Here is a 288,358-nt window from a genome sequence, read left to right as displayed (position 1 = left end):
CAGAAGAGATGTTTTCTAGAGTTTGAAGTCTTCATACAGCATGTCATGGGAGGGGCAAATGTAATCAGTTCCCTTTACAATGATTAGAAGAGGGTCATGATGGGAGGGAATGCCAAAGGCAAATATAGACAAGCCAACCTACTCAAGGACATTTTGGAAGCCTTCAGCAAGTAAATAAAAGCCCAGAGCTTGCTCCTCAAGTTTACATATATAAAAACCTAGTCTCAGCCAAGCACTTTGGATCACACCTGTAAATCCTAGCTGCTCATGAGGTTGAGAGCTGAGAATCACAATTCGAAGCTAGCAAAGACAGGAAAGTCTGTGAGACACTTACCTCCAATTAACCACCAGAAAACCAGAAGTGGAGCTTTGGCTCAAAGTGGTAGAGCACCAGCCTTGAGCAAAAGAGTTCAGGGACAGTGCCCAGGTCCTGAGTTCTGACCCTGGGACTGGCAAACACACACACACACACACACACACACACACACACACACACACACACACACACACACACACACGTCTCATAGGTACTTCCACATATGACCAAGATCCAAGAAGACTGGCTTATACTATGGAATTCATAAAACATTTATTCAGAGCCCCTGAATATTGCTTAAGGCATATTCCTAGTAGAAGCTAAATTTTGTTTGTATTGTTCAAATATCATCCTGTTATTAAGACACAAGTGATGCAAATCCCCCGTGTACTTGAACTGAGAGCACAGAAATGATGCAGCTCTTTCAGGACCATAATGAAGCTCCCTCCTAATTGATAAAAAGATAGCCTCAGGTACCTGGCATGGGGATGCCTCCTAGAATCAGTGTGTGAGTCACTCTTGCCCTAGCCATTTTAGGCTTCCTTACTAACATTTCTCCATTGACTCATTCTTTCTTTTGCATAATAAAACTGAGAATACTAGATATAGCCACATCTTTTCCCCATAATCCTAGCTTAACCCACAATATTCTGTCTGAAACCAATAGGTGTTGATTTTGTGAGTCAGTATCTCATCAACTGGAGGGTTTCTTACTATTGCCTCTATGTATAGAACTCAATCTAATTTAAAAACTCAGTATTTCAAGTTGTTTGTTGAGTCTCAACCCCTCCCCCCCACACACTTATTAGTCTCTATTAAGAAATCATTAGGCATCACTAGTGTTTTTATTTCACCTATGGTTTTAATCACAAGTACCAGCTTTTCCTCTCCTTCTTATTCCTCCTCATCCTCTTCTTCCTCTTGCTTCTCTGAAGGTTAAGGGGTTTAAGGGTAGGCCAAGAAAATAAGAAGATATACAAACATATGAAATTGATAGGTAAGATCTGAAGCAAGTGTCCTTGCTTACCTCTTCAGTAACCCACTGGTTATTTTTTTTTGGGGGGGGGGTCCTGTCCTGGGGCCTGAACTCTGGGCCTGGGTGCTGTCCCTCAGCTCTTCAGTACTCTACCACTTGAGCCACAGCACCACTTCCGGCTTTTTTCTTTTTGCTTATGTGGTGTTGAGGAATCGAACCCAGGGCCTCAGACATGCAAGGCAAGCGCTCTACCACTGAACCACCTTGTCAGTCCCTCACTGGTAATTGAAATTACTCTCATCTTGTCCTTGTAATCAAAACTAAAGTTGAAATAAGAACAACAACAGAATCTGATGTAGTCTGCATTGCTCTGCATACTTTGAGTGGCTTCCCTTCTAGCAACACCCAGAGTGTTCTTCACTAACTATACTAAATCAGGCTCACCTATATTCATTCCTTCCTCCTATTTGTCAGGGTGATGGGCATCTCATATCTTATGGTTGTTGCACTCTATTCTTACTATGAGATTTTCTTGAACGTGTGTGTCACAAGGCTATCTGAATCCTAGAAAAATGTTCATAGCTATGCTATGCTTTATTGCTATTTGTTTTCCCTACTTGGACTGGAAACCAAACAAACAAATCATTCTTTCTGAAATTGTTCTCTCTCCTAGGAACTCAGTAGAATTGCTGTACAAAGCCCAGAACTGTGCTTGCAGGATCAATCTTTCCCTCACAGTAAGAAACAGGTTATTGTCCAGCCACAAAGAAGCTTCACAAAGGCTATGTCACAGAAAGAAATCCTTTATTTTGTACCTTCCACCCCAGAAAAAAGTACAATAAGATATTCATTCACTGTCAGTCCAATGTAGGTTCTATAGGGAATAAAATAATAAAGAAAGCCCCTGTCCTCAAAAAGCTCAAAGTCAACAGAAGATACATATGTATAGAAGTTAGGAAGATAAGACATTGGTTGAAGAGTGATACAAAGTACTGGAAAAATATAAAGAGTAATTGCAATGATTAAAAACCATTTTCTAATAATGTGTACTAGGTCAACACACTGCTACTATTTTTTTCAGAGCTATGCTGATGCACATCCTGCCTGCTCTAATAAACATCCTAATTTTATTGCCTCTTTGGTGGAATAAAGAAGGTGCTCTGCTGGTATGAACAGAGAAAGCAAAAATTCAAGGTGGAAGGAGAAAGGAGACTCTAAGAAGAATCTCCTTGGCCTGATTTATCAAAATATTCACCCTTCTTTTTTATGCTAAAATTACTAATCAGAAGAGGAATTGAGTTAGAAATAACCTAAGAAGTCATCTTTTTCAACCACAACATAATCAATGAAATTCCCTTTATACAGAGTATAAGGAGATATAGAACAATTTTTGGGGGAGAAGATAATATTCCAAGTTGGTCCTTAAAACACTGACATTTGGGGTGGAGGGTGCTGGAGAGAGAACTCAGGACCTTGCACTGCTGAAAACATTGATTCTTAATGCTTGAAAATGAAAAAGAAATAAAAATTCTAAAGACTCTTGCAGCATTATTTACCATAGCTAAGATATGGAACCGACCCAGATGCCCCTCAGTAGATGAATGGATCAAGAAAATGTGGTATATATGCACAATGGAATTCTATGCATCCATCAGAAAGAATGACATTGCCCCATTTGTTAGGAAATGGAAAGACTTGGAAAAATTATATTAAGTGAATTAAGCCAGGTCCAAAGAAACATAGGTCCCACGGTTTCCCTTATTTGCAATAACTAGTATGTGTCTGAGACAAGCAGAAACGGTCAGATAAGTTGATGTTAGGTGAAATGAACCCCAAGATAAGGACTCAAATGTTTTTTTTTTCTTTCTTGCTATTGTTTCTAACATTTTTATAAGATGATTTCTTTGTTGCTTTGTATGTCCCTCTCACACGGTATAACCCCCGCTTTCACTGTATTTGATATTGGTATAATTTGTGGAGGGGAAGGGAAAAACCAAATTGTTTAAATAGGGATACAGGTGGACCCATTGCAACAATGGTTATGTCCCAAAACGAACTTTATAACTTTGGCAAGGGGGAGGGTGCTGGGAGAGGAGGGGAGATGGGAAGGGAAACAAAGAAGGAGGCAACAATGATTGATAAGAAATGTACTCATTATCTTGCCCATGTAATTGTAACCCTCTGTACGGTATTTTCACAATAAAAAAAATTCTAAAGATTCTAAGGAAACTGAGTATTGACAGAGGATAAGTATGACAAGGTACATGGAGTATAGAATACTGAGGAGTGCTAAATGGGGATAGACATCTTGGTAAGAGTTAAATCATGAACACTTGAATACTAGGCCGAGGTCTGGACTTGATTTAAAGAATAGCATGGTTATGCGAAGTGTCAGAGCAGGAGAAGATAGATGACGTTGACTAATCTGGCAGCAGAGTGAAGAACAGATTGTAGAAGAAAGAAACATAAATGTTGAGATACTGACTATCCCAGGAAAAGGTTCATGGCAGAAAATTATAGGTAAGAAAAAGAATCAGAATTACTTCAGAGGTGGGACTTGGTGATTCTGTGTGTGTGTGTGTGTGTGTAAATATTTTCAAAAAGCTAGAGTATTTATCTTACTTTTGATAATGACAGTAATGTTATATCATTAAATAAGCCAGGTATTTTGTTCCCTTTTCCTAGGTAAGGAAGTACAATCAGACATTCCAATTTCAGAAGTGGGTATCATAATGTATAAAAATCAGTGTCCAAAAACCAGGCATTGATAGCTCAGGCCTGTATTCTTTTTATGGGTGCGGTCGTGGGGCCTGAACTCTGGGCCTGGGTGCTGTCCCTCAGCTCTTCAGCTCAAGGCTAGTGCTCTACCACTTGAGCCCCAGCGCCACTTCCGGCTTTTTTTTTCTTTTTGCTTATGTGATGCTGAGGAATCAAACCCAGGGCCTCGTGCATGCAAGGCAAGCGCTCTACCACTGAGCCACCTTCCCAGCCCTCAGGCCTGTATTCTTAAAAACTCAGAAAGCTGAGATCTGAGGATTGCAGTTAAAAGCCAGCCCAAGAAGAAAAGCCTGTGAAACTATTATCTCCAATTAACCACCAAAGAGCCAGAATTGGAAGTGCAGTTCAAGTGGAGGACATAGCTGAAGGAAAACACCCTAGCCCTGAGTTCAAGACCCAATAGGAGACAACAGTTACAATATCAATATATGAATCAGTATGAGGACCAAGGCAGGTATTCATACATCCTGACAACCAGAACAGTTCTTTTCCCTTAACACTCACAGTCTTACACTTATACTTCAGGCTTTGTGCAACGTTCTACCAGTAAGGCAATTTCTCTTCGCTCTTGTAAATGATCAACTTAAAAAAAACATTTGCTCTTGTTTACTGAAAATAAATTGCTCATGACAAACTAACAAACTTTCATTAGCTTGTTTCCTTGTCGTAAACATAGCTGAAGCTTAAAGTAATCCATTCCCCGTAGCACTCTAATCTCACCTAAGCCATATTGCTCTCTGGGTGATATACACCAAGAGAAGAGCATCATTCACAGCCTTAGCACCAGATGAGTGGCCACTGATACAATGTAGTGAGGGAAATGTGTATTACAATTACAATAAATATCTCTTATTTCAGCTATTGATTGTAAGGATTTCTGTTAGGAATAAAATGAAAATCCAAAGGAAAAAAAATCATCTGCAGCTATTGAAATTGCTTCCAAATGAAAAGCAATATGATACCTCCTCGCCAAAGCTGCTCTAACACTGAGACAGACCCAAAGGAATACAGAAAAGCCTGATAGATCTGCTTCAAGCAGAAGTGAAAAATAGTCCTTAGGCTAGAGGGGAAATAAAAGTCAGGTAAGAATTCTCAAGCATGTACTGAAATAACAGGTATGAAGTTCAGTAAGATGTGGATAACATTTCCTGATGTTCTATTGTGTTACAGAGTTACTAGAAATGGTAACAATGTATTATACAGTTCAAAATCACTAGAAGAGAGACATTTTAATACTTTACCACAATAAGAATAGATGTTTAAGATCAGCTGATCTGATCATTAGATAATCTAAGCATCTATGGAAACAGCACATTATATTCCATAACTTTGGACAATTATTGCCAAATAGCATAAGAAATAATGTAGCACTCAATCTCTAAGAAAGTTCCAAGGACCACATTGCAGGAAGGAAACTGAGGTTTAAAATTCATCTAATTCATGCTGGTTATAAGCAAGCAATTAATTCAATAGTTTATGGGAAGAAAACCAGAAGTGGAGCTCAAAGTGGTAGAGCATAGCCTTGAGCAAATAGCACCCAAGCCCTGAGTTTAAGCCCCATGACTGAACAAAAAGTAAGGACTTGATAGGAATTGCTGAACATACTAAAAGATCTAGCTTTAAGTCTTGAGTCTACCACTTATTCCATGACTCTTCTAAAGCAACTCATTTCACTCAGAACCTCAAAACTTTATCCATAAGCACAGGATATTTTCTTTTTTTTAATTTTATTTTCTTGTAAAGATTCTGTACAGAGGGGTTACAATTACGTCAGTAAGGAAATGAGTACATTTCTTCTCAGGCATTGTTACCCCCTCTTTTGTTTTTCTCCCACTATTCCTTCCCTCCCTTCCCTGACTCCCCTCACCAAAGTTGTAAAGTTCATTTCCAACATAGTGTCTTGTGAGTTTCATTGTTGTAATGAGTCATCTATGACTCCCAAATTACCACAGGAGGAAGAACATACAAAAGAAACAAAGAAAAACACACATAGTACATTAAAAACAACAACAACAAAGAAAAACCTCTTGTGCCCATATCTTGTGGTTCATTTCATTACCATAATCTTATATAGTCATATGTATATAGCTTTTGAGCTTTTCTGTTCATCTGATAAGATTATCCTAGACATATACTAATTATTGCAAATAAGGGAAACCATGGGACCTACATTTCTTTGGGTCTGGATTACTTCATTTAATATGATTTTTCCAAGTCTTTCCATTTCCTAACAAATGGGGCAGTGTCATTATTTCTGATGTAAGCATAGAATTCCACATATTTATATAGCCACATTTTCTTGATCCATTCATCTACTGAGGGGCATCTGGGTTGGTTCCATAAAATCCTAACGATGGTAAATAATGCTGTGATAAACATAGTTGTGCTGGTAGCTTTAGTATGGCCTATGTTTGTGACTTGTTTGTGATCATTGGGGTAAATGCCCAAAAGTGGGATTGGTGGGTCACAGAGGCAATTTATGTGTAGTCTTTTGAGGAACCTCCTTACTGCTTTCCAAAGTGGTTGAACAAGTTTACATTCCCACCAACAGTGCAGTAGGGTTCCCTTTTGGCCACATCCCCTCCAGCATCTGTTGTTATTAGATTTCTTTTTTAATTATATTTTTATTGTAAAGATACTGTACAGAGGGGTTACAGTTACATGAGTAAGGTAATGAGTACATTTCCTATGGAGCATTTTTACCTCTTCCTTTGTTGTTTCCCTATCATCCCTTCCCTCCCCACCTCCCCAAATCCTCCCTCTTCCACCAAAGTTGTAAAATTTGTTTTCAACATATTATCTTGTACATCCCATTGTTATAATGGGTCAACCTGTATCCTTATTTCAGCATTTTGTTATTTCCCTTCCCCTCCCCAAATTATAAAAATGCATATACAAGATGATTCTAGCCATTCTAACTGGGGTAAGGTGGAATCCCAATGTTGTTTGGATTTGCATTTCTTTTATGGCCAGAGAAGTTGAGCATGTCTTCAGCACAGAATATTTTCAATCCAACTATCATATAGTGTGGTGTAGATCAATGGTTCACAAATTTTATTAGCAGTAGACTATTTCATCCTAGTTGCAATCATAACACCAGAAAAGAAGGTAGAAGAAGAGTTGCTGCAGTGAAAATAGCCTTAAAGGGCTTAGGACCTCATCCTGTGGAGAGTAGTTTGAGAGTCACTTATCCCAACAAAATTAACTCCGCCAGGAAGAATTCAACATGGAATATCTAGTTTCAGTTCACCAATAACTGGCTGTCATGCTACTTTTGAAAATACCTCTCATCAGGTAATAATTTAGACACCTGATGAAATCCTACCCTATTCCTCCATCCTCATGCTTCTCATGCTTCTCAGAATCGTGCCAGTGATTCACATCTCAGTAAATAAAAAGACTTTTCCATTTTCTTTTTTGAAAAAAAGAATATTTCTTTATTTGATTGATTCTACCACACAGATCATGCCTGTCACAAAAACATGAAGGATGATGCTGGGAATGTGGCTCAGTGGTCGAGTGCTTGCCTACCATGCACAAGGTTCTGGGCTCAATCTCCAGCACACACCCCCCCCCCGAAAACATAAAGAACATGGAATAATATAAAGTAGAATACAGTTCTCCTAGAATTTCCATATACACCTGCCAGCAGAATAAAGAGCTGCCAGTCTGCACTAAATATCCTCTCAGGTGCCTATGAGTATATATACATACATGTGTGAACAAGCATACAAAACCGTATTACTGTAAGGTTAGTTTCCAGCATTTAAAGATATATATCTCAGAAATCTATGAAAATATATATATGGATCTATTGTCTTTTCAAACAGCTGCTTATCTTCTGCTAGTATATTAGTAATCTGATCCTTTACTGGTAGATTTTTATTTGTGTCTCTGTCTTTGTTTTTGCAAATACTACACAAGAAATAAAAGTCTTTTTATAATATGCCCTGATCAAGGGAGACAGTGAAGGAGATGGATACCCTAATTCCTGCTAGGGAAAATAGCCAAAAGCCACAAAGCACCAAAGCCACAGAGGACAGAGAGGCTGGGGTAGCAGAATTCAGTGTTGGCCTTATTCCCCATTTATTGGAGGCTGTAAATGATTCCTTTTATGCCTGCAAATGCCGTAGGCAGTATTTGCTTCCACAGTACAGAATCCATCAATGTTTTTTCACTTTACTCAAAAGTTTGTATTGATTGTATGGACCCATCCCAGTCTTCCTGGATCTCCAAAGAAAACCAAATGACCTGCTGAGAATAATTATTCTTCCAGACTGGAGCCCATCCTATGACAGAACTGAAATGCTCAATGATGTTCACTTTCTGACCCTTCTGGCCTCCCTGTTGTCAATAGGAAGTGGTGTGTGACCAGTCTTGAAATTTCTTCAGGGTGAAAGAGTGAAACAGTCATAAACTTCACCTTAATTGGTCACTGATTACACTAACCATGCACATTCATTTTAGAGCTTCCTCGTTTATGGGTTTTCACTCCATTTATTTTTCAAAGCCCATCCTGTTGAATAGAAAATTTAGCTCAAGCCAAGACTTCTCAGTGACTGACGTCAATACCAATTTGGAAGCAAAGCTAAAGAAACACAGATCCTGTGCCAGCATTGCTGATTGAGTGAAAAACTCCTTTCTGTCTTTCCCAGAGAATCATCTGGTTGGATATTTCCTGAATTTCTACCAAGAAGTGTTATTAACCATTTTTGAAATGTGTTTTGACAAAATACTTTTTTTATTCTGCACAGTTCTGTGCCTCAGCTTTGGAGAAAGGATGGTTTCACTGACCAGAAAATAAGTATCTAGTAGCTAACACGAACACAGCAAATGCTAGGTACTAATGTGGAGGTTGCACAGATGCACAAAACAGCATCCCTGTTTTCAATAAGCTTAGACTTCCAGCATAAATGCTTAAGTGAGACCTGAGCACAGCATTAACACAAAACTGAGCTACGCATTGTGGTGCACACTTGTAATCCCAGCACTCAGGAGGTAGAGGAAGGAGAATCATTAGTTCAAGGCCAGACTGAATTACAGAGTGAGACATTGTTTAACACACATACAATACACACACACACACACACACACACACACACACACACACACACACACACACACCTCTAAGGAAGAAATATATTTTTATGCACCGCAGGACCAAAATGAGAAGGGGCAAGAAATTTCAGAGTACAAAAAAATCAAAGATTTGCATGGAAGAGAAGTCATTTGAGATGATCTTCCAATGATGAGCAATATTTAAAATAGGATAGAGGTGTCTCTAACCAGGAACCAAACAGACAACATAATTATAAATGCAAGTAAATAGCATGTGGTGGGATTTCTACTGAATGAATGATACTATGCCCTCATTTAAGCAGATAATAAAAATGTATAGACAAAATAAAACACTCAGTGGGCAAAACTTTGGCCTTCAAGACACCAGTCTATAAAAAGAGAAAAAGAGAAATTTCAGAAAGAGGCTATGATAAAATCAAAGGCATGGAAGTTTAACATAGATTACATTCCAAGGAAAATAACTTAAAAAGATTAACTATAACACACTGGAAAAGGAGACCATGGAGTAGGAGGTGAAGAGAAAGGAGAGAAAATGAGAAAAGGAAATAAAATAATATTCATTTCAATGCTAAAAGTATTGCTTACACTGCCTCATTTAATCTCCATAACCACCATTGAAAAGTAAATACTATCCTTTCTGCTTTAAAACTCACACAAAAAGATTGGATTATTTGTTTCACTGTTTAATATATTCTGGATATTAATCCTCTGTCACATAAATAGCTGGTGAAGGCTATCTCTTCACTCTGTTGATTGCTTCTTCCACTGTGCAGAAGCTCTTTAATTACAAAGCCCATTTGTGAATTCTTGCTCTTATTTCCAAGAGATTGGAGTCCTATTCAGAAACTCCTTATTAATAACTATATTTGAAGTGTTTTCCTATAGTAGTTTCTAAGTTTCAGTACTTCCATTGAGGTCCTGGATTTGTTTAGAGGTACTTTTGGTATAGGGTATGAGGTATGGATCAAATTTCATTCTTCAACTTATGGATATATGGTTTTTCTAGCATCACTTGAAAAAGAAACACCTCTAATGAGTTTTGTTTATTTTGTGGAACTAAGGTTGAACTCGCGAACTCTATCAATTGGAACATGGTCTCTGATTATTTTTCTTTTTAGTTATTAATCAGGCAGGGTCTTCGTTATTTTGCTTTGCTTTTTATTTTTGCCCAGGCCATCTCACACTGTGATCTTCCTGCCTATGACCTCCTATAGTTTATAGAAAATAAGTTTATTTGTTTGGATGAAGTCTAATCTTTTGTGTGGCCTGACTACCAACCACAATTCTCCTTTTCTTCATTTCTCAAGTAGCTGAGATTAGAGGCATAAACCATTGTGCCTATCCCCAATGTATTTTTTATTGTTATTGTAGAGTTGATATACAGAGGGTTCAGTTACATGAATCAGGTAATGAGTAATGAGTAAAATTCTTTTTGAACCATGGCTCCCCTTCTGTAGCTCTCCCAGTTTTTTCCTCTTGTCTCCACCCACAGCATATCTAGTTCATGTTCACGTGGTGTCCAGTGAGCACCACTGCTGCATTGATCATCCTTGTCCTACCTTTTATGTACCTCCCAAGCCCTCACAAATACAAATAAATGTTTTTTATACCTTTGTTGAGAATCAAATAGCTTATTTTAGGATCCTCTATTCTACTCCATTGGCATAAATGTTTATTTCTGCATATGTATGTATGTATGTATGTATGTATGTATGTGTGTGAGACTATGTGAAAATGTCCTGATGAAACATATTTTTCAATTAATAAAAACAAATAAAATGCCAATAAACATAGGAATAATTTTTTCATTAAAAATGAGACATGTGAAAATAAAACCTCAAAATTTGGGAAGCCTCTTAGAGAGAACATGCACTCTCTTGCTTTCTTCTATTTTGTTGTCTGGATATAAGTGTAATAACAGGGATCCTAGCAGCCAATTTGATTTCTGGGAATGGGGCCTCCATGATGATTCCAAAATACATTGAGGTTTAACAAGCACATTTATATCTAGTGTGAACTTTCATCTTTTGGAGAAATATAAATATATTAAGAATTTTCATAGAGTGACAAATAAGGGGTCTAAGCTTGAAGTATTTCAAATACATGTATGAAAATGGAACACCAAAACCCTTTTAAATTCTTGTAAAAAAAAAAAAGAGATATGGAGAATGAGAGGAAGATAGAGGGGCTGGGCTTGATTGTATGCATTGTATTTATATATGGAAATATCAAAATGAAACCTCTGTGTAGACAGGAACTCTGGCTCAGGCATGTAATCTTAGCTACTTGAGAAGTAGAGAACAAGAGATCTCTGAGGCAAAGAAGATGGAGGACTCCATCTCAATCAATGGCTCTGTTCTATGGCACATACCTATTATCCCAGATAAGAAAAAAGCACAATGGCTGGGTGCAGTGGTGCACACCTTTGATCCTCAGAGACCTAAGGAAGCACAACTAAGATAACTGTAGTCCAGACGTTGGCCCAGGTGGGGAAAATAACTAATGTAAAAAGGGGCTGGAAATGTGGTTCAAGTGGTAGAGTGCTTGTCTAGAAAACACCTGCCTAGCAAAAGAAAAGAAACTTCTGTGTACAAGTAATATATAGTAATGAAATATCTTAATGAAACAGAAAAAGTAGAATGTTCCATTTACAGTGTAAATTATTTGATTAGATCCCTTTTTCCAGGAAAAAGGCTATAACTGGTATCAGGGTACTGGCTGCATCAACCTTCTGGTTCCTGTCACTTACCATGACCTGGAAGTATCCATTTTCTCTATTAGATGTATGTAAGGTTCATGTTACTTAATAGAAACTCATATCCTATTAAATGTGGGCCACTCACTCATTTAGTCCCTGTAACCATCCTATGAGGATATGACTATCATTTCATTTTCAGATGCAGAAATTCAGGCACAGAAAAGTTCAGGAACTTGTTTGCTTTCAAACAGTTGATCAAGTAGCAATGGCAAGATTCAAACCCAGGCAATCTGGTTGTAAGTTTGTTTCTTTGATTACTACAATACTTGGCTACTTTTTGAAAATTGAGATAATATATATATATATATATATATACACATATATACATACACACATATATATGTTGATATATATATATATATATACCTGTGTCCTTAGTGCTTCATCCAATTTCTGACAAAACACTCAAAGTTCAATAAAAGTATAGTGAATGAAGGAAAGAATGAGAGAAAAAAATCCAAAGAGTGGGAATTTTTACTATTTTAGATTTTACCTCATATACTTTGCAAACTGGATTCCAGGTCACATTGTTTCATAAATAATAAAAAATAAAGGAACCTACAATGCTGTGGACTTATATCCTAAAAGGAAGACTGATACCTTTCTCTCATGAAGAATGATGATTCAATATCCAAATGAAGTTTCCTTACTAACAAGAAATAGAATTTATAAGAACCATTTTGATTTGCACCTCAGCAATTACAGTGACTTTCTCAATCTGATTTCTGAGGCCTTTTTCAGGAGGTGAGCATAGACTCACTCACTTAGCTTCATCAAGATCACAGCTTAAACCAGGAATACTAAGACATCTCCATCCCCTCTCCCTTGATCTGTATCAAATAGAAAGATTGCATTTAGGGCAAGTGTAGTGACAACTACAAACTGAAGGCAGTAATAGCATCTTCAGATCCCCACAGTTGGGAAAGAGAAGCCACAGAGAGCTGCTATTGCCACAGCCCTATCTTAAACTCTGACAAGCCACAAACATTTAATTCTTGGTTTGGAAAAAGACTAAGGAAATGCCCATAGAAAAAACAAAATGAGTTTAAAAACCAATTCTACTTGTACATTCAGTTCTTAGACTATACTAGAATGTACAAATAACCATTGTGGTTTTGAAGACAAAATTCACACCATTGATATAAAATCCAACTGTATATTCATGTTTCATGCACTTAAGACTCTCCTAATGGTCTGATTGACCTCAGCCCTGAGGCTTAAAGAGCTCTTTCCAGAAAAATTAATGGCTTCTCCCTTAATAAAGCATTTCCTTTGGATCTACAGATAAGGAAGTTCCAATTTCTATTGGGAAATCACCATGACTTTTGACCACATTATTCTCTCTCAGTTCAAGAGGAGTTTGTAAGACTTTTAAAAGTTACATGCGTCTGAAATTTTCATGCATGAGGTACAAGCATTTAACAAAATTACCAATTATACCAGCCACATCCCATGTCCTTTATGGTTTACACGATCATAATCAAGTATGACACCTTACTTTGTTATCTGCACTCAGATGCATTACTCTGACAATATACAGTTTCTGTGCCAAATGGCTAGAGTATCAAATATAGAGGACAGACAGAACTCAGAGGCACTCTGCTAGGGCTAAAACTGATCTAACATAGCTTTCAATCACAGCAACGAACAAATCAAAGATCTCAAAAGAAGAAAATAAAGTTCAATAGAAAAAACCCACATCTTTAGTCACATACAATCAGAGCTGAATGTGTTTGTTCTTCTATGAAGAATAGGATCTATACATTCTACGAGAAGTTGAACTTCAACTCTTCCATTCCATTGTCTTGTTAAGTCTACTGGAATTTGTCAGATCATATATTCTGACTTGCAATTGGAAAATATGGTCACCACATTGATGGAAAGTTTGAACTGTGCTAACTAGCTGGTATGCAAACTCTGAGGAAAGATGAGAGCAGAAGAAATAGATATCACTAACCTGCCAGTCAGGAGCTGGATAAAATGCTGAAGAGATTGGGGGTTCTCCCATGATTGCAAATACGGAAACTAAGTTCAGCTCAGTGAAGAATTTACATGCTACTTCTAATCAACCCACACCTGTGTTCATCTTGGCCACACATAGATTGAATCAACCCACAACTAAAAAGATAATTCACATTACTCAGAAGAAAAAGATGATCATGACTTGCTCTCCCTAGGATAGAAATATGTCTTCTTTGTCAAGCTCCTAACTCTGCTTCAGCATGGTGCTACCATAAGGTTTATGGCTCATGTCTGTGATCTTAGCTACAAGGAGCTAAGATCTCAGGATAGCAGTTTAAAGCAAGTTTGGGCAGGCAAGTTGATGAAATTTTTATCTCCAATTAACCACCAAAAAGCCACTGGAGCTGTGGTTCAAATGTTAGTATGCCATTCTTGAACAAAAGAAAGCTAAAGAACAGTGCCCAGGTCTTGAGTCCAAGCTGGGGGGGAGGGGTCTTAGGGAGAAAAGGAAGGGGAGGAGGAAGATGGGGAGGGGAGGAGGCAAAGACAAGGACCATGACCAAGAGGAAGACAAAGAAGAAACGTTAGCATTGATATGAAACAGAAATTAGCTGTTTCTCCAGAGAAGATATAGAAAACATCCTTGTAACATTTAAATAAGACTGTTTTATCAAAAGATGTAACACAACTTTATGTCAGTGAATTTTCACATTAAAACAACTAGTGAAATGGGAAGTATATAGTAGAAGGGCTGTGAACTGAAAAGGAAAACAAACAAGCTTTATCAATAATATAACAAGAGAGAGGAACAAGAAAGAAAAAACACAGCAGAAACAAGGAGCATCAAGAAAAAAAGTAGGAGTCTTTGGCAGAAAGGAAATTCTGTACATTTAATAATAAATGGGAATCAAAATTTTAGAGGATTGCTGATCTATACTCAGGAACCTCATTCTGCCTTGAAATCTAAATCAAGTAGAGATAAAAAGACAAATACCTATAGTGAAGCTTTTAATAAAGTATGTCTGAAATAATTCATTGTGTTTCATGAATTCATGCAACTTCCTAGATACCCTTCAGCTAACCCAGGGAAAATGTCTCCAACCAATCTGTGGAACCGGGTCCATGGTCCTACCCCGGCACTGTGACCCATGGAGGTTGCGTCACTCTTCTCAAACATGTGATGCTCAAGTGTTTCTGGAAGGATCCGTGAGGAGAAGGCTTAAAAGATTGATATTAGCAACACCTCTCATGCTTTCAAATACTTTGTATCTAGAAAAACTTGGTTATTAACCAGTCTGGATTTTACAAAACTAGTAAAAGACTACCAAGGATAACAATTTTGGTGCAATACAACCAAAATAATTTCCATATACAGCCTGTACTTAAATGAAATGTTTCGGCTCAGTGATAGAGTTCCTCTTACTATATTCTGATATTTTTCAAGGTCTTTGATTTCTGCATAATGGGTTCACTGCACCACAGACTAAGTAGTGGAAATTTCAGAGTTCTCCATTTGCAATAGAGCTAGAGCTCTTTTGCTTATTCTCATGTACATTCAAGAGGGTGTGAGCACTTCCAACCTTTTGTGGCCCAAGATGCTCTCACCAACATGGAATAAGAATAGTCTGACCTCAAAAAACAATGGCTTTTCTGTATGCCAACAATGAGAAGAGCACAGCTGAAATCAGGAAAGCAACTCCACTCGTAATAGCCTCACACAAAATAAAATACCTAGGAATTAAGAAGTGAAGGACCTCTGATGAAAACTTTAAAAACCTGAAAAAGGAAATCAAAACAGAACTTAGAAAGTGGAAAAACCTCCCATGCTCCTGGATTGCAAGGATCAACATCAAGAAAATGGCAATGTTTCCCAAGGCTATCTACAAATTCAATGTGATACCTATCAATATCCAACCTCATTCCTCAAGGAAATATAAGAGGCAATCTAAAAATTCATATGGAACAATAAAAGACCCCAAGTAGCAAAAACAATCCTCAACAGAGAGAACAGTGCTGGAGGAATATCAATACCAAATTTCAAACTCTACTACAAAGCTTTAGTAATCAAAACAGCTTGGTACTGGCACGAGAACAGACCTCAGGACCAATGGAATAGAATTGAAAACCCAGAAATGAACCCACAGACCTATAGCCATCTAATCTTCGATAAGGGAGCTAAAAAAATAGAATGGAAGAAAGACAGCTTCTTCAGTAAATGGTGCTGGCAAAATTGGTTAATCACTTGTAGAAAACTAGCTAGATCCTTATATATCACCCTGCACGAGAATCAACACTAAATGAAGACCTCGGAGTCAAAGCAGACACCCTGAAAACATTACAGGCAGGAATAGGAGAAACCCTAGGTCTCCTTAGCACAGGCCAAAATTTTCTTAGTAGAGACCCAGAAACACCACAAATCAAAGAAAAGTTGGACAAATGGGATTGCATGAAGCTGCAGAGCTTCTGCATGGCGAAGGACATAGCTAGCAAGATCAATAGGAAGCCCACAGAATGGGAGATCTTCACTAGCCATACAACAGACAAGGGTCTCATATGTAAAACATACCTGGAACTCAAAAAATTATATCCTCCAACAACAAATCCTCAGAGAAACAACTGCCAATAAATAGGTGGGCTAAGGACTTAAAGAAACTGGTGCAGGGAGGCGCTGTGCCCCGCAGGGAGTCTGGGGTCTCCCTGGACTAGGCCCTATGCTTAAGAAGGTCCTTGCAAAAAGGTGCTGCACCATGCTGCAAGTCTCAGATGGACCCATTGCAACAATGAAATGTACAAGATGCTATGTTGAAAAACGAACTTTACAACTTTGACAGGGGTGGGGGGTAGGAGGTGGGGGGGTGAGGGTGGGAGGGAGGAAGATGGGAGGGCAGGGATGGTAAGGGGAAACAAAGGAGGAGACAACAATGCTTGATAAGAAATGTGCTCATTCATTACCTTGCTCATGTAATTGTAACCCCTCTGTATGATATTTTCACAATAAAAACTTATTAATAAAAAATTTATAAAAGACTTAAAGAGAAACTTCTCTGAAGAGGAAATAAGAATGGCCCATAGACGCATGAAGAAATGCTCAATCTCTCTAGCTGTAAAAGAAATGCAAATAAAAACAACATTGAGATACTACCTCACCCCAGTGACAATGGCTATAATCAAGAACTCTAATAACAACAGATGCTGGAGGGGATGTGGACAGAAGGGAACACTACTGCATTGCTGTGGGAGTGTAAACTTGTTCAACCACTTTGGAAAGTAGTATGGAGGTTCCTCCAAAGACTCCATATAGAGCTCCCCTATGACCCAGCAATCCCACTTTTGGGCATTTACCCAAATGTTCACAAACAAGACCATACTAAAGCTACCAGCACAACTATGTTTATTGCAGCATTATTTACCATAGCTAAGATATGGATCAACCCAGATGCCCCTCAGTAGATGAATGAATCAAGAAAATATGGTGTATATATACACAATGGAGTTCTATGCCTCCATCAGAAAGAATGACATTTCCCCATTTGTTAGGGAATGGAAAGACTTGGAAAAAATTATATTAAGTGAAGTAAGCCAGGCCCAAAGAAACATAGGTCCCTCGGTTTCCCTTATTTGCAATAACTAGTATATATCTGAGACAAGCAGAAAAGCTCAGATAAGATGATGTTAAGTGAAATGAACCCCAAGATAAGGACACAAGTGCGTTTTTTTTTCTTGCTATTGTTTCTAACGTATTTATAAGGTACCACGTGATTTTTTTGTTGCCTTTTATGTCTCTCCCCCACGGTATAACTCCTGTTTTCACTGTATTTGATGTTGGTATAATTCGGGGAGGAGAAGAGGGAAAACAAATTGTTTAAATAGAGATACAGGTTTACCCATTGCAACAATGAAATGTACAAGATGCTATGTCAAAAACGAACTTTGCAATTTATGTGGGGGAGGGGGGTTGGGGGGGAAGGGAGTAATGTAGTTGTGGAGGTGGGAGGGAAGGGATGGTAGAGGCAAAACAAAGGAGGAGGCAACAATGCTTGATTAGAAATGTACTTATTTCCTTGCTCATGGGGTTTTAACCCCTTTGTACAGTATTTTCACAATAAAAAATATATATAAATATATATATAGAAAGAGAAAGAGAGAATAGTCTGAGAGTTAGGTGGGTCTGTGCTCAAATTTCAGTCTTATTATTACTCACATGATCTGATCAAGTGCCTCAACTAGAGACTGTTGTTCTTGTGTATAAAATGGCACTGATAATTCTAATAACTGAATATCCATTAATGGATGCAGTCTAAATATAGAGATATAAAGCACATGGCATTATCCCTGGCACATAGTCAAAACCCAATGGCTATTCCAAAAATTCAATAAAATAGAGGTATGTTTCTGGTAAGGGAGGCTGAATGATTTGAAGCTGACATTACATGATGTTTTTCATGGATTTGGGCTTTTATTTAGCATACTTTAGGTATTATGAAAATTAAAGTTCTGTAGTGACTGTAACAACTACTTCTTCTGCCACAGGTAGAGATACAATCAAAGTAGTTCTCATCAAAACCCATACCATTGTTATCACAGATTCAGTATCTTATTTTTTTGTTCTTTTGTTTTTTGGTGTCAGTACTAAGGCTTAAACTCAGGGCCAGGGTGCTGTTCCCCCGGCACTGCTTGAGCCACAGCTCTGCTTTTTGCTTTTGGCAGTTAATTGGTTATAAGTGTCTTACAGACCTTCCTGCCTTGGCTAGTTTTGAATATTTGTGGCTCATGCCTATAATCCTAACTACCTGGAAGGCTGAGATGGTGAGAATCATGGTAAAAGGCCAGCCCAGTCAAAAAAGTTCATGAGATACTCCTTCTCAACTAATAGTTGGGCACAATGGTGTCATCTTTCATCCCAGATAGCAGGAGGCTTAGATCAGAAGGTTCAGGGTTCCAAGCTAGCCTTAGCAAAAAACTCCATGAGACTATCTCATTAGAAGAAACTGAGTTCAGTAGCACATTCTTATCATCCAAGCTATAGTGAGAAATTTAAAGTAGGAAGATGGTGGTCCTGGTGTGGCCTCATGCAGGAAGTGAGACTCTATCTCAAGCAAGTACTTTAAAAAGGGAGAACTGGAGGCTTAGCTCAGGGGTAGGGTACCTACCTAGCAATGATTTAGCCCTGAACTCAAATTTTAAATTTTGGGAGAAGAGAATAGTTATTCATTGGCAAGATAAACTCTGCTGAAAACTTGTCTTGGAATTAGGAAGTATATGAGTGAAACTAGACTTTGCTAACTTAGGAGTTGTAATTTGCTGATAAGGGAATAATAACTGCATCTTCTATTTTATAACTCTGTTGTTTATTTACTCAATTATTCTTTTAACTAAAAGTTATTGAATGCTGACTGTTAAAGTTTCTCATGACAATGTAAAGTGCTCCACCATGCCTTCTCCACCATGACAGACTGAAACCTCAGAAACCATGACCCAAAATAAATCTTTCCTACTTTAAGGCTACTTTGTCAGGTATTTAATCACAGCAACCCCAAACTTGAACATACTGACTATATTCTAGATATTGCACTGGGCACTGAGGTAGAAACACAGAGGAAGAAACAAGCCCTTGGTTCCATTTCATGTGTAGTCCTAGAAACACATGCAGATACAGAAACAACATGAGCATGATGCTGATCTTTGATCTCCCCTGATGCAATGACTTTGATTTAATCAGCAGGTACTGTGCTGGGTACTCAACAATTACAACATCCCTTAAAAAGTGGCATTATCATAATGATTTTGCATAGGAAATGACTACAGTTTTGAGAGCATGAGTAACTTGCCCAAGATCACACATCCTGTATGTAGCCAAGACTGAGCTCTAAACCTGTTTTTTTTTCTACTCAGCCAGATGGCATTTTTCCCCTAATCAAGTATACAAGTGACTAAACTTTTTTCTTCAATTCAGTTTCTGAAAAGGACAACAATCCTAGCACAATCCTATAAAAAAGAAGGTTGAGAGGGAAGATGACTAAAATAGTCATAGGCAGATAAAAGGCACATCAGCCTAATCAGGGCCAGACAAGATGACACATACAGCATTTATTACCAACAGAGAAAGATTTGATGTGCACAGTCTCTGGGACTCAGTGTCAGACCAATTATACATTGAAGGAACAAATGTGCTCCCATTTTTTTCCTTCAGGGATTATCACAATCATTTAGCATCACTGGTGATGGTGAAGTGGGTCATAATGTAGCATGAGCAGTTTTCTGGATCACTTGTGTTGATGCAGGTCACTGGACAAAAAGTGCCCTTAAAATTCTTCCTTGAACAAGTAACAATGGCTACCCTGAGGTCTAAGTTTAAATATTAACTCTTCCTCAGTTCACATTCAGACAGCAGTAATATTGCCAGTGCAATAACTATGTAGCTAAGAGAATAAGATACTATATAAATGATTAAGAAATTGTGCTCAATGACTCTTATTAATGGTAGAAGATCAAGATTGAAAGAGGACTCAGGAGAGACTGTGACTCAATCCTCAGAGAATCAAACTAGAGCTCAGGAAAGGGAAATGACTTCTTTTCAGTCACATTTCTCAGAAACAAGAACCAAGAGTAGACAGGATCCATCAATGAACTAAACTGTTCACTGTTTTCAGTAAAAAAAAAAAAGTAAATTGAAGACAAAAACATATAGGCAAGCTATTGTGTGCTATAGATACAATCAACAAGAGAACTGAAAATAAAATCAATTCTGACATGGCCACAAACAAGCTGTGTGAACTATTCCCTCAATCTCTAGTTATTTATAAACTTGGGTTACTAAAAGGGAGTGGAAGAAGGTTGCAAAAACAGAGTAATAAAAGATGTGACAATGTTTAAAGTATATCATATGCATATATAGGAATATCACAATGAAACCTTCCATGTTGTAAAATTAATATGCACTAACTGAAAAATGTAGAAAAAAAGTGGAGATAGTGCTATTGGTACAGCTTATTTCTTGAGGCTCCACAAGAAACAAAGATACTGGAAAACCTTCCTTGGGTGGTATGCAAACGGTTACAGATGAATTAACTGAAGTGTAATAGACTCTATGGACAGCTTAAATAGTATAATTCATTTAAAAAGCTATGTCAAAGTCCAACAAAATAAGTACCAGGAAATGGGTACTTGCAAGAGGGGAGGATGGGGTCAAGAAGAATGAAGAGGGGGAAGGGAGAAGAATGCAGGCCAAAATCCATTGTATATACCAAAGAATTGAGAAATATAAGAGAAGGGATGGGTCTAAGGTGGGGGGGGGGGGGGTTGGGCTGGGGGTGTGTGAAAATGTTGGAAGGATGATACAGGTCAAAATGCATTGTATACATAAACTCCTTTGTTAAATGTTAAACAAAACAATTCAATACATTATCCAAAAATTAAAAATTGAGGGAAGAAGGGGGGTTGGTGAGGGGTAGATAAGAATGTTGAAAGGGGTGCTATTGATAAGTTGCACTGTATTCATAAACTGCTTGGTTGAATGGCAATTCCTTTGTACAACTACTTTCAAATAATAAAAATATTCAAAAATAATTTTTTACAAAAAAATCCTAGGTAATTTTCTCCAGTGGGTTATATACTAGGGCTTCTATTTCAGCCTCTCTTACCTACATTGGCTTCCACTTCTGCCCAAGTTTTCAGCTGGTACTGTGATCTACTCTTTCTAGGCTCAAACTAAGAAAATTTAAATCCTTCAGGTATAAATATAATCAGCAAATATCAAACAAATGTTCCTCCCTTTGCCAAAGAGGTGCTGAGTAGGGTATTAACTAACCTATGAGAACAAAAGTTCTTCATTTTGTAAGATATTAATGTCAAGTTAGGAGTTTCTGAATGGAGCTGAGGCCAAAAATCATCTCAGGACTAACATGCAGTACTAAGAAACAAGGAAAACATCATATGTGTTCCTTTTCCAGTATGTATTATTTTTGAGTCTGAAAAAGATTGTGGTATATATTCTTATCTCTGGTGAAATGTTGCATTATATACACACAGGCAAATACACAACATAAATACACAGACACACACCCTTCCTCACTTGGTGGGAAAATATTTTCTAGTCCCATGAGAGGTGTTTTGCATTAACAAATCACGTAGTCCCACTAAACAGAAAATCAGACATTTTTTCAGAGAAATGTGGATTTGTTCCAATTTTGCTGTCTACATTATCCAAAGCCCTGCAGTCTTGATATGGTTCACTTAAAGATCATTACTCATGTTACTGAGTGGGCTACAGAGTGATCATGCCTACGCAAGTTATTCTTCTGGGTGTTAGAAAATGACAGGTGTTAGCTCTGGTACTGAATGTGCTGAAATTAACTCAAACTTGCAAAGTTCCATCAGCACCTTATAAGGGAAGATATATATCCTTCAACTGAAGTCAGAGAAAGGGAGTTGAAGGAATGGAGGGATAAAGATATTTATAATCGAAAACATTTGAATCAGTAGATAGGGTAAATGCTCCAAAAGATGTGTCTGGCAATTAGTAATTTAGCCATTCAAAGCTGTGTATTACAGAAACTATTAATGCAAAATTAGTTTACTTAAGAAAAATGCCATTAATTTCTCTTGACTTCTTTATTTGGCACATAACAGACTACCTGCAATGTGTCATCTGTAAGATAGATCAAACAAGCAACATTTTTAAAGAAATTTGGAAAATGATTGCCTTAACATGGAAGACAGATTTATTTTGTAAAAAGTGAAACAAGCCAGGAACCAGTAATCACACTGGTAATCTTAGCTACCCAGGAGGCTGAGATCTGAGGACTGAAGTTGAATACAGTTCAGACAGGACCATGAGATTCATCTCCAATCAACTATTCAAAAAAATCTGGAAGTGGACCTGTGACTCCCATTGTGAAAGAACCCAGGCCCTAGGACCAGTACACAAAAAGTAAAGCAAACTATAGTAAAAAGTTTTTTTATACTTTCTAATATTTCCCAAGAAGTGTCTCAGGTCTTAAATAACTTTCTCCCTAATCTCTGGTAAAACGGAACGACAAAGTTTTGTGTCATTTCCACAATGGTATTTGAGCACCTAACCGAAGGATGTTTAAGTGCATTGTCACCCTATTTGAGAATTATTGCCAGCAATTTGTCAATGTTTGTATATTTTGATGAATAATTATGGAAAATTATAAGAGATACTGTTAGGAAAATTGGTTCCATTAAATTATAAAGGTATATTCTTCCAATATTTCTGTAAGCAGAGTTCTAGCATTATTATAGGCATGATTTACAGAATGAATTCCAAATCATTTTAATGGAAATTATTTTCCAAACTAGGATAATATACTCTCATTCAAAATTTGATTCTGCTCTATCATGTTCATAAAAACACAGTCAGATCTTGGCTATGGTGAATACACTGTAATGATCCCAGTTGTGCTGATGGCCTTACTGTGACCTTGTCCATGTTCTATTGGATACATGCCAAGTGGGGAATTATTGGGTTTTAGGGTAGCACAGTACCCAATATATGGAATCAGCCCAGATGCCCCTCAATGGATGAACTGATGAAAAATACACACACATATACACACACACACACACACACACACACACACACACACACACACACACACACACACACACACACCTACAGAGAGACAGAGGCAGATAATGGAATTTAACTCTTTTATTAGAAAGAATAATATTGTACCATTCATAAGAAAATGGAAAGACTTCGGAAAAATTATAGTGAAGTAAGCCAGATACAGAGAAACAGAGGTTGCATGGTTTCTTTTTATTTCTGGCAGATAGAATGTACCTATAAATCTGTAAGTAAACACTTTGATGGTATGCAAGTGGTTACATATGAGTTAATTGAAGTAAAATAGACCCTATGGAGAGCATAAATGGTATAATTTTTTAGAAAGAGTAAGTCAAAGCCCAAGAAAATCAACACTGCTAGTGGCTCAAGCATGGCATCCTAGCTACCTAGGAGGCTAGATCTGAGGATTATGGTTGGAAGCCAGCCTGGGCAATAAAGGTCTTGAGACTCTTTTTTTTATAGTAAGTATAAATAGATTATTTTATTGTAAAGATACTGTACAAAGAGTTTACAGTTACATGAGTAAGGTAATGAGTATTGTTAACTGCTCCTTTGTTTTTCTCCCAATATCCCTTACCTTGCTCCTTCACACCCCTCAAGTTGTAAAGTTCATTTTCAATATAGTGTCTTGTACATCTCATTGTTACAAAGGGACAACCTGTTATCTCCAGTTAATCATCAGAAAACTGGAAGTGGGGCTGTGGCTCAAAATGATAGAGCGCTGGCCTTGAGCAAAAAAGCTCAGGGACAGCACTCAGGCCCTGAGTTCATACCTGGTAACTAACCCCCCCAAAAAAATCCAACACCAGGAAATGGGTAAATCCAAGAGGAATTTGGGGCCAAAGGGAGAGGGGTAGACAAATAAAGAGGACAAGGGGAGGAGAATGCAATCAAGACTTCATTGTACATACCACAAAACTAAGAAAAGTAAGGGAAGGATGGTTGAAGGGGATGCCACTGATCAACATGTATCATTATGTGGCACCTCCTATGTAAACTATTTACAGATAGCAAAAATAAAATGAAATAAATCACACAACCAGGAGTTAATTGAAATTTACTTCAAAATGATACATATCAGAGATAAATTTTTGAAGAGTGACCTTTAGTAATGGAGTTTGCAGACATCTTATGCTTCTTTTTCTTTTTTATTAGGGTTTTAATTTTTTGAGTTGATTCAGTTTTTATGTATATATTTATTAAATTTCCATCATTCTGTTTCTTTTACTCCATTAACCTCAACTTTCATATTTTGGTCAACATATCTTTTGTCTAAGTCATTGTTACTACTAATAAGACCTTGCTGCCAAATTTTCTACCTTCAGGATTATCAGTTATAAAATGTACATTTTAAGTGTGAATTATTTTATTGTTCCAAAACAGCTCTTTTCATATTTTAGAACTATAAGTCTAAAGCTAAAATCCAAAACCCTTGTTGCTCTAAAAGAAAACCAAACTTCTCATAGTTACCAATTGTTCAAAATATCATGACAAAGAACACAGTTAAAATCTAACATTCATGGAATCTGACCTCAGCTCCATCTTCTAAGACATATTTGATTTTGACCAAGATATATCTCCTTCTTGTAACACAACTCTCTTGTCTTGGAAGGAGAATAATGAATTAACACATAAAAATCCTTATATCTAGTCTAAAACAATTGCTCAATCAAATAATTTTAATAATTGAAAATATACGAACAAAAGAGGAATTAGTCTCAAAGTCAGGAAATGAGCGAGCCTCAAAATCTTCATCTTATCCATGGAAATGGAGAAATGGTCAACTTATGGCCTCAAGGTTTGTAAATTAAAAAAATGGAAATTTGTGAAACCCAATTAAATGGAAGACTATACAAGTAACAAGTAAGACATATTCTGAGAATTGTACTGTCTCCAAGCACAGGATGTTGGATCTACTGATCCTTGATAAGACAAATAGCTACTGCGAGGTAATTTTTACAAATCAAAAAAGCAAATCAGGTATTCTTTAGCACAAAATCATAACTATCCTGGTTACCAAAAGCTAACAAAATAGTTTTATCTATATTTTCTCCCTATAGTACTGGAGCACAGCTTTTGTAACTGGAAAGAGCACTGAGTTCATCTTGTTCAATACTATTTTTCTACAAACAAGATAACTGAAGACACAAAGGATAAGAGACTAGGTATAGTCCCACAGTGATTGTGGGATGCAGAAGCAGGACCAAGGTTTCTTCCAGTGCTCTTCACTCGATTCCTCCTTCTTAGCCACAATTCCACTTTTTTGTTGCATTTTAAAAGGGGGTTTTGTTTGCAAAATGAACATCTGAGATATTTTCTTAAATAAGATATCCATATTTCTGTTTGATGTAGCTACGTGCACATGTGAGAGGCCCATTGCAATTCTCTCATGATATTTCACGCTTGTAATTGAAATAGTACCAACAGTTGGACTACATTCAATTATACATTTATTTCTCTGGGGCTGTTTCAACAGACAGAAATAAAATTCCTCTTACCTTCATAAAATCTCATATTTGAATAAATGGGAGAAAAGGAAGAGGTATCTTTGTAAATGTCAAAGATCATTAAAATCCATAAATGGGTCACATTGCTAGAAAAAATTCTAGCATGCCCAGAAGCAATAGAGAACTGTCGCTGCCAAAAGGCTGGTTGAATGTAAGCATTAATGTAGAGTCATAAGAAAGTTCACCTTACAGAGAAGGAAACCTTGTCATTTCTCTTGAAATGTTCCCCCAAAGTCCTGGAAGCACTTAAGTCATAGATGTAGTTTTCCCTAATGACATTACACTGTGGTCACATAAGGAGCTGAGTTTTCCCCTCACAGTCTCCAAGGAACTTGTTACATAATCCCTCATTGGAGATTATTATAATGCTTAGATTCAACCTTCCCTGAAGTTTCACTGAAAATATCTAAAAGGTTTGGTAAAGGTTAAAGGGTCAGTGGGGTGGGAGAATATCTTACAGCAAGACACTTAATAGAAACTCTCACAGAAGCAATTTCTTTTCTTTCCTAGACATTCAAGAGACTGACTGACATCCACCAACTACCTAAATTAAATTTTAGTGTTTCTCACTTAGGCAGAGCTTTTGTTGTTGCTTTTAGAGCCAAAGGAAAAACTGAGCCTAACCCAGATGGTGCTTTCTTCCTGCTCCTCCCACTCCTCATCACTGTTCAACAGGACTGTATGCTAGAAAAAGATGGTCTCCTTTCACACACACACACACACACACACACACACACATATGTGGGGTGTGTGTATGTCCATGTGTATACATGTATATGTGTATATATGAATTTGTGTGCATATATGTATATTCACAAGTTATTTCTAATGTTAATATTTAATGTGATAGGAATGCTAATCACAAAGAACATTTTGCTCTATGTAAGGTAGCTCCTAACAACTCATTTAGTCATCATAGCATCCTGACATAGATACTAGGTTGTCTGACCTTTACCAATAATGAAATAGTGGTTCAAAGAAGTGAAACAACTTACCTGAAATTACAGATTACTGACAGGTGAATGGGAATTTTGCCCCAGCTGACAAGACTGCATAGCCTATCTTCTTAACTCCTAATGTCAAGTGTTAAGAGTTAAAAGCCTATTTGACCCAACAGACAAGATGATAATTCAAGCTTAGAACTAAGGACATAAAACAAAGAGTGCTAATGAAACTCCACACAATGTCTCCAGAAAAACCTCCCCTGTGATGGGTCTTAGCTTCTTTTAATTATCTCAGTCACACTGAGAAAGACTGCCCTATCCTGACTATACGAAATGCCATTGGATTGTATGCTTCAAAATGATTTAATTTGATGTTCTATAGATTTCACCTCAAAAATAGTACTGCATTTGAAAAGAGTTTTATTACTTACTAATGGGAAATTTTACATCCTTCCTCCTTCCCCCCAAAAAGACTGAAAAATTATTTTTTTCCTGGCATTTGGAAAAACTAGATATATAAAAGAACAAGAAAGTAAGTGACTTATCTTATTTCCTGATATGATAGAGAAGCTCCTTATTAATTCAGTAAAGCCAGCTCCAATTTTAAGAGCCAAGAATCTCAAAATTGACAGACCATAGAGGTTGCCTGTACATAGTTCTATCCAAAAGCAGTAGTCTTCCTGATATGGTGTTGGTACAAAAGGAAACAAAAAAGAGCAATAGATCAAGTGTGGCACCAGAGCAAAGTGCATTTTGCCAAAAAGTGAGTTCCACCATTGTCCTGGAGTTAAAATCAGCCACAAGTGAGCAGCTACGTGGCACAGTAGCCACTGGCTCCTAGCAATAGGCCCCACCAGGGCCCATCTCAACATTAAAGATTACCCATATACTTCATACATATCTCGTTATAGTTGTGCTTTAATGAGCAGACTATCCTTCAAATAGCCATCTTTGTTCCAAAGTGCATTATTAGGCAAAGTATTCTCAAGTCCCCAGTTCCTGGAAAAGCCCTCCCATTTCTCAGAACTCTCCACAATTATGTAAATACAGTCCATACATCTAATTACCTCCAGTCCATAAAGTGCCTCTAAACTGATTGCTCCAAGCACTCAGCTACTTGGTTGGGTTACCTGTTTTAATCATATCTTAATGTGTACTATTGCTACTTAAAGGCCTGACATTCTATCCATCCAAAGATACAGTTAGTAGCAGTCTTGCTATGCTGCATTCGATACACTACCTTTGTGCTTCTAAGCACTTTTTGTGCTTTAACCTTCTTAAATAATCATATATAGCTATTTGGGTCTAGTTATTTATCACATGCTCTACCCCTATTCTGAGTGGTGGCTGCTGGGAACATTGTAGAGATAGAACATTCCATTATAACATAAAGTTTTATGGGATGGTGTTGCTCATTGGCAAGAAAGAATACTACTATGTCCACATGGAAAAACTATCCAAATGTTCCTGATCAGTCATTTCTATGTACAATAAATAGTCCCCTAGTTTCTTCTACCTCCAGAATGGTATTTTAGTTTTTGTATTTGTTTGTTTATTGTTATTGCAAAGGTGATGTACAGAGGGGTTACAGTTATATAATCAGTTAATGAGTACATTTCTTTATAAATAATGTCACTTCTTCCCTCATTTTCATTTTTTCCCTTCCAAACCCGCACCCCCACAAGGTATATAGTTTATTTTCAACACAGTATCTAGATCACTGCTACATTTGTTCACCCTTTGTCCCACCATTTCTGTTTCCCTTCCCCTCTCCAAATTAGATAAACTTATATACAAGACAAAAGGTACAGAAAACATAACCCACAGGAGTCCAGAGGAAGATGGCTGAGGAGAAGGTGGGGGCTAAACAAGCTCTCACATAGAAACCAGTTTTAGTGTTCCAGTGAAAAGTCCAAGGCTACAGAGCCACACCAAGTGTTCCATCATAGTACAGTGTGGCCAGAGAGGAAAAATTCAGGCAGATTGGTTAAGGAGACAGATTCAAGCACTTGCTGGTGTCTACAGCAGAAGGGACAGCCGCCATATCAATAGAGAGAGCCCGGGACAAAGGCACCAGAGGGTGGTGTGCCAGCGGATTCTACTCATTGCCAGCAAGAACTGACAAGAAGTAGAAATCTTGATCCTGCTGACCACAGACAGTTGCAGAAGTGGATGGCCCGGAAACCAAGGAAAAGGTATGAGTACCACAGAAGACATCTTCACTCCTTTTCAGCAGCAGTGGGAAGATAGCCCCTCTCCCACCACGGAGAACAACTCCATGTTTAATACAAACACCGGGTCAGAGCACCTAACCCATGACTCAGATCTTGGAAGAAGACAATAGGAGCCATTCAACAGGTCAAAGGAACCTGACCTGCAGGGCTCAGCTTACCCCAGGGGAAAGTTGCCCTTCCCAGGCAGAGACAGTTCCACTCATGGAGGAGTGACTTCTTCACTAGGTAAACAGAGCCAGAGCCTACCCTACCCCACTGTAGCACAGGAAGCAGACCCAACTGAAGGAGGGTAAAAGAAAAACAGTTGGAAACTCAGTAAATATAAATCCTGAGAATGGCTCCAGTCTGGGCTGTGTGAGTGTTTCAGGAGTTAGCCATTCAGGGAAAAGCTACTGATTGCTAACAGGCCTCAACCCTACCCACAACCTAGCCCCATCACAACCACTCCAACCTAGAGGAAACAGCCATCTCCCTCTTTGTGATACTCAAAGCAGATCTCCCTCCCACTGAACTAGCCTGGAAGGAGGGTAATAAAGTTCCTGGTAAGGCAGACCTTAGTTCTGCCTGTTCAAACTGATTTAAGAAACCAGTCAAGCCACAGGAAAACCAAACACCAAGCAAACCAGAGACTCGACCAAGACACAGGTTACAGACACAGAGGAGACACAAGATCCCCTCCCCCTAAAAAAAATCGAAGAACTCTTTTTTCTACATAATTTTTTAACTTAAAAAATTGTTTATAATTTTTTCATGGTTTTTATTTTAGGCTTGGGTTTTTTGCTGTTTTTTATTCTTTTTTACTATTTTCCTTTCTGTTTTTTTTTTTTACTTTAATTGTTGTTCTGCTCATCCTCATATATATATATATATATGTATATATATATATATATATATATATCCATCTTCGAATATTGGACCTTATTCTTAATTGTGTACATACTTAATTCAGATATCAATTACTCAATTCACAAACTATCAGCCTTAACTCTCTTAATTGTAGTATGATTTCTTTATACTTATATAATTTTTAAGTGTTTCATTTTTAATTCTTTATTTTTTATCTTCTCCTTTCTTCTATCCTTTTCCTCTCTCTGAATTTAGGTCTTGGCTATATTCCCCTTTTCCCTTTCCCTCCCCACATTCCTCTAATCTTATTTTTTCCTCACAATTCTCCCTAAACCTATTAAGTTTCTGGTCTGTTGATTCCATCTTTGATTTTCTTAGTCCATTGATCCTCAGTTGTTTGTTGTTGAGCTAAATTGTATCTGTTGAACTAGATTATACATGTACTCATTTTGACTGTGTCAAACAATCTGTGCAACTACAAGACTCTGGTTGATGCTTGCCTTAAAACAGTGTTCTAGCAAAGAATTGGTTTTGCTTTAATACCCAATGGGCAGAACAAGCTGGAGGAACATAAAAAATGGCAAATCCAGGTATCTCAACTCCTGCTTATGATAATCAGGAATCACAGCAGCTAATGAATAATCCAGAGGAGAGTTCCCAAGATGCTCTACAAACACTACTGGTAAACAGGCTGAACGAAAAGACTGAAAGCCTGCAAAGGACTCTGTGTGAGTGTGATGGGGAAATCCATGAGTATGATAAGGCTAACCAAAGATTATTATAGGAATTTTGGAAGCCTGAGGAGGCTAATCAAAGATTAATAAAGTAATTGCGTGAGTGGGATGAGAATAAACAAAGATTAATAGAGGCATTCATGGAATCTACAAACAGAAATCTGGAGGATTCCATGGAGGCCACAAAGGGAATGCTGAATGAAATCCAACAGAATGAAAGGGACTCCAATGAAACTATAACCAATCAACTACAGGATTTGAGAATGAACACTGAAAACCAAATTAAAGAGGTAAAGAAGCTTCAACAAAGAATTTGAAGCCATCAAATTTGACCAATTAGACAGAAAGGAAATAAAAAACAAAAAGAATGTGTTAACAGTAGGTTAGACCATGCAGAAGATCAAATCTCTGGGATTGAAGAAGCCTAGACATTATAGAGAAAGAACAGACCAGTATACAAGATAAATCTAAGAAATATGATAGATATAGTCAACATTTAAAAGGCACCATCAGAAGGCCCAATTTAAGGCTAATGAGTGTAGAGGAGGGCCTAAAGACAGAAGTTAAAGGTCTAGGAAATTTACTTAACAGAATCCTAGCAGAGAAGGTCTCAAGCATGCAAAAAGATAGGCTCATTCAGATACAAGAAGTCTTTAGAACCCTAAATACACCAGACTAGTACAGGACATCCACCATCATATTATAATCCTCAAAGAATCAATTGAGACTAAGGAAAAGATCCTTAAAGTTGTCAGGAAGGAAAAATCAATCACCTATAAAGGGAAACCAATCAGAATAAATTAAGATTTCTCAGCGGAGAAATGAAAGCATGGAATGATGTATGTCATGCCATAAAGACAAACAACTATCAACCAATAATACTGTACACAGCTAAACTCTCCTTAATAATGAAAGGTCAAATTAAAACCTTCCTCACCAAAAAAACAATTGAAACAATATATCTCCACAAAACCAGCCCTACAAAAGATACTTAAAGATGTCTTACACATAGAAAATCAACAAGAGCATAATAAAGGCCAAGAAAGAGCCCTCAAATAGAGAATCCAAGAATCATAGGAAAAATCCAGTCGCTACAGCCCCCAAGAAGGTGGATAACATGGCAGAAACTACAAAAAACACCTCTCAGTCCTTTCAACATTAATGGGCTGAACTTTCAAATTAAGCGACATAGATTGTCTAGTTGGATCAAAAAGCAAGATCTTTCTATCTGCTGCTCTCAACAGGTATACCTTGCCCCCAAACAAACATATTCTGAAATTGAATGGCTGGAATAAAATCTATCAAGCAAACAGCCCTCATAAACAGGCTGGAGTTGCAATCCTAATATCAGATAAAATAGACTTCAAATTAAAATTAGTGAGAAGAGATAAAGGAGTACATTACATACTAATAAAGGGATCTCTGCTTCAGGAGCATATTAAAATTCTAAATATCTACTTGCCAAACATTTATCCAAGAAACACTACTTTCCCTCAAAACCCACATAGATCCAAAGACAGTAATAGTTGGGGATTTGACGTACCACTATCCATGCTGGATAGATCAGACAAAAACTCAAAAAAGAATCCTCAGATTTAAAGAATTGCATTAACCAAACTGGACTTGAGATATCGACCGAATATTTCACCCAGTAGCATCAGAATGCATGTTCTTCTCAGCAGCACATGGAACATTTTCCAAAATATACACAATGGAAATTTGACCAAATTCAGAAACACTGAAATTATGCCCTGCATTCTCTCAGATCACAAGGGAATAAAGTTAGCATTTAACACCAATAATCACTTACAGAAAAGTAAAGCTAGATCCTTATATATCACCCTGCACCAGAATCAACTCCAAATGGATCAAAGATCTCAGAGTTAAAGCAGACACCCTGAAAACCTTACAGGCAAGAATAGGAGAAACCCTAGGTCTCTTTGGCAAAGACTGAAATTTTCTTAATAGAAACCCAGAAACACAACAAATCAAGGAAAAGTTGGACAAATGGGATTGCATGAAGTTGCAAAGCTTCTGCATGGCAAAGGACATAGCTATCAAGATCAATAGAAAGTCCATGGATTGAGAGAGGATCTTCACTAGCCATACAACAGACAAGGGTGTCATATCTAAAATATACCTGGAACCCAAAAAAATTAAATCCCCCAACAACAAATCCTCAAAGAAACAACTGCCATAAGTAAGTGGGCTAAAGACTCAAAGAGAAACTTCTCTGAAGAGGAAAGAAGGATAGCCAATAGACACATGAAGAAATGCTCAAATTCCCTAGCCATAAAAGAAATGCAAAGCAAAAACAACATTGAGATACCACCTCATCCCAGTTAGAATGGCTATAATCAGGAACTCTAATAACAGATTCTGGAGGGGATGTGGACAGAAGGGAAAACTACTGCATTATTGGGGAGTGTAAACTTGTTCAACCACTTTGGAAAGTAGTATGGAGGTTCCTCCAAAGACTCCATATAGAGCTCCCCTATGACCCAGCAATCCCACTTTTGGGCATTTACCCAAATGTTCACAAACAAGACCATACTAAAGCTACCAGCACAACTATGTTTATTGCAGCATTATTTACTATAGCTAAGATATGGAACCAACACAGATGCCCCTCAGTAGATGAATGGATCAAGAAAATGTGGTATATATACACAATTAAATTCTATGCCTCCATCAGAAAGAATGACATTGCCCTATTTATTAGAGAATGGACAGACTTAGAAAAAAATTATATTAAGTGAAGTAAGCCAGGCCCAAAGAAACATAGGTCCCTTGGTTTCCCTTATTTGCAATAACTAGTATATATCTGAGACAAGCAGAAAAGCTCAGATAAGATGATGTTAAGTGAAATGAGCCCCAAGATAAGGACACAGTGGTTTTGTCTTTCTTGCTATTGTTTCTAACAAATTTATAAGGTACCACGTGATTTTTTTGTTGCTTTGTATGTCTCTCCTCCACGGTATAACTCCTGTTTTCACTGTATTTGATGGTATAATTTGGAAAGGAGAAGGGGAAAAACAACTTGTTTGGGGATACAGATTGACCCATTGCAACAATGAGATGTACAAGACATTATGTCAAAAAATGAACTTCACAATTTAGGAAGTGGGGGAGTATAGTTGTAGAGATGGTAGGGAAGGGACGGTAGGGGAAAAACAAAGGAGGAGGCAACAATGCTTGATAATATATGTACTCATTACTTTGCTCGTGTAATTATAACCCCTCTGTACAGTATTTTCATAATAAAAACTTATTTTTTAAAAAAAGAATTGAATACCAAAAGCCACCAAAGAAAATTCTGTGACAGAAGGAGACTCAACAACACACTGTTGAACTACCAGTGATTCACAGAATAAATTAGAAAGGAAATTCAAATGTTCATGATATTTAACAAAAAACACAAATTACCAGCTGATCTGGGACACAGGAAAGGCAGTACTCAGAGGCAAGTTTATAGCTCTGAGTTCCATCATCAACAAATTGGAGAAATCTGAAACCAACAATTTAATGAGGAACCTGAAGCTCCTTGAAAAAGATCAACATGCTAAACCCCAAGTCTAAAGATGGAAGCAAATAATTAAATTAAATCAGAAATAAATGAATTAGAGCCCTGAAAAACCATACAAAGAATCAACAAAAAAAGAACTGGTTCTTTGAAAAAATTAACAAAATTGATAGACCCTTAGCAAATCTTATCAGAAAAAGAAGAGAACACACCCAAATAAACAAACTCAGAGATGAAAATGGAAACATCACCACAGAAACAACCAAGATTCAGAACATTATAAGGGAGTAATTCTCAAACCTTTATGCTAATAAGTTTGAGAATCTGGAAGAAATGGACAGATTTCTAGCAAATATTGACATGCCAAAACTAAACCAAGATGATTTAAACTAACTTAAAAGACCCATATCAAACACTGAAACAGAAACATCAACAAGAGACTTCCCCCACAAGAAAAACCCAGTATGAGATGGATTTACAGCTGCCTCTACAAGTTCTTCAAAGCAGAGCTCACACCAATACTCCTCCAACTCTTCAATGAATTGAAAGTGAAAGTTCTCTACCAAACTCTTTCTATGAAGCCATCACAACCCTCATCCCAAAACCAGGCAGGGACTCATCATAGAAAGAGAACTACAAACCCATTCTTTGATGAACATGGATGCAAAACTTGACAAGATTCCAACAACTCTTTATGATGAAGGCTCTGGAAAAACCTTCTATTCTCCTGGATTGGAAGCATTAACATCATGAAAATGGCACTACTGCTCAAAGTTATGTATAAATTCATTGCAATACCCATTTAAATCCCAACAACATTCTTCAATGACATAGAGAAAAAAAAAACAAATATTCATATGGAATAATGAAAGACCCCAAATAGCAAAACAATCCTTAGCCAGAAGAACAGTGTTGGAGGACTTTTAATATCAAATTACAAGCTTTATTACAAAGTCATAGTAATAAAAACAGCTTGGTACTGGCACGAGAATAGGCCTCAAGACAAATGGAACAGAATAGAATCCCCAAAATGAACCCACAGCCCTATAGCCACCTAATCTTTGATAAGATGCTGGCACGGTTGGCTATACATATGCGGAAAACTGAAGTTAGTTCCTTGTATATCACAATGCACCAGAGTCATTTCCAAAAGGATGAAAGACCTCAATGTAAGACCAGCTAACACCAAAGTATTACAAGAACAGATAGTGGAAACCCTAGAGCTCCTAGGAATGTATTAAACCTTCCCAAAATCCAGAATCACAACAAATCAAAGAAAGACTGGCTAAATGGGATTGCATCAAACTGAAGAGTTTCTCCATGGCAAAGGACATAAATAGCAAGATAAATAGAAATCTCACAGAATGGGAAGAAAAGGGCCTCATATCCAAATATACTTAGAGCTCAAAAAATTAAATCCCCCGAAAATAAACCCTCAAAGAAACAACCCAATTAATAAGTGGGCTAAAGACTTAAAGAGAGACTCCTCAGAAGAAGAATGGCCAATAGACACATGAAGAAATGTTCGACATCTCTGGACATAAAAGAAATGCAAATCAAAACAACATTGAGATTCCATCTTACTCCAGTTAAGTTGGCCATTATCAAGAAAACCAACAATAACAGATGTTGGCGGGGATATGGCAAAAAAGGAAAGCTACTACACTGTAGGTAAGAATGTAACCTTGTTCAACCACTCTGAAAAGCAGTATGGAGGTTCCTCAAAAGATTAAACATAGAACTTCCCTGTGACCTAGCAATCCTACGCCTGGGCATTTATCCAGTAGACTACAGAAAAAGGCCACATTAAAGGTATATTAGTTTTCTACTTCTGTACACAAACTACCAAATATTTAGAGGCTTAAAAAACGCAATTGTTGGGCACAGTTGGCTCACGCCAGTAATCCTAGCTACTCAGGAGGCTGAGATCTGAGAATTGTGGTTCAAAGCCAGATAGGACAGGAAAGTCTTTGAGACACTTATCCCTAATTAACTACTAGAAAAACAGACATGGAACTGTGACTAAGCATGGTACAGTGATAGCCTTGAGTGAAAGAGCTCAGAGAGAGTGCCCAAACCCTGCATTCAAGCCCCAAATCCAACAACAACAACAACAACAACAACTCCATTATTACCTCCTGGATTTGAAGAGCAGAGGTCAGTGAGTTCCTCTGAGTTCTGTGCTGTCTGACAAAGTCAAAAATCAAGTTATTCCCCTGAGGCTCTGGGAAGTGGGATCCTTTGGATTGCTGGTAATTTTCATGCAATGCAGCTCTAGGAGTTCTAGGTGTGAACTCTCCTTTTTCTTTCTGATTTTCACTTTCTGGAGGAGGCTCTCCGCTCCTTCCAGTGGACCCTTTTTGTCTCTGTCAGTAACAGCATATCATGTCTTCACATTTGAATCCCTCTGACTTCAAGAGAAAAAGCCTTTTTCTAAAGGCTTTATTAATTAGATGACTCCCCCCTGGATTACCTTTTCTTTCTGGGGTGTGTGTGTGTGTGTGTGTGTGTGTGTGTGTGTGTGTGTGTGTGTGTGTGTGTGTGTGGTGTGCAAGCCAGTACTGTGGTTTGAAATCAGGACCTGGCACTATCCCTTACCTTTTTCATTCAAGGTTGGAACTCTATCACTTGAGCCACAGCTCCACTTTTGGGGTTTTGCTAGTTTATTGGAGATGTCTCACCAACTTTTCTGCCCAAATTGAATTCACACCATGATTCTCAGATCTCAGCCACCTGAGTAGCTAGAATTCATTCTTTTATAAGGTAACTTGCAAACTCTTTTCTGAAAATATGTCATCATTTTCACAATATGGATATCAACGTGAGAGAGGGTCATCTTGGAATTTAGCCTATCACCAATAATCTCCTGTGGCTACAATATTATATTTTGCAGACAATTGTTAGACCCTAGTCATTTTTTCCTTTGGAGTCTATAAAAAGAGGTGTTACATCAGGAGGAAATCATTCTAAAATTTACTTCCAAAGAAAACTTTAATAAATCTTACAAGTGTAATTTAGGCCTCCTAGAGGTAAGCAATTACCTACAGAATTAAGATCAAAATATATGAAATTCTTAAAAAAAATATATATATGAAATTCTTTTCTATCACTTCACTATTGAAAGGAACTAAATAATGATTCATTTGATGATACTAGCATGTGCTCAAGTACTCTATTCAAATGGAAAACCTGAATCCAGGAAAAGTTTCAATGAGATCTGCTCTTTGAGATTAAGATAGATTAAGAGGGAATGTACTCGATTTTAATTGTGATGTAATACAGAAAACAAGTAAAATTAGTAAAGACAGTGGAATTAAAAAGGTAAAACAATACATTATACTAATATAAAATAATGATTTTTCCATTACTTTCACCACATTAGCTTAGTTAACTCTTTCAAAATGCCAATTTTCACAGAAATATTTCCCTCTTCTCCGGCTTCTTGGAGAATACAATTAAGACTTGCTATGCCTTAGAAGTAGTAGGATAATGTTCTAAAAAGTTTAAATCTAAATGAGAAAACGTTCAGCTATTGAATCAGTGGTAACAACCCTACAGACAGAAATACCATTTGAATAAAATATTCAAAACATTACTAAGCATTATCCTTTGCAGAGTTCCTAACTCTTCTGCACATAAACCTATTTATGGTCCATGCATGGATTAGTATTTCCAAAAGTGTCCCTTCCTCTTGTCAAAAGACAATAGACATACATGGATTAACTCTTTCAGGGCTGGTTAAGAAGGAACAAAGCCACTATGATTTAGCCATTGTTTGAAAAGTAACAAAGACTGAAGGAATACAGGTGTGGTGATGGTGTTTGCTCATATTACATTTCCTAGAACAGAGGAGGAAACTACTTCGCTGAATTCCTGAATTCCTGTAACAAGCAAAGAGGCTCTATTTTGCTATAATCTTCTTATCTTGAAAACTGGAATAATGAATGTATACACAATTCTAGAATAAAATAAGACATATGATGTAAATGAGGAAACTGAGCTACAAAGAGGTGAAGGCCATAGAACTCAGATCCCAACCACAACTGATCTCCTCAGAATCATCCCTCTGCCTAGACTAGGAGTCTTAGTACTCAAATATACAAAAACCTGCAAAACATGACTGGGTTGTAAGGCCAAAAAAGAAACATAAGTCAGACTGGGACCCCAAGACAAACATAGAGCCTAGTTACTATAAGGCTAGTTTCCCCCCTTTATGTTGTCCAGTAAGGTATGTCTACAGATTTCAGATCATTTTTAACTTTTATTCTAAGCCTAATTTTAGACTTAGGAAACAAGGAGCAGAAATACTCCAGGGAATGCACTTCCAGTTTTCTTTAACTCTAACAACTTGCATAACCTTAATGAAATGATAAAAATCAGAAATTTACATTAGTCCAGTTTTATTAACTAAATTACAGACCTTATTAGAATTTCAGCATGCTTCTTCCACTAATGTCCCATAAGATCCTATAATATAATAGTTGTATCTGGTTAGTCCCTTCCAGTCTGTGATAGTACTTTAGCCTTTGCCTTTCATCACCTTGACACTTTCGATTAGTACTAGTGAGTTATTTTGTGGAATGTTTATTGATTATTTCAGGTTATATGGGTAATCTAAGTCCCATGAGTCAATAAAGTGGAGCTCTCATTTTGCATCTTTGTCAGGCTCCTGTTTTACCATTCATCTCTGATTAAGTAACACCTGGAGCTTTTTCCCCCCCAGTATGGCCATTTTCTAGATGAAGGAAGTGAAATTTATAATCACATATTTGCTAGAGTTAGACTTGATATTTTTCAGGTGTTTGGAGAATCACTTTGTAATGCATCTTGAGTAATGAAAAGCATTGTCAGGACACCCAATGTGAAGCTTATTAATATGCTAATCATGAGTATGCATTGTTATCTTGCCTACTTCAATTATGACAGAGTACTATGGTGAAGCTGAACCACTGGGCACAGTGGTATAGTCAGAGTCATGAAGCTATGATTCATGTGTTACATGGAAACCTTCCAGAATGCCATCCACAAGAGGATCAGACAACATTAACTAAAGCCAGTCAGATTCCAAGGCTCCAGAACTCACCAAGTTCAAAGAAATGCAGAGCATGATGAATAGAAATAAACATTCCACATCCCACCCCCATTCTTCAATATATTATGTTCCCATAAAAAACAATAAGAGCATTCATCATAAAATAGACAGCTAAGAAGCAGCTTGCCTGGAAAAGTGATCTTGGACAACCTCTTAATGCCTCTGAACTCGAGTTTCCTTGCCTGAAACATAGGGATAACAGGAATTCACATTTATCTCAAAAGTCTGTTGGTAGTAGGGGTGGGGAAGGGAGGACAAATGACATGAAACCAGGAGAAAAAATACTAGACACCACAAAAGAACAAGTGTTATAAAGTTACATAAGGGATGATTTGACAGCATTATTTATGGCACCAAAATGCTGCTCTTCTGACAGAACTCTGCACCAATGTAGCCCCAAGGTTTATATTTTGATAATCTTGTTGACAGTGAATCTGCTTGTACCATGGAGCTGTTTACCCTTCCTCCTGCATCCAAAGCCCTATTCCCTGATCTCTATGATATCACCTTTTTGCAAGTGTGTCTTTTTTTATGACTCTAGAGGCATCTTGAGAACAATGAGCAAGGCTGCTATAGTGACATTGACTAATAAATGTTGGTTAAATTAACATCAAGTTAATAAATGAGGTCTTTTTGGATCTTATTTGATCTTTCCAGTAACACCAAGAAGCTAGTAGGATGGGTATTTTTTTTCCATTTTAATGAGACAAATGAGAGAGACTTTAAATGACTTGCCTAAGGTCACATGACATTAATGACTTCCAATATGCAACACCAGAGAAAGTCAAGAGAACTACCTGAATTAAATGCCAAGTTTGTTCAGTGTCTTATGCTGACCAAGGAGTAGCACACTCCAATTGCTTCAGGGGTCATTTGAATGTGAGCAACCAGAGGGTGTCAGACAGCATAGTGGAGACAGTGCCAAAATGGAGGGTATGTACAGTGCAAACAATCAGAGCCAAAGACCTCTGTGGATGACTTCATACACACAAGCTCATTTCCTCCTTGTCCCAGCCTCTAAGTGTAGAGAGCTGCGAGAGGCCGCACCTGGAAGATGGCGCCGGCTTCCGCCCTCCGCCTTCCCGATGGCCAGTGCTCTCTGTGGTAAACAACTCCTTATATGGCTAAGGCAAAGAATCTGGCTTGCTTCCGCATACCTGAACCTATTGGTGGTTCCCACGTGGCTTGGCGGATCAGGGTTGGCTACCCAGAGGGTACTTAAGGCTGTGGGGAATTTTCCCCGGGGTTGGGGTCAGAAGATTACTCAAAGGTCCTGAATAGACTGCAGAGAGAAGAGCTCGGTGTCGTGTCTTCCTTGCTGGTCGAGGTGGTCGTGGCATCTAAGGGCACCATTCACATATTCTACACGAATAAGAGCAATAGAATTTACTGGTGCTGAGTGCTGGCCAGGACATCAGAGATAAATGGCATCGACTTTCCTAGCTGTCTTATTAGAAAACACTCAAAAAATGTGTTCTTGGTTTACAAATATTTAGCAACTATTTAATGTGTGCTAAGGAATTATGTGTTTTGCTCAGCAAGATATGTAGAAACATTTGTTTAGTTTTAAATATGTATGCATCCTGAAATATTTAAGGAAGAAATGTCATAATGTCCATAATTTATTTTAAAATGCTTTAACGAAAAATAGATTCTGCAGAAATAGAAAATGTTTATAACCATTACATATAAATACTGAATATGCAAGTTCATTCATCACACTACTCTCTCACTTGTCAATATATCAAAAAAGTTAATATTAAAGATAAAATGTAAAAAGTCTACATACTTTGTAAGTAATCCCCAAATTGTGAGTGTTCCCCAAATTTGTAGCATCAAATTTGAAATAAAAATACGATGCTCAGCTGTCATTTTGCTATGTTGGTGTTGCTTATATTGCAACCAAATGTGAATGTGTGTATGTGCTTACTTGTGCAAGTATTAAGAATTTTTTCTACATCATGAATATATCTGAGGGTATGCACATATGTATGTTGAAATTTGTATACATTCAAATGCACATGTGTACACATATTTAATAATCAAAAAATCAAAGAATGCTTAAAATTATGATATAGAGTGAACAATTTCATGTTATTTCTGTATGAAATGTTTATTACCCATTAAAATTGGGTTTTAACACCAGCTGTTCTTAAACTTTTTGATCTCAGGACCTCTTTGTACTTAATGTATTTTGAGGACATCAAGGGATCGTGTGGATTGTATTTATTGTGCTAGACATGAAAAATAGAATATTTTAAAATATAAGAATTCCAAAATCATGGTCCATTATCTTACCAACCAGTATAATCATGACAGGATTCCTTAACCTCTACAAAACTCTACTGTACACTCATGGGTGATGGAGATGGCACCAGGTGAGTGAGTCAGTATTGTGATAAAAATAGTTTTCACCCCATTTGCCCTAATAGGCCTTGAGGACCTGTAGATGCCTGGACCACACTTTGAGAACCTCTTCATTAAAATTTATGATCAAAAAAAAAAAAGAAAAGTTGTGATCCAGATCTTTGAAAATGTTTACATAGAAAATATACAAGCTATTTATACACAAATTGAGCCAAGCAAATTCAATTAGCTAAATTTTGTTCTTAATTGAGAATATATTATGGTTAATTCTACAACCATAATTTCATGTCAGATAATTAGTCTGAAACAATTAATGCATGATACTCCCCTAGCAACTGGTCAAGGGGCAGTCAAATCTCCTAAGTTGATGTCATCAAACTGAAAATAAAGATTTAAATTCTATGCTTGGAGAGAGGGTTTTTCTTTGTCCGAATGGGAGTTAGAGATGCTATTGGCAATGCAGCATATGGAGGCAGGAAAAAACTGGGTGTTTTAGGACACTGAGAAAATTATACCATGCTTGGGACCTCCAAGGGTTTTTTTTTTTTTTCCCAATCTGCAAGGAAATATTTTGTTTTAATTGTTAGAGATGGGGTTTTCTGTGCATTGTAATAGAAAAGTATATTAACACAATGAGATTTTAAGAAAGCCTTATGAAATATTCCATCCTGGTCTCTACTGAATTATATAACATTTAAAATGCAGGCTATGTGCATCCCTGTCTGGCACAGAAGCAAGCAAGTTGCTACTGGCAGTAATTAGTGAGGCATTTGCAAGGTGATGTTTTATCACAGAGGACAGAAATGAGGATTTAGAAGATTGGCTGCCTTTTCCTTCTGTGTTTTATTTCCATGTTTGTGGCCATAGAAGTAGTCTATTAAGGCAGACCGTCCCATTTTTTACAACTATTTACTCATTCCCATTACCAACACCTGTTCTTATGATTCTGCTGAGGTGATGTCTCTTTTCAATTCCGCCATAGCCTGCAGTGTAGCACCTTATGTTGGAAGTACTGCACAACTAAATTGAGCTCACAAGAATAGAGGTTTTATATTCATTTTTGTCCTTCTAGGAATTTCATTGACTATGATGAATTAGGTTTGCAATAAATGTTGATTGAGAGAATCAATGAATGGTAATGAAACATGGTCCTGTAAGGCAAGAGTCAGGAAACTACTGCCTGTGGGCCAGATCCTGCCTGTGGCCTATTTTCTAATGGTTCATGAGCTAAGAATACCTTTCACTTGTTTAAATGATTGAAAAGATCAAAAGGAGTAATAGTTTGTAATACACAAAAATTCTAAACTCTTCCAACTTCAGTCTGTAAGTTTTATTGGCACACATGCATGATAATTAATTTATGTTTCTGCTTTTGTACTACAACAACAGATTTGAGCAGTTGAGGTATAGACCATATGGCACACAAGGATTAAAACACTTAGCGACTCAGTACAGAAACTATTTGCCAAGCCTTATTGTATGATTTCCTCTTTTTACTATAAAAGTATGTCCTCCCTTTTTGCTTTATATTTCATTTAATCTTTATTTATCTTAGTCACATCCAAATAAAATATTTAAGACAAAGAGGCATGTGACAATATTTTGGTAATACAGAATTAGTGGAGAAAATTGAATAGAGATGAAATATCCACTCACCATAAGATCCAAATTATATAAATATTTGTCAATGAAATAGTTTCGTTTTCTAATATCACTATTATTAATCACATAGACATTTTAATGTTTACTTTAAAACTCAGCAGAAGCCGAACAAATTGCTTAATGGCAAAATCTATTCATAATAGAGTTTAGAAAATCTTATCCTAAAAATTTCATTGGTATATTCTATATCAGAAGTCTAATATGTCAGAATGTATTTTGTTTCAGAAAATGATATATTGATGTATCAGAAAATATTGTGCGTGATATATACAAAATTATACTGGTTTTTAAATGCTACCTGTTTAAACCCCCCAACAACAAATCCTCAAAGAAACAACTGCCCAATAAATAAGTGGGCAAAAGACTTAAAGAGAAACTTCTCTGAAGAAGAAAGAAGGATGGCCAATAGACACATGAAGAAATGTTCAACATCCCTAGCCATAAAAGAAATGCAAATCAAAACAACATTGAGATATCACCTCACCCCAGTTAGAACGGCAAAAATCAAGAACTCTAACAACAACAGATGCTGGAGGGGATGTGGACAGAAAGGAACCTTACTTCATTGTTGGTGGGAATGTAAACTTGTTCAACCACTTTGGAAAGCAGTATGGAGGTTCCTCAAAAGACTTCACATAGAACTCCCCTATGACCCAGTAATCCCACTTTTGGGCATTTACCCAAATGTTTACAAACAAGACCACACCAAAGCTACCAGCACAACAATGTTTATTGCAGCATTATTTACCATAGCTAAGATATGGAACCAACCTAGATGCCCCTCAGTAGATGAATGGATCAAGAAAATGTGGTATATATACACAATGGAATTCTATGCCTCCATCAGAAAGAATGACATTGCCCCATTTGTTAGGAAATGGAAAAACTTGGAAAAAATTATATTAAGTGAAGTAAGCCAGGCCCAAAGAAACATAGGTCCCATGGTTTCCCTTATTTGCAATATCTAGTATATGTATGCGTCAAGCGGAAAAGGTCAGATAATGTGATGTCAGGAAAATGAACCCTTAGATATGTATTTTAATGTTTTTTTTCTTTCATGCATGTGTTTCTAACGCATTTATAAATATATGCTTATATATACAGATATATGCATATATATAAATATATACATATATATAGATAATGGAATTCTAGGCCTCCATTAGAAAGAATGACATTGCCCCATTTGTTAGGAAATGGAAAGACTTGGAAAAAATCATATTAAGTGAAGTAAGCCAAGCCCAAAGAAACATAGGTCCCATGGTTTCCCTTATTTGCAATAAGTAGTATTTGTCTAAGATAAGCAGAAAATGTCCAAAGCTATGTGCATATGACCATATAAAATGATGCTAAGCAAAATGAACCCCAAGATAGGGACACAAGAGGTTTTATCTTTCTTGCTGTTGTTTTTAATGTACTTAGAATGTACTGTGTGATTTTTTTTGTTTCTTTTGTATGTTCTTCCCCCATGGTATAACCTCTGTTTTCACTGTATTTGATTTAGTGTCCAGCATCTTGTATATACATTTTTCTAATTTGGGGAAGAGAAGGGAAATAACAAAATGCTGAAAGAAGGATACAGGTTGATCCATTGCAACAATGAGATGTACAAGACACTATGTTGAAATGAGCTTTACAGCTTCACAGGGAGGGAGGAGTTGGGGAGGTGGGGATGGAAGAGATGCTAGGAGAAAAACAAAGGAGGGGTTAACAATGCTGGATAGGAACTGTCCTCATTACCTTACTCATGTAACTATAACCCATTTATACAGTATCTTTACAATAATATATATGAAAAATACATGAAGTGGCACTGAAGCCAAGAATAAACTAAAGCCAGAGCCAACTTTCCAGGCAAGAATGTCTGCTTACTGTTCTTTCAAGTAAGATACACAAAAGTCCTTGAAATGAAGAGTAACAAGTAACTAAAACAAAACACTATTTGTCCTGTGGAACACTGCACTGTGAACTAATACAAGGGAATTAGACTCCCCAAGAAATATTATATGCACACACACACACACACACACACACACACACACACACACACACACACATATATATATATATATATAAATCATTAACATTAGAGATGATAATGTTTCAGATCATATTTTCACTTTTAATAGAAAATAATGGTCATCAGGTGAATGCTGCTGAATTCTTTAACCTTTAATTCTTTAAAGTAAATTCTTTAATCTTTCACATCCAAGCCTCCTTGCCCAAGGAGGGCATTCATAAACCTTTTGAGGTTTCATGGATTCTAGACATCCTTTTTGAAGTCAAATTAAAATCCTAAGAAAGAAAAATGTAAAGCATACTGATAAAGCCAACAAATGATTATCAGGTATTTTTCATAAAGAAAAATGATTAATTCACAATTAAATAAAATGTGTAATGATTTCCCAGCTGTTAGAATTGTTTAATAATAGCTTTTACAGTAAAGTGTGAAATTAATGCATCTAAATAACATATGGCATGGAAGCAGAAAAGGTAAGCTGTCAAACCAAACTGAATATGCTTTGTATTATTCCCTGTGGCAGAGTGCACACAGATTAGCAACCCTACTTCCACTTCATTCAGGGCACACAGCCGCTATTTTTTTTACTTCCTTTTGTGTTTAGATGTAGCCACAAGACTTGAATGTTGGCCAGCAGAATATGGGTAGAAGTGATGTATATCCCTTTCAAGCTTGCCCACTACATCGCTCACATTTGCAATACTTCATTTTTCTTCTGTTAATGGGAAAGGATTCTGTAGCTGTAAAGAGGAGAGGCCACAGGATGGCTTGGAGTACAGTTACCTGACTAGAAATATCCACCTTGGACTGTTTCTGTCTTATTAGCATGCTCTATACATCTTCCATATGTTCTGCTTTATATGTAGAAAACTCAGATCACTGAAGCAGTTGTACTTGTATGTGAACATCCTTGCCCATGGAGATCTCTCTCATCCATACCAAGTTCTTCCAAAATTCAGATAGGACAGATAGGAAAGCTTTCTTTAATTCTGCTTAACTCAAGACAGAGGTGATAATATCTATTCTGCCATTGATCCATTGGTGAAGAAATGTAATGACCCTCTAGTGGTTTTGGAATAGCCCTAAATGATTGGTTCAAGTTTCAAAATTTTGCACAGAAAGTGAGAGAGATACCTTACTGCATTGTTGGTGGGAGTGTCAACTTGTTCAACCACTTTGGAAAGTAGTATGGAGGTTCCTCAAAAGACTCCACATAGAGCTCCCCTGTGACCCAGCAATCCCACTTTTGGGCATTTACCCAAATGTTCACAAACAAGACCACACTAAAGCTACCAGAACGAATATGTTTATTGCAGCCTTATTTACCATAGTTAAGATATGGAACCACCAACCCAGATGCCCCTCAGTAGATGAATGGATCAAGAAAATGTGGTATATATACACAATGGAATTCTATGCCTCCATCAGAAAGAATGACATTGCCCCATTTGTTAGGAAATGGAAAGACTTGGAAAAAATTATATTAAGTGAAATAAGCCAGGCCCAAAGAAACAGAGGTCCCATGGTTTCCCTTAGTTGCAATAACTAGTATATGTCTGAGTCAAGCAGAAAAGGTCAGGTAAGTTGATGTTAGGGAAATGAATCCTAAGATATGTATTCAAATGTTTTTTTCCCATGCAATTGTTTCTAACACATTTATAAGATGATTTCTTTGTTGCTTTGTATGCCCCTCCTACACGGTATAACCCCTGCTTTCACTGTATTTGATGTTGTTATAATTTGTGAAGGGGAAGGGAAAAAGCAAATCATTTAAATAGGAATACAGGTGGACCCATTGCAACAATGAGACGTACAACTTTGGTGGGGGGGAAGAGAGTTGGGGGGGAGGAGGGTTGGGGGGGGGCAAGGGGAGGATGGATTGGGAAGAGGAAACAAAGGAGGAGGCTACAATGCTTGATAAGAAATGTACTCGTTATCTTGCCCATGTAATTGTAACCCCTCTGTACAGTATTTTCACAATAAAAAAAAAAGCAAAAAAATATATAAAAAAAAGAAAGTGGGAGAGATCACAGGAGGATTCTAACATAAATTTCAAATAATTGTTTAGAAAAACCTTTTTTTTCCCTTTAGGATCCTAGATCAAGAACAAACCTATGAGGTCATTTTACATCATCCTTTCTCAATAGGCAAGATGCATCATCTTAGGTATCAGGAAAACTGACCTCAGAAATGTAACTGCTCTCAATCCTAGTGAAGTGATTTATTATGTGGTTCCATATATTTGGAAAGCAGAGGCAGGAAGACTACTTGACCTTGGGTAGTTCCAGACCACTCTGGACAACATAGCATGATACCCATCTTTACAAAACAGGAAAGGATAAGAAAGGCAATTAGGACGTTATAGTTTAGGCATGTCTGAGAGTTCTATGAGAATGCAGAGCTGACAATGAGCATCTATCATGAACTAATTCCTGAAAGACAATCAGCAGTGAATTTTCACCAGTGAAGTTAGAACCAGTTTTTCTAATCACAAATATCCATTCATCCAAGCTGTTCAGTGTTTCCCATTCTGATTAACCAAATTTTGCCAAAACAGAGATGTTTAATAAAACAAAATAAAATCACACAATAATGGGATGCTTTAGATCAAAATGACATTAAATGTTTTTATTGAACAAAAGAAAATAAAACATGGAAGTTGAATTCACTGAGCAAAAGCAGCTCCCCAGGTGAAGCTGTTGTACATTGTGCTAAATAACCTCATGAACAGAGTATACAGAATACATATAATATGTAAGTTACCTCAACAGCAAAGGAGAAGAAATAGAATACAATTCTTGAAGATAAAATTTGGTCAAGTGACAAATTTAGTTGCTCAAAATTTCTAGCCCTTATCCACCTAAATTGAGTATAGTTCTCAAATATGCATTCAGTATTGTGCATACTGAATTCCCATTTTAATCGAAGCTGCTTTCTAGATTTTTTGATTTGACATTTATTTAATGTGACATTGTTTTTAAAAATTCATATTTGATATAATTATGTGTGTACCTACACACTTTTAAAAGTATGTAGGTATACACATTAAAAAATCCAAACCTTTTTTTTAACAAGTCAAGGGGGCATGCTTTTTAAAAGTAATATTGGTGAATTTCAGTTATTTCTCCTGTGTGTCTAAGAAACTTCGTATGTTCTCAATGCACCCACACAGTCAGGTGGGTTGACAGATATGTCAAAAATACTTTATGAAAAGAGGGAGGTAGCTCATGCGAGTTGGCAACCTTTTGTGCATTGATTCCTGTTGGAGCAGGCTGCCTCCCTTCAACATCTTATAGTCAAAGATGAAAGGAAAACTTTTTATTTTGAAGCCTAGTGAACATAGTTGTACATGTACTATAATCCACCTTCAACTTGGCTTATAATGTAAGATGACAAATACCTCACACCCAGTACACAGCAGTTAAAAAGTACTGAAGAAACATTTCATAGACAATACTTTTTTTCATATGTTAAACATCAGCTTCTATGGGATATATTTCCAGGATGGTTTTGTTACCACTTTATAAACATTCTAGGCCAAACTAACAGCACAAATAACATCAATGTTGTCTTTTTTCCAATATCTGCATCAATTACTGGAGGCTAATTCTAACATATATACTACTTAAGAGGGAAAAGAAGATAATTCATGACACATTGCAAATATAGGACTACAGCATCTTAGTTGTAAGGATGATTTTAAGGTGCAGAAAGAGGGGACTCTCGAGAAGGTGATGGTGTGGTTTCTTCAGGTGGAAAAACTGTAAGTGTACAAGCTCGAATACCACCAAGGGATTCAGGAAGATCAAAAACCTTATGCCATTCATCTTTATCTGGATCATATTTCTGCACTATCTCGACCATACAACGGTTATTCCAAGAATATCCACCAACCACATAGATCTTATTTTCAAACACAGCAACCCCAACATCACTCTGCCCTCTTAGCATGGCAGCAATTGGGGTCCACTGGTCAAGGATAGGAGAATAGTATTCACAGCTTAGGACATCGTCATAATCACTGGTTCCTCTGAAGTGATTGCCACCAATGACGTAGAGCCTTTCTCCCACTGTGCACATGCAATGCAGGCCTCGAACCGTGGTCATTGGTGCCTTTTGGATCCATTTGTCAGTATCAGGATCAAAGCACATTAGTTCCTTTTGGAAGGTGTCATGGGTAATTCCTCCTAAAGAAGGCAAACAATAGACATGAAGTAAACAGATCCTAAGAAAATGATATTTTTATCTTCTTAAAGAATACAAAATGACTACTATTTCAGTGACCTTCTCTTATGGAAACCCATGGTACTTAAGAGGCATTACTGAATGATGTTTTAGACTACAGAATGATTTCTACTACTTCAGAGAACTTCTCTCATCAAAACCCATGGTACTTAACAAGTTTTACTCAGTGATAATATTTTTTGGTCACTGTTAGGAGATGGACAATAAGTTTCACTACAAAGGATTATTGTCTACTTACTCCTTTTAAGTGGGTATCTTCTGAGTACTGAGTACTGATTCAAAGTACTCTAAACTCCAGGTGTCCATTTCTTCCTTATTCTAGTTATCTCATTAAGATTGTGGCTGGCTATGCAGTGAAATATTGGTCAAAAAGAGTTCCTTTGAACTTGGATACATAATGTACAAGAAAATACAGAATCTTTTCATTTTGGGTGGGTGTGGTGAAATTAAATAATGTCATCTGCTATCAGAATGAATGTTTAAAAATTAATCAGAATGGGGAAGAAAGATGGAAGGAGTGACATTGATCAAGATACACTGTACTTACAAGCTGATTTGTTGAATTGAAACCTCATTGTACAACTATTTAAAGTTAATTTTTTAAAAACACAACAAAAAAGAATTGGGATGCTCTATGTGGAATTTTGTATGTGCAGCAGTTGTTTGGTGCTCTATTAAGTCTGTATCATCTACAAAACGTAATTTTTTGATGCTGGGGATTGAACACAGGGCCTTTCAGACTGACGTCTGTCCAATGAAAGTATCAGACACTATCTTCAGCAGATTTTGAAGAGATATGATTTTTAGCCATAACACTCAAAGATTTACTTTCAAGTAGCCAGATGGACATCACTAATATAGCTATGCTTTCAAAACTTTCTACAAATTAAAAGAGTAACCTTTGTTAGAAAACAAACTTGGTTCCTATCCTACCCTTGATTGGGATAGTCATTTCTGCACTAAAAACTCATTATGCTAAAATACCACTAAAATAGATCAGATGTCATTTTTTTCCCCAGAGGATTTGGAACCTCCATTATATTGGTACTGAAGTTACATATGTAAAACAAGTAGACTGTGCAAATCATTGACTACTACAGCATATGATTTCTTGGATGGCTCTTTCAGAATTAGACATCCTGTGGTTGCTCAAGAATTTAATACCAGGAATCTGTCAATCACTCACTACAGACCTTTCTCTGATCCTTCATGATTACAGATTTCATAAGATGGTATAAAGGCAGTATTCAGAGGATCAGACCACAAACATCCCCTTTACACCTTTGTCCTCTAATAATGCAGCTGTTGGCTTGGCAATGACAGGCTTTCAATGAGGTAAAAATGGTCACAGACAGACTTCCATAAGGACCAAATGATAAAAACTCGTTTAACAAAATTAAATGTCAAGATCACATTGCATTAAGATGTCTTGATTTAAACATTAAGACTGAGAGAATGAAAGTTGTTACTAGTCATTGGATAAATTGTAGCCATTTCAGAATTTCCTCAAAAGATTTCTAAATGTGTATCAAATAGCAGAAATTAGTAGAGAATTATCCATGGAACGGGACCATAGTAGGGCACCATGATAAAGCTAAGGAAAAAGGGAACATACATATTATGGGTTACTGTGAGAATGAACATCATGAATTAATGGACATACTAGAGCCCGTATGTTATATAATGACATATTTCTTCATATAATAACAATATTTTAAATAAGACAAGTACATTGTTGCTAAAATGAATAGTAAATGTGAATTACACTATTAGAATACAGGGTGGAAGGACTGAGGAACAAATTGGAGAATCTGAATGCTTTCTTTATTCTTCTAAGTTATACATTTATGGCAGGTTGATTTCCTAGTACTCACAGACTTAATGAATGCTCAAAGCATTTATATGCAAATGTCCACACCAAAAATACCATAAAAAGTCAACAAACATTTTTATTTGGATTATCCATTTTCAGGGTTATTATTATTATTATTGCTTCCCCTACATGGAAAGAATATCTTAGTTATGATACAAATACATTTATTATAATGAATATGCATTACTATACTGTGCTCCTGTGATAACTGCTTACCTGAAATATACATCACTCCTCCATATACAGTTCCAGCATGTCCATAGTGAGGTTCACTCATTTTGGCAACATAGGTCCATTCATTTGTCCTTGGATTATAACATTCTACTGTAGCTGTTGAGAAAAAAGAAATTGTTTTAATGTCAAATTTAGCAATTAATTATATCTATTTTTAGATAAAACAGTAATATCTAAGGTTTGTAAACATACATTTTGTATGTATGAGAAATGCATTGGGAGCTCATAATTATATTCATACACAAACCATGAAATAGACACTGACAATATCCTATGTGCATACTTTAAGGACAACAGATGATTGGCAGTATATGAAACTAAGATCTTTAATTAACGGTCCTTCTACATTGTAATTTTAGTTTTGAGAGAAAGGGGAAGGATCCTTTTAATCTTTAACACAATGTATTTTGGAGAAGTGACCTCTGTTTACATAAATATCTTTCAATCAATCTGTTATAACCTCAATATCAGTACAAGGACAGTCCAAACAAATGGAAAATTCAATCCTTTATTTTTAAATTTATTTTAATCCCTCTTTAAAAAGAAAAAATGGTGCTACCATAAAGACTCTAGTCAAAAGCACCAAGTTGAGACTGATTTGCAAAATTCAGATGATTTACTGCAGACCCTGCCAAATGCCAATCTAGTTTCTTGCTTTCTCAAGCCTGCATTTTTGTTTTAGCAATAGAATGCCAACAGTGCTCAATGAAACAGTGCACCAAACTCAAAATGAAATTCAATGTCCCAAGTTCCTTTAAGCTTTGCTCAACAATATGATATAATTTTAGGAAGTGATATGAAGCAAAAGTCTACTGTGTGATTGCCATGGGAAAACTGTTTAGCTACTTAAAGCCAAATGCAACCCTGAGCTATGAGTTAACCTTTTTTATTTTTTTGTGCTGGTACTGGGGCTTAAATTTACTCAGCTTTTTTGCTCACAATTGATATTCTACTAGTCTGAGTCATACCACCAGTTCCAGCTTTTTACTGGTTCATTGGAGATTAGAGTCTTATGGACTTGTTTGCCTGGGTTGGCTTCAAACCAAGATCCTCAGATCTCAGCTTCCTGAGTAACCAGGACTAGAACCATGAGCCCTTCTGTACCTGGCTTTATGAGTCAACTATTGAATGAGATACCCTAAATAATAATTAAACCCAAAAAGGAGAATAAGACAAGGGCAGTTAGGGAGGAAGAGAGGAAGAAATTTTACTTTTCTGCTCTATTAGCAAATTTCATTTTTCACTAAATTCACTGATGCAAAGCACATTTTTCTCCTCCGGTTATAGCTATATTTTTAACACTTTCATCTCCTTACTGATTTCCTTTTCTACTAACTTTACAATTACATTTTCAAATTCATTTCAAAGGTGTTTACTATATTTAGGTTCTTTGGGCAGTACTGGAGACTGAACTCTGAGTTAATGCTTTCTAGACAAATGCTCTACCTTTTGAGCCACGGCATTATTTTATTGTTTGTTTTACTTTATGTTTAAGTAGTTGCACAAACAGTTGCCATTCAACAAAGCAGTTTATGTAGTTATTTTGAGATTGCAGTTTTACATTTTTCCCTGAGGCCAGCCTATACTGTACTTCAGTCCTCCTATTTATGTCTCTGTTGTAACAGGAATTACATATGTAAGTCACCATACTCATAAGGTGGTGTCCTGCTAACTTTTTGCCTGAAGTGACCTTGAACCACAGTTTTGCTTCCAATTTTGTGCCTCCTAAACAGCTAGTATCACAGATACATCTTGACAAACCCTACTGTTCTTTTGATCTAATCTTTTTCTGGTTTTATTACTTCAGGCCTACATTCTTACCAACTCTACTTCTTCTAAGCCTATCTATCAAGTAGCAAGATCTTATAAAATAATCTTTCACAAAATATGGAGTATTTCCACAATTAATAACAAGTGAAACTTCCATATACCCCAATATTGTTTTACACTAAGGCACTGATGCCGTTTTTAAATTTTATTTTAATTAACACATAATGATTCCATATATTTATAGAACATGATGTGACAGTTTGACACATGTATATTTTTCAGTATATTTAGCATATATGCCAACTCAGATATTTATTATTTCTTTTTTGTGAGAGGTCTATTTTGTGTGTGTGTTTTGGGGCTTTTACTTAGGGCCTGAGCACTGTTCCTGAGCTTTTTTTGCTTATGCAATCTACCACTTGAGCCACAGCTCCATTTCTAGCAGTTTTTGGTGATTCATTGGAGATGAGTCTCATGAACTTTCTTGCTTAGGCTGATTTTGAACCATGATCCTCAGATCTCAGCCTCATGAGTAACTAGGATTACAGCATAAGCCATTGATGCCCAGTTAGGAGATGTCTTATTTAATGTTCATTTCTATTTGCTTTAAGCATGACTTTCACCTAACTCCAGCAAACCTATTGGGTGTGCATTATTCCCTCACTACATTTAAAAGCAGCCTTAGTATATTGATTGGTTTTTATAACTAGCAAATTAATGGAAGGATTTTTATATGCGAAAGAAATACAGTCATATATCCTAACAGGAAAAGAGTTTTAAAAGATTTCCGTCATCAAATTCTCATGAATTTGAAGCCAAAAGCAGATTTCACTAGTTGTATGCTTTTCACAAGGCAAGACTTTGCCTTGAACATTGAAATTTCCTATGTCTAACTCAAATTATTCTGATGTAATTTCCCTTGATTTCCTCTTTTTGTGGTAAAGTTAGAAGACAATGCTTTGTCTATGTGAGTTAATTGCATTTTTTTTCCTAATAGGGGTTATTAAAATCTGTCCATATTTTCTCATGCAAGAAGGTCTCAGTACAATACCATAGTAACTACAGAATAGCTCATCATCCCTAAACTTGCCTTCTTCCAAATAATCTCCTTTAACTTTTCTACTCCTTCATTCTTCTCCTTCCAGCCAGGCACTGGTGGCTCAGACTTATAAGCCTAGCTACTTAGGAGGCGAGACCTGAGAATCCCAGTTCAAAGCCAATCCGAGGCAGGAAAGTCCATGAGAGTCTTATCACCAATTAAGCACCTAAAACGAAGTAGAAGTGTGGCTCAAAGTAGTAGATCGTGAGTTTTCAGCAAAAGCTCAGGGACAGTACCCAGACCCTGAGTTCAAGCCCCACACCACCAAAACAAATTCTATTTGCAGATACATTGTTATTATCAGAAGACTCAGTAATATATAATTTGAAAATAGAATGCATCTAATTAAAAAGAAGATGCACCTGCTCCTGTTTATATCACAGACAGAAGTTAGTCAGACATGGATTAGTGGCAATAACTCTGATGGGAGGAGGGGTAATAAGGAAAGATGGAAGACAAGAAACTGCAGCCCCATAGTGGTGGTTCCATCATAGTCAATGAAAGAAGAGAACAGGAAAAAAGAGCTGGGAAAATCTAGGGCAGGAGTCAGCACACTTCAGCCCATAGCTATATCTAGTCCACTGTCTGTTTTTGTATATCTCCACAGATAGCAATAAAAATGGACTTAAATTTTTAAAGGGTTAGAAAAGAGTCAAAGGACTAGTTTGTATCATATGAAAATCAGATGAACTTCAAATTTCAGTAGTAATAAAGAACACTTTTTGGGACACGGTCTCATTCATTTGTTTATTAATTGTCTACAGTAGCTTTTTTACTACAACAGAAGAGTTTATTAGTTGTTCTAAAGAATAAACAGTCCACAGGATAAAGAAAAAAAGACATACTTGCTGGTCCTTTACAGATGTGTTGTGACCCATAGTCTATAAAATTAATTTAATAATTAATAATACTCAATCTATTAAATTAATTAGAGTCACTTCTGTTTGAAAGCTAAATTGGGTTGTTTGTTCATATATACACACATATATCAGTGGTTCTCATTTTCTGTAAGATCCCACTGGGATCCAGAATCAGTCTCATGAGATAATTTTGGACTCACTCGGTCTTTGATATCTGGTCTAAAGGAAACTATTTGTACAAAGAAGGATAATGGATTTTATAATTGTAAGGTGCTGTCTTGAAATCAAGAAAACCACCAATCCATTCAATGACAAAGACATCAAGACACATTTGATAAAACTTAGTAATTTTATTATACACTTATTTGACAAAAAATATTTTCCTATATTTAACTGAAGCAAAAGATATATGAAGAACCCTATTCTTCAATGTAGAAAACCTCAATGGAAGGTTGAATGCTTATATGACATAGCTTGTGAAAGGTGCCAGAAGTAACTGAGTTTTTTTTTCACTTAAGTAACAACTCCTCTAAGTTTCTCCTACCTTTTCATTGTAACCAGTATCAGGGAAGATGACAAATTCAAGTAATTTATATTTCAAAAATAAGCCAAGCACACAGAAACTCTGGTAACCTCTTTGTTTTGTTTTGTTTTGTTTGATGGTCTATGGGTTTAGCTTTTCCTTAGGTCCCTAATATACTCTGTGAAAGCATTTCAAAAGACTGAATACACTAAAAAAAATTTCTTCTATATATCTAGGCAATATTTATTGTGCATATGAATAGAAAATTATGTACTGTGGCCAACAAATCTGTAAAATTGCTAAATGACTTCCTTATCCATCTAACCTTTCCAAGCAGTTTAATCTGTCTATATAGGCATATGAAAGTGCCAATGGTCAAGTAAGATGCAAATGTTGACTTGTCATAACAGATATTTGCATGTGTGTAGAGAGGAATTCCTTTTAAAAAGCAACAACAAAAACAGCCATGAAACAGAAGAAAAATTAAAGAGAGCCTCTGGCTTGAACATTCAGAAATATAATCAAGAGTGGCCTTAGAACTAAATTTTCCAATCTTCAAAAGTAATGGAGTCAGAAAGAATGGAAAAGGTAACTGACACAAACTGATTTCTATTTATATAGAAAATTATTAACAGACAAACTTCAGAAGAACCCACTGATACTGCTCATTGGGAGAAGAGGAAATTAGGGAAGGTTATATCAAGTGTGAGCATCTCAACAACATAGAACATTATAAAATGAAGTATAATTCTTACTTCTAATTGAGTATAATATAGGAGTTCAAGGGGAGTAGGGGAGGGAGCAGAAAAAACTGATATTTCAAGTTTCTGGGTTTTCACTCATTTTGGCCTGAAGGCTATCCTGCAATCAAGACTCTCAATTGAAGTGCACTTAATAAATCAATTGCATACTTTTAAGAGTCTGATGTATGTTAACATAAGATTTTTATTACAGAATGTAGCAAAATATTTTTAAATGCTGAATTTAAGTGAAGTAATCATTTTTGAAATGAAATATCAAAAACTGGTCTGAAATTAGAGTTGTTTTGTTGCCACAAAGGGTCACTGTGCATATTTCAATCAGGCATGCATTTTTCAGTTTTCTTTTTCATTATGACCATCAGTTAGTTGTACAAGAGGGCTTGATTTTGACATGGCCATATATACACATAATGATCTTGACAGATTCACCTCATCAGGTGTGCATTTTTTCATGCAGTTTATGATCTGTTGAATGGCATGTCCTTTGTACAACTACTTAAAGGTAATAAAAATATTTTTCGTGTAGGTTTTCAGTTGGATGCTGATTGTTTATGCCTGTAATCTTGGCTACTCGGGAAACTGAGGCCTTGGGGATCATGGTTTGAGGTCAATCCTGGCAGTAAAGTTCTTAAGACTCCATCTCCAATAAACAAGCAAATTGATGGATTGGAGACATGCCTCAACTAGGAGAGTACAAGCTGTGAACAAGTAAGCCAACTGAGTAAGAAGCACTGAGTGAAAGTCCCAGTACAAGCACAAAGAAAAATGTAGTACATAAGCTTGGAGCCAGTGGCTCCCAGGTCTGTAACTGTAGCTACTCAGAAGTATGAGACTAGAGGATTTCAGTTGGAAGTCACCTTGGCAGAAAAGTTTGACAGATTTATCTCCAAGATAATCTGCCAAGTGGCTGACATGGTACGGTGCCAGCCAAGTAAGAACAAGATCCTGAGTTCAGAATTAGTACCACTAATGAAACAAGATAAAAATTACCTATATAATCTTAGGGAAAATTTTGTCATTATCTTACATCATCCAGGATAATGTAAGCCCAAATACAATCAAATGGTTAATATGAGTTTAGGAATAATTCATTTAAAAACACAATTAAAATGAATCACAGAAGGTTTTTTTTGTGTCAAGGTCTTACTAAGGTGCCCACATGAGATCACGAGAAACTCCTTCTCAGACTCCCCAGGGCTAGAATATCTTCTAAAAAAAGGCTTAGTCTCAAATCCATTCAATTATTTTTACTTCTTAGGATATTAGTGAAAATATTCTGAGAAATTCACAGAGTTAATTCAGAGATAATGGCAATGGATTAGATACCCCTAGCACAATAAAGCCTGGAATACTGGTCATTATGAAGATTCCCTTATAGGTGTGTTCCTCCATGCATTACAGAAGACTATTTTTGAGGATGGGGAGGAGTGGGGGAGGTCTGGAAGGAATGTGGGAGGTGAGGGAGGGTAGGGACAGTGGGACAACAAGGGAAGGGGTAACAATGATCTACAAGTAATGTACTCATTTCCTTACTCATTTAACTGTAACCTCTCAGTACAGCATCTTTACAATAAAATAAATTTTTTTTTATTGTGAAAAATTTTTTAAAGAAGACTTTAATCAGAAGGAGTGGGGTGGTTTCTGAAAGTCATACTCGATGAACATACCCAGCAGAGCAATCTATTTGTTTCCTAGCTTCTCATAGGAAAACACAAAGAACATGGGAATGGATAAGAAAAAGAAAGCCTCTAGCTCCTTTGCCTGATGATTACAACTCTCAAAAGGTAAGATCCCTACTTAAGAGTAGGAATTTTGTACTGCAAATTAAAAATCCATAGTGAAGATATCATTGACAACCAAGCAATTACAGAAGAAGAGCCTATTCCCTTTGTAAAAGAAGCTTTAAAAATGACCACTGACTTCCATGGTTGATTATCTATAATTTGTGAATTCCTAAAGATTACCTTTATGTTTGTTTCTTTTTGAAGAAATCACAGAACCACTATTTGCACTTTTGAGATATTTCAGAAACCGTACATTTAAATAGTATAACAACAACATAATAATTTGTGTGGGTTGACTGAGGAGATCTGAAATGAATATTTTACATTAAGGGTACCAATGTGTCAACTACTATTAAAAGTTGGATTAATTAAATACATTGGGAAATCTATATAGACAATAATAACATCACCTAGTCCAATAATCTAGAAAATCTGGTTTTAGGAAAAAAATCATAACAATGATGGGTGGGAAAATGATCATATAACTAAGAAGAAAAGACTGTATAAACAGGAAACTAGAACAGCTAAAAGTAACTCTCTTCTACAAAAAGGCATAGTCTCAAATCTATTCAATTATTTTTTACTTCTTAAGATATTTGAGAAAATATTCTGAGAAATACACAGAGTTAATTTAGAGATAACGGCAATGGATTAGACACCTCCAGCACAATAAAGCCTGGAATACTGGGCATTATGAAGACTCTTTTTATAGTAGAATAAAAGAAGAGTAAGAAAAGCCAACTAATAATGGTGATGACAGATCTAGATTACAATATAAAATGCTTTTTTGAAAAATTATGTTATCCAAATTTAAACTAAAAGAATAAAATTAAAATTTTAAGATTAACCTATAGCCCAGATATTTCCATATTAAATTATATTTATGACCATTCTTAGACTAGCAAGACAAAAACAACCATCAAATGACTTACTAGATCAGTTTACAATGATATAGTAATAAAAGAATGTAAAAATTTTAAACTAATAGTCACAGATTTTTAGCACAGTAAATAAACACTGGATAATAGACTTAATCTATAAATAATATCATCTCATTATGTGGCTCCTAATAGGTATCAAACTATGGAAAGAAGAAACAACAAAAGTGAGTCCTCTGCAAGGGATTTTTTTAACCCATTAAGTTAAATACCGTGTGGGAATTTAAAAGTGAAAAATGAGTCAAACATCTGCCAAGATTACACTGGAATTAATTTAGATTAGTTGAATATACTTCCTAGATGAACTTTCAGGATGAAAACTATATATATATTTCACAAATAAAATAGACTTCACCCAATCAGTACATTTACAAGATATAATTTGAACCCTTGTTAATGACATAGGCCCAGATAAGATATACATGTTTTCTGTGATATTTTCTAAAAGAAAATAGTTTAAAATGAACCTATGGCTATGGTTTCGTCTTTAAGTTCACAGAACTGGTTATTTTATGATTTGAAAGGGGTTTCTGGGAAAAGAAAGAAATTGGTGTCTATGTATAATATGAATATGCATACTTACGCAGTTCACCAGCTGCATTTCGACCACCAACTGCATACAGATATCCTTTGAGGGCACTTAGGTGGAAGAAGGTGCGCTTTTCATTTAGAGATGCAACTTGCATCCATCTGTTATATCGAGGATCAAATCTGAACACGGTATCAACTGCCGTTTTTCCTTTTGTATCATAATTGCTCTGTCCACCAACGACATAGAGGAAGTTTCCAATGACAGCAATGCCATGCTGGTATCTTGGGGCATCCATGGGGGCTAGAGATTTCCACTCATGGGCTTTTTCATCATACATGCGCAATTCCTTACTGACAACCAGCTGCTGTCTCAGCACTCCTCCTAATGTAACCAAATGAGTGGTGTCAGACCGAATGGCAGTCCTGTCTGACTGCATCACGGGCTGCATATATGGCATCATTTGGTAATTGCTGGCTTCCAAAAGCAAATTCACGCAGGTGTTGTCAGTTCTCATGAAATCCACTGTTTGCACATAATTAATGAGCTCTTGTGGTGTCATCAGTGGAAATCGTATGTTCTTCATTAATTTGGCAGCAAAGTCCATCCGGGGCTCTTCCAGGCGAAGCCAGCGGCAGGTAGCTTTAAAGAGCTCGAGTTCAGTGCAATGCTTAAGGCTATTACTGGAAAGCACAAAGGCAAGACGCTCAAAAGGGAGTTTCAAGAACTCCCCAGTGCTCAGCAATGCAGGAAAATTCTTTAAGACAAAACTGTTAACGTATTTATCCACTTCTGTCAGATTGTAGGTGTTGGCAATCCTTCCAACTTCAACGCAATTGTCTAGAGTGACCTGTTAAGCCAATAACAAATTCAAACATGACTACATCCTTGATACATTTGGTCACACAAAAATGTGTTCTATGATAGAGTGAATTCTACTTCTTAATATCCATATATATATATATACAAATAAAGATTCTTATCTAAATGCCCCACTGATCTGCAGAGAGGAAGAAACCAATTCATTGGAAAGGTGACTAAGAAAAATGATCTGTCAGTCAGAAGTTAAGCTAAGAAACAATGTCCCAACTTCACTATGGCCAAAATAATTAGGGCAACATAGCTAGTAGCCAATCAGAACAACCTCAATAACCTCTGTGCTGCTTTGTACTTGCTAAATAACAGCCCTGGAAATAATGAAGTCAAGACTGGTTTGGTAGGAGAGAAAAAAAATGACTCACTATTAACTGTAATTATCTATATAGCCATCTCTATTGCAATAAATCTCCCCAAAAGTAAAAAAAAAAATCTTAAAAAGCATGCCTGTTTACAAATCCAATATACATTAAGTAAGAAATGCAAAACACATGTAATATGCAAGAAATCCACACATCAAGATAAAATGTGTGTTTTTTTTTAAAAAAAAAGGATCACTCACAATGAACAGTGGGAATTAACTCTCAAGATACAATATATCAAAAGCAATAGATGTCATTCATCACATTAATAGAATGAAGTACCAAAGGCACATGACCAAGTCAAATGTAGTATATTTTCAAATTGAAAAGTCCCAAGTTATAGAAGGAATGTGCTTCAACATATTCCTATTTCTTTCATTCCATCTATTCTTGGATTTTTTTCTGTTCTAACAGGGAGCTGTAGTATATTTCCTGGGTTCTGAGGCTTCTGTAGATGTATTTTCATCCCACAGATGGTTGTCAGAACTGGTGCTCTGGCTAGAGTATAGGGTCTGAAATTCTCTAATTTGCCATCTTACTGATGTTCCTATTGCTTAGTCATCTGTTTATTGTTATATCCATAGCAAAGAATTTTAATAAGTCAAAGCATATTTGTTTAAAAAGTTCCAAAACAGATAGCCGGGCGCTGGTGGCTCACGCCTGTAATCCTAGCTACTCAGGAGGCTGAGATCTGAGGATCGCGGTTCAAAGCCAGCCCGGGCAGGAGAGACTGTGAGACTCCTATCTCCAATAAACCACCAGAAAACCGGAAGTGGCGCTGTAGCTCAAGTGGTAGAGCGCTCGCCTTGAGCTGAAGAGCTGAGGGACAGCGCCCAGGCCCAGAGTTCAAGCCCCATGGCCGACAAAAAAAAAAAAAAAAAAAAAAAAGTTCCAAAACAAAAGCTATCTTTTCCAATGACTTCTGATTCTTTACGTTTTTCCTTGAGAGAATCATGTTCTCTCTTTTCTTAGACTTTTTGTCTGGCTCCAACATACATAACTTCTCTGTAATTTTTGTAATTACTTCTAATCACAGTGATAGGGTTTATTTTGTGAGTACCCTGTTATCCTCCACAATAATAATTGCTTGGGGCAAATGGTAGGTGCTAAAATTTTCAAATGGAAAAAAAAGATAATTGAAACCCTTAACCCTAACCTGATTATAAATTGGAATGATTCTACAATACTTAGCATATAGTTATATAACATCATAAGGACAAAAATGAATGTCATATTAAAGGTAGATGGTTAAAGATAATTTTCTCATAGTATATTCATAGTATGTACAAGTGTTTTAGTTTTACAGAAAATATTACCTAGCCTGCTTTGTACTGTTTGCTGCCACCTTTTTATATTCATTTCATGGTCCTCTTTTTGAATAACAAGAAAATAACAAAGAACAAAAATTCCAATTCTTATAAACTATTATACTAATAATCTCCCTAGGAAAAAAGGTACTACTGTAGAGATGAAGTTGGTTAGGAGATTGGTTTTTGTCCTACTAAGCCCAATGCTCTATTATAGAAAAGTGGTATTTCATCTCACCACAGAAAACAAAAATAATGCTGGAAAGAGATTAAGTCCTAACTGGTACAATCACCTTTCTTTCTAAATCTCAGTTCTGACTGGGTATGAGAAAAATCCACAATAACCTTAATGTTCATTTAAAACACCTCCAGTGGAACCAGAGGAAGATGGCAGAGAAGCTGGAGGCTAAACAAGCTCCCCTATAGAAAGCAGTTTTAGTGTTCCAGTGAACAGTCCTAGGCTAGAGTATCACACCAAGTGTGCCATCACAGTACAGAGAGTTTGGCCAGAGTGGGATAATCCAGACAAGGAGACAGATCTGAGCACTTGGTGGTAGCCCTGGCTGGGGAAGCAGCAGTGTTGGCCATAGCCGCCATAACTACAGAGAGAGCCTGGGACAAAGGATCCAGATGTAGCATGTGAGTGGATTCTATTCACTACCAGCAAGAACTGACAAGGAACATATATCTTCATCCTGCTGATGGCAGACCAGGGACGGCCCAGGAACCAAGAGTCTGGCGTGAGTAGAACCTTGACATCCTTCACCACCAGAGAAGATCTTCATCTTTGATACAAAGGCCAGGCTGAGCAGCTAGCTGCAACCCAGGCCTTGGAAGAAAACAATTGGAGATATTAGCAGGTCATAGGAACCTGACCTGACCTGCCAGGCTCAGCTCCACCCAGGGGAAAGTCACCCCGCCCAGGCTAAAGAAGCTCCGCCCTGGAAGGAGTGACTTTCTTCAGTGGGTAAACAGAGCCAGAGGCTGCCCCTCCCTACTGCAGCCTAGAAAAACAACTGAAACTCAGTAACATAAACCCTGAGAATGGCTCCAGGCTAGCCCCTTAGGGAAAACTACTGATTGCTGAAAGGCCTCAACCCTACCCAGAACCTAGCCTCATCACAGCAACTCCAAATGAGAGGAAACAGCCATCTCCCTCTTTTGTGATACTCAAAGCAGATCTCCCTCCCACTGAACTAGCCTGGGAGGAGGATCACAAAATCCTGGTTAAGGCAGAGCATTTTTCTGCCTGTTCAAATAAACTGACTTAAGAAATCAATCAAGCCACAGGAAAACCAAACACCACAAGCAGACCAGACACTCTACCAAGAGACTGGCTACGGACGCAGGGGAGATACAGGATCTTCCCATTCCCCCCACCCAAAAAAAATCAAAGAACTCTTTTTACTACCTATTTTTTTATTATTTTTAATTATTTTATTTTTTTCTTTCATAAATTTTATTTTAGGAGTGTGTGTGTGTGTGTGTGTGTGTGTGTGTGTGCACGCACGCACACACTTTTTTTAAAATCTCTTTTGACCTTGTGATACTTTTGTTCTTTTTCTTTTCTTTTTCTTTTCTCTTTCTTTTTTATGTGACTTAAATACTGTTCTGTTCATCCCCAGATATATACCTGTCCTTGATTATTAGCCTTATCCCTCATTGTGTACATACTTAATCCAGAAACTTATTACTCAATTCACAACCTCTTAGGCTTAACTTCTTTAATAGTGGTATTGTTTCTTTATTTCTATATAACTTTCAAGTATTCCAATTTTAAGAACTTTTACTTTATTTTTTATTTTTTCCTTTTTATCTTGTCCCTCCTCTCATCCTATCCTTTTCTTCTCTCAATAACATTTCTTTATAACTTATGTAATTTTGAAGTGTTTTGTTTTTCAAATTTAAATTTTTGTTTTTCCATTTTTCTTGTTTATTTAATCTCTCTCCTATCATTTTGTCCTATCCATTTCCTTCTCTGAGATTAGAACATGATTAAATTCACTCTTCTTTTACCTCTCCACATCTCTCTAATGCTATTTTTCCCCAACATTCTCACTAAACCTAATAAGCAGAACTTAGAAAATGGAAAAACCTCCCATGCTCCTGGGTTGGAAGGATTGTGAAAATGGCAATACTTCCCAAGGCTATCTACACATTCAATGTGATACCTATGAATATTCCAACCTCATTCTTCAAGGAAATAGAAGAGGCAATCCAAAAATTCATATGGAACAATAAAAGACCCCGAATAGCAAAAACAATCCTCAACAGAAAGAACAGTGCTGGAGGAATATCAATACCAAACGTCAAACTCTACTACAAAGCCATAGTAATCAAAAGAGCTTGGTACTGACACAAAAACAAACCTCAGGACCAATGGAATAGAATTGAAAACCCAGAAATGAACCTACAGACCTATAGCCATCAAATCTTCGATAAGGGAGCTAAAACAATAGAATGGAAGAAAGACAGCCTCCTCAGTAAATGGTGCTGGCACAATTGGTTAATCACTTGTAGAAAACTAAAGCTAGATCCTTATATATCACCCTGCACCAGAATCAACTCCAAATGAATCAAAGACCTCAGAGTCAAAGCAGACATTCTGAAAACATTACAGTCAGGAATAGGAGAAACCCTAGGTCTCCTTGGCACAGGTCAAAATTTTCTTAGTAGAGACCCAGAAACACAACAAACCAAAGAAAAGTTGGACAAATGGGATTGCATGAAGCTGCAGAGCTTCTGCATGGCAAAGGACATAGCTAGCAAGATCAATAGGAAGCCCACAGAATGGGAGATCTTCACTAGCCATACAACAGACAAGGGTCTCATATGTAAAACATACCTGGAACTCAAAAAATTATATCCTCCAACAACAGATCCTCAAAAAAACAACCTCCCAATAAATAAGTGGGCTAAAGACTTAAAGAGAAAGTTCTCTGAATAGGAAATAAGAATGGCCAATAGACACATGAAGAAATGCTCAACATCCCTAGCCATAAAAGAAATACAAATCAAATCAACATTGAGATACTACCTCACCCCAGTTAGAATGGCTATGATCAAGAACTTTAACAACAACAGATGCTGGAGGGGATGTGAACAGAAGGGAACCTTACTGCATTATTGGTGGGAGTGTAAACTTGTCCAACCACTTTGGAAAGTAGTATGGAGGTTCCTCCAAAGACTCCACATAGAGCTCCCCTATGACCCAGCAATCCCACTTTTGGGCATTTACCCAAATGATCACAAACAAGACCACACTAAAGCTACCAGCACAACTATATTTATTGTAGCATTGTTTACCATAGCTAAGATATGGAACCAACCCAGATGCCCCTCAGTAGATGAATGGATCAAGAAAATGTGGTATATATACACAGTGGAATTCTATGCCTCCATCAGAAAGAATGACATTGTTCCATTTGTTAGGAAATGGAAAGACTTGGAAAAAATTTTAATAAGTCAGGCCCAAAGAAAAATAGATCCCATAGTTTCCCTTATTTGCAATAACTAGCATATGTCTGAGACAAGCAGAAAAGGTCAGATAAGGTGATGTTAAGCGAAATGAACCCCAAGAAAAGGACACAAGTGGTTTTTTTTCTTTCTTGTTATTGTTTCTAACGTATTTAGAAGGTACCATGTAATTTTTTGTTGCTTTATATGTCCCTCCCCCATGGTATAACCCCTGTTTTCACTGTATTTGATGTTGGTATAATTTGGGGAGGGAAAGGGAAAAATCAATTTGTTTAAATAGGGATACAGGTTGACCCATTGCAAAAATGAGATGTACAAGATGCTATGTCAAAAAATGAATTGTACAATTTAGGCGGGGGCTGGGTAGGTGGGAAGTGTAGTTATGGAGATGGGAGAGAAGGGATGGTAGGGGAAAATCAAAGGAGGAGGCAATAATGTTTGATAATAAATGTATTCATTATCTTGCTCATGTAATTGTAACCCCTCTGTACAGTATTTTCACAATAAAAATCATTTTAAAAAACTACAAGAGGGGAAAAAAACACCTATTCCCCAATTCTATGAAAAGTTATGTCAAAGTGGTTTTACACTGCTTTCAATATCACCAACTCCATCTCAAAACTGTACCACTTGCATTTGATTCTCCTATATTTGATTATTATGGATTATATCATTATTTGTCAGTAGTGTATTAAGTTTCCTGTGGCTGGTATGACCATTTATCACAAACTTGATAGTTTCTAACAACAGAAATTTATTCTTTCACAGTTGTTGAGACCAGACACTCCAAATCAGAAAACTGTATTATTTTCAAATAAGCTGAAATAATTTTAAACTATATCAATTGCAATAACTCTAGGAACCACACAGAAATCATTTACTAGCTGTTAATTATTACATGTTTAAAAATACAAAGAACTTTTTAACATATAAATTATAATAAAAGGGGACAAAGATGTGAATAAAACAACACTCCTAATAAAACATCTTATAGAAAAGAGGAAAGTTAAGAGTGGCCATAATTAAAGCTCTCATCCAAAATTAATGCATAATTGCTTTCTGGATTTTGTGCGAATTCACATTTCATGTACCTCTGTTCTATATACACACAAATGATTAAGAAGAGAAAGAACAGAATTGTATTAAAAAGGAATCTTTCTAAAATTTGAAACTCAAATACTTTGGTTATATGAGGTATTTAGTTTCAAATATTATTAAAAAATTATTTCCTCCAAAACATTTGAATTCAGCATACAATTGTTACAAAATGGAGGGGGATTGGGAGAGATTAAAAAAAGATCATTATGTTAAAAAATTATAACAGTACATAGGAGTAGTTTTTTAAACGACGTCCATTTTAAAATATTTATAGCATCATGAATTTTTCAGTTCCTCTAGGTAGAAAAGGCAACCAGGGCTAATGTTTTTCCTATTTTCTGAGAAAGAAAGAGAAAATACAGAGGGAAAGACTACATATGGGTTTAGCTACAGAAATATAATGCATGAAAGAAAATTAATGGAAAAGTCAAATTTTATGTGTTTTGGAAAGAACAGTCTACCGATTTTTATTTTTCAAAAGATGATAATGAATTCTGACAGGGAAGGCTCCCACTATGAAAGTACATGGTTACATCCTCAACTATGAAAGTACATGGATACATCCTCAACACAACGGATGAAGGATAAATAATGTAGAATGATGCTAAAAAATATTAAAAGGAGGTGTTTCCTAAATATTCATAATCAAAAAAGCCCTAAAATTGTGAGACAGGAATAAACTACAAAGTAACTAAAACACTATCTTCAGGAGCTCATTATCTGCTAATTAATGCATTAAATGCTTATTAAAAAGCAAATACTGACAGGTACCAGTGGCTCAAAACTGTAATTCTAGTTATGAAAGAGGCTGAAATCTGATAGATTGTGGTTCAAAAGCCAGCCTAGAAAAAAAAGTCCAGGAGAACTCATCTCCAAAACAACTAGCAAAAGAATAGACTGAAAGTACTAGAATGTCAGCGTTGAGCAAGAAAGCTGAGCAAATCCAAGTTTCTAAATTCAAAACCCAATATAAGATACATTTTTTTAAAAAAGAAAAAAAATTCAGTGAGTGATTTGTTTCTAAGAAACCAAGATATATCTTTACAGATTTGTACGTAAGTTTACATCTTAAGATCTACCTCCATATTAAAGACAAAACAATAACCAAAAAATCCATCAAACCTATTTTAACAACAACAATAAAAAAACCAAACCTATTTTAACAGACTTTTAGAAACTCAGGTTACCTTTCCATGGAATTCCCTTGAAGATACTTTTATGAAATCACTAACCTGAATAAATTCCAATTAAGCTACGTAATATTATCAAGCAGGTTAAGATATATATATATATATATATATATATATATCCTTAATCATATACAATTTGTATCCCATATTTTATTATACTGAAGGATCTGGTTAAATGATTCTGTTTTTCAAATGCACTTGTCTTTTAATCTCAGCTTGCTTCCAGACTCACATGACACCACTCTAATAGCAATAACTGAGTGTAGACAATATATTTTGTGAGTCCTACCCTAAGCTCTACATCAGTCCCCCATAGGAAAAAAAAATCTGAAAACATCTTACCCCAGAAATGAGAAATACTTTACAGAAGTCAAGAACCGGCAGAATTTGTAGAAAGCTGGCAGCTTCCAGTGTGTCTTGAAGGTTATCCATGTTAAGAGAAAGCTTTGCAGTATAAATAAAATCAATAATTTTCCTTAAACCAACTTTGCTCACTCCATGAAGCTTAATACACATTAAATCTTGTTCTTTCATTCCACCTTAAATGAAAAGACATTCAGTTAAATGAAAGTGAATAATTAAGGTCAAACTCACTTCTGCTGCTAATGAGATGCATTAAAATCAAGGAAAAAGTCTTATTCAGTGTGAGCATTCATACCAGAGTCATACTTCTGCATATTTTACAGTTAAAAGAGAGTATTTAAAGAAATTTATTTCTATACTAATGGAAGTCATATACAATGCAAATACTTCCAAAATACCCTCCTGTCATTTTCTTTCTTTTGATGTATTAAAGATCTTATTACTAAGACTCACAGTCTCCAATGGGCCATTCAGATACCAAAAGAAAAGGTATGAAATAAAGATAGATAGCATGAAAAGGCACATTAATTTTCCATAATGGGGCAATGCTACGCAGTCACATATGCTGATGAATATTACTTTTGAAAGTATTAGAATGGAAGAGACCAAAATATCTGCATTTCATGTTACAAAGAAAATATTTAAACATATATTTCTCATATAGTTTTAATATGATCACAATTTTTAAAAAAAATAAGCTACCTGTGAACATAGCTTTGAAGTAATCACTGGCAGATGCCATCATAACTCTATGCACAGGGAAGGCATCATCTGTATCACCTGGCAGCAGAGTGACATCACAAAGCAATCCTTCAAGCCGAAGCTGGTCAAAGCCCTGTAACAAGAACAGAAGTTAAGCCACTAATCAAGGTAAAATGGGGTCACAAACCCCTATGTGATAAAATTCTCTTTAAATATTATTATATGCTGTATTTGGAAAACAGAGCCAGAAAAATTATTACTCAGTAGAATAAAGTAGCACAGTATCTTTCTTGCTACTCAACAATGTATATTGTATTTCATTATGTGAAAAAAAGATGAAATTAAGGCCAATTTAGATTAGAAATAAATAGGTAAAGTACATAAATAATTAACTCACTTATATGGCCAAGTGCTTTCAATTTATTTTGGGGAAATTTTACCAGGTACATTTCTATTTAGCAAAGGCAAAATAACTGCACAATAGGAGTTCATTCTATTAATTGGGTTGTTCCATCTCTCTAAGAATTAAGGATTGTGTTTTAAATATTCTGATACTCACCATATTGCTGCTGCATGACCAGTTATCTTTCTAGTTTCAAGTTTTAAATTTGTATCTTTGTTGAATGGAGCCCAGGAAGCTCCAACTGGTGACTTAATTGTCCCTACGTGCTTAAAAGGTTTAATGGAGAGTTAGCAGGCTAGCTCTAACCGGTCAAAGAACAGACAAGGGTCTGGTGAGAAGGATGCCTATTGATTAGCTCTGGACATATATCCTTGATGGTCCCAAATAATGACGAATAAGCAGTTACTCCTTAGGAGAATAAAACATTTCTGATTGTAAGATTCCACAAATATATACATATTTTGCAATATCATGCTTTAGATGACAAATACAATTAAAATAATAAAAATAATAGCTTTTAGATGACAGATACCAATCCACAGAAAATCTAAGAGCTATATATACATACATACATACATACATATATATATATATATATATATATATATATATCACAGGGATACAGTTTAAAAAAAACTGAATATGTTCACCATTTAGCCTGTACATTTATTTTTTATTTTTCCAATTCTAGCATAGAGGTCCCAGCCCCTATGTGTAGGGTGTTTGTGGAATTTCTAACAGAATATCTTGAGACCTGAATAAACTTTGGATTAGGGGTAAAAATTATCAAGGGAGATGCAAATTTCAGCTGAAAAACAGTTGGAATTGGGACTGATCAACTAAAAATAAATAAATAAATAAATAAAAATAAAATTGTCAACCCCCCCCCTCCAAAAAAACAAAAAACTGCAATTCCCTTTGTTCTTCTACCATCTCTCCCACCCTCTGAGAGGTCCTAAGGTTTAGATAGTGAAATGATCCAATGGCAGTGTCATTTTGTACTTAAGTTCCAAAATAGGAACATTTATACTTTTTTCTGTATTGCAATAGGTAGTTTTGTGTGAATCTTTTCTCCTCTAGCCTTGTTGCCCCATCTTTTTCAGCATTGTGCTTTCTCCTTGAGCTTATTTGAAAATTCTACTCTGTTTTATACCAAGCTTGTTTAGTACATTTTTCTATGTTTTACCACAAGTTACAATTTAAAAAAAACTATTTTTTAACTAAAATAATAATAATAATAAGCCAAAGATTATAATTGGCTGATAAAGTATACTCAACTGGTGACAATATGCAATTTAATTATAGGGAAAAAAGAATTTGGCAAGACTGTAGTTTCAAAGACAGAAATTTTTGCTATTAGAAAATCAGGGAAATACAGATACAAATTTCTTTATAAGCATATAATAACTGAATACAATAAGAATCAATATACAGGATTACTTTATCCTCTATTTTAAGGACCACAAAGGAAACTATGTTAAAATAACACTTCATAGATCTAGATGTAAGAAGCATAATACACTAATATGTAAGAATAATATGTAAGAACACATAATACTTAATACATAATACACTAATATGTAAGAAGTATAATATTCTAAAATGTACTAAATATGCACATAATATGCACTAAATGCACATAATACACTAAAATTTAAAATGTTGATTCTACACATGTATAAACCTTTCTAAATATAAATTTTAAAAAACTTTTTAAATTAAATGCTTAAATCTATAAAGCTAAAACCTTGAAGAGATGATCTGCTCCAGCTATTTTCTCTCTAGAGAGAAAAATATCCATACATTATAAATATACTTCACAACAGGATTATGTAGCATGTTGGTTTTTGTTCAGCATGAATGACATGTTTTTGTTCATAAGTATAAAATACTTTATAAATATTCCTTTTCCTTTGTAAACACAAACACTACATACTTCATCCTCACTAATTCATATTTTTTCCTTGTTACAAAAGTAGAAGTGAAAGAACAATAATAGTTCATTTTGTAAAATAAATGCCAACTTGGGGAAAACATTTTCATGCTTAAGGAAGAAGAGGCTGTTCTAAGATTCATACATGGGGTCTCATGCGCAGTAAGTGTATGAGAATCCCATTTCAACTGTAGGTGAGTGTCAGAAAGTGCTAAATGAGTACTCTGGGGTCAGGGTTAAGCACTTGAGAAGGAAACCCTCATCTGAACAATTGAGAGACCAGCCAGTGTTTTTGGCACATCCATCATATTTAAATGATCAATTAAGACATGAACATGACAAGCCAACTGTTGCCCCAAAGGCACAAGTTAGTAGTTTAAAACCATGCAACTACATTGCATGTAACTTTGACTTTGTTGCAAGTTAACTAGGACTCAAACACTTACTTCTGAAGTTTCTTCCAATAATAAAAATGAAAAAGGACTGGTTTTTCTTCCTGCCTCAAACATCAAGTTCAATATATGCTATATATTAAAATGAAATATTTTAAATTTGGAATTTACAACCCTGACATGTTAGTGCCTACCTATAATCCTAGCACTAGGGAGGCTGAGGTAAGAGAACTGTGAGTTGGAGACCAGCCTGGGCTATATAGAGAAACCTTGTCTCAGAAAATAATATAGGAGGATATAAACTGAAAACTAAAGTTAATCTCAAGTGAGATACTATATCTACCAATGTACATCTTAAACTCCACTTGAACAACCTAGACAGCCTCCTGTCTGAGAGTACAAAGATTTAATTCTTCTTGTTGTAGGATGTATAGTATTCCACAGTGGGGATATAATACCTAGGTTGTCTTTCAACTTTTGAATTATAAAGAAGGCTCCAATAAATCTTTTTGTATATATACATACTTAGGTAAGTATGTTTGGGTGAAATACTCTCAGGAGTGTTGTTGATTAGAAAAGTAATTATTTTTAGTGTTTTGATAGCTACTGGCAAGTGGAAGGATTTTTCTTAGGGAATTATCATATGTTAGGTACTGGCAAATAACAGAAAGAAATATTTCTAGATATCAATAAGACAAGGTACACTATGCCATCTTCCTTCATTTTTATTCTTCAAATACATTTTAATCTCTAAAAGCAATGCAGATAGTAATCTTCAAAAAAATTGGGGCTAGACCTGTAATCCAAAGTCTTTGGGTGGCAGAGTTCAGGAGACTGTGCTTCAGAGCCATCCCAAGAATAAAAGTTCATGGGATTCCATTTCTGTCAATGGCCGGGCATGTGGGTGAAACTGTCACCCAAGCTACACAGGATGTGTCCCTGCTATCCCTAGCAACATGGAGAAGCACAGATAGGCGAATCATGTCCCAAACTAAGTGAGACCCTACCACAAAAATGCCCAAATCCAAGAGTCCTGGAGCCATGATTCAAGTGGCAGAGGCCTACCTAACAAGCACAAGGCCCTGAGTTAAAGCTCCAATCTCACTAACACACACACACACACACACACACACACACACACACACACACACACACACACACACACAATTACAGCTTATTCAAAAGCAATGATTGCCAACAAGCTGTTATTTCCTTAAACCACAAATAAAACAGAAAACATACCTCATGGCATTAAAATATTCCTATAAAACTATTTTATATTTGGAACTGAGTAATTCAATGGGCTTCATCCCTTCATTCACTTTTCCCTTTGAAAAAAGGCATGGCTAATCCTTCCTCTATCATCAACTGTTTCATTTTTCATTTTATCTATATTCTAGTAAAATATTTTATACAGCTGGGCACCCAGTCCTCTAAATCTGGACATCTCAGCTCACCCAAGATCAAGAGTTTCTACTCAAAAATTTGATCATTTGGATTTTGGCCAATCAACTTCAAAAATTCATCCAAAAAATCATACACCACCATCAAACAGGATTCATTTCAGGGATGCAAACTGGTTCAATATACACAAATCAATTAACACTATTCATCACATCAACAGGAGCAAGAATAAAGACCACATGGTTATCTCAATAGATGTAGAAAAAGCATTCGACAAGATCCAACACCCCTTCATGATGAAGGTATTGGAAAAATTAGTAATCCATGGAACATTCCTCAATACAATAAAGGCTGTATATGACAAACCTACAGCCAGCATTATACTCAATGGTGAAAAACTAAAGCCATTTCCTCTTAACTCAGGAACAAGACAAGGATGTCCACTCTCTCCACTTCTCTTCAATCTAGTATTAGAATGCCTAGCTACAGCAATAAGACACGATGGAGACATAAAGGGGATCCAAACAGGGAAAGAAGAAATAAAACTCTCCCTCTTTGCAGACGACATGATCTTGTATTTAAAGAATCCCATAGACTCCACTCCCAAATTACTCAAGCTGATTCAAAACTTTGGCAAAGTAGCAGGGTATAAAATTAACCCCCAAAAATCAATGGCTTTTCTGTATGCCAACATGAGAAACGTGTGGCTGAAATTAGGAAAGCAACTCCATTTGTAATAGCCCCACAAAAAATAAAATACCTAGGAATTAACTTAACCAAAGAAGTGAAGGACTTCTATGATGAAAACTTTAAAATCTTGAAAAAGGAAATCAAAACAGAACTTAGAAAATGGCAAAACCTCCAATGCTCCTGGATTGGAAAGATTAACATCATGAAAATGGCAATACTTCCCAAGGCTATCTACAAATTCAACGCGATACCTATCAAAATTCCAACCTCATTCTTCAAGGAAATAGAAGAGGCAATCCAAAAATTCATATGGAACAATAAAAGACCCCGAATAGCAAAAACACTCCTCAATGGGAAGGACACTGCTGGAGGAATATCAATATCAAGTTTCAAACTCTACTATAAAGCCATAGTAATCAAAACAACTTGGTATTGGCATAAGAACAGACCTCAGGACCAATGGAATAGAATTGAAAACCCAGAAATGAACCTAGAGAGCTATAGCCATCTAATCTTTGACAAGGGAGCTAAAACAATAGAATGGAAGAAAGACAGCCTCTTCAGTAAATGGTGCTGGCAAAATTGGTTAACTACTTGTAGAAAACTAAAGCTAGATCCTTATATATCACCCTGCACCAGAATCAACTCCAAATGGATCAAAGACCTCGAAGTCAAAGCAGACACTCTGAAAACATTACAGGATGAAATAGGAGAAACCCTAGGTCTCCTTGGCTCAGGCCGAAATTTTCTGGATAGAGACCTGGAAACACAACAAATCAAAGAAAGGTTGGACAAATGGGATTGCATGAAGTTGCAGAGCTTCTGCATGGCAAAGGATATAGCTAGCAAGATCAATAGAAAGGCCACGGATTGGGAGAAGATCTTCACTAGCCATACAACAGACAAGGGTCTCATATCTAAAATATACTTGGAACTCAAAAAATTAAATCCCCCAACAACAAATCCTCAAAGAAACAACTGCCCAATAAATAAGTGGGCGAAAGACTTAAAGAGAAACTTCTCTGAAGAAGAAAGAAGGATGGCCGGGCTGGGAAGATGGCTCAGTGGTAGAGCGCTTGCCTTGCATGCATAAGGCCCTGGGTTCGATTCCTCAGCACCACATAAGCAAAAAGAAAAAAGCCGGAAGTGGTGCTGTGGCTCAAGTGGTAGAGCGCTAGCCTTGAGCTGAAGAGCTGAGGGACAGCACCCAGGCCCAGAGTTCAGGCCCCACCACCGGACCCAAAAAAAAAAAAAAAGAAAAAAAAAAAGAAAGAAGGATGGCCAATAGACACATGAAGAAATGTTCAACATCCCTAGCCATAAAAGAAATGCAAATCAAAACAACATTGAGATACCACCTCACTCCCGTTAGAATGGCAAAAATCAAGAACTCTAACAACAACAGATGCTGGAGCGGATGTGGACAGAAGGGAACTTTACTTCATTGTTGGTGGGAATGTAAGCTTGTTCAACCACTTTGGAAAGCAGTATGGAGGTTCCTCAAAAGACTTCACATAGAGCTCCCCTATGACCCAGTAATCCCACTTTTGGGCATTTACTCAAATGTTTACAAACAAGATCACACTAAAGCTACCAGCACAAGTATGTTTATTGCAGCATTATTTACCATAGCTAAGATATGGAACCAACCCAGATGCCCCTCAGTAGATGAATGGATCAAAAAAATGTGATATATATACACAGTGGAAGTCTATGCCTCCATCAGAAAGAATGACATTTCCCCATTTGTTAGGAAATGGAAAGGCTTGGAAAAAATTATATTAAGTGAAGTAAGCCAGGCCCAAAGAAACATAGGTCCCATGGTTTCCCTTATTTGTAATATCTAGTATATGTATGAGTCAAGCGGAAAAGGTCAGATAATATGATGTTAAGAAAATGAACCCTTAGATATGTATTGTAATGTTTTTTTTCTTTCATGTATTTGTTTCTAACGCATTTATAAGATTATTTCTTTGTTGCTTTGTATGTTCCTCCTCCACAGTGTAACCCCTGCTTTCACTATATTTGATGTCAGTATAACTTGTGGAGGAGATGGGGAAAAACAAGTCGTTTAAGGATACAGATGGACCTGTTGCGATGATGAGAAGTACAAGTTGTCATGTCGGAAACGAGCTTTACAACGTTGGGGGGGGGGGGCGAGGAGGGAGGCTGGGAAGGGATGTGAAGGGTACACAAAAGAGGAGGCTGCAATGCTTGATAAGAAATGTACGCATTATCCTGCTCATGTAATTGTAACCCCTCTGTATAGTATGTTCACAAAAAAATAAAATAAATAATGAAAAAAATAGTTTGATCATTTGGTGTCTTTATACTATTATAAAAATGGCCTACTTTTTCTTTCTACAATCTGGTGTCCTAATAGAAAAGAAACTGAGGTGCCTAAATCATTTTTATTCTGATTATATCCTGTTTTACGTTTAATTTATCTACTTTTGACAAAGTATGTGCATTTGTGAAAGTGTGAACTTATTTTCACTGCATGCAAAGTATTTTCACTTGCATGCTTTCTATACATTTCACCTCCTATATCTTCATACATACATATGAATAATCTCACATCCAACTTTGTATTTTCCAATTTTACTCCAGATTATTGCTACTTATATACAAATGAGACCTATCAATTCAGATTGTTTTCTAAATTGATTTCAAATGTTTTATATGTTTATTTTGTTTTAGTTTTTATGGTACTGGGGTTTGTACTCAAGGGCATCAACATTTGTTAGACAAGCATTTTACCACTTGAGTCACATACACAGACCTCCAGAAAGATTTTAAATATTTTGTTTATATGCCTTTGTCTGATATTCTAGGTATGGCTAAAGAGATGTTCCTCCTATAATACATTGTTGTATAAAAGTGGTTGTTTTGTATGTGTATTTTAGTACATTAAAACACACTTTTCATCAACCTTCAGAATATCTATTTTTGTTCTTACTCTTAGAAACTTTCCTCTTATTTTACTCTAAAAAGACTATCAATGGTACTCTCCTCACTTATAATCTATCCTTTTGCTGTAAAGTCATTTTATTCCACCATTGGTACTTATTCCTCTAAAATTTCTATCAACATTGTTGCCTATTTCCACATGCTTGTTCACCATACACCTAAGTAGCTCTACTTTATGCAAACTTACTTTATGCAAACTGTTTATAGAGTTCAATTAGTTTTTGAAACAGTCTTTAAAACTGCTTCTATTGATTGATTTATATATATATATATATATATATATATATATATATACATATATATATATATATATATATATATATCTTCTTTGTGTCTCAACATGTATCAGTTCTATATTTTTCTATTTCTTCAGGGCTTTGGTTTTTTTTTTTTAAGAGGAACTTGTCTGTCTTCCGATATCTTTTTTTTTTTAATTTTATTTTTTTTTCACTGTGAGAATACCGTACAGAGGAGTTACAATTACATGGGCAACATAACGAGTACATTTCTTTTTTGTTATAATTTTTATTTTTTTTTATTGTGAAAATACTGTACAGAGGGGTTACAATTACATGGGCAAGATAATGAGTACATTTCTTTATCAAGCATTGTAGCCTCCTCCTTTGTTTCCCCTTCCCATCCCTTCCCATACTTCCCCCCCACTCAATCGTCCCTAATGAGTACATTTCTTATCAAGCATTGTTGCTTCCTCTTTGTTTCCCCTTCCCATTCTTCCCATACTCCCCCCTCCCCCACCAATCCTCTCCCCACCCCCCACCAAAGTTGTTAAGTTCGTTTTTCAACATAAGGACTTGTACATCTCATTGTTGCAATGGGTCCACCTGTATCCCTAGTTAAACGATTTGTTTTTAGTTTCTTTAGTATTTCCATTCCCCTTTTCTAGAAATCTCCCTGGATTTCCTTTTTGTTTTCTTTTCTCCAGAATATTAAAATGTGGATTTTTTTTTACTCTCTGAATTAAATTCAATTGACATGTCAGGGCTGGGTGTGGTGGTTCTCAGTCAATTTGGTACATTCGTTCCCAATGTTCCAAAACATCAATGCTACTAAATAGAGGAAGATATTATAAAATATGGTACCCTAAAAAATTAAAACATATTACCTGTGCTTGATAAATTTTGTAACAATCATATTAAAACAAAACAGAATGACTTGACATTCAGAAATGTTATGCAAATGAGAAAGCTACACATAATTTATTATAAAACTTGATTGGAAGTCAGTACCTTTCAAATAAAATATGCCATCATGTAAACAGGTAACATAGAAAATGTTCCAAAGATAGCTCAGGTAGGAAAGTCGTTGAAACTCTTATCTGCAATAAACCATTCAGAAAATCGGAAGTGGTGCTGTGGCTCAAATAGTAGAGCCCTAGTCTTGAGTTGAAGAGCTGAGGGACAGCGCCCAGGCCCAGAGTTCAAGGCCCCATGCAAAGAAACTCCTGATTTGTTGACTATAATTTTGAAAAGGAAGTAAAGAAGATAATACATGCATCCAAAAAATAAAAATTACTGCAACAAAATATTTTTATAAACACACACTAAAGAACTAAAGAAGTTAACCTGACGCCGGTGGCTCATGCCTGTAATCCTAGCTACTCAGGAGGCTGAGATCTGAGGATCATGGTTCAAAGCCAGCCCGGGCAGGAAATAAACCACTAGAAAACCGGAAGTGGCACTGTGGCTCAAGTGGTAGAGTGCTCCCTTTGAGCTGAAGAGTGCAGGGACAGTGCCCAAGCCCAGAGTTCAAGCCCCAGGACCGCCAAAAAAAATAAAATAAAATAACTAAAGAAGTTAAGTAATAGGCTTATTCCTATCTTTGAGTAAATGAAATACATTTGATCAAAGGAATACCAGCTATAATTGTATGAGGTTGTTCTTCATTTTGTTCAGAAAAGACAAAAGTAAAAGATGCATTTAAGTTAAAAAAATATACAGATGGGATATAAAAGTTTATATTAATATTAAACTTTGTTTTCTTTACATAACACGGTTTGAAGTGTAAAAACTTATAATGGATTCACATTATTATTTTAACTCACAAGTCCTGGTTTTCAATGACTTCTTGAATATAGCCCTAATCTAACTTTTATTATTTCCCTATGTACTCTCACACATTTTATCAGATTGTTCTTTAGATGGATTCATTAATTTAAAAACACTTACTCCATTTCTAGTACTTGTATTTATGCCATTATTTTTCACATGTATGTTCTTCCTCCTACAAATGTTATTTCAAATTTGATCTGTAAAGCTATCTCCAACCAAATCTCCTCTTAAATAACTGGATGCCATCGATCTGGGTTTCACAATTTAGCATTTAATTAGAGCCTATAAATTTTTGTTCTCGGTAAAGATGAAATAACAGAGACTAGATTTATGTTAATTCCTGAAACACGTTGAAACCAGATAAAATACATTAAAAATACACTTTGGAAGATCAAAGGAAGAACATCTGCAAAAGATGATAAATAAATTAGGTGAACACGATAATTATCACAACATACTGTCTAGAGCTCCGAGACAGAGGTAGAAGGAGTAGGAATCAGAAAAAAAAATTCCTAGAGTTGATAGTCTGAGGTGACTCAGGCAGCTGTGATGTACAAGTCTTATGTTGAAAAACAAACTTTACAACTTTGGCTGGGGGTGGGGATGAGGGGTGGAGTGGGGAAGGGAGATGGGGAAGGGATGGGAAGAGGAAACAAAGGAGGAGGCAACAATGCTTGATAAGAAATGTACTCATTACCTTGCCCATGTAATTGTAACCCCTCTATATAGTATTTTCACAATAAAAATAAATAAATAAGTAAATAAGAGATCTTTAGAGAGAAGACACTAGGGATCTATGAACAGTAAAATAATGGTAAAATATATACTAAGAAAACAACAGCTGGCATGACTATAATATTAGACAAAATACACTTTAGATCAAAGACTTAGTGGGGATAAAGTGAGTTATTTCATAATCAAAGCCTCAATGTAATAAAATTCATAAAAGTCTTAAATGTTCATGAATCTAACAGCCAAGTTTCAAAATACATGAAGTTAAAACTGGAAAAACTACAGAGAAATAAATTTATAATAGCTTTTGTAGATTTAAATCCTGTCATCTCAATAATTGAACGGCAGACATCAATTAAGAAAAAAAAGATTTTATCTTTATCAACCAATTTGATCTAGTTATGATTCATAGAATTCTTCACCAAATAGTATGGTATAAAATACATTCAGGAACATATGAGAAATTTACCAATGTAAATCAGATTTTGAGCTATCAAAGTAGTCTTAAGAATTTAAAGGACTCAAGTCACATAAAGTATATTCTGACTAGTTTAATTAAATGAGAAATAAGAGAAGACCGTGAAGATCTCTGGGAAGTTCTATATATTTGAAATCCAAATAGTATGCCTACAAGCATATTCACAAATAACACATGAAACAATCAAAAGGGAAACTAGAAAGTGTTTTGAATATTTAAAAATATAAAATTATTATGTGTATACCAAAAACTACGGGATGCAGCTAAAGCTATATGTAGAAATTTATACTAGTAAATGACTATATTTGAAAAATGTCTCATATGAAATACATACATTTCCCACTCATGAGATTTAAAACAGAAGAACAAATTAACTGCAAATAATGCAGGGGAAAAGACAAAACAAGGATTAACAAAAATGGATGGAATACAAAACAAAAATAGGGTAAAGTCAGTAAAACTAAAAGCTTTTTCTTGAGCTAGATTAGTTATGGAGGAAAAAATACAAATTACTAAAAGCAGGATTGATATGAAGTGATATGACTAGAATTATAAAGGATATAAGGAAAAATGAACAACGGTAGGTCAATAAGTTAGACAACTCAGTTGAAATGCACAAACCCCATGAAAGATAGATACTACCAAAGTTTATTCCAGAAGAAACAAATAACCTGAATGCTATAAAATTGAATTTGAATTTAAAATTTACTCAAGCAACACTTGAATCGGTGTGACATCTACCAAAATTCTTAATTACAAAATCAAAGACAGAAGAAAGTCAAGATTTTAAGCAATGAGGGACAGTGTTGTAGGGGAATAGAGAAATCAAGAAAAGTAAAAAAGAAAGTTAGAGGTAATAATATTGAAGTACATTGCACCTGTAACTAGAAAGAGCAAAATTAAACTCACTGAAACTTGTTGCCTAACAGTGGGGTAGTGGGATGGAGAAAGTGAAAGTAAGAGAGGGGGCCAATCTAAATAAACTGCTGGATATGCATGTACAAAATACCATGGTGAAATCTCTTACAACAATTAACATGCACTTAAAAATGAAGGATAGGAGCATAGCACTATTAGCCCAGGTCTATCATCCTAGCTACACAGGAGGATGAAATCTGAGGATCATGGTCTGAAACCAGCCTGGGCAGACAAGTCCTGTAGATTCTTCTCTCCAGTTCATCCGCAAAAAGCCAGAACTGGAGGCATAGCTCAAATGGTAGAGTGTCAGCAGTGAACAAAAAAGCTGAGAGAGATCAAAAGGCCCTGGGTTCAAGCCCCAGTCCAAACACAAAAAATAAACAAGATAAAGGACAGAAATGAAAACCAGGACTTGTCCAAGATAAGAGGATAGTGGGACGGGAGGAGAACATAGAAAAGTGAAATAGGATGAATGGGATCAAAATATTCTGTACATTTGTGAAAACTGAACAATGAAGCTTGTTGAGAATGGTTTTGGAAGATGGAGGGAAGCAGGAGAAATGAGAGGGAGCAATGCACTGGGTGAGTCTGATCAAGATACACTGTATTCTATGTACATAAGGACATGTCAAAATGAAACTAACCTGTCTAATTGATGCTAAAAATGTAAAAGAGAGCTGGGAATGTGGTTTAGTAGTAGAGTGCTTGCCTAGCATGCACAAAACCCTGGGTTTGATTCCTCAGTTGCACATAAACAAAAAGCCGGAAGTGGTGCTGTGGCTCAAGTGGTAGAGTGCTAGCCTTGAGCAAAAGAAGCTCAGGGGCATTGCCCAGGCCCTGAGTTCAAGCTCCAGGACTGGCAAAAAAAGGTAAATCAATATAATTTACAATATTAGCAGACTAAAGGTAAAAAAATTATAATACCATTTTATAGCTAAAGGAAGGCTTTTGATAAAATCCAGCATTCAGTCCTGATTAAGAAAAATATTGCCAGCAAACAAAGAATAGAAAAGAACATAATACCTATAGCAACCTACAGATAAATTTGGACACTTTTACTCCTAACATAAAAAAACAAAGCAAGAACCTTCTCCTAGAACTAATAGTTCAGTAGTTTGCATAACTGACTCTTGAGTAAGCCTATCTATCAGGTCAATAGCTACTAAATAATCACTAGTGTTCAATTGAGATGGCAGGATAACAAACTAAAGGAAACTAAATTAAGAAAAGTCTAACTCTTGCAGTTCACATCCTGAAGATACACACTCAATTGGAAGTACAGGAAAAATTTACTGCACTCTCTTCTGAGTGCTCCAAGAATTATTCTTTTTGCCAAAAGACTAGAGTTTTATTGGCAGAGAAAGGAAAGCAGAACTCTCCAGAGGGAGAAGTCTCAGAAAGACTGAGCCTGACTGGGCTCCTTTATTTAGAATTTTTTAATATATATATTTTAATTGTAAAGATTCTGTACAGAGGGGTTACGGTTACATGAACAAGGTAATGAGTCCATTTCCAAGAATTATTCTTAAGAAATATCTGTGGAATCATTTCCTTATATTTCAGCAACAATTAAGGGACTAAAAAGAAATTAAAATGTAATTTTCACTGAAACATTAACAATCCAAGTATTTGAGCTCTTTTATAAAATTTTAACTTCTATTCATGCCATATGTTAAGAATACATTTTAATGTTTGTCATAGAATCATAAAGTTTTGAAATAGGGTACATTTTATCAACATGACATGATCAGCAACCCAAACATTTATTTTAGTATAAACATTGAATGAAAATGACCCAAGAGAAAGCAAGACACATTTGAATAGTTTTCTGAAATGTCCCCCTCTTTTTTTACTATTCTGTTAGCTAGATAATAAGTTAGGGTTATGAAATGATGTCTTAGAAAATAGAGAAAGCCCGGTGCTGTTGATTCATGCCTGTTATCCTAGCTATATAGGAGGCTGAGATCTGAGGGTTGTGGTTCAAAGCCAGCCTGGGCAGGAAAGTCCATAAGAATCACATCTCCAATTAGCAACCCCAACCTGGAAGTGGAGCTATAGCTCAAAGTGGTAGAGCATGAGCCTTGAGCAAAAAAGCTCATGGACAGTGCCCAGGCCCTGAGTTCAAGCCCCATGACCAACTGAAAAGGAAGGAAAGGGGAAGGGGAGGGGAAGGGAAGGGAAAGGAAAGGGAAGGGAAGGGAAAGGGAAAGTGAAAGGGAAGGGAAGGGAAGGGAAGGGGAAGGAAAGGGAAGGGAAGGGGAAGGAAAGGGAAGGGAAGGGGAAGGGAAGGGAAGGGAAGGGAAGGGAAGGGAAGGGAAGGGAAGAGAAGGGAAGGGAAGGGAAGGGAAAGGGAAGGGAAGGGAAGGGAAGGGAAGGGAAAAGGGAAGGGAAGGGAAAGGGAAAGGAAAGGGAAAGGGAAGGGAAAGGGAAGGGAAGGGAAAGGGAAGGGAAGGGAAGGGAAAAGGGAAGGGAAGGGAAGGGAAAAGGGAAGGGAAGGGAAAGGGAAGGGAAGGGAAGGAGGGACGGAGGGAGGGAGGGAAAGAAGGAAGGAAGGAAAGGAAAGGAGGGAGGGAGGGAAGGAGAGGCGGAAAAAAAGGGAGGGAGAGGAGGGAGGAAGGAAGAAAATAAATTAGAATAAAGCTAAAATGGAAGAAAATGTGAAAAAAGCAATCTAATTATGTATCAATCTTTAAGATAAAAAATGCTCATTAGAGAAGAGATAAAGAAGGTCGCTACATACTAAGTAAAGGATCTCTCCTTCAGGAGGATATTACAATTCTAAATATCTATTCGCCAAACAATGGAGCACTCAAATTTATCAAAGAAACACTACTTTCCCTCAAATCCCATATAGATCCAAAGACATTAATTGTTGGGGATTTTAACACACCACTCTCCCCACTAGATAGATCAACTCGGCAAAAACTCAACAGAGAAACCGCAGATCTAAACAGCTGCATAGATCAACTAGACTTAACAGACATCTACCGAACATTTCACCCAGCAGCATCAGAATACACGTTTTTCTCAGCAGCACATGGAACGTTTTCTAAAATAGACCACATTTTAGGCCACAAAGCAAACTTGTCTAAATTCAGAAACATTGAAGTTATACCTTGCATTCTCTCTGACCACAAGGGAATAAAATTAGAACTCAACACCAAAAGCCACCAAAGAAAGTCCAGTATCACATGGAGGCTGAACAACACACTGCTGAATCAAGAGTGGGTCATGGAAGAGATTAGAAAGGAAATTCAAATGTTCATGCTATTCAACAAAAATGAACACACAAATTACCAGCTCCTCTGGGACACAGCAAAGGCAGTACTCAGAGGCAAGTTTATAGCTCTGAGCTCCCATATCAACAAATTGGAGAAATCTGAAACTAGCAATTTAATGACACATCTAAACCTCCTTGAAAAAGAGCAGCAAGATAAACCCCAATCCAGTAGACGGAAAGAAATAATCAAAATTAAATCAGAATTAAATGAATTAGAATCCAAAAAAACTATAGAAAGAATCAACAAAACAAAGAGTTGGTTCTTCGAAAAACTTAACAAAATTGACAGACCCTTAGCAAATCTTATCAGAAAAAGAAGAGAACACACCCAAATTAATAAACTCAGAGATGAAAATGGAAACATCACCACGGAAACAACCAAGATTCAGAACATTATAAGGGAATACTTCTCAAAACTTTATGCTAATAAGTTTGAGAACTTGACAGAAATGGACCTTTTCCTAGCAAATATTGACATGCCAAAACTAAACCAAGATGAGTTAAACCAGCTTAACAGGCCCATATCAAGCATTGAAATAGAAACAGCAATAAGAGACCTCCCAGCTAAGAAAAGTCCAGGACCAGATGGTTTTACAGCGGAATTTTACAAGGCCTTCAAAGCAGAGCTCACACCAATACTCCTCCAACTCTTCAATGAAATTGAAAGAGAAAGCTCACTACCGAACACATTCTATGAAGCCATCATAACCCTCATCCCAAAACCAGGCAGGGACTCATCAAAGAAAGAGAACTATAGACCCATTTCTTTGATGAACATTGATGCAAAACTTCTCAACAAAACTTTGGCCAATCGACTTCAACAATTCATCCAAAAAATCATACACCACGATCAAACAGGATTCATTTCAGGGATGCAAAGCTGGTTCAATATACGCAAATCAATTAATATTATTCATCACATCAACAGGAGCAAGAATAAGAACCACATGGTTATCTCAATAGATGCAGAAAAAGCATTCGACAAGATCCAACACCCCTTTATGATGAAGGTTTTGGAAAAATTAGGAATCCATGGAACATTCCTCAATACGATAAAGGCTGTATATGACAAACCTACAGCCAGCATTATACTCAATGGTGAAAAACTAAAGCCATTTCCTCTTAACTCAGGAACAAGACAAGGATGCCCACTCTCTCCACTTCTCTTCAATCTAGTATTAGAATGCCTAGCTACAGCAATAAGACAAGATGCAGACATAAAGGGGATCCAAATAGGGAAAGAAGAAATAAAACTCTCCCTCTTTGCAGATGACATGATCTTGTATTTAAAGAATCCCATAGACTCCACTCCCAAATTACTCAAGCTGATTCAAAACTTCGGCAAAGTAGCAGGTTATAAAATTAACCCCCAAAAATCAATGGCTTTTCTGTATGCCAACAATGAGAAAAGTGTGGCTGAAATTAGGAAAGCAACTCCATTTGTAATAGCCCCACAAAAAATAAAATACCTAGGAATTAACTTAACTAAAGAAGTGAAGGACCTCTATGATGAAAACTTTAAAATCTTGAAAAAGGAAATCAACACAGAACTTAAAAAATGGCAAAACCTCCCATGCTCCTGGATTGGAAAGATTAACATCGTGAAAATGGCAATACTTCCCAAGGCTATCTACAAATTCAACGCAATACCTATCAAAATTCCACCCTCATTCTTCAAGGAAATAGAAGAGGCAATCCAAAAATTCATATGGAACAATAAAAGACCCCGAATAGCAAAAAGGCTCCTGAATGGAAAGAACACTGCTGGAGGAATATCAATACCAAACTTCAAACTCTACTATAAAGCCATAGTAATCAAAACAGCTTGGTATTGGCATAAGAACAGACCTCAGGACCAATGGAATAGACTTGAAAACCCAGAAATGAACCCACAGACCTATAGCCATCTAATCTTCGATAAGGGAGCTAAAACAATAGAATGGAAGAAAGACAACCTCTTCAGTAAATGGTGCTGGCAAAATTGGTTAACTACATGTAGAAAACTTAAGCTAGATCCTTATATATCACCCTGCACCAGAATCAACTCCAAATGGATCAAAGACCTTGAACTCAAAGCAGACACTCTGAAAACATTACAGGATGGAATAGGAGAAACCCTAGGTCTCCTTGGCTCAGGCCGAAATTTTCTGAATAGAGACCTGGAAACACAACAAATCAAAGAAAGGTTGGACAAATGGGATTGCATAAAGTTGCAGAGCTTCTGCAGGGCAAATGACATAGCTAGCAAGATCAATAGAAAGCCCACGGATTGGGAGAAGATGTTTACTAGCCATACAACGGACAAGGGTCTCATATCTAAAATATACTTGGAACTCAAAAAATTAAACCCCCCAACAACAAATCCTCAAAGAAACAACTGCCCAATAAATAAGTGGGCGAAAGACTTAAAGAGAAACTTCTCTGAAGAAGAAAGAAGGATGGCCAATAGACACATGAAGAAATGTTCAACATCCCTAGCCATAAAAGAAATGCAAATCAAAACAACATTGAGATATCACCTCACTCCAGTGAGAACGGCAAAAATCAAGAACTCTAACAACAACAGATGCTGGAGGGGATGTGGACAGAAAGGAACCTTAATTCATTGTTGGTGGGAATGTAAACTTGTTCAACCACTTTGGAAAGCAGTATGGAGGTTCCTCAAAAGACTCCACATAGAGCTCCCCTATGACCCAGCAATCCCACTTTTGGGCATTTACCCTAATGTTTACAAACAAGACCACAGTAAAGCTACCAGCACAACTATGTTTATTGCAGCATTATTTACCATAGCTAAGATATGGAACCAACCCAGATGCCCCTCAGTAGATGAATGGATCAAGAAAATGTGGTATATATACACAATGGAATTCTATGCCTCCATCAGAAAGAATGACATTGCCCCATTTGTTAGGAAATGGAAAAACTTGGAAAAAATTATATTAAGTGAAGTAAGCCAGGCCCAAAGAAACGTAGGTCCCATGGTTTCCCTTATTTGTAATATCTAGTATATGTATGAGTCAAGCGGAAAAGGTCAGATAATGTGATGTCAGGAAAATGAACCCTTAGATGTGTATTTTAATGTTTTTTTCTTTCATGCATGTGTTTCTAACACATTTATAAGATTATCTCTTTGTTGCTTTGTATGTCCCTCCCCCACAGTATAACCCTTGCTTTCACTATATTTGATGTCAGTATAACTTGTGGAGGAGATGGGGAAAAACCAGTTGTTTAAGGATACAGGTGGACCTGTTGCAACAATGAGAAGTACAAGTTGTCATGTCCAAAACGAACTTTACAATGTTGGTGGGGGGGGGGGCTGGGGGGAGGGAGGAAGGAGAAGGATTGGGATTAGGGGGGGAGGGGGGAGGCTGGGAAGGGATGTGAAGGATAAACAAAGGAGGAGGCTGCAATGCTTGGTAAGAAATGTACACATTATCCTGCCCATGTAACTGTAACTCCTCTGTACAGTATGTTCACAAATAAAATTAAATTAAATTAAAAAAAAAATGCTCATTATAATCCTTGGTATCTGGAGCAGGGAGGCATTTTTTTCAAGTTTTTAGGTGTTTGGATAAGCATAGCCAATATTCAAGGCATCACTTGTTTCCATCAATGGAAATATCCTACAACAGATATGTATGGCCACCAACTGAAGCATGGTATCTTAGTTATGTTCTCATTTTTCTAACAGGAGTGCAGGCATCCATCTTTTAATTAATATTTTTGCTAGCTATGTTTGGGTTTTTTTTCCTTTTTTGGCAGGAGGAGAAGAAAAGAAGGATACATGTTTTCCATAAACAGCATAATTCTGCTATTTCTATCGAAAATAAAATCGATTTCATTCATGCCAAATTATATTTGTCTGTTCTGCTTTTTCACTTATAGTTAATGAATACTTAATATTTACGCACATTATAAAATAAGCCAGATGTGGTGGTTTGTGTCTATAATCTTTAGTGATCCAGGAGGTATAGATAAGAAGAAGAGGATCACAGTTGGAGGCCAGCCCAGGTAACAAATATTTACAAGAATCCTCCTCAACCAATTAAAAAACTAGGTGTGGTGGCATGTGCCTGTCATTCCAGCCACAAGGAAAACTTAAAAGTAAGATCACAGTCCAAGCTGAACTGGGCATAAATGTGGAGACTCTATTTGAAAAATAAAAGCAAAAGACTAGATATATGGATCAAATGGTAGGGTGTCTTCCTAGCAAACATAAGGTGCTGAGTTCAAACTTCAGTGCCACTGGAAAAAAGCTAACATAGTTTAGAGCAAGATCAGAATACAGATGCAAATTCATAGTCAAAAAATCTGGGTCAAGTCCTAGTATTTGCTAGTTAATGGATATATAATCATCCTGTGAATTCAGTTTCCTTATTTATAAAATTATAAAATGGAAATAACAAATCTTACCATTTCTCTTTCATGACATTATATTAAATATCAGTGAGTCAAGTATAGATACAAGTGATTAATGGACTGTCATTCAAATACATTTATTTCATAAATAATACCCATCTGAGCAATAAAAAGACATTGTGTTGGCTCCTCTACATTAGATACCAGGTTAAGATCTTCCTATTTGTTATCTTTTATTAAGCACCAATTGTACCCTAGCACTAGATCAGAGGCTTACAGAAACAACAACCCGGATCCTAGATGTTGAGGCTCTCACTGAGAGGTGACACTATTTATATCACACTAAATGGTATGCATATTAGAAGCCACCAGCTGCTTCAGTCAAGAAATATTTTGCAGAGGGAGAGGTTGATCAAGCAGTACTAAGTTATAATTAGCTAAGAATAAGAAATTCTAATGTGCTATTGAACAGGTGAATAGTTCTAGATAACAATAATGTATTGTAATTTTTTTACATTTAAAGAGTTTGGAAGTTTTTACCCTAAATTAATGATAAATGTTTGAAGGGACATATGTTTAAGTTGTTTTAAACATTATATAACTCATTCTAGTATCAAAACATCAAATATTACCCCATTAATATTTCTATTTTTATTTGTCAGAAAAAAATTAAATGATAAAAACAAAGGACATTTCATTGAGAGATATCACTTAGAATGAATCATTATAAATGAACAAGGGCATACCAGACAGATAAAGTAAGAGCATCCCAGGGAGAAGTGTGTACAAGAACAACTGATATGTAAAAGAATAATATGTGTGTGGAGGGCAATGAAAAATCAGAAATCTGAAAAGTAATGCCAAATATGTACCATCAAATTAGAATTAAACTGTCAAATGGAAAAGGGAATGGAACTTTGCATGGTACCTATGCAGACTAATGAAGGAGCGTAATACTAAAGATGTTTGAAGAAAATACTTGCAAATCATGTCCCATATATGTGTATGTACAAACTTACTACTAAACAATAAAAATATAAAAGATTCAACTGAAGATGGCCAACGATTATAAACAGACAATTCTCTGATAATTGCAAAACCCTGTCAATTTCACAGGCATAGTGATAGCCAACAAGTAACAGAAATGAAAGTATCTTTCATTTTTCCAATTGGAAGGTAAACTAATCGTGGTTAATCTTCCTGACTTAAGAAAAAATAACTTGCACTGCTAACTTCACCATGGATTCTTCTGGTATTTGTTCAAGATTCTAGGAATGTAGGCTAACCCCATATTAAATGTCTTTCTAAGCACTGTTTTTGACAACTTAATTTGTTAAAGCCCATTTACTGAAGATGACTAATCTACTAGACCTATCTGTGCCAAGCAGATGAACACCATTTTGGAGTGTTCCAATCACTTCTGACCAGCTCCATTTCCTCACAGTTTCTCTTTACTTTGGTTGGAAGGAAAAAGAAATAAATACTTACCACACGCACTACTTCTCAAGGAATTGTGACATTTAATCTTCCTATCTCTCATCTAAATTACAAATAAGGAAAAACTGGTCGAGAAAGGATAAGTAGCTTTCCCAAAGTCATTTAATTAGCTAGCATAATTAGGAAAAGGATAGTAGGAGAAAAACAAAGGAGAGGGTAACAATGCTCTACAAGAAATGCACTCATTACTTTATTCATGTAACTGTAACCCCTCTGTATAGCATCTTTACAATAATAAAAAAAAGAATTTGAGTTGGGCTGAACACCATGTCATTCCCTCTAGAGTTAGGCAATAGGTACTCCTACAGAGTGACACTTTTTAGAACAGTTATTCTTTGTAGATCTGTTCCCCTGACCCTACTTTCAATGCCTTTTTCAAGCTGGAGTTTGTGTACCTACTAATTTAAAAAGAATGATAACATTTACATATTAAAGACCTCTCTGGCTTATTCCCTTGACAACCACACACCTAATATTAGATATGAAAAGATTCTCTGTGAGTGTTTGTGAGGTTTTAAAAACTTCAGTTTGGGAGAACACAAACTCTTAGATTTTTCAACAGCAAAATAAAGTTGGTAGGTCTGCATCACTACAGAAAATATTTTCAATAACATGAGAAACTGGTTGCAAAAAATTAGTTTCAAGTAATGCAATGTTTCAGGTTACTTTCACATTATATAATATAGAATGCTACATGAAAACAACCCATAAGGAAACCCACCAAAAACTGTTCAAAAGGAGAGGGGAAGAGGAAGAGGGGCTAACAAAAAATAATATAGATGGAATAAATTTCAAAGTATATTTTATATATATAATATATATACATGTATATATATTATATATATTATATATATATATATATATATATATATATTGTATTTGTCACAATGAAGCCTCTTTTTTTTTTGGACAGTCATTGGGCTTGAACTCTGGGCCTGGGCACTGTCCCTGAGCTCTTCAGCTCAAGGCTAGTGCTCTACCTCTTGAGCCACAGAGCCACTTCTGGCTTTTTCTGCTTATGTGGTGCCTCATGCATGTGAGGCAAGCACTTTACCACTTAACTACCTTCCCAGCCCAATGAAGCCTCTTTTACAACTAATCAATGCTATTTTTTTAATAAATCAGTTGAAAAGAGTTTTATTGTGAAGTAACACAAACTTTTGTGTTCTGGTTACTTTCACATTACCATTCTTACCTGGACCTGTAAGCTAAGGCATGATGCAGCTAATCTAATTCTAATTTCAACAAGTCTAATTTTAAAATAGCTGTCAACCATTCTGTTTTGTAAGTTATATACTTCATATAGAAAAAATTCATTGTAGCATTATACCCAGCAAAAAGTAACATGGCTTATGGTCATACATTCATATGCATAGGTATATATGTCTAATGCATATTTTTTACAAATAGGGTTATATAATACAAACTTCCCTATTACTTTGATTACAAACAGCTTTGTTGAGATATAATTCATATATATACTATTCACCCATTTAAAGTATCTGAAAACTTATTAGAAATGCAAGTCCCTGGGCTCTACCAGGAACTACTGTATTGGGGTTCAGCTGTCCTTTTGATTCTGGCATGTATTAAAATTGGAGAATTGCTGCTGTGAGTGTCTGTTTCTGTACTATAATAGCTGTCATTGTTTGGATTTAAATTCTCAAAATTATTAGGGCTACATTAATCTGTTTGAAATATGATTACAGTACAGGCATAAATAGGACATATCTATAATAGAAAGAGTAAGGCTATCTCTTTATTTTTTCCATTATTAACGTACAAAAGCATATAAACACACCAAAACACTTCTACCTCTCCTATTTTTCTGTTTGACCCTTATTCTTTCCTCCCATAGCTTTGATAAATGAACAATTACACCATTTCTGCAGCATTAAGATACCAAAGGTTAGAAAACCTCGCCTACCTGACAGTCATACTTCTAAGTAATTACCCTACCACTGAGCTACATCTCCAACCTCTAATTCTCACATTTCTATAATGATATCCATGAGACAATGAACCTTATAGACTAACTCTCATTAGAAATTGGGTTATTGGCAAAAAATGGGATTTCATTAGAGTCACAGATCAGAACTGAAGGGGACTATAAATCTGTCCTAACCTAGACTCACATTTTAGAATTATGGGAAATGAAGCACAGAAAAATTATATTAAATACTGATGCCACATGGCAAGTGCTGCCTTTCTCCTGCATTTACTATATATTGTATGCTACCTCATTATAATGGCTTTTGACCAGATATACACATGAAAACCACCTTGGGAGATTTCATTTAAAGATATATTCAGAAATATGCATTCTTATTTTACACTAAGCAGAAAAGTTTGATATACTTTAACTGTATCTTGAAGACATTTGTGGACACCCAGTATATTTCTCTAATTCATTAGCACTATAGAGAGAGGACAGTGAATGTTAACAAAGTCAAAAGTATTTGAAGAATTAATATACACATGAATAGCTTCACAAAGCTGTATTCTATGTTCATTTGTCTTTATATTCCCTCCATTCATGTTATTTGCTACTTCTTACATCAGAGGTTTGCATCCAGTAGCTCATTCTGTACTCTAATACCAACTATTACCAATGTGAGTTAAGCCACCAAATAAATATGATCTTTAATACTATAACAAAGACAATTGTAAAACAACATCAATGAAAAACTAGAAAATTTAGTGTATGGATTCTGTGATATTTGTTTTGGCTGCCGTGTAATGGAGAATCAATGTTGACAGCTAAGATATTCTTTTAAAAAGTGGCATGTAGCAACACTCTCTTCACAAACCAAAACAATGAATAAACTCTAGAATTTTTATTAATTTAAGGAAGGCATACACTTCTATATCAAGATTTCTCCTTGGTGGATACCTCTATTTTTTAGAGAATTTTTATGTTCATAGCAATATCTGACTACCAAAATGCAGAAATTTACCACACCACTTCTATCCTGGCCTTGTCCATATACACCTACAACTTCTCCTTCTATGTATGTCCTGAACCACAAAAATTCTGGTAGGTTTTATAAGCTTTGCAAATACTTCCAAAGGCAAAGTTTGGATTACCTGTAACACCACAGAACTGTGAGTATTGCTGGTAAAGATGCGAGTGCTTCCTGCCTTGGAAGACTGCAAATGGGAAGATAGGCCCATTTCGCTGTTTCCAAGGGACAGTTTCATGTGTTGGTCTTCCTCTTCCACAAGAGATCTGAAATTTTTGTAAAATCAGAAAGAAAAGCAAATCAAAACATGAATAACTCACAATCATGAAATTATTTTTAAACATAATCAGTCACTACTGCCAATCATCAGATTATAGATTATGATGTAGTTTGTTTTGTTTCACTGCATTCCAGGCTTGTATCAATCACTCTGAATCATAGAAGAAATATAAACATAAGATATTTTTCAGGATTGAAAATATACACAAGAACTGGGAGATGATTTAAAAGATGGCATTAAATGACAGTCACAAAAGATACTAGCATCACTTTTGTTATTTCTCTAAGAAAGAAATGCCATCAAATGGCATTATTTAGTTAAATTTGTAATATCTAATTTTAAAGATGAAACTAATAGTTTTCATTTATTGAGTAGTTGATATGTATCAGGTACTTTCCAATAATTTTATACATATGACCTCATTTAATCCTTAAAAAATCCCATTCAGTAGGTCCTATTTTATTATCATCTGTTTATTCAGGGTATAGCTAACAAGTGAAAGCAGCGTTAAAGTAATCTATCTAGGGTCATAATGTTCTTAAAATGGTTGGATTAGGATTTAAATCAAGGTCTAATCTTATTTCAAACTCAGGGTCTCCATTAACAAAAGTCAAAGGTCAACACTAATATATTAATAAATTACTTCCATTTCTGATCATTTAATCAATTCAGGCTGAGTGAAATTTTATACATGAAATAATTTAATATTTTTAAACTAAATAGCTATAGCCAATAGCATCTCTGACTTTTCATACAAATGAATAAAATAAATACAAGATATTCCCCATATGTGTATAACTAATTTTTCAAGGGTCATAAAAAGTATTGGAGAATCTGAAGTCAATAGGACACTTAGTTGTCCAGGTAATAGGACGAAGTATGTGATAGTAAAAGGCTTCTTGTTATATTAAACTGAAAATTCACCATTAGGGAATGACCTCTTATTATTCTTTAGAAGAGGTACACATGGTTACAATTCTTTCTGAATCAATTGCCTAAAAGCAAGGAGGCTACAGTTCCAAATTAGTGTGTATATTCGTGATAGAAATTGCTAATCATTAATTTAAAAGAAAGCAACAATGCTTGATAAGAAATGTACTCATTACCTTGCCCATGTAATTGTAACCCCTCTGAACAGTATTTTCACCATAAAAAATAAACTAAAATAAAGATAATGAATTTAAGTGTTTTCCATTTCCCCTATTTATCTGTAATTTCCTTAATGTTGACTTAATTTGCTTGTCTAACTGGACTATCAAATATTATAAAGAATCCACCTATTTTCCTATATCTATAACCTGAGTTGATCACTTTTGACAAGAATTAGAGTTTTAAGATATACAATAAAGTCTGTTTTGTGAATTCAGACACCAACCAAATGGTTTTAAATCTTGCAATAATTAGCAAAAACTCTGGCCTTAAGGGTGACATCAGTTCTTCTTAATGATACTAAAACTACAATCTAACTAAAAATGAATGAATAATATATAACCATGTTTTATTCATCTGTCATGGATATTTAATAAAGAAAATTTTAAATAGGATTTTAACAAGCATTAAAGAAAATGAATATAGCCTTCCACTAGAGCTTCAGAAAAAGATTTAGAAATAGATTTCAAAAGAATTAAGTTACATATAATATGCATAATATGCAATACTCAAATATACTTTTCAATCATTTTATGGACATTTAAAACTACAAAATCAATTTGAAAATTCAAGAACATATTAATGGATACTGGTATCCCCAACCAGAACATTTCTATTCATCCGTAGTAATTTTAATAGGACATTCAAGTAGGCCATTTTATTAGTTTCTATATTCCCTTCACAGAGCCTGACAAGAGAAGCTTAGTATATGTCCTCTAAATGAATACAGATCTCATTTCTTGTGGATCATTCCAAAGACATTTCTTTATCATTCAGTGTTTAAATGACCATCAATTATCATTTTTATAAAACTGCAGACATGAAAGAGAAAAGATTAAAGCTAATACTGCATTGCCCTATGACATATTCTGGAAATCGCTTTTTCTGAATAAGCTAAAGATAACAACTTGTTTACTTATGATATATGTCTCTTTTACTTAAAATTGAGAAGCAAAATATGAAAATGCAGCCCTTTCTTGGAAGTATGATATGGTTGGCTTTCTAATTAATTACTTCAAATTCTGAAGAAGCCTTCACTAAAGTCATCATCTTCATGACTTTTTATCAGTATCTCTTGATTTGTCAATATTCAAAACACTCTTTATTGTTTCAGTGTCACTAAGAGTACATGCTATGCCAATCTTCTTAGAGGACTCGACATTCCCTTTCTACCTCCTTTTCATTAAGTTTACTAACTGGATGTGAAGGGCATCATTCTTCAACATTGATAGGAGGTGACACCTCTCTGTAAACCCTAGGCCACAATTATTTTGGACTCTGCTTAAAGGACTAATGATCTGAGTTAGTCCAAGAACAAAAAAAAAATTAATGTATTTTTCTTAAGTTATGTAGTTGAGCATTATGAATGCCAATGGTTCTCAATTGATGGGGGGAGTGAAAGGCATTTTGCTGTCACCACCTCCCCCAAAACACGTTTGGCAATGTCTGCAGATATTTTTCGTTGTAGCAACAAAGGGAGGGTCATGCAATTACTGTCATCTCTTGGGATGCTGCTAAACATCCTACAATACAAAGGACAGTTCTGTATGTCAAAGCTGTTCTCTGGCAAACATGTTAAGAGTGCTTAGGTTAGGAAATTCTGATACAGGGGGATTGACATCCTCATGAAATGTGTCTCAAGCAATTTTGTGTTTCAAATAATTTTCAAGTCCTCTAGCTGACTCCATTAAGTAATGTTAACAATATTAAAATACAACAGAAGCATTTATTACCAATATTTCTTCCAAGGCTACCTAATAGAATATATCTTCTCTCCGCATACCTAACAATTTGAAAAATGAACAGTTCACAAACATATAAGTGGATAGTAGCTTTAAACTTCATAAGATAATTATGTGCAAAAAGAGAAATGGTTTTCTTAATTTAGCTAAAATAATTGTCATCTGCATTCACTTTTAGATACTGTTACAAGCTAGTGAATTCTATCCAAAGGGTCCCGTTTCACCAACACTACAAAAGTACTCAGAGGAGAGACTGTATTCATCAATTTTCTTTCAAAAAATTAAATCTTTCTTTCTTTCTTCTACAACATTGTAGTCTATATACTGCTGCCAAGCAACCCTGCACATTGAACACATTTCATTTTCAACACAATGACCAACCACAGAGCACAAAAGCAATCTTTCACAAAGTGTGCATGAATCAGTCAACTGTATTTGCTCAAAGGAAACAATTACTTTTTTTTTGAAGAGCATTAGTTTAGAGATAGAGGCATTGCCGAATCATTTCACTGAAAGCATAGCAAATGTGGCCAAGCTTAACATAACACAGACTGCCATTTCTCTGCACTGTTGTGTGAAGGAAAAGAAGGGAGAGAAGTCCAAGCAATTGTCATATGTTAATATAGTGATGCCAACATTGTAATCTTGCCTCTAATTTTCCATATTTTAACAATTACTTCTAAGAGAAACATATGTAAATGATATAAATATGCAATTCACAAAGATGGAAGTACAAGTGTTAGTACTTAAAAAATATTAAATGTTCAACTTCGTCAATATTCCACAATGTGCAAATTTAAACAAAAATTCTATCTTTAAATCTGTAAAATTATCAAAGAGATTAAGAAATCATACTCTCAAAAAATGAAAGTGCAGAAAAACACTAAGTCCTATGCTCTATATGGAACTGTTCATCTAAATGGATATTTGAAGAGAAATATTACAAACCACTAAATGGATTTTTTCTTTTTACAGCAACTATCACGATAAGGAAGTATTGTGTAGTACATGTTTATCTTGGAAGGTGGGCTAGAGAAAATGTGCATTATTAGCCTGATTCAAATATTTTTTCAAATAACAGTTATATTGAAGTTTAATTTGGTAGAGGTTATATAAATAACAATATATTCTTATAACTTATTATATAAAAATGTTTGTCGGCATGCTACGTTGAGGAAAGAAAGAATATGGCTTAATTGTATCACTAGAGCACAAAGCCATAAAAAAATTTCCAATACTCCATCTCCACACCAAAAAGAGACCAAATCCACTGAAATAAGTACTTTTGTGTTTTTTAAAAAATGAGGACTCACCTTAGTAAATTATCAAAAATGCATTCCCTTTCCAATTCATATTACAACACTAAGAAAGACAGGTGTCATTGTCAAAGAGAAGGGAACATCTTCATGCTGTTTGAAATCATTATCATAGAAGTACAATGAAACACTTCGACTTTTCTTGGTAGACAGGTTATTTGTGCCAATTATTAAACTGGCATGTTTTTTCTTGCCCATACCAAATGAAAAGGATAACACTGCTAGATCTATGAACAAATGACTGCTCCTTGTATTTTCCTGTACTCTTTGGAATTTGTGATAGGAAAAAAATGAGTCAGGCCATAAGTAAAATTCTAAAGTGGATGAAGAACACTTCTGTCCTTTTTTTAGTTACTAACTAGTTTTATAATGCTTCCTTTGCTTTTAGATCCATTAAATGTAACAATGAAAAGTAATAATGCAGTCTCTCAGTTAAAGGAGTCTTTTGCATTAGTGTTTAAAGTACTATATGAATATTTTCAAGTTCTAGGTTAACAATGTAATCATAACCAAAACTTGCTGCCAAAACAGCAATAAGCACAAAACAAAAACAAGAAGCCATGAATTCTTAGACAACATGACAAGGTACTGACTCGCGCTTTCCACCACCCATTTCCCAAAAAAATAAAATACATATTTCTCACACTCACAATTTTAAAAGAAAATCAAACAAAATGTTTTCTTCAAAATACTCCCCTGCCATATTTTTCCGCTGTGAAACAGAGAAGTGTCTTCTGGCAACAGCATTTGCTAAATGAAACATTGCTTGTGATAAAGTTGCATGGCAGGTGGAGGAGAAATGTTGCCACTTGCTCTCATACTCATTTGAATTTGAGTGCTAAATCTGTCAAGGTATTTCCTCCCACCCTTGAGTAATGAATTTAGCAACTTAAGATGATACAAGCCATTTCCCATTAGTTTTCACATAGATTCAAAGTATGCATATCTGCACTGAATTCTGAAGATATTAATAGCTTTCCTAGTCTCCCCTTCTAACCCTCCAACCAAAATTGAATATAAAATCATATAAATTTACACACACACACAACTTCTATTATGAAAAATGAGGAATGGTGTTTTAAATAAAAATCAGAAACAAAATTTCCAACTCCTGAAACTACCATTTGTATTTCTGAATATTTTCATTGAAAAACTTAAAAAGGCAGAAAACAAAAAAAACTTAAAACTCACAAGTATTAAAAGATTTGTCCCCCATCTAGTATGTTATTTACAGCATAATTGTATGAGAAAATTACAAAAAACACAGTAACCTCTCTTAATAAAGCATACATTAATCTGTTTTAGAAACTTAAAAAGTAACAAATCTTCTTAATGAAGTGTTTACCTGAAAAGAATCAGGAATAACAGTGCTTTGATAAGTCATCTGTATCTCAAATTACATAAATATAAGTTATTGTTTGTATGAAATGATAGTGCTAATGGAAACCTTAGAATAGTATTTACAAAATAGCTGCTATTTTTCCAGAGCTTTCTTTTCTGTTGTGACAATACCAGAGTCCATAAAAGAAAAAATTTCAAGATGGTAGGATTATACTGTAAAATAATTTTCCAAAGTAGAAAGCTATTGTGTATGTGTATATATATATATATATATATATATATATACATATATATATATGCATCTAGTAAGTACATGTCATATTTAAAATAGAAACATTAATAAATAGCTGATGTCTACTTTAACATAGGAATAAGATCTCTTACACAGCATCTGCTGCGTACCTGGCACTGTGCCAGTCACGTAGTATGCTATTTAATCTTCCTGACAATCCCATTTTAAAGACAATGAGGTAAAACCCAGAGATTTGAGGACTTGCTGTGAGTCTAATAATTATAATTTGAGCCCAGGTTTAAACCCAGAGCCCACACTGTTCCCATTACATGAAGGCTAAAAATTTTAAACAGAAGACAATACAAGGAGGACAGTAGAAATGAATTCTGTTAGATGCAATAAATTTCCTGGTTTAATTAATTTAATGTAAAATTATCTGCTTTGAGTTTGGAAGAGAAGGAATTGTAAGAGGATGGTGAACAGATACATTAACCGTATATAGGAGGGATAACTTCCAACATTCTATACAACAGCAGGAAAAATAGTAGGAAAACTGTGGTGGACAAGAATTAAATGAGGATTTAAAAACAGCTAATAGAGTAGATTGAATGTTCCCAACCATAAGAAATGATAAATTTCTGAGATGACAGGTATGTCTATTACCCTAATCTAATCATTACAAATATACACATGTACTAACATACAACACTATATCCCATAAATATGTACAATTATGATGTGCCATTTTAAAGTATAAAATATATTTTAGGCATAGTAGAACATATATGTAATCCTAACTACTCAGGAAACTAAGGCAGGAGACTCCTTTGAGTTTCTTCCTTTGAGGAATTCAAGACCACCCTTGACAACATACCAAAGCCCTGTCTCAAAAATTAATATATATGATAAAAATAAATAAAAGTACCCATTTTTACCATTCTGTTTCCATTAAAGCAATGCTAGTGTTAAATTATTCCCAACACATACAGAGTAAGGATGGATAGATAGATAGATAGATAGATAGATAGATAGATAGATAGATAGATAGATAGATAGATAGATAGATACATAGATAGATAGATACATAGATACATAGATAGATACATAGATAGATACATAGATAGATACATAGATAGATAGATAGATAGATAGATAGATAGATAGATAGATAGATAGATAGATAGATAGATAGATAGATAGATAGATAGATAGATTGATTGATTGATTGATTGATTGATTGATTGATTTGGGGAAAATTTTACATTACTGATATCAACATTTAAAAGAACAGATTCTGAATCCCACTGCCAACTATCACAATCACAGAAGTAGCACTATGACCAGATAAAGGAATCAGGCTAGACAAATGGAATGACCAAAGATACTTCATTTGATACACGTAACAAGAAGAAAGTTAATTATCCAAACCAAAAAACCATTTGCACTGACAAATCTTGTCCTTAAACTTTAAGTCTCATGTATCTTGACCAAAAAACTCTTCTACTTAAGAATCTTGGCTTATGTATTATATTGTTTTTCATTGTTCATATTTCTCATAATATTCTAGTAACAGCAAAATAGATAGATGGGAAGATGGGTAAATAAGTGAATGGAGGGATGGGTGGATGGATGGATGGAAGACAGATAAGAACCTATTCTACTTCCTGAAGTAGAAATAAAACACTAAGAAAATTATTGAACTATTTAACATTTGTTCTACACCTGCTACATAAAACAGTTCAGTCAAAGCTTCCCTTGCCTTTAAGAAGCCATCTAACTTGAGAGAGTACACAAGTGGACACGGTGGTAGGAAGATGGACTATGTAGTAGTGGGTTATGGAGAATAGTATGCTCTAGTAGCACAAAAACCTTCTAGCAGCAAGTCCCACTCTGCAGATAGGACAAGGCTTGCCCATTCAAAAGTCTCACTGTATCTGGAGCAGTGAGCCTGCCTCCTTCTCCAATTACAGAATGAAGAAACTGCTATGGACACTCAAATCCCTTCATCAGTACCAAGCCAAATTTCTTTCGATCAAGGTGTCATTTTACTCCTATGATCTGTAACTCCCCAACTCTGAAATGTGACCATTGTGCTACAGTGTAATTTAAATATTGGGTTTTACTTGACTAAAATTTCAGTTTATTAAATATGCAAAGCATCCAAGTTATTCAATTTTAAAGTTTATTTTAAAGACAAATTCCATAAACTTGAAATCAATTGGAAATCACTGAGACAAAGTCATTTGGGAACAGGAGAATCATTAATCACAAAGTTAGTAATTCATGGCCAGTCTGAGTGGAATGTTTATTTCTCTTTTTAAAAGAAAATATGAACAAAGTAAAAATAATAATTATATGTAATAATTATTTTATTCTGTGTTTAAAAGTATATAATTGACAACTCAAAGAGTTCCACTGTCTATATAAATTCAAAATCCATAAAAAATCTCTCTTAATTTCACAATAACCCAAAGGCATCTCTATTTTAATGAATGTAGGAATATTTTAGTATCAAGTTATTAATATGTTTTAATGTGATCATGTTTTCAGTCCAGGGGTAGATAAAATAATATCTCAAAGTAGTGAGTTTTGAATTCCCAAAGCTCATCTCATACATGGAGGTAATGGAGGCAAGATATCGAATTTAAATATTATTTTTATATTAAAATTATTTTCCCTTTTTTGTTATTTGCCTTACCATGAAGTGATTTTTACCCACAAAACTGTATTATAAGAACTCATATGCTCCCTCCTTACTGTGTACCTCATACAAAAACATATTCATTATTTGCTTCAAGTTGTTAGAAAATTTAAAATAATACTTATTATAATTTAACTATCTATTGCTCTACTATTCTATACATTCAAATATCATACTTCATAAGTATAAATATAATTATTGACCTCAGAAATTGTTTCTTGAACTTTCTCCTTAAATGCCATCAAGATTAACCATCTTATTATATTCTTGCATGACTATTTCAGCTAAGATCCAGTACAATGTTCCATTTTATACAATAAGATAATTTCACATAATTAAATAAAATAATAAAATTGCTCTAGGAAGCATTTCTATTAGTCCATGGTATAGTTACTCTAAGGAAGGAGTCTGATTGATTGATAACTTGTTGATTGATTGTAGTGCTGGGTATCCAATCCCTGCCTCTTACATGTGAGGGAAATATTCCACCATTCAAGTACATCCCTAGCACTAGAAATTTCAAATGGAAGACAATTGGAATAATTTACAATTGTATGTGTATGTGTTTTGAAAAAGTGACCTCTGAATTGTGAGGTAGCAATAAAATACTACCTTCAATTATAAATGTAAATTAATGTAAAGAACATTACTTTCCTTCCTTCTATAGAGATTTTTTTGTTGGTGGTAGTGGTCGTGGGGTTTAAACTCAGGGCTTGGGCCCTGTCTCTGAGCCATTTGCTCAAGGGTAGCAATCTACCACTTTGAGCCACAGCCCCACTTCTGATTTTCTGGTGGTTAATTGGAGATAAGTGTCACAAGGACTTTCTTGCCCAGGCTGGCTTCAAATCGTGATCCTCAGATCTCAGATTCCTGAGTAGCTAAGATTACAGGCATGAGCCACCAGCACTAGCTTCTATACAGATTTTTAAACCAGTGTTTCACATCCAAATTACAATCTGGAATTCCCACAGTGCAGGCGAGATGCACACTCAGAAGAGTCATCAAGTAGGCAGGAGTAACAGGGAGTCAAGGTATTAAGTTTGCCCACTGAGATGGAAATTATTCCTCTAAAGTCTAGTACTCCCGCCAAATCTTCATGAGCTACTTCTTAAAGTAATCACCAGTTTAAAGCCTTCAAAATCCATTCTTTTCTTATGCTTAGGATACTCTACAAATCTCTTAATGATTATTTCTGGAAGCTTGGTGAGGCAGAAGAAATTTCAGCAATCTCAAATGAATGAGAATGCTGATGACACACATTCAACACAGCCATAGATAGAATGTTTTAGATTCTAAAAGACAATTGCTCTCATCATAACATTTCAGTCATCCTTGACCACTGATTCTTCCACATCTCCTCAGTTTAATCAAATTTTAAGTACTAGTGAATCTCTCTAGCATGTGTGTGTGTGTGTGTGTGTGTGTGTGTGTGTGTGTGTGTGTGTGTGTCTGCTCATTCACGCATGCACCAGTCTGGAGGCTTGAACTGCCCCTGAGCATTTATGCTCAAAGCTAGCTCTCTATCACTTGAGCCACAGCTCCACTTCTGGCTTTTTGGTGGTTAATTGAAAATACAAGTCTCATGGACTTTCCTGTCCAGACTAGCTTCAAACCAGGATCCTCATATCTAAGCCTCCCGAGTAGCTAGAATTACAAGTGTGGGCTGCCTGTGCTTGGCTTCAGCATGTTCCTATTCTATACCTTCTCTCTACTATCACTGCATCTAGCACAGTTCTACACTGTATTGCCAATTATTGGGTTTAGTTATGTTTCTAAGTATCATATCCATGTGTCTAGCATTTTTCATACTGTGATAATATTTATAGCTCAGAAAAATCACTCCCTTGCTCAGAAGCTTTCAGTGACTCATTGCTTGTTAAACAAAAACTAAATCCTATACTGTAAGATTCAAGGCTTCTGAACTAGTCCTCTTTGAATAATTGTACAATCAACCAGATTACTCATAATAAATATATCTTAAATGATTAGAGGATAGACAAAAATTCAAATTGATATTCCACACACAATTGTTTTGCTTTTTTATATTGTCTTTACATATTCAAAACCATGCTTTTTTTTTACTACAACCCAAGTCATTTGGAAAATCCATTTTATTTAAATATTTTGAATGTAAATAAAGTCATTTATTTTAAGTCATTTATTTTAAACATAAAACCTGCTAAACTTCTGTAATTACCTTGAAGTTTATAACATAAGGATAATTTGAGCAATAATTTACATTTATTTACATTAAACCCTAGCAGTTTCTTCTTCTCCTAGCCATTCATTTCTCTTATTAAACTATACACATAAAACACATTATCATTTAAGTACAAGTTTACTAACTATAAATTTAGCACAGCTTCCTTGATGTGCCATGACTATATGGTATTTTGGCCACTGATAAATTGTTTGTGGTAAAACTCTTTTCATCAAAGTGCCAGTGGTTCATACCTATAATCCCAGCTATTCAGGAGGCTGAGATCTGAAAAGCACAGTTTGAAGCTACCTCATGCAAGAAAATTTGTAAAATTAGTAGAAATGCTTGGGTCAATTGGAACAATTTCTTACAATGCTGGTACAAATCTAGAAAGGTTGTGTTCATACAGAGCGTGCTAAAACCATGACCTCCCAAAGATATCACCACCTAAGCCAAGCAAGTTATCACAAGTAGTTATATGGAGGACAAAAAGGACTTTGCAAACGTGAGTGACGTTAAAGATCTTGAAGACGTTGATATATATACAGTCTTGTATTGCCCAAATGGCCCAACTTATCCACACTGGTCTTTAAAATTGGAAAAGTAGGTCAGAGAGCAATGTGTAAGTGATTCAACCTGCCTCCATTGAAGAAAAAAGGGAGCAAAAGTCAAGAAATGCAGGTAGCCCTTAGACGTGGAGATTGTCCTTCTGCTTATAGCCAGTAAGAGAGAAGCATTTGTAGTCAATGATGAAAATGAGTAGAACTTAGATTTTCACCTAGAACCTCAGCCCTGATGATACTCTGATTTTTAAATATATTTTTATTGTAAAGATACTGTACAGAGGGGTTACAGTTACATGAGTAAAGGTAATGAGTCCATTTCCAATTGAGCATTTTTACCCTCTCCTTTGTTTTTCCCTTACCATCCCTTACCCCCCCACTTCCCCAACTTATCCCCCCAAAGTTGTAAAGTTCATTTTCAACATAGTGTCTTGTACATCTCATTGTTACAATGGGTCAACATGTATCCTTACTTCAGCATTTTGTTATTTCCCTTCCCCTCCCCAAATTAGAAAAATGTATATACAAGATGCAGGACAGCCAGAATCAAATACAGTGACAACAGGGGTTGTGCCATGGGATAAGAACATGCAAAGAGACAAAAAAAAATCACATAGTATATTATAAGTACATTAAAAGAACAACAAGAAAGATAAAATCTTTTGTGTCCCTATCTTGAGGTTTATGTCACTTAGCATCAGATTATATGGTCATATGTACATAGCTTTTGACCTCTTCTGATTTTTAGCTTGCTAAGTGAGACCAGTAACAAATTTCTGACTTCAAAAGACTGCCACATCACGTTACATATATGATGTTTCAGACCATTAGTTTGCAGTAATTTGCTATGGTCACAATAGAAACCTAATAAATGGAGAGGTTTTTTCCCCTATTAAGTGCTTGAACATGGTTAAGCAATGGGATAATTGTGTCAAGAGCATATTGAACATACTCAGGTAGTATCTGTGGAACATGCTAAAAACAACACACCAGTTACAACCATGGTCAATGGAAGTTAGATACCATGTAGGAGAATGATTGAATAATGCTTCAAGAAACTACAAAAATACCAAGAAATAATGAAGTTAATCCCAATATTATTTCAGCAAATAAAATTATCCTGGTATTTTCCTATAACTTCACACTTGGCAGTTTACAATCATATTCCCTTATTATTAATCCTAGTAAAATATAACCCAATTGATAGTTGGCATAAAAGCAGCAAAAGTCTAGGTTGGGCAGGGACAGCTAGTAGTGCACAGCTTGCTTAGCCCCAGCAAAGTCCTGGGTTCAATATCCATCACCACAAAATAAAATAAAATAAACCATACAAAACAATATGAAATAAGAATTAACAAAGATCTATATAAATGAAAGGGCATTATAAAATGAAGAGCCGAAAGCTGGTGGTTCATGCCTGTAATCCCAACTACTCAAGAGGCTAAGATCTGAGGACTGAAGTATGAAGCCAACCCAAGTAGGAAAGGTCATAAAACTCTTATCTCCAATTACCCAGCAAAAAGTAGAGGTGTGGCTCAAGTAGTAGAGCATCAGCCCGGAAGAAAATCTAAGGGACAGTGCTCAGGCCCTGAATTTAAGTCCCAGTACTGGCACCAAAAAAATGAAGAGCTTTGAAATCAGATGATGAAGACTTTGGATTCTGGCTTCATTTTTCACTGGTATATAATATATGGAACAAGCAAATGAACTTCTCTGAACCAATGTTTATGTAAATGTAAATAAAAAAGAGAAGACACATTTCAGAGTTTGCTTATACTTTTATATCAGTACTCAGTAGATTATATTTGCCTATGCTACACGAGGACCTTTTTAAATTGGCTCATGAAATTTAAAGTGATATATGTGATAAATCAAAGTTTTAGGCTGTTTTATTTTTCTAATAAATGTTATTTCCCTTCTCCATCAAACCATATTATAAGAAGTACTCTGATTCTCTGAGCCTCAGCATTTTAGGGACTATGTTGCTGGCGGTGATGATGATCAAGAAAAAAAGAAAATGTGGTATATATACACAATGGAATTTTATGCCTCCATCAGAAAGAATGACATTGCCCCATTTGTTAGGAAATGGAAAGACTTGGAAAAAAATTATATTAAGTGAAGTAAGCAGGCCCAAAGAAACATAAGTCCCATGGTTTCCCTTATTTGCAATAACTAATATAGGTCTGAGTCAATCAGAAAAGGTCAGATAAGTTGATGTTAGGGAAATGAATCCTAGGATATTTATTCAAATGTTTTTTTTTCTTTCATGCGATTGTTTCTAACACATTTATAAGATTATTTCTTTGTTGCTTTGTATGTACCTACCCCATGGTTTAGCCCCTGCTTTCACTGTATTTGATGTTGTTACAATTTGTTGAGGGGAAGGGGAAAAACAAATCATTTAAATAGGGATACAGGTGGACCCATTGCAACAATGAGACGTACAAGTTGTATGTTGAAAATGAACTTTACAACTTTGGTGGGGGGGTGGGGGGAGGAGGGTTGGGGGAGTAGGGGAAGATGAGCAGGGATGGGAAGGGGAAACAAAGGAGGAGGCTACAATGCTGGATAAGAAATGTACTCGTTATCTTGTCCATGTAATTGTAACCCCTCTGTACAATATTTTCACAATAAAAAAATGAAAAAAGAAGTACTCTGAAACAAATTGGGCATAGTCTTGCCCTTTATATCATAAATTTGAATAAAAACCAATAAAAGCAATAGATGCTTTCATCATCGCAAGTCATATCAGTAAAAGTATTTCAGTATAATTGAAAACAATACGATTTTACTTTAAACAATATTCCGTCTTATATTCTAGGATCATATTATTGTTGCTTAGAAAGTGATATATGTATGCTTATGTGACAGAGAGCATCTACTAAATAATGAATTATTTCTTCTTTAATATAAAGGGTGCATTCCATTCTTCTTATCTAAAAGGATTCTAGTATGCTAAAGCATAAATTTTATTCAAAGTGAAATATGCAGTTTAAAATCTAGTAACTATCTCCAATTCATTTCTCTTTGTTTAGCTTAGATACATTTTTCATCTATAATATTCTCGTTATCTTTAAATCTATTATCAATACTGAAAGTACAGTAAGTTTATATAACCTGTTAGTCTTGGTTCAGAATCTACACAGCAATAATGTACATTAAGCAATTTGCTTATGGATAAAGATAGTATGGAAAATAAGGAATAGCCATTTTCAAATACAGACAAGAAAGGGAGAGAATGCAATAACAAATTCAACATATGTCCTACAAAATTTAAGAAAGGTGAGGGACTGAGTGGGTAGGAGATGGATCGGTGAGAATGATGAAAGGGTGACATTGATCTAGATGCATAGTATTCATAAACTGCTTTGTTGAATGGCAACTCCTTTGCACAACAACCTTAAGATAATAAAAATATTAAAATAAAAAGATTAGTCATTTTGAATGACTACAAAGACTCTATTCCTGGTACCCAGAAGAATTGTGCCTTGAATATAATAGCAACTGCTGAATATCATAAACTTAGTGTATGGGTGATCCCCAATGTATGATAGTTTGCTTTACAACTTTTTAAACTTTATGGTCCATATTTAGTAAGCAACATATTTTGGATTCTCAATTTGACCTTTCTGAAATATGGTCATTTCTCATGATACTGGGAAGAGTCAGCAAGCTGAAGCTCCCAGTTAGCTACACCAATACAAGGGAGAATCACTGACAGTCTACAGTATACTGTATTAGTAACCTGGCATCTTGAGTATCTCAGGAATCATAAGTGAGTTTTGGACATACAACATTTCAACTACAAGATGATTGAGAGCCAAGCTCTTGCAGAAGTGAATTACTTAGGAACTTCTTTATGTATGGATTCTCCTGAGAAAATAATGTGTATAACACTCCTTTCTCATAGACCCAAAGAAATAAAACAACATATTATAGCTGCCATTTTAATTTTAAAATATCATGTATAGTACTTATAATTCTTAACTCTTTAAGTTTAATAATGCTATTGGTACAAATATTTGCTTGTCTCTTACTTTTTTTCTTATCCTTCACTCTCCTCTGAATCTGGATCTACAGATATCTTATCTAAATGTTCTAGATGTCCATTTTCATGTATGAAATTCTTAGTAGTTCTGAACCTTCCATGTAGTACACAGATTTTTCAATTCTGCCTCTTGTCTCTCAGTTAATTGGCTTTGGGAAAGTGGTATTTGAATGCAATGCTCATTTAAGGGGCTGGGAATGTGGCTTAGTGGTTGAGTGCTTGCCTACATCCATAAAACCCTGGGTTCGATTCCCCAGTACCACATAAACAGAAAAAGCCAGAAGTGGCGTTGTGGCTCAAGTTGTAGAGTGCTAGCCTTGACCAAAAAGAAGCTGAGGGACAGTGCTAGGGCCCTGAATTCAAGCCTGAGGACTGGCAAAAAAAATAATTAATTAGTTAAATTCTAGATAAATTATTGGCAAGAAAAAATATTTGAGATACTTAAACCAATAGACACATCCACTTTTTGTTTTGCAGTATTTTAGTTACATTAAATGGTTTAAGAGGTCTCTAAGAATTATACAATACGCTTGAATAGAACATTTTAATTTTACTTGCACCTGCCAGGTTTCCTCAGACTGACTAAGAGAACGAAGTAGCTAAAAGAATAAATGCTGATGATAAGGAACAAGCAAGCCAATCAGAAACCTCTTTAAAGGAAGTTTACAAAGTCTAAATTCACAAGAATGCAGTGCAAATCCCATGATTTAAAACTAATCCCATGCTCTTTTAGATATGTAGAACATCTGTTTAAAGAAGATTGTGTCTTCTTCTAGTAGGACCATAATACAGAGGATCAGATGCAGTATCCCATATGAAGAGTAACATGGGAATACTCTACAGGTAAGGACAACTGAGAGAGTGAAGTGAAATTATTTTTATTGCATATCCCGGTCAGATGGAACTAGGTTGAGAAGATAAAAGATAAGATGGACTGCTTTTACTCAATGAAAGAAAATTTGTCTGTGTATGGAAGATGCTGCCTTTGTAAAGTAGTGAGCTCTTTGCCATTGATATTGTTCATGGAGAACATGGACTGAATCTTTAAGAGGTGTCACAGAATGAAATTGTGCATTCACTAAGAGGGGGCAGTACATGCTCTCCAAATGACCTCCAAAGTCACTTCTATAATTTTTCCATCAATAAATAGCAGGCCAGCATTCCTGTGAGCCCCAGATAATAAAATCTCCTAAGGTATCATGTCACAGAATTTACAGATTAACACAAAATTGCTCTTAGGATCTATGCTGCTTATTGACAATTTTGTTCGATTATTCCTATGTAACAAAAACAAATTAAGCAGATGCACAAATCAAAGTTTATGTATCTGGTAATTATGAAAAGCAACAGAATGCATATTCTATTCTAAGTTGAGATTAATAATTTAAGAAGGAATGATTTCACAAGCCACAAATTTTAATTTATCTAATTAATTGACAGTCAGGACATGAAAATGACAAAAATTAGAATACATATTTTTATCATGTCTGCTTTTTTTTATCATGTCTGTATTACCCACAAACAGGGGGAATTTATACATTATGAATAATCTACTCAAAAAATCTAGGAACTGAATTTTATTGATGAAATAGTAGCTCCCAACCCATATAAAATATTGAACTACTGACATTTATTATAAAATGTATTTGACCTATTACAAAAATTATAGACAAGAAGATAGTTCAGGGACTAATGAAGGACAAGTTCTAGTACACTAACATTCATTATTTTATAGCTTGAAAAAGGTAAAATTCTAAGAACACCACTCCATAGTGTCTGTCTTTCTAGAATTGACTGTGACACTGCACTTGCTAATTTTCACCTTGTTGATTTCCTTCTTTTTGCCATACTATTGCTGTCAACACTTGCTGTTTGTAAAGAAAAGATAAACAGAGTTCTAATGCTAATCCTGTTTATTTCAGCATATCCTTAATTCTAAAGATATGTTATATCGAAAAACGACTTTACAACTTTGGGGGAGTGGGGGTGGGGAGAAGGTGGGGGAAGTATAGGAAGGGATGGGAAGGGGAAACAAAGAGGAGGCAACAATGCTTGATAAGAAATGTACTCGCTATCTTGACTATGTAATTGTAACTCCTTTGTATGGTATTCTCACAATTAAAAAAAAAAAAAGATATATTAACCCTCAACATTGGCCTGAAGAAGCCATTTGTTATTTTAAAACAATGAATACCAAAACAGCAGAAATACACTTAAGTGTGATTGCCCTTTCAGCTTTATTAATTTAGGAAAAATAACAGTGTAATTTATTTGGTTTGCACTTGTCAAGAGTACCAGCTTTACTAATGCAATTTACACTAACTAGGAGAACCTCCCTCAGGCTAAGGTTGAACTTCAACCTACTGTTGAACATACTGAAACAAACACAAGTCACTAAGAATTTTATTTCTTTTTTAAAAGAATTTTTATTATTATCTTTAAGTATTAGCTCCCATTTAACAACACAGTTTATGAATACAATACATCTTGATCAATGTCACTTCTTTCAACATTGTCACCCATCCTTCCCCTACCCATCCCATCCCTCCATCTTCTTAATTTTATAGGACATACATTGGATTCTTATCTGCATTTACCCCCTCTTCTCCTCTTCATTGTTTGCCCCCTTTCCCCTTCAAACATCAACAGAAAAAAGTAAGGCCAAGGACCTGCTATCTTTTAAGAAAATCCCTTCTGAAATCCACATAGATGGCCTACCACACTACAAAAGCTCCAAGCTGAAGCCAAAGAAAGACTAATAAATAACACTATATATTTGATCATCATCAATCTGATTAAGGACCCAAGTATTATTATCTCAAATATTTTGTCTTTAAGATAATCTACTTTTCCCATATCACATCATAACAAAATTTTACTCTCTATACTGCATAAAAACCTTAATATTTGTGAAAAACCAGTCACAAACAGAAGTGTTGAAACATTTTGACTGTCATTGAAGCTCTAAGAAAAAAGAAAAAAACAAACTTGGACTTTAAATCCACATGGAAAAAAAAACAGCTTTGTTGCTTACTGTTTGCAGTCAATAAAATGCTCTGAAGTTAACTGCTTTCTGTCTATAGCATCATTGAGAAATTACAATTAAGCTGAACCTACACTGGGTTTAGAAAGGACTATAAGAAGCTTTTAGACTTTTTCCATACTTGCACAGTTCCTACAATGCATTTTACTGCACTGATCATTTTAAAATTTTCATTTTAAAATTTCATTTTAAAATTTTCATTTTAAAATTTCATTTTAAAATTTTCATTTTTTGAGAAAGTACTTATCTTCAATAAAAATCATGTAAGCTATATTTGAAAAATCACAATGCATACTGATAAAATATTACAAACCAATACTTAAGCTATGCAAGCATATAGAAAGATTTTATACCAAATAAAAAGAATTATATATTCAAGATATTACTACAAAGTTTTAAATGTTTTATAGGTAAAGTTCTCTAATAGACCACAATTTATTCAGGGGTCAGAATTTCCTCTATTTCAAAGTAAAGAGTTTAAATAAATATGTGTGTAAGCCAATTGTGAGAACAACTATGGTACTTGACCCAATAATTGAACCAAGTCTTTATCATTTTTGAAATTCTATGCTAAATTGTTATTTTGTGTGTAGATGGTTTGTGGAGTATAAGACAGTACCTGTAAGAATATATGCTAAATATGACATTTTTATTTCTGGCCATGTAAAACAGTGAACTGCATTTTAAATAAAACAGGCTAAAAAGGTAATTTATTGAAAAGTCTCATTTGAACTACCAAAGAGTCTTTTTCCTCCATCTAACATTTTTCTCTGTACAATTTATAAACATGAAATACTAGCATATTTATAAATTAAATAATATAGACTGTTGCCAGTCAAAATAGCCCAGCTTATTCTTAGATTTACAAACATTATTTTTTCCATTCTACTTATGTGTACTACTGACAATCAACATTCAACACCACAAGAAAGATTTGTGTTGTTTTCTAGATTCTCACTTCTAAATCAGTTCACTCCATCATTAGGTCAAGGAAGTGAGTATTTAAAAGGAAGTAAGTGATTCATTATAAATATATCAAATTATATTTTGATCTGTGGCTAGTATGAATTTTATTAATATATAGGCATATTTTAACCATGTAAAAACTAGCAAATAAGCTATAATAGTAGTTGTTATTTGGATTGTCTGGACAGCAAAATCGAGTAAGAATACTCTAAGTACTAATAATCATTATTTACTATAACCCACTGATCTCAATAGGTTTTGTTCATGGTAAAGTTGTTCATGGTAATGATGATTTTGGGTAAATCTTTGGCCATTTCTCATGAGCTAAGATTCATAAAATCAGCAATTCACACAACTTTGTCAACTAATTTGAATCCCTAATAACATGACTACCCCATGAACTTGTCACCTCCATTCATTTGTGCTTTTTACAAATAGGGCTTTTGAAAAGTAAATACAGATGATTTTTCAAACATATCTCAAATTATTTTACTTCATGAACAAAAGACCTTAATACCTAAACAGATACAGTAACCTAGTTCATAAAAATGGATATTAAAAATAATCGAAAATGATTCTAAAATATTATCATTTTTAAGTGCTTTCCAGGGAATCACTTTTTTGGAAAGAAAGCATAACTGCACTTTCTCAACCACTGAAAGCTAGCCTTTCAGAAAACCCAACTCAGCACTGTGCATGTGGATCCCACAATAAAACAAAAACTAAATTAAAAATGGCAATGAACCAGAGTTCTAAACACAAAATTAAGAAGAACCTTCTACATCTCTGCTAATGTAAACTATTTTACAGGAAATGCTCACAGTTAAAAACATTTTTCTTACTCAAAAGCTTTTCTTTTACTACAGTTTTTTTAAAGGTCCAGCTTTCTTCCAAAAGAAAAGAATTGTAAATAACACTTTCAAAGACCATTTGTATTATATTTCCTGGATTTTTGTTTTAAGAGCATTACAAATTTAAAAAAAAAATTTTGATTTTTCTTCAAAAATTCTAAAGACTTCCCAACACATTTCAGCACACATTTGCTTAAAATATATTTGAAACACAGGCATTTATAGAATATTCTTTTCAATCCCATATATAAATAACTGCTCACAAAAATACTAGCTACACAAATTTGAATTTTTACTTAGAACTTGAATGATAAAAGTAAGAGAGATGTAAAGTCAAGTTCGTTAATATTTACTCACAAGCCTAAAAGCTTTGATTGAAAGATTCATTTTTCTGATTAAAGTGTTAACTCGGAATGTTTCAAACTCACTAAAAATAGTATAAAAGGCATTTCCATTACAATACACTAACATCAATTATCATCAGACTTAAAATCATTAAACAAAATAAATCATAAGTGTTTTATACATAAAAAATTCCAAAAGTAAGTCCATGCTAAAATAAAAGTTTCTCTATGGCATCCTTTACCTATACCTTCACATCAGTAAGTAAATTAGCATCAAGCACTCACTGTAAGAGAATATAAACAAAAACTCTAGGAAAACAAAACAAAGGTGAACTGTAAGCATACTAATATCCTTAAATAGGCAATCTGAGGGATATTTTAAATCTTGTGGGTTCAGAGATGCTGTTGTTTGGGGTTTCCCCCACCCGTTTTACCACACCGTAGATTCATGAATGAAATCCCACGTTAATATCCTATTTTCTCTCACTTACATGTATGCTGGAGAAAGTGGAGTTGACCTGGATGTTTTAAGCACAGGAACAGGGAATTTCCAGATAGCAGGAGAGCTCGTTTTCCATTTCAATGGCATGTTGTCACCAGGGTACTACAATAACAGTAAACAGCGTTTCCATAACAGACTACCAACTAGGACTTCCATTCCACACTGTACTGACACAGCAGTGGCTGCCGCGGAGAACAAGAAAATGATTCAGCCAGTGCCCTTAAACCGATGCTTCCAATCTGGAAAATAGGACTGCAAGGTTCCTCTAGATCCTCCTGTCCCCTAAAGCAATACGATGATTCTATCCTTCCAACTCCACAATAGTGCCACCTCGTTAGGAAAGCATTGACTGCAGTATGTGTGTACATACATTGTATGTATATGTGTGTGTGTACACACACACTAAATCTGCACCGTGCATACTACACAATGCACACTAAATCTGCACCATGCATACTACACAATGCACTTTTATTTAATAAAAGCAGCTGTTTTTTTATTTTTACAACTTGCAATTTCATTGTTCTTCTTTAACAGGGATACTGCAGCACTATACTATGCCTATTAATTAACCTCATTTCTGACCAATAGTAGCAGGAAAAAAATACAGGGGTTTCATATGAAAATGAAACAACATACCTACTCAGAATACACTTGTCATCCTCTGAACATTCTTCTTTTGAGCTGCAACAATACAAATGGGATATAAACCTCAGCATAGCCTTAGGCCACAGCTAATAGAGATCAGTGACTAAATTCAGCAGTCTCCTTTCCTCTTGTGTAAGCTCTGGCCACACAATACAAGAATGCCATTATGGGAAAAGCCCGTTTTAAAAAAAATGCCAGTCCCTCTGTTTTCCAGTTAGAAGAAAGCAAAATATAAGAGCAAATATAAACTGCTTCAGAACTCTGCTCGCTCTTCTAGTAGCTTCTGATTCAAGTTGCTCTCCTTTCTCTATTTTTATTCCCAAGCCGGGATGAGCAAAATCTCATAAATTTACAACATGCTGTGGTAACACGAATATCACTCTGTCTTCTGCAGCAGAGAAGTACAGAATAGCATGCTCTTAATAGCAGTCCTCAGAGGGACGCTATCAACAATCTAATTCAATATTGCCCTCCCCTTCTCCCCCCTCTTCCCTCTAGTTCACCTCCCTCCCTCCCTCCTCCCTTCACAGCCCAGAACAGCTCACAAACTGCCTAGAGGAAAGACCAACACTGCTGGCCAAGCAGGTGTCCAACAGAGACCACTCCACAGCTCAGCAGCAGTCCAGTAACCTCTTGAGATTAGCAATTGTCAAAGAGGTTCAAAAATTAAAGCTGCTGTCAAAGGCAGCTTGAGGTATTTCACGAAAGCAATGGCAAACAAAGGGTTCATGTATATGATTTTAAACAATTGTCACAAAATGCCATTGTTAATGCTCCCAAAAAGACGGCAGTCTTTTAAGTTTCTGTTTAACACACCAAAAGAAGCTCACAAAATTACTAGATCATTCTAAACAGGGGAAAATAGGTTAAAATTAGTATGACAATTTTTACTTCTGATATGGGCAAGTTACCATCACTAAATAGCTACATTTCCATTTAACTTCTATTTCTTCATAAAAACAGAATTATCTGCCTCCGTCTATGCAAGTTTAGTAAAAGTAAATCATCACTGACACAAAACTCACTACCTTAAAAAAATTACAGCTATGACAAAGAGCTCATATTTACTACCACACCTGTATTCAAGCAATAAGCTTATGTTTCCAACTGAAACTGATGGTTTTCAGGTACACGTTTATAAGTTATTGGAAAATAATGTTTTAATAAGTAAATGTCTAATTAATAAATGTTTTATAGAGAAAAGCTACTTTCAAACATTTAAATTCCAAAATACTCAATTAATATATTAGAAATATAGCATGAAACCATCTATAATAATCACAAATACATTGCTGTCAAAATGCAGATCAATATGGAAGCAAAAAAGAATTTGCTATGAAACATAAATATAGATATATAGATATGTAGCACACATACATGATATATGAAGAGAAGATATTTGTTTTGAAGGACTGACTTGAAATACAGAAACTTCATAAATCCTGTTGATAGCAATCTTCACTATCTCACATACACATTTTATTCAATCTATCATATACAAATAAACCCCTGAAATGTAGTGAAGCAAGCTAAATTGTTTTTCCAACTCCTCCCATATTTCTAACCCCACACAAAACTATCCCATAGAAGCCTTTAAGGGAATCAGAAAAAAGAATATTCGCCAATTCCTTCGTGGCCCATGTATATTTAAAAAATTAATCCCTGACACTAATACAAATAAACTAAAGCAAATATTTTATATTAGAAGATAAATGACATAGAACAAAAAGATCCCAGGCACAATCAGTAATGGTCAAAATATACACCACACACACACACACACACACACACACACACACACACACACGAAAGAGAGAGAGACACAATCAGTAATGGTCAAAATATACACCACACACACACACACACACACACACACACGAAAGAGAGAGAGATGAAAGAAAAAGATAGAATAAAAAATGCTTAGAATGCCTCATTCCAGAATGTTTCAAGCAAATTTTCAAAATCTGAAGTATTTGCAAATACTTACAATATAAAACATAAAACAATATTAGACATATATTGCAAGGAAACGGTTTTTGGAAGAAAATTGAATTCTCAAGCTCATGAAAATTTTACAAGGCATTACTTGCAAATGTGATCTCATCATTTGAGAACAAAGTCACCCAGACCTGTGTAAAATCATAGTGCTGAAGTCTTTGTGGCAATTTATCTGCTATGCGAACTGTTGAAAATTTCTCACAAGAAAACAAGGGCTACAGTTTCCAAATTTCTAAGACACACTGTGAAAATCATTTGATTTTTATAAAAATTCAAAGATAATTCTTCATTGAAAATAAATTGATTTTTTAAAATCAACATATTCTTACCTAATTTCATTAGGCTCCAAATATGATTAATCTATATCCTTTACAGTCTCCAAAAAGTTTAATATTTGTTCAAAGTGAAAACAAAATACTTTCCTCCACCTCAGCTTCAATGTCCTTAAAGACTCAAAAACCCCCAAAGAATTATATCTGATGTTGAACATTTACTTATATTCAGTTTTTAATTTTGCTTTAATAAGTTGCTAATTCATTGGTAATTATCTCTCACTTGAAAACAACTATTATGCCAAGGGCTTTAAAGATAATGCCTTTAAGGTAGAAATATGGTCAATAAACTATAGTTCACACTATTTTCATGTCCTTAATAGCATCTCTTATACTTTCAGAAATAAACTTCAACCAGATAAAATCACTCCAGTTACAAATTAGCAATATCCAAATTAATCAGATTTTAATCCCCTGGCAGAGATTCTAGTAGCAACCAATGAGTATAATTATAATTGCCAGTATATTCTATAACTAAAAATGTTTTTATGTACATTAAAAAGGAAAGGCATGATTAAATATCTAGCTTAAATACAATCGGCATCCCAAAACTTTAATTTTATAACTGGTAAATGCCATAACAATGACATATCATAGGAAACTGATTTCATTTATAGAATACTTGGTCTCTATTTCAGATCACTGTATTAGACAGGACAGAAGGACAATATACCCAAAAGATATCCAAAGTAGTTTATAAACATCAATCACTTAAAAATACCTGTAAATGAGTATTTCAGAGATAAAATAATTGAAGGACAATGATGGTATTTGGCGAAGGAAATGGAAAGAATAATTCTCAGCCAAATTGTACAACTTAGAGTTCTCTGACTCCAAACATAGGAAGAAAAGATTTTCAGAACTCTTAGAAATCATCTCACTCAGAACTCTCATTGTATAGATGAAAAGCACTGAAACCTAGAGATGTTCATTTATCCAGTGTCGTAGTGCTTGTTAGCAGTAGAACTAGTTTCCAACTCCTAGTCCAGGACTCTCTAGTATCAGTAAAGTCTCTCTTTAATCTGAACATTCCATAAGATAAATGTTCCTATATGAAGTGAACTGTGCTCTATACATATCTCAATGTATTCTAAAGAAACAAGGACATCTAAAACATATTACTCCTCCTATTAGATATATACTAACAAAAATACAAGACAGAAAGAAACACCAAAATGCAAAAGTGAATGTATATACTACTTTCAAACCCTAATTTCAGAAAGTACAGAACGATTGTAAGAGAAGTAAGCAAAACTTAAACCATTAAGTATGGGAGAAAGTATAATCTGATTTTCTCTCAACTAAAATGCCCCTGAATAATCTTCTAGTAAAATTTAATTTCCTTACTGACTTCTATAGCCTGTTACCAGTATTATATCATTAAATGAATTGAGTAATCAGTTATACACATAATTTCTGTCTCCATTTTTTTCCTCATATGCCTGATGAACAGACCTTTGTTTTTGTTGTAAATTTTGGCTTATCCTGTTCAAGATTAGTAGCATTAGCCCACTTTGTATGAATGGGCACAATGTAATCTCCAGGTCTAAAAATGTCTCTTAAACTAATCTAGAATATAAACATCATTCATGTTGCACAGAAAAGGTGGCCAATCATGAGAAACTATAAGCGCTATTCTTCCAATTCTGATTCTTCCAATACTGATTCTTCCAGTCAGTAAAATTACTTGGATGGTAACCAAGTAGGACTCTTAAATCTTTAACGCAAAAAAATTCTAAGACACAGATACAATTGCTTAATATATTAAGGGTTCCTTCTTCCAGGAAACCAAAACATTCACCTTTGTGGCTACATACATTTTGTTTACCATTTATATATATTATGATTATATATATATGTGTATGTGCCCTCTGTTTATGCAAAATCAAATGTAAAATAAAGCATAAATTTCTTACTACATAACAACATAAAGCCCTGCTAACTTCAAAATGGAAAATCCCAAATGTTTCTCATAAAGAACCCCTTGGAAAGTTCTATACTGGAAATTTTCTTAACAGGTCTCCGTGTATCCTTTGTGTCCTACAAAGGATCCATGAAAACATACTTTATTGTTGTTATGACTATGACCTGAAAGAGTTTCTAGCTCTTCCATAATGCAAATGAACATAATGCTACAACTGTGATTATCAATAGATAATTCTTCATTCCATGAATTATAAGTAATGTGAAGGGCAGGACTTCTCCCATTTTTACAAACTAAAATGACCAGGAAGGGTACTAAATTGGGAAGGTACAGAACAGCAATATAACAATGAGTAAAGAGGCAGAAACAGTAAGTAAGGAATCAAAGAAGACAGGTAGTGAGTGAGGAGGAAGAAAAATTATTGGCTGAAAGGGAATGGAAAGCCAGAATGGTAGTATTTCCTGATATTTACAAAACATTTTACAGTTGGCAGTCAAATGAAAGAAATTAATAGGAATATGATAGAAGTTGGGATGAGTGTCAAAAATACAAAGATTAGATATGAAGCACAGTACAGGATCTAGTTAATGGGGATTCAAGGACTGGTAGACTCTGACTACTCATTCTCTTGTTGAAGCTGAAAATTGGGAGTAAATCTCAATAAGAAATTCAGAAGTTCTTGCCATTCTTTCTTTGTTCTGTTTTTGGGCAATATCTTTGTCCTTTTTGGTTTTTCTTTTGTCTTACCCTTGAATATCTTAAAAAATTCCCATATATTTAGCAATACTTTAAAGTCAAAACCAGAGCATTTGTAAGGAAGGGATGATGGTACTTGAAGTCAATGGTTTTTAAATATATAATATTTACATACCTGCTTTGCACTACCATTTGAACATCTTTGGAATAAAAGCAGTCTAAACAAACCATTTAGCAGCATCAAATTGAGAAATTATATTCCATGCTCCAAAAATAAGCCATGCTAATGCCATACTTGGAGCTAAAACCATGTTAAATCAGATGCCTGGACCAAATTACCACTTTTCTTTTAATGAAGAATCCTTGACGCTGTGCCTCACACATATAATCCTGACTACTGGGGCTGTAGAGACAAGGAGGATTACATTTCCTCGGGTTAGCCTGAGCAAAAAGTAAGATTTCCATCTCAATAGAAAACCTGGACAGTGGTGGCATATGCCTACGATTCCCAGTTATGCTGGAGTTACAGGTAGAATTACCATGGTTCCAAGCTAGCCCTGCTGAAAAACGCTAATTGGACATAAGAGTCTTAAGGACTTTCCTGCTCAGGCTGGCTTTAAATCATGATCCTCACACTTCAGCTTCCTATGTAGCTAGGATTACAGGCATGAGCCATCAGTGCCAGGCAACAATTTGTTAATTTTAAGCTACAAAATCCTTAAAATGAAAATATGTCACTTTTCTTATAGTTTGAACAATGGAATGTCCCACCACAGATTTGTGTGTTGTAGGCTTGGTCCCTAGCTCATGGTAACATTTAGGGAGGTGGTGGAAGCATTGGGAGGTGGGGCCTAGTTAGAAGAAGTGGTACCCTGCATCTTGTATATAAATTTATCTAATTTGAAGAGGAGAAGGAAAATTTAAAAAATGCTGAAACAAGAACACAGGACTACCTATTGCAACAATGATACTCACAAGACACTATGTTGGAAATGAACTTTACGACTTCTACGGGGGAAGGAATGGGGAAGGTGGGGGAGAGAAGGGATAGTAGGAGAAAAACAAAGGAAAGGATAACAATGTTTGACACAAAGTGTACTCATTACTCATGTAACTGTAATCCCTCTGTACAGAATCATTACAATAAAATAAAATTAAAAAAAAAGAAGTAGGTCACTGAAGTTATGTTTTGGAAAGATGCACCTAATCCAACCCCTCTTCCTCTCTCTTGATGTTTGTATCCTAGCCACCATGAAATAAGTAGGTTCTGCCACCCCTTCCCATTGCCATGGTATCCTGCCTTGATTTAGGCCCAAAACAATGGATTCCCAACCTTGCTCTGAAACCTCTGAAAGTACGAGCTCCAATGAACATTTCCTTTTAAGTTGTTTCACTCAGACATTTCCACAGGAATGAGAAACCAGACAACAGAGATATTATATGGTTAAAAAATAAGTGCATGTCAAAGAAAATTATCTAAAATACAGACTTATTTAAATTAAATGCTGTAATAAAAAAGTTTGCTCTCACCACAAATAATGATCATTTACGTGCTTAGTCATGTCTCAGCAACTTCCTAAGCTATCTCCTTAAAGTACTTTATGCAAATAAAACAGCACACTCTTGTTAGCATTAGTGATATGTTTTACATCAAATTTGCAAAGTTAAACAAAATGAAAGTGCATGTAAAATGTACATTGCAAGCTGGGGATATGGCTCGGTAGTAGAACACTTACCTAGTATGCATAAGGTCATGAGTTCAAATTTTAAAATAATTAAAATAAGATAAACAATGCAAACAAAGAAACAGTTGAGAGTATGAAAAAATGTATTCATACTTTCAAATAGTTGAAGTGCTTTGATTTAATTTTGGTAGCATCAAATATGAAAGTAAGACCACCAATGTTAAGTGAAGATAACAGACACCATAATCTTTACATTTATAAATTCTGCAGTATTTTGGTAAGTGTGAACAATTTCTAATGTGTATTTATGATTTGAAAAACTTTTCAATAATAAAAAATTATGTGCCAAATCACAAATATATGGCAATTACAGAAATTCAGTATTTTCTATGTTGTACACTACTTTATTTATTTATTTTTTTGTCGGTCATGGGGCTTGAACTCTGGGCCTGGGCGCTGTCCCTCAGCTCTTCAGCTCAAGGCGAGCGCTCTACCACTTGAGCTACAGCGCCACTTCCAGTTTTCTGGTGGTTTACTGGAGATAAGAATCTCACGGTCTCTCCTGCCCGGGTTGGCTTTGAACCGCGATCCTCAGATCTCAGCCTCCTGAGTAGCTAGGATTACAGGTGTGAGCCACCAGCGCCCGGCTTGTTGTACACTACTTTAAAAACACCTAATCTTTTATTAAAAACAGATTTCAAATAGTACTTTTCTTCAACATTCCAATTTAAGTTAACAAAATGCTACTTCTTTGAAAAATGCATTTATTTTCAAAGAGTTATTACATCCACATGTGAACCATCAGCATTATTGCCAAAAATGAAAATTACCTGGTTGTTTAGTCTCTTCCAATCTCCATTGGTAAGTCTAGGTTACAAATAGCAGTGAAGCCACAGCACAGTAATGAATTCTTCAAACTTTCTATGAAAAAGACCTATATACACAATTGCCTTAAAATTTTTGCCATGGGGCTGGGAAGGTGGCTCAGTGGTAGAGCACTTGCCTTGCATGCCTGAGGCCCTGGGTTCGATTCCCCAGCACCACATAAGCAAAAAGAAAAAAAAAAAAAATTTGCCATATCCAATCATTAAAGTTTTAAATTTCCTACACATACAATCCACAAGAAGTAGTATCTAAATTTTTTTGCTAAAACTAAAAGGTTTAATTTACATAATTACCTAACAAATGAGAAACTTTAATATTTCAAAGACAGCTCAGTGTCAAACTGGAACCTAGGAATCCATTATGATAGACAAGGTTAGGTAGATATCTTAAGATCATAGTTCATAATAATGGTATTTATCTACCAACCCATACCCAAGATACTAAGCAATTGGGTCAACATTCACATTTTCATGAAAATATTTCATTTTCAAATTTGGAATTCTCCTTGGTTATTTTGAGTTCTCTAAAACAGGTAAAAGATATAGAAACAGTTTTACTGAAAAAGTCTAAATTATAGGAGTGAGCTAAGTAGCATGTTATTTAAAATAGCTAAAAAATAAAATAAAATAGCTATGTCTACATAGATCTAGGTGCACTGCACAGATAAACTGCTTTGTTAAATGGCAAAAAATGAAATACATAACCTAAAATTAATATAAGTAAGGGAATGGATGGGTTGGGAGGGATGGGTGAGAATGTTGAAAGGAGTGACATTGGTCAAGAAGCACTGAATTCATAAGCATCTTTGGTGAATGGCAACTCCTCTGTACAACTACTTAGGATTATAAAAATATTCTGGTGGCTCACACCTGCAATCCTAGCTACTCAGGAGGCTAAAATCTGAGGATCACGATTCAAAGCCAGCCTGGGCAGGAAAGTCCATAAGACTCTTATCTCCAATAAACTACTCAGAAAAAAACCAGAAATGACTCTGTGGCTCAAGTGGTAGAGTGCTAGCCGTGAGCACAAAGAGAGTTCAAGCAACAGGTCTGGCAAAAAAAAATTTCAAAAATAGATGAAAAAAGAAACAAAAAATAAAATAGTTACGCCTGCAAACAACAATTTAATTAAAATTCTGTGATATAACATATCATTAGTACATTATTAAAAAGTGTCCATCCATGTGTCATGACCTAACTACATCATTGTTTTGTTATTATGTCTAATATTATTATTTGGATTCAATGGTTTTCCAATTGATAAGCCATTTCTTTTCCTTTATCTCATGAAAAGGAAATTTTGAGTAGAAATAGAATTCATCTCCTAGGTTCACCCTAGGTTTAAGCTAAATGTGATTTAAACATGAGTTCCCTGACTACCTTTCTAAATTTGGCTGCTTCAACTATGAGTTCATGTCTTCAAAACCAAATATGTGTTTTCAATAATCAGTTATTTCTCATGGATTTCTGAAGCTACCTTCAGTGAAATATATCTTCCCTTTGGCTAGTATATATTTATTCATTCATTTCTTATCTAGCTTGATCTAAGTAAGAGACACTATTGAGCATTTTTATAAACCTTTCATTACAAGTTCTGGTTATTTTTGTAAATTCTTATGATACTGTTCATACATTATAAACAACAAATTTATTTGGGGGAGTTTCCAAAAATGCCAACCTTTGAGATTCCGCTTTCTAACGTATAGACCAACAAAACTTGTATCTCAAAACGGACAAAGATGGAGGACAAAGATGGAGGACTGAAGTTAACCTGAAAACAAAAAAGCACTAACAAAGTTATTAACTAAGACCGTGCTTTCTTATTTGCCAATTAAAAATGCACATGTTTCAACTGAGGCCTCTTTAGTATATTAAGCATAATGTAACACAAACTCTTACACATCACAAATACCAAAGTCAATCAATTCACTGTGCCTAGCCCAAAACACCTAGTGAGGAGGTGCATGCTAAATTAGTACAACCAATTATGTAACCACTTAAACACAATAAAGAATTTGAAAAAAACAAAAAAATAAATTAGTACAACCATCAGTAAGTACTGAAAACATATGATTCTCCTAGATGTTACACATATAGAGAAGACTAGAGGAATAAGCTAAAAGTTGCTGCCAATGGGTTCAAGGAAGACTCCTACAGAATGAGTATGAAAGTAATAAAGACAGTAATGGTATAACATGGGCCAAAAAAATAAAAAATAAAAGCCTTTCAAACCCTAATATATAAATATATATGTATATGAGAGAGAGAGAGAGAGAGAGAGAGAGAGAGAGAGAGAGAGAGGAGTACAGTATCCTGGCTACAAGTTCCTCACAATCCAATCAGGCAGACTGAATACTCACATATGAGACACAAGTGTGAATAAATATAGTGATACAGTAAAACCTTAACTATTTAAGCCTTTAGATAATGTTATTTTATAGACAAGTCTTTCAAAATTGTTCTAAAATAAAAACACATGGAAAAAATTACCTATTAAAATATGGAAAATTATTTTTCACCTTCTGGTGGAAATCTTCCTGCATTTTACCTGCTTCAAGTCTAAAAATGCACATAAGCCTTTCCAAAATAACACAATTTTAAAACTATGTATTAACTACTATAATATGTATCTGACAGATACCATCATGTACACAAATACTGCCTATCATTTTGCAGCTTCGCCAGCCCAATCCCTTGTCCTCATCACTACCCTAGTTGATATGCTTTGACAGGAAACACAGAGTCATGGAAAGGAAAGGGGCTCTTTTCTTGCAACAGTCAAGAGCGACAAGTTTTATGCCTTTAAGGGAAATGTTTTCAAACATTAGTGTGCTAAGCATCAATTGAAAGTGACTAAAACATGGGAATCTGGAGGTGGGCACCCATACTCTGTTTTAAACAAGTATTCTGACATCACACCAGGTCTACTAGACTTGGAGAAACATGGTTTTCAAGTCAAGGTTACTAACTCCTACCCCAACTACAGTTATATTTGTTCTCTCACTTCCTGGCCTTCCTTAGCATATCAACATTGGCTGCTCCCAACAGTTGTCTAGCCAAACTGTCCACAGTCATTATCTTGCCCTCCCACACTCCAAAGCCTTCCAAGTCTAGGAGAATCTGAAAGCAAGGTGTCCAACTGGCAAACAGATAGGCACACTTAGGCAGACAGATACAGAGTGAGGAATTAGGAGGTACAAGAATTAGAAAAAAATGTCCCCCACAGTATAACCCCTGCTTTCACTGTAAAAAAAAAAAAGAATTAGAAAAACTGTACTAACAAATAATAGTGATTGTGCAAAAAAAAATGTAGTAACAAATCATATGGATTGTGCAATGGAGATGTAAAAGTTAAAAACTTGTTTCAAACTTTTTCCATTTGGAAGAATGCAAAAGAAGATAGAGCAGGCACCTGTGATCTGGTTACAGCTCTGTCACTAATTAGCTTTAGGATCTCCAGTGTTACCTTTCTCATTTATAAACTAGGGGAAAATCTCCTTTGCTGTTCCTTCAGTGCAATGAGATGAAAGCCAAACGAACATACATTTGTGAAAATAGACTGGAAAATGTAATGCAGACTGGATTGTATAAGAATGTGTGATATTTAAAATAAATTTTCTGATAAACACAATACTTGTGACATCACTAAAATTGTATTTGATAACTATCTTCTAGCCTAGGGTCTCTCATGAAAATAAATTCTCATTGAAAAGAAGGCAAAGGAAAATGCAGACCCTTGGACATACCCTGAAGTTGATTTTTTGAATATATCCTTGAAATCGGCTTGTTTTAAAGACAATTGCCTCCGTCTCCTGAAAGTGGAGTGCAAAAAAAACAAAAACAAAAAAACTGGTTAATTGTGGCTTTATTGCATTTAGTTCAAAATTTTCAAAGCATATCCTGGAAGTATTTTAGTTATAAATGAATAAAGCATAATTATAAATCCTGAACAAATGAAGCCACACAGAACAATTTAAAATGATGTAAATTAATTTTTAAAACCTTAGCTAGAAAATAAAATTTGATTTGTTTTTTAAATGCTCTCATAATATTTCAGAAACACTGAAATAAAGATTGACATTAAGTATAACATTTATTTGTAGCTGATCTACAAGACTAAACTCATTAAATCTGGTCACAAAGAAACACTTGCCCAGTAAATATATACTCAGCATTTGGAATAATTTGTCATTTTCTAGCTTTTTAAGCCTAAAGGTCAATTCTTTGCTAATATACTGCTTTGCCATTAAAAACCTGAAAGCAAATGACACACATTATAAGCTTTCAGAGAACAGATGGCTAATGTTCTTCTAGGTTCACTTACTACTATTTTTTTTCATCCTGCTTATAATTAATAAAAACATATAAATAGGCACACTTGTAACCAAAAGATTTGATTTTTGTTAGATTTTTGCGACATAGCTAGCTCCTTCAGGCTCATACACGAAAATAAACACTGGATAGACACAGTTCTAATACTGCCTTAGGAATGCAGTTTTAAAAATAGACTGCTACAAAAGCAATGCAGTATATTATATATGGACAACAATCAACTCTGAAAAAAATTCACAATATACTGGCAGATGTTTGAGGAGCTCTAGCACAATATTTAATTAATTTACATTTATGGCATTTGTGCTGTTATTAGCTTATAGAAAGTAAACATTATCTAACGTTTTCCTCAAAATAAACTCTCAGATTTTTCCTGGGTCATCTCACAAACACTATTGCATTATTAAAGTCATAACTAAATCACTCGGAGCTTAATAGTATCTTTAAGAAGTCCTTGACAAAGACATCATTCAAAATGTTGTCCTAAATATGACTTTCTATGTAAAAATGTGGCTAGTAAGTATTTTATTTCTTCCCTACAAGAGTATATTCAAAGCAGCATGTCCTTAATGACAATACTATTTCAAAGTCTACTTTTAAAATGCTATACACACAAATATTATTATACCATGATAAAAAGGTACAATATGTTAAATTCACATTTGTCATGTTCTAGCATTGAACTACACCAAGAAAATAACAATTATATGATTTTCTTGCTTTAAAATACATTAAAACATCTTTAAATACAGCTTATTTTATATTCCTATTAATATTATTCTTTTTCTTTGTGTAAGGAAGAAAAATCTGGTGTGCCACCTTCTGGTAACTGAGTGAAATTATTCATCTCTACACAAGTCACTATTCTTTATTTTAACTTTTTAAATATATATATTTCTTAACCTGCATTGCATTTAAGATATATAAATATGTTATAGTCTGAAGTCAAATAAAATCTCCTGAGAGATTTTATGCAAAAATCAAGCTTTTCACAAGCTCCCTATGATTTTTACATGGTTACCAATATGTCTCCTGGATTCTACAATACATATAAAATTGATTTTTGTATACCGCTTCACAGCCACAACAGAAAATAACAGGCTTGCTATTTTAATGAATAAGTAACAGCAGTAAATAAAGGAAAAGAAAGGTCTCTTACCAATAAGCCCATTTTTCTCTTAAGGTTTGAACTCTCATCATTTGTCATGTTCTTGTGGATCCCTCTCTCATCAAATTCTCTGGAGTTTTAAAGTTAAGAGCTGTGATGCACAGCTCTGCTACATAGTAGCGCACCCCAGTGTATCTGCCTGGTATAGCACTTCAGACGCTGCTGGCAAAAGCACAAGCAGGCTTTACATATTCAAAACCTACGCACTGCACACCTTCTCCATAGGAAATTGGAGTCATTGTACTTGACCTATTTATATTTCATATCTAAACTCCTGATCAGACATGAAAATGAGAAGCACATGAGTTTTGAGCTTCATTCTAGGAAGCTGAACGGGAACAAAGTGTTTTATTTTGAGAGCAAAGGTGGAGTGAGACAAAAACTAATACCAGGAGGTCTGACTTAGGGGGAAGAGAACATAATTGCTTGAAAGTAACTTTATGTTCTGCAAAAGTCAATGTTTTGTGAATTGTCATATTATCTGAAATCTTCACTGGCTTTAACTCTCTCCTCTCTCTTGCCCTTAGCAGCCAGTCATTAACACTTATCTTTAAAAAAAAAAAAAGTCCTCTTCCAAGAAAAAATTAACCCCTTGTGATCTTCTACTGCAAAAAAGGCACATGTAACTGGTCTCTCTGCATTTCCTGTCTTCAATCTATAAATCACATTGTTCTTAGATCACTCTTTTAAAATTAAACTATATACAATGTAAACTAAATATTGCATTCAAAAATTACTTGTTTCCTTAATTAGCTATGCTAGGTACTACACTTGGTGATAGTCACAAAATTAAATAAGACACACTCTTACTCTCAGAAAGCTCCGGATGTGTGAGCTCATATACCCTAACAACAATAAATATTAGATAGAGTATTTAATAGTATAGTCTCAATTATTTTACAGTAGCCGAGACATAATAGAAATTCTTTTTCAGCTAAGTCTTAAGAATGGAGAATTCATCAGGTAAACCAGAAGAAAATAGTCTATAGGAATGTAGACATTTGTAATGTACTGTGAGCATCACCAAAGCATTCAATATGACTGAAAAGAGGCTTCATGGTATTGAGGGCAGTGAATTTTACAGTATGCAGAAGCCAGCACACAACAGGGAAGAGGTTTGACTTTTATCCTGTGGATTATGTGAAACCATTTGTTGAGTGAATGTAATCAATCAAATCATTAATCAAGAAACAAAGTCTAATACCTCATACACACTAACTTACCTATTCTTCCAGTTTACTCCCACTGTAACCTAGAACACCAGCTTCCCATCCATCTCACTTTTGTTCCAGAGGTCCTCCTTGAATGAAATTTTTCTCTGCTTCCTTTTTCTGAACTCAGCTCATCCTTCTAGGACCACCTCAAATTCCATTCTAAATCCTCAGTGACATTTTCTATGGTAAACTAACCTTACAATTTTCTCTTAACATTTTTTTCATTACACAGTGTGTTCTTCCCAAATTTTAGCACATAATGTCCAAGAGATCTTGTAGATCCTATGTCCATAATATGAAACAGGATGGTGGGGAAGTAACAGTAAGGCAAAGGACAGAGATTGATGACAAGTGGGCCCCAGAAACTACCTTTCTAAGTTTAGTACTTTCTTTTACCACTCCCAGGCCTCAAAAGGGAAATATATGGAATGTTAAAAGGGCAGAATCTTTATTAAACAGCAACTTTGTGTTGCTGTGTAATGTTCCTGGCTGTGTATATCACATGTCCAATTGACAAACTCCAGAATTCAAATCAAGAATTAAGAATTATAAAGCAAGGAAAACTGAAGAGAAAGGTTGGGTTTGGAAGGATGGGGGGAAATGATAAAAAAAAAAAAGAATGATATTGCTCAAGATGCATTGTACTTGTATACTGGGATGTTGAATGGTAACCACTGTGTACAACTACTTGATAACAATAACAAATCCAATTTTAAAACATACTCCAGAGAATTGATGACAAATGGATGCCTACACAATCACTGAATGATGGAGTTATGGCCTCCAGAAAAATAAACCTGTAAGTTTACTTGTACTAAACCAAAAAACTAATTCATTTGAAGGTCCATACAATAAACACAAAGAATTCGTGAAGACCACAAAAACAGATGGTAATGGGAGTCAGTGATCCATTCTAGGGTTACAATCTCTGAGGATGAACTATTAACACAGAGTGTCTAAGTGTAAGAAGACAGTGTGATAAACACTTTTTTAAAACAAGGGTTAATAGTGTTTGCTGAGAGATGAATCTAGGACAAGAGGAAGAAGCTGTATCAGAAGAACAGTTATTATTCTCACTGGATGGAATCACAGGCCATTACCCTTAGCGTCAAATAGTAAGTACTCAAGCTTTGTTTGTTTTGGCATTTACTATTCAGCTTTGTCTCATCCTTTTTATGTATGCACAATCTCTTAGACTTATGCAATGATGCAAAAACCATTATGCTTTCATTTGTGTACACAATAAAAAATATTTCATCTTAGTCAACAATTTTTATGTTAAAGTGAATCAAGAGGAGTCTGCCAATAATTTCAAAGAGTAGTTAATAGTTGAAAGCATGTTCTCAATGACTTAAGATTTCCCAGATGAAAGAAAGCTGTTTATGCCTCCCTTTGTTTTTATTGAGTGCAAAATCTGACCAGTTCCCTTTCCACTAACTTGCAAAGAAAAAAATCCAGAACAAAAAGGAGGCAAAGCATGTGACTTTGCAGATGCACCACATTTTCTCAAGTAATCTTCAAAAAAGGGCAGTAGTTAGGAAGACATAAAATGATTTAATTGACTGGTCTTCAGAAGATTGTTCTTAAACTATGTATCAATTGTATCATAGCTTTAAAAACAGATTAAAATAAGCCAGGACATTCACTTACATCTTTGTCTAGAAAACAGACCAATTACCAGATTATTTCCTTCAGGCGTAAGAAGGAAAAAATTGTAAGTATTTTGATCAGAATAGGTATTCTAGTCAAATTATTCAAATTTGCATGAATAATTTATCTCAAAGTTGTAAAAGGAAAGAAGGGGGTGGGGATATTACCACCAAGTCGAGAAGTGTCCCTTATTGTCTTAGTGACTGTATGACAGATTCTACATTAGTTCCATATAAGCAATTCATTTACCTCTTTTTAATATATCACCTTATCTCATTCACAACAAAACTCTTGGTCTTTCTACATCAAGGTAAATTAGGTGGTTTGTAGGGTTGTGTGTCCTCCTTCTATCTATGGATAACAGATTTCAAGAAGCATTGGTTTAAAGAGGGTTGCTGTGAGTATTCATATTCAGAGCAATCACTCATACTCCCAGAGTCCAGAAATTCATATTTAATTGAATTATCAAGTGTCAGTTATATTGCCACTTAATCTATTAAGGATATGTAGTCAAAGGAAAGAACACAGGTAGCAATGTCCTTTATTGCTACTAGTAATTTTTGCCTGGATTAGGAAAAACTGGCAAAGGAGGCAGAAGACAAGGTTCCATAATTTCCCAATGTCAATTGAGTGAATCAATCTTCATACATGTCTATACAGTGGAACAAAATTCAGATCACCCAACTATATAGCACCACAAATGATGGGCAGAAATTCATGAGTACAACCAACTAGTTAATAGTAATTATCCAAAGTTGATTATAAAATAAACTAGTCCATGTTTCATTAACCTAAATATTTTTAACTACTTACTATTTACTAGTTTTATTATGCTTCTGGACCTCTACTAAATGTATTTAAAAATATTATCTCAGTTAATCCTTTCTTTAACACAGGTAAGTTAACAAATAAGAAACACAGTAGAAGAGGCCTACTGCTGACATCCAGCCATATGCAGTTGATGTGGGCCAATACATTTTATAAACAGTTTTTCACATAACAAAGGCAAATATAACAAAGAAAAAATAGATTTAAAAAATAATATGGGGCTAGGAAAGTGGCTCAGTGGTAGAGTGCTTGCCTTGCATGCATGAGGCCTGGTTCAATTCCTCAGTACCACATAAGCAAAAAGAAAAAAGCCAAAAGTGGCACCGTGGCTCAAGTGGTAGAATGCTAGCCTTGAGCTGAAGACCCGAGGGACAGCGCCCAGGCCCAGAGTTCAGGCCCACGACTGGACCGCCCCCCCAAAAAAAATGTTTTCTGATGTAAAAACTGAACAAGATGGCTGGGAACCATTGGTCTAATGCTTATAATCCTAGCTGAGATCTGAGGATCATAGTTTGAAGCCAGCTTGAGCAGAGAAATCAGTGAGATTTTCTTTGCCAGTCCTGGGGCTTGAACTCAGGGTCTGGGCATTGTCCCTGAACTTCTTTTGCTAAAGGCTAGCACTCAACCACTTGAGCCACAACTCCACTTCTAGCTTTTTCTGTTTATGTGGTACTAAGGAAACAAATACAGGGCTTCATCCAAATACTCTACTCTAACGCATGTTCTCAGTTCGAGATTCTTATTTACAATTAACCAACAAAAAGTGTGAAATGGAGCTGTGGCTCAAATGGTAGAGTCTAACCTAAATCTTAAATCAATTATGACTTAGGTATGGTAAGAATCTGAAAGTAGCTAAGATATATATTCTAGAATATCAGTAATTTTAAGTCTTTATCATGCTAGTTTGAAATTTAAGTAAGGGAAATCCTAAAGAATAAGAACAGATTTATTGGGCTAACAAAGAAATAAGATTGTTTTCATTTGTCAGTTATTTTCCAACCTAATTCTTCTATCCAGATATACCAAAGATATTTTTCTTGTTTTAAAAAGAAATTTAAATTCCATCAGAAAAATTACAAGTAAAATATTTTATAACACCTCCTAAGGGTCACATTTTCATTTTTACCCTTATCCAGAGGTAGGCAATGAAGTGTTAACATTCCCACCTTACCAGCAAAAAAAAAAAAAAAAAAAACAACCAAAGTGTTAAATGAATTTGATTAGGTGAGAGCTGTTGAAGGAAATGGAAAACAGGAATCCCTGTCCTGACATTAATTCAGTATTCGTTAGTCTACTCTATCTTGTATCATTTATTATAGGAAACTATAAATATTACTTCTAAACCACACCCCCATCTCACACACATATACACAAGGCACTTCACATGCTATTCATGGGGATGTAAAAGGGCTGGAAGAAGGAAGAGAAAGCAGTTCATTAAAGCTATGGGGTGGCCATATTAGAGAAGTTGTCAGAAATCCCTAAAGTCAATTCCCAAACCTCCATTTCAGCTAAGCAACCAGCAAACTCTTTAGACCTCAAGCAGGGCCTACTCTATTAGGCCTCACTGGTTTTCTTGTGCTCCCACTTGTAATTCTCTTCTCCTTGTCAACCAAGCAAGTTTCTACTCATGCTTCAGTATTCCAGCATATCCCATTCCCAGAAACCTTTCCATACATTCCTTAGACTGTTCAAGCATAGGGTTCTAGTCTCCTATTATAGTTCCTTAGATTGTGACTTTCTTCCCTTGACTATGAACTATTGAGATCTGAGGATGGGTCTCCATATGCTTTTACCATATGTAACTCATTGCTTATCATACAGTAAGACAATTGGAGGAAGAAATTTTCATCATAACAAGTCCACAGAAGTAGGTAGGTTCTTTCCTCCTACATTTCTAAGAAAACTTTTCTGATAATAAAACAAGAAATAATTAAAGGAGCTTATCTTCCCCCAAACTAACAAATGAATAAGAAGAAATCAAAGACTACAGTTACAAAGAATGTGTGTTTTCTCTCTGATGTGTGTGAGGGGGGGGGGCAAAGTGTGCAGCATAGTAAATACACACAGTAGATATACACCACCTGGGCACTAGATAGTCACAGAGTGGGTGATTCAGTCACTGAACTGAGCAAGGGAACACTTCTAGAAAAAGGAAGAAAATATCAGCCATCTGTTTTGTAAGTCAAGAGACAGAACTGGTACAGCTAGAATGTAGAAATGCATGTTCACTGGTTTCTCACCTTCTAAACCAGTGACTATTGAAAATATGAAACAGCATCTTTTAAAATAGTAATTTCTACAGATTGGTATTTGGAAAAAAAGAGAAAAAGCTTATTCTCTAGATTGTTGGATACTATTAAATTACTGTTGCTACCACCGATGATGACAGAGTAAACCACAAAATCCAATCTTGATAACCACTGATCCATTATATATGTGTGGGGATATATATATATATATAGTGAATTTAATCAAGCAAGCCACTGCACATTGCCAATACCGTAATATAAATGGTACAGTGAACACTGGACAGGAAAGTATACAATGCTGACAAGATCCTTTCACTTGCAAACTGAAGGAAAAATACACTGATTAAAGACATGGGAATCCTGTTCCAATCAGAGAACTATAATTTAGGCCTGTCTCAAATCTCTGTCTCCCCACTTCATTTCCTCCTCATTTACACAGACTGGCAGGGCAGAAATATCAAAGATATTAACATAATGTAAAATACAAAGAATAAGATACATGTAGGTTTCACAAAAAGAGCTTATTTTCAAACTGCTTTTAACAGACATAGTCTGGGAGAGAGGGGCTGGCAGCTCCTGGAGATCATTTACCACTACATCTAGTGTATTCTGAGGACCATGAGAAGAGGTGGGGGCTTTTACTAAAAAGAAAATAAACAAGTAGAAACGGTCAGATAAGGTGATGTTAGGGAAATGAACCCTAAGATACGTATTCAAATGGTTTTTTTATTTCTTGCGATTGTTTCTAACCCATTTATAAGATGATTTCTTTGTTGCTTTATATGTCCCTCCCCCATGGTATAACCCCTACTTTCACTGTATTTGATGTTGGTATAATTTGTGGAGGGGAAGGGAAAAAACTAATTGTTTAAATAGGGATACAGGTGGACCCATTGCAACAATGAGATGTACAAGACGTTATGTCAAAAAAAGAACTTTACAACTTTGGAGCTGAGGAGGGGACAGGCTGGGAAGGGATGGGAAGGGGAAACAAAGGAGTAGGTAACATACTTGATAAGAAATATACTCATTATCTTGCTCATGTAATTATAACTCCTCTGTACAGTATGTTCACAATAAAAAAAATGGGCTTGCAATCTGGTTCTAGTATTCTGCTAACATTGGTTTTGAATTTGGGGATGCTGAAATACAGTATAAGGTGAGATATGATGACCCATGTCTGTAATTGCAGACACTCAGGAGGCAGACATAGGAAGGATAATAGTTCAAGGACATCTTTGGCAAAAGGTTAGCAGGATTCCATCTCAACATCAAGACAGGCTTGATGGTTCACACATTCAAGCCCACCTTTAGAGGAAGCATAGGAAAGATGACTGCAATTCAACGCTGGCCCAAAAAAAAAAAAAGTAAGATCCTATATGAAAAATAAGCTTAAGCAAAAAGGTCTGGATACATTTCTAAGGAGACAGGAGAGGATAAAGAGGTGGGAAGAAAGAATGGATGGATATAGGGCCTTATGGGTTAGTTTGGAATCGCAGTCAACAATGAGGCTGGCACCCCATCCTTTCTAATCCAAAAGTTCAGTTAACTGTGCCCTCTTCATTGCCATCATCTCAATCTTCTGTCCCTTCTTGGACTTTATGTGGGTGTTTTTGTAGAATTAACTTTCAAGGAACTCTCAACCCCAACACCACCTTTCTATTCAATCCTACTGCCCATTAAGGTTGGTCCTAGCTTGGGTACAATTGAGTAACAGTACCACCCAGAACTACCGTGCAGCTAGTCTTCTAAAAATCATACAACTTGCACTTCATGGTCAAGTTATGAAGACTACACTTCAAGAAGGCAAAATTAAATGAGGCTTTCGTCATGGCTATCCTAGCCCCAAAAAATCATCTGCTGGGTGTGGAATTCCCTCACTTTCCAAATTTAACCCACACCCCATTGTTTGCTCTGCATTACTGCCAGAAATTCAGCAATTACTGGTTCCTTGGAGCTAAAGTCTGTTCAAATTCTAATAAGTATAGCTGCCAGGATGAAGCAGAGATCAGCTACTTACACATCAGTGTAAATGAGTTCAATCACGTCTTTTCAAATAGTAAAGAACTATTACCCTAAGGAGTGAGTGGAGTGTGCTAGAGATGGAAGAGATCCTAGTGGAACCTTAGAAAACTTGGCTGAGGACTATTTAAGGGAAGTTATTCACCAGAGTAGAGGTAGAGTAGGGAGTGTCTTAAGTTCCAAATCAAGCTCTACCCTTTTAAAGGTCAATTTCATAGATAAAATACCTAGAGAATAAAGTTTTGTAAATGAAGATGCAAAAAGGGTCAGATATAAGAAAGTAATGTCCAAACAAATGATTACCAAATAATCTTTTTAGAATATTATTCATAGGTTGAGAACTATCCACACCTTTCTGACACCTAATATGCTTGCTCCAACGCTGATGTAAAGAATGTCCTTTTGTTTCTCAACTCTTGCAGCACAAGTACATAATGTTCAAATATATTTTTCCATATTGTGCAAAATCCATTCATTCATCCACTGGATCATTGCATAAGCAACTTTTGTACTGGGAGAGGGGACAGCTATATCAAAGCTAGGCAAATTCAGTTCCAAATTTTAAAATGCTCACTATTTAAGAATCATTAAGTAGTCATATTACTATGAAGTAATGCTCCAGGCAATCAATGTAAATGCACAGAAATAGCCATAACTGGGCTAAGGCAAGGGAATAAGGGCATGGTTCACAGAGACGACACCTAAGCTGAAATACAATAAGCTACAGCATGTAAGGCAGTCAAGTCAGACTGAGGGAATACAAGACTAAGGAAGAGCATAATGGAAAGAAAACTTGCGGGTTCTGCAGCTTAAATTACGGGTCTAGGGTCTGACCCTCACCTTCCTTTTGCTCAAGGCTCGCATTCTACTACTTCAGCCACAGCTCCACTCCCAGCTTTTTTTGGTGCTTAATTGAAGATAAGAGTCTCACAAACCTTCCTGCCTGAGCAGGCTCTAAAATGTGATCCTCAGATCTCAGCTTTCTGAGTAGCTAAGATTACAGGTATGAGCCATCTGGCACAATTGAAATTTTAACATCGTAAGGTCTTTAAGTAAGGCAGTGCTGTTGAAGGACATGCAAAATGAGTTTTAGAAAATAAAATGCATATGACTTATAGTGAAGATGGTGATAATAGCTAACATTTGTTGATCACTTACTTAGTACTTATGTACCAAGCAGTGTTAAAAGCTCTTCCTTCACTTAATCATTCAACTTAAACCTTTCCACAGCCTTATAATGTATGCATCCTTAATATCCCCATTTTACATAGAACAAAACTAAGGTGCAGAAAAATGAAGTGGCATAACTAAAGTCACACAATATATAAATACTGAACCTGAATTCTGAACTAAGGAATTCTAGCCCTAATGTTCACTTCCTTAAGTTTTATAATATACTATCTTCAAATGTGAGGGTGCAAGGAAAAGGGGGATCCCAGATGACTGCCAAGTTATGGAGCAAGAAAAAGGTAGAGGCCACAGGATATGATACTTGAATATAGTACTTGGACTTATTAATTATTTCTGAGCATCTCTAATTCCATAAGCAGCCTTCTCTCTAAAATAGTGACTAACCAACCCACCTTCTATCAACTAGTGATGCCTAAATTGTTACTTTTAGATGTAAGTTCATTCCATAGATAGTTAGATACGCAGATAGATGATAGAGATCGTGGATAGATGTATTTTCTTAGCTAGTAACCAAACATTCCCAATCATGACATCAGTCTGTTAGTCTTCTGTTTGAGAAATTGGCACATTCAGCCTCTTAACAGAATTATTTATAGCTGTAGCTTATCACTTTTATGAAAATGAATAATTCCAGGTTAAAAAAATCTTGACCAACTTTGAAGAATATAAATACCCAATATGTACTCATTAAAAATTAATAATGTACTCATTACCTTGCTCATGTAACTGTAACCTCTCTGTACAGTATTTTCACAATTAAAAAAACTAAAAAAAGAATATGGTGTTTCTTAAAGCTTCCATTTTTTTCAATCATCTGTGAATTGTCTTCATTTATCATCTCACTGGCACCTTTATTGTTTCTTTGTTGCTTAATTTTTCTCTAAATCAATAATTTTAAACTTAACATTTGTCTTATCTTAAGAGGAAAATTTATTTTACTAATGGAAAAGTGATAGAATTTACTACAAAGAGGCCTGGGGAAGTTGGCTCAGCAGTTGAGTGCTTACCTGGCATGTATGAAACCCTAGGTTCGATTCCTCGGCACCACGTAAGCAAAAAAAAAAAAAAAAAAAAAGCTGGAAGTGGCGCTGTGGCTCAAGTAGTAGGGTGCTAGCCTTGAGTTGAAGAGCTGAAGGACAGCTCCCAGACCCAGAGTTCAAGCCCCCACGACTACAAAAAAAAAAAGAATTTACCACAAAGAAAAGCAACCTGTAAAAAGGTACATAATTCCTATAGCAAATATATATGTATATATGCACATACATATATGTATATATAAATGCACACTTATGTATATATATTATATATTATATATATATATATATACTGTAAGAATTGCAACACAACCTACCTCATCCCATTCTCTGCAGATATCACACTGTTGAGGTAATCTCTCTTTTCTTAGATAAAATTCATGTGGCAGCCTGACACGCTTGCAATCCTAGCTAGTCAGGAGTCTGAGACAGGAGGAGTAAAGTTCAAAGCCAGCCCAGACAGGAATGTCCCTAAGCCACTTATCTCCAATTAACCACCAAAAAGCCAGAAGCAGATCTGTGGCTCAAGTGATAGAGCACCAGCTTTAGTAAGAAAGAAAAAAGCCAAGGGAAAGCACAGGCCTTGAGTTAAAGTCCCAGCTTCCACACACAAAAAATTTCATGTCAACAAGTGAGGAACTAATGCAACAGCAATATTAACAAGACAATATGTTGGGAATTATCTGTACAACTTGGGAGGGGGGTTGAGAAGGAGGGAAAGTAGGAGAAAACTGAGGGAGGGGCTAACAAGTTTGATAAGAAATGTACTCATTACCTTACTTATGTAACTGTAACTCTTCCGTACATCACCTTGACAATAAAAAATTTTAAAAAAATCATGTGACATAAAATTCATGCTTTTAAAGTAAACAACACAAGGGAATCTAGTACAGGAGAAAATTGTGGAACCTCCCACTATAACTTATTGTCCCATATTTTCATTATTCCCAAACAAAACTCTCAATCATTAAATAGTTGCTTCCCACTCTCTACTTTTATCTTTTCATTATTGTGAATAGTGCTGTCTTGAACACACATGTACATTTGGTTATCAGTTTTCAATTCTTTCGTGTACATACCTAGGAGGCCAAATTATACATCATATGATGAACTTTTAAAATACTATTAGTATATGTGTTTTATATAATGGAGTCTTATTATGACATTTCCAAACACGCATATGATGTATCCTCTCTATTACATTATTTTGTCCCTTTCACCCCATTCCTCTGTGTTAGCCTTCTCCTTTACTGCTGATACCTGTCTACAACAAAATGACAAGTAAAACCTGATCTAGACTGAACTTTGAGAAACTGTTCAGGAAGGTTTCATATAACATTCTTTGTGCATTTGTCTGCTTTGAAACAATACTTAGGGTTGAAAAGTTTCACAGCAGAATTCGTATCTATAAACATGTGACATGCAAGTAAATTACGGTTTTTCTCCTCATACTTATGAAACTATAAATTTTGTAGATAGAACTTTCATTATATCTGTGGGATAATTGTTTTGTGTGTTGTTGGTCCTTCCATAAGAGTAACAGATTATTCTGGAAATTATAAAATTTAGTTTTCATATCTACATATGACTGACTTTGTCAAAACCACCCCTAATAACAATCTGTTCTTTTACATTGAAAAAACTCACTTTTTATTAGTGATCAATATTGACTTCAACATCAAAAGGAAAGAAAAGCACAAGTCTGATTACATTTTACATACAGTTGAAATATTTTGTATATTTAAATATTAACCATTTTTTAAGTAGGGCTTTGCTGTATCCCAGAAAAAATGTAGTGATGCATTCTTGGGCAGGCCTCAGCATCACAGCAGTAAGTCACTCTGTCTGGATGCAGTGTTCTTACCTGTTTTTCTTGACTTCAGCAATAATATTCACAGAATGAAAACTATGCTACACTACGCTATGCTTTTTTTTCTAGAAAGCAATAAACATGTGGAAAATCTATTCAAAGTGTGTCTATGTACTTCCAGTAGTATCTATACTACTGGTAGTATGACCACTACACTTAAGAAAATCCTGATCTAACAGAAGTCATTCCTTAAAACCTGCACAGTTTTCACATATTTGATTGTCAAAGAAAGAGGAATGTTCCATCTCATTAGCAAGCTGACAAAGTGTGGACTCATCACAAACAAATTAGAACCTGAAAAGGGTTTTCTAATAAAACGGAAAGCTCATCCTTTGATTTCCTCAGAGAAAAAACGGAGTATCTTCAGTGCGCATGTCATGAAATGCAAGCTGTAAGACAAGTGCCTTAGTGAGTATTCATGGTCACTTGCACTTGGCAACATTTTCCACTGGGAGATGCCCTCATCCTGTGATTGACAGGATGCTCTCCATTCACAGCGTAATCACCTCTAAGTTAAACAATAGCTTACATTTCCTCTTATATTCAACCAAGTATGTCATTCTCTGGAAATTCATAGGCCCACTCTCAAACTATATTCCTTTTTTAATATAGATTTTTATCTTATCTTTCTTTCCATATAGTCTAGTTCTAAGGCAAAAAAATCAAGTCTTTTTTCAAATGCAGATTTTCATAGATACAAAATCGAATGGAGCTAAAAGGCTGCATATGAAATAGAATTTTCTATCTTAATATTTTATTGCCATTGACTCACAAAACTAGAGGTGGTTCCTAACAAATAAAATAACATATGAACACGAATCTGTCCTCAAACAACTTTCATTTTGTCAGTCATGAGGTTTGGCACTGTCCCTCAGCTTTCTACTGAAGGCTAGCATTCTACCTCATAGAACCACAACTCTGCTTCTGGTTTTCTGATGGTTGATTGGAAATAAGAGTCTCATGTACTTTCCTGCCCTGGCTAGCTTTGAACTGTGATCCTCAGATCTCAGCCTCATAAGTAGCTAGGATTTGCAGGTGTGGGCCACTGGCACCCAGCAAAATAAATGTCATATTTCAAGGATGTGTGCAATGTGTGCGTGTTGATGTCTAGGCTTAGACTACAATTCTGAGATCCCATATTATATTGCCCATCACTGACTCTTATTTTTTTTTGTCAGGCATGGGCTTGAACTGGACCTAGGCACTGTACCTCAGCCCTTTTCCTCAATGCTAGACTCTACCACTTTGACCCACAACTCCACTTCTGGTTTTCTGCTGGTTAATTAGAGATAAGAGTCTCATAGGTTTTCCTGCCTGAACTGGCTTTGAATCCATCCTCAGATCTCAGCCTCCTGAGTAGCTAGTATTACAGCTGTGAGACACCAGCATCCAGCAAAGCCAAATATTTTCAAACAAGTCCAAGACAATACAATGATTTAAGAACCAAAAAAAAATAAATGTAAAAGTTAAATATGATAACATAGGTAAAGTGCCTAACACAAGGCCACCTTGTGTCACAAACAGTTTAGCAAAAGCAAACTTGATCCTTCAAGATCAGGTAGCTCTCCTTGGAACTAAACCATAAATCCTCAGGTCAGTTAAGTTTAATTGTCAAGTCCACTGCAGTCTTATTTGTTCTCCTATTTTAGCACCCAGTAAACTCAGCCTCCTCTAATAATTCTATGTATTTACATATCTCTTATATAAGTTATAAACACCTTTTCAGATACTTCAATCCTTGTAAAATAAAATAGAATTTTAAAATTAGCACATGAGGGCTGAAAGTAGGGATAAGTGATACAGCTCTTGTCTAGCAAATGCAAGGCCCTGCCTTCAAACCCCAGCACCTCAAAAAAAATAATCACATGAAAGAGAAAACTAATAACATAAGCAATATCCTCTTACTTTTGCCTGGTTCCTCACTAATTGCAAACCTCCTTTGTGTTGTTTCATATCTCTGTTTTACCAAGAAGGAAACTGAGACCCAAAGAGATCAAGTGATAACTTGTTATACAGCAAATCTAGGATTAGAGACTAAGTTTATGACAGCAAATAGGAGAATATTAAGAATAGAGTAAGAAAGTGGGGGATGTGAGGATAGAGAAGAGACAAATACACAAGTACACAGAGACCCTATATGAAAATTTGTCAATATTATGGGATTCTTCTAAAAAGTATTTGAAATAAGTTGTCTAATTTTTACTGCAGGTACAATGATATCCTCCTTCAAGAATCGGCCTTAAGTGATACATGGTAGACCAGAGATCTTGAACTGCACATTTCTGTGCATGTCTGGATCTAATCAGGGGAGAAAATTACAGATTATTTTGAACTAAGAGAGTTGTATATAAGGAATACTTAACAGTAAAAAAAGATTGGACTAACAAATAATTGGAGTGATGAGAAATAGGCTAGTGCTAAGTAGAATTTTTTTTAAAAAAATTTAACCAATACAAGAATCACAGCTATCAGGAGCAACCACCAACCCTTAGGGCCTAGACAGAACACTCAAGGAAATACCTTTTGCCAGGAATGGTTTCTAGAACTTATTTAGAGAGCACAACTTCATGGTGTTTGTGGTATGTTCACACACTGGAAATTTCTAGAAACGCAACATTACCCCAAATATGCCTTTAGGAAAGTGTCTCCCTGGATGTACTTTGCAACAAAATTGACTCTGGGAGCACCAGAAGACAAACACTAGTGAGGATGTCCAAGGAACAGCCTGCTGAACAAGCACACAGAATCTAGGGAACAAAACTAAGCTCCACAAGCCCTTCCAGCACTATTGACAAAACTACAGGGGCAAGACAGTCAAGGAAACAAAATAGTTAACAAGTTCAGGTCCATTTTCAAACAGAAGACCTATAGAGTGAAGGTAAAGTTGAAGAACCATAAATCAATAACTAACACAATAGTTAACAGAGAAATATTGGTGGTTTTGGTTTTGTTTGTTTTTTTTTTTTAAGCAAGAGTCAAATTATACCCCAGCTCAGTCAAACACCTATTTTAGTAAATTTACTTTCTGGACAGATTTGCCAGAATAGGATTTGTGTACCTGTACTTTTTATTACTCCTTACTATATGATTTCTCAAAATACATATTTTGTTACATAGATACTGGTTTGTTTTATACGTGTAAAGGTGGGGACCATTAGCCCCATTTGCTCAATAGGAACACAATTATAAACACCAAAGTTAATCTAAGTTCTGATATTTGACCATGCCCTTCCTCAACAAACACCAACTTCCAGGGTCCTAAGTTCACTCTTGCATTTGGCCAAACAAATGCAATCAAGTGTAACTTTGAGGCTACAATCAACTATTATCAGAGAATCCTAAGCTATCATTGGGAACTGTGGATGAGTTTGGGCTGAAACATTCTCTCTTGCTCTAATCTCCTAAATTGCTGTATTAAATAGCTTTAATTTACTTGGATTAAAAGCATATTTGAAGAATCTTGAAACAGTCAAATATTATAACCAACAATGTATTTCCTTGCAGACAAAATAGAAAATGACATTATTATTGGCTAACAATGAGTATAAAAGTGAAGTTACAGTCTCTTCAATAGTTTCCAAGGGAGTTTTTCCCATGCTTTTTGGATTTTGTGGACCAGTGAAATTTATAAAAAAAAAATTTGAGGTCATATGTAAGGTATGCAACCTGGTTTTGTAAAAAGTAAGAATATTTTTAAAGGCAACCCTTATTCACAATTTCAAAACCCAAACATTTGGAAATCAAATGTGTGTTTTTTTTCTTGCCTGTAAATTATTTGGCATCAAAACATGAACTGACCTGAAGTCAAATATAAGGGAAGCTTGACTTGAACTGGCATGAGGCTATCCACAGGCCTCTTCTCTCATCTAGTGCAAATAGTCTTATGTTTTACTGTAGAAACATTGTTGTAACTAACAATGAGCCATCACCCTGGCCCTTGGTAGAACTGTTATGTAACAAGGATACATGAACTGTATTTCCTTTCTGAAATCTAAAATAAACCTAAATTCTGAAATATGTCTTGTCTCCAATATTTCTGATGAGGGGATAGATTCATACTCCCTGATCACCACTGTTGCTTTAGAGAAAGGACAAAAAGGAATTTACGCAACCAATAAGCATGAAGGATAACCTCAAAGTAAAGGGTGTACTTTATTGCCAATACAGCTAGGTTTCTAAGGAAAGATTACATTACTGCTCTTTGAATTTCATTACAAACCTGTGCTAACTAGAATGGGAGAATTCACTACCCTTTGAAAAACATCCTTTTCAGATGGCTCCTCATGCAAAGGATGGTTTTGGAAGCTTTCTGTAATGTGGAGAAGGACTATTACTAAGTATATATATATGTATATATATATATGTATATACATATGTATATATATATATATATATATATATGCATGGATTTGGGAGATTAAGTGAGGGCACATAAAGAGTGGAACAAGAATGAACAAATACAAGAGCTATACTCACTAGACACTATATGGAAAATGAACTAGCTATCTTATGACTAGGGATAGGAGGAAAAGATTGGGAGAAAGTGATGGAAGGGGAAAATGGTTCAAAAAGAATTGTACTGATTGTACCTGATTCATGTAACTGTAACCCCTCTGTATATCAACTCTACAATAACAATAAAAAGTAAAGAATGAAAAAACTGAGTTTAACTATTATGTAGCTTCTACATGCCATAGATAAATTATATTTATTCAGTAAAAGAGCCAGAAATCAGGTACAATCACACAACAACAAAATTTTTAATTTTTTTCTACTTGAACTGCCTCTAGTGTACAAATCACAAGTATATGCAACTCCAGTCCAAGCCTAATTGAAAAGATTTCTTGATTTTTTTTTGTGGTACTGGGGTTTGAACGCAGGGTGGTATGCTTGCTAGGCAAGCCCTCTAGCAGTTGAGTCACATTTCCTGTCCTTTATTCTTTAAAACTGGATAAAGTCTTGATTTTTGCCCAGGACAAGTTTACAACCATGATCCTCCTAATGTGGCTTCTTGCAGGCCTGGCCCCAATCTTCTTTGATTTTTTTAAACAATTGACAGAACTAATGAACATGGGAATTATTCCTGAATGTACAGGAATAAATCCAAAATAACTGAAAATGTATGCTGATGGTTAGAATATTGAGAAATAAAGAAAAATCACCAACAAAACTTTTCTTTTGCATAAGAACCTTATGACTGTTTCAGATGATTTATTTCTGATCTCTGCCTATTCTCTGAACAGTTTGATGTATTAACAAAGCAGACTACCTGTACATGTCAAATTCTATCCCAGCATATGCTAATGAATCAAGCATTCTACCGTTTAAGACAAATAATTTAATCTCTTCTATAAGGGCCACCAGCTGCATCTATAAACAAGACAATAAATTATTCAGTTTGACAAGATTTAATAAGTTTCTACATGGTACAAGTCACTAGGTTAGCTGCAGAAAATAAATGGCTAACCAGGAACATGTCATTCTCCTCATGGACTTCATGGTTTAAGAGAGGCTATTGAAAAATAATAATTGCACCATGTACAAAGAATATGACAAATGTGTAATAAAATACTATGGGATGGAATGCCATGTGATTTGGCTAGATACATGGCTCAAAATGTTAATGTCCAACAATAATAAAAGCACAAAGAGGGTCTAAATAAAATTTTGGAAGTCTTAATGAAAGAGAAAAGCTATGCTTTCTCCCTTACATGTGTTTCAAAATATAAATAGCTCCAAACTACAAATATGTTGTAAGGAAGCCTAACAAAGATCTAACTTTTTGATGATGAAAAATTTTATGCTCATGAAATATTAAATACTCTTTTCTTCTCGTTGTTAGGTACAATGCCTAGTTAACACTTTATGTGTTCTACCTACCTTCTGGAGAACACAACATTGTCACAAAAATATGAAAGAATGTACCCTTTGAAGAAGGGTGAATAATGTGCTACTATAACCAAAATGAGAAGTGACAAAGGTAGGGTGGAGGCCCAGAGAACTGTGTTCCATGCTTCATGCTAAGGAAATTGCCCTTTTTTTCTAAGACCAAGGCTTGAACTCAGGCTGATAGTCCACCACTTGAGCCATTCCTCCAGCATTAGCAAAGCACACATTCTTTGTATCCATTCTGGAGCTTGAATCAGGAGGCTGAGATTTGAGGATTGTGGTTCAAAGCCAGCCTGGGAAGGAAAGTTGGTGAGACTTTTATCTCCAACTAACCAACAAAAAGTCAGAAGTGGAGCTGTGGTTTAAGTGGTAGAATGCTAGCCTTGAGAAAAAAGCTAAGAGACAGTGCCCAGGCCCTGAGTTCAAGCCTTAGGGCTGACAAAAAGTATTTTTAATCCATTCATGGAATCAAGCAAGATGGACATGCCCCATGGAGGGAATGGGGGAGTCCCTTCTAAGAACTCACAAGAAAGAGGAAGGCGTCCTTGGATGAAGACAGCATCCATGGAGACCTGGCATGGTGAGTTGAAAGTTGAACAGAATGAGAAGGATATTTCTGCAGGGAAGCAGCAACAAGGCATGTATTGTTGTAAGCCAAGCAGATGAAGAAAATGTTCAGGAATGTAAGGGTACATCAACAAGGCATTGGCTCTGTACCACAGGGAAACTGGCCACATAATTAGAGACCCATTTCTCAACTTGAGCCATTAAAAAGGAGAATATGGAAATGTAGAAAACTAGAATAAACCCTGTGATGTTGGATTTGAATTTGAAGGATTGCTAAGATCTCATGGTTTCCAAATATAAACATCAAAATGTAGACATAAACGTATACATGCATATACATATACAGTATTTCCCAGCTCTGTCCAGAAGCATCCATGGCTCAATAGCCATGGATACTCATAAAACACAAATTTTTGTTCTAGACATTACTCTCCACTAAAACAAACTTTGTCTGCTGAAGACAAAGTACAAGATGAACTGGAATATAAGAACTTGGAAAGTACAAAATGATCTTAAAATGTAAGGAAGAGTGATGAAGACATGTTAAAAGGACACAGAAACCAATTTGAAGGGACTCCGGCGGGAAAAATCTGTGAGCATTTGGCATCAAAATAAATAACACACTATAACTCTCTTAATTAAATAGGAAACTATTTTCCATACAAATAAATAAATTTCAAAGATTTAAGGGGTAAGCTGTTTATAAAGTTCCAAAGGGCTCCCCACTTCCCTATAAATACCACAAATTTTAAAAAGAAAAGAAATAAGGCTCTGAGTTCAAATCTAAGTACAGCACAAAAGAGAAAAATAAATAAAAATAATGAAGAGAATATAACTTTACTATACAGCAACACATTGATACCACCTTGATCCAGTTAAAATCTGTGTGGGATAGATCAAAATAAGATGCCGCCTGACAGGTTGCAATAAAAAGAATAGACACTCAATTCTGTGAATTCCTGCTGAAGAAACCAAATACAAACTTAATCATGGAGTTCCCTAAGACTAGCACAAACTGAGACAGTCCATAAAATAATTAGCTTGCTAGAGCCCTTCTTGTCTCCATGCTGCGTTCCCTGTAATCCCAGGAGCCAGGCTATGGGGCATCTCCTCACACCTTCTCAGTGCCTGTGGGCTGGCATCCCGGCTCAGAGGAGGAGCTCACTGCTCCTGCCAAGGGGCCGGGACCGAGGTCGGAGCCTGAGGAAGCGGACCCCAGGGACTCAGGTGCAGACACCCCGGGACAGGCCTTCTCTGGGGCAACTGGGAGCAGCGCCGAGTGGCTTTTGCTGCAGTGAACCGCAACGCTGTCTGGCTTCTCGAAGCACTTGCCACAGAACAAGTCGTTTAAATAAGGATACAGGTGGACCCGTTGCAACAATGAGAAGTACAAGTTGTCCTGTCGAAAACGAACTTCACAACTTTGGTTGGGGGGGTGGAGGATTGAGTGGGGGGCCGGGGGGGACAATGGGAAGGGATGGGAAGGAGAAACAAAGGAGGAGGCTACAATGCTTGATAAGAAATGTACTCATTATCTTGCCCATGTAATTGTAACCTCTCTGTACAGTATTTTCACAATAAAAAATAAATAAAAATTAAAAAAATTAGCTTGCAATCTTAAAAAAATTATATTAAGTGAAGTAAGCCAGGCCCAAAGAAACATAGGTCCCATGGTTTCCCTTATTTGCAATAACTAGTATATGCCTGAGACAAGCAGAAACGGTCAGATAAGTTGATGTTAGGTGAAATGAACCCCAAGATAAGGATTCAAATATTTTTTCTTTCTTGCGATTGTTTCTAACATATTTATAAGATGATTTCTTTGTTGCTTTCTATGTTCCTCCCTGACGATATAACCCCTGCTTTCACTGGCTTTCACTGTATTTGATGTTGGTATAATTTGTGGAGGGGAAGGGAAAAAACAAATCGTTTAAATAGGGATACAGGTGGACCCATTGCAACAATGAGATGTACAAATCATTATGTCGAAAAACGAACTTTACAACTTGGGGTGGGGGGATGCGAAGGGATGGGAAGGGGAAACAAAGGAGGAGGCAACAATGTTTGATAAGAAATGTACTCATTACCTTGCCCATGTAATTGTAACCCCTCTATACGGTATTTTCACAATTAAAAAAAAAAAAGAGCCAAGATCATGAAAATTAAGAAAAGATGGAGTAATCAGATGAAAGAAAACTATCAGACATTGCAACTAAATGCAGTCTGCTTTTAAACTGGAACATTTTGTTAACAAGAACTTTTGGGGGAAATAATAGAAAAACCAAATAAGTTTACTAGAATGTAATAATGTGCTCATGTTAATTTCCTAAATTTGATGGATGAACTGAAGTTAACTATGTGTTCTCATGCATATACAATAGAGAAATTGAAGCTGAAAAGAACTGTACCAAAAACTTAGTGGAAAAATGGATTACTATTAAGAAATGTTCTGTGTACTGATAATTATGGTTTGGATAAAAATATCATCCCCAAAGATTTGTGTCAAAAGCATGGTACCAAGCTGGTGGATATAATTATTTTAATGTTATTTGATCATGAGGGCTCCTGCCTAAACAATGGGCTAGTTCTTGATAAAACCATAATATGATGTCATATTGAAATCTGGGAACTAACTGGAGGAAGTAGGTCACTGAGTACCTGACATGGAAAGACTCCCTTCTGCACCCTAGTGGGCATGAGGTGTGCAACTCTGCTCTGTCATAGATCTTATAGCTACCTGAGCATAGGCTTACAGCAATGGAGCAAGCAGACCACAAACAAAAACTTCTGATACCTTGAGCCAAAATAAACCTTTCCTCCTAAGTTATTCTCTCAGATAGTTGTTACAGGGATGAAAGGTCTCACTAAAATATTGATCTTACAGTATTCTGTAAATTTGAGATTGGTTCAAAAATGAAGTTTTATAAATAGGAAAATGGGAACACAAAACTGACACAGTAATACAACCAACTCATACATGTATGATGATGCTGACAACAGAAATTATATAAGCAAATGATAGCACAATGTTTATCATATTCTACACAATAGATAAATATTTTCTAAGCCTATATCATGTATTACCAGAGTGGTACTGAAGAGAAATCTTCCAGAAAGGTCCCTGGAATGCCAAGTTAAAAATGAAAATACAAAATACCATATGGCCATGAGTTTCATCTAACTTAAGATGAAAATGTTAACTAATATTATTTTTCAGTGATTGGATTACATGGTTTATATTTCCTTGCTTTTCTTTTTATGTTTCCTATTTTTTCTGCTATATAGATTGACTTTTACAAGAAGAAAATATTTTATTAGCTGATTATCAGGAAGACTATTAATGCAGAAAGTATTCGTTTTGCATTATGTAAGAAAATTTTGAAAGTTGTACATGCACTGTGATAACTTATTAAATAATTTATGGTTAATTGAAATAAGCCAGTTACAAATATAGTCACATAATTTCACTTATATATGGCTTTTATATTAAAAAAAACTAGAATTCATAAAAGTAGAAATACAGTATGAGGGGGAAGAGGAGATGGTAAGCAAACAGCACAAATGAATTAACTTTAGTGAACTTTTACACAGGATAATGATTATAATGAAAATAATAGTTCATTGTAAGTTATCACAATCTCGACCAGTAGCTCATCCCTCTAATCCCAGCTACTTGGGAGATGTACATAATAGGTTCACAGTTCCAAGACTAGCCTAGAATGGAGATAGTGAGATCTTGTTTCAAGTAACAAGCTGGACAGAGGGACTTCAGCCTGTAATCCCAATTAAATGAGAAATGTTGGCAGGAGACTCATGGACAGAGGCTGGTCGGTCCAGGGAAAAAAGCACAAAACTCTATCTAAAAATAAATAAATAAATGAAGCAAAGGCCTTAGCAAGCACAAAGCCCTTAGTTCAAACTCCATGACTGTGCTGCATCAAAAGAAAATGTTTAACAAAAACATAACTAAGGTGATATATCTGTTAATTAGATTATTTAATCATTCCACAGTGAAGATGAATTCAAATATTCCATTATACCCTATAAATTATATAATTACTTGCCAATCAAAAATAAATACAAAATTAAAAATAAATTGACGCACAGAATAACAGTTGGAAGTTAATATACCAACACAACCACTGGTTTACATTAGAGTATAAAGTATGCTATTTTCTTCTATGTATTAGCCAAAATTTCTATATTTTTACATATAAAAAGTATTAAATGATTACCCATAATGGGCAGAAATTCTCTTGTACAGAAAATATCAGAAAAATAATTTGTGATGGTTCCTGATAATGCTTTATAAATTGAAAAAGTCATTTTATCACTCTTAAGGAATATACAGGACATGGTGAATATCATTTGCCATGGATATGGAATAAAGGCACAAAAGGCTTGTCCTCCCTTCAAATATGTACTTCCTGATTCCCTGAGACCAATGAGTATGTTTGTTAATTTACATGGTAAAAGCAACTTTGTAAGTATGATTGAAATCAAGGGTTGTGAGATGGGAAGAGTACCCTGAGTTATTCAAAAGTGCTCTATGTACTCACAAGGGTCCTTAAAATTACAAGAGGCAAACATCAGATGGCCGAGTCATGAGATGACAAGGACATAACCTAACACTGATAGACTTCAAGGCAGAGGCAAGTAAGCAAGCACTAGAAGCTGAGAAAGGCAAAGAAGTTCCCCCCTTATAGCCTGAAGAAAGGAATGCAGTCCAGATTGCATCTCTTCCTCCTCTTTTCCCCCCTCCTCTTTTTGCTCCTTCTCCTCATCTTTTCATTCTACTCCTCTTCTTTTTTTGTGATACTGATACTGTGGTTTTAATTCAGGGCCTTATAAATATGTGAGACAAGAACTCTGGCAATTTGAACCACACTCCTAGCCCTTCCTGCAAGTATTCTCATTTTTAACCAAGTGACCCCTAGAACTGCAAGCTAGTAAGTCTGTTGTTTTAAGGCACCAATTTTATGGTAATTTGTAACAAAAGCAGTGGGAAACAAATATGAGAGGCTAGATAAAGCTGGAAATAAATTGTATAATGCTGTTAGGCATTTATTTTAGGGTAAAAGAACCTAGGCAGAAAAATAAATTGGAATTGAGTTTACACTATTGTTAACAGTGAGAACACCCTGGATACAGGTGTGTCATTACATAAATATTTGTTTAAGACAAAATAATACACAGGAAATGTTAACAAGAGAATGGGTGGAATTTCCTTTTTAATTTTCATATAGCTCCTTAGCCCCTAATAATTACTTGATCAATAATTACTCTCTAAACCCCCCACAGAAAAGAAACTACTGGAATTTCAGAGTATGAATATTTTATACAGAAAAATAATAGTAAATGCTACATCAGTTAAATTGTAAATGTTACATTTATTGCATGTAGTATACAATACTGAACATCTGTCAATACATTTTCCCAAGGAGGTGTGAGGATGCTTTTTGCAGTAAATATGATGCAGTTTTAAAGTTTAAAAAACACTTAATTGTGTCAGAAACCCTGGGCACTATGTTTTTGCTCTTTGTCTAGTTACGCGGATTTGGAGAAACTCAACTTTGCCTATCAGATAAATTTTTAAGTGTCGGAGAGTAGTACATTATCTCTGTGATCTTTCTCTGTCTCTAAAGAAATCTAGTCTGCTTGTGAAGTCACATCCATTCTTAGGAAAACAAATAGTCTTTGCTCTGCTTCCAGCTCCCTTAAAAAAATCAACTTCAATTTATTCAGAGTCTACCTTCCAGGGAGAACAAAGTGATTCAAGCATATAATCTCATTAATCTTTTACAACAAGAGAAAGAATTTCTATTCTAAACGAAGGGGGAGAGAGAGAAGAGGAGAAGAGAAGAGAAGGGAGAAGAGGAAAGAAGAGAAGAGAAAGAAGGGGAAGGGAAGGGAAGGGAAGAAGAACGGAAGGGGAGGACAGGGGAGAGGAGGGAAGAGAGGTAGAGGGAGAGAGAGAGGAAAATGGCAGATTAAATACATTTGCTACAGCTATATTGGCAATTGTAGGATCTGAAGAACTTTTTCAAACTTTTTCAAACACCAGTGTTACACACTGCATATTTTACAAAAGGATCAATCAAGTAAATAAATTGTTCCTGGAGGAACTGGGTGGTTCAGGATCAAAAGCTAATGTTCATGTACATTCCCCTTCACGGTCAAAGAACCAAGTATAATGTGATCTCTCACTGATGCCAACAGTCATTCAAGCTTGAGAAGACCAAAGTGGGAGGTAAGCTGATCATAAGAGACATGCCAACTCTGGATCATTGCTGATCTCAGATAAAGTTAATAGTTATATATTAGCATGTAATGTGCCAGGGAAAATAATAAATGATACCATCTACACATAGGCACAGTTCTTCTTGTCAAAAATACTGATAAAACTTTAAAAAGGAGAGCCCTGGGAAGGGAGAAGATACTTTCTTAACGTCAATGGCAGATTATAGCTTTGGGTTCTTAGCAAAGAGCAATAGTATCACAATCCTTTAAGTGTAAATTAAATTTTGTATATAGATCTATGTCTTGCAATTTTATTGAGTTCATAATTTAAATTTTTATAAATTTTCATAATCCTTGACAGCAAGCACATAATCCAAATGAAAGAATAGAGCCTCCAGGAAAAGGGGAGCAATCACATTTAACCTAAAATTAAGTACTTGTAAAAGGAAAATGAGGTATGAAATGGACAAGTTAAAATATAATATTTACAGAAAAAGAGGGAAACTTTATCCTCTCCTGTATATGTATCCACATTAACTAAGGATCTAGATTGCTCAGAATTTCACTTTCTGCATTTTCAAATGTAATACCAAATGGTGATCCAAAAAAATTAAATAGAAAATTCCAGAAATAAACAATTTATATTTTAAATTTCAAACTGTTCAGAATCATGATAAAATCATACTCCATCCATTTTCCATTTCCAGAGATGTGAATAGTCCCCAGTATCCAGAGAATCCACCCCATATATGCCACCTGCCCAAGAGTCACTTAGTAGTTATTTCAGTTATCAAAACTTAGTAAAGTATTGTAGGGCTATATTTTAATCATCTTTATTTTGTTTAATAATGGCCACAAATCATAAGTACAGTAATGTTGACAATTCTATTGCAATACACTGTTACAACTGTTGTGAGTTGCTATTTTTGTTAATTTGTAATTTAAATTTTATCATAGGTATGTACAGATAAGGAAAAGCAGAGTACAATCAGATTTTTATATTTGTGAGCTCCATATCTATAGATTCAATCAACCGTGAATCACCTATATTTGAAAATAATTCTCCCTATGGGAAAAAATATATATGCAATCCTGGTTTTCTTGTCATTTTTCTCTACACAATAGTGTAACTGCTATTCACATACTATTTTCATTATATTAGATATCATAAGTAGTCTATAGATAATTCAAAATACAGACAAGTTTGTACATGCATGCAAATATTATACCAGAAGTGAAAAGCCCAAAATTGTTGGCAAAGGTTAAGGTGAAAATTTCATTTCCCATTCTTTTCTAGCTTCTAGAGGTCATCTGCATTCCTTAGTTGGTGATACATTCTTTTTTTTTTTTTTTTTTTTTTTTGGTCAGGGAGCTTGAACTCTGGGCCTGGGCACTGTCCCTCAGCTCTTCAGCTCAAGGCCAGCACTCTACCACTTGAGTCACAGCACCACTTCCGGCTTTCTGGTGGTTTGTTGAAGATAAGAGTCTCACAGATTTTCCTGCCCAGGCTGGCTTTGAACCATGATTCTTAGATCTCAGCCTCCTGTGTAGCTAGGATGACAGGCATGAGCCACTGGTGCCCGGCTTACATTCTATTCTTAAAGAGTATCACTCCAATCTCTGGGTCCTTCCTCACATCTCTTTTCCCTGACTCAGACACTCTTGTATTCCTTTGTTAGGACACATATGATTACAATGTGTTACTTAAATAATCCAGGACAATCTCTCATCTCAAAATCTTTAATTGAATCATATCTGCAAAGACATTTTCACTATTAATAGAATCATAGTCACAGACTGGAAGAATTAGAATGTGGAATTCTTTGGGGGTACTATTCTATCCATCCAGGGTCATCTTTGTCAGATTTCTTCACTATAAAGATACATTTTTGGCTGTTCCATATACTTTGCTTCAGAATTAATCATTAAAACCCACACTCAATATGGCAGGAAAGATAAAGCTCTATTCCCTAGAGGAGATATATTTTAAAACATACATAAACAAGGAATTTCTCTGGAAAAAAGACTACTTCCTACAATTTATTTATATTATGTCAGCATTGATTAAGTTTGAGAAAAGGCTGAGGTTAGAGCTCAAGAATACAGAAAGAAGGGAAATGATTAATTTATTTACATAGTTGTAGGTGACATGGTATAAGACAAAATAAATAAAAACCAAAACCAAAATGAGAAATGCTGACAGATAGGGAAGATACTATGTAACTAATAACTTCAAACACTCTTATTAAGGAATTATACCATAGCATAGTTTATAACATGCAACTATCATATCTACATGAAAATGTTCATGATATAAGTAGGAAAGATAAAAGAAAAAGATACATAGCATAACGAAACAGTGTTGCTATTATTGAACAATTACAATATGCTAAAATTTTACCATCTTGCATTTGTTTAATCCATAGAACAATCCCATACAAAAATATTACTTTAGAGATGAGGAAGCCAGGCACCAGTGGCTCATGCCTGTAATCCTCACTACTCAGAAGGCTGAGATCTGTCCATGACACTCTTATCTCCAATTAACCACCAGAAAACCAGAAGTGGCGCTGTAGCTCAAGTGGTAGAGCACTTGCCTTGAGGTGAAGAGCTCAAGGACAGCACCCAGGCCAAGAGTTCAAGCCCCATGACCGAACAAAAATACAAAAACAAAAAAAAATGAGGAAACATAATCAGAGAGGTGAAATTTTCCATAGTTCACACAGCTAGTAAGAGGAAGAGATTGATTATAATCTGTAGTAAACTGACTTTAAATGTCCTGCTCTTAATCAAGTCACCATAACCAGATCATGTCCAATAATTTAAACTTAGTTACATTAAAATGCACCAAAGATGAAAGTGAACATACATCAAGATGTTCAATAGAGATTACCTTAGGTGACTTTTTATGTTTTTCCTTTTTTCCTTTTTAAGTATTCCATAGTAAATATGCAATATTTATATACTTAAGTCCTTTCAAAAATGGGGAAGAGAGGCAATTAACAGATGTTAGTCTGAGACTCATGAGGAAGATTTAGACAAGATCCATGTAAGGTTATCTGCACAAAGGTAAGGATTGAGATGATGACTATTAATGACTCTGCACTAAAGGAATGTACAGAATATGAACAGAAAGAAAAAATGTATTAGAAAAGAATAATCACAGTAAGAATTTCTTTCTCCAGGAACAGAAAATCTCTGTATGGCCTGGAAAACCCCTCTGGAAAGATATAACAATACTGCAAAACTACAATATGTGTGCTCTCTGCATGAAAACATACAATTTTTCAGTGACATGAACAAAGAAATTGACAAATTATTTGTATATCTACTATAAAATCTTATGATTTTATAATAATGTGTAACAAATACAAATATTTTTTATTGTGAAAATACTGTACAGAGGAGTTACAAATACAAAGATTTTCAGAAATCAAATTGCATTTTATAAAAAGCAACTCAACTCAGTACCTGGTGTTATCATTTTATATTATACAGTTCTTGTATGTCTCCTCTAGGAGAAAATATGACAAAAATCAAAAGCACAATGATGCCATCATTCAACTTTAGAATGATAAATTATGAAAAAGCGATAAAAAGACTGTTATTTGATGACTAATAATTTTGCAAAACTTAACATGTAGTTAGTTAAATAAGTGTTTAGTATCTACTATGTATTTGGTCTTAAAAACTTAATTCTAATTGATTGTTACCCAGTACATTTTCTGAAAATGTAAGAAAAAACATAAGAGAAAAACACTTCTTTGTATGTGTTTTTCTTTCTGTGTTCACTTCTGGGCCTACTCCACATTAATTGTGTGGATGTCTACACCTTACAGATTTTCCTGCTGTTATGACTAGAGTATCATACCTTACTGAAAATTTGGTGTCTTGTTCTTTTAATGTTACATCATATCTCTACTTTTGAGTAAAGATAATTAAAAATTATTAGCATAAGTTAATTGTACAAAAAAAACTTAATTCTAGACTCTTCAACCCTCCTATGCTACAGTTGAGGATATTGTGTGATAAATAATAAAAGCTCAATATTTTTAAAAACAAAATGACTTCATTCTCAATATTGTATGGCCTTGGCCACATATACTATTTAAAGGAGCTTATTTAAGTAATTGGGATTTTTTCCCCTATAAGAAAGCAGAGCCAGAGGTGGGGGGTGGCTCCCATCTATAATCCTAGCTACTCTAGAAGCTGAGATCTAAGCATCACAGTTCAAAGCCAGTCCAGGCAGGAAAGTCTGTAAGACTTTCATCGCCAATTAATAACCCAAAAAAGCCAGAAGTGGAAATGTAGCTCAAATGGTAGAATGCCAGCCTTGAGTGAAAAAGCTCAGGAACAGCACCCAGGTCGTGAGTTCAAGCCCTAGGATTGGCACAAAAAAGGCAGACACATGTAAATTTTACACCAACATTACAGTATACTAGCTTTGTGTAAGGTTTACATAAGAACAATAATAAAATTTTATGTAAGAATACCAAACAGGACCAAATGAGTAAAAGGAAAAAACAACTACTGCTCCTGGAGAGTGATTCAAGCTTTAAACTAAGTCTCACATCTAGGGAAATTGAATTCATAATCTCAATTTGGGGAAGTAGTTAGTGACCTGGTAAATGATAAAAAATTAATGTGAAAGTATAAATTTCAATGAGGCCAAACCAAACATTTTAGAAATATGACAATTTGGGTAAGTTATAAAAAATGGTACTGAAAGGTTATATGAAATGACTGTAATTAAGAGTCAGCTTCTGGCAGAGAAATAGACAAAAAAGAAATGATTATACATTAAATTAAGTAATTATATATCATTGTAAAATATAATGTTATATATATTTGATCATTACTTCAAACATCTGAGAAAATGTGAAGACATGCCTAGGCTTATTCCTAGAATGTAAATTAAATCCATTTGCATTACTTTACAGAATATTTACAGTTTTAAATACTGTCACTTTAATATTCAATTGCTTAAGTACAAGTAGGAATTGATTATGAGAAAAACAAGGAAACTGCCTTAACCAAACCAAATAACCACCTAACCAAATAAATTCATCACCAATATATAATTGGTGACTGATGTTGCAACTTCTAGAATATATAATTGGTGACTGATGTTGCAACTTCTAGAAATATTTACACATTGTACAAAATCCTGCATTCTACACTATGTAAGACATAAAATGCATTACTTACAGCCAGTCCCTCTCTGAAATAGTTCACTTACCAAGGTCATGAGGCTCAATTACAACTGCTTCTTGGTGACCACCAGGAAGTGGTTTTAGGACCTCCTTGAACATTACAAAATTTACGTATGATCAAAGTCTTTGTACAAAATGGCATCATATTTGCATAAATCCTATGTAAAAGCTCCTGTGCATTTTTGTGCCAGTGCTGGAGCTTGATCTCAGGGCCTTGACATTGTCCCTGAGCTTCTTTTGCCCAAGACTAGCTACCACTGGAACCAAAGTGTCACTTTCAGCTTTTTCAGTGGTTTATTGGAGATAGGAATCTCATGGACTTTAAACTGCAATATTCAGATCTCAGACTCCTGAGTAGGTAGGATTACACACGTGAGCCACTAGTAACTGGCCTCTTGCGCATGTTTAATATTCTCTAGACTAGTGTGTTAAGTAATGGGGATCCAAGCCAGGCACTGGTGGCTTACACCTTTAATCCTAGCTACTCTGGAGGCTGAGATCTGAGGATCACAGTTCCAAGCCAGCCCCAGCAGAAAAGTCCATGAGACTCTTCTTTTTTTTAATTTTTATTTATCCAAGAGACTCTTATCTCCAAAAAACTACTCAAAAAAAGCCAGAAGTGGTGCTGTGGCTCAAGTGGTAAAATGCTAGCCTTGAGCACAAAGAGACTCAAGGACAGTGCCCAGGTCCTGAGTTTAAGCCCCAGGACTTGCAATAAAATTATATTGATATTAATATTAATAATAATGGGGATATACTTCAATGTGTCAAATCTATGGAACAATTTGGGGAGAATTTATCTCAACTCACCACTTATTCTTGTAATCAAAGACCATAATGTGTCTATTTGTTAAATGTCTTATTTCCTATCTTTGAGGATTTAAAATTTTCTTCACATAGTCCTTAGATATTTTGTTAGCCTTATTATTAAATATTTATGATTGGTGACTATTTTGAAAGGATTGTTTCCATTATACCTTGTAAATGGTTACTTTTTTATCAATTAGTGGTACAATGGTCTTTCATTAAAAGACAGATAAAAATAGGAGAGCAAGCTACAGTTAGATAGATAGATAGATAGATAGATAGATAGATAGATAGATAGATAGATAGATAGATAGATAGATAGATAGATAGAGATAGATGATAGATAGATAGATAGATAGATAGATAGATAGATAGATAGATAGATAGATAGATAGATAGATAGATAGATAGATAGATATAGAGAGAGATACCTTAATATCCAGAACGAAATGAAATGAGATGATCAATGAAATCAAAATAAATCAACTCACTATAATGGTTTAAAGACTTGGATATGTGCTTCTAAAAGTTCCCTAAATAGCTAATAATAACAAAAAATACTCATAACATATGATAAAAATGCAAAGTGAAAACCACAGTGGAGAACTTTAAAAATGGCTAAAATTAATTAGAATAACAATACCAGGAGTTGGTGACATATGTATATGTCTACTCTATGCCCCAACAATTCTACTCCTGGTATAAATCTGTTATGGTGTGCATTTTAAATATCCTTCAAAGGTCATGTGTTAAAGGCTTGGCTGCCAGCCAGTGGCTCAATCAGGTGGTGGTGGTAATGTTAGAGGTAGACATATTGAAATAATTAGGTTATTCAAGGAATATCCTAAAAGGGTATATTGGGCCCTGACTGCCCTCCTCTCATTCTCTATCTCCTCATTCTCTTACTACTATGAAGTTCTGCCTGGCCTAAAACCCAAAGCAACAGGGCAAGCCCATCATGGATTGAAACCTCTGAAACCATGAACCAAAGTAAGCTATTCCTCTTTTTAACTTGATTTTCTCTGGTATTTTGTCATGGCAAAGGAAGTACATCAAGTCAATATCCAAAGGAAATGAGTACATGCATATGAAAAAAAGGATTTATATAATAATAATAATAACATGTATAACAGCCAAAATATTAGACAATAGGAATATGGGACAAATTGTAGTATATTTGCACAAGGCAGGAAAACAAGGTTTTACTTATATATGCAACAATGAATTCAACATCCATGCTACTCCTATCTTTCCATGAAACTTAGACATAGATTGCACATACTTTGATTTTCCTACTTTCTGTATCTTTGAGTAAATAGTTTATAGCCCCTAATAGGATCAATATTCCACTCTTTTATAGATAGCATTACTCATGTCCAGAAACAGGTACTGTAGTTCTTTAATGGGATTACCATATAAAATTCAATCCATGTTATCTGCCAAGTAACTATATATATATATATATATATATATATATATATATATATATATATATATATATAATATTATATTATATCCTTCCTACTTGACCTTTCTCAATTCATTTTCTTTTATTGTACACTGCACCTTAAAGTACCAGAGAATCCCAAAACACACGTACTCATACATCATTCATTGATGAGTACATGGTCTGTGAAATGCTTCATGGCAACTTCATCATTATCTGTATAATATATTTACACAAACCTCAATGACATAAATAAATCCCTTGATGTAGCCTCTTGATACAGTCAAGTGACGTGGTAAACACATAACATATGAAGTTGCTATAAATGCAAAACAACATACTATTTTATAGTGAACATTTTCTGTAAGTAAAAGTTCACTAAAATAATGATATAGTATAGTAAGTAGGTAAACCAGCAACTTGGTTCTTTATTATCACATACGATATTTTGTATGTGATTGTAATATGCTATATCTTTATACAACAGGCAATATAATAGGTTTATTTATACTAACAGGACTATAAGCACATGAGTAATAAATTGCCCTATGATGCTGGTATGTCTAGGTCATTTTGCAATAGTATTTTTCTGTTCCATTATAATTTTACAGGACCATTGTTGTATGTAGAGTATATGAATTACAAGACTGTGCTACATTAAAGAAAAGTTAAAATATCATCTTTGTTTCAATAATACAAGCACTTATATACCACTTACAGTTTGTCAAGCTTGCTCCCTCATGCAGTGTCTACATATTTACACACAAACACTACATACACATAATTGATACTAGTTGTTTTTAATTTTTACAATAATCTTGTATTATTGGATCCATTTTAGGAAATAGGAAGGTATTAGTTACCCAACTAAGAAATTGAGGTATACAACAATTAAGAATTAAGACTACGTTGCTAGCACGCATCAGAACCAGAATGGCATGTACACAATAGCCAAATATGTCACATAAACTGTAGAATCAAGCTATTAGGAAGGGAGATAGTCTTGAACACCTCCAAAACTAAACTATGTTTCTTTAAACAATTAATTTAAAATCTTAAACTGTCTCCGGAAGATTTTTTACTAAAATTTTAGTAACAGAAATAATAGGCACACAAAATCACAGGACAGTCCTATTTTTAAAATGGGTTGTTGACATGTACTTTAAGCTATAGATATATTTATTCACCAATATGTTTTGAAACTAAAAATTCAAGTAAACATCTCCAGTATTCCAGGTATTCCCAAATTATATCAATTATGTTTCTAATTATTCTAATTATAGCCCATTGGCTAAGAACAGTCATTAAGATCCTCTTCATTACATTTCCTTATTACTCATTCTCTTATTTACTCATATAGTAAATACTTCTTTTTGTATGATAGATATGCAGTAAATATTGAGTACTCACTATGTCAAATACATAAATAGGTATAAGGTATATCACATAACTTAAAGAAAATTATTTTTATAAATACCGGTTACGGAGTATTGCAGCAACCAATTCTCCTCTATGTAGATGATCCATCACCTCTTAAAGTGGAATAATGACCTGTTCAGGAGGGAAAAAGCCAATATTTTCAAAATATTTCAAAAAAAAGTCAGAATTTTCAAAATTTTGCTTTTGTAATATTTTTAATACTTCATGATTAATTTAAAAACAAAATGATATGTTCATGTATCTAATGTAGAAATTGAATGTTTTTAAGAAATAGAATACTCAAAGTATATAGAAAACAATATAAGCCATTAAATAGTATTGATTAAATTTCATGTGAAGTCATTAGCTAACAAGTACCACTGAAAATCAACCACATCCACAGGAAGTTAGAGAAAACTGAAAATCAGAAAACCTAGAGAGTCTCTGGGAAATTTGAATTAGACAAGAATAATTGGAAAGAAACAGTTGAGTCAAACATACCCAAAGATAGAGATAGCACAAATGACTCTGTTGCCAATGGGATATAGGGTTTGAGAAGCCCATAGAAAGGCCCAAAAATTTAGAAATGGTTATACAAAACCCAAGCTAGAAAGTTACAATGTTTCAAAATCTTGAAGAAAAAACATAGTACATAGGAATATTTTATTTAATTGGATAGGATTGTTTTAGTGGTTGATGTTTTTGTTGGAGAAAGCACTGCGTTTTAGGAAAGTCAAATCCATGTAATATACTTAATGTATTATATTGGAAGGGAGTATATGAGTATATGTTTGAGTATACGTTATACATTTATTAATCAAATACATGTTATGAATGTATTGTATTTATTTCAAGTATATTGGGAAACAATGTTCCTTGTTAATAAAATCAACTTCTGTTTTTCATTGCCAAAGTGATATACAGAGGGGTTACAGTTACATAAGTAAGGTAATAAGTACATTTCTTGTCAAACTTGTTACCCCTTCCCTCATTTTTCTCCTGCTTTCCCTCCCCTCACCCTCCCACCTCTCAAGTTGTAAAAATCATTTCCAACATATAAAATCAACTTCTTATATATTGAGAGATTAACAAAAGATAAGAATGCATTATGTTCAATTTAGTTGTTAGTAGAAATGTTTGTTGTAAAACTATAACATAATTAAACAAGGCAGGGGGATTCATTGTCTCCAGCCTCTTCTAGTCATTATGTTAAGGAGTGAAGGACCAAGATACTCTACACACATAAATTGTAACCCCTTGTACAATCATTTTCAAATAAAAGTAAATTTTAATTTTTAAAGAAAGCATTTACTATGGTCAGGAGATAAAATAATAATCTAGACAAGACTCTAAAGATAGCCAGAGAGATTAAGAATTTTTTGGCTGAAAGATCACTGACAGGTATTATAGGGATAAGGAGACATCAAAGATCACCCCATAAAATCCATTTTGGTAATGGAAAATGGATGCTATCAAGTGATGCAGGATATAAACAGGAAAAAATATTGAAAGGACAACCATTTGATGGGAACATATTTATCTAACATAGCACTTCCGTAGACAGTTAAATGATAGGCAAGATGATAGGACTGGAAAATATTCCTCATGGGTACATTTGCCATGAAAAAGAATCCCAATGAAACAGAGTAAGGTAGGCTACTGGGGAAAAGAAAAGGAAAACTGGTAGAAGGAAAATTAGGGGAAATGTAAGTCCAGAAGAAGAAAATTTCGAATATATTGATTGACTTGACTATTATAAATGAGTATGGACTCTTTTACAGAGTAGTATCAGTATCACTAAAAAGGAACCACACAACACTTGATTAAAAAATAAGACAGAATTGAATAGATTGAAGATCTTGTGAGGATCTTGAAAATACAGATAATTTTTGTAAAGTGCCCTCTCAAGTGATCAAATAAATAACTTGGACACAATTAGAGGGTTTTTGTTTATTTATAGTTTTAAAGCACTTTTATAAAAAGTATACCCCATTTTACTATTTATCCTAAAAATTCTTTTTTTAAGTAATGGAATTTTATTGGTCTAACAGCTTATGCTGTTACCAGTAGATGAAGTGTTCCAAAGTATTCTTTTTTTCCCTCCAGGTACAGAAAAAGAACCACAGCAAGAAATGATTTATCATCAAGATGGCATTGCACCTTTGAGACATGAGACAGAATTTTGGCCTTCTCCTTATGGATCCTCCTTAAATTGTTTCACAGCTGGGCAGTGGCTGCCCAATTGTAGAAGTCATGTGCCTCTTCTTTTGAGAAAGGGGGCAAGTGCTTGCATGGTTGACCCTTGTTCTTCCTGGTTTAGTGTACTCCTTGGAAAATCAGGTAGCTCAATGTGCACACATGACCTTAATAAGAGGAATGGGCTCCACAACAAAGGTATAGGGTATATTAATCTAGGATCCAAAGTATGGACCATCTGGACTTCCATGATTCATCTGCAAAGAATAGTTGAATCTTGTAGCCCTTATACCCTCATTCCTATTCCTGTCTACCTACATTATGGGCCAGATTGTGTCACAACAAGTGCATATGTTGAAAATGTTACACACTAAAATAAATTCTTGATGGATCAAAATAATGGAAGGTAAAATGTGAAGTTGAAATGGCACCAAAACAAAACTCAGGGGGAAAGTTCTTATAATCATACAGAAGGCAAACAATACCCCAAACTATAAAACACTGTTAAATTTGATTACATAAAAAAGAAAAATTTATACTTCAAAACTACCAAAATGTGCAAGCAATTGGTAAACTAGGAAAAAATATCCATAATATACATGACATTTAACAGCAGACTAGTGATTTTAATTCACACATACAAAATAATCAATGAAAATAATATAGCACAATGGTAATTTGAGAAAGTAACAATCAAGAAACACAAAAATAAGTCTTAAGATAAATATTTCTTAAACTGAGGCATTAATTTTTAACCTATGAAACACACATGCAATCACACACACACACACACACACACACACACACACATAAATCCTGTTATATGTGGGAATATGGATTTGGAAAACTGTTTGCTTTTCATTCTATACTTTTTTGTTGAATTTATTTCTAAAGAAATACTCATTAGAATGCCAGGTGCCAGTGGCAAGATCCAAGGATTGCAGTTCAAAGCCAGCTGGGGCAGGAAAGTTGTTCAAATTAATATCTCCAACTAATAAAAAAAAGACACTAAAGACACTAGAAGTAGAGCTGTAGCCCAAATGGTAGAGCAATAGTCTTGAGCACAAAAGCTCAGGGACAGTGCTCAGGTCCAGAGTTCAAGTCCCAGGACTGGCACAAAAAGAGGAACTAGTAGAAGGGTCAGACCATGAAACAGGAGGGTGACCAGCATGGTAACCTAAAAGATAAGGTGTTATTTGAAGAAAGGAGTAATCCAAGTATATTAGATACTGCTAAGCAATTGTACATGAAAAAAAAATGAGAGATAACAACCCAGTGTGGTAACCTGGGAGCCAAGAGGGATCTTGATAAGAGTGGGATGTGTGGAATGATGGAGACCAAGGCTGACTTCATTCTTCAAGAAAGATGAAAGGGAGAGGGAAAACACTGAACACAATTCGTTTTTCTTTAATAGTAAGCAAAGAAGTGGGTGATTATTGGAATGAGATATAAAGGACATAGTATAACAAGGACATAGTATAGTAAGCAAATGTAAAAAGCATGACATTAAACTGAAGAAGTACAATAGTATACATGTGCATTTCAAAAGCATATAATACTCATTCTGTCTCTCTCTACACACATACATGTATACTTTATATATGTGTATGTACATACACACTTGTGGAAGCAGTATTAAGAGTATCATGGAAATGAAAATGTCAACAGGTCCCTCAGAAGAGGAAGAAAGAAAAAATTGTGGAGGGTTTCAGTACAAACTTCACTATATCTAATTTTTTGTTTTATCCTCTGAAGCAAAAATGATAGTGCTATATAATTTAGTAAAGACTACAAGGTGTATTGCTCTGTGTACTTTTCTATATGTCTAACATACTTTATGAAAATGAAACAAAAGTAGGCATGATATGTATCCTCAAGATGGGAGTCTATAGGTGAGTAGACAAGACATGATATGTAAGGGTCAGCATATTCGAAAAATTATTTTAAAAAAAGAATAAGACAAAAATATGATCAGATTAACACTGTAATTAAAAAGTTATAGTTCTGCTGACATGGTGGTCCACCCCTGTAACACAGCACTTGAGAGGCAGGAAGATCATGAGTTCCTGGATAATAGTGAGACCGTGTTTCAAAGAAAATTCAAAAAGAAAGCAACACATTTCTCCCTGGTCACAGTACCTTCATGAGTAAAAGAGAAACAAGTCACTACTCACAGCACACGGCTGACGAAGATTTAATTGTGGTTCTGCCTTTAAAATATTCTACTTAACTCACCGAAATAAAACTGACAAAACTGCTTCTGAGTCCAAAAAATTTTATTCATAAGCATTTCAGTAATTGACAAATCTAATACTTTTCAAACACTTAGCATATAGTTAGGTAGAATTTCAAATAGAAATTCCCATTTATGACTTAACATTTAATTAAAATCTGCCTCATCACTCTTTGCTACTCTGTCCAAGAACCAATAGCTTTAAAAATAATGAGATCTGAGATAACTAACCAATTTCAAACCACATAAGGAAAGCCCTATTTAGGAATTGATGGCATATAAAATAAATCTTAGGGGCTTCTGTAATAGTCTGTCTTCAAATGAAACTTTCATAACCACTATGATAAAAAAAAAAAAGCTGACAGAATCTTAGTGGAAAAAAAAAACTGCCAACTGCCAAAAAATCCAAATGCTGCAAAATCTAGAAACATGGAACATACATGAATTCCTGTAAATCAAGTTATATACAGCAGCATCACTAAAAATTCAAAAGGATCTTGAAATCACAAAATCTGAACTTCACAAAAAGAGGTTGGGCTGGGAAGGTGGCTCAGTGGTAGAGTGCTTGCGTCGCACGTATGAGGCCCTGGGTTCGATTCCTCTGCACCACATGAGACTTTTGTCTCCAATTAACCACGACAAAGCTGGAAGTGGCACTGTGGCTCAAGTGGTAGAGCACTAGCCTTGAGCACAAAAAGCTCAGGAAGAGCACCTAGACCTTGAGTTCAAGCCCCAAGACCAGCACAAAAAAAATTGCAAAGTGTAAAGGCCCTCTCAGTTACTATTAAAATGTACATAAAGACACAGTAGACAGTATGTAAACAGGCAGGGATTTTGATAGAATGAAATAAAAAAGTAGATCCAAATGAAGGTAGTTGGACTATATAAAAAAATATGCTGGGGGGTGGGGGGTAAGGGGTGGGAGAGTGGGAGATGGGAAGGGATGGGAAGGGGAAACAAAGGAGGAGGCTACAATGCTTGATAAGAAATGCACTCATTACCTTGCCCATGTAATTGTAACCCCTCCGTACGGTATTTTCAAGATACACTGTATTCATAAACTGCTTTGCTGAATGGTAACTCCTTTGTAAAACTACTTTAAGATAGTAAAAAGCTTTTTAAAAGGTTACAAATTCCGTATGTTACAAAACACAATAAATACACTTAGACAAAGGAGGGGGCAGTCAGGTTTGCATCACAAACCTCAGTAATAAAAGAAAGCAGCCCACTGAGAAAGTGGCTGAACAGGCTGAACAGGCTCTATACAGAAAAGTGATGCCAGATGCAGGCGGCTATCACTTATTATCCTAGTTACTCCAGAGAATAAGATTTGAGGATCTTGGTTCAAAGCCAGCCTGGGCAGGAAAGACCACAAGATTCTATGTCCAATTAACTAGCAAATGTGTGACTAGAGGCCTGAACCAAGCGGTAGATTACCAGATGTGACCAAGCAAGTCAACTAAGTGGGAAGCCTTGAGTTCAAGCAATAGCACTAGAATAAATAAAAATAGCAACAAAGAGAATAAGCATAAAAATATTCAACCACAATTGTATGCATATATTCATGCACATACTCAAATGAATGAAAACAATGGAGAGAAATCCTCAGCCATGCTAAAATCTCATTAATTGCACATGCGATTGTTCTTTTGCATATTTTACATCCAACATGGACACGAGGTTTTTCTTTGTTGTTGTTTTTTTGATGTACTATGTGATCTTTTGTTTCTTTTGTATGCTCTTCTCTCTATGGTATATCCTCTGTTGTTACTGTGTTTGCTTTTGGTACTCTGGTATTATATATACATTTACTCGAATTAGGGAAGTGAATGGGAACAACAGAATGATGAGACAAAGGACAAGGGGTGAACCAATGCAACAGCAATATACACAAGATACTATGTTAGAAACATTCTGTAAAAAAGAGAAAAATTTTTTTAAAATAAATCATGATAAACTTGTACATTTTATATTTTTATTTTACAAATTACATCTAAAGTAAACTATTTCTTGGGTCCTCCTTAGCATGCAAAACATTCCCATAAAATGTAAAACAAGAGAAAGATAGCAAAGGACAAAAAGGGAAAGGTACATACAAATTTTATAAGGTGAAATCAATAGGGGAAATTGAGGATAAATAAACAAAAGTTGTTGAGTATTTTAGAGGGAAAGAAATTAAGTAGATTCAGGTATTACAGCTTCAATTAGGAATGATTAAGCAAGCAGGTGCAGATGGTTTCTTTCCTTCATCTCCACTCTACCAGGCCATAATTCAATTTGTCTTCCATGTTCCAAAGGGTAAAATTCTTAAGTGGTTTTATGTTACAGTAATCACCTTAGCAGAAAGCTGTTTATCCAAGCAAAATGAGCTTCATACGCTATCTTTAAAAAATGATATCTTTAATATAATAAAACATTATCACAGTGTGACACTTGAAATCAAGAAGCAATGCAGCATTTTTACATCATAGACTTCTGGTAGAGTAAAAGCAAAGAAACAAATCACTTTGTTTTCTTCATAAAAGAATCTTTGAAGCTAAGGAATCTACTAAATACTAAACTACATCTAACTTTGCCCAGGTTGGTCTCAAAGATGATTCTCCCATTTCTGTCTCCTGAGTAGTTGGGATTACAGATCACTACGGCAATGCTACAAAAAGAAAATGTCTTCCTCATTCTCTAAAAAGCTTTGGTCAGTATGAATTATGAATTAAGGTACATTGCAATTTACAACAATTTTAGAAAATTGCAAACGATTCCTTAAATGGCTTATCACATTACATTCTTCAACATTACATTACACTAAATGGCTTACCATATTCTTCAACATTACATTAAAAGATAGTAGACATTATACTAAGTACCATCCTTTTCAGTCATGATCTGCATAACTCAGTTAAATAAAAAGCAGTTAAACCCTGTTCTGACCCAGTGTGGTAATACAGATTAATTAGGTCCCTCTGTTGTGTGAGGGATTCATGCCCGTCTGGATAAAGTGAACAGCAGTTGTGGGTCTTTAACAGATAATTTCAGAAAATATATACAAATAAAAGAACGAAGGAAAGGAAGTACAATTGGGACTATATTTCCCATCATCTTTTACAGTCACAGTAAAGGCCACCTTACACAATACATTAAGCCCCTGAGTTTTTCAGGGAGTCCAAAAAGTTAGAGGTGAAATCTTTCGGATGTGTTTTATTGTTAGATCTAAAGCCAAAGATTTCTCTGAAGAAAGGCCTACAAGCTGGATTATGTACCGTATTTCATAAATTAATCTTACCACCATGATACAGATTGCTTTTGGGAAAACACAAAAATGAAAGAAACTGTCATTTCAGCTCTGGTGAGAAGCTTAAAATAGGTGGATAATGACAGGTCACTGGAGGGCAGAGGCAGCTGAGAAGAGCCACTTCCTTATACACCACCTGTCCCAATCAGACACCACCTGTCCCAATCGTTCTTTGGGGGCACTAGCCCTAAACTGTTTAAGCTCGAAAAACAAGTTACATGCTAGAAGCTCCTGCTGACCCCGGCCATATAAACCTACTACAGCCAGACTCTGGGTCACCTCTCTTGACTTCGCCAGGGAGCATACCCCAATAAATTTTCTTCACCTTTACCTCCTCCTGCGTGTTCTTTCCTCACCTAAAACCTTACAGATCACAGTCCAGGCATGCACACAAGTAGAAAAGAAGACCCTATCTCAAAAAATAACCAATACAGAAAAGGCTTGGGGTGTGGCTTAGTAATAGAGCTCCTGCCTAGCAAACACAAACTCGTAGATTCAAGCCCAGATTTCACAAAAAGAAAAATCTTACTGGATTGAGTATTGTGGTCTGTGCCTATAATCCTGATGTAAGGGGAATTGAATTTGAAGCAAGTCTGATCCACATAGCCAAATCCTGTCTTTAAAAAAAGTCACTGGTAAACAACAACAAAAAAACCCCACAAAACATACAAATATGGAACACCTTGACTTCATAATCTTAAGAACTTTTGGGAATTTTCCCCCAATTTTTTATAACTGTACGAATAGAAGTAGTGAAGTAAATTAGGTATATATCCAAAACTGTAAATCACTATACAAATGATGATAACAGCAATGGTAATGGTCATAAGTTGTAAAAGGAATATTAGCTACGAGGTGTGACATCTGAGTTGCTATTCACTGGAAGAAAGTTCCTTCTATTATCTACCCTCAGTCCCTCCTGCTATTGAAAATTTACAACTTGAGGGGGAGGGAGGAGTTGAGGAGGCAGGGAGGGAAGGGATGGTAGGGAAAAAACAAAGGAGGAGGTAACAATGCTCTCTAGGAAATGTACTCATTACCTTACTCATGTAACTGTAACCCTTCTGTACAATATTTTTACAATAAAAAGTATACAAAAATGTGATTGTATGTCCCTCCCCCATGGTATAACACCTGCTTTCACTGTATTTGATGTCGGAGGGAAAGGGAAAAAACAAATCGTTTAAATAGGGATACAGGTGGACCCATTGCAACAATGAGATGTACAAGTCGTTATGTTGGAAACGAACTTTACAACTTTGGTGGGGGGGGTGAGTATAGGGTGGGGGGCAGGGGGAGGCTGGGAAGGGATGGGAAGGGGAAACAAAGGAGGAGGCTGCAATGCTTGATAAGAAATGTACTCATTATCTTGCCCATGTAATTGTAACCCCTCTGTACAGTATTTTCACAATAAAAAAAAATGTGAAATGAGAAAACAGAACAAAATTATTGATAAAGGGCAAAACTTCTTGGTAAAGAAAAAACCCCAGGCAAAGGCTGACTAGCAGTCAGCCTTAGCCTCTTTTCTATCCTTGCTAAAAATCAAAAGAACAACTCTCCCTCACTTAAGTTTACCAAGGTGGCAGCTTTGCAGAAGGCTACTGACAACCTTGAGGCTTATCACCAGCTGCACTGAGCTGCTGTATTAGTCAGGAGCTTACAATAAAAATCATTTCTTCCGGGCGCTGGTGGCTCATGCTTGTAATCCTAGCTACTCAGGAGGCTGAGATCCGAGGATCACGGTTCAAAGCCAGCTCAAGCAGGAAAGGCAATGAGACTCTTATCTTCAATAAACCACTAGAAAACCAGAAGTGGCTCAAGTGGTAGAGCGCTAGCCTTGAGCTAAAGAGCACAGGAACAGTGCCCAAGTCCAGAGTTCAACCCCAAAACCGAGAAAAAAAAACCCATTTTTGTAAAACAGACTACCCTCACCCAAGGTTGTGTATAATCCAAGGATCTGTTTTGACTTTTTGTAATCAAGTATCAATAGTGTCAACAGTATTGATAGTATTAGTCATGCTGATGAAATCAAAATTATGTTTTGCTTATGCTCTTGTGACTCAAAGCTATGTTTTGCTTCTGTAACCTTGCTTGCTTGCCTCAACAACTAAGCCTTGGGCCTGAAGGATAGACCCCCCCACCCACCCTATTGTCCCAGGCCCATACAGATTGCAGGTGTGTGTGAACTCCTTTGAAGTGCAGGCAGGGCAATCTACCTAAGCCCAGCTGTAAACATCTCATTGTGGGCCCAACTGAAAGGCCCCCACCTTCCTTGACCTAGTGGCTTTTTCACTAACCTCTACCTCCTTGCTCGGACCTCCTATAAAAACCCAGCTGCTGTCCAATTTCTCAGGCAAAACCTCCAAGCCTGAAGTAAGGTCTGTGCCCCTTAGCTTTTCCTCAATAAACAGTCCAGCCTATTCCTTTTCCATTCTCCTCCATTTTCCTAACAGGGCCCATCAGCAGTACCACCATTACTCTTCAATTGAAGACTGCCAGAGTGGTTCCACCCGGACAGCCTATCACAAATTATTATACATGATATTTACCATAAAGAGCAAATAAATTTAAAGGCCATGTAACCATACCAATGAAAATGTGCCCAACCAATATTGCATAGCCTTTCTATGTGACTCTATGAGACAAGCAGAAAAGGTCAGATAAGTCGATGTTAGGCAAAATGAACCCCAAGATAAGGATTCAAATGTTTTTTTTTCTTTCTTGCGATTGTTTCTAACATATTTATATGATGATTTCTTTGTTGCTTTGTATGTCCCTCCCCCATAGTATAACCCGTTTCCACTGTATTTGATGTTGGTGTAATTTGTGGAAGGGAAGGGAAAAAACAAATTGTTTAAATAGGGATACAGGTGGACCACAGGTGGACCCATTGCAACAATGAGATGTACAAGTCGTTATGTCGAAAAATGAACTTTACAACTTTGACAGGGGATGGGGGAAGATGTGGGGGGAGATGGGAAGGGATGGAAAGGGGAAACAAAGGAGGAGGCAACAATGCTTGATAAGAAATGTACTCATTACCTTATTTTTTATTTTCACACACAAAAAAAATCCTATCCTACCCTGAGCTGGGAGCCTATTCTTTTACTTTCCAGGTAGTAGGAAGCAGTCATTGCGCAGCTGAAATAAAGTTCCTAGCTTCTTTAACTGAGCGTCCCTTTTGAATCCAGGATATTATAGGAGGGACCAATTGAAGTGAAAAAGGAAAGAAGATAAGAAGATACTTTAGGATAAAGAAGATCAACGGATATTATATATGACATATGCATTTATCTATGGAAATATCACAATGAAAACTCCTCATATTAAAAATGCATACTACCAAAAATTCAAGCAATAAAAAATTAGTAACAAAGATAAATCATAGTTCAATACTTAAAGATATTTGATTTGATTCTTACCCCTAAGATAAGAAATAAGACTAAAGTTGTCCATTCTAACTATTTCTCTTCAGCAATGTGCTAGAAGCTCAAACCAGAGAAATAAGTCAAGAAAAAAATAAAAGGTATCCAGAACTGAAATAAGAAGTAAAACCCAATTAATTTGCCAATGACATGATCATATATAGAGAAAATACTAAGGAAGCAACTAAGCTCTAAAAAATTAAGAACAAACAAACCCCAGGGGGCCTGGCTTAACAGATAGAGCACCTGGCCTAGTGAGCATGAAGTGGAGTCCAAACCCAAGACCCATAAAATAAATAAATAGACTACAAATCAACTTCAATAAAGTTGCAATATACAAATTTTAACTTACATTTCTATACAATGATGGTAAATAATATGACAAAGTTTAAAAGCAGTTTCCTAACTGTAACCCCTCTGTACAATATTTTTACAATAAAAACATAAAAAAGCAATTTCATTAATATAAATGTGAAAAAGAATGCAATATCTGGTAATAAATTTAACAAAATGTACAAGATAATTCTGAGAACAATAAAATATTGCTAACCAAAACTGAAAAAGTTTTGTGGTTTTTTTTTTTTTCCCTACACAGTCTCACTTTGCAACTCTGGTTTTCCTGGGCACTCACTACATAAATTCATAATGCTCCTGACTCAGCCTCCCAAATTCTGAAATTACAGTCATACCCCACCATGCTTAGCTTGAATAAGATCTTAGTGTAAGGGTTGCCAAAAGGAAACTCCAACTCGGTTCAGGTGAAAAGGGTTTATTTAGAGAGTGAGAGAGCAAACCTCCAACCACAGAAGATGGAGTCAGGCAGAGGAGGAGAGATTATATATGGGAGGCGGGGACAGGGGTGGACGCAGTAGAAGCAGAGGTGACCTCAAAGGATGGGGAAATGACCTCAGAGCCTAGGGGACCTCTCACTGCCCCCCCAGGTGTGCCACTTGCTTAGGTTACAGGTGCTAGGGAGGGACTTCTAGGGTGCCTGGGGTGAGAGCCAAGGGAAGAGGCTAATTCTCTCAGGGGGACCTAACACTTAGTAGATGGAGCAGTAGGGTGTGGAGGAATAGCTAAAAGGTACAGTGCCTATATAGCATGTCCTAGGCTCTAGTTTCAATCACAGCATCACAACAATTAAAAGATAAATGGGAAAGCTCCTATGTTCATAAAATGGAAGATTTAATGTTAATATGGCAATATTCCCCAAAGTAACTTACAGATTTAATGCAACAATGATCAAAATAATAACTAACTTCTTTGTAGAAATAGGATGGTTTATTATATTCAAGCACTTAAAAGCCACATAATAACTATTCTATAGAATATCATCTGTGCTGGATAATATACTTTTAGTTACTTAGTTAACAAATATATACAAATAGTTAATAATTATCTGTACTAAATTCTCCTTGATCAAATAGTTTGCACATTTTCATTTTTCTAATTAGACATTGGTTCAGAGTCTCATTATCAAAGCAACAATGTGAACAATCTTAGAATACTAACAACAAAGGTCATATGCTTGCTATTTAAGCAAATTTGTCTCTTTAATCCTCAGAGTTGTAAGAATACATAACTTCCTTTTATTCTTTCCTTCCTCATCATCCTCCAAACACTTAGATATACCTATTTTAGCAATAGCCCTTCAGAACATTTCTTCCCCTGGCTCTCTGTCAAAATACACTGTGTTATGTGTCATTTTTCTTGGGAGTTTTTAATTTTTTTAATTTTCTTTATTGTAAAAGTGATATACAGAGGTGTTACACCTACATAAGTAAGGAAATGAGTACATGTCTTGTCGGAACATTGTTACCCCCTTCCTCCTTTTCTCCCACTTTCCCTCCCCGGTTTCTTCCCTCCCCCTCACATGCTGTAGAGTTCATTTCCAACATAGTGTCCTTGGGAGTTTTACAGTAAAGGTTTTAGCTTTTAAAAAGTAATCATAGAAGAATAAACCTGAAGGATTTACAGTCCAGGCTGCAAAAGTTACTACAGAGCAACAGTGATAGAAACAATGTAGTATGTGCAAGGACAGACATACAAGCCAATGAAATAGAAACAAGAATTCAGAAGTAAAGTGATATCATGGTTATTTTAGCCTAGGGTTCCAAAGCCAAACGATTTGTTAAATACAAAATACAGGTACAGTGTTCACTTCGGCAGCACATATACTAAAATTAGAACGATACAGAGAAGATTAGCATGGCCCCTGCACAAAATACAGGTACACCCTAAAAGCCACGTGCAAAGGAATAAAACTAGAACCTTACTTTTAGAAGTCTCAGACACCAAACATGAGCAAAAAAAGAACAAATGAACTGGACTTCATCAAAGTTTAAATTTTGTACTATATGAATATTGCCAAATATATGCAAAAAAACTACAGAAAGAGAAAAAATGTAATTACTTATCTGATAAACTCATGTAGATAGATTTACAGCTATAGAAAAGGCAGCTTAGAAATGGGCATGGAATTTGAACAAAAATTTGTACAAAGAAGATACCCAAATAATGGACAAGCTCATGGAAATACACTCAACATCACTAATCGTTTTGGAAATGTACATCAAGGCCAGGACATACCAGTTCATTCCCATGAGGATGGTATTATCAAAAGAAAAAAAAAAAAAAACAAATGTGGGAGAGGAAATGGACATCTGGGAAGCCTTGGTGGGAATATAAACATGTAGAGATACCAGAGTAAGAATGTAGTTCCTCAACAAATTAAATAGAAGTTCAATAGAATTCTCATATGGTCCAACATGTTCACACACACACACACAAAACAGCTGCTCAATTCAGCACTTGTACCTACATGTTCCTAGCACTACTTACTTTGGGCAAGAGGTAAGAACCATGCCAGTGTCCAGTAATACATAGATGGATTTTTTTAATGCAATAGAAAATCATTCTTAAAAAGTAACAGGATACTGACATTCATTATAGTGTAAATGACTTTTGAAAACATGCTAACCTTCTCAATAGGAAAATATGTAAGAATGCTAATGAAATTAGTGTTACATGGGGCTGAGGGAAGAAAAATAAGAGGGAATGATAGCTTGACTGTAAAGGATAAAGCACAGAAGGATTGTTTTCTGGTGATAAAATATATTAAATTTAGCCGGGCCCTGGTGGCTCACACCTGTAATCCTAGCTACTCAAAAGGCTGAGATCTGAAGATCACAGATTAGAGCCAGCCCACGCAAGAAAGTCACAGAGTAACCCTTACCTCTAATTAATCACCAAAAAGCTGGAAGTAGAGCTGTGGCTCAAGTGATAGAGCAATGGCCTAAAGTATAAAAAACAAAAAACAAAACAAAAAAACCCTCAGGGGCAGTGCACAGGCCCTGAGTTCAAGCCCCAGGACCAGTCCCGCCAAAATATTTAAAACTGTATCGATAATCACATGTATCCATGAATATACTAACAATTACATAACTACTTTTTTTTTCATTATATTGTTATTATCCCAAAGTAGTTTACAAAGGAGTTACCATCTGAAAAATCAAGTTATAAATACAATGCATCTTGATTGATGTCACCTGTTTCATCATTCTTCCTCATCCAGAATTACATATTTAAATGAATGAATCTCAGGGTAGTAGAATTCTCAATAAAACTGTACAAAATGCTTTAAAGAAAAATTCTATGAACAAACTGTCAGTATTTTAAGTGCCTTCAACAGCAAGAATGCTAACAATTTTTCTCATTTTGTCCCAGACATCAGTATGGCTCTTTATGCTATTAAACAATAACATCCTTCTCATTTTTAAGCACTTAAAATGACTCTTAGAAAGTCCCAGATTTAATCTCAGTGCATTTATCTTGGTTCTCTTAGAAAAAAAAACTCAGAGAATGGTGGTGACAAGAGTCTGGGACAACAGATTGGGAGAAGATCTTCACTAGCCATACAAAGACAAGGGCCTCATATCTAAAATATACTTAGAACTCAAAAAATTAAATCCCCCAACAACAAATCCTCAAAGAAACAACCACCCCATTAATAAGTAGAGACTTCTCTGAAGAGGAAATAAGAATGGCCAATAGACACATGAAGAAATGCTCAACATCTCTGACCATAAAAGAAATGCAAATCAAAACAACATTAAGATTCCACTTCACCCCAGTTAGAATGGCCATTATCAAGAAATCTAATAACAACAGATGCTGGCAGGGATGTGGCTAAAAGGGAATGCAACTGCAATGTTGGTGGGAGTATAAACTTGATCAACCACTCTGGAAAGGAGTTTGGAGTTTCTGCAAAAGACTACACATAGAGCTCCTCTATGACCCAGCAATCCCACTTCTGGGCAAGACTGTACTAAAGCTACCAGCACAACCTTATTCACTGCAGCATTATTTACTACAGCTAAGATATGGAACCAACCCAGATGCCCCCCGGTAGATGAATGGATCAAGAAAATGTGGCATATATACACAATGGAATTCTATGCTTTCACCAGAAAGTATTACATCACCCTATTCTTAAGGAAGTGAAAAGACTTGGAAAAAGTCATATTAACTGAAGTAAGCAAGATCCAAGAAACATAGGCTCCATGTTTTCCCTCATTAGTAATAATTAATATATGCCTACAGTAGTCCTAGCAGATGAGCAGAATAGCTCAATAGCTATGTACATGTGACCATATAAGATGATGCTAAGCAAAATTAACTCCAAGACAAGGAAACAAGAGGTTTTTCTTTGTTGTTGTTGTTTTTAATGTATTATGTGATTTTTCTGTATTCTTTTGTGTTGTTCTTATCATTTATCTCCTGTTGTCACCGTTATTTGATTTTGGTACCTTGGGTATTGTATCTATCCTAATCTGAATTAGGAAAGGGAAGGGGAACAACAAAATGGTGAGCCAAGTGACAAAGGGAGAACCAATGCAACAGTGATACTCACAAGACAATATGTTGGAAATGAACTGCACAACTTGGAGGAGTGGGAAAAGGGTAAGTGGAACAAAAATGAGAGAGAGGGTAACAAGTTCGACAGAAAATGTACTCTCTACCTTACATATATAACTGTAACCCCTCTGTACATCACCTTGACAATAAAATTAAATTTAAAAAAAGAATCTAGGGCATGGGAGGAATAGAAAGATTGGTACAAAGGGTCCATATGTCAAAGGCTACAAAGTTGTAATTAGACTAGAGGGATATATAGTAATTAAGGTTATAAAACCAATTTTTATTCATATTTCATCAGCAAATGGCAGTGATAATAAAATTAGTACAATGAAGTTTGGTATCAAGCCACTAAGTGATTTTGAATGAAGTTATTAAGAAAAGTACAGAGTACCCAGTTAACATCAAATTTCAAATAAATAATAACTTTTTAGTATAAAGTTCACTTTAAACAATACAAGGAATACTTTTATTTTCATTGGTTGTATAAAATACAAATTTAACTGGGCATCCTGCATTTCATTTCCTAAACTTGAAAAGCTATATTTGACAAAATGACCAGTGGCAGTAGCTGAAAACTTGGGACTCTACCCTGTAAACTGAAGCATGAGGCAGTTCTATAAAAGAGGAATGTATCATTTGAAAAATATTTTCTTCACTAAGTATTTCTTGGTAGTAACAAAAACTAGCCTACCTCCCTAAGTACACTAGAAATGAAAAATTTACCATTTTTCTGTATTTACTTCTGAAAACACAAATAATAGTCCCTCTTGCTATTCCCAATGAAAATATTTCTTCATTCTCCCCTGAGTTCATATTAGTAACTGTAAAAGAGAACTTGGGCTATGGATATGGGTCAAGAAGTAAGATGCCTAACAAGCTTGAAAACCTGAGTTTGAACAAAAGGTCAGGAAGGCTAAAAGACTTGGTTTGGCAATTTGGAAAGCAATATGGAGGTTCCTCAAAAGACTACACATAGAGCTCCCCTACAACCCAGCAATCCCATTTTTGGGCATTTACCCAAAGGATCACAAACAAGACTATACTAAAGTTCCCAGCACAACTATGTTTATCACAGCATTGTTTACCATAGCTAAGATATGGAAACAACACAGATGCCCCTCAGTAGATGAATGGATCAAGAAAATGTGATATATACACACGCACACACACACACACACACACACACACACACACACACACACACACACACAATGGAATTCTAAGCCTGCATCAGAAAAATGACACAGACCCATTTGTTAGGAAATGGAAGGAGTTGGAAAAAATCATATTAAGTGAAGTAAGCCAGGCCCAAACAAACATAGGTCCCATGGTTTCCCTTATTTTCAATAACGAGTATATGTCTAGGACAAGCAGAAAAGGTCAAAAGCTATGTACATATGAACATATAAGATGATGTTAAGTAAAATGAACCCCAAGATAGAGACACAAGTGGTTTTATCTATCTTGCTATTGCTTTTAATGTATTTATAATGTACTATGTGATTTTTTTTGTTTCTTTTGTATGTTCTTCCCCATGGTATAACTACTGTTTTCACTGTATTTGATTCCAGTGCCCTGAATCTTATATATACATTTTTCTAATTTGGGGAGGGGAAGAGAAATAACAAAATGCTGAAATAAGGATACCCATTGTGACAATGAGATGTACATGACACTATGTTGAAAACAAACTTTAGAAAATCTGGAGAGAAGGGATGGTAAGGAGAAAAAAAGGAGGAGGCAACAATGCTTGATAAGAAATGTACTCATTACCTTGCTCATGTAATTGTAACCCCTCTGTACGGTATTTTCACAACAAAAAAATTTTTTTTTAAATAAATTCTGGAGGGGAGGAGTTGGGGAGGTGGGAAGGGAAGGATTGGTAGGGAAAAGACAAAGGAGGAGTGAACAATGCTCAATAGGAAATGTACTCATTACCTTACTTGTAACTGTAAACCCTCTGTAAAGTATTTTTACTCTCTCTCTCTCTCTCTCTCTCTATATATATATATATATATATATATATATAATTTTTAAAAGATTTGCTTTGGGTTTGGGTTTATAAGAGAGAGAAAACTAGCAACTAGAAATAACTAGGACACCAAAGCTCACATTTAAAATGTTCTTTTTCCAAACTTGAAGACTAGCACTTGGACAGTCCCTTATCTCTAGACCATAGAAAAGGGGGCAGCAAACCAGCTGAGAAACATAAGAGATGCTGTACACACACACACACACACACACACACACACACACACACACACACACACACAATTCTGATAGAAGGAAAAAAGGATGGGGAAAATAAAAACAGGAGATGAATTTTTTTTTATTTTCCTTTCACAATATATGTAGGGAAAGGGCCATGTTAACATATTGTCCTTGAAAAATCTCCAGGCAGTCTTAGATGGCTGTTGTGGTAAGCACCTCATAGAAACAGACAGATAAGAGCTACCATCAACAACAAATGAAGGAAATGAGTCAGAACCTTTGATAAATCCTTTTAAGAGGCAGAGACAATGGTTGCTTCCTTAGCTTCTTAAACCTACATAATTATAACCAGGCCTACCAAGCAGGCATTAGCTCACCACCAGGCATTTTATATATTTTCAATCCCAGACTGGACAGGATATCCTGAAGTTTCATTTAAAGTTAAAGTTCTCTAAGAGGTCCAATAAGATCTTGCATACATAAGCTAGGCATTGCAGTACAGTTTGCAATGGAGAACCAGTCCATCAGTAGAGGACTGGCAGAAGAAAGTACTCACATACTTGTAAGATGGCAGAGAAGCTGGAGGCTAAACAAGTTCTCACATAGAAAGCAGTTTTAGTGTTCCAGTGAACAGTCCTAGTTTAGAGAATCACACCAAGTGTGCCATCACACTACAGAGAGTTTGGCCAGAGAGGAAAAATGCAGGCAGCTTGGTCAAGGAGACAGATCTGAGCACTTGCCAGCGTCTGCGGTGGTGGTGGCGGCTGCCACCATATCAACACAGAGAGCCCGGGACAAAGGCACCAGATGCTATGTGCAAGCAGATTCTATTCACCACCAACAAGAACTGACAAGGAGCAAAAATCTTCATCCTGCTGATCGCAGACCAGGGAAGGCCCAGAAACCAAGAGGCTGGAGTGAGTACATGCCAAGACATCCTTACTCCTTCTTATGGAGCAGTGGTGGGAAGGTAGCCCCTCTCCCCTCACCAGAGAAGAACTTCATCTATAATACTGACAAAGGCACAGCCTAGCAACTGGCTCCAACTCAGGCCTTGGAAGAAAACAATAGGAGCCATTCAGCAGGTCACAGGAACCTGACCTGACGTGCCAGACTCAGGTCCACCCAGGGGAAAGTCGCCACTCCCAGGCAGAGAAAGCTCTGCCCCTCTAGGAGTGACTTTCTTCACTGGGTAAACAGAGCCAGAGGCTACCCCTCCACACCCCAACCTAGGCAACACACCCAGCAGCAGAAGGGGTAAAAGACAAACAATTGAAAAATCAGTAAACATAAATCCTGAGAATGGCTCCAGGCTGGGCTCTATGAGTGTCTCAGGAGCTAGCCCCTCAGGGAAAAGCTACTTATTGCTGATAGGCCTCAACCCTACCCAGAACTTAGCCTCATCACAGCAACTCCAAGCTAGAGGAAACAGACATCTCCCTCTTTTGCGATACTCAAAGCAGACCTCCCTCCCACTGAACAACCCTGGGAGGAGGATCACAAGGTCCTGGTTAAGGTAGAGTATTTTTCTGCCTGCTCAAAAAACTGACTTAAGAAATCAAGCCATAAGAAAACCAAACACCAGGCTGGGAAGGTGGCTCAGTGGTAGAGCGCTTGCCTTGCATGCCTGAGGCCCTGGGTTCGATTCCTCAGCACCACATAAGCAAAAAGAAAAAATCCGGATGTGGCACTGTGGCTCAAGTGGTAGAGTGCTAGCCTTGAGCTGAAGAGCTGAGGGACAGCGCCCAGGCCCAGAGTTCAGGCTCCACGACCGGACCCCAAAAAAAAAATTAAAAAAAAAAAAAAAAAAGAAAACCAAACACCATAAGCAAACCATAGAATCCACCAAGAGACTGGCTACAGACACAGGGGAGATACAAGATCTTTCCTCCCACTCCCCAAAAAAATCAAATACCTCATTTTTCTACCTAATTATTTTTTAATTTTTAAAAAATTGTTTTCTCCTTCTTTTCCTTTCTTTCATAATTTTTACTTTACGGGTGTGTGTGTGTGTGTGTGTGTGTGTGTGTGTGTGTGTGTGTGTGTGTGTGTGTGTGTGTTTTAAGTCTCTTTTAACCTTTTGGTCCTTTTTTATTTTTATTTTTTGCATGACTTAATTGCTGTTCTACTCATCCCCAGATACATACCCGTGGTCGAATTTTAGACCTTATCCTTCATTGTGTACATACTTAATTCAGAAATTGATTACTCAATTCACAACCTCTTAGGCTTACCTTCTTTAATAGTACTATTATTTCTTTTATGTTTTTTGTTCTCTTTTGTTTTGTTCATGGGGCTTGAACTCTGTGCCCGGACACTGTCCCTCTGCTCTTCAGCTCAAGGCTAGCACTCTACCGATTGAGCCACAGCGGCACTTCTGGCATTTTCTGTTTACATGGTGCTGAGGAATTGAACCCAGGGCCTCATGCATGCAAGGAAAGCACTCTACCCCTAAGCCACCTTCCCAGCCCTATTTCTTTATAGCTATATAATTCTTTTTTTGGGAGGCAGGGGGGTCCGGTCATGGGCCTGAACTCTGGGCCTGGGCGCTGTCCCTCAGCTCTTCAGCTCAAGACTAGCGCTCTACCACTTGAGCCACAGCGCCACTTCCGGCTTTTTTCTTTTTGCTTATGTGGTGCTGAGGAATTGAACTCAGGGTCTCAGGCATGCAAGGCAAGCGCTCTACCACTGAGCCACTTTCCCAGCCCCATATACCTATATAATTCTTAAGTGTTCCATTTTTTCATTTTTTATTTTTTCATTTTATCTATCTCTCTTCTCATCTTATTCTTTTCTTCTATCAGTATTATTTCTTTATACTTACATAATGTTTAAGTATTTCATTTTTTTATTTAAATTATTTTTTTCATTTTTTTCTTGTTTATCTCTCTCTTTTCATTCTGTTCTATCCATTTCATCTCTGAGATTAGGACTTGGTTAAATTCAATTTTCCTTTTAACTCTCCACATCCTTCTAATCCTATTTTCCCCACAATTATCCCTAAGCCTGTTAATTTCTGGTCTGATGAATCCCTCTTTGATGTTCTTAGCCCATTAATACATAGTGATTTGATGTTGGATAGATTATATCTCTTGAACTAGATTGTCTCTGCAGCCATTTTGACTGTGCAACTGCAGGACTCTGATGCTTGCCTTAAAATAGTGTTGTAGCGTGAAATTGGTGTTACTTTCATACCAAATGGGCAGAAAAAGCAGGAGAAACACAAGAAAAATGGCAAGTCCAGGTATCTCAACGCCCACTCATGATGATCAGGTAACAGAACAGTTAATGAATAATCTAGAGAAGAGTTCCCAAAAAGTGCTACAAACACCATTGGTAAACATGGTGAATGAAAAGATTGAAAACTTGCAAAGGATTCAGTGTGAGCTTGATAGGGATGAGGCAAAGTTAACCAAAGATTAATGCAGGAACATCACGAGCATGATGACGCTAACCAAAAATTAATACAGGAATCTCGTGAGTGTGAAGAACCTAATCAAAGAGTAATACAGGAATTGCATGAGCAGGATGAGAATAGACAAAGATCAATAGAGGCATTCATGGAATCCATAAACTGACAGCTGAAGAAATCCAAGGAGACCACAAAGGGAATGCTGAATGGAGCCTGTCAGAAGGAAAGGGAGCCCAATGAAACCATAAACAATCAACTAAAGGATTTGAGAATAAACACTGAAAACCAAATTAAGGAAGTAAGAAGTACATACAAGATCTGTAACAAAGCTCCAACAAAGAATTTGAAGCCATGAAAGCCGACCAACTAGAAGGAAAAGAAATTAAAAAGACCGTCTTGTCAGGAGGTTAGACCATGCAGAAGACTGAATCTCTGGGACTGAAGACAGTCTAGATATTATAGAGAAAGAACATACAACTATCCAAGACAAATGCAAGAACTATGATAGATCTATTCAACATTTAGAAGACACCATCAGAAGGCCTAATCTGAGGATAATGGGTGTAGAGGACCTCCTAGAAACAGAAGTTAATGGTCTAGGAAATATATTTAACAGGATCCTAGCAGAGAACTTTCCAAACATGCAAAAAGATAGACCTATTCAGATACAAGAAGCTTTTAGAACCCCAAATAGACCAGAGCAGAACAGGACATCCCACCGTCACATTATAATCCACACAGGATCAATTCAGACCAAGGAAAGAATCCTTAAAGCTGTCAAGGAGAAAAGATCCATCACCTATAAAGGGAAACCAATTAGAATATCCTCAGATTGCACAGCAGAGACAATCAAAGCAAGAAGAGCCTGGAATGATGTATGCAATGCCCTAAACACAAACAGCCTCAACCAGGAGTACTGTACCCAGCTGAACTCTCATTCATAACCGAAGGCCAAATAAAAACCTTCCATAGCAAACAAAAACGGAAACTTATCTCCACCAAACCAGCCTTACAAAGATACTTAAAGATGACCTACACATAGAAAACCAAAAAGAGCACAATAAAGGCCAAGAAACTGCACCCATACTGAGAATCCAAGAACCATAGGAAGAACCCACTTGTTACAGACCTCAAGAAAGTGGATAACATGGCAGGAACTACCAAACACCTCTCAATATTGATGGACTTAATTCACCAATTAAGCGACATGAAATGTCTACTTGGATTAAAAAGCAAGATCTTTCTATCTGCTGCCTTCAAGAGACACACCTTGCCATAAAAACATAGTCTGAAAGTGAAAGGCTAGAATAAAATCTACCAAGCAAATGGCCCCCATAAACAGGCAGGAGTTGCAATTTTAATATCAGATAAAATACATTTCAAATTGAAATTAGTGAGAAGAGATAAAGAAGGTCACTACATACTAATTAAGGGATCTGTCCTTCAGGAGGATATTAAAATTCTAAATATCTATTCACCAAACAACAGAGCACCCAAATTGATCTAAGAAACACTACTTTCCCTCAAATCTCACATAGATCCAAAGACATTAATTGTTGGGGACTTTAACACACCACTATCCCCATGAGATACATCAACCAGGCAAAAACTCAAAAGAGATACTGCAGATCTAAACAACTGCATAGATCAACTCGATTTAACAGACATCTACTGAATATTTCATTCAGAAGCATCAGAATACACATTCTTCTCAGCAGCACACGGAACATTTTCCAAAATAGACCACATTTTAGGTGACAAAACAAATGTCCAAATTAAGAAATTAGAACAACACCAAAAGCCACCAAAGAAAGTCCTGTAACACGTGGAGGCTGAACAACTCACTGCTGAATCACCAGTGGGTCATGGAATAGATTAGAAAGGAAATTCAAATGTTCATGATATTCAACAAAAATGAACACACAATTACCAGCTCCTCTGGGACACAGCAAAGGCAGTACTCAAGGGCAAGTTTATAGCTCTGAGTTCCTACATCAACAACTTGGAGAGATCTGAAACCATCAATTTAATGAGACATCTGATCCTCCTTGAAAAAGAGCAGCAAGCTAAACCCCAATCCAGAAGACAAAAAGAAATAATTAAAATAAAATCAGAATTAAATGAATTAGAATCCAAAAAATCGTAGAAAGAATCAACAAAACGAAGAACTAGTTCTTCAAAAAAATTAACAACATTGACAGACCCCTAGCAGATCTTATCAGAAAAAAAGAGAACACACCCAAATAAACAATCTTAGAGATGAAAATGCAAATATCTCCACAGAAACAACCACCATTCAGAACATTATAAGGGAATACCTCTCAAAGTTTTATGCCAATAAGTTTGAGAATCTAGATGAAATGGACTATTTCCGAGGAAATATTGACCTGCTAAAACTAAACCAAGATGAATTAAACCAACTTAACAGGCCCATATCAAGCATTGAACTAGAAACAGCAATAAGAGACCTCCCATGTAAGAAAAGCCCAGGACCAGATGGTTTCACAGCAGAATTCTACAAGGCCTTCAAAGCAGAACTCTCACCAATACTCCTCCAACTCTTCAATGAAATTGAAAGAGAAAATTCACTACCAAACTCTTCCTATGAAGCCATTACAACCATCCAAAAACCAGGCAGGGACTCATCAAAGAAAGAGAACTATAGACCCATTTCTTTGATGAACATTGATGCAAAACTTCTTGACAAAATTTTGGCCAATCGACTTCAATAATTCATCCAAAAAATCATACACCACGATCAAATAGGATTCATTACAGGGATGCAAACCTGGTTCAATATACACAAATCAATATAACTGATCACATCAACAAGAGCAAGGACAAGAACCACATGGTTATCTCAATAAATGCAGAAAAGGCATTTGACAAGACCCTTTATGATGAAGGCTCTGGAAAAATTAGGAATCCAAGGAACATTTCTCAATACAATAAAGGCTGTATATGACAAACCTACAGCCAGCATTATATGTAATGGTGAAAAATTAAAGCCATTTCCTCTTAACTCAACAACAAGACAAGGATGTCCACTCTCTCCACCTCTCTTCAATTTAGTATTAGAATGCCTAGCTACAGCAATGACACAATATGCAAACATAAAGAGGATCCAAATAGGGAAAGATGAAGTAAAACTCTTCCTCTTTGCAGATGACATGATCTTGTATTTAAAGAATCCCACGGATTCCACTCCCAAATTACTTGAGCTGATTTGAAACTTTGACAAAGTAGCAGGGTATAAAATTAACCCCCCAAAATCAATGGCTTTTCTGTATGCCAACAATGAGAAGAACACAGTTGAAATCAGGAAAGCAACTCCACTCATAATAGCCCCACAAAAAATAAAATACCTAGGAATTAATTAAAGAAGTGAAGGACCTCTATGATGAAAACTTTAAAAACCTAAAACAGGAAATCAAAACAGAACTTAGAAAGTGGAAAAACCTCCCATGCTCCTGGATTGGAAGGATCAACATCGTGAAAATGGCAATACTTCCCAAGGCTATCTACAGATTTAATGTGATACCCATCAATATCCCAACCTCATTCTTCAAGGACATAGAAGATGCAATCCAAAAATTCATATGGAACAATAAAAGACCCCAAATAGCAAAAATGATCTTTATGAGAAAGAACAGTGTTGGAGGATATCAATACCAAATTTCAAACTCTACTACAAAGCCATAGTAATCAAAACAACTTGGTACTGGCACAAGAAGAGAACTCAGGTCCAATGGAATAGAATTGAAAACCCAGAAATGAACCCACAGACCTACAACTACTTAATCTTTGATAAAGGAGCTAAAAAAATAGAATGGAAGAAAGACAGCTTCTTCAGTAAATGGTGCTGGCAAAATTAGTTAATCACTTGTAGAAAACTAAAGCTAGATCCTTATATATCACCCTGTACCAGAATCAACTCCAAATGGATCAAAGACCTCAGATTCAAAGCAGACACCCTGAAAACATTACAGGACAGAACAGGAGAAACCCTAGGTTTCCTTGGCACAGGTCTAAATTTTCTTAAGAGACCCAGAAACACAATGAATCAAAGAAAGGTTGGACCAATGGGATTTCATGAAGCTGCAGAGCTTCTGCATGGCAAAGGACATAGCTAGCAAGATCAATAGAAAGTCAACGGATTGGGAGATCTTCAGTAGCCATACAACAGATAAGGATCTCATGTCTAAAATACCCTTGGACTCAAAAAATTAAATCCCAATGGAAAAACTTGGAAAAAATTATATTAAGTGAAGTAAGCCAGGCCCAAAGAAACGTAGGTCCCATGGTTTCCCTTATTTGTAATATCTAGTATATGTATGAGTCAAGCGGAAAAGGTCAGATAATGTGATGTCAGGAAAATGAACCCTTAGATGTGTATTTTAATGTTTTTTTCTTTCATGCATGTGTTTCTAACACATTTATAAGATTATCTCTTTGTTGCTTTGTATGTCCCTCCCCCACAGTATAACCCCTGCTTTCACTATATTTGATGTCAGTATAACTTGTGGAGGAGATGGGGAAAAACCAGTTGTTTAAGGATACAGGTGGACCTGTTGCAACAATGAGAAGTACAAGTTGTCATGTCCAAAACGAGCTTTACAACGTTGGTGCGGGGGCGGGGGGGGGGGGGGGGGGAGGGGAAGGAGAAGGATTGGGATTAGGGAGGGAGGGGGGAGGCTGGGAAGGGATGTGAAGGGTAAACAAAGGAGGAGGCTGCAATGCTTTATAAGAAATGTATGCATTATCCTGCCCATGTAACTGTAACTCCTCTGTACAGTATGTTCACAAATAAAATTAAATTAAATTTAAAAAAAAAATTAAATCCCCCAACAACAAATCCTCAAAGAAACAACTGCCTAATAAATAAGTGAGCTAAAGACTTACAGAGAAATTTCTCTGAAGAATAAATAAGAATGGCCAATAGACACATGAAGAAATGCTCGACCTCTCCAGCCATAAAAGAAATGTAATTCAAAACAACATTGAGATTCTACCTCACCCCAGTTAGAGTGGCTATAATCAAGAACTTTAACAACAGATTCTGGAGCGTACATGGCCAGAAGGGAACCCTACTGCATTGTTAGTGGAAGTGTAAACTTGTTCAACCACTTCAAAAACATTATTGAGGTTTCCTCCAAAGACTCCACATAGAGCTCTCTTATGACCCAGCAATCCCACTTTTGGGCATTTACCCAAATGATCACAAACACAACCATACTAAAGCAACCAGCACAGCTATGTTTATTGCAGCCTTATTTACCATAGCTAAGATGGAACCAATCCTGATGCCCCTCAGTAGATGAATGGATCAAGAAAATGTGGTATATATACACAATGGATTTCTATGTCTCCATCAGAAAGAATGACATTACCCATTTGTTAGGAAATGGAAAGACTTGGAAAAAATAATATTAAGTGAAGTAAACCAGGCCCAAAGAAACATAGGTCACATGGTTTCCCTTATTTGCAATAACTAGTATATGTCTAGGACAAGCAGAAAATGTCAAAAGCTATGTATATATGACCAGATAAGATGCTGTTAAACGACATGAACCCCAAGATAGAGACACAAGTGTTTTTTTTCTTTCTTGCTATTGTTTCTAATGTATTTATACCATGTGATTTTTTTGTTTCTTTGTATGTTTCTCCCCCACAGTATAACCCCTGTTTTCACTGTATTTGATGTCAGTGCCCAGCATCTTGGATATACACTTCTCTAATTTGGGGAGGGAAGAGTAAAAGCAAAATCCTTAAATACAGATACAGGTTGACCCATTGCAACAATGAGATGCACAAAACACTATGTTGAAAAACGAACTTTACAATTTAAGGGGGGGGGGGTGCTAGTGTGGAGGTGGGAGAGAAGAGATGGTAAGGGAAAAACAAAGGAGGATATAACAATACTTGATCGGAAATGTACTCATTACCTTGCTCATGTAACTGTAACCCCTCTGTACAGTATTTTTGCAATAAAAAATGTATAAAAAATGAGAAAGTACTCAGTAGATTGCAGAGTAGCTGGAAAATGAAGAAGGCATAAGCGTTTATGGAATATATTCTGAAGGCAAAGCTCAGTGGAAAAATAGTGTGCATAGTTTGTCTTTACTTTTCTAAAAAAGGATGTTAATCTTTCTGAGAAAGGGGCAAGGACAATACTTTGACTGCTTTGAATATTATCTTCTTTTGTTCATTTGACTTTGAAACTCTATAAATAGCATATCTAATTTAATTTGAAAACTATAAAAAGTAAAAGTAAAAGATTTTGTTGTTTATTCTATTTGGTGTATGAATGCATTAAAAAGAATTCTGTTTCTAGTGACCGTGAAACACAATTTAACTGTGCATTTCTAAAAGGATATGCTTGAAGGACATAATGACTACACATTAGTCTTTAATTTCTCTTAATGATCATATTGTTGTTAGCAGTAGAGTATTATTATAAGGTTATTATGTAGGTATAATGAGGTACTAAAAACAATAATTATTAGACTTTGTAGACAGAAGATAAACATGCAACATCTACTAGGTTACCTAAAGTATGAAGTAGAATTATTAATAAAATGCTTTCATATGTACCTTATTAAAAGATAATTACACATTTGTAACAGGGAAAGACCTTAAAACAATGAAAGTTTAGCAACAAAATACTCCTAGTACCTATATTGTTATGTCTAAATAAAACCAATCCTGCAACAAAAAGCAAACACTCTTTTTGAAAATGGCTGATCATGGGGTCTACTAGAAAAAAAAATGCAAGACAACCTGGAGTACCTTGTCATATCAAGAAATGTATGATACACTATCCCATCGCAGACTACTGCAAACAAATTAAACATGCTTCCATTGGCCAAATATGTGACCCTTTGGGTATCAATAAGACTAATAACTGCAATGGATTGAAACACATCAAATATGTCTAAATATACAAGTTCACAGTGACATTAATGTTGATCACCAAATATCTGTGTTAGGTACTATAAACCCAACTCATTCCATTAGAAATTAGTAATAAAGTAAAAGTAAGGCATTTATCCTGCTTTTTCCATAGGATTTTTCCTTTATATAAGTATAATACAAGGAAGTGAGCAAGTTCAGGAAATATTAAGAAGAGTGACAAAATCACTCTAGAAGTGATGTGGAATCTGGGCCACAGTATGGAAGGTTACAGGTAATTGGAAAGTACAAGGCCCAGAGTTCAAACCCAGGAACACCAAAACTTGTATATGAATCACTTGAAGTCATTCTGTCTGGGGAAATAATAATGATGGTGTTATTAGCCAAAGTGATGATCCTCAGGAAAGGCAATGCCTTTGTCAAATTCCCACAGAGTTCACTTTAAAAAAGTGCACAATGTAGATGATGCATACTGGATTATGTGGCTGCCTCTAACCCTTTATACAGTACTAGTAATGTCTACAGATGCTTTGGTGCTATCTTAGAACCCTGATGGTATTTTTCCTTGCTGTTATGAGTTCATGCATACTTTAATAAAATGTCTAGTGAGAAAACTTTTTTAAAAGTGCACAATGATACACTAAAATATAAGCAAAAATAGAAGAAGATACAAGTATTGGCATTGGCCTTCTTCCTAGAATCTTTACTTGTGCCATAAATAATTTTAAAATGTGGACTTTACTGGGCCCATCTCTATAAATTTCATGTTTGATTAATTAAATAAAGTATTATTTCAAAATACTTCTGTACCGGTCCTGGTGCTTGAACTCAGGGCCTGAGTGCTGTCCATGAGCTTTTTCGCTCAAGGCTAACATTCTACCACTTGAGCCACAGCTCCACTTCTGGCCTTTGTTCTAGTTAATTGGAGTCTTAGGATTTCCCTGCCCATGCTCGCTTCAAAGGACAAACCTCCTATCTCAGCGTCCTGAATAGCCAAGATTACAGGTGTGAACCACCAACACCTAGCTACTATACAGGAAGTGTTTATAGGTGACTTACAGAGAACTGAAATAGAAAGATATGAAGTGATTGTGACTCTGCTCAAGTGAATAGGGGAAATATCATTTATTAGTGTTTATCTGACTAATAATTAAACAGACCTAAGAAGTTGTAGCCTAGAAATCAGAAGTAAAAACATTAAATTAAAATGGAGAAGTGGTTTATAGGAAACCCAACAATCAACTATGAATATGTAATTCTGATTCCCATTAATGCTGTTAGACTTGGCAGCAGCCCCATAGCATGGGAATTGAATAAAGGGCCTAAGAGAGATGTGAAGAGACATAAGCAAGAATCTGAATCTCAAGATTGTTAACAAGCTGGATTTGACTAATGGGTCAACTTGTTACCTAAAGTCTCTGCTCCATATAGCATACTGGCTGCTGAACTGTGCATCAGCTAGCTTTTATGTAAGCAGGGCTTCAGAGGAACAGGGAAAGAAGGCCACAAAGTCAGAGAGAATTAAAGCTAAAGAGGTCAAAACACTGAAGGTTCAGCTTTAGAAGAACACACTATCAGTAATAAATTCTAATTTCTGCTCCAGACATGCATATGAGAAAAACATTAGAGGCACCAAAAGGAACTAGCAGATGATGGGTTTGATCCATTAACTCTAAGTGGGCTTCATTTTCCCTAAGCCTGGACCAATATCTGGGACAGTATCTCAGGACTACTTTTAATTAGGAACTTTTTGAAAAGAAATGCTGAGATCAGTTTGGTCAAACCTCTGATGCTTGATGCTTAAAATATGTCACACTATATTAGTTTATTACTTGAAAAGATAGCTTCTAATGGAAGAGCAAAAACGATTTTGGTTTCTCCTTTCATGTCCTGGAAGACAGTAGCAATATGAACTCTGGAACATCAAGATCATCTTGCCATCTCCTGTCCTATTTTGAAAAGGCCATTGTGAATTCTTAATAAAACATTAGGCTAGATTTAATTTATATCAGAAAATCTTAAGTCATGAGCCAGAGAAACCACATTTAATCAGACTGCTTACAAAAAGGGCACAGTCTTATCTTTTGCTAGAAATTTAACATATATTCTTTACCATCCAGACAAGAAAATAGCTATTTTAGGAATTATGCTTTTGAAGCAGTTTAAAAGTTTTCAGACTAAGTCTGAGCCACAATAACCAAATAACTCTGTTTTCTATTTTATTGGTCAGAGCTACTTTGGTTGATAAATTAGAATGTAAATTACCATTTACTCACAGGTAAAAATGAGTACTTGAGGGACAGATTTACTTCTATATCATCAATGCTAAATTTAAATTTATTTTGTCTAATCATTGCAAAAACAGTCTAAAAATTCCTAAAGCACACTGTTTTCTAATTTTTCACATTAAAATGTGACTCTGAAAATAACAGGTTTCAAGAGAGATAAAATGAAAGGCTTAAAATGCTGCTTAAAACACTTCAGCCAGTCTTTGCTTTCCTTTCTGTTTGTTGAGACTAAAAAAGAAAGGTCACCTTTCTCTTTTTCCCCCAATTCCAAATTTAGCATACAGTAATGTTTAGAATAATAAGGCTTAAAAACTTTACTTTCCAAACTGAAAGGGCTACTGCTATTTCTAAATATTGATTTCCCTCTTTCATGACCCCAGAAAAATCCAGGTTCTGAAGTTCCTAAAGTTAGCCAAGTTATCTGAATTCTATTCTGCTCCTAATGTGGACAAATTGTTGCTGTGCATTTGGAACTGAGTCTCAAGTACACAGAAAAGAAAATGAGTTGAGTCCTACCTACAACCTCTGTTTTAGAAAAGCTTGATAAATAAGCTTTTCATTCTACTAAACAGAAAAGATTCTCAAAGACACAGATTTGAGCTTAACTCCAAACCTTGACATATACATACTGGATGTTTTCCCTAGGTTTTAATTTCTTCCTAGTTCTCAGACAATATAAGGCTTACTTCTTAAAGGATGGGTCTATGGATTGAATGGAATAATGTGTTAAGTATCTAGTAAAACAAAAATGTAATAACATTAGTTTCATATCTCCCCTTTCCTATTTGAAGGCAATTCTGTATTTTAATATGTGGAAATTAAAATTGTTTAGAGGGGCTGGGAAGTTGGCTCAGTGGTAGAGTGCTTGCCTTGCATGCATGAGGCCCTGGGTTCGAGTCCTCAGCACCACATAAGCAGAAAAAAGCCAGAAGTAGTGCCATGGCTCAAGTGGTAGGGCACTAGCCTTGAGCTGAAGAGCTGAGGGACAGTGCCCAGGCCCAGAGTTCAGCCCCCATAACTGGCAATAAATAAATGAATAAATAAATAAATAAATAAAATTGTTTAGAGTCAAATTTATAATACATGTCTCATTTTAAATATCACTTGTGCCAGTCTTGGGAATTGAACTCAGTGCATGGGTACTGTCCCTGAGCTTTTGTACTCAAGACTGGTGCTCTACCACTTGAGCCATAGCTCTGCTTCCAGCTTTTTGGTAGTTTATTAGAGATAAAAGTCTCATGGACTTTCCTGCCGAGACTGGCTTTGAAATGTGATAGTCAGATCTCAGCCTCCTGAGTAGCTAGCTAGTATTACAGGCATGAGCCACCAACTCCCAGCTAAGTGTTTTTTAACATCTAACTCCTATTATTGAATCTACAGAACACTCTGCATATTAATCAACAACTATCTTTTAAAATAGTAGCCTATGGTCAACGTTGACTAAATTTCTATGTGCTGTATAAATTTAATTATTTATTTAATGAAGACAGAAAAGGAAAACCATCCGATAAAGATGCTAGTACATGGCCTAGTTTTGTAGTCCTTCAGTTAGTTTTCATGTTTTAGCCTTTTTTTCCCGGTACTGGGGCTCATTCTCTGGGTTTGGATGCTGTCCCTGAACTCCTTTTTGCTAAAGTGCTCTACTACTTAAGCGACAGTGCCACTTCCAGCTTTTTCTGTGATAATTGGAGGTAAGAGTCTCGTGGACTTTGCTGCATGGGCTGGCTTTGAACTGCGATCCTCAAATTTTAATAGCTAGGATTACAGGCAGCAACCACTGTTGCCTGGCTTGAATTTTAGCTTTTAAATCAAATTTCTAGGGAGTTTACATCCTGAGGAACAACTTAATTAAAATTCAACTAGCATTTTTACAATTTTTCATAAAACCAACACACTTCTCAATGCCTGAAAACTATCTTCTACCTACCAAGATAAACATGGACAGTTCTTTCTGATCCCATCACTTGTGAGCAAAGTTGATGGGACCAGGAATGGAATTTTCCCTAACCATAACTAAGTTCACAATTTTTCCTGAGAATAGAACAAAGTAATTGTAGTCTAGGTAGAAGTAAACTCTTCAGTGTTTGATCAGCCATGGTCACAGTATAAAAGAAAGTCAGTCTGCAGAGAGAGAAGGTTAAGAGATCACATAATAAGGAAACATGGATGTAACCCAGAACATATATGCTATAAGTGAGACTATCTCACAAGGTTACTGAGCCACTCCAGTTTCCTGCTCTTGTCCTCTTCTGATCCCATTAGGGCAGTGCAATCACCAGTGTATTTCTGATACACAGAAAAAAGTCATGACATAAACAGGTAATGAAACACAAACACTGAAGAGTTATAATTCTTCTGGCGCTGCACATTGCTATTTTAATCAGCACCAAAATAAGAAGAGATGTCTAGCTTTTTGTAAGTTCTTTTACTCCACTTACTGCCATTTTTCTACTAACATAATGATGTACTATCTGAATAATTTTAAAGTTATAAAAATCAAAAAAATTGATTAAGAAAGAGAAGAATAAAAATGAGTAATGTTTAGTGGCAAACGAAGTGGTGACTATGACTCCAAGAAAGAGTTAAATAGGCACGTATTTCAAATTATCTGGCACATTAGGGGACAGGAAATCTGTTTAGTGGGCCAGCACAAAAGAGTCATTTTTAATAACCAGTACACAGAAAGTAATAAGGATAAATATTGGTATTGCAGATATGTATTGTTTCATTGTAGGTAACTTATAATACAACAATAAATTTGACCAGCTAAAAATTAAAGTTAGGAAAACATACTTTTAGCTGGGTACTGGTGGCTCACACCTGTAATCCTAGCTACTCAGGAGGCTGAGAACTGGAGATCCTACTAAAAAGCCAACTTAGGGGGCTGGGAAGGTGACTCAGTGGTAGAGCGCTTGCCTTGCATGCATGAGGCCCTGGGTTCGATTCCTCAGCACCACATAAGCAGAAAAAGCTGGAAGTGGCGCTGTGGCTCAAGTGATAGATCGCTAGCCTTGAGCTGAAGAGCTAAGGGACAGCGCCCCTGCCCAGAGCTCAGGCTCCATGGCCGACAACAAAAAAAAAACAAAAAAGCCAACTTAGGCAGGAAGTCCATGAGACTCTTCTCCAATTAACCACTGAAAGAAAAAAGTCAGGAAGTAGAACTGTTGCTCAAGTGGTAGAGCACCAGCCTTGAGGTAAATAACTCAGGGACAGTGCCTAGGCCCTGAGTTCAAGCTCCAGGACACCCCCTCACACACACACACACACACACACACACACACACACACACACACACACAAAGAATACACACTTCTGAGTAACTATATTACAAAAACAACTATGATTTTTACTTTTGGTCAGAATGAAAAGAGGTCAAAAATCACCGCATTACTTTGGGCCCACAGCCCACTACTACTGTGGGCCCAAAGTAATGAGGCCAAGTGACCATGAAGCAAAGCTGCTGAAATAATAAGCAGAATAAACCTTTCCTCCTTGTTGATTTGTTTATCTCAGGTTCCTGTCCCAGAGATGGAAAGTTGTCTTACACAAGTTGTGCAAATGCATCTATGCTACTAAAAGCCTGACACATAGAAAACTTGATAAATTAGTATTTATCCAAATTTTAAATTGTTTATTCTGAGAAAGAGAAACTTTTAGTTCTTTCAGGAGAATGAAAGGGCAAGCCACATATCTACTGAAAATGTGAATCTGGAACCCAAAGAGCAATTACAAATTACTAGTAGGGGCAATCTAATTCTGTTAATAGGCAAATATCTGAGTTCTTCAGGGCGCTGGTGCTTCACGCCTCTACTCCGGAGGCGAAGATCAGGATTATATTGGTTTGAGCCAGCCTAGTCTGAAAAGTACTCCAGATTTCATCTCCAAAATAACCAGCAAAAATCACCAGGCTGGTGTGACTCAAGTGGCAGTGCACCAGCTGTGAGCAAGAAAGCCAAGCAAGAACAGCAACCCCTGAATTCAAGCCCTGGTACTAGCAAAAAAAAAAAAAAAAAACTGAACACTTTCCCAAAGACCAAGTACATGAAAAGATGCCCAAAATCATTCATGAAAAGTTACATGCAAATTAATGCAATGAGATGATTCTTTATCCACTCTCATTGCTGATATATAGTTACTTTACAGTAATCCTTCATTTTAAGTCATATTAGATAAACCATTCTTATTTATAAATATTGCACACACTAAAATTCTGTTTAGTCTTCAAAATGGAATCACTAGAACAAAGAGTATTTCTATTTTCAATTTTTATGTATCCCATCCCCTGGGTATATCTAATATGCGTTGTGTTTTAACAAAGGAATGACTCGTTGTATATCTTGAAACTTAGCTAAGAGGCTTTGTTTTCTCATGGTTATTGGATATGATTCACATTTATTTTTCTATGAATGGGCAATTTCAAATATTTTCTCTTATTTGTGTTTTTTAATCTCTTGAGTTACTTTTCTACATTAGATTTTCATCCTTACTCACGTTCATAGGTTACTGTTCTTTTCTTCTACACTGAAGCTTAACTTTAATGTTTAAATGGTCAGTTATTGTGATATAATTTATCTACAATGAAGTGCATTCCTTTAAGAAGTAAAAGACACTACTATAAGCTTTAGTTACATTGTATACTCTAGTTGCTTAGTCCTGGGCCTTCGCTTACTTTGTTTCCTCAGTCTCTGATACGCTTTCTCACTCATGCTGCATCCATGATAAGGCAATGATTTAAATTGTATTCATCTTTAAGGACCAGCCCAGAACTCTCCCATATGTCCAAGCAGAAGTCATTTGTCTTAGTGGGTTTCTTTCTTACTTTCTTTTAGAATTTTATTGTAAATGTGGTGTACACAGGAGTTACAGTTACATAACCAAGACAATGAGTACATTTCTTGTCTAAGATTGTTACCCTCTCTCTTATCTATCTCCCACTTTCCCTCCCCACATCTTTCCCCTTCCCAAGTTGTGAAGTTCATTTCCAACATAGTGTCTTGTGAGTATCGCTGTTGCATTGGTTCACCCATTGTCCTTTGTCTCACCATTTTGTGATTCCCCTTGCCTTCCCCAAATCAGATAAATGTATATACATGCCACAGGGTACCAAATTCAAAAACAATGACGTCAGGAGGTAAACCAAAGAAAAAGAAAAAATGAAAGGAAAAACAAATAACTTTACATAGTACATTATAAACAACAACAAAAACTCTCTTATTTCCATATCTTGGAGTTCATTTCAATTAGCATCATCTTATATGGTCATATGTACATAGCTACTGAGCTATTGTGATCCCATGCTAGGACTATCCTAAACATACACTAATTATTACAAATGAGGGAAACCCCTTAAAGTTAAGGGTTTAGCTTTATTATTCTGGAAACTACCAACAGCAGTTGGCAGTGTGCCTGGCTAAATACACTCTCAGGTCTCAGAAGTTTCTGCAAAGCACAACTATATTGAGAGTGCCACATAATTCTAGAAAGCAGTAAACCAACAGGAAAAACAGAGGCACATATGGAAAGCAAAATACCTGAAATAATAAATAGGTTTATCCCCATATTAGCCAGCGTTTTCCAGAGAAACAGAACCAATAGGGTATTGTGGGGTGGGGGTGGGAGAGAGGAGGAAAGCAGAAGTGGAAGAGCAGGAGAGGGGAAGAGGGCGAGAGCATAAGAGCAAGAAATTGATTTTAAGGAATGATGGAGGGCAGGAAATGTGACTTTGTAACACAGTTAACCAATTGCAATATAAATTATTCCTATTCTTTGGGTTTATCATTGGTTTTACAATAGTTGGTATAATTTGCCATTGGTGAAACTGCTTGTGTTTTGAAGAAGGTGACTCTCATCATAGTTTCAATGTATCAAATTAGCTATTTGTTCAAACATTATTCTAGATGTTTCTGGGATGTGATAACATTTAAATGAGTAAACTCTGAGTAAAATGAATTGTCCTACATAAAGTAAGTAGTCTCATCCAATCTTTGGAAGATATTAATATGAAAATAATTATCTCTCTCCTCAAAAAAAGACTTTTCAGGATGGAGCTTCAAATGTTTACTAGATATCTCGGATAGCATATAAGTACATCTGTCTGTCTGTCTGTCATTACTGTAGAATTGAATCCAGAGCCTCCCTCATTCTTATAGTAAAGGAATATAAGCCAGAAACTAAACTTTCTTTATTCCCCACATGTTTACACTAACCAGTTCATTTAAGTTGTAGAGTTTTTGAGTGGCTTTCAAATCCATCTTTCATTTCCCTCTTTTCTTTATAGATCTTAGCTTCATCTAAGATTCCATCTCCCTTATATGGCTCCCATAGATGGTAATGACCTCTCACTTCCATACTTTGCCTGGTATTTCCCTATATAATGTCTAATGAAGACTAAAACTGACTTTCATCACCTGTCAAAAGTATAAGAACATAAGAATTTTAACCATTGTATATTGACCTTGGGAAAGGGGTAAGGATATGATATCAAGCTCCAAATCCTCACAGACCATGTGAACAAGTTTCTAGGTTAAAAAGGCTGAACCACCGGGTGCCGGTGTCTCACGCCTATATAGGATTTAGCTACTCAGGAGGCTGAGATCTGAGGATCACGAGAGACTCTTATCTCCAATAAACCACTAGAAAACCAGAAGTGGAGCTGTGGCTCAAACGGTAGAGAACTTGCCTTGAGCTGAAGAACATAGCGACTGGACCCAGGCCCAGAGTTCAAGCCTCAGGACAGGAAAAAATGGGGAGGGAGCTGAACCAGTGGCTCTCCATATATGAACTTCCCCCCTGCTGTTGCTATGCGTGATGTGTTCCATCATTAACTCAAACATTCTATGACTAGAAGGGAGGTAGAAGCATAGAGAACAATTCATTGGGTACTTTATATGGTGAGGGAAGAGAATAGAAAAGTGGAAATAAGGGGCTGGGAAGGTGGCTCAGTGGTAGAGCGCTTGTCTTGCATGCTCGAGACCCTGGGTTCGATTCCTCAGCACCACATAAGCAAAAAGAAAAAAGCCGGACGTGGCACTGTGGCTCAAGTGGTAGAGCGCTAGCCTTGAGCTGAAGAGCTGAGGGACAGCACCCAGGCCCAGAGTTCAGGCCCCACGACCAGACCCCCCCCCCCAAAAAAAAGAAAAGAAAAGTGGAAATAAGAGCCAACCTCGGGGGCTGGGAGTTTAGCCCAGCGGAAGGGCGCCCACCCGGCGCACGCAAGTCCCTGGGTTCAGTCCCAGCCCTGGAAAAAAAAAAAAAGAAAGAAAGAGACAACCTCATAAATCCAACAATACCTCACCAAAATTTTGTGCTGAAAGGATTAAAGGTGCAATTTTAAAATTACTTATTAGAGTGGCCTTGATAGTCTTGCAGGCACATAGATTTTATATGAGTTTTGTTGGTTGGTTTGTTGGTTGGTTGGTACTAGAGTTTGAACTCTGAGCTTTGCACTTGCTCAACAGGATCTCTGCCAATTAAGTCACACTTTAAGTCCTTAGAAAGGGCTTAAAATCTAATCACCAGCCCTTGCAAAAATGTATGACATGGTCATAAAGTCAGTGATATATGGTATTTTGCACATTGGGAGGTCTATCTGCCACCAACCAGTCCAGACACCAAGAAGAATTTAAACATTTGTGTAAGTTTGTATAAGTGAATAAAATCTATTTACTTGGTCTGGGATGTAGCTCGGTGGCAAAGCACTTGCCTAGCAACATACTGCGTTTGATCTCCAGTGCAAAAAAAGAAAAGACAAAAAAAAAAAGATTTACTTAAGAAAATATAAGTAGAACCCCTACACGCAGAAAATGCTAAGCACAGTTATACTAGGTGAGTGTGTGATCCAAATCAGATTCTTAAAGATGCAAAGTGATTCTAGACCCTTAAGAACCAGGTTGTTGTTTTTTTTTTTCTTGACCTATAAGGGCTGACGGATTTATGAGTCAGGCTTCTGCTTTACAAGCAAACCCTTAGGTAAAACTGACATTTTAACTGAAGTCATTATATCCCTTTGCACCAAGGAAACTACTAGGAAGAGTTTTATGGCAGTTTATATAGATAAATCAGCAGATAGACATGATTATGACTGTAATGAGAATATCAAATTGAATAAAAAATAAGATACAACAGGAGGAAGAATTCAAAAGGGGAAACTTTGTAACTAATCTACACTGTCAGAAAGGGGCAACTGAAAATTTTAATTCACCTATGAGATTGTCAGTTTCTTCATTAAAAGTGTATAAGGGTTAGGAAGGAACAATTAAAAATATCCTAAGAAATCTCTTATATTTAACAAAGTACAATTTGGTCCGCAGTAATTTTCCAGACCAATAATATAAGGATGAAATAGATATGGAAACTATCATTAAAGAAGAGTAATGGGTACCTGTAACTATTAGAAGAGAATGAAAATTATAGAGAAAATCTGGATATAGTCACACACCAACTTCATCTGATACTTGAAGCTAAGCAACTTAGGGCTGATAACCATTTGGATGGGAGGAACTGTAAAACTAAAAATGAAACAAAAAAACATCCAAAATATCTATACTGAATAGGAATATTTAATAATGTATTGATTAGCTGGAAGCCTGTAGTTCATAACTGCAAATCTAGCTACTTGGAAGGCTGAGATCAGGAGGAAAGGCCACCCCCACAAGAAAAGTTTGAAAGGCTACTTCTCAACTCACTGCTGGGCATCTTGGCATATGCCTGTGATCTTAGCTTCATGAAAGGCTGAGATTAGGAGGATCACAGTTCCAGGCCAGCCCTAGGCCAAAAACTTCATAAGACTCCATATCTATGGAGCAAAGCTGAACACAGTGACATATGCCTATCATCCCTGCTATGACAGAGAAATCATGACTTGAGGTTGTACCTATGTAAGAAACAAGATATTAAATAATCAGCACAAGAAAAGGGCAAAAGGTATGGCTCAGTGGTAGAGCACCTGCCTAGCAAGCATGAAGCTCTGAGTTCAAACCATATTATTGTCAAAAAGAACATGCATTGACCACAGTTAGAAAGTAAAGGACAAATTACTCCTATCTTATCATTGTGGGAAATCTTAATCAGAAAGGCAGTCTGATCTTCTGCTTAAATTCTTATATTCCACATGTGATGTATCAAAATGTGTCCATCCTGAAATCCCATGTGATGAAATATATGTGAGAGCCCGACATAATCCTAAAACAGTGAGGCTGTTACTGTATAGACATAGGCTATTTTTCACTGTCAGACATACATTAGTATTCCCAAAATCATGAAATAAGGGATTTCTCTTATGGAAAAGGAGGAAAAAATAAAATATTTAAACTATGCCTGTGTGTCTCAAATTTTTAAGTAGGAATTGAAGTTAAAATCACAAAACCTTGATATTCAAGGGGAACTTCAGAGATTATGTAGGTTTTATCATATACATAGTGGCAAATTTGCCCCTCAACCATTATTCTTACCAAGGTCAATAAACCTCCACTTGGTTATCTCTAGTAATGGGAACACCCCATACTCAGATAATGACCCATTCAATATTGCAATAGCCTTATTAGAAAATCCTCTGATACTGAAATGACATCTAGTTCTTTGAATTTCTATCCACAGAATCTAATGTTTAAGACTATAAATACTTAAATCTGTAAATTAATTCATGATATATTTTACGTATAGTAAAATTTGGGTTTCATAAGCTATGAAAGGCAATAAACCAAGCAGTAGCCATATTTATTTATTTATTTATTTAATTTTTTTTTCTTTTTTGGTCATGGGGCCTGAACTCAGCCTGGACACTGTCCCTCAGCAATTCAGCTCAAGGCTAGTGCTCTACCACTTGAGCCACAGCGCCACTTCCGGCTTTTTCTACTTGTGGTGCTGAGGAATCAAACGCAGGGCATCAGGCATGCAAGACAAGCACTCTACCACTGAACCACCTTCCCAGCCCAGTAGCCATATTTCTATCCCAGGGAAATAATAAATTTGGGAGCCAGGCATTGGTGTCTCACGACTGTAATCCTAGCTACTCAAGAGGCTGAGATCTGAGGCTCCACAGTTCAAAGCCAGCCCAAGCAGGTAAGTCCATGAGACTCTTATCTCCAATTAACCTATCAAAGCTAGAAGTGGCCCTAAGTTCAACCCCAGGACCAGTACAATAATTAGTAATAATAATAATAATAATAAATTGGGGCCTTTTTAGAGTATGTAATAATCAAGATTACTGACTGATTTTGTATTCATAGTACAAACTGAAGTAAATTTTTATGCCTACAGAACTTTACAGAACTTTAAAAAGTTCACAGAAGTTTATGTGAACATCTGTATGGGAAAGGTTACTTTTCAGCTGGTATCATAATTACTTTTGCCATTCCCAGAGATACCAGTGCATACTCTTTGAAGGCAGGCTTCAGGCCTGAGTCTCTAATAATTATTCTAGCTAGTTGAAAACAAATGATCCCAGAATCAGAGAATTGGAGTTCTAGTCTTTTTTTTGTGGATGATGGTATTGAGGCTTGAACTAAGAGCCTTGTGTTCTCACTTGGCATTTAATTCAAGGCTAGCGTTCTGCCACATGAGCCACACCTCCATTTCCAGCTTCCTTGCTTGCTAATTGGAGGTAAGAGTCTCACGGACTTTTCAATCCAGCTGGCCAGATCTCATCCTCTTGAGTAGCTAGGATTTTATGTATGAGCAACTCATATCAGGCAAGGAGATCCAGTTTTTTTTAAATAGAAATTTTACTTTTCTTGGGTAAATTAACATCTCTGAGCTTCCTCATCTATAAAGTGAAAGGCCGGATAAATGTAGCAATACATTTAATTCTGATTAATAGATTTTTTTTTCCTTTATCAGTGGACCTCAACTGCAAGAGCAATGTAATTTTGTGACTGCTGTTATTCTGAAGCCATGCTCACAATCTTACACCATAATAATGAGACAGGAAAGATAAATTAAATTCATAGTAAGATACTGACATACTTAGGAAACTTATTGCTAAAGCAGGCAGCCTTTCAATCAATCCAATCTATATTTACTGTTTCACTACATACAAAGTAATAGTTTTCCAATATTATATGTCTCTAAAGGATTTTAATGGGTTATGTGCTTGCTAGTTAACTAGTGCAGTATTAACACATACATTTAACCATTACCCAAACATAATTACAGTATGACACTGGTACTTTTATCTCACACAAAATCTACATTGCCTATATATATATCCCTTAATTTTTATTACCCTTACCTTACCTTAAATAGGTTTCTTTATAAGTAAATCTTTAAAGGTATAACAGTCTTTTCTATATGGAATATCTTTCATTGACTCAGCACATTGTCTTACAAACTAAGAAAATGATGTTTATATAAAGATTACTTCAAATAATATTATTATCAAGCCAGCAAAATGGTATACAAAGCCATTCTAAAATGTCTCCTAGTTTAAGACAATAATTAGTCTACAGTTTTTACTTGAAATGTAAACTGTAATATCTTAACAAAAGTTCAGCAAGAACCAGGCACTATTGGCTCAAACCTGTAATCCCAGCTACTCAGGAGGCTGAGATCTGAAGATATCAGTTTGAAGCCAGTCATGAGTCTATTATCCATGACTCTATTATCTCCAATTAAGCAGAAAAAGCTGGAAATCAAGTTATACCTCAACTGATAATGCAACAGTGTTGAGTGAAAGAGCTAAGCAAGGGTGAGAGTCCTTAAATTCAAAACCAGTAATCCCCCTGCCAAAAAAAGACATAGAAGAAGCTCATCTGTACCAAAAGTAAAAGTCAAACTTCTTCTGAAAAGACAAAGGAGGTAGAGTTTTCACCCTATTCCTCCTACTAAGTATGAGAAGCAAACATAGACATTCTACATAAAGCAAATATACTATGATTCTGAAAGTGATAAGAAAATGAAAACAATCTAAGTATCTCAAGACCAAATACAGTAGTCAGAAAAGAAAAGCTTGTTTTCTCCAATCAAAGAACTAGGAAAGGGACAAAACAGCAAGACAGAAAACACTTAGACAACAACCACTACTCCAGCTAAACACAACAACCAAAAAGGTTGCACTCTATCCATGTCAGTAAAGGGCTGATGGAGAGGTTGACTTCTTCCTTCCATTGAGATGGTGGTAGAGGAGGTCTAGTGGATAATTGGGACTTTCACCACTACCTGTAGTTACATTGACAGCCCTCCCTCATAGTGTCAATACAGGGTCTATAAGGAGCAGTAACAAGGTATTCCAACTCCCCTTAGGAAAAGAAGCACCTCTCAAGAACTACTGGGGAACCACGACTTCCACTTGCAGTCATTGGTAAGGAGTTAATACTCTTTGGGTACTAACAGAGGTCAATGGGGGAGTCTGGGAGTCTGGGAGTCTATACCCACAGGGTAGTAATAAGGTAGCATTCTCCCTTTCTGTGACAGCGAGGTGTTAAAAGAATGCAATCAAAACCAAATGTTTAAATAAGATCCAGAATCTCATGACATAATGCCCCAAATTTCTAGATTATCACACAAAAATCATGTACCATACCAAGAACCAGGAAGATCAAACTTGATGAGAAAAGAATTAATAAATGTCAACGCCAAATGACAAACATATTGGAATTATGTGAGAAAGAGGCAGGACAGCAATCTGAAAATGTTTCAAAGAGCAATTATGAATATGCTTCAAAAAAGAATTTCAGTAAAAAAAACAAAATTCTCAGTGAAGAAGAACATCTAATAAGCAAATGAAACTTTGAAAACTAAATGATACAATAATAAAAAAAAATTTAACTGAAGAACACAAGAGACAGAGGTTGAAATGAACTGGAAGATAGAACAACGTTCACTAAACAATCTCAACAGAAAATATGGACTGAAAAAAGTAAGGAAATCATGAGGGACCTCTGAAAGATCTTAATACAAGTTTGACCATTATATCAGTCCACCCCTTTATTAGCAGAGCACATTTTAAGACTCTCAGTGGATGCTTGAAAGTAGATACTAACAAAATATATATTGACTACTAGGTGTGATAAAATTTAATTTATAAATTAGGCTAGAAAGAGAATAATAACAATAATGAAAGAGAACAATAATAATAAACTACTATAACAAGTTCTCGCAAAGTAACACCCTCCCTTCCTACCACCCTCCCCAGGCTTACTCAAACACAAGCACTACTATAATTTGAAAAATCCATTTGTTGACTGGCATGATGATGCATGCCTACAATCCCAGCTATGTGGAAAGCATAGCTAGGAGGATAGAGGTCTAAGGCCACCCCAGGCAAAAACTCAAGACCTTACTTGAAAAGACAAAATGGTAGTGCATCTTCCTAGCAAGCTGCTTAAGGCTCTGAGTTTAAATTCCAGTAGTGTGTGTGTGTGTGTGTGTGTGTGTGTGTGTGTGTGTGTGTGTGTGTGTGTGTGTGTGTGTGTGTGTGACAGAGAGAGAAACAGAGAGAGAGAGAAAGAGGGAGATAAAACAGACAGACAAGTAGGCAGCAAACAGACAGACAGAAACAGTCATTCTGATAACTAAGATAGCTAACACAGGTAATACATATTTCAATATAACAAAATTGTTCAAGTCTGAGCAGGACAAGGACACCACATTACTCAGAATGGTGTGAATTTAAAATGTGAATGGTTTATTTCTAGAGTTTTCCAAATAATACTTTTAAACTGAAATTAACCATGAATAATTAAAAATACGCAAGCTGAAACTACTAAAAACATAACCAGAAATGGAGCTATGGCTCAAAGTGATAGAGGGATAGTCTTGAGCAAAAATAGCTCAGGGACAGCATCCAGGCCCTGAGTTTAAGCTCCACAACCAAAAAGAAAGAACGTTTTCAACATAGTGTTTTGTACATTTACAACTTTGGCCCAGGGGTGGCGGGTGGTAGTTGTGGAGATGTGAGGGAAAAGGATGGAAGGGGGGAAACAAAGGAGGAGGCAACAATGCTCAATAGGAAATGTACTCATTACCTTGCTCATGTAACTGTAATCCCTCTGTACAACATTTTTACAATAAAAAAATACAAAAAAAGAAACATATAGTTTCACTTTATTAGCTGTTTTTGTCTTCCCAAATACATCTTTCCAAAATGAATACTCATGTATATGCTTTACTAAATGGATCTGCTGCTGTGGATTAAAAAATAGAAACATATTAATTAAAAAAGCTGTGCAAACTCCAAATAGGATGAACTGAAAGGAATCTACTGTAAAACATGGCATACTCAAACTTTCAGAGATTATTAACAAAATTTTTTAAAGCATCAAGAAAGAAATGACACCTTATTTTTTAATCAACAGCAGATTTTTCATCAGAAACAATGGAAGTGATAAGGTAGGGACACAAGACTTCAAATACTGAAAGAAAAGAACTAGCAATGAAAATACCCTTCAGAAATGAATGAGGATCAAGGAATAATTCTCAGAAAGAAAACTAAGCATTTACTATCAGTAAAACCACCCTAGAAGAAGAACCTAAGAGGGAGCTGGGAAGGTGGCTCAGTGGTAGAGTGCTTGCCTTGCATGCCTGAGGCCTTGGGTTCAATTCCTCAGCACCATATAAATAAAAAGAAAAAAGCCGGAAGTGGCACTGTGGCTCAAGTGGTAGAGCGCTAGCCTTGAGCTGAAGAGCTGAGGGACAGTGCCCAGGCCCAGAGTTCAGGCCCTGGGACCGGACCCCCCCTAAAAAAAAAGAAGAAGAAGAAGAAGAGCCTAAGAAAGTTCTATAATCTGGAAGAAAATTATGAGGAATCTTACATCAGGAAGTAAAACATGATAAGGAAAACACAAATGAATACAACTTTCCTTTTTTCTATTCTTGGGAAAGATTCCTTGAAATTATTGGCATTTATGAAACAATTTTATATCTTTATTGTGGATGTGGTTACACAAATATATAATATGATAAAATTACATAAAAACTGTATACACACTGTACCAATGTCAGTGTCTGGGCTATGGCAATATACTGTAGTTATAAATTCAAATAACTATGCAAACCCTGAATAGGATTAACTTAAGGAAATATATTGGAGGAAACTAGATGAAGGATATACAGGTCCTCTTGTACTATCTTTGCAATTCACCACTACATTATAAAGTTTTTTTTTTGGGGGGGGGGGGGTCCGGTCGTGGGGCCTGAACTCTGGGCCTGGGTACTGTCCCTCAGCTCTTCAGCTCAAGGCTAGTGCTCTACCACTTGAGCCACAACGCTACTTTCGGCTTTTTTTCTTTTTGCTTATGTGGTGCTGAGGAATCGAACCCAGGGCCTCAGGCATGCAAGGCAAGCACTCTTACCACTGAGCCACCTTCCCAGCCCCAAAGTTTATATAGTTTAAGTACCATTTTATGTAATATACAGAAAGGACATATACTGATGCATATTGAACAATTTTTATTACATCTCACATGGTAACTGTTTTAAGTCTTTCAATTAGGAAATCAACATGGTTGGGAAATAGAACAAATATTTTTCAATAAGTTACAACTAGGAAAGCCTAAGAACTGATTTAATTCCCACATGGCACATTCAATATGTTTGTCCTGAAATATTATGATACAAAAATTTATGATATGACACAAACACTGATTGTTTCTGTTGCAGATTTTTATGGTATACAGGAATATATGCTGTGCTTTATCAGACTTTATAAAAGAATAAGAAAAATGAAATGAAGAAAAAATTGAAATTTTATTGATATGCACGTCATGTTTCAAAAGCTTACCCAAAGTTAGCTTTAAGTAAATTACATTATGCTGAAGTATAAAGATGTTTTGAATGCATAGTATCTATTTCATTGTACACCATCTCAAACAAATACTTGTGCAGCAATGTTCTAAAAAATGGCTTAACAAATATACCAAACTCAAATCAATATTACTTATATCAGTATTCATTTAACTGGAATGTTCTCATAATTCTTAGGAGAAAAATAAATGATAATAAAAATGTTATAGCAAAGGCCCTTTAGAAAGATACGCCTTAAAATGTTTCTACAGTACAGGAATAAAAGTAAAATAGAAAATATATCTCTGAAACTTTAAACTTAGAATCCAAAAGCTTGTGTTAAAGCTATCCAGTGTGTCCCCTCTCAGATCCAAAAATGTAGTTCCTTTTAAGGAAATATACTCATCACTGCTCATGCAAATAAGCTGCCTTATAGGCATAACAAATCTTGATCTATGTGCTGATGTGGGGTTTTTTTGGTTATGCTTGGTTATCATGCTTTACATTTTTTAGATGAAAATTAATGTAATGTAGAGCCCCTCTTATTCTCTTTGTGTTTTGTACTAAAATACAGTATACCATATTAATTTGCAAAACAGTATCATTCTTTAATAAAATGGTTTCCAAATGCACCAGGAAGGTTCATGCTTTTCTTCATGCTAATTTGTCTAGTCTCTGAATAACTGGAAAAGTAGCACAGGCTAAAACTGCAGCTGCTACCATGTTCTCAATTACTTAAGGAATTTTACACTTTATTGGCGTAACATGAGAGTTTATGCAATTGTCTACAATATGTCATGACTAATACATGCATATTACTAATATTACAAGCTTGTTGCTTGGGCTTACTTTTTTCAGTAAGAAAAATACTGACATTGTTATGTTAAATATTATGGAAATTGGTGGTATATCATGTTTTTGCCTTTGAGCAACAACTTGAGAAAAATGGGGTCATAAGGATTCTAACCCATTAATACTTTGATGGGTTCATAATTTAATGGGCTACTGGGAGATAATAAAACTTTGGAAGTAAGTAGGCCATTGGGGAAGGCATCTGTTTCTCTCTTTGTTCTCTTTCTCTTCACTTCTGCCATAATATTCAGCTTCACCTCCAGCCAAAAGCAATGGAGCTAGGCAACCACAGACTAAACTTCTGAAACTGTGAGCTAAAACAAATCATGTCTCTTACAGGTTGATTTCCTCAGGTAGTTTGTCATAGCTACAGTAAACTAACTAGTTTGAAGTTTTATCCTGGAACAAATACATAGCCAATGTTTTAGAGCTAGTATCTCCAAATAAATTAGATTTAAGGTTTACATTAAAGCTGATGCATAGCAGGGGTTCTTGGTTATTCTCTAATATAGGTTTTGCTCTTAAAGCAATACTATTTTTCATTGGGCATAGTCATGAGTGAAGGACTGTATTTTGCAACCCCCTTTGTAAGCAGATGTCACCATAAAACTAAGTTCTGGTTAGTGAAATATATAAATGTGGTATATGCAACCACTTAAGGTATATACTTAAATAGACAAAGTGTATTTTCTTCTACTCCTTTCTAATTCCTTTGGATAGAATGTTCTTAAAGAACAACCGAGTAAACAGAAGGTAGAACTTGACCCTATTTCTCATTGCATTTCCAAATACCTTAGTCATTGAAATACTAATTCTTGTTCAATAAATTTATATATAAAATTCTTTACTTCCTCTTACAGAAATAAAGTGAGGTCCTACATACTGAGGCTAATTAAAATAGTTTTTGTTATCTTCAAGTAAAGTAGATCTATCTATAAAACATGGAGCTAGACATAATCCACATAAATAGTCCTCATAAACCATTTCAGACTCTAAACCATTTTAGGCACTAATTTAAGCAGAAAACCAAACTACTAGGAAAAGTAATAGACTACTATATTGTAACTGGTTCATTTTTCAATAAATATTTTTTGTGACACAAAAAATACGCTAAATAGTTTTTCCTAGGTGCCTTGGTTTTAGGATTGTTTTGTTTTGTTTTTGCAGAACTGAGGAATGAACTCAAGGCCTGAGCTAAATCTCCAACCCCTAAATCCTTCTTTGTAAATAATATACATTCTCAGTCAGATTGGCCCTCTTCAATGTGAGCACTTTGGCTTGCCTTAAGTGATCAAATGTCCAACCCCTTTTCATATAGCATGATATCACAAATGCTTAATAAATCAAATCTAGCCATGAAAAGAGCAGCAGTATAATATATAGACCAATACACATAAATCCAGTGTCTTTAAAAAGTAACGTTAAACCTCACAACACCTGATTCCCTGACTCAGGTAGCATCAGCAACTTTGGTGATAAAGCTGCACTTCCATTCATTTACTACAAAGGATCACTACTTTGTCCTCTTCTAGTGAAAGCAGAGCCATACCATCAGATTTTATTCTACCCAGCAGCTGTGACCAGACCACACCTCTCTCACACACAGAAGAGAGTCCATCTAAGGCAATAACAACTACATGAGCATTACAGCAAATCACTTTGAATCAAACAAGTCTGTTTAACTGAAATTTTGACCACAGAGTAGAAACTCAAGTACATAATAAGCATAGAGAAATATGGTAACATTTCAAAATCACTCTAAAAGTAAAATTATGTAAAATCAAAAATAAAAAAAAAACACAATCTAAAAATCAGTCATTTCAAGACACTGGTGTTACTTATGATATCTGATTAACTATTATTTTTAATAATAATAAATAAATAGCAGTTTCTCAGTCTGAAAACAACACTGTAACTGATGACCTTACCGAAAACAAGTCTGCTGTTCTCTCTCTCCTCTCTCTGTCTCTCTCTCTCTGTCTCTCTGTCTCTCTCTCACACACATACACACACACACACACACACAAAGAGACCATGGGTTTCTTAATTCCAACCAGCCTGAAATGCAGTTCTTGACTATCACACTATATTATTTTGTGAAGCCTAAGTAGCTGAAAAGTAATTTTAATCCAACTGTTTCAAAAGATCTGTATAAAGTGACATGGTGTAAATATTGTATTTTCAATAACATACCACTCCAATCCTGTATCTCCACCAAAAAAGAGGGAGGGTTGTATTTATATCAACAATCTATCCACTAATAACCTATGTCAGGTAAAACCCTAGACATACTAAAATGTATTAGTGTGCACCCATAAAATTCTCAGGTAATTCTGGTTCTAGCCTGCTGTAAAAGACACTGAGCTACAAAGAAGTATCCAATAATACTAGTAACTTTAACAGTTTGAGGACTGAGTTATGCATTTATTCTCCACATTTTTATTAGTATCGATTGGTTATACAACAGGGGTTCGTTTTTACATGTCCTTATGTGAATACAATGTATCTTGGTTAGACTTCCCTGTCCATCACAACAGTTTTGTTTTAAATTAGAAGTCTGACAGATTTATTTACTACTATTGTCAATATTTTATGACAAATAAATGAACAAACATATAATCAATTTGGATTAAGAATTTAAAATCAGATAAATAGATAATCCTCTGAAAAACTGACTAGAGAATCCTTAAGTCCACTGGTACGCATGAAATTAAAAAGAGCTTTGAAAACAAATTGGTTGTAAGCTGAACAAAAACTAGCATTAAGACCCAAGTTCCACATGTTGAATATCTGAACAGGGAAGCAGCAGTACCAGTAGACACTATAGTCTCATTCCTTTCATGGTTGTATTTGTTTCAAAACACACGTTTTTTTTTTTTCCTTTGGAGGGAAGATAATGCAATTAATCTAAAATTGACTTTGGTGATGGTGGCAGAACACAGTGAATAGACTAAAGCCATTGGTTTGTACACTTTAAGTGGGTGAATTATAGGGTGTGTCAATTATGTATTTTTAAAACACAGGTTTGTGAGGTCAAATATTGCACACCAAAACAGATCTCTAATAGTCAATATAAGGATTTTGCAATCTTATTTACCCTCTGCCTTTTGTCTTTCAAAATAACCAGATGTGTACATATGATATTTACCTGCACACACAGAAACAGAGAGAGGGAGAAAGAGAGGGAGAAGGGGGGTAAGAGAGAGGGAGAGAGAGAAAGGGGGTGAGAGAGAGAGAGGGAGAGGAGAGAGAGAGAGAGTGAGAGAGAGAGGCGGGGGATTTGGGCAATAAAATACAAATCATTTTCAATGACACCCCCTTCAAAAGTGCCTTTTTCAAAGAACCTAGACACCACTCTCCTGTGATCATTCCTCTGTGTATTTCTAGACTTTCTTTTCTAACCTTCCTTTTTTTAAGCTATCGTGTTCTCTTACACAATGCCCTTTGCCAGAGATAGAATGCAAGAACATGTTGTGGTGAATCAAAAAACAGACTGCATAGATTTTATCCCTAATTCTGACCTATTGGAGGTGAAACTTTGAGCAAATTATCTAAACTTTCCTGTGCCTTGGTTTCTTCATCTGTCATTGAGGAAAATAACAGCCCATATCTAATCATATTATGATGCTTTAAATGTATTAATGCACAGAAATATTTAGAATGGTATCAGATTCATGGTGAGTGCTGTAATAATGTGGTACCATTGGTATTTATATTAGTATCAGCTGCCAAAGTTACCTATTTTGTTCTGGGTTGCCCCTAGCTAGATTGGAAGCTGTATCCAAGAAAAAAAATATTTCCCTCTTCCCAATAGAGTTCTTTACATATACATACTCAACCAATCTCTAGTCAAGAGTGTTTAAATGAATGCTGCACCTGCATGATGACAAAAGGTTGTATAAAATTCCTTAATAAATACAAAACTAGTTTTAATAAGCATGATGTGTGCAAGAAAGTGTATGGGTATAGTTACAATTATGTCTAGCTCTACCAGTGATGTTTTGGCTATCATTCATTGTAAGGCTGGATATATTAAAGGATTCTGTGAAGTACAGAGCTTTTTGTATCATTATTATAAAAGCAATGAGTTAGAAACCGAGAGCACTGTACTCTTGACTCCACCTCACTCACAGCACTACTTAAATTCACTGCACATACTCCATAAGAATAAATAAAATAAGGATAGCTAGTTAACAATGCTTCAAAAGGAAGATGTGCTATAAATAATGTGAACTACCTTGACACATAAGCTAATCACCATAGGAGAGAATAAGTCAAATATGTCAAAAAAAAAATCCTTCTTTTTTGCAGTGTTGGGGATCAAATCCAGGGCCTCACACTTCTAAAGAATTTGCTCTGAAATGATATTTTCAGGGAAATGGATGGACCTAAAACATGTTAAATGAGGTAAGCCAAGCTCAGTAAGACAAACCACACGTTTCCCCTCAAATGCAGAAGCTAGATCTAAACTACATGATGAATTATACAGAACTCTAGACATTCACATACAGTTAGACCAAGTGAGGACAGTCTTTGGGGAGGAATGCAAAGGTATAATGCCTCTATGCTTCTAATAAAAGCACATATATGAAAATGAACTCCAGAAAATGGAACAAGAGAAGGTTTTTCTGTTACTTTTTTTCTGTGGGGGGGGGGGAATTAGGGGGAGCATAAAATGGAAACTATGTTGAAAATGAACTATACAACTTGTGGGTGGGGATGCAAGGGAAAGAGAAAGGGAAGGGGTGACACTGTCCAAAAATAAATGTACTCATTACCTAACTTATGAAATAGTAACCCCTCTCTACATTACTTTTATAACAATAAAAAATAAATGAAATGAAATAAAAAATAAGGGGTTGGGAAGGAGGCTTAGTGGTAGAGTGCTTGCCTTGCATACATGAGGCCCTGGGTTCAATTCCTCAGCACCACATAAGCAGAAAGAAGAAGCTAGAAATGGCACTGTGTCTCAAGTGGTAGAGCACTAGCCTTGAGCTGAAGAGCTGAGGGACATGCGTAGGCCCAGAGTTCAGGCCCACAACCAGCAAAAAAAAAAGAAAAGAAAAAGAAAAAATAAAAGAAAATGTTCTCTGATACTAAGCTGTATTCTCAGCCCTAAAAGTATTTTTGAACATTATCTTTTCACCTCCAAATTATAGTGATATGATCACTATCAAGTAATAATGTGTAGTGAGCTAAACTATTAAGGCACTTAGATATATATTACCATAATGATTGTCACCAAAAATACTTCTGAGTATTTAGCATATATGATTGTTATATTACCTGGCTTTTCCCTTTTGTGTCTCTGAGGCCTTCCATAATCACCTTAGCTTCCACGAGAATACTCTGTCTCATATGTCTGACATTGGAGCTAAAAGGAATTATGTAGGAAAGCAAGAATGGTAGCTTCTTCTCAAAATGATAGACAAATGCTCCAATACTTGAACATGCTCTCAATAATCAATTTAATTGACTTATCCATTCATTTATCAATAGAGTTCTATCATTTCTTAGGGTATTATTAGATTTATGTCTAGAATTTGTATGAGAAAAGCTTAACCATAACAACATAAAAAGGTATTTATACAAAATTGGCCCTTTACCCAGTGACTTAACTATTATAAATGCTTTGGTTGTTTCTTTTTGGATATACTTAATTTGGAACAATTGGAAACCAGAAAAGAATGAGACCACTTTAATTATCAGAAGATGTTTTCAACGTCTAAAAGTCAGCATTGTTAGAAATGTAAGTCCTATCTATAATTCCAGATACTTGGAAGGCAGAGATGGGAGGGTCTTGAGTTAGAGACCAGATATGATGAAGTTTATGAGACCATATCTCAACAAAAAGAAAAGGGCTGAGGCCATACTTAAAGTGGGAGAGTACCTGCCAAGCAAGCATGAGACCCTGAGTTCAATCCCAGAACTTTCACATGCACAAATATAGAACAACTACATTTATCATGTGACAAGAACTGTACTTAGTCTTTATGTGCATTTTGTAATTAAATCTTTAAAACTACTAGATCAGATACGAAAAGGGAGCAAAACAAATCTCAGAGAAATAAAACTCATTGCCTAATATCAAACTGAGAACAAGAGGCAGAGTAAAGTTTTGAACACAGCCTGTGATGCCAGTCCCTGAGATTGTACCCATTAAATTCTACTGCCTTCCCACTAAGAAATAGTCAAGAGCTGATCAGAACACTATTTATCTGTAGATATGTGTGGTCATTATTGAAAAGTGGAATCAAGAAGGAAAATCTACAAATCTGTAATCCTTTTATTGAATAGCCACAACTCCCTCACAGATTATAATGAGTTTACTTTAATCACCACACTCTAGAGCCATTCCCTTATGTTAGAACAGTAACACAACAATACAGCAATGCCAGTCCCTGTGAACTGTGTCTGGCAGAAGCCCACAATGAAAAGTGGAACAGCAATAATGAAATCAGTTGAAAGAGTCAGTGTTTGACTTACCCCAGTTACTTCCACCCCCTTTCTTTACTTGTCTTCTTTATCTTTCTCATTTTGAGCAAATTAAGACATTGCTTTGTAACAGCCATTGCTTTTCTACTTTTTAAACCATCACAAATTGGAGAAACCTTTGATCAACTCAAAGCAAACCTTGACAACTTTCTTCTAGAACTGAATACTCCAGTGACCAGCAACTAACAAAACATTTGTATACCGAACATGTTGTAAATGAAAGCAACATTACAGTTAGCAAATATGACTTAAAATCAGTGTGACAGGTAAATGTGCACTTTGACCCCATTAATGGTGCTGCTTTAAATTCATGGTCACTGTGTTCTAATAATCGCTCCTCTGAAAATACCACTTGCTTGGTCAATCAGTCACTCTCAATCTTAGCTATGTCTTACCTGTTCCCCAAGAATCTCAACACATTTTAAGATTTAAACTATTATCTGACAGTGTGCATCCTTGTGTTAAAAGGAATTAGGCAACTTAAAAATATTGATGATCACAAGCCATCATGAAAATTTAAAGCTATGAAAGAAAATACATGCTTGTATGACTAAAAGAGCAGATCCAAAGGGTCATCCTAGGTTACCATAGGTACCCTAGCAAACAAAGACTTGCTGGGAAGTTTTAGGTATTACATTAAATTTTCATATGAATATTGCATTTTAAAATACAATGTGTCTGCATTTATTTACATATTTTTACATATTTTAAATAAACTACCTATTCATGTTCCAAATCTTTGTATTAAGTAGATGCTTCAAGAAAGCACAAGCTTTAAAAAGTAAGGTAAAGGAAAAAAAAGTGATATTTTTCCAGTACATTTCCAGTATCTTTTAAGTACAGTGATTGTCATGTATCAATAGATTAACCGTATTAACTCTAAAAAAAGTGCTTGATTTACGAAATGAAACCCAAGATAGGAACTCAAGTGTTTTTTTTTTTCTTTGTTGCTGTTGCTTGTAATGTACTATGTGATTTTCTTGTTTCTTTTGTATGTTCTTCCCCATGGCATAACCCCTGTTGTCATTGTGTTTGATTCCAGTGCCCTGCATCTTGTATATACATTTTTCTAATTTGGGGAGGGGAAGGGGAATAACAAAATGCTGAAAAATAGATACAGGTTGACCCATTGTAACACTGAGACATACAAGACACTATGTTGAAAATGACCTTTACAACTTGGTGGGGAGGAGTTGGGGAGGTGGGGAGGGAAGGGATAGTAGGGGGAAAACAAAGGAGGGGATAACAATGCTCCATAGAAAGTGTACTCATTACCTTACTCATGTAACTGTAAGCCCTCTGTACAACATCTTTACAAAAAAAAAGTGCTTGATTTAGTAAAAATATTTGTGGTATGAAAAAAATAAAACCTAACCTCTGAAACTGCAGGGGGGAAACAAAGAGAAAGCACAAGCTACTTTACTTCATGTCACCACCCTGCTCCCTCAATACTTATTTGCTCTAGTCTAGAGGAGCCCAAAGTAGTGGTAAGGACTCTGTCAGAGTGTCTGTTTGTTTAGACTTAGTGCAATGCTTGGGATATAATATATGTTTCATATATTTTTAACAAATTTGTAAAATGATTTCAAGGCTGTCAACTGAAGGAACCTGGGACAAATAATTACTGGCAATGGACAAAAATACAAGGATATAGAAAATTCAGGTGTGATATACACATTGATAAGGGAGATCAATAAAAAAAATACACTTTTAGTTGAATTGGAAGACATGGCTTACCTAGACAATTACCTAGACCAAATGTAATTAAAAAGAAATTCATGTAATAAACACTAAGAGACATTTTAATTTATTCTAAATCTTTCCTTTGTATATTTTTAATATTAATGATTTCAAACTTAATGGAGAAAAATTATAACATAAACACATGATTCAATGTAAGTATAGATGGAACTATATCTCATTTGTTTTATATATTTTTATATATCATTTTATTTTGTTGTTTTTGAATTTGACCCCAAGGCCTCACGCATTCTAAGCTAGTGCTTTTACCATTTGAGTCATGTCTCCACCTCGTTTTCTTGCTGTTCATTTTTGAATTAGCATGTCACTTCCTTCCTGGGTATGTGCCTAGACAGTGATCTGTCTACTTTAAGCTTCCTGATCCTTTCTCATAGGGATCACAGGTACATTCCACTATATCCAGCTTCCCTCCATGGAGATAGTCTCACAAACTTTTCAGCCCAAGCTGGCCTGGAAACATGATCCTCGTGATTTGAACTTCCCTCATATCCTGATATAACAGGCATAAGGTACTGTGTCCAATTATTAGTTGCAAAAGGGTCTCACAAACTTTTCTGTCAAGACTGACCTAGAACCATTCTTAGCCTCCAATGTAACTAAGATTATAGACATGAGCCACTGGTGCTCAGGTGTTTCTTCTGCTTTTAATACAGAGTTTATACATATGACGTGTTTAATAAATATTTAGCAATTGCAAAGAATGAGTATCTAGTCACATTAAATAGGTTCTTAACTGAATTGCACCTCCTCAAAATTATCTTGTCCCAAATAACCATGGTTTTCTTTAAATCACACACACACACACACACACACACACACACACACACACACAGAGGAAGTACTCTTAATGTGCTACTAGACTAAACAGTACTGACAAACTTGGGGTCCTGATTCATTTCAATCATGTGACTCTGCCATATCTGTTGTCATATTATATAAGGCCTATACAACCAGCCGTCCCTATTCCATGATGTTGTGCAAATAAGTTAGCATGTATATACATGGTAATAATCTATGCAGTAATCACTATGAGCAAGCTATTGGGAAAGATAAAGTATTTATTGCACTAATGTCCACTACCCACAGCAACAACTTACCACGTGCTTTACTTAAGCACTTTCCTGTAAGGTGTACAATCTCTTGTTGGAAAATTATGAGGCCAGATGTGATCCAAATTCAGAAATTTCTCATTCCCCCTGTATATACCATATATTATGTAATGTTCCACTGAGGTCAGTGACACTGTTCAATAAACATATTACTAATTCTAAAGCAAAAGAAAAGAAACATTAACATTGAATAGAAAAAAGACTATACATATCTTCATGTCAACTCAATTGTTTTTTTTAACCACTTGAGTATGTACAATTGACTTATAAAATGCAATTTTTATTGGTTTTCACAGCTTTTGAAATTTGAAAATTGCAAAGAAATTTGGGGCCAGGCTAATCCTTATGAGTACTATAAGAGGTATGTTTACCTCTTCCTATTTTAGAGATGATGTAACTGAGGTACATAGAGGTTAACTAACCCACACAACAGCCTAATTAAGCACTGTGTTTTATGATTTCTCACAGAAACTGCTTTATAACACCAGATGGGTAGATGAAAGGTAAAGCAGTATTAAATGATATAGATATCCCCAAAATAATAGAGACATCTCTTAGTGTAAACAACTGAGTGTTTTGTTTATATTATATAAATATATATTATATATAATGTTTCTATTTATTATTATTTATCCTCTGCAAAACATTTTTTAAATTTCAATGAGAATTTTTTTCAGCAATTGACTTTCCACAGGAATGACTCTTCCATGTTTCCCCTTGTTCTGAGAACCAAATCAAATTCTTTATCAGTACCTTTAGGTCTTACTTATCTATTATCTGACTCCTTTTAAGCTCTTTTTTTTCTTTTCCTTTTTCTTTTTTTATTGTGAAAATACTGTACAGAGAAGTTACAATTACATGGGCAAGATAATGAGTACATTTCTTATCAAGCATTGTAGCCTCCTCCTTTGTTTCCCCTTCCCATCCTTTCCCATCCTCCCCCTGCCTCCCCACCCAACCCTCCCCACTCCCCTTCCCCCCCACCAAAGTTGTAAAGTTCGTTTTCGACATAACGACTTGTACATCTCATTGTTGCAATGGGTCCACTTGTAACCCTATTTAAGCTCTTTAACACCTTCCTTAACTACTGTCCCACCCTGCTCACTAGGATCTCACCAAACTGGCTTACAGTCTGCTCTTTTTTTGTGGGGGGGAAGGGGGACGAGTACTAGGTTTTTAACTCAAGGCCTTACACTTGCTCTGCTGGCACTCTATCACTTGAGCCACACCTCCACTCCTGCTTTTTGCTAGTTTTTTAGAAATGAAGTCTAGCAAACTTTTGTGCCCAGGCTGCTGACTCCAAATGAAGACCCTAAGGTCTCAGCCTATTGAGTAGTTAGGATTGCAGGCATGAGCCACCAGCACCAGGCTCTTTTTGGTGTCCTTGAGCATCAAATCTACTTACTTGTCTCAAAATCTAGGCTTTTACTCTTTTCTTTATAAGAATACTGTCTGATTATGTTATTGACAAGGTAGACCTGTCCTATCTTCTCTTTCAGGTCTCTACTCAAACATCACCTTCTCTGAGAGGCTGTATTTGTCAGGGTTCTCCAGAGACACAAGAATATATATAATACATATCATTATATTATATATTACATTATTATATATTATATATATTATATAGTATTATATATAATATAATAATATGCATTATATGTATGTATGTGTATATATATTATATATATGAGAGGGTTTATTAGGAGAATTCTGGCAGTGGAGGAATCATCTGCAGGCTGCTAGTCTAAATCTTGGAATCCAAGTCTAAAGGTTAGCAAGCTCTGACATCTAAGGCAAGAGGGAAAGAATCTCACCTGCCTCTGGAAGAGAGACTGGTTGGCCTTAGGTATTTGTTCTCTCTCCAGCCAATAGAATGATATACCTGTGTGGAGGTAGGGGGTAGGCATGCATACCTAGTGACTCTTTCCCTAGTCTACTCAGAATTTACACAGTAATCCTGGAAAAATTCTCACAGACACATTTAAAATAAGGTTTTACTGAGTTTCTAAGTTTCCCTTTATCTGGGAGTTGACACCTAAAATTACCAACCACTGAGGCCTTTCTTAACCACCTTTGCTAAGGTATGCCCTTTCTAGTTTTCCGCATCACATTCATTTCTTCATTGTTTTTCTACAATCCATACAGATGTTCTTCAGATGTTTCATCATCATCTGGTAGAGTACAACTATGATTATAGCCCACAACAGTAAGGGTCATAGCTTATGAGTTTTATCATTTTGCATAGTGTACAGCTTTGGACATAAAAGACAGTCAACAGAGTTTATAAAAATGAATTGCTATATGAATGAAAATACTTTAAACCCTGATTGTTATGAGTGTATCTAAACTGAAAAAGCCATTTTTTCTAATTTTTTTTTGCTAGTGTTTATCATTTTTCCACAAGCTTTCTATAGATTTTTTCAAATGTATGTCTCTTGCCAAACTGCTAGACATAAAAATAGGTTCAGGCCAGTATACTTAAGAAACAAAAATAGGGCTGGGAAAGTGGCTCAGTGCTAGAGTGCTTGCCTTGCATGTATGAGGCTCTGGGTTCGATTCCTCAGCACCACATAAGCAAAAAGGGGAAAAAAAATCCGGAAGTGGTGCTGTGGCTCAAGTGGTCGAGCACTAGCCTTGAGCTGAACTGCTGAGGGACAGAGCCCAGGCCCAGAGTTCAGGCCCCATGACTGGACTCCCCCCCCAAAAAAAAGAATTGGAGAGATTGATTGGAAAATAATGTAAACAAGTAGGATGGAACAATGCAACATTCTCTCATATTACTTATGTAAGCTAATAAAAACTTATTTTTGTATTTTAAAAATTACATCATTTGCCTGGTGTTGGTGTCTCATGTCTGTAATCATCACTATTCAGGATATTGAGATCTGAGGATCATGGTTTGAAACCAGACAGGTCTGGAAAGTCTGTGAGACTCTTATTTCCAAATAACCATGAAAAACTCAGATGTGGTAAGGTAGTAGCATTGAGCAAAAATGGTTAAGCACAGTGCCTAGGCCCTAAGTTCAAGTTCCAGGGCTGGCACATCAAAAATTATATCATTTGCTCTTGCAGCACAAACTAGTCTCATTGTGTCACTGCCAAAATAAGTGCTACCAGTACAGTGAAATTTACTCACTATCTTCTTTCCAACTAGAGTTCTTTGGAGAGTGCTTCCAATTAACGCACACTCTTAACAATGGTATCACAGTAGTCGCGCACTCAGCAAACAAATCTATGACTGTTAAGTCTAATGTTATCAATAAAAACTTGCAGTTAATGGAGCCAATATTTTTAGACCTAAAATGATGTCATGAGTTGCTTAATCCATTTTTCTCAGTTTTCAAGTTTGAGCAGTAGATGTAAATAATTTCCAAAAACACAGCTGTGAACGTCAGCATGCTCTGGTTCATTGGTATCTGCCTCTGCTTTCAGCTTCTCCATTCAATTTTCTTCACTCACTAATTACAGCATAGAAGGGTGCAAAGGAACATCAGTATGGGAAAACTAACACAGGAACTGCATGGAGAGAAAGTAACACAGCTAATAGGGGTTCATTGGGTAAGAACTATGAGATTCTAAAATGCTGCTTGTGGAGAGTTTATATAAATAGCAAATGTAGTATAAGAAATTGTGGCTTCTTTAAAAAAAAAAAAAAAAAGGAAAAAAAAGAAGGCAGGTGCCTTCCAAACAGAAGCAGTTCTAAGCTGTAGAGTCTCTCAGTTCCTATTAAATATGCTTAATAAGCAGTCTGTGCTAACTTGAGTGACTTTTCCGAAACCACCAAGGTCCTCTAACTACATTAAAACGAGAAACATCGTGATTTGCAGATGGAAAAACAGAGCCAGGCATCAGAAATCCCACCAATCCATTCTCCAACACGCCTGCTCAGGGAAGTTTAGAGCTATGTACGAGGATTACATACAAGCACAAAGACACACAGTTTAAGTAGCTATGGTTCTTGGACTAGGTTATTGAAAGCTAGAAAGAAACTTTAAAGCTCCTCAGCGGATATTTTTACTAGAGGATCTTTAATAGTACTTCTCCATAAACGGTAGACTAGAAATAAGACGTCTCTAAGGGGGGAAAAATCATTAGTCAAGTGTGATTAAACCCCAAAGGCCAAAACACATTCAGAGCTGAAGCTGTCCGAAACTAAGTTAAAAGCCTGGAGGAAAAGTCCCGAGTGGGGGAGTTGGCAGCACAACCTCCTAACTTAGAAGGTTCTGAAGGAGAGATGGATTAGGGAACACAAAGTAGAAACTGGAAGAGGGGAAGGGACAGCAAGGCTGAGCAGACAGATGGACCCCAGGCTATTAGAGCAACGACAGAGAAGCCAGGAGAAGAGATTGGAGAGATGACAAAGAAGCCTAGGAAAAGTGGGCTCTGGGGAGGGTTCTAGAACTCACGGATGTGGTGAGACCAAGAGGGACTTAGAGATGCAAAGGTACAGAAATCGGGGTGCGCACAAGCACGCGGGCACTGGAGGGAGGCGGGGGGGGGGGGGGGACCACAAGGAGTGAAGCTAGTTCCCTGCCTAACTGTCCCTGGTGCACACAGCAACTCCAAGTGTCGCACCCCTGCGCGACTCAGGTCTCGGAGGCGCGAGGAGCGGCTGCGGCAGCCTTGGTGACTTCCCAATCCTGCCTCACCTGCTTGGCCACGTCCCCGGCGCCCTGCCGCTGCTGCGTGTCCACCAGCTGCTGCGCCCCAACGGCCGAAGAGGGAGCGAGTCGTGCGGTGCAGCTGGGGTTCCTTTCCTGCTGCGAGGTACTAGCACCCGGACCTCTGCACCCTCTGTTTGCCCTGGCCACTTCGCCCTGTCCTCGCGCACGCACAGGATCGCTGCTCCAGTTCTTTTCAAAAGTCCCCGTTAGAGGCTTCACTGGGAACAGAAGCTGAGCAGCAGCAGCGGCGGCAGCGGCGGCCACAGCGGAGGAGCCTCTGCCTGACCTCACCAGGGGGTGGGGAGCTGAGGGATGGGAGCACGAGCCCAGCTGGGGAGGGGAGGGAGTGGGAGTGGTGGGAGGGAGCTCACAGGCGGGCGGGGGCAACATGGCGGCGGGGGGCGGGGGGGGGGGGGGGGGGGGACGGTTAGGCCAGGCGGCGCCTGCGCGGGAGGCCTGGGGAGCTGGGGCTAGGAGTGTGGGGTCAGCGTTGAACTCCTCCGCCAATGCGTGGCCAGGCTGGTCCCGGAAGCAGGATGACCGCCAAGTGGCCCTCAAGTCTTAGAAACCAGGACACTTGGGTAGGAGCCCACATGGCTTCTGGGGCCCAAAAGGCAGAAGTGAAAATTGTCAAGTATCCAGGGACAACAATGCAGAAGCCCCGGGTTAGCCACGCCAAGGAGGTCACTCACACATCCTGCCAGCTATGGCTTTGACCTCTTTCATGGTTACCACGGAGTGGGATGGGGGGTGGTCCAGTAAAGAAGGTACCCTGAAAACTGGTGTCACTTCATCCTAAGTGGGACTCCCATCCCCAAATACGCCTGCCCCACTCTGTCCTTACAACTAACATTTCATCACTTTTATAGCAAGCCGAGTGTTTCCATCTTTCCTGGAGTACAAAGTAACAAGAAAGGTGAAGACTAACTACAAATACAGCAGTCTGACATATTTTTCCTGTCTACTGTTAGCTAAGCTCTGAACTATCAACTTACTAAACTCTGATACTCTGCCAACTACACACTACCATCTCCCTTTTACAAGTAACAAAACTGAGGCAAAATGATGAAGCAATTTGCCTACATGAAAAAAAAAATGACTTATAAGCAAAGCAGGACTCAGGATCCCCAGTAGTGTGCTTCTGGCGCCCCAATCCTTAAACAGTGTGCTCTACTGCTGCCAAACTCTGAGTATTCATTTTCTTTCCAGTTCTGTCAGCCCAGCCACCAACTAAAACCCCAGTCAAGCCAGTTTTTCCCCTTGTCTATTTCTAGTCATTCTTTGCCTTCTTGGTGGCTATAGCCTGAGGCCACCCTCGTGTACCTCCTCAATCATTTCTATTTATAATTCCACACATTTCCTTGGAAAAATACTGGTCATCAACCTTTTTAGTTTTCTTTCACCAGTAAGCTTTGCTTTGACTGTCTTTCTTTTCACTGCCTGATTCCTTGTTACATCTACCTATTTTTCAGATTTGAAGACTTATTTGGTTGGTTACTTATTTGTTTTATTGAGACTGGACATTGAATCCAGGACCTTGTACATGTTAAGCATGAGTTCTTCAAAATTTTGGCTCCAGACTATCATATGAAATATTTGATTCTATGTCTACCTTCATCATACAAGTCCAGTACTTTTTTTTATAATTGGCACTGAGGTTTACACTTAGGGTCTTCTGCATGCTAGGCAAGTGCTCTGCCACTTGAGCCACACCCCACCTCTTTTAGCTTTAGTTATTTTTTTCTAATACAATTTCCTGTTTCCCCAGCCCTAAGCAATCCCATGTTTTTCTGTCAGTCATGGGGCCTGAACTCTGGGCCTGGGTGCTGTCCCTCAGCTCTTCAGCTGAAGGCTAGAGCTCTATCACTTGAACCATAGCACCATTTCTGGCTTTTTCTGCTTATGTGGTGCTGAGGAATTGAACCTAGGGCCTCATGCATGCAAGGCAATCACTCTTCCACTGAGCCACCTTCCCAGCCCAGCAGGCCCAATTTTTAAAAATCACATTAAACTTGTATATATTGTATAAATTTAAAAGCTACTTTTACATGCACTATCTTATATGAAACTAAAGCTATATTGTGAAGCATTTTTGGCCAGTATTATTAGCCCCATGAAAAATATAGCAAAACACCCTCAGATTAAAAAAAATAGGCTAACTTTGTTAGAAGATCTTCTAGATTATCCAGAAAGTATTCTAACCTAAATATTTTACAGTCAAATATGTATATTTGTGACATTTTGTAAATATACATTATATATACAACAGTTCAAACATAGATATTGTAACTATTCATGTCCTAACACCCTTAACATGAACCATGGAGGGCTTTCTCTTCTTATGCACAAAAGCTATTTTGGTCTGACTTTAAAGTAACTCCACTTGCATCTTTCTAAAGAGGAATGAAGCAGTGATTTGAATGTATATTAACTCAATCTGTGTTTTTTACTTATGTGCCAGATTTCTTATATATACTGATATTGATTTATTTACAAGCATCAAGATGAAATTGTAAACTTCTGTAACATTTATTTTCCTTCTAATAGGCATTGGTTGTACTTGGAGTTAGCTGCTCATTTGGTTTTTAGGCTTGCCTTGTTCTTTGAGTGGTATTGGGGTTTGAACTTAGCACCTTATGCTTTCTAGGCAGGTATTCTGGCACTTGAGCAACATCCTTACTCTATTTTTTGCTTTAGTTATTTTTCAGATAGAGTGTCATGTTTTTTTCCTGAGCCTGGACTCAGACGGTGATCTTATTACCTATGGCCTTCCACTTTCATGAAACTACAGATGCACACTATACCCAGCTTTATGTTGATTGAAATGGGGTATTGCTAAGCTTTTGCCTGTAATTAGAGACATAAGCCAGTTTTCTCAGTCTTGCTGGCTTTGGGTTTATTTTTTTTCTCATACTAGGGATTGAACTAAGGGCCCTTCACACATGTACTTTAAGTTTGATGAGCTGTATTCCAGCCCCCAGGAAGCACATAGAAATGTGCAGCAGAAGGCACAAACCTTAAGAGCCACGTTAAAATTCTGCCTATCACAACCATAAAGGTCATCAATTTAATTTTAGAAATATGAAATTTTAGAAATATGAAATTCATATTTCAGGTGTGAATACTCATATGTACAGATACACATACTCACCCAAGAGCAAAAAACAGGTAGCTGATAACTAGTCAGTACAAAAGCAATTTGAACATTCTGTTTATCTAATGTAAAAATTGAAAGGTTTTCAATTGCTAACTCTGATTAAAGATCAGATTTACAGGCATTAGGGCACACTTTGTCTCCAATCTATATGCGTCTCTTCAAAACATTTAACTGGTCCATTATGGTTGGAACCACTATTGATAGGCAAACTCAAAATTCACGGGGCTTTGGATAGCATACAAAGAAGGGTTATGCTTTAGAACTTAAGGATAAATCTGATTAAATATGTGCAAGACCTATACTCTAAAATCTACCAAACATCAATAAGAGAAATAAAAAAGACCTAAATAAATGAAGAGATACCTTCTTAGGGCAGAAGCTGTAGTTTCATTAAGCTGTCATTACTCCCAAAACAGATCTATTGTTACAAAGCAACCCCAGTCAAAATCCCAGCTGGCTTGTTTGTAGAAATTGTTAAGCACATTCTAAAACTCATGTGAAAATTCAAACAACCTAATATAGACAAAACAATTTGAAAATGAAGTTGGAGAAGTAACATTTGCTGATTTCGATTTTTCTTAAAACCTGTGGTAAGGAAGATAGTAAGATTGCACAGTGAAATAAACCACAAATAGTCCCACATATATATGGACAAGTAATTTTCAACAAAGTTTCAGAGTCAATGCAGTTTTCAGAGAAATCTTTACAGTATTTTCTATAATAGTTGTGCTTACTTTCCAACCAACAATAATACCTGAGTTCCACTTTCTCTATATTCTTACCAACACTTGTTATCATGTATCTTTTTAATAACAACCATCAAAACAATTATCGAGCAATATCTCATTGTAGTTTTAATTTGCATTTTTCTGATATTATTTATGTTGAGCATTTTAAGGGTGAGTGTTGGTTTTTTGGGGGGGGTTGATAGTTGTGGGGCTTGAACACAGGGCCTGGGCTGTTGAGCACTTTTTATGAATCTATTGTATATTTTTATCTCTTCTTTTGATCATTTACATATATAATCTAGCAATCCAAGAAATAAATCAAAGCAAAAGAAGTAAAATCAGTATGTGTTCATTGTAGCACTATTCACAATAACTATGAATGGGAACAACCTGAATGCCCACCACCAGATGAATAGTTAAAGAAAAGGTGGTACATACACACAAAACTGCCTTTAAAAAGGAGTCTTTAAAAAGAAGGAATTTTGTCAATCTTTGCCACATGGGTACAACAACAGGATACTTGCTATGTGGAATAAGCCAGGCACAAAATGACAAATATTGTATAATCCCACATAGATGGAATCTAAAGAAGTCAACCTCATAAAAATAGAGAATCAAAATGTATTTACTAGAGAACAAGAAGGAGAGGAAAAGATTGAGGGAAGGGAATATACTAATTGAAGTTTTAGTTAATGTTTTACTTATCTATTATTTTGACAGCACCGGGCCAAATTCAGGGCTTTGTGCTTGCTAGGTAGGCACTCTACCCTTTGTGCTATACACTAACACCTGCTTGCTTAGTTGTTATTGGATCTCATGTTTATGCCCATGATCCTCCTACTTAAGTGTCCCATGTTTCTAGGATGGTAGGTATGCACCAACAAGCCCATTTTTTTATTCATCTAGATGCGGTCGCACTAACTTTTGCCCAGGATGTCATGCTCAGCTAATTATCCATTGTGTTGTGGTCACAATTAGTGCATTGAATAGCTGAAATTTTTAAATTTTAACATACCACAAAATGATAAGTGTTAAGGTAATGGCTATTTAACTAACTTCATTGAATCTATGTGCATTGCATGCATAGATCTAAAAATTAAATTGTACTCCATAAATAAACACAATTACCATTTGCCAATTAAAAATGAAAAATTCATTTGTCAGTGAAAAAATACCTTGTATAAAAAATCCAATAAGTAGGATGGGAAGGGATGGGAAGGGGAAACAAAGGAGGAGGCTACAATGCTTGATAAGAAATGTACTCATTATCTTGCCCATGTAATTGTAACCCCTCTGTACAGTATTTTCACAATAAAAAAGGAAAAAAATCCAATAAGTAATGCTCAAATAACACTCACCTGAACTAATATCCATAACTCATATTATCCATAAAGAGTAACTAATAATACATTATAAGCATAAATGTAAAATCTGGAAATGTAGTATTACTAGATGAAAACGTAGACAAAATTCTTTATAAGTCTAGTTGCAGCAAAGATTTATTAGATGTGACACTAAAACCATGATCCATAGAATGACAAATTGTTAAGTTGGACTTAAAACAATTTAAAACATTCTCCATAAAAGACACTGTTGAGAGAATGAAAAAGAAACTGCAGTGATATAAAATATGAACAACCATGTATCTAATAATAAAAACTTGCATGCAAATAAAGGACTTTCAAATATCAGTAACAAAAATAATCCAATTTTTTTTTAAAAAAACAGGCAAATGATTTGAATAGAATCCCATCAAACATGTTTTCTAAGAACATGAAGTTTCTCAACTTTATTAGTCTTTGGAGAAATGCAAATCAAAAACACAATGAGATAACACTACATCATATTGGAATAGATAACATTAAAAAGAATAACCATGCCAAAGTTCAGCAAGGAAGTAGAACTCCCATATGTTACTACTCCAAACAAACAAAAAGGAAAATAGGATCACTTTGAAAAAAAACAATTTAGTAGTTCCTTTAAAAATACAGAGAGAGAGAGAGAGAGAGAGAGAGAGAGAGATGCAAAACTTCTCAATAACATTAGTACTGCAAACAAACAAACCTGAAAATAGCATTCTCACTTTGCAAAAACAATTTAGCAGTTCTTTAAGATGTATATAGAGATAGACAAATGCAAAGTTTCTCAACAAAATTACTACTGCAAACTAAATGGAAAATAGCATGCTCACTTTGAAAAATAATTTGGCAATTCCTTTAAAAGGATAGATAGACAGACAGACAGACAGACAGACAGACAGATAGATAGATAATCAAGAGAAGTAAAGGCAAGAATCACATGATCATCTCAATAGATGCAAAAAAAAGCTTTTTAACAAGATACAACATCCTTTCATGATAAAAGCTCTGGAGAAGCTAAAAATAGATGGAACATTCCCTAATGTAATAAAAGATGTTTATAACAAACCTACACCCAACATTATTCTTAATAGTGAAAAACTAAAAACACTTCCTCTAAATCAGGAATAAAACAATGATGTCCACTCTCTTCACTCCTTTTCAATATAGTACTGGAATTCTTAGCAAGAGAAATAGCCCAGAGAAAAATATAAAGGAGATTAAAATAAGAAAGGAAGAAGTAAAAGTATTTCTTTTTCCAGATGACATGATCCAATACTTAAAGGACCCTACAGATTCCTGCCCCAAGCTACTAGAGCTGATTTAAAACTTTAGTAAAGTGCATGGTATAGGAAATGTACTCATTACCTTGCTCATGTAACTGTAACCTTCTGTACAGTATTTTTACAATAAAAAACATACAAAAAATCAACCCAGAAAGATCAATAGCTTTTCTGTATGTCAACAATGAGAAGATCAAGACTGAAATCAGGAAAACAACTCAATTTGCAAAAGCCTAAAAAACACCTTGAAATAACCAAGGATGTGAAGGACCTCTACAGTGAAAACTATAAAAATTTGAAGAAGGTAGAGCTGAGGAAGAACACTTGCCTAGCAAGTGCAAGGATCTGAGTACAGTCCTCAGCTCTGAAAAAAAAAATTAAAGAAGACATAAGGAAATGGACAGACCTTTCATACTTCTGGATTGGCAGAATCAATATTATGAAAATGGCAATACTGCCCAAAGCAACCTACAAATTTAATGCAATACCCATCAAAATCCCAGCATCATTCATTTAATGAGATAGAGAAAGCAATACAAAAGTTCAAAGGGAACCACAAAAGACCCCAAATAGAAAAAGCAATCCTTAGCCAAGAAAATAATGCTGAAGGTAAAACAATACTAAACTTTAAACTCTACCACAGAACTATAGTAATGAAAACAGCTTAGTACTGGCACAAAACAGGCCAGAAGACCAATTGAACAGAAGATCCAGAAATCAACCCACAGACCCATAGCCATCTAATATTTGATAAGGAAGCCAAAAACATAGTCTGGAAGACAGCCTTTTCAACAATTTGTGCTGGCTAAACTGGATATCCATGTGCAGAAAACTGAAACTAGATCTTTATATATCACCCTGCACCAGCACCATTTCCAAATAGATTAGAGAACCCAATGTAAGATCTGTAATCGTGAAATTAATAGAGGAAGGAGTAAGAGAGATATTAGGAGTCTTTAGCCCAGGTAGAAACTTTCTGAGTTATATCCAGTAGCCCAACAAATCAAAGAAAGGCTTGATAAATGGGATTGTATCACTTAAAATTTTCTGCATGGCAAAGGACATTGCCAATAAGCTAAAAAGACAGCTTACAGAATGCGAGATTTCTACCAACTATACATCAAAAAAGGGCTGAATATCCAGAAAATACAGAAAGCTTAAAAATATTAAACCCTCAAAGAACCAACAACCCAATTAATAAATGTACTAAGCAGCTAAAGATTTCTAAATAGAGAAACAAAAATGGTCAACCGACACATGAATAAACACTCAACATCTCTGGCCATAACAATATTCAACAAGAAATGTACTCGCTGCCTTACATATGTAACTGTAAACCCTCTGTAAATCACCTTGACAATAAAATTAAATTTAAAAATATAAACAAAAGTCTAATGATCAGAAAAAAGGAAATGCAAATCTAAGAATTGCTGAGATTCCATATCTCCCCAGTTACAAAGGCCATCATCAAGAAAATATAATAACAGATGCTGTAGAGGATACGGCAAAAGAAGCCCAATTACACTGTTGGTGGGAATGCAAACTTATTCAACCACTCTGGAAAGCAGTATAGAGGATCCTGAAAAAAAAAAAAAAAAAACTAAACACAGAACTACACTATAATCCAGAAATTGTACTCCTGGGCATTTATCCAAAAGACCACAAACCAGGGTACAGTAAAGCAACCAACACAACCATGATCAAGGAAACACTATTCACCATTGCCAAGGTATGGAATTAGTCAGATATCCCTCAGTGAACAGTTGGATCAAGAAAATATGGTATCCATATACAATGGAATTTTCTCATCCATTAGAAAGAATGATGCTGTACCATTTGTAAGGAAATGGAAAGACTTGGAAAAAATACATTAAGTGAAGTAAGTCAGGCACAGAGAGATAAAGGTTGCATGATTTCCCTCATGTATGGAAGCAAGAATCAGCTTACAAACTAATAATTAAATACATAACACAGTAATACAAGTGTACGCAAGCATATTAACTGAAATATGGTGGATTCAAGGGGGAACTCAGTGCAATTCCTTAGGAAAAAGCAAAATTCAACAAAATGAACACCAGGAAATGGGTACGTGAATGGGATGTGCTGGTGTCATGGGGAGAGGGGCACACAAAGAGGAGAAAGGGGGAGAATGCAGTCAAAAAATTAATGTATACCTTACAAAATTAAGACAAGTGTGATTGCACCATGATATAACCCCTATTGTCACTGTATTTGATTCCGGTGTCCTGAATCTTGTATATACATTTTTCTAATTTGTGGAGGGGAAGGGAAATAACAAAATGCTGAAATAAGGATACAGGTTGACCCATTGTAACAACGAGATGTACAAGACATTATGTTGAAAACAAACTTTACAACTTTGGAGAGGAGGGAGGAATTGGGGAGGTGGGGAGGAAAGGGATGGTGGGGGAAAAACAAAGGAGGGGGGTAACAATGCTCGATAGGAAATGAACTCATTACCTTGTTCATGTAACTGTAAACCCTCTGTACAGTATCTTTATTATATACATATATATGTATGTATATAAGTGAGAGAAGGGATTGGTTGGGAGGGATGGGTGAGAATGTTGACAGGGGTGACATTGAACATAATACATTGTATTCATCAAATGCTTTGTTAAATGGCAACTCCTTTTGTACAACTACTTAAAAATAATAAAAATTATAAATAAAATGTACATACTCTAAAAATATGTGTTATGTGTGTATACATTATGTCATCATATATCATATGATACTATGTGTTATATATATCATACATATACAATATATATATTATATATGTCATATGACCAAGCTACTCCATCTCTAGAGAGTAACCAAGAAAAAGAAAAGTATGTCTATATGATGACTCATTAATGAATATTCCTAGCAAATATATTTGTTATTTTATAAAAATAGAAATAACCCAAATGACCATGAAGAGATGAGTGTTATATCAGAGGTGAGTATTATATCTTGGCATAGCTATATATTAAATACTACTCTGCAATAAAAAGGAATGAATATACTGCAGAATGATACATACAACAATAAGGGTAAATACCAAAATAATTATTCTGAGTGAAAGATGCCATGGAGCAGAATACATATCCTGTAATTTCATATTTATAAATTTCCGGATAAATAACATGAATCTAAAACAAAAAAAGAAAAAACATGAATCTATAGTAATAGAAATCAGATTAGTGATTTCCTGGGGAGGGGGGTGTGATGAGACTGAAATTGGTAAAAAATGGAAAAAAAAGGACAAATGTTTACAAGAAATTTATAGATGAGGTGGATATTTTTATTGCTTCGAGGTAATGGTTTTTAAAGTGTGTGCATACACCATTCTTATCAAGTTGTATACTTTTAAATAACTGCAGCTCATTATTTGTCATTTATACCTCAATAAAGCTGTTAAACATTGTTTCTATTTTATTACTCTTTTTTTTTTTTTTTTGTCGGTCATGGGGCCTGAACTCTGGGCGCTGTCACTCAGCTCTTCAGCTCAAGGCTAGCGCTCTACCACTAGTGCCACAGCACCACTTCCGGCTTTTTCTATTTATGCGCTGCTGAGAAATTGAGCCCAGGGCCTCATGCATGCAAGGCAAGCACTCTACCACTGAGCCAACTTCCCAGCCCTTTATTCCCTTTTTAAAAACAGGAATAGATACAGGAATCAGGAATGGTGTAGAATTGGGGACAGGATGCTGAAAGTACTATCTTCATCTTGTTTCTGTACATTACCATGAAACCTCTCTCACTATTCTGCTTTGTAGACTATATGATAGAATATAAAACTCCAGTCCACATTTCATTGGAGGCCCTCTGATTGGCTCTTTCATTATCAACTACCTGCCCTCTGTCCTGGAAAGTCATTATGTAGCCAATAAGAATTTGGGAAAATAGCTAGGGGTGCAGGCTCAGTAGAGGTGGGCCTACCTATCACAAGTCTCTGTGATTAACCACCAGCACTGCAAACACAAAATGAAATACAAAAACAAGTTTTGGAAAATGTTATCATGACTTTAAGTCACTATTGGAAATTCAGTTAGCTTAGTCTACTAAAATGGAATTGACAGACAACTATCTAAAGTTTTTCATGATTTGTTAAAAGCTCTTTTTAAAAAAGTGAGCATAGTTACCACCTCAAACTAGCATGTGTTAAGTGATATTTATTATCCTTCTTTATCTCCAAAGACTATCTTTCTGTGAATCAATGGTACCATCATCCTCTCTGTCACCCAAAATTGGAACACCATCTCTCCATTCATTCAATAAATACTGATTGGATACTTCCATGATAAGAAGTTAAAGCTAACTAGTTTGTATGAGGTAAATAAGAAACAAAAGATCTGGCCTCAAAAATTCATAATTTTGGGGGAAGGGAAGGTGGCTCAGTGGTAGAGTGCTAGCCTCCCCTGAATGAGGTCCTGGGTTCGATTCCTCAGCACCACATAAGCAGAAAAAGCTGGAAGTGATGCTGTGGCTCAAGTAGTAGAGCACTATCCTTGAGCTGTAGAGCTGAGTGACAGCACCCAGGCCCAGAGTCCAGGCCACACGACCGACCAAAAAAAATTTTTTGACAAAGTATATCATAGCTGCAAATAATTATTATACCAGCCTATAAATAAGTGCCATATGTGTGGAACAAGTAATGAGAACTCATCTAAGCATCATTTGGCAAACAACTTAAGTTGAATATGTATCCCAATGATACATAGGAGTTACCTATGAAAGACATTTATGGAGAGACACAACATAGTATGTATAATACACATATATAAATATACAAAGACAATAGCTTAAAATATATAAAATTAAAAAGCAATAGTGATTAATAGTTCATAAGGTGATTGTATTTTTTATTTTCTATGTTTCTCAATTTTTTCTGTACTGAGAGATAAATAATGTGGTTTTAAACATAAAAAGGAAAGGCTTTAGGGAAATTTTGATGCAATTATATTTAGTCATGTCATTTTAGATAAGATAATGTACACTAGTCATGCAATATTAACACAGTTAATTGGAAGGTATTTATATACAAATGGTAATTAAATCGATGGAACAATTAAGAAGAAAAGTCAAGGGAATTTAGACTCACAGAAGACTTAGTTGCCAGAGAAAATGCCAAAGGAACAATGGGAAATAAAAGAGGTCACCTGCATATGAGCAAAAAGAAGCAATTGATATGCAATGTCAAAGACAAAGAAGAGTACAAAGCACCACTCCAAGGTGAAGGATATAACATTTACCATGTAGAAGTATCTAAGGCAAGTATTGGATTTTTACAAGTCTAGTTGCCTTTTGAAAAAAAAAAACTATCAAGGGATGAGAAGGGGAAACAAAGGAGGAGGCAACAATGCTTGATAAGAAATGTACTCATTACCTTGCCCATGTAATTATAACCCCTCTGTATGGTATTTTCACAATAAAAAAATAAAATAAAATAAAATATACTTGAAAGGTGAAGAGAGAGAGAGAAAATTATGGCATTTCCCTATAATAGTTTCAGATTTTTTTAAATTGTTTTCTCCTTTTCACATTAGAACTCATCAAAATCATGGAACCAGTGTTAGAAAAGTATATAAAGCCAACTTTGTCATAACACAATATCTCCAACGGCAAAATTGAAATCTTGGAAATGAAAATTATTTGCCCAAGGTAACACAACATTGACTTACACATAGTTTAAATTTCTCAGCTGTTTGTGCTAAATAGGAATATTGGAGGTTTGATAAATGAATCCTTACAGCAATATTCATATTGTTGCTTCACAATTCCTCCATTACACATCTTTTCCTTTTCTGGAGCACTGCCTGACCCTACACATTTCTCTTTTCCATCTTCCCTTCTCCTTTCTTTAAACCTGTTTCTTTCTTTGCTCATTTAATCATCTTAATAGAAATACCTCTTTTTTGCCATCCTGACACAAACATTTCTGCTTTGACCAAACAGACTTTGTATCTTTTCTGTCCACCAAGGCAGTAATACACACACCCTGAGGCATTGGTAAAAAGTTTGCCTGGATTTGAATCCAAGCTCTGTCACTCCTAGTTGTCTGAGCTTGAATCTCAGTTTGTAGACTGGGAATACTAATAATTCTTTACCTATCTAGAATCTCCAAGAGGTTAAATAATTTATTATACTTAGCCAAGCAAGGTGGTGCACACCTGAAGCCCAGATACTCAGGAGACAAGTAGAAGAATCACTTGAACCTAGAAGTTCTAGACCATCCTAGGCAACATAAGTGAAGCCTTATCTTTAAAAAATTTTTTATTGTCAAGGTCCTATCTTTTAAATAATCACATTAGGCTGGAAGTGTGGATCAAGCAGTTTAGCACCTGTTTGAAAAGTAAGATATGTTGAGTTCAAAATCTAGTACTGCCAAAAATAAAAGAATATATCTACAAAATCATGTCAGTTGGGAAGGGGAAACAAAGGAGGAGGCTACAATGCTTGATAAGAAATGTACTCATTATCTTGTCCATGTAATTGTAACCCCTCTGTACAGTATTTTCACAACAAAAAAATCATGTCAGTAATTTATTATGCTTAAACATTCATAAAATTGCTCCTGGTGAATGGAAACAGCTATACAAGTGTTAGACCTACACCAATGTTAATCCATTTCAGTAATTAATGGAGACCATCAAAAGTCACATACTCTATTGTCCAAGAATCATTATACTCAAAACCTGAAGTGTAGAATTGTAACCCCATTATACAAGTACTTAATAATAACAAAGTCCCATACTCTCACCAACACTGATAACTCCCTATGCTCACTAACAACCACAGCACTTGTTAACTTTGTCTTCTGACTGGCCTCTGCATTTGATTACATATACAAAATAAAGATGAGGGCAGAAGTAAGCACAAAACATAAATCTGCACTACATACCTACAAACATACCTACAAACATTAGATACATACAACTTTTTAGAAACCACATTTCTTCTTATCTCTTTATGAACAACATAGATTAGTTGTACAAAAAGATTTCATCACATTTCCATACCTGCATTCAATGTACACTGATGAAATTTATTCCTTCCCTCAGTCTCCCTCACTCCTCTTTCTTAAAACAATTTGAACAAGTTTCATCGTTCTATTTTCATCCTCTCTACTTACTCTCTCCTCCCTCAGAAGATCATTAATAGCCTTTTTTTCTGGTACTGGGCCTTGAATTCAGGGCCTATATGTTTTCTGAGCTTTTTCGCTCAAGGCTAGCATTTTGCCACTTCCTGCTTCTTGGTATTTAATTGGAGATAAGAGTTTCACACACAGACTTTCCTACCAGGCAAGCTTCAAACCATGATCCTCAGATGTCAGCCACCTGAATAGCTAGGATTATAGACATGAGCCATTAACACCCAGCCTAGTAGCCATATTTTTAAAGAAAAAAAATCTAGGTAGACTAGAATCATGGCTCAACTAAAAGAGCACTTGCCTTAAAGTGCAAGGCCCTAAATTCCAGCCCAGTGCCAATAAAAGGAATGAAATAGTGAGAGGGAGGGAGGTGGGAAAGCGGTGCTATTAATTTAATACACATTTTAACCCAATAGAATCAAAATATTTTCAACATATAATCATTGTAAAAATAAGAAACTTTATATTCTCCATTTTGTTCTAGGCCTTTGAATACCAGGGAAAGTATTTTATACATACATCACATCTCCATTCAGACGAGCTGCATTTCACATTCTAGATAATGACATGTGGCTAGTGACTGTCCTCACAGACATTGATTTCTGGTTTATAGATTTGCAGGAGGCTGAAATATATATGCCAGATAATTCTTTCCAGCACTTCTCCCCTGATGAAATAATCTGTGGTTGTAACAAATGGCACAGAAAATGTAACTTAAGTGTGCCCCTTAGAGGTTTTGCTAAGTACCACTAATAAATTACAATGGCATCCTACTATATGAAATGTTCTATAGAAAATATGACAGGCATAAAGGGCTTAGGTTATACAAAAACTAATACATATTAGTCGGCCGCTGGTGGCTCACATCTGTAATCCTAGCTACTCAAGAGGCTGAGATCTGAGGATCACCATGCAAAGCCAGCCCAGGCAGGAAAAGTCCGTGAGACTCTTATCTCCAATAAACCACTCAGAAAACTGGAAGTGGCGCTGTGGCTCAAGTGGTAGAGCTGAAGAACTCAAGGACAGCACCCAGGCCCAAAGTTCAAGCCCCATGACAGACCCCCCCCCCCAAAAAAAAGACTAGCTATTACATTTCTGATCAATTCAAAGTCCAGTATAATCTTCAGAAAAGAAGGTATTTTTTAAAATAAAAGTAATACTTCTTTGCCTAAGTTTGCAAAACTTTGGAAGCATGAGATCTGTTTAAGAAAAAAAATAATTACATTCCTTTCAAGTACACAGAGAAATGCAAATTAGATTGGTAATGGCAAAGTGACAGAAATTTTTAATAGACCTGCTGTATTACTCAGAAGGAAAGCCGCCAACTAAGACATCCAAGTCTCACATGCTGTTTCTGTCTAGGGACACTGTTCCTTAGCAATTTTCTCCCAGACATCTACTCCCCTTGAAGTCTCACCTTAATATTTTTCTCCATAAGACCTTTTCTTAGACTAGAATGGAAGTTTTGGCAATATTCTCAAAGCACCCTATATTCCTCAATTATACAAACCATGTTACTGTAAACAAATATTTGTCTTCTTGCTAAAATGTAAGCCCCATTGAGGGATGGACATGGTCTGTCTTATGATTGAATCCCAGTGTCTAAAATAGAGCCTGGCACATTGGCAGTAGGCAAATATAGTTGGTTTAATTCATTAACTCACTAAGTAATTATATTGCATAATGAATTAACTATATTAGCTACCAACTACATCTAAAAGAGAGCAACAACAATGTTTATTCTTTTAAGTACTTTATAGTCTGCAGGTGCAATCTCATTTATTATATGGACGTTATTAGCAAGGCTTTGCTTTTTCCATAGATGGGACAAAATTTCAGTTTCTACAAATATTCTTAGATTCTAAATTACACTTAAATGAGGTTGTACTTTATTCTGATTAGAGTATCCTTGGGAATTGATATCAATCACTTAATCTCAAATATTTAAATTTTTCCAATGTGAGGAACTAGGGCAAGAAAGCACTGTCCCCAAATCGAGATTTTTTTTTAATTATCTTTAAATAGTTGCACAAAGAAGTTACCATTTAACGAAGCAGTTTATGAATACAATGCATTTTGGACCCACCGCTTCCCTTACTTTTCTTAACTCTGTGGTATATTCAATAAATTATTGCCTGCATTCTCCCCACTTCCCCCATTCATTCCTCTACCCCTCTTCCCATCACCCTCCTCCCCTCTTCAATGTACCCCTTTCCTAGTGCTGATTTGGTGGGCTTTGATTTAGTCTTTCCAAAAAAATTATGAAAAGTTCATTTTGCTTAGCATCATCATATATGATCATATGTACGTGTGAGCTATTCTGCTCATATCTGCTAAGATTATCCTAGACATATACTAATTATTGCAAGTAAGGGAGACCATGGTATCTATGTTTCTTTGGGACTGGCTTACTTTACTTAAAATGACTTTTTCCAAGTCTTTCCATTCCCTTAAGAATTGGGTGGTTTCATTCTTTCTGATAGAAGCATAAAATCCCATTATGCATATATATGTATATGTATATATATATATATGTGTGTATATATATATATATATATATATATATATATATCACATTTTCTTGTTCCATTCATCTACTGAAGGGCATCTGGGTTGGCTTTATATCTTAGCTATGGTGAATAGTGCTGTGATAAACATAGTTGTTCTGGTAGCTTTAGTACAGCCTTGTTTGTGATTATTTGGGTAAATGCCCAAAAGTGGGATTGCTGGGTCATAGGGGAGCTCTATGTGGAGTCTTTTGAGGAACCTCTATACTGCTTTCCAAAGTGGTTGAACAAATTTGCACTCCCATAAACAGTGCAGTAGGGTTCCCTTTTGGCCTCATCCCCTCCAACATTTGTTGTTATTAGAGTTCTTGATTATAGCCATTCTCACTGGGGTGAGGTGGTATCTCAATGTTGTTTGGATTTTGTTGTTGTTGTTTTTAATGTACTATGTGATTTCTGTATTCCTTTGTGTGTTCTTCCCCCTATGGTTTATCCACTGTTGTCTCTGTATTTGATTTTGGTACCCTTGGTATTGCATATATGTTTATCTGAATTACAGAAGGGAAGAGGAACAACAAAATGTTGAGACAAAGGACAAAGGACAAGGGGTAGAACAACAACGATACTCACAAGACAATATGTTGGAAATTACCTGTACAACTTGGGGTGGTGGGGAATTGGGAGCCAGAGGGATAGTAGGAGAAAAATGAGGGAGGGGGTAACAAGTTCAACAAGAAATAAATGTATTTATTACCTTACTTATGTAATTGTAACTCCTCTGTACATCACCTTGACAATAAAAAAGAATTATAAAGAATTATACTATTTGAGCTCTCCATAGTCTATTATCCAGTTAATTCTTTTGTGAACACTTGCTTACCATTAGGTGTGTTTACTTATAAATTTATAGGTCCATGCTAGCTACCATAAATGAGGGAAACCATGCAACCTTGTTTCCCTGATCTGGCTTATTTCACTCAATATAAATTTTTCCAAGTCTTTCCATTTCCTTATAAATGTTATAATATATTATAAATGTTATACTTCTTTCCCTTAACATATCCATCTACTTTCTTTACTGAGAGTTAAATCAATAAAACTATATTTGTATGATTTGTTTGTGTTTGGGGGAATGCCAGTATTAGGGCTTGAACTCAAGGCCTGCGTGTTGTTCCATAGCTTTTTTGCTCATGGCTGGTATTCTACCACATAAGTCACAACTCCATTTCTGGCTTTTGGGTGGTTAATTGGAGATAAAAGTCTCATGGTTACCAGGTGCCAGTGGCTCACACCTGTAATCCTAGCTACTTAGGAGGCTGAAATCTGAGGATCACCGTGCAAAGCCAGCCCAGGCAGGAGTCTCTTATCTCCAATAAACCACCAGAAAACTGGAAGTGGTGCTGTGGCTCAAGTGGTAGAGCACTAGCCTTGAGCTGAAGAGCTCAGAAACAGCACCCAGGCCCAGAGTTCAAGCCCCACAACCAACAACAAAAACAAAAGAGTCTCATGGTCCTGGCCAGGCTTGCTTTCAACTACAATCCTCAGATGTCAGCCCCTTTAATATTGGGGATTATAGGCATGAGCTACTGGCTCCTGGCTTTGCATGATTTTTTAAATATTAAATGGAGGAAAAAAGGAAGGTAGAATATTTATTAAAACAGAACAATTTTTGTGCCTGGAGATATAGCTTAATGGTGAAGCCCAAGGCTCTGGATTTCATCACAAATAGCACAAAAAAAATTACTGCTATATAGTATGCTTGCTTTCCAATTTTATAAACTAACTGATGAAATACTTATTAAGTCTCAAGAACAATTCTAGGTGAAAGATATATGTAAATTCCATAAAGACATCATTAATCTACTATGGTGAAACCAAAATTAGGTTTAGTGAGTCGATTTAATTTCAAAGTAAAACAATAATTTTTATAAACGTTCACATTTAAAAACAAGAAATACAATTTTTCTACAGAACACATTTAAAGAAATTGAATATTTAGAAAACTACTGATTAAAACAAAAGCAGCTAGAAAAAGCAAAGAAGAAGCAACAGAAAAGACAAATATAGGAAACTTGAGAAAACAGTTTTTAGGAATGTCCATAGTCATTAGCTTTTAGCCACTAGGAAGGTGTCCAATACAAACTAAGATTTAAATGCCTTTAGGGAAAAGGGAGTTTCAATATTTAGCAGCTTAGTTACTAAGACAGTATCTGACCTAAATTCACAGTGGATCCAACTCTTGTTTTAAATTACCTCATACTAATCTTTTTCTCAAGCTTGTAAATATATTGGTGATGTGCCGGACACAAAACATTTTAAAACAAAGACCACACAAGCATTTTAATGAATCTGAATTGATCTAACAAACTAACTAAATAATGTATGTCCTGGGAAAAATCACAACCCTGAGCAACTACATAACATTATGCTATATACAATGTCAGAAGGAAAGCAAGGTCTATAACGACAGCACTTCTTGCACTTAATATGTCCCTCTTCCAGTCTGTGAAAGAGCTTTCACAATCAGTGAAGTCATTTGAAATATAGTGACAATGTCTTTTGCTTCAAAGTTCAGTATTTCACTATCAAATAAATATATTTCCACATGTCTTTATGTGTATGGTAAATTTTGATATCAAAAGCAAAAAAGTCTGAAAACAGATGTTTTTATATTGCAGTTCATAAAGTTTCCCAGATCTGCTACTTTGGTTTATTATTCTTATGATGGAATTAAATGAAGAAAAGATATAGTATTAATAGAATAATTTAGAAGAAGTTACAACATAAGAAAGTGACATCCTTCAGTGGAATATAATTCAGGCAATCTTCGTATTAGTCAGGTTTACCTGATCTTAACAGACTCCAAAGACTTCACCAAAAGAATCCTAAATTTGATACAAAGTATCAGGATGCAAAATCAACATACAAAAAAATCAATAGCTTTTCTATATATCAAAAGTGAGTAAGATGAGAAAGAAATTAGGAAGACAATTCCATTCACAATCTCACCACACAACAAAGTACTTGTAAATAAATTTAACTAAGGATGTGAAAAACTCTTAAAATAAAAAAACCACAGATGACCAAAAAAAAGAAATTAAAGATACTAAAAATTAAAGATCCTACTCATGGATCAGCAATTTAATATTATGAAAATAGCTGTAATGGGCTGGGAAGGTGGCTCAGTGGTAGAGTGCTTGCCTCACATGCATGAAGCCCTGGGTTCGATTCCTCAGCACCACATAAGCAGAAAAAAGCCAGAAGTGGTGCTGTGGGTCAAGTGGCAGAGTGCTAGCCTTGAGCTGAAGAGCTGAGGGGCAGTGCCCAGGCCCAGAGTTCAGGCCTCACAACCGACAAAAAAAAAAAGAAAAGAAAAGATATGTATTACTGAAAACAAACTACAGATTCAGTGCAGTTTCTATCAAAATTCCAATGTTATTCTTTACAGAAATAGAAAAATCAATCCCAAAATTCATATGAAAACATAAAAGACCCTAAATAGACAAAACAAATCTGAAGAACAACACTGGAGATATCATAAGACCTGACTTCAAATTATACTCAGAACCATAATATTTTTTAAAAATCACAGAAACAAGCATGTAGAATAGAATATCCAGAAATAAACCCAAGCAGCTATGGCTATCTGAATTTTTACAAAGGAGCCAAAAAAGGAGACAAAGTGTGTTGAGAAACAGGACAGGCTTCATGTAGAATATTAAAACTTTCTCACACCCTATATAAAATCCAACTGAAAAATGGTTCAAACACCTAAATATAATGCCCAAAACTTTGAAACCTCTAAATGAAGCAAAGGAAAGACATGTAAAGACATAGGTAAAGGCAATTGTTTTCTAAATGGAATTCCAATAGCCCAGGAAATAAGAGCAATAATTGACAAATGAGATTGCATCAAATTAAAAAGCTAGTGAATATGAATGGAGGTGGTTCTCAAGTTATCAGAGGAGATAGGAAGTAAACCACAAACTATCACATTATAGTGAGATCAACACTGAGATAGAGATGTGCACTCGTCGTGGTAGGAATGTAGAACTAGGGAACACTTGCTGAAGGCTATGATGCTTGGATAGTACCTTGAAGACTGGATTATCTAGGTGATTGGGCAAGGTCTCAGAATGTATTCCGTATTCTTGGTAACTGCCCACCCTCCCCCCTTGGAATGCAAGTTCTTGTCTTTGACACTGTCTGTCTTCTTCTCCTGGCCCCTAGCAAATGCCAGTCACAGAATAGACTTTCACTAAATGGTTGCAAAACTATTGAAGAATATCAGGACTAAAATCCTGTATAGTTTTTTAAATGTAATTAGCCCTACCAGATGATTTTGGTACAATCAAAACACACAGGGTTAAGAAATATTATCTCAATGCCCTGCATCTTGTATATACATTTTTCTAATTTGGGAGGGGAAGGGAAATAACAAAATGCTGAAACAAGAATATCAGATAACCCATTGTAACAGTGTTACAAGACAATGTAGTGTACAAGAACACTACATTGAAAACGAACTTTACAACTTGTAGGGAGGGAGGAATTGAGGAGGTGGGGAGGGTAGGGAGAGTAGAGGAAAAGCAAAGGAGACGGTAACAATGCTCAATAGGAAATGTACACATGCAACTGTAACCCCTCTGTACAGCATTTTTACAAGAGAAAAAGAAAAGAATAACTAAAAATAAGAAATATCACCTCAAATGGCTAGAGATCATAAATAGTTGATGAACTTGCTTTTGTTATTGTTTTAATCGTACAACATGTAATCTTAGAAAAATATTTCTTACTTGGAAGGGAAGGTCAAATTTGAAATGAAAAAAAAAGCCCTCTCAGAAATAGGATATGTTAGTCAGATTCTCATTTGTGTGACAGAATGCCTGAGACTGGCAACTTTTAAAAAATGGTTATTTTGCATTACAGGAAGGAATAGAAAAAACTCTAGGTCTCCTTGGCACAGGCCAAAATTTTCTTAATAACAATCCAGAAACACAACAAAAAAGAGAAAGGTTGGACAAATGGATTGCATGAAACTGCAGAGCTTCTGTATGACATAGGACATAGCTAGCAAGATCAATAGGAAGCCCACAGATTGGGAGAAGATCTTCACTAGCCATACAACAGACAAAGGTCTCATGTCTAAAATATACTTAGAACTCAAAAACAAACAACAACAAATCCTCAAACAACTGCCCCATTAATAAGTGAGCTACAGAATTAAAGAGAAACTTCTCTGAAGAGGAAATAAGATAAGGTTTTTTTCTTGCTTGCTATTGTTTCTATCGTATTTATAAGGTACCATGTGATTTTTTTGCTGCTTTGTATGTCCCTCCCCCATGATATAATCCTTGTTTTCACTGTATTTGATGTTGGTATAATTTGGGGAGGGGAGGGAAAAAACAAATTGTTTAAATAGGGATACAGGTTGACCCATTGCAACAATGAGATGTACAACACGCTATGTCAAAAATGAATTTTACAATTTAGGTAGGGGGATGGGAGGAGGGGGGTTGGTAGTTGTGGAAATGGGAGGGAAGGGATGGTAGGGGAAAAACAAAGGAGGAGGCAACGATGCTTGATAAGAAATGTAGTCATTACCTTGCTCATGTAACTGCAATCCCTCTGTACAGTATTTCACAATAAAAAACTTATTTTTTAAAAAAAGAATGGCCAATAGACACATGAAGAAATTCACAGCCTCTCTAGCCTTAAAAGAAATGCAAACCAAAACAACATTGAGATCCCACCTCACCCCAGTGAGAATGCCTATAATCAAGAAATCTAATAACAACAGATGTTGGAGGGGATGTGGCCAAAAGGGAACCCTACTACACTGTTGGTGGGAGTGCAAACTTATTCAACCACTTTGGAAAGCAGTATGAAGATTCCTCAAAAGACTTCACATATTGCTTCCCTATGACCCAGCAATCCCACTTTTGGGTATTTACCCAAATGATCACAAACAAGGCCATACTAAAGCTACCAGAACAACTATGTTTATCACAGCACTATTCACCATAGCTAAGATATGGAACCAACCCAGATGCCCCTCAGTAGATGAATGGATCAAGAAAATGTTGTATATATATATATATGTATTTAGATATATATGTATATAAAATGGAATTCCATGCCTCCATCAGAAAGAATGACATCACCCGATTTGTTAGGAAATAGAAAGACTTGGAAAAAATCATATTAAGTGAAGTAAGCCAGACTCAAAGAAACATAGGTCCCATGGTTTCCCTTATCTGCAAAAACTAGTATATGCCTAGGTCACACAGAAGTCAAAAGCTATGTACATATGACCATATAACCTGATGCTAAGCGAAATAAACCCCAAGATAGGGACACAAGAGATTTTATCTTTTTTCTTTTCTTTTTAATGTACTTATAATGTACTATGTGATTTTTTTGTTTCTTTTCTATGTTCTTCCTCCATGGTATAACCCCTGTTGTCACTGTATTTGATTCCGGTGTCCTGCATCTTGTATATACATGTTTCTAATTTAGGAAGGGAAAAGGAAATAACAAAATGCTGAAATATCAGGATGACCTAATGTGACAATTAGGTGTACAAGACAGTATGTTGAAAACGAACTTTACAACTTTGGGGAGGGGGGCAGAGAGGAGGGATGAATTAGGGAGGTGAGGAGGAAAGAGATGGTAGGGAAAAAATAGAGGGTGTAACAATGCTCAATAGAAAATGGACTCATTACCTTGCTCATATAACTATAACCCCTCTGTACAGTATCTTTACAATAAGAAAATTTATATTAAGAAAAAATGGTTATTTTGGCTCATGGTTCTAAAAGTTTCAGTTTATGGTCATCTGGTTTTGTTGCTTTAGACTTGTTGGCTGGTGGCAGCACAATACATTATGGTGGGTATACATGACAAATGAGGCCTGTTTACCACATGAAAGCCAGGAAGAAAAAAATAGTGACAAGAAGGGCTAAGACCCCAATACTTCCTTCAAGAGCATGTACCACAATAACCCACTTTCCTCCAAATAGGCCTCCTTTCTTCAAGGTTCCACCACCTCTCAGTAGAGGCTCAGGATAGCAACTAAGACTTTAACAAATTGGCCTTGGTGTGGGGGTTACTCCCAAACCACAGCATTGTACCCCTGGCCCTCAAAGATTCATGTCTACCTCATAATGTAAAACATATTTAATACTTCTTCTAGAGTCAGAACTTTTCCAGCATTGCTCAAAAGTCCAAGTATTCTTTGAGATTCAAGGCAAATTCAGCTGTGAGTCCCTGTAGTTGTAAAAACCAAGTCTCATGTTTCTAAGATGTAATAGCATTAGGGTAAGAAAAAGAATAAGGAAGAATCAGACCCAAATAAGATTGAAATCCAGCAGGGCAAATATTAAATCTCATAGCTCCATCCAGGGAACATGGCAGTATGATATGAACTCCAAAGAGCTTAGTTTATACTAGCCATCATAACACTTCTTATTGCAAAACCTCTCTCCCATTAACTGCATGAGGTACTCTCTTCCATATCATTGCCTTGACTGTTTTGCTATGTGTGTTCAAGAAATCAGAAAACAGACATACAACTAATTGCTATGAAAAATCAATGCCTGTCACTTTCTATTTTTATCATGACACTGAATGCTGGATTGTTGTATCTGAACACAAGAATGGGAATTATTCATGTAGAAGAAATCAGATGTAAAACAAAGAGCAGCTCTGTATGAAACATGGGGTTTAGTATTTCTAAACCAGATCAGAATCACCACCTAGGATGCTTCTTCAATATCCGATTCCTACCCTATTTTCCTACAAAGCTTAACTACTGCCTGAGAGCTGTATTTTAAGGCAATTATTTTCTGTGTGGATAATGACCATATCAGGGTTGTTGAGAGTCTACAAGGGGATGAAAGTAGAAGCAATGAGCCTCTGCTTCCTTCCCAATCAGCACAAGGCCCTTCGGTTTCCTTGTCTCAGCACTTTGTGTTCTTCCTTAATAGCTCTAAAATCAGCATATGAAGTTAAAATAGTGGAGGAAAGATTACCATTAACAATCACTTGAAACATCCATATATAGGTAGTTTATGAGTATTACTTTGTATACAAATTAATTACTACAAGCCCAGGAATATCCAAATATAATCCATCATATAGGTAAAATATAACTTTCAGTGTTTTATTTTCTTTTTTGACACAATTCTCCCTACATAACCCAGGCTACATGATGAGAACTTGCTCTTTTTTTCCTAATTATCATGTGTGACAATCCTAATAAAAGAAAAGAATAGCTGGGTGCTAGTGGCTCACATCTGCAATCCTAGCTACTCATGAGGCTGAGATCTGAGGATTATGATTCAAAGCCAGCCTGAGCTGTGAGACTCTTATCTTTAATTCATCACCAGAAAACCAGAAGTGGAGCTGTGGCTGAAAGTGGTAGAGTGCTAGCCTTTAGCAAATTGTTCAAGGACAGTGCCTAGTCCCTGAGTTCAAACCCCAAGACCAACATAAGATTACTTACAATCCCTCAATCTAAGGTTAGCTATTATTGCTTTAGTGTAATTTCTTTCAAGCTATCTTTCATAGCAATGTTGATAACTAGGCTAAAGAGATATACCAAGCACTTAAATAAAACTTTGCCAAAATTTTAGATATTACCTCATTAAATACAAATGTGTTTTGCAACTCATATTGTTATGTCCATTTTATACCAAGGAAACAGAGAGTAAAACAGATTGAGTAACTTGCCGAAGGTCACAGAACAAATTGTAGATGTAGGTTTCAAATTGTATCTGTGTGATTCCAGAAACTATGTACTAAACCAAACTATATGACCTTCCTTCTAATGCCTATCTATGTGCTTTAAGTCTGCCTGCTTTATTAGTCCGTGAAGATATCTCACTCTGCTTATGACCTTTCTTAGGATTTCCTCTTTCTCCATCTCTGCCTACCCAAATCATACTTGTCATTCAAATGTCATCTACTGCTCAGTCTTCTTTAATTGATCTTTAGCTTACCCTTGTAAAACTCACAATAATACTCTACAGTAAGTCACCTACTTCCTCTTTCTCTCTGAGCCCCTTTCTTTCCAATCTCCTACATTTTAGACAGCAGGAGTTTACTATATTTGTCTGTGTTTAGTGACTACTGGCACTGCTCCAGTTCCCACGCTTCAGACCTGGAGTTGAGCAGCTACTAGAATATAGGGAGTTGGCTTGGCTCTCTGACATCAAGTGAAACTGAAAATCTCTTGCATGTAAATCAAGAAAACCATTCCTTCTTCGATCCAGGCAAAGCTACTTTCCACCCCTCCTCCCATGCTGCATGTTACTTTTTAAATTTCTTTTCCCTTCAAGACTACTCTTGACATTCCTTTGAAGAGGATTTCCTCTTGATAAAGTCATTCACCATGTGGGATGATGCCAGATTTGTAATCTTCCCTGGGTCCTACAAAAGCAGCCTTGATAGCTAAACAAATTTTTCTTACTTTGTTCCAAAGTTTTGTGGCCCCCTGAGGAGGATATTGCTATTGAAAAGCAATGTTCTAGAACTGAGATTATGAAACATAGTTCCATGGAACTAGGTTTCCCCATTTCACAAGTCATCCCTAGGGGTCCTTAAAAGAAAGTGTGGACATGCTTATCTAACCCATTTGGTGAAGGGTAAAAGCAAAGGATTGTCTGTATATGTGCCAAATAGGATGTGGACTCAAGTGACTGGACACCATTAACCCTCTGGGTGTGTTCCATTTGTACACAAACAATTTGCTAATGTATTTGTAATATGCCACAAATTTACTATAAGGCATGGGAAAATGAAAATATTCTGACTCAATATTTCCCTTAATTCAAGAGCCATAAATCCAATTGCTTTGTAGCTATCTTTATCTTGATATATGATAGACATTCAGATTTAATATTCCTAAATGAGTTTCTGATATTCCCTCTGCTTTCTTCCACCTACCCCATCTTCAAGCATATTCTTTGCTCTGCCTTAAAGTCTTCCCATCTGAGTTAACAACAACCCCATTCTTCTCATTGCTGATATCAAAAACCTTAATGTCATTCTTGCCTCTCTCTTTGCTTTCTTTCTCACATCTCACATTTGGTCTGTAGCAAATCTGATTGTCCCTCTTGCCAGAGTTTGACTACTATAATTCTGACTCATGTCACTCCCATTTCCCCTCTGGATTATTGCAGAAACCTAAGAGATGCTGGGCATGATGGTACACACCTATAATCCCAGCACTTGAAAGGCTGAGGTAAGAGGATCTAGAATTCAAGGCCAGCCTGAGCTACATGGTAAGGTTATATCTCAAAAACCAAAGAATAGAATGTAGCTTAGTGATAGAGTCATTGCATACATGTGCGAGGCCCTAGGTTCCATCTCCAGTACACACACACACACACACACACACACACACACACACACACACACACACACCAGACTTTTCTGCTCTGCTCTGATCTACTTTCGATCTATTCTGCAATCAGAGGCCTGGATCATGATGTGAGAACTAAACATTAGTTGCTCAAAACTATCTGGTAATTTTCTATTCCACTTACAATGAAACCCTTGCTATTCCTAGAATGTATATGCACACTCCTATCACAGGGTTTTATACTGGTTCTTCCCTCTACCTGGAAGGCTATTTCACTAGATCTCCCAGAAGGCAAGTTCTCTTATTCCCTTCAGACCTTCACTCAAAATTTATCTTATTGAGGGTTTCCCTTGTCACACTTTCTAAAATTTAATGACAAATGCCCTAACTCTTCCAGTTTTCTTTCCTTGCTTTACTGTTCTCTTTAGGATTATGAATTATGTTCATATGCTGTGTATTTTATGTAGCACGTTACCTGTTGTTGTTGTTATTGTTGTCTTAGTGCTGGAGATCAAATCTAGAACCCCATGTCAGTGTAAAAAAAAACTTGTAAGACACAATGAGGTAAGGTTACTGACTTCTAATACATGCTTCAGCTAGAAAGACCCAAATTCTACATATTGGCCTTCCATTTCAGCTTTGTTTTAAATATTACTTGAATGGGCTTTTTTAATTATTTGAAAGCTACTGCTCCAAATTTTAAAAAATCAGAGATGATAACCTAAGAATACTGACCATGTTTTGAGAGGCTGGATATCCTGGGTACTCTCCAATTCTTTGTTCATCATATAAGGCTCCTATAATGTGCCCCAGAGAATGTCACAGGATAGAAACATGGAAATTGTACCCAAAATTCTAACAGAAAATAATTTTCTAGAGACAGCCAACTTCTGAGTCCTGTTACTCTTCTGAACAGCCTTTACTTTCACTTTGTTAAATTCTTTGTTACCTTATTTAAATAAGAAAAAGAAAATAATTTTCTATTGAAATAAGGGATATAGTCGAATTTTTTAAAGTTCTCAGAAATCTCAAACATAAAACAAAAAAATACATGTCTACTTTGGCCAAAATGATTCATATGCAAAAAAATCACCACAAACTACTTCTTGACTTGTCAGAGGTCCACATGGATTTTCCTCTGCAAATAGGAAAAGTCAAATTGTTTGAAAAGCACTATAACCAGTCATCTTTTGTATTGTAGAAAGAATGAAGGAGCTTAGAAATAATGAGGTGTCATCAAGATGGCCAAAATGTAAGAAGCCTGCTTACCTAGGTAGGTTCCTTACAGTAATGCTTCAATTTGACATTGGCCTGGAATATTTTGCTGATCAGTTGTGATTTTGTAAGCCTTCTCTGTACACTAGACAGATGCCATTGGAAAATACGTCATAGTCAGAGCCCTTTGCTTATGCTGCCATAGCAGGGGACAGCATCAGATTTCCTATAGCTAAGCACATGTAGACAGAACTGCTTCCCCTGGGAAGCTGGGATGATGGATAGAACAGAAAAACCTATCAATGCAATGAAGCATTTATTTCATGCTGTACAGTAGTCCCCCAGTACTGGCAGGGGATTGTTTTTAAGATATAGATGACATAATATTTATACACAACCTGTACACATCTTTACATATGCTTTCAATCATCTCTAAATTACTCAGAACATCTAATATGATGCAAATGCTGTGTAAATGGAACTAGACTGTATCACTTAAGAAATAATGATGTGAAAAGAGTCTGCACACATTCAGTACAGACACAATATTTTTAAAATATTTTGTCTCTGTGCTTGGTTGAATCTAAAGCCCCCACGGAAAAAAAGGTCTACTTTCCATATTGATTGAACACCTAATTCATGTCAATACTAAAACCAAAAAGGACAAAATTGCTCTTTGAACATAAAATTTTTCAGTAGTTACCATGTTTAGAATTCTTTACCCAACTAAAATCAGTGCTAGTACTAACTAAGAGTAGTGAAGCTGGCAGATATATAAACATCTCAAGTGTTCCTACTGATTAATAAGTCTGAAAACTCATATTGAATATGATAAGCCTACAAGGAGGAAGCATAGTTTTCAATAACAGTGCTTTCCATAGTGGCTGTGATTTATATTGGTTCATAATTATTTATTGGCCTATTAATAAGGAAAGTACCAGACATGAATGAGGGTATGGTTTATCTCTATAATTGATCTATGTAGCTATCACACATTAGAAAATAATAAAGAAACCAGGCACTAGTGGGTCATGCCTATCAAAAGGCTGACATCTGAGGAGTATGGTTTAAAAGCATCCTGGGCAGGAATGTCTATGAAACTCTTATCTCCAATTAGCCACAAAAAAGCTGGAAATTAAGCTGTTGCTCAAGTGGTAGAACAATGGCATTTAACACAGTCCCCAGGCCCACAGTTTAAGCCCCAGGATAGGCACAAAAAGTAATAATAAGGAGCTCTAAATTGTCAAAGGGATTCCCAGTTTGGGGACTAACTCTGCCACTAAATCACTAACTCTGCCACTAAATCACTATCGCTTATCTTCTCTGGAACTTTTTCTTGATCTCTAAAATAGGACCTTTGACAAATAATATCCTTTATGTGTTTTTTCTGGCTCTGACATTCTCTGAGTCATTAAAAACCACCTTCGCCTTTGTGACAGGTGCAATGTCTCACATTTTAAATCCCACCTACCTGGGAGACAGATCAGGATAATGGTCTGAGGCAAGGCCAGGCAAAAAGTTAGCTAGACCCCATATCAACAAAAAGACTTATCCTAGCTATGTGGGAGGCACAAATAGGAGGATTGCAGTTCCGGGTTGAGGGGAAAACATCAAGACCCTGTCTGAAAAATAACCCAATGCAAAAAGTGCTGGTGGTGTGGCTTGAGTGGTAGAGTCCTTACCTAAACTCTAGAACCACAAAACATTAACTGTGTTGTCTAAGCCTTTTGGAGCATGTATATATTCTCAAATAATCCTTAACTGCTAAAGTGAATAAGCAGTCAGGATAACTCTATTTTAAAAAAAAGTGGAGCTTAGGCTCTTGTCCTCATTTTTGAGTGTAATACTTGGGTATAAACCCAAGCCCTCTTACTTGCTAGAAAGGTGGTATACTGCAGAGCCATACCTCCACCCCTCCATTCACATTTTCAATAGGTCTAAATAAAACATTGAAATCTAATAGAGAGTATTATTCCACACTCGGAAAGGTTAAATGAGGGATTTTTTTCACCAATTCCAAATACAAACTATGATGCCCCACCTGGCTTCCTGGCAGATGTAGAAAAGCATTTAAAAGAATGTAAAGAATTACTACTAAAGATTTAGATGTGATCTGGATTTAAGGCTATCTAGTGGAGAATTGCTCTAAACAAAAAGAATGGCATCATTAGGTAAGAAAGCAAACATGAGAAAAGAAGCAATGTCTCATCCTTGGTTTTTCATCAGACTTTTCTCAGCATTTCTTTCTAGATGCTGTCTGGCCACACAACCCACTTGACCTCCTTTCAGGGATTTAAAGCATTTAGCTTTCAGACTAGATTTTTTAAGTACTACCAAATAATGAAAGGTCAGAGCTGGAGGGCCCTCAGAGAGGAACTAGGCCAAGACTCCCACTGGTAGCAAATGGGCCCAATTTAGCACAAGTTTTGTGAGACCAATATATATCTAGAGTCATTTTGATTTGTAAATGTATATGAGAGGAGCACAGAGTTTCCTGCTCTACCAGGTTAGCCCTGACTCTTGAAATTATACAGGGCAGCCTGGTCCCAAAACACTTATGAGCTAAGACTCAGAACACAGATCATCCTATGATACTAGTGTTGCTTTATTTAGTCTCACTTTGCCACCACTAATCTGGTCCTCAACAGCCATCCAAGATGAAACAACCAAAGGCAAATCAGTCAGACCTCCTTTGAGATCACATTAATTCAGGACTGACTGTCCTTACACACACACACACACACACACACACACACACACACACACACTTCTGCACTTGCCAATAAGCAGCCAGTATAGAAAAGCATTGTGTAGTGGGCTTTCCCTAAGCTCTGAACCTTCTTCCCTGTACAAATCAGAGTAGAGTCAGCCAAAGCTAAAGATTCAGAGAGTCATAGCAAGCACAGGCATCTCTATGATTTTGCAATTCTCTACAGGACACATCCATCTGAGAGTTTTTGGTTAGCAAGGTGTTAAAAAAAACACACACACAATAGATCTTAAGATGGGAGGGGGGGGAAATTCTGCTACCTGGACAGAAAACAAGATATTGAATCCTAAAGTATTTCATATTAAATTGTTATAAAGATGTTCATCATGTGTCCCAGATTGTTCTACATTTCAATATTTAAATTCTATGTCTCACTATCAGACCATGTGTCCCAATTGCTGTGTCAAAAAATGTAATTACCATGCTTAGACATATAAGATGCTGTGTGTTACACTAGAGAAGCATTCACATTACCAAGAAATGGACAAAAGTACTTAGGGTTTTTTTCCTATTTTCCTGTGCTTGAAATTCATTCCTTACCTCTAACATGAGACTGAGTTTTATCCCCACTCTTGCCTTAGATTAAGACATTAGAATTTCTATTTTGTAGATTGACAGAAGCTGCAGCAGAAAAGATACAATTTATAAATTATTATTTAAATCAAAATAATGCAAACTAGAATCATATAGTTATGTTTTATGAGGCCCACTCAATATACTGCATATTTTTTAAAAACTACTAGTATTTTTAAAAAGGAGAGATTTCACATAAAAATTTGTACTTCCAAGCTGGGGACCAGTGGCTCACACTTGTAATCCTAGCTACTCAGGAGGCTGAGATCTGAGGATCATGGTTAAAAGCCAGTCCAGACAGAAAAGTGTCGGGGACACTTATCTCCAATTAACTGCAAGAAAACTGGAAATGGTGCTGTGGCTCAGTGGAAGAGCATTAGCCAAGTGAAAAAGCTCAGGGACAGCACCCAGGCCCTGAGTTCAAGCCCCACAACTGACCCAAAAAAATCTGTATTTCTATATTTACTTGAAAAATCAGAGTTACTAGGATGGCAGCACACAACTGTAAACCCAGCACTCAGAAGGCACAGGCAGTAAGATGAGTTCAAGGTTACCCTGGGCTACACTGAAAAACCCTATCTTTAAAAATCAGAATTCTAGACCCATATTCTCCTGTGGAGGTAATTAAATATTTACTAGATTCAGCTCTCCACTAAACTGGACATGCATTCTCTAGGTGGCCATAACTGGTTCATCAGGTAAAATAAATCAAACATATTCTTCATCATATATTTCCCCTTCTTAAGCAAATTTACTTACAGTTATGTACTTCAGTCAAGATATTCAGGCAAGTTCTTTACCTAATCTGGTTTTTGCAACCACTGTTGTACCAATGAGCAAGATGATATTTCAGTATGAAGAGCCATTTATCACTGCATTTATTCTACTGCTTTTATTCTAACAAAATTATTCCTTTAAAAGGCAGGAAAACAAAAGATAAATATGAATCACATATTTCAAAAATACCAAAGAACTGCATTGAGGTTTCTTTGGAGATGTACAGAATGCAATGGTATTCAATATGCAAAATGTGTCTTTCAATAAATACTATCTGGCTAGTTTCATTCACAGAAATCCCATCTCCTCCTACAAGCTTTCAGTAATCACCTGCATTCCTTTGCTTATAGTCTCTTCCTTCATCTTCAAAACACATCACTGCAACCTTTGCCTGCATTATCACACTGTCTCCTCTTCCTCTGACTCCACTTGCCTCTACCTACAGACAGTTATGATTATACTAATCTCATCCAGATAATTCAGCATGATTTTCTCATTGATTAACTATATCTGCTATGTTTGCCTTTTGCTATATAAAGTAAAAATCAGTTTCCAGGGATCAGAACAAAGTCACTTTAGGAAGAGGCATTTAATAATGGTAGGCTCTAAAGCCTACCGTAATAGATGGAAAAGATTAAGGTTGAAGAAAACTAGTGACCTGAATCAGGTCACATATCCTGTTAGTGATCAAGCAGAGAGAACCTAAGACTTCGGATTCCTGACTTTCTAACCAGCACATACTACAAGTATATGCTTTTCAGTACGAATATCTTTGTATCTTCCAAGGTAACAATCAAATAACTTGATAAACCATCTTTAAATGGCTGAAAAATGATGGTCAGTGTCATCCCTTTTCCACACAATATCTGTTTTCTCATGGGCTTTCATAGTTACTTTAAAGGGGGAGAATTTTAAAGCAGATAAAGAAGTGAGTCGGTTGGGAGTTTACCCAGCTACTCAATAGTCTGAGGCAGGAAGATCACTGGATCCTAGGATTTCAAGGCCAGCTTGGGCAAAATCATTTTGAGATCTTGTCTGGAAAACAAATGTATTAAAATAAATAAGTGTGATATAAAGGGATAGAGCCAAACCAGAATTCTCAGGATAATCCAAAGTGATAAAAACTGATATAATTAATACAATGTATAACTAAGTTCAAAATTCTAAAGTGTATACAAGTAGAGAAAAGAGTGTATTGCAACCAAATATGAGCAAATTTATAAATAGTATATACTATTGGCATACATTAAAAATCTGAGGAAAGAGATATGTTTCGGTAGGAAGCAAAAACAAACACATAAGGAAAATGACTTATGAAGTATATTGATGGACAATGAATTGAATTGATATAATTAATCTCCTATCAAACACATTTTTCTCTTAATGGCATTTAATAAGATCCTTTAAAATACAGTAGTCTAGTGAGCACACTATTATTAAATAATTTTTATCAAGTATAAGCATAATCCATAAATTTCATAGTCATGACAAGTTAAATTCTATGCCTTCTAGCCTGTCCATAAATGAGTATTTGTGACTTTTCTGAAAGTATAGAAGGAATACTGAAAATATTCGCTAACCATTTATTCTGATTATAAAATAGAAAGCATAAATGTTATTTATAATGAAGAGACATGACAAATAAGCACTCTATCTTTTGGTTATACTGAAATTTACACTAAATATAAAATTAATGACTGCTGCCCAGACATGAGCTACAAAACATAGCTCTAAAGACCAATGAATATAAATGGCACCAACTATAGTGCACATCAAATCAGTCAAGCAATTTAGTACAGTGCATGTCTAAAGGGGAATATCATTTTCTGACTCAACACTTGATCTCCATGGGGAAACTCATCTGTACAGAAAGAGCACATTTCTTTTTTTAATGTTTTATTGTAAGATACTGTACAGAGGGGTTACAATTACATGAGTAAGGTAATGAGTTCATTTCCTATCGAGTATTGCTACCCTCTCCTCTGTTTTTCCCCTACCATCCCTTCCCTCCCCACCTCCCAAGTCCTCCCCCCCCCCAAGTTGTAAAGTTCATTTTCAACATAGTGTCTTGTACATCTCATCTTGTATCCTTATTTTAGCATTTTGTTATTTCCCTTCCCCTCCCAAATTAGAAAAATATATACACAGGATGTAGGGCATCGGAATCAAATACAGTGAAAACAGGAGTTATACCATGGGGGAAGAATATACAAAAGAAACAAAAAAATCACATAGTACATTATAAGTACATTAAGAACAACAGCAACAAAATTAAAACCTCTTGTGTCCCTATCTTGGTGTTCATTATGCTTGGCATCATCTTATATGAGCATGTATGTACATAGCTTTTGACTTCTTCTGCTTGTCCTAGACATATACTAGTTATTGAAAAAAAGGGAAGACATGGGATCTTTGTTTCTTTGGACCTGGCTTACTTCACTTAATATGATTTTTTCCCCATGTTTTTCCATTTCCTAACAAATGGGACTATATCATTCTTTCTGAGGGAGGAATAGAATTCATATATATATATATATATATATATATATATCACATTTTCTTGATCCATTCATCTATTGAGGGGCATCTGGTTTGGTTCCATATCTTAGTTACAGTGAATAATGCTGTGATAAACATAGTTGCACTGGGAGCTTTCGTATGGCCTTGTTTTTGATCATTTGGGTAAATGCCCAAAAGTGGGATTGCTGGATCATAGGGGAGCTCTATGTGTAGACTTTTGAAGAACCTCCATACTGCTTTCCAAAGTGGTTGAACAATTTGATACCCCCACCAACAATGCAGTAAGGTTCCCTTTTGGCCACATCCCCTCCAGTATCTGTTATTACTAGATTTCTTGATTATAGCCATTCTAACTGGGGTGAAGTGGAATCTCAATGTTGGTTTGATTTGCATTTCTTTTATGGCTAGAGAAGTTGAGCATTTCTTCATATGTCTATTGGCCATTCTTATTTCCTCTTCAGAGAAGTCTCTTTTTAAGTCTTTAGCCCATTTATTAATCAGGCAGTTGTTTCTTTGAGGACTTGTTGTTGGGGGAATGTAATTTTTTGAGTTCTGAGTATACTTTAGATATGAGGCCCTTGTCTGTTGTGTGGCTAGTGATGATCTTCTCCCAATCCGTGGGCTTTCTATTGATCTTGCTAGCTATGTCCTTTGCCATGCAGAAGCTCTGCAATTTCATGCAATCCCATTTGTCCAACCTTTCTCTTTTTTGTTGTGTTTCTGGGTTGTTATTAAGAAAATTTTGGCCTGTGCCAAGGAGCCCTAGAGTTTCTCCTATTCCTTCTTGTAATGTTTTCAAGGTGTCTGCTTTTACTTCAAGGTCTTTGAGCCATTTGGAGTTGATTCTAGTGCAGGGTGATAGATAATGTAGCTTTAGTTTTCTATAGGTGTTTAACCAATTTTGAAGCACCATTTACTGAAGAGGCTGTCTTTCTTCCATTCTATTTTTTAGCTCCCTTATCGCGATTAGGTGGGTATAGGTCTGGGGGTTCATTTCTGGGTCTTCAATTCTATTCCATTGGTCCTCAGGTCTGTTCTTGTACCAGTACCAAGCTGTTTTGATTACTATGGCTTTGTAGTAGAGTTTGAAATTTGGTATTGATATTCCTCCAGCACTGTTCTTTCTGCTAAGAATTGTTTTTGCTATTTGGAATCTTTTATTGTTCCATATGAATTTTTGGATTGCTTCTTCTGTTTCATTGAAGACTGAGGTTGGGATATTGACAGGTATTGAATTGAATTTGTAGATAGCCCTTGGAAGTATTGCCATTTTCACTATGTTAATCCTCCCAATCCAGGAGCATGGGTGGTTTTTCCACTTCCTCAGCTCTGTTTTGATTTCCTTTTTCAGGTTTTTAACATTTTCATCATAGATGTCCTTTACTTCTTTAGTTAAGTTAACTCTTAGGTATTTAATTTTTTGTGGGGCTACTAGAAAAGAAATTGCTTTCTTGATTTCAACCATGAGAAAGAGCACATTTCTATCACTAGGAAAGCTGTAAAAATTCAGAATTGGTATTATATTACCAACAAAGAATTCACAATTTAAAAAAAAATCTTTTGAAGAAAATGATGGGGCCTCCAAGCAAAATGAAGCCACTCAAATTGAGTATCTTTGCATGCAAGCCCAATCCTCCACCAGATTCTTATTGTTTGTTCTTCAAGTTATTCAGGTACCACTTATCCAGCCATGAGACATTCAAGCCCTCTCTCAAGGGTTCCAGATCCTATCCTGATTTTGAATGCAATCTATAATCTCTTAATTCCTCTCACACTCAATCTATGGTGGCCTCTGCAACTTTCAACAACTTTTCTGGGCCCTTGGTAACCATGCAGTGAAGAACCACAGATTCACTGACAAAATGAACAACTGCAACTTCACCTCTCCATATTACTAATGGATTCTCATGCCTCCTTGAATAACATCTATTCTAGGTTGACCTATTCCTCCAGACCTCCACATGAGGTCTGAGAAGATGACACTCATGGCGTTTACTCTTTAGAACTCACAAATCAATGATTGATGGTGAATGTCAGAGTTCCACAATTGTTTTGTACCTAAGAATAATACATTTTGACTTGTGACTACTGGGCTAAAATTTCAATACAGGTTTAACTTCTACATTTCTTTCTCACTCTATCTTGCTTCACTGGACATATTTAGCACAATCCTTGACAAATAGCAAGTAAACACTTCACAAAATGAACTCAACTCTCCTTTGTTACTTGAAATCTGCTTCCCAATACCCCCTTCACATAATTACACTTAATTAAGACCTAATTTCTTTTAAAAAGGGGATCTTCAGCATTGCTACCCTTGCTATTTGAGAATTGTGGCAATATTTAGCTTTAATTTTTGCTTTGTTGGCTCAGGGTTTTTATTTTCTCCATTATCTAATAGCTCTAATTTTACCTGCTCTTACCAGTGTATGTTTAGGGAGCAGTCTGAGTTCTAGTAACTTTCCTTCCAACCTCTACCATGACTATAGTATGGGGTTCATGTAGACATGCTGCTTAAGTACATGGCTTTTACAGTAGCTAGATTTGAGTTCAATACTTGCTTTACCATTTGTTTCTCAGCTACTGATCTTAAGGAAGGTACTTCATCTCTTTGTGTCTGAGATTACTTAGCTTTAAAGTAAGAATAACAACAAATAGCTACCAGTTGTATAACAAAAATTATATTTAACCTCTGTCCCTAGTCCTTGGAACAAAGCTTCTAAAAGCCTTGGAATTTCCTACATGATAAGAATGTCTTGCTGTTCAAAACAAGTCCCTTTGTGACCAGACCAGAGTTTTTGCTATTGAGTTGAAGCCAAATGAGTCCCTAGATAGCTTCTAGATGAGGGCCAATGAGAAGAAAGACTAAATATTAAAAGGTTGAAACTTAGAGCTCCATTCCCAGACCTCCATAAAGGGGATGAGGATTAAGAATTTCTGTGAAAATTCTTAGGATCTGGGCGCTAGTGGCTCATGCTTGCTGCAATCCTAGCTACTCAGGAGGCTGAGATCTGAAGATGGCATCTCCAATTATCCACTCAAAAAACAGATGTGAAGCCGTAGCTCAAAATGGAAGAGTGCTAGCCTTGAGGAAAATAACTCAAGGACAGTGCCCAAGCCCTGAGTTCAAGCTCCACAACTGACCAAAAAAATTCTTCAGAAAGGGGACTTGGAGGGATTCCAGGTTGGTGAACAAATACATTGTACTGTAAAAGAAGCCCTACCACTGCCATCTCTTCCCATCATACCTTATGAAATAATTCTTCAGGCTGTATAATAAACTGGTAATCATAAAGTGTTTTGTTGAGGTCTTTGCATTATCAAATTAACAAACAAGAAGAGAGATGTGGAAATTTCCATATAAATAACAAGCTGGGCAGGTCATCTGGGAACCCTATTTGTAGCTTATATGAGGTCATAGAAGTCTTAAATAACTCTGGGTAGCTAGTATTAGAACTGAATTGAATTGATGAGTATTTAATTGGTCTCCTTAGATAATAAAGAAAATTGCTTGGTATCAAAAAGATATTGTATATTTGGTGTGAAAAGAAAAAAAGACTACCTCAGAGATTTGTGGTTATATATAGTAATCTGTGGTATGTGGTAAATGATATATAAACAGCAATCATTACTACTACCCACATGACTGTATGCTAATAAAAATAAATACATCTTAATTTAAAATTTTAAGACTGTACAGTCTTCTTGAGATGATCCAGAAGGTCACCTTTTGCCTAAAACATACAATTTTTCCATGTTTTCACACATTACAAGAGGATTCTGACTTATTTTTAAAAATCTAAATGCTCCAGCAAAAAAAATTTAAATAACACATTTTCTGCTAATACCCTCAGGGAAGAAGTGCATTAAAAGGACTATTGAGACTACTTTGCCTCCCCTGCAACAAGAATCTGGTTGTCTGAGACCACCACAGAATGCAGGATGAATGGTATTTCTCTGTTGATTTTTTAAAGGATTTTAATCCAATTACCTTCAGCTTCCAAAGTCAAAATAAGACTTTCCTGGACAAAGATAGAAGTGAATTCATAGAGACAAGTGAACTCTGTTAGGCCCTAAACCAAACCAGAAACCATCATGCATATGCATATTTCTTAACAGGCTTGCTTCTAAAGTAACTACATGTGAAAAAGCATTTTAAAAATAAATTGACCCATAGTTCAAGTATACCATAGGAATTTGCTATTTAAAGGATTCTCTGTAAGTCCCACTGTAGAGCAAGAAATCCATTGATTTATTTACAAAAAATTGAATTTCTACATGTTGTTTTTACTTTAAGGAAAAAAAAACAGTAAAATGTTTTCTACTAATTCCCAAAATATGCAGTCATAATGAAGAGATCATACTAGAATCTTGCCATTGCTACATGGTAGCTACTATCAGACAAAGACCTCTCTTAGTTCCAAGATACTAACACACATTGCCACAGAGTATCAACAGGCTTTGGGGAATCAGGATTCCACTTTACAACTTATCTAAAATAAGCTTCCATCTCAGAACTAAAATCATAAAAATGGCCAAGCAAGCCATAAACATTTTATTGTGTGTGTGTGTGTGTGTGTGTGTGTGTGTGTGTGAGAGAGAGAGAGAGAGAGAGAGAGAGAGAGAGACAGAGACAGAGAGAGGAGAGAGAGAGAGAGAGAGAGAGTGGTGTGTGTGTGTGTGTGTGTGTGTGTGTGTGTGTGTGTGTGTGTGTGTGTGTGTGTGTGTCTGTGTGTGTTTGCCCATGCCTCTATGAGGGCTTGAATTCAGGGGCTCATGCTCTCACTTGCTTTTTTCCATTAAATGCTGACATTCTACCACTTGATTCACAGCTCCACTTCTGTACAGGGTAGTTAATTGGAGATATGAATCTCACAAACTTTTCTGCCCAGGCTGGCTTTGAACTGCACTCCTCAGATCTCAGCCTCCTGAGCAGCTAGGAATACAGGCATGAGCCACTAGTTACCAGTTCATAAATATATATTTATACTTGCTTCCAAACACACAGATTATAAGTTAAATAAAAGATTGGTACATGGGCTATTTAGTGGGGGGTGGGGACTATACACCAGAGACACTGGGATGTTATATTCAAATTGAGTAAGGACGTTTCTTGAAGCTTGAAGGGAGAGAACAGCAGTCTAAAATAGTGGTTCCACGGACAGACAATTTAGAAGGAAAAAGATGAACAGAGAAGAGTTTCTAACCATTTTCAGGCAGCCAGCACTCTGCTCCATTCACTGTCATGAGCTTTCTACTTATTACTTCTTCACATTTTCTGGTACTTCAGAAGCCACAGACATCTAAAAGCCTGAGTTCTCAACAACTACCTCTCTGCCTACTCCCTGTGCACCCATCAAACAATCCCTTCACAATTCTTCATTTTATTAGTATATACAGAATTCAAATTATGGGGACAATATTTTCTACTTTAAATAAAAATTCACTTTGAATTATGTATGTATATGCTCACTTCTTATTTATGGTCATGTTGGTTCCTTCCATGGAGTATTTGGGATGTTTCAAAATAAAAACACAGTTGGGTACCAGTTGCTTAGTCAGTCAAGAAGCTGAGATCCAACAGATAATAGTTTGAGACCAGCTAGGGCAGAAATAGCCAAATAGTCAGCCAAAACACAGCTGGAGCATGGCTTAAGTGGTACAATGTAAGCCAAGAAAGGAAGCTGAGCAAGCATAAGACCCTGGGTTAAAACCCCTTACAACCAAAATATATACACAAATACACACACACACACACACACACACACACACACACACACTACCACCACCATCACCACAACCACCACCACTACAAAAACAACAAGAAAAGGAAAACACAAAAAGCTAACATTCGTGGTGAAACACAATTCTGTAAGTGGCTATTTTAGAAGAATGGGATGGGATGGGGAGAGGAAAGTATTATAGTTCAATTATCTGGGAAGCAGACTGGACACAAGGGTAAAGCTGACAGGACTGTGGGGAATAAACAGTTAATTTATGCTTTAGACTCTCCCTCTCAAATATCAGCTGTCTCAGGCAGGCTTTGGCTGGGAGAAAAAGGAGTATACTTTGAATGGACTATAATTGGGAAGGGAGATTTCACCTTAGGCGGTATATAATTAAGTGCCAAACTGAGCAGCAGTCAGTACTCTGGAGATTACAGGCAGAGAGATCACTGGAAGCTGAACAACTGTAAAAGATTTCCTGAAACAAGCCATGGAAAAGGATGGAATTTTACATGTCTCGATTACTTATTTTCAACCACTCTTTCTCGGAGATCATGCCTATCCTCCCAGAAGCATGGTAAAGGGGAGAGGGTCTGATTGCAATCTAGTTATGCAAGGAATAAATGAACATTCTCTCTCATAAAAATTCTAGGGAATTAGCCTGATGCAGTGTCTCAAGCCTGTAAACCTAGCTACTTGGAAAGTAGAGATTGGAAGGTGGTAGATTGAAGCGAGCCTGGGCAAAAACATTATGAGACTCCATCTCAACCAATGTCTGGGCATGGATGCCTGTCATCCCAGCTATGTTGGGAAGCACATATAGGAGGAATGTAGACCAGATCTTCTTTGTATAAAACAAGATCCTAGTCAAAAACAACCCATGTTTAAAAAGGTCTGCTAAAGCACCTGCCTGGCAAGCTCAGGCCCCTACTTTCAACCCCCAATACTGTCAAAAACTAGGGAATTAAATATAAATCTTTACTCATGAATGGTACAAACATTTGGAGAAACATTTCTCTACAATTAATTTGGTGACTATAATCAGATAGCCATCACAGGATAGCAATAGCTGTTTTTGAAATGACCTGCTGCTATCTGGGGCCCATTGTGTCTATAGCCTGCTCAGGCACATTGACCCTTGACAAAAGTAATATTCAAGAATCCTGAGGTATTGATGGAGGAGGAAGAACCATGGGGTGGGCTTCCTGCTCCATATATGTATCTGTCTAAAGATCCTATTTTTTACTCTACCTAATTAACTTTCCCAAGCACACTCATGTTACCTAGCACTCGCCAGAAAAAAAAATCTAACAAGAATTGATGCTAATATTAAAAAATAGGTAAACTAAAACGAGCTTTACAACGTTGGTGCGGGGGGGGGGGGGGGGGGGGGGAAGGAGAAGGATTGGGATTAGGGGGGGAGGGGGGAGGCTGGGAAGGGATGTGAAGGATAAACAAAGGAGGAGGCTGCAATGCTTGGTAAGAAATGTACGCATTATCCTGCCCATGTAACTGTAACTCCTCTGTACAGTATGTTCACAAATAAAATTAAATTAAATTTAAAAAAAAAATAGGTAAACTTCCACCACACTTACTTGTGTACCAAGTACTATTCTAAACTCATTTCAATCATTGAATCCTCACATTAAATGAAGCCTGCTAGGATTGCCCATTTCTCATGAGAGGAAATGGAGGTACAAAGAAGTAAAAGAATTCACCCTGGGCTTCATAGTCAGGACATTGAAAAGCTATAATTACAACCCAAGCTGTCTGGCTCCAGAGACTTTAACAACTATGCCACACTGTCTGATCTGTCTGTGGAGCAAGAGGCAAAGGACTATCCTGTGACACCCACTTTGGCCCAGAGAACATATAATCCATAGGCTATATAGCTGGGATTTTTCTCAGGAGAACACAACTACATGTTGGGATTTTCTCAGAACATTTCAGAAGAATTGGACAGATTCTCCTACTCAAAACTCTCTCTCTCTTTCTCTCTCTCTCTCTCTTTCTCTATCTCCCTCTCCCTCTCTCTTTCCCTCCTTCTCTCTCTTCTTCTCTCTCTCTTCCTTTCTCTTTCCCTCTCTCTCTCCCTCTTCCTCTACTGCTCTCATTTCCTGCAAAAACACTTCACATTTCCACTATTTAGAAAGTCATTTCTCTATGTCTTAGAGGATTTTCCATTTTCCAGAATTCCCTATGGAAAAGTAAATCTCATCAGGAAAGGTAACTCCTCAAATCATTCATTATCAGGCATCCATAGTGTAATGTAGTGTGATTTTTTAAGTCAATTAGACTTATTTCCAAAGGATCCTTACTCTGACTGTTAATGATTACCTATGTGATGCAGAGAAAAATATTCTGTTTTTCTCTGTCTTTGTTTCTTTATCAGATAAATGATTATGATAACACTTTCTGCAGCTCCCTCCTGGGATTGCAGTTGAAATGGAATAGACACAAAAACATTTTGCAAACTTTAAGAATTATACAACTAAGAAGTATTAATGTGATCTTATAAATCTCTGGTAAGATTAGATAAGTTTGTTGACAAGCAGAGAAATGCATACAACCAGTTTAAGATCAACAAACTTACAAGGCATAGACCATAAAGAATTTTGTTACAGGTAATTCACAACTATCAGCCTGGACAAAAAGCAGCCTCTACCTGAATCTCTTATTCAAACCTTATCAGGAACCAGTCTTCATTGGCCCTGATTCTTTTTTACTTTGGTTCCAGTGGCTGGGCAACTAGATCCCAAGACCCCAGGTTTAGCTCTGGCCTCTGGGCTCTACTACTCTTCCTTTTCTTTTTATTTTGCCAGTCCTAGGGCTTGAACACTAGGCTTGGGCACTGTCTCTGAGATTTTGTGCTCAACACTAGCCTTCTACCACCTGAGCTCCATTTCTGGCTTTTTTGATAGCATTTAGTAGGGATAAGAATCTCAAGGACCTACCTGCCCAAGCTGGCTTCAAACCACGATTCTCAGATCTTAGCCCCCTGAGTAGCTAGGATTATAGGCATGAGCTACCAACATCAGGCTTCTACTACTTTTTTAAACTTTCTCTTCTAGTTTGTTTTCCTTGTCATCAACTCTACCTGTGCCCCAACATACATTTTTGCTGATTGACTTTTGTGTAACAAGCACAATGCCCCTCCAGAATGCAATAGCTGCTACAACTATAACATCTAGGAGCTAGAAGTGATAGGTAGGGCACCAAGATGGAGGACATGAACAGAGAAAAAGACAGAAGATAAAAGAAGCTTTTGTCTGATCTACAATTTTTGCAGGAAAAGAATATAACTGTTGTAGAGGCAACTGGATTTTACATACTATTGTGTGTACACACTTGGGATAGGTATATGAAAAATATGTTTTTGACCTTGAAAGGCTTATAATACAATGGGAGAAAACAGACAATTACTATAGTCTTTATTGGCTTAAACACCTTTAAGGAAAAACCATGTTTAAAGAATTTTCCTTTCTTTGGCAACCACGGTGACCCCTAAGGTAGTTAAAGCTGGAAAAACCATGAATAAACATGATTATAAAAAAGCTATTTGAAGTTAAGTATCAATATTATATTTGAAATATGAAGTGTTGATATATATTTTCTCCTATTATTGAACTTATTTTTTTAATTTTTATTTTTTATTGTGAAAATACTGTACAGAGGGGTTACAATTGCATGGGCAAGATAATGAGTACATTTCTTATCAAACATTGTAGCCTCCTCCTTTGTTTCCCCTTCCCATCCCTTCCCATCCTCCCCCGGCCCCTCCACCCAATCCTCCCCGCTACCCCCCTCCCCCCGCACGGAAGTTGTAAAGTTCGTTTTTCGACATAACGATTTGTACATCTCATTGTTGCAATGGGTCCACCTGTATCCCTATTTAAACGATTTGTTTTTCCCCTTCCCCTCCACAAATTATACCGACATCAAATACAGTGAAAGGAGGGGTTATACTGTGGGGGAGGGACATACAAAGCAACATAGAAATCATCTTATAAATATGATAGAAACAATCACATGAAAGAAAAAAAACATTTGAATACATATCTTAGGGTTCATTTCACTAACATCACCTTATCTGACCTTTTCTGCTTGACTCAGACATATACTAGATATTGCAAATCAGGGAAACCATGGGACCTATGTTTCTTTGGGCCTGGCTTACTTCACTTAATATAATTTTTTCCAAGCCTTTCCATTTCCTAACAAATGGGGCAATGTCATTCTTTCTGACGGAGGCATAGAATTCCATGGTGTATATATACCACATTTTCTTGATCCATTCATCTACTGAGGGACATCTGGGTTGGTTCCATATCTTAGCTATAGTAAACAGTGCTGCAATAAACATAGTCGTGCTGGTAGCTTTAGTGTGGTCTTTTATTATTGAACTTACTGAGATATATATATAAAGTATACAAACCCTAAATGAATCACAATAAATTAAGGTATGAAATATTCAAGCATATCAGAAACCTCTCTTTTATTATATTTTCATCATCTTTAAGTAGTTGTACAAAGCAGCTGCCATTTAACAAATCAGTTTGCAAGCACAATGCATCTTCATTGCTGTCACCTCTTCCATCATTCTCCCTCATCCCTCCCAGCCCAACCCCTCTCCACAAGTTTCCTAGCTTTATTGGATTTACATTCAATAGTATGTCTATATTCTCCCCATTTCATCTCCTCATTTATCTTTCTCCTGCCACTTGACCTCACTGCCACTCTGGAAAAAATTATGTAAGTCAGTCCCAGAGAGACAAAGAATGCATGTTTTCTCTCATATGTGGAAGCTAGATCTAATATATAAATATACAAGTCAATACATACAGGGTTGTATGCAAATGAACACAAATATATAGTTCAAAGTATAGTTGTAGGGAAGAATTCAAATGGCATAATTCTTTAGAAAAACTAACTCAAATTTCAACAAGATAAATACCAGAAACCTCTATTGTTCAATGAAATAATCTCTGCTATGATTAGGTAAGTTAGTTGACTAAAGAAATGCATACAACCACTTTCACCCACAAATAGTGTAGTAGCTTTTATTTTAATTATTGTCTAATAGTCTTATTATATATGGTCTTATTTTACTTCGGTTTGGGTTTTTGTATGTTTTTTGCAGTGCTAGGAAAGTTTTCTTAAAATTATTCATATGTGTTTAAAGTCCTGGATATATATATTTGTCTAGAGCCCCTAAATGCTGAATATCCCTCAATGGATTTGGACAACAAGCCTCTGTTTTGTCATTGTTAGTGCACTCAAGAGGGGTTGGGAAGGGTGGCTCAGTGGTAGAGTGCTTGCCTTGCATCATGAGGCCCTGGGTTCGATTCCTCAGCACCACATAAGCAGAAAAACAAATACAAAAAAAAAGAAAGAAAGAAAAAGAAATGTACTAATGCACTCAAGATGCCTGGACTCCATAGATTCTCTCCTTCCATAACATGTAGAACAATACTGACCTATTACCAAAATATGAAGGGACAGCCAGAGGCAACAGGACACTAAAAGTTCATGACATGGTTGGAACCCACTGACAAAGGGTCATCACTTTGCTAGGTGGCCAGGAAGGCTCTACTTTGATAGCCTATGGATTATTAGGAAAGTTGCATCTAGTCTAGGAATTACGCTACCAGCAATTCTTATTACAAGCCAAAAGAAATTGCCACCATCTCTGCCTCTTTGGGTTAAGAATTGAATCCTAATCTTCTCCAGTGTACCTTAGAATAATGGTGAGTATTATCAAAGTATATGTATGCTGGTGTTCTATCTATTGGCTGTGAAGCTGAGTCATGTTCCAAATGGGAACTCATCTGATTACTTCTTGCTTTACTTCCAGAAGAACTCAACCAGTATCTAATCAAATTAATACACAATAGAAGCAATTGTTTAACAGTATGAATGAAACTGAAAATTGATATTTGGTAAAATGGGATAAAAAAGTGAGTCAAGAAAGATTTCCCAAAGGAAGCTGTATTTAAGATGACTTGAAAGGTAAAGGGTGTGGGAAAACATTTATGTATATGAAGGGACATGGTATTATCAAGGAGCTTGATTCTGGTAAGGGGTTTTAAAACAGATTGAGGTGCAGAGGGTTGCACCTAGAGAAAAAGCAATGGTCAGGTCATAAAAAGGGTCTCACATGTCCTATAAACAAACATATTGCCTATATTATAAGTAAAGAAAAGCTGCAAAATGATTTTCAGTTTAAAAATTAATCAAGTTTGCATTTTTTAAAAAAAAATTCTCTGTCAGCAGTATCAAGGACTAAAGACAGTGGGATGAAGTGGTAAGGTGACTATCGGCCACCTAGGTGGAAAAAGTCTAAAGACATCTGGATATATTGGTTTGAAACTTAAATGAGAGATCTTGGATAAAGATAAATGTGGGAGTCACATCCAAAAAAATGATAATGGTTTAGACTTCACAAAGAGTTTAGAACAGAGTACAAAGTCAAGGTTAGAGCCTTGAGAAACAACAATAAACTTTCCAGCTAAGAAACAGAGCCAGGCAATGAGGTAAGAGGTAAGAGAAACAAAGAAGCACTAGCCAAAGGAGAGAATATTTTCCAAGAAGAGATTAATTAATATTTCATATGCTGTAATGCATTGCAAAACAAGAAAAGTATCCATTGGTTTGGAATGGTCACTGGTGACTTTAATGAGAACAGTATCTGTGCTAACTCATACCACAATGCAGAACAAACAAGAATGAGGAAAGTCAAACAGTTCAGAAGCACAGCTAGAGTGGGAAGAAAAGAAATAGACTAACTAGAGGGGAAGTAATAGTTACAAGCAGCTTATATGAAAGAAACTATAGCCATTGTCAGGAAATATTATTTGTTGGAGCTGTTGTGAAAGGGAGCCAAGTATCTGATGACAAATTAAAGTAAGTTTCAAGGCTTAAAGTCAAAGGTTTAATCATTTCTGCTGATCAGAAGTTGGGCTTACACATTAAGGTTTTCTCAACTTCACAAGAGCTTCTTAAACTGTGATGGTGGAACAAAAGATTTTTATCTAGATATATATTTATGCTTTATTAGCTATATAAAGAAATGATTGGAAAGTGAAAGTGAAACTATTTTAAGCCTTTAATTCTTTTTTTAAATAAGCTTTTTATTGTGAAAATACTGTACAGAGGGGTTAAAATCACATAAGCAAGGTAATGAGTACATTTCTTATCAAGCATTGTTGCCTCCTCCTTTGTTTCCCCCTACCATCCCTTCCCTCCCATCTCCACAACTACATTTCTCCCCCCACCCCACCACGCCCGCCTAAATTGTAGTTAGTTTTTCGACATAATAAAGTTCGTTTTTCGACATAGCGTCTTGAACATCTCATTGTTGCAATGGGTCAACCTGTATCCTTATTTAAACAATTTGTTTTTTCCCTTCCACTCCCCAAATTATACCAACATCAAATACAGTGAAAACAGGGGTTATACCGTGGGACAGGGACATACAAAGCAACAAAAAAAAATCATGTAGTACCTTACTAGTTATTGCAAATAAGGGAAACCATGGGACCTATGTTTCTTTGCTCCTGGCTTACTTCACTTAATATAATTTTTTTTTCTAAGTCTTTCCATTTCCTACCAAATGGAGCAATGTCATTCTTTCTGATGGAGGCATAGAATTCCATTGTGTATAAGCCTTTAATTCTTATACACACAAAGTTAAATAAAATCACAGCAACTTATGTTGAGCTAGAATACAAATTATTGCTCTCCCCAAGATTTATTTTAGGTGATATATAGATGACATATTTTAAACTCCTTCATGGTAAGGTTGGGACTATAACTCAGAGGTAGAATGTTGTCTAGCGTGTAGGAGAGCCCAGGTTTAAACCCCAGCACAAATAAAAATAGAAATCTACTATGGTAGTAATTTATTGACTGGGAAAGGCAAATTAAAATGTTATGTCTAAATATAACAACCAAAGATATTTTTTTCAAATGTACCTAATATTTCCTATTAAGTAGATATTCTTCATTGTACATCAAAACATCTTAAACAGCCTCAAAACATGGGCTAAAAAGATATGTAATTAAAAATAAAAACTCAAGACCTACTTGCTCAAGTTTATTATATCACTATTATGATAGTTAAGCTATGGAATTAGCCTAAGTACCCTTCAACAGATGCATGGATCAAGAAAATGTGGTTCTTTACTGAACAGAGTATTATTCATTTATTGATAAGAACAAAATCACATCATTTGCAGCAACATGGATGGAACTGTAGGACATCATTATATGAAATAAGTCATACTCAGAGAAACAAGTACCGAATCTCATTCCTATGTGGAAACTAAATAAATTTGACCTGAAAGCAGAATAGTGATTTGTAATGATAGGGAAGTAAGAGCCTAATATGAGAAAAAAGATGGTTTAGACATAATTTATAATGTCTCTATATATGTATGTATTTATGTAAATAATTAATATATCAATAAAAAATAAAGTTAAAAATAAAATTTCCAAAACTGAAATCTCAAATACTCAAACAATTTCTATATGTAGCCAATAAATATGCATTGAGCATATACTATGCCCCTGGCATCATTCCAGGCATGTTAGCATAAAAATAGATGTCTATACAATTCCTTTTGGTATTCATATTACACCATTAAAAAATAGCATGCTATAATGGAAGGACCTTAAAGCTCACTGGCCTACCTTACTCCATTTTACAGACAGAAAAGTTGAGGTAATGATCTGTTTAAAATATAATTTTTAATCATTGCACCCAGAATCAGAACCAAAGTTTCCTGAATTCGGATTTGACACTTGTTCTACCAATGATAACCACATCAATACAACCATACCTTTCCCCCAGTGCTCACACTTGCCTGAATCTCTTTTGGTTGATTTTCTAATAATCAGGTCTGTATTTTTCTTTCTAAAATAAATAGCAAAGTGTCTGATCCATATGCAATTGGTCTCAAGTTAAAGCATAGAGCTTAGCAAACACCTCTCATCAAGGTCTCTGTTATTGGCAGTTAGTTTAACATGTTCCAAATTCCAGGAGGATATTGGGATTGGTTTATCTTCATTGTCTGGCTGCTAAAGGAGGAGAATGTCCTGTTCAATTTTCTATTCCGAATTTTAATTAAATTGTGGCTTTGGGCAAAATAGAGAGACATTAAAATCAAATGCTAGTGTCTCTTTGTTTATTTTATAGGCTCACATCTCTGACTAGTTCTTGTGGAAATAATTAAAGGTATTTTGAGCAAATGGATGGTTCAGGCTGTTTAATGTTTCTTATAACATAGTAAGCATGCAGTTTATAAGTCTGTAGTTAACTGCTGTTCTTCACTCCTACTTCATGCACATACTTTTCCCTATCTCCCCAGATAGACTGGCCAGAAACTTTCCTTGGATCAACATGGAATAAATGCATCTGAAAGCCAAAGACTACTCACATGCACAACAGTGTTGAGTACATTACATTTGACATTAATAGGTCAGACATTTCTAAATTGGAATTGGTGAAAGCAAAGAAGAGGAAAGGATTCATAGTTGAGTCAATGAGTTCTAAGATCTTAGAATGATGCCTAAAATCATTGCTTAATGATTTGTTGCATTCATTGTGATCCATGAAGGGGAAACTAGATAGATAGATAGATAGATAGATAGATAGATAGATAGATAGATAGATAGATAGATAGATAGATAGATTATATATTTCACTGGATGAGGGGACAGCAGAATTTATCTGAAGTATCAATGCAGGATGTTGCTCTTCTGTCTAGTATAAACCATTAAACCATCATGGACCCCTAGGTGATAATAACAATAGCCCAGAGTATAGTCTGAAATGGGGTCATTTAGTCAAAGGGATCTAACTGCTTGTGTAAAGAATAAAGCTATATGCCAGGGCTCTAACCCCAGCTACTCAAGAAGCTGAAATATGAGGACTGTGATTTGAAGCCAGCCCAGGCAGCAAATTCCATGAGATTAATCTCTAATTAACCAGCCAAAAAGCCTGAAGTAGTAAAGCTGTGGCTCAGATGGTAGAGTGTTAGACTTGAGTAAAATAGTTCATGGATAGCAACCAGTCCCTGAGTTCAAGCCCTAGGACCAGCACAAAAAATAAAAAAGCAAGAAGGAGGAGGAAGAGGAAGAGGAAGGTCTATCTCCCCTAGCAGGAAATGCAAGAAGAGAGGATAGAAAGGATAGAAAAGTAACTCTGTAATTAGAATACCTATCTTCCAATGCATGTTACCATGTTAGTTCAGACACTGGATTAAGTACCTGCTATGTCCCCTCCAAAACTCCTATGGGACCTTTAAAAAGTAGTTACAACAGTACCAGGCACCAGTGGCTCACACCTGAAATCCTAGCTATTCAGGAGGCTGAGATCTGAGGATCATGGTTCAAAGCCAACCCAGACAGGAAAGTCTGTGAGACTCATGTCCAATAAACCACTAGAAAACTGGAAGTGGAGCTGTGGTCTAAGCAGTAGAGCACTAGCCTTGAGCTGAAAAGCGCAGGGGCAGCACCCAAGCCCAGAGTTCAAGCCCCATGACCGCCAAAAAAAAAAGTAGTTACAACATGAAGGCTGTACCTTCATAAATAGATTAATGCTGATTCTCAGGAGTAGTCTCTTGATAAAAGTGTATGTTTAGCTGGCTTCTAATAACTTGTCTTGGTTCAGATGCAGAAACTCTCCCTCTCCCTCTCCCTCTCCCTTTTCCTCTTCCTCCCTCCTTCCCTCCGTCCCTCTGTCTGTCTCTGTCTGTCTCATCTCTCTCTCTCTCTCCTCTCTCTCTCTTTCTCTCTCTCTCCCTTCCTCCCTTGTCATTCCTCATATGTGTTCTCTTTTACAATGCAATTACTTCTTTCATGCTATGGTGCTGCAAGGAAGTCCTTCCCAAATGCAGCTCCTTAGTATTGGACTTCCCAGCCTCCAGAAACATAAGCCAATGAGTGTTTATAATTGTTTGTAATTTAATCCATCTGTGGTATTCTATTAAAGCAGCAGAAAATGGACTGACAATTCACTGAGATGAAAGTACAATTCACTATTAGAGCACTTGTCTAGCCTATCTGAGATTCCCCAGGCACATGTACCCACACACACACACACACACACACACACACACACACACACACACACACACACACACACACACATACATACACACCAATACCTTGCTCCATATAATCTTCCTAAAAGCCTCATAAAATACGAGATGTTACACTCTTCATTTTGCAGATCTGAAAATTGTAGTTTAGTGATACTGTCTTACTGAAGTTCCCATGGCTACTAAATGACAGCGTTGGCATTCATACTTGTCATCTGACATTCTCCTACAATGAAAAGAGAAAATACTGTGAACATGTAAAATCTGAGAATATAGGCTCTTAGTCTCACTTCACCAGAATAATAATGATTATAATACTGTTAGCAGGCTGACAGATATTGGGTACTCATTATGTGCCAGACACTGTATAAAGCACTTTATATATGTCAATTCATGTACAGCTCATAACATTTGGGGGAAAATAATTTTATGCTCTCTATTTTACAAATGAATAAAAACAGTGTCTTTAAGGTAAACAACTTACAAGTATCTTAGCAACTGACATAGCAATCTATACAGCTAGAAAATGGAAAAGTTGTGGAGAAAGAGCAATCCCCCACAGCACAGCAAAGTGGAATGATCTTGGGGACAATGCTAAGTTTATCCTCACCATCCTGCATTGCATACACTGGTCTGTTTTCCTGGCCATAGCTGGCATAACCCAAAAAGATAGCAGATATTTTTCATACTGGGATATGGACCAGAATCTTTCCAGAACCTTGATCTTTTATATCAAAATTTGTATCAGTTCTTACACTATGTTATGTTCTATCCTGAAAAAGAAAACATTAGGACAGCTATACCCTACCCAGTAGAGAAATAAAAGTTGATGGATATTTGGTGAATAAATGAATGAGTGAGTAGTATCTATCTAATCAGTAGTTTGCAGTTTTGCCTTTTGTGACACTGTAAGCTCTGTATCTCTATGATGAGTTGAAACCTTTCATATGAAGGACAAGTGAGCTGAAGTTTTGGATAATGAAAGTTAAGCAAAAGGATGTGCTTGTGTTTAGAAAAATAGAATGTAGAAAAATATCCAGAAGGAAATTATTCACCCAAAGTTCTCATTGTCTTGAAAAGAGGAAATCTGCTATGAGAACCAGAAATCTAAAGAGGGAAGAAAAATTTTAAATTCCAAGAGGAAGGAGAGAAAGGAGCTAAAAAGGAACAAACATTTTCTGAGTGCCAATACAGGGCCCTTCTCTATACTCTATGTCATGTGACTCTTGTAACAATCTCAGGAGGTAGGTACTATCATTTTATTATCATTTTTACTTTAAGCCCAAAAGAATCAGCACCAGGAAATGGATACATGCAAAAGGATGGGGGCAAGGGTCGAAGGGTAGACAAGAACATAAAGTCAAGAATTCATTGTATATACCACAAAATTAAGATAAGTAAGGAAAGAATAGTTAAAGAGGATCCCACTGATCAAGATGCCAGAAGGGCATTTTCATTGACTGAGGAAAAGAAAAGATTTCAGGCTTGGAAATAAAGTCCTAAACCAAGAAAAATGAGATGTCATTTGTCATCTCACTCATCAGCAGGGTTGATTTGGCTGATCTGGCTATCTAGGCATGTGTCACCATGTCACCTTCCTCCCTTACCACTTTATCTGCTTTCCCTCCTAAAACTTGGCCCATGGTTGAAGAGGACAATATTTGTAGAGAGAGGAAGACTTTTCTTTGGTCATATATGTAAGAGCAACTGCCCTCCCTCACTGGAACCTCTGAACAAGCTTTCAAGGTCAAAGAAAAGTGAGACCTTAGAAAGCTGGAAACTAGGCCTTGATGGACTGAAAGCATCTTGATGAAAGTTGTTAGTTGAAATTCCAAATACTGTTTTGTATATTGCCTCACTTGGCAAGTGTAACAACTCAATCTGGTATGGGAGCTGTGGCCAGGAAGATAGACTAGAGCAGGTGGGAGAAAATAGATAATATTGTCTCCAAGGCCACTGCTCAAAGACCTTTCTCCAAGCCTTAGATGGCAGAAGGGAATGACAGCCACTAGTCCACAATGTCTACCTTTTTATGCCCTCTGATTTTATGTCTAATAATCTGGTCTTGCATGCATAGCTACCAACAAGTAGTTTTTGGAGCCTCACAGCTTTCAGTCTTCTTTTAAAATAAAACCAAACAACCACAGACATTTATTTTCTCACTGTTCTAGAGGCAAATTCCAAGATCAAGGTGTGGACAGGATTTGGGTTTTCCCAAAGCCTCTTTCCTTTTAGCTCTATGTAGATGACTATCTTCTCTCTCTGTCTTCATGTGGTCTTCCCACTGTGTGTGTCTCTTTCAATCTTGTCAGCATTATAGCAAGCCATGTGATTAAAATCTAAAGCTAGAAATTAAACATTTTCCTTGCATCTCAGAAACCCACATCAATAGTGTTTTTCTACTTCCCAGAAGTACATTTCAAGCTCAAATTAAACATCAAAATATATTATTAGGGGAAATGCCACTGTGAAAGAAATCACAGAGGGACCCATGCTGAAGTTTGACCCTCTTGTGGCAAAGGGAGACAACGTTGTGAAGAACTATCCTAGACTATCTACCACACAGACTAGGGAAGCTTCTATATATCCTTGAGCCAAAACTGAACAACAAAGGACTCCAGACATCCCCAAGGGAACCAGTCTGTTTTAATATCCCCACAATAGTCATAAGTGGGCACAACTATGGGAAATGCTAGGACATAGCAGGTGAGGCTCTTAAGCAATTACACATCCCGTTTTAGCACATCTTCCAAGCCTACTCTAAAGGCATCCACATGACTACAGCTACCTGTATCATTTCTTTTTTAAAAAAATTTATTATTATTATGAAGGTGATGTGTAGAGGGGTTACAGTTACATAAGTCAGGTAATGAGTACATTTCTTCTTAGACAATGTCACTCCTTCCCTCACTCTCTCACAGTTTTTCCCTCCCATCTCCACCCACAAATTGTATCATCTTTTCAACTGTATCATTTGTATTCCTACAAATCTCAGCTTAAAGTATGACTTTCTAACAGAAACTTTTTCTGATCCCAACCCTCTAACCCCTGCTTGAATAAACTTACTTTACTAAATGTTCTCATGAAGCCTATTTTTACCCATAAAGACTTTGTCAAAGTTTGCATATCTTCATTAATATGATTATTGGGTTAATGACTATCTCTCTTGCTAAATATTTAACTCTATGAGAGTAGACACTATGACAATCTCCCTAACTGATTTGTCCTTCCTTTCTACCACAGTGATAATAGTAAGCACACAACGGATATATGTTGAATGAACAGATGTGGATAGATAACTGTCATTGAAAAAATATGAGTGAAATAACCAATTACACCCCTCAGTCTACTGGGGAATATATAAGGCCCAGGACTAAAATAAGGGAGGCATAATGTTAAGAGGCAGAAATAAATAAATAGATTTGTTACTGAACTTAATTCTATTTTCACTCAAAAGGGAATAGACAAATTGAGAACAAGATGTCGGGCTAAGAAAAAAAAAAGATTTATTCAATAAACCAGCCAAACCAAGAAGATGGAGGAATAGCATCTTGAAAAGACCATCTTATCTCAACATAAATTGAAAAGACCATCTTAACTCGGCATGTTTCAAGCTCCTTTTATCTTTAGGCAATGGGGAAAGAAGGAAGGTTAGATGTGGAAAGAAGTAATGACTGGAAACTTGTAGGTACTGCTCTGGTGGTCTAGAACAGGATGTTGTGAAACCCAGTGGCTGGTATGCTTATAATTATAAGGTCATGATGCCCTTATAAATCTTTAAAATGTCTTACTTATCCTTATCTTGGTGTATAAAAAGGAGGAAAGAGATTAGAGAAGATTCCAATATTTTAATCTTGTACTACCAGTTCCAAACATTCCATAAATGTCTAACATTTCTAAGTGCAGAGTCAAACAGAAACAGCCTGACACAAAGGTTAAGGTAGCAAAGGAGACAAAATGTGGGGGCAGAAATGCCAAGCTGTTTCACCATGGACACCTTCACAGACCTTAGTAAAGAGTCTATTTTGACAAAAAGTGGCTTTCAAGTTTCTGAAATGTAACCTAGGCAACCACTATCATCATAAATTACATATTAGAGGTATTACCTACAGAAAACTAGTAGGATACTAAAAATATATTACTCAGCTGTGTGACATCCAACATTAGTAATTTGTAAAGACAACTAAAAACAAGTAAAGCTAGGGCAAAGTTTTCATCAGTTTCAGGTTCAAGGTAAAATGAAGACCAAAGATTGACAAACTGGGAATGGTGCTGGAGAAATGTACTTTACAGAGAAAGTAAAAAAAAAAAGAACGAATGCGCTTGGGGAAAGAGTCAGATCAAAAATATAAACTAAAGTAGTATCCATTTAGTAAGCTAAGCATATTAGTCAAGGAAGGGTGGAATCAGGGCTCCAAAAGATACAAAAGAAGCCACAGAAGTGGAATACAACAAAGCCACCAGCACAATCACATTCATTGCAACACTATTTACCATAGCCAAGATATAGAATCAGCCCAGATGCCCCTCAATAGACAAATGGATCAAAATGTGACACATACACAATGGAATTTTATTCATCCATTAAAAAGAATGATATTGCATAATTTGCAAAGAAATGGAAGGACATGGAAAATTAATATTCAATGAAGTAAGTCAATACTGGAGAAAAAAACAATTGCATGTTTTCTCTCATATGTGGAAGTTAGAATTAACTTATAACTTTATGAGTAAATACATTGGGTTGTTTGCAAATGTATACAAATGCATTAACTGAAATATAGTAAAATCAAGGGAGAATTCAAACAGGACAATTCTTAGAAAGGCAAAGCTCAACAAAATAAAGACCAGGAAATGGTACTTGAAAGGGGTAGGGTGGGACAAATGGAGACGGGTAGCTGAATGAAGAGAAGGGGAAGAATGCAGTCAAGAATTCAAAGTACAAGAAAAGTGGGAGGAGTGGCAAGCTGGGAGGGACGGGTAAGAATATTGAAAGGGGTGACATTGATCAAGATGAATGATATTCATAAACGGCTTTCTTAAATGGCAACTCCTTTGTACAACTACTTAAAGGTAATAAAAATATGGAAAAAAGAAGTGGAAAAAAATAAGAAGTGGAATTCATAGCAAAGCAGAAGCCAAATCACATGCAGTAGCTCACAGGCATTCTCCTCAGAAAGCTAGTTATGTCAACAAGGTCAAAGGGTCTTGGCTTTGTTTTTTAACTCAGGTTTTTCTCAACTATTCCCTCCTAATCTTAAAGACAATTACCTCTGATGATGAGGGCTCAAGTTACATGTTATAGTCATTACCTAACATGATCTGTTGACAGTCTCATACTCTTCCAGGATCACTTGCAGTTTCTTGTTTCAGAGCCTTCGAAATTAATATGAGATACATATGAAGTAATTGATTTATATGGGTCTAATATAGTTCCTTGCAAACTATCAATATTTTAAGCCTAAAAACAAGAACAAACATTGCAACAGGAAATATTCCCAGTGTTTCCACTGATAAACAAATAAATGACTTTAACCACACAATATAAACAAACTCTACACCGTTTAAGACATTTTCAAAAGACCTTTTGAAATTGACAGTCCCTTATCTAATGACTCAGTATTGGATAAATGGAACATCAGACAATTCCAGGCTTTTGGTACTCAGAGTCCTTTATGATTAGTCCAGTTTGCAATAGTGAATTTAGAAAATGGCAAGAAAAAAACATTCATTATCAAGATCTTAACTATCTGTGCATCATAGATTTTATTAAATAAGACTTTCTGAAGAGCATTGACAGAATTCATTGTCTTTATAAAAGCTGGAACAAAATGTGAACTTAGTTTACAACCATGGTTAACAGTGATAAAGGTAATTTCAGCCTGGGACTAGATTATAAACTCATACATACTTGTTAGGAAAGTCATGCTGTGACTATAGCATAATTAGTCAACCAAAGCTGTTGAAAAATCACATAAATGGTAAGTATGTTCCAATTTCTAATTGTAATTGAGTGGTTATATGGTCCTAAAAGACCAGAGTCATGTTCTATGCTTGTCTCTTTTACTGACTGAGTAAGTCTGTTAACTCACTTAACCTCTGTGACTTTTTCAACATCTATAAAATCTGGGCTGCAGATAATTAACTGTGTACAAACCCACTTTTTACAACACACCACCTCTGCTGTTGTAACAATAATTCTTCTGTCAAAAAAAATATATTAACTGCTGGGTATTAGTTGTTCACAGCTGTAATCCTAGCTACTCAGGAAGCTGAGATCTGAGGATTGTGGTTCAAAGACAGCCTAGACGGGCTTATCTTGAATTAATCACCAAAGCTGGAAGTGGAACTGTGATTCAAGTGGTAGGATGCTAGCCAAAAAAGCAGGGACAGTACCCATGCCTTGATTTCAAGCCCCAGGACCAGCACACACACACACACACACACACACACACATGCAAAACCACATTAACTGCCAGGTACCAGTGGCTCACTCATAATCCTAGTTACTGAAGAAAAAGAAACCAAGAAAATCATGGTTCTAGGCCAGCCAGGGCAGAAAAGTTCATGAGATTTCATTTCAACAGAAACAACTAGGTATTTATTATGCAACAAGCGTAAATAGAAGGCTCATGGTCCAGGCAAGTCCAGGCAAAAAAGTGAGACTTACATAAAAATAACCAGAGCAAAAGGTTTCTCAAGCAGTAAACCACCAGCCTAGCAAGTGTGAAGTCCCGAGTTCGAGCCTAAGTACTACCAAAAAATACTAAAACACATTAACACCAAAGTTAGACTTCAATTGAATTTGAAAATTATTTCTTAGAGCCTGGTATACTAGGAAAACAATCCAGAATGAGGAGGAGGCAACAATGTTTGATAAGAAATGTACTCATTATCTTGCCCATGAATTGTAACCTCTCTGTACAGTATCTTCACAATAAAATAAAAAAGAAAGAACTACAGAATGAACTGTCTTAAAATGTTGATTCCCACAAAATAGATTTGGATTGGTTCATAACAATGTTTTCATAAGACCTGAAAAAAATTACAGAAATGCAAAAAAAGAATAATGAAAAAGTTTTATGAACCTAAATTTATATTCAATTTATGAGTTTAAACATTAAAAATGTATTGTGAGCTGGGCACCAGTGGCTCATGCCTACAATTCTAGCTACTCAGAAGGCTGAGATTTGAGGATCACAGTTCAAAGCAAACCTGGGCAAGAAAGTCCTTGAGACTCTTATCTACCAGAAACAAGAAGTGGAGCTATGAGCAAGATCAATAGAAAGCCCACGGATTGGGAGAAGATCTTTACTAGCCATACAACGGACAAGGGTCTCATATCTAAAATATACTTGGAACTCAAAAAATTAAACCCCCCAACAACAAATCCTCAAAGAAACAACTGCCCAATAAATAAGTGGGCTAAAGACTTGAAGAGAAACTTCTCTGAAGAAGAAAGAAGGATGGCCAATAGACACATGAAGAAATGTTCAACATCCCTAGCCATAAAAGAAATGCAAATCAAAACAACATTGAGATATCACCTCACTCCAGTTAGAACGGCAAAAATCAAGAACTCTAACAACAACAGATGCTGGAGGGGATGTGGACAGAAAGGAACCTTACTTCATTGTTGGTGGGAATGTAAACTTGTTCAACCACTTTGGAAAGCAGTATGGAGGTTCCTCAAAAGACTTCACATAGAGCTCCCCTATGACCCAGTAATCCCACTTTTGGGCATTTACCCTAATGTTTACAAAAAAGACCACACTAAAGCTACCAGCACAACTATGTTTATTGCAGCATTATTTACCATAGCTAAGATATGGAACCAACCCAGATGCCCCTCAGTAGATGAATGGATCAAGAAAATGTGGTATATATACACAATGGAATTCTATGCCTCCATCAGAAAGAATGACATTGCCCCATTTGTTAGGAAATGGAAAAACTTGGAAAAAATTATATTAAGTGAAGTAAGCCAGGCCCAAAGAAATGTAGGTCCCATGGTTTCCCTTATTTGTAATATCTAGTATATGTATGAGTCAAGCGGAAAATGTCAGATAATGTGATGTCAGGAAAATGAACCCTTAGATGTGTATTTTAATGTTTTTTTTCTTTCATGCATGTGTTTCTAACACATTTATAAGATTATCTCTTTGTTGCTTTGTATGTCCCTCCCCCACAGTATAACCCCTGCTTTCACTATATTTGATGTCAGTATAACTTGTGGAGGAGATGGGGAAAAACCAGTTGTTTAAGGATACAGGTGGACCTGTTGCAACAATGAGAAGTACAAGTTGTCATGTCCAAAACGAGCTTTACAACGTTGGTGGGGGGGGGGGGGCGGGGGAAGGAGAAGGATTGGGATTGGGGGGGAGGGGGGAGGCTGGGAAGGGATGTGAAGGGTAAACAAAGGAGGAGGCTGCAATGCTTGGTAAGAAATGTACGCATTATCCTGCCCATGTAACTGTAACTCCTCTGTACAGTATGTTCACAAATAAAATTAAATTAAAAAAAAAAAAGAAGTGGAGCTATGACTCAAGTGGGAAAGCACTAGCCTTGAGCAGAGAAGCTCAGGAACAGCAGCTCAGGAACAGTAGCCAGGCCTTGACTACAAGCACCAGGAATGGCACCAAAGAAGGTTTATTATGAGTATTTTCTTACTACTTTTCATGGTACTGAAATGTTCCTTAGTTTATTGTGGCAGTTGTCTCTTTTTAAAATCTCCATTTAAAAAAGAAAACAAAATGACAACTCCAGTTCAGCTTGTATTTTTCTGTTAATTTTATTGGTCTATTAACTCAAAAAATATGAAAACCACTAAATCATTTACCACCTACTTAAGGTACATTATTAGTCGCATTTACAGTTTAAATAAGAAAATTGCTTACACTTGTTATTTGGAAGTTTCTGTCCTAGAAATTGTTTTTACTTCTAATTAGAACCCCCCAAAAAAGGAAAACAGATTTTTTTAAGCTCAAGTCACTGCCTAAAACAAAAGGAATGAAACCAATAACAACTGAATTGGGGGCTGAGACTGGGGCTTAGTGGTAGAGTACTTGCCTGGCATGCATAAAGCCCTGAGTTTGATTCCTCAGTACCACGTAAACAACTGAATTGGATGCCTAGCACATTGAAGACTCTTAATAAACATTGTTGAATAAGGAAATAAATTATCAAATATAACAAATATACCCCAATTATGCCTAGTTGGTAGCTGTCTAATGAAAAATAGAGAAATTTTACTCTTAGGTCAGAATTACATGGAAAATGGTTTATCTCTTTCTCTCTTTGCCATCTCTCCTCCCCTCTTCTCACTCTTACATTTTCAATACTGAAAACTAAACTTAGAGCTTCATGTTTGCTAGGCAAATGCTTTCTCACTTGAATTATGCTCCCAATCCTTTTTTGTTGGGTTTTTTTTTTAGATAGAGCCTCACCCATGCTGACTATAATCTAGAGATGTTCCTATGTTAGCCTCCCCAGCAGGGATTATAAATATGCACTGCCATGCTGAGCTGGCTCCTTAACAATTAGTAATGACTCCTAAGAATTACATCCTCAACTGAGGAAAAGCCTCAAAAACATTTACCCTCTCTTAACAAGAAGAAATGAAAAAAGTTAACAAAGACTGAAAACATTCAGGAAATAATTTAGATTTTCAGTATTTACAGACAAACTAGAGATCACCTAACCCCTTCAAGTTAGAAAAGGAAACATGCTCAGAAATACTTGCCCATGCTTTGGAGTTTGGGCCATGAGAACAAAAGTGAGATATTGCTGTCATCGACTGTAATGTACCCTAATTATATGAGGAAATACTAGGCAATCTTTCAAAGATCTCTTGAATATTCAAAATACAAAAAAGATAAAGGAAACAGAAACATAAATGCATGAAATATTAAAAGTAGAATTCAGAGAGGAGGGAAAGTGTTCTGAAGGTTATGGGCTTCAGAACAGCAAAGGTCCAGTGATAGGAATGAGTGAGAATGAAATACAGTTGGTCCATCACACTACAGGTTCCATATCTTCTGATTCAATCACTTGGTGAAAATGGGAAAAAGTGTATTTGCACCAAATATATTCTTTCCTGTCATTATCCCCTAAGCATTACAATATTAAGGACTATTTACTTACTCATTACATTACTCATATAACTGAAACCCCTCTATACAGAATCTTTACAATAAAATATTTTTTTAAAAAAGAACTATTTCCATAGCAGTTACATTGTATTGGATATCATAAGCAATCCTGAGATGACATAAAGCACACAGGAAGATGTGTATAAGTTAATACAAATACAACAATATTTTTTGCCACTCCTGGGGAGCATTGTTTACCATAGCTAAGATATGTAATCAACTCAGATGACCCTCAGCACACAAATGGATCAAGAAAACGTGGTATACATAATAGAATTCTATGCTTCCATTAGAAAGAATGATATTGTACCATTCATAAGGAAGTGGAAAGACTTGGAAACAAACTATATTAACCAAAGTAAGCCAGACCCAAAGACACGTAGGCTTCATGGTGTTGTAACTAGAAAGTTCCTATAACTGTACAAGTAAGCACACTGGATGGTCAAAGCCAAAAATATACACTTGGAACTGATCAATTATACAGCACTCTAGACACTCACACAGTGAAACCAAGGAGGGTATTCTTAGGAGAGGATCACAAAAGTTGAATAGCTATGTGCATATGATCACGTAAAATGATGCTTGTAAAAATGAACTCCAATAAATAGAAGCAAGAGGACTTTTTATTTTGTTTTTTTGTTGATTTGTTTTACTCCTTTGTCACTGTTTTCGATTTCTGCACCTTTTGTCTTATCTGTAAGTTTATCTGTTTGTAGGAGGTTAAGGGGAAGCATAGAAATGGTGGAATAAAGGGTAAACAAATGCAGCAGTGACACTCACTTGACACTATGTTGAAAATGAACAGTACACCTTGTGGAGGGTGGGGAGGCGGGAAGGAAATGCCTGGGAGAATATGAGTGAAGAGGTAACACTGTTCAAAAGAAATGAACTCAGTGTAACTGTAACCCCTCTCTATATCACGTTTACAATAACAATACACATTTTTTAATATTTTATAAAAGAAACTGGAGTATCTTTGCATTTTAGTATCACCAGGGGATCCAGAAATCAATCCCTCGGAGATACTAAAAGATTACAATATTTGGGAGATGTTCAGAAACAGAGAGTTATAAATGTCTTATAAATATGTCTGCTATCTTCATGACTTCTCTACTGGCAGAATTCATTAATACATGATTAGCAAGGAGCCCTTACAAGTAACCAGTTACTAAGACAATTTATGCTCAGATTTAAAATTATATATGGCTGAGCATGGTAGTACAAGATTATAATTCCAGATCTCAGGAAGCTGAAGCAAGGAAGAGTACACATTTGAATCCAGCCTGGGCAAAATAGTGAGATCATGTCTCAAAATTTATATCCATATGATTGAAAATATATATTGGAAAATGACAAAATAGAATTCATACAAAGCCACTCTAGACAATGTTAGTTGCAGTAGCAAGAGGCTACCAATTGAAGACTAGTTGAGTAAACTATGCTACATCTTCTTAACAGGTACAGTGCAGGTATTTAAAATGAGAGAATAAAGCTGGTGTCTCACACCTGTAATTCTAGCTACTTAGGACGCTGAGATCAAGAATCACAGTTCAAAGTTAGCCTAAACAAAAAGTCCATGAGACACTTTTTTTAAGGCTTTAAATATTTATTGGTTTATTGCTATATATTAACCTTCATTTGGTTATTTTTTTATTGTGAAGATGCTGTACAGAGGGGTTATAGTTACATGAATAAGGTAATGAGCACATTTCTGGTCGAGCATTGCTCCCTCTTCCCCATGAAACTCTTATTTCCAATTAACCACCAAAAAAAAATCAAAAACAGAAGTGGAGCTGTGGCTCAAGTGGTAGACTGCTATCCTTGAGGGGGAAAAAAAAACTCAAGACAGTGTTCATGCCCAGAGTTCAAGCCCCAGGACTGGCAAAAAAAAAAAAAGTTAAATTCAAACAAGTAAAAGCCCTTAAGTTTATACTGGAAATGTGCAACCTTTTTAGCAAAAAAAGAGGCAATTACTAGCTCTGATCATTGACAATGCCTAGAAGCAATGAGTGCCTAATAATAATGAACACCTCCATTACACAAACTGTAATTTCTACATTCCATTTCCTAATAAATAAACCAGAGTTCTTTAGCAAAATAACTGGCACCAGGTCTGAAGCAGAGATTGTATTAGATGAGCCAAGAATGTTTTCTTGTTCTAGAAAGCAAGGAGTCTATCATGCTCATGTTAAAAGGCCTTGGGAACCCCTTTGAAGGCTTTTGACGTAATATGCATCACTTTGGGTATGAAAATGAAAAATTGTCTTGATGTGAAAAATCACATTGATGTGTTTATTGAAATACATCAAGTACTTTAAAATCCCATGGATTCAGAATGACCTAATATGAACACGTGGGCTACCATTAGAAATTACTTGAGCAGTAACTATTCTGAAAAGACTTAAATACTATAAAAGGTAACAGTCAACATCTCTTCTGCCTTTCCCATAAGAATTGTATTTCAGACTGCCCATTGAGTTAATGGGGTATTTTTCTTCTTTACAGAAGAAATAGATGTAATAAATGCAGAAGAAATAGTAATACTAGAAAATCATCAGTCTCCAAGCCTAATGAAATAGCAGCATCAGTGGATGCTAAAATCATTGTGTTAAAGGTTGATGGTACATTTTACAATTCAAGAAGTGGCTGACATCTCTTGAACCCACTGATTAATATTAATATTATAAAAACTGAGACAGACATTACAGGCCTCCTGATGTGAGACAATAAGAGATACTCCTATTTTCACTGTATTTGATGGTATAATTTGGGGAGGGGAAGGGGAAAAAAACAAATTGTTTAAATAGGGATACAGGTGGACCCATTGCAACAACGAGATGTACAAGATGCTATGTTAAAAAACGAACTTTACAACTTTGGCTGGGGGGGGGCGGGGGATGGGGGGCTAAGTCAAGATGGGAGGGCAGGGATGGTAGGGGAAAACAAAGGAGGAGGCAACAATGCTTGATAAGAAATGTAATTGTAACCCCTCTGTACGGTATTTACACAATTAAAAGAAATTTTTTTTAAAAAAGCAATAAACATCACCACCACGAGAGATTTTTACCTTAAAAGTGAGTCTGACCCTAATCAAATCTCTAGAAAAAAAAAAGAAAGTAATGATAGCAGTTTTTATTTACATTCAATTAAATATACAAGAACAAAATATTTCACATGGTTGGATCCACTTGAGGACTCTCAATCGCATATCTGTAGACTCAATGTGCCCCAAATTCTGGGACTCATTCTTTTGCTTTGTTAAAGAGAAATTAATCTGACTGTTTTCCATAATTCAGATGACTGCACAACATTAACCTAACTATAATGTTGTGCCTTTACCCTATATTCTTTTAATTTGGTACCTGTGCCTGGTTTCCTGTTTGGTTAATTTTCCTACTGCTTCAGTGGGAAAATAGGATTTG

The 288,358-nt window shown here is 36.0% G+C and overlaps 1 protein-coding gene and 1 pseudogene across 5 annotated transcripts; one reads left to right on the top strand and one right to left on the bottom strand.

Annotated features, from left to right (window-relative positions):
• Positions 1-48,000: 48,000 nt before the first annotated feature.
• On the bottom strand, positions 48,001-223,799 carry Klhl13 (kelch like family member 13). Of its 5 annotated transcripts, XM_042702496.1 has the most exons (9): positions 223,530-223,799; positions 162,119-162,192; positions 126,664-126,729; positions 93,594-93,735; positions 69,379-69,511; positions 68,656-68,852; positions 60,058-60,853; positions 51,722-51,835; positions 48,001-49,574 (listed from the first exon to the last, which is right to left on the bottom strand). In XM_042702496.1, exons 2-9 carry the CDS (start codon positions 162,166-162,168, stop codon positions 49,087-49,089), a joined length of 1,986 nt encoding a protein of 661 aa, XP_042558430.1. In that variant the 5' UTR covers positions 162,169-162,192; positions 223,530-223,799; the 3' UTR covers positions 48,001-49,086. The 5 variants fall into 5 exon arrangements, with proteins under 5 accessions (XP_042558430.1, XP_042558434.1, XP_042558431.1 ...); XM_042702500.1 differs by lacking the exon at positions 126,664-126,729; XM_042702497.1 differs by lacking the exons at positions 162,119-162,192; positions 223,530-223,799 and adding an exon at positions 128,409-128,465.
• On the top strand, positions 175,357-175,426 carry LOC122128239 (annotated as a pseudogene).
• Positions 223,800-288,358: the final 64,559 nt, after the last annotated feature.

This window comes from Dipodomys spectabilis, unplaced genomic scaffold, assembly GCF_019054845.1.
Source record: "Dipodomys spectabilis isolate Male_0828 unplaced genomic scaffold, ASM1905484v1 ptg000325l, whole genome shotgun sequence".
Classification (NCBI taxonomy): domain Eukaryota; kingdom Metazoa; phylum Chordata; class Mammalia; order Rodentia; family Heteromyidae; genus Dipodomys; species Dipodomys spectabilis.
The sequence above is the reverse complement of the archived record's forward strand: the minus strand, read 5'-3'. Positions and strand labels throughout refer to the sequence as shown.

What these genes read in the sequence shown, in the direction of transcription:
- Klhl13 (XM_042702496.1), bottom strand. Translation starts at nt 162,168, where the DNA reads ATGGATCATCTACATAGAGGAGAATTGGTTGCTGCAATACTCCGTAAC. An exon ending in GCTGCAATACTCCGTAACCG is followed by an intron (nt 126,730 to 162,118) that starts GTATTTATAAAA and finishes CTCCACTTTCAG; the next exon opens with GAGACGGAGGCAATTGTCTT. An exon ending in AGGAGTGATGTATATTTCAG is followed by an intron (nt 49,575 to 51,721) that starts GTAAGCAGTTAT and finishes TGCCTTCTTTAG; the next exon opens with GAGGAATTACCCATGACACC.